We start from the raw sequence: 288,358 nt of genomic DNA, 5'->3' as shown, positions 1-288,358 counted from the left end.
GACATGGAGCCATTGATCACTACCCGTTGAGCCCGACAATCTAGCCAGCTTTCTACCCACCTTATAGTGCATTCATCCAGCCCATACTTCCTTAACTTGCTGACAAGAATACTGTGGGAGACCGTGTCAAAAGCTTTGCTAAAGTCAAGAAACAATACATCCACTGCTTTCCCTTCATCCACAGAACCAGTAATCTCATCATAAAAGGCGATTAGATTAGTCAGGCATGACCTTCCCTTGGTGAATCCATGCTGACTGTTCCTGATCACTTTCCTCTCATGTAAGTGCTTCAGGATTGATTCTTTGAGGACCTGCTCCATGATTTTTCCAGGGACTGAGGTGAGGCTGACTGGCCTGTAGTTCCCAGGATCCTCCTTCTTCCCTTTTTTAAAGATTGGCACTACATTAGCCTTTTTCCAGTCATCCGGGACTTCCCCCGTTCGCCACGAGTTTTCAAAGATAATGGCCAAGGGCTCTGCAATCACAGCCGCCAATTCCTTCAGCACTCTCGGATGCAACTCTTCCGGCCCCATGGACTTGTGCACGTCCAGCTTTTCTAAATAGTCCCTAACCACCTCTATCTCCACAGAGGGCTGGCCATCTCTTCCCCATTCTGTGATGCCCAGCGCAGCAGTCTGGGAGCTGACCTTGTTAGTGAAAACAGAGGCAAAAAAATCATTGAGTACATTAGCTTTTTCCACATCCTCTGTCACTAGGTTGCCTCCCTCATTCAGTAAGGGGCCCACACTTTCCTTGGCTTTCTTCTTGTTGCCAACATACCTGAAGAAACCCTTCTTGTTACTCTTGACATCTCTTGCTAGCTGCAGCTCCAGGTGCGATTTGGCCCTCCTGATATCTTTCCTACATGCCCGAGCAATATTTTTATACTCTTCCCTGGTCATATGTCCAACCTTCCACTTCTTGTAAGCTTCTTTTTTATGTTTAAGATCCGCTAGGATTTCACCATTAAGCCAAGCTGGTCGCCTGCCATATTTACTATTCTTTCGACTCATCGGGATGGTTTGTCCCTGTAACCCCAATAGGGATTCCTTGAAATACAGCCAGCTCTCCTGGACTCCCTTCCCCTTCATGTTAGTCCCCCAGGGGATCCTGGCCATCTGTTCCCTGAGGGAGTCGAAGTCTGCTTTCCTGAAGTCCAGGGTCCGTATCCTGCTGCTTACCTTTCTTCCCTGCATCAGGATCCTGAACTCAACCAACTCATGGTCACTGCCTCCCAGATTCCCATCCACTTTTGCTTCCCCCACTAATTCTACCCGGTTTGTGAGCAGCAGGTCAAGAAAAGCGCCCCCCCTAGTTGGCTCCCCTAGCACTTGCGCCAGGAAATTGTCCCCTACGCTTTCCAAAAACTTCCTGTATTGTCTATGCACCGCTGTATTGCTCTCCCAGCAGATATCAGGAAAATTAAAGTCACCCATGAGAATCAGGGCATGCGATCTAGTAGCTTCCGTGAGTTGCCGGAAGAAAGCCTCATCCACCTCATCCCCCTGGTCCGGTGGTCTATAGCAGACTCCCACCACTACATCACTCTTGTTGCACACACTTCTAAACTTAATCCAGAGACACTCAGGTTTTTCCACAGTTTCGTACCGGAGCTCTGAGCAGTCATACTGCTCCCTTACATACAGTGCTACTCCCCCACCTTTTCTGCCCTGCCTGTCCTTCCTGAACAGTTTATAACCATCCATGACTGTACTCCAGTCATGTGAGTTATCCCACCAAGTCTCTGTTATTCCAATCACATCATAGTTCCTGACTTGCATTAATTAGTAATTGATACAAGTAACTTTTTGGAAAATTGTCCATTTATGTTGATCACATCTTAATTATATCCCTTCCACCACTCCAACATTGTAACGTACACCATTGCCCTTCTTCTACTTGGGGAGGACTTTGTTAGAAAGTTTCACATTTGTGCTATTGAAAGGTATATGATTTGTGATGTATAACAATGGTAATAATGACACCTAGCTCAGACATAGTGCTTTTCATCTGTAGATCTCAACAGTGACATGCAATACAATGAAGAATGCAGAAAGGAAATATGCCATTCATTCCAGCTACAAGTTCATTGATTTTAGTTGCTTTTGCCCAAAATGCATTTAGCTCATTGGCATCTCCAGTCTCCAGGAACCTGACTCTGTGAGCTGCTCAGTATCTCATGGGATGGGCTGAGCACCCTGAACTCTGATTACTCACCACAGCAAAGGATCTGGCCCTTGTCTGGAAAGTGCATTTGGAGCCTAATCTACTCTGATTGTAAAAAGTGGGCATTTTGCTATTGGCTTTAATCCGTCATGACTGGGAATTATAATTGGTATGTTATATTGTAATTTATAACTGGTTATTTTATGTTGCAAGTGGAAAACTAGGACACTAGAGATAGCACTGAGACCCTGATCTCCCAGCCCTTACCCGGGAAAGATCCCCATTGAACTTAATGGAAGTTTTACCTGTGTAAGAATTCAAGGTCAGGCCTTAAAATGGGAAGCTCCAAGATCTAGGGTAAAATCCTGACCCCACTGAAATCAATAGCAAAACTTCCATTAACTTCAACAAGGTCAGGATTTCATTCCAAGTGTGTTTCCTCTTGTATTAGGATCTTTTGGAAAACAAAAAGTTCAAAACAGAAAAGCCAAGGCAGAAAGTGTTAAATTCAAACCCAAGGAGCAAAACCACTTGCAGTGAAACCATATTGCTAATAATCTCCATACAGTGCACAAATAAAGCACAGATATTTTATAGCACTATTAACTTATTTTATTTCCTTAGCAACAAGTCTATGAACAGCACTTATTTATTTCTAATAAGCAGATCATTGCTGTACATTCTTCCTTAAATTTTCTCCAGAAATGGGCACTTCAGCCTAAGTCGGTTTCTACTTAACAAGTGTTTTTCTTCCCATTTTGATACCAATGATGTTTCATTCTCGTTTTCACATTTCTGACATTTGCAGGTTCTGTATAACATATTCTCAAAAAAAAATCTAAGTGAGATGCATTTCTGTTCTATCGATCTATCTCTGTTTAAGTACAATCTCTCTCTCTCTCTCTCCCCACCCTCTAGTCAGTAAGGGACATAGTGGCTTCTCCATCACTTGCCATCTTTATGCCTTTCTAAAAGAAATGCCAGAACTTAAATCAGAAGTGATGGGCTTGATGCAGAAATTCCTGGGTGAGGTTCTTTGGCCTGGCTTATGGAGGAGGTCAGAGAAGATGATTGTTTCTGGCCTTATTGTATATGAACCTACCTATGTGTAAAGATAGCCTACAGCTGGTCAAAAAAGGTAGTGAACCTTTCGTTGAAAATTCCTTTTTCTCACCTCTCTTTTTGTTTTTGGGGCTGTGCTATTTAAGTGAAGGCAGGACCCACTGGAATACACTGAAATAAACTGGCTAGTGTGTATGAGCATCACAGACATACTGATACCACTGCCTATCACAGTGGCAGATTAAAGATTTTGCCGCCCCTAGGCCCTGAAATAATTGCCCCCGCCCCACCGCAGCTCACCTCCGCTCCGGCTCCACCTCCTCCCCTGAGCGCGTTGCTGGGTCCTGCTTCTCCCCGCTCCCTGCCAGTGCTTGTATGTGAAACAGCTTCGCGAAAAGTGGGGAAGAGGAGGGAACGCGGCGCGCTCAGGAGAGGAGGCAGGGCCGGGGCGGGGATTTGGGAAAGGGAACCAATAGGGGCAGGGAGTGGGCAGGGAATGGGGGTGGGGATGGGGTGGAGTTGGGGCGGGGGCGGAGGGTGCGAACCGGTGCTGGGGGAAGCAGCCTCTGGCTGCTATTATAAATGTGATGCCCCTGCAAATTTGCCGCCCTAGGCCTAGGCCTTGTCAGCCTAGGCGTTAATACGCCACTGGCCTATCATGCTGACTAATATTGTCTCATTGTTTCCTTGCACTCCCCTGTTGGTGTGTGTGTATCCATCTGCTGTCTTGTATTGTATACTTGGATAGTAAGCTCTCTGGGACATGACCATCTTTTTGCTCTGTTTTTGTACAGTGCCTAGCACAGTGGGGTCCTGACCCATGACTGGGGCTCCTATGTGTTCTGGTAATACATATAAATAGTATAAATAATAATGTCTACTGGGTAGAAACAGAACTGCTCAGCTATGTGTCATAGGCCTTATGCTGTGAGCTTCTAGAGAATCTCCTGTAACTCAGACTCTAGGCAGCAGCCCATGCTTTGGGAACAAGGAGGTCTGAGTTCTACTCCCACTCTTCCCATAAAGTTCCAGATGGCCATACTGTGCAGCACAGTGACAACCTCAAAGTCTCAGGTTTGTTCTAGTGCAAATGTGTGCTGCCCTGCCTCTCACACTGAAGCAGCTCATGGATCCTGTGCAGTTAACAGATAGGAATGGTGCAAGAAGGTAATTCAGTTTCACCTTGGTGTAGGAGTTTTCCAGGGGCAGAGAAGCCACTGAACAAGAATAGGGGATTCTGTGAGATAATTTCCATACTTCCTTTTCTGACTGTAATGGCACTTTACTAGCCAAATCCACTTGCAATTACTGCAGCATCCCTTTTATTGACAGCAATGTTCCCCTGCACATCTCATTTCAGGTTTGTGCTCAGATGGAAACTTTTCCAATGATCCCATCTGACTGTGTTGTCCACTGTGAGGTGTGTTCCACTCTGAACCACTCTTGAGAGCTTCCTGTACAGTGTTGTGGCTGTGTCTGTGCAAGGATTAGAGTGACAAGGTGGGTGAGGTACAGTAATATTGAACCAACTTCTGTTGGTGAGAGAGACAAGCTTTCGAGCCACACAAAGCTTTTCTTCTTCAGGTCTTCTTGGAGTCATCAGCTTTCTGGTGGCAATGATTGAAAGACACTTCTGCTTTGTTTCCTTTGCGCTTTCAGGAGGACCCAGTTGATGTTGACCCCTTTGCCACCCAAAACTGCAAAGAAATGTTGAAACCTACTTGAAATCTGGGTAACATGATGACTTTGGAAACCTCAGCCATATTCAAAGGCTTTGCTATCTCAGGTTTTGATGTGCCTATCAATTGCTTGACTTATGAACTTTCCCTGCTGGAAAACATAAGAACATAAAAATGGCCATACTGGGTCAGAACAAAGGGCCATCTAGCCTAGTATCCTGTTTTCTAACAGTGGCCTATGCCAAGTGCCCCAGAGGGAATGAACAGAACAGGTAATCATCAAATGATCCATTCCCTGTCGCTCATTCCCAGCTTCTGGCAAACAAAATCTAGGGACGCCCTCCTTGCCCATCCTGGCTAATAGCCATTGATGGACCTATCGTCCATTAATTTATCTAGTTCTTTTTTGAAAACAGAGCTACAATGAGACATTCAGAGTTAGCAAGGAGCCTTCCACACTTACAGGCCTATTATACTTGGGACAAATCAGGCATGTTAGAGAATGGAAGGAGAATATTGCTACTGAAGTGTCAATGAAATTCCATGTTGAACTTGCTCTGAGAGTCTGAGCTGCAGTCATGCAAAAATGGGATCTCTGCACTATGAACTTGGTCTGAATTTGCTCTTGCTTTTGTTGCAGGTGCATAAGAGGGAAAGCCCAGTCAGCTAACAGACATAGAGAAAAGAAGAGTCAAGTTTGAACCCCAAAATAAAAGGGGTATGCCATATGATTTAGCAGAGAATGTTCCCCATTCAGAAGTCCCTTGCTTTATGAAGGTCCTCCTCCAATGTACCCTGATCTCTAGGAATTGCAGGACCAAGAGCTCTATGAGTTTAACTTCATTCCACGCAACTCTTGGCACATATCAGCCCATCTGTCCAGGGAAATGGTATTATTGGCTGTTAGATAGCAAACACCATCTTGAAAGGCTCAGCACAGTGGGGGCAGCAAGGGAGCCAAGGATAATGCAGTCTTCATCACCTAAGCCAAATAGATGTGGAGTTACTCCTCATGTCTCCATTAATTCTTCAGTGCATGAGGAACATTAATACAGTTTGAGTGATGTACCTTATTATCCTACTGGAAAGAACATTAGCTCTATAATTAGGGCTACAAAGAGTTCCAGCATCCATCCTTTCCTGTTGTGGGGTCATAACAGCAGGGACGGAAGACTTCCCTGAAGAGGAATGTTATTGAACACGAGACTCCTCTGTAATGGGCAAACAACCTTTGGTGACTATTTCTTGACTGATCTAAATCAGGTTTGCAAATTTTGTATTTTTTTCTTTGTTTTGCAGTTAGCCCAGAAACTGTTTCATTTTAACGCTGGTTCCATCTCTTTGACCCCCATCTCCTTGTCTTCTTACCTCTGTTAAACTGTCTTGGTGTATTGAATTTAACTAGGCCTCCCCTCCCTGGTTATTTCCCAGCTGGCAAAGGGGGTGAACGGTTGTGTTTGAAATTGATGCCAGGTTATTATGGAAATCACCTGCTTCATTGAGCAGATCTGCAGTCAGAATCAGATCCCCAGGGAGCTAGACAACCTAATCTCCCATTGCTGTCAGGGACAAGAGCTGAGAATCCATTCTGCCTTCTTGGAAGCCCTCAAGAAGAACCAGTGTGTTCAAGGATCAGAAAAAGGGTGTGGGGAATGGATGGCTTCACATGGATGGCACGAGAAGTGTCCTACTCCACTACATATACCAGAATTTTGCTACTCCTGATGCCATCCAAGGGAGACACCACTAGAGGTGGCTGCAATTTTTTTGACAAAAAGGTTGGGGTTTTGTTTTTGCTTGCCAAAAGTTTTTTTTTTAATCAAAAATAACGTTTTTCCTGTGAAAATCTCATTTTCAATGACATTTTTATTTTTGTGAAATTGTGGGAAAATGCCCACTTTCTCTCAATTTTTGACTCCTCCCCACTTCCCCATGAAAGTGATGGTAAAGAAAAGAAAAGTTAAAAAGAGAGAGAATGTAACAATGTAATTTTTAAAAGTAACACTTTATCTACTTTTTAACCTCTCTAAGTGAGAGAATGTGACACATGTGACCACATAAGATCCTTACTTTTGTTTTTCCTATTGGAAAACAATTAGAAAGCAAGAGAAATCAGGGAAAACCCCAGCTTTCATTCTTATTGTTGCTTAATTTTTCAAATTTTCCTGTAGGAGAAACACATATTTTCCCCAATGGGAAATATTTGAATGGAGATTTTTCCCTCAAGGGAAAAAAAAATCAATGTTCTGGTCAGCATTAGACACCACTTAACACTGGTGACTCTCCTGGGGCAGACATGCCACATGAGTTTGCAGCATGTTAATTATCAACATTTATATGAGAGGCTGGCAGGTGATGCAACAACAACAAAACTGCAGTAAAAATTAATTGGAATCTTTAAACAAATACATTGCAGTTGTCTGTTGGTGTCCACGCCCTGTGAACAGCTTCGTGTTCCAGTTTATTGGCAGGAATGTTGGCAAAAATAGTGAATTTTATGTGCCTTTAAGATAACATTTGCAGAAGTGGCAGTATCATCTAGTGATTAGGGCACTAGCTTGGGACTCAGGAGGCCCGGTTTCTAGGCCTAGTTCTGCCACTGACCAGTTGCATGACCTTGGGATTCTCATTTCAGTTTCACCTCCTGCCCTTTTTCTTGTCTATTTAGGCAGGGACTGGTTCTCACTATGTGCCTGCACAACACCTAGCCCAATGAGGCCCTGATTCCACTTGGGCTTTCTGTGTATTCATAGAATCATAGAATATCAGGGTTGGAAGGGACCTCAGGAGGTCATCTAGTCCAACCCCCTGCTCAAAGCAGGACCAATCCCCAACTAAATCATCCCACCCAGGGCTTTGTCAAGCCTGACCTTAAAAACTTATAAGGAAGGAGATTCCACCACCTCCCTAGGTGACGCATTCCAGTGTTTCATCACCCTCCTAGTGAAAAAGTTTTTCCTAATATCCAACCTAAACCTCTCCCACTGCAACTTGAGACCATTACTCCTTGTTCTGTCATCTGCTACCACTGAGAACAGTCTAGATCCATCCTCTTTGGAACCCCCTTTCAGGTAGTTGAAAGCAGCTATCAAATCCCCCCTCATTCTGCAGACTAAATAATCCAGTTCCCTCAGCCTTTCCTCATAAGTCATGTGTTCCAGGCCCCTAATCATTTTTGTTGCCCTTCGCTGGACTCTCTCCAATTTATCCACATCCTTCTTGTAGTGTGGGGCTCAAAACTGGACAAAGTACTCCAGATGAGGCCTCACCAATGTCGAATAGAGGGGAACGATCACGTCCCTTGATCTGCTGGCAATGCCCCTACTTATACATCCCAAAATGCCATTGGCCTTCTTGGCAACAAGGGCACACTGTTGACTCATATCCAGCTTCTCATCCACTGTAACCCCTAGGTCCTTTGCTGCAGAACTCTGCCTAGCCATTCAGCCCCTAGTCTGTAGCAGTGCATGGGATTCTTCCATCCTAAGTGCAGGACTCTGCACTTGTCCTTGTTGAACCTCATCAGATTTCTTTTGGCCCAGTCCTCTAATTTGTCTAGGTTCCTCTGTATCCTATCCCTACCCTCCAGCATATCTACCACTCCTCCCAGTTTAGTGTCATCTGCAAACTTGCTGAGGGTGCAATCCATGCCATTCTCCAGATCATTAATGAAGATATGGAACAAAACCGGCCCCAGGACCGACCCTTGGGGCACTCTGCTTGATACCGGCTGCCAACTAGACATGGAGCCATTGATCACTACCCGTTGTACTGCAATACAAATAATAACTTAAAAAGTACAGTTTGAATTCATAAACAGAGAGAGTTGTATTAGAAAGCTGACAGAGCAGTCATGCTAAGTGGATAAAGCACTAGCCAGGGACTCAGGAGTTCTGGGGTACATTCCCAGCTCCGCCATTGGCCTATTGGGTGACCTTGGGCAAGTCACTTTCCTTCTCTGTGCCTCAGTTTTCCTATCTTTAAAATGGGGATAATGATCCTGACATCCTTTGTAAACTGCTTTGTGATCTGCTGATAAACAGTGCTCCATAAGAGATAGGTATTAGTATTATTCTAGGTTAAGGTTTTGTAATGACCCAACCACTCCCAGTCTTTATTCAGGCCATCACATTAGGCCTGAATAAAGACTGGGAGTGGTTGGGTCATTACAAAACCAAACTTAATTTCCCCCATACTAATTTCCCCCTACTGTTATTCACACCTTCTTGTCAACTGTTTGAAATGGGTCACTCTCATCACCACTACAAAAGTTATTTTTCCTCCCTTGGTATCCTACTGTTAATTGAATTGTCTCGTTAGACTGACCTCACACTTGGTAAGGCAACTCCCATCTTTTCATGTATTTTCCATTTCATGCATCTGATGAAGTGGGTTCTAGCCCACAAAAGCTTATGCCCAAATAAATTTGTTAGTCTCTAAGGTGCCACAAGGACTCCTCGTTGTTTTTCACAAATCTAAAATGTATCAAATTTCAACGACTTTAGTGCTTTACATTAAACATGCCTGCAGTATATGGCATTTGAGCAATGGGGGATTTGTCCTGCTCTGAGTTAAATCCTAGAAATGAAAACCCAAGGGCTGCAGAAAGTGGACCTCAGAACCCATACTGGACCAATGTCCCAGCCTGGCATGAGGATGCACCGCCACTGGAGGTGCCAACTTTAAGATTAAATATAATTCTAAGGCCTGGATCTCTTAGTCATTAAATATCCCAGTACACCTTTTGGAAGAACAGGTGTCCCAGAGTTATCCTGGACAATTTCCAATTGGAGTGAGAACAGCTGGTCTATCTAAATTTACCCTACAGTTCTGACTAGCTGTAGGAGTTTTCCTTACTTCTAACAGTGTTGCTATGCACTGTTAAATAGCTACTACCTTCCACCCCAGAGGTGTCTGCATTTGTGGGTAAAGTGATTCCTACACATGCTGCTCTCATGTACCCCAGCATACATTTGGAATAACTGCATTGGTGTCACAGTAACAGAGAAGAATCTGACCTGGGGCTTATAGGAAACCCCTTGGGAAATTTTCTGGATGAAAGGTGTTGTATAACAACAGGTTAGTATCATTACACTCTTCACCATGTGCATCCACAGCTTATTGCTATCTGTCTCTGGACATTCATAGAATCATAGAATATCAGGGTTGGAAGGGACCTCAGGAGGTCATCTAGTCCAACCCCCTGCTCAAAGCAGGACCAATCCCCAATCAAATCATCCCAGCCAGGGCTTTGTCAAGCCTGACCTTAAAAACTTCCAAGGAAGGAGATTCTACCACCTCCCTAGGTAACACATTCCAGTGCTTCACCACCCTCCTAGTGAAAAAGTTTTTCCTAATATCCAACCCAAACCTCCCCCACTGCAACTTGAGACCATTACTCCTTGTCCTGTCCTCTTCTACCACTGAGAATAGTCTAGAACCATCCTCTCTGGAACCACCTCTCAGGTAGTTGAAAGCAGCTATCAAATCCCCCCTCATTCTTCTCTTCTGCACAGTCCCAGTTCCCTCAGCCTCTCCTCATAAGTCATGTGTTCCAGACCCCTAATCATTTTTGTTGCCCTTCGCTGGACTCTCTCCAATTTATCCACATCCTTCTTGTAGTGTGGGGCCCAAAACTGGACACAGTACTCCAGATGAGGCCTCACCAATGTCGAATAGAGGGGAACGATCACGTCCCTCGATCTGCTCGCTATGCCCCTACTTATACATCCCAAAATGCCATTGGCCTTCTTGGCTACAAGGGCACACTGCTGACTCATATCCAGCTTCTCGTCCACTGTAACCCCTAGGTCCTTTTCTGCAGAACTGCTGCTGAGCCATTCGGTCCCTAGTCTGTAGCTGTGCATTGGGTTCTTCCGTCCTAAGTGCAGGACCCTGCACTTATCCTTATTGAACCGCATCAGGTTTCTTTTGGCCCAATCCTCCAATTTGTCTAGGTCCCTCTGTATCCCATCCCTGCCCTCCAGTGTATCTACCACTCCTCCCAGTTTAGAATCATCCGCAAATTTGCTGAGAGTGCAATCCACACCATCCTCCAGATCATTTATGAAGATATTGAACAAAACCGGCCCCAGGACCCACCCCTGGGGCACTCCACTTGACACTGGCTGCCAACTAGACATGGAGCCATTGATCACTACCCGTTGAGACCGACAATCTAGCCAACTTTCTACCCACCTTATAGTGCATTCATCCAGCCCATACTTCTTTAACTTGCTGACAAGAATACTGTGGGAGACCGTGTCAAAAGCTTTGCTAAAGTCTAGAAACAATACATCCACTGCTTTCCCTTCATCCACAGAACCAGTAATATCATCATAGAAGGCGATTAGATTAGTCAGGCATGACCTACCCTTGGTGAATCCATGCTGACTGTTCCTGATCACTTTCCTCTCCTCTAAGTGCTTCAGGATTGATTCCTTGAAGACCTGCTCCATGATTTTTCCAGGGACTGAGGTGAGGCTGACTGGCCTGTAGTTCCCAGGATCCTCCTTCTTCCCTTTTTTAAAGATTGGCACTACATTAGCCTTTTTCCAGTCATCTGGGACTTCCCCCGTTCGCCACGAGTTTTCAAAGATAATGGCCAATGGCTCCGCAATCACATCCGCCAATTCCTTTAGCACTCTCGGATGCAACTCGTCCGGCCCCATGGACTTGTGCACGTCTAGCTTTTCTAAATAGTCCCTAACCACCTCTTTCTCCACAGAGGGCTGGCCATCTACTCCCCATGTTGCGATGCCCAGCGCAGCAGTCTGGGAGCTGTCCTTGTTAGTGAAGACAGAGGCAAAAAAATCATTGAGTACATTAGCTTTTTCCACATCCTCTGTCACTAGGTTGCCTCCCTCATTCAGTAAGGGGCCCACACTTTCCTTGGCTTTCTTCTTGTTGCCAACATACCTGAAGAAACCCTTCTTGTTACTCTTGACATCTCTTGCTAGCTGCAGCTCCAGGTGCGATTTGGCCCTCCTGATTTCATTCCTACATGCCCGAGCAATATTTTTATACTCTTCCCTGGTCATATGTCCAACCTTCCACTTCTTGTAAGCTTCTTTTTTATGTTTAAGATCTGCTAGGATTTCACCGTTAAGCCAAGCTGGTCGCCTGCCATATTTACTATTCTTTCGACTCATCGGGATGGTTTGTCCCTGTAACCTCAACAGGGATTCCTTGAAATACAGCCAGCTCTCCTGGACTCCATTGCTTGCTTCTTAACAGGGTAAATTCTTTAAAGGCAACATGGCTCAGAATCTTAACTGGGGTAAATCTGGGTAGCTCCACTGAGTAATCGACACCAACTGAGCATTTGGCCTTTTGTATTCACCTGCTTTTGTAAAGACAGCAGCAAAAAAAAAGTAGCAAAGGCATAGTTGCTTGGGATGAATAAAGTAGGGCCAGAGAATGATTCCTACACACTCCCATAAGCATATTATCTTCACTGGCGTTAGTGCCATACACCTGTGGCATACTAGCAATGCATTCGGTTGTAGTGTGGGAGATTCCTCGGGTTTCAGCTAAAGCTTACAAATCTGGTCAATCCCCTTCCCACCTCCCTTTAAACTGCTTCTTTTAATAAATCAATGCTGCAGAACCACAAAGCTCATTTAGATCTAAAGCAAGAAGCACAGCCTGTGTAGGAAACAGCCACTAGCAAACCTTGAGGTCGAAAGTATATTCTTATGTTGGATACAACAGCCCCATGTAATACCAGTGCGGTGTCTTATTAGGGTAGAGAGCCACCTGAGCAAAAGAAAAGATCTAGATCCAGATTTGAAACGCCCCAAAGTCCGGAGGTGTCTGGAACTGGGGTTTTGGTTTGATCCACTATAGAGAAGCACCAGCTGTGGAGGTCCAGCTCTGGGGTCAGTGTTTGAGCTCTGCAAGTTCAGAGGTGTTTGGATCTGGGTATCTGGTTCATACCTCTCTCTAAACAGCACTAGACCACTAGACTAAGCAGGTCGACTGCAACTCACAGAGCAGGGCCAGCGAACACTGAATTCTCCCCACTGTGTCATAATTGCAGGCATAGTGGAGTGTTATCTTGCTGTGCTGATTCATTGTGACAGTTAGCCGGGCCTTGACATAAGTGTAACTCCATTCATTTCAATGAGATTACACCCAATTTACAACAGTGTAAATTAGAGGAGAATTGGTTTCACTGTAGTAGAATGGATTGGTGAGCTACCTGTTCAAGACATAGGGTCAGATTCAGCTACTCTTATGCTGAGTAGCACCTTACCTCCAAAAGTATCCTGTGGATTCAAATATGCCAGTTTTGAACCTACTCACACTGCTGAGGACTTACTTATTTGAGTAAGTGAACCCTAGAGTCCAGGTCACATGCCAGTCTGGATCTTTGCATTCTGCCTCCCAAAATTCCCCTACAGTATTCTCATTCACATTCTGTCCTAAACAATGCTGTGCTCTGTTAAACAGCTGCTATGTTCTACTCCAGAAGTGGTTGCATTTTGCTGATTTCTCGCCAGTAGAACCTTGCTAATTTGCACTAATGACTGGGTGTCCCATTGCAAATTATTGAATGTTGTTAGAGAACCAACACAATAAAAAAGCAAGAATAATTCATTCCACCACATGCTTTATAATATCAACTGTAGTTCAGTGTTATTTATTTATTATAATATTTCATAATGAACTACTAAACATACTGTAATGTATTTGGTAAAAATAAGGAAACCCTAAAGCTTGCTACAGGTCCCTGCTCTTCCATCTCTGCTGAGAGCGGTTGCAATCTGTGTGGAACTTGGAGAGAAGAGGCCAGGTTGCAGGAGGGAAGAGTTTTAAGGAGGCACCAGGCAGTCTGTCTGTGTGCACATGGTTGGAATGTTAACTGCTGTTGCAGCAAATAGCTCTCCTAATAAAGAGACAGTTGTAGAAACCTGGAGTCTTCTCATTTTATCACCCAGCATGTGATACATAAAACATTCACTGAAACTGAATTAAGGCACTCTGGCCCAGATTTCAAAGGCATTTAGGCATTGTTGTGTTCAGTGTTGCAATGCCTAACTGATTTAGGAGCCTAAGTTTCATTTAAAAACTGATTTAGAAATTAAATTCCTTTTGAAAATGAGATTTAGGTGCTGCAAAGTTGAGTGTGGCACCACCTAAAAGCCTTTAAAAATCTGGGAATATATATCTCTGCCTGAAGTCCCCAATTACTGCAGTCATGTGGCAGTGGCTATCAAAATGTCAGCTTTCGTTCTTTTTAAAATAAGTTTCTAGTCCACATGTTTGGAAGGAAAAGCTTGAAATCATGACCCAACCCTTGCCTGAGTCTGCAGACAGCCTGAAACAAAAGCTCTGAGAGGGGGAGATGCTCTGAGAGGGGGAGTTCAATGGGATGTGAACTCAAAGCTCCACTCTGCCAACCCCATCCCTGCAGACAATTGATTCCCTGAACAGCAGGAGGAGAAGAGAGCAGTGGGCTTGGCCCAAACGTTCAATCAGATGGGTCCCCCCATTACTGACCCCAGCATCCAAGGGTAAGTAATGAGGCCCCTTTCTGTCTCTCTGGGGGATAACAGGTGACCTTGCTGCCACTGATGTTGCTCCCAAGGGGAGGTGGACTTTTCCTGCAGCTTCTCAGGGAGTAAAAGGGATCTCACCCTGCTTCTCTGGAGGATCAAGTCCCTCCCCCCACAAGAGAGCGGGATGGTGGGTCATGAGGTGGAGCCACAGTGGACCCTGAGTCAGGCATGCCTAGGGCACCACATGTCTTCACCCAGCTAATAGGTGGAGTGAGCAATCCACTGTTTTCTGGGCCAGCCCCAGTTTCCCCTATGCCTGCTGTGGTGGATCTTGGTGCAGAAGAAGCTCCATTGACTTCAATGGCTGGGCAGTGACATGTCTGGGACAGAGTGTGCAGTTTAGCAAGTGCAGGCTGGTGAGTTCCCGCTATCTGTGTGGCTCAGTTCAGCTGCTCCAGCCCAGCTGCACAGCACTGGGCAAGCACACAGGGAGACCCCCCAGAACTCTCAGAGGACCTGAGTCAAAGCTTATTGAAGTTCTTTCAATGAACACTTTTAATTGACTTCTCAAGGCTTTGAGTCAGGCCCTAGACCCCATGGAGCAATGCAGGCAGAACTAGCGGCCCCAGGGTGGTGAGTCTGGGCAGGGAGAAGATGGGATCAGGGCTGTGCCCCTCCATGCACACTGTGGACAAACTGCCAAGAGGTGTGTTTTTAAAATGCCTTGAAAGCATAAAGCTGTGGGCTTGCCTGCAGGAGGGATGTAGCTCCACCAGTGCAAATGCCCACAGCCACGTGTCCTGGCATGAAGGCAGAGTCAGTTGTATTGTTGACACTGGTGCAGCACATCTATAGTTGGGGGTTCTACTAGTGCAGAGGCTTTGGGGCAGCAATCCCTCGGAGAGACAAACCCATTCTCCCTGCTCACAACTGCCTATTCGTAGCACTGCAAAGTGCTTCCATGACTTTAAGGGCACCAGTCCCATTGGAAGTCTTGGATACTTTAGGAAAACCCACCGGGCTCTTCCCATTTGTGGCACATTCTCTTTAATTGGGCTGTCAGATCCTCCGAGCAGGGGCTGGTCCAGTGTACGTACCTGTAGCGTCACAAAGCACGTGTCCCTGAGCCTGACTGAGGTCTTTGGGCACTATAATACTGTTTCTCCCATTGCCAAATAAAACAGCTGGCTGCAATTTTTTAAAGCTGCAGTCTGGGAGCCTCTCCCCACACTCTTCTGGGGGCCTTTGAAAGCCTTGTGCATAAGGGGCCTGATTCTCTTACAGCCACATCACACTGAATTCAACTGTTACTTCTTATTTACACCTAGGCAAGAACAGAATGAGACCTGGCGCCTCCAGGGCCCTTAGTTCAGGCATTGAGCACCAGGGCTCTCTGTCCAAGCTCAGCTTCTTAAAAGGCACAGGAAAGCCTCTGGTTGGTGTGTTGGTTTGTTAAGCATGTAAAGCACTTCGGGGTCCTTCGGATAGAAAGGCTCTAAACAGCTGTAAACTGTTCTTACTAAACTGCAAGCAATTAGGCAGTCCCTTTGCAAAGAGGCCAGTGCACCCTGCAACCTAATTAAATTCCAAGTGCAATTCCAAGGCATTATGTTGTTTTGACCATAAACAAAGGCCTGTAAAAGGTCTGCCCCTTTCAAACAAGGGGCAAGATTTATGATCAAATGCAGAGATCAGGGACCTGATTTTGGCCTCAGTTATACAGGAGTAAATGCAGAATATTGACTCTTATTCAGCTACTCAGGATTTAAGCCATCTGGAGGATCTTGACCATTGCTTGTTATGTAGAATCACCTTCAGAATCGAGCCTATTGCTTTCTATGGAGAGACTCTTGATTTACACCAGTGACTACAGGCTCAGAATCTGTCTTCAAGTCTTGACTGGCTTGTCACACCCCCACCAAGTTCACTAAAAGAGATGACATTTCTTCCGCCAATTCAGAGCTGGCTGCTGGTGTGCTAAGACCACCTACTGTCACACTGCCCAATATTGTCTCATTGATTCCTTTCACTCCTACATTTGTCTGTATCCATGCTGTCTCTTGTTCTTTGGGTCAGGACTGTCTTTTTGGTCTGTGCAGACCAGTCAGCCTCACTTCAGTCCCTGGCAAAATCATGGAGCAGGTCCTCAAGGAATCCATTTTGAAGCACTTGGAGGAGCGGAAGGTGATCAGGAACAGTCAACATGGATTCATCAAGGGCAAGTCCTTGACTTTGTTCCTTGACTTTAGCAAAGCTGTTCCTTGACTTTAGCAAAGCGTCTGACATGGTCTCCCACAGTATTCTTGCCAGCAAGTTAAAGAAGTATGGGCTGGATGAATGGACTATCAGGTGGATAGAAAGCTGGCTAGATTGTCGGGCTCAATGGGTAGTGATCAATGGCTCCATGTCTAGTTGACAGCCGGTATCAAGTGGAGTGCCCCAGGGGTCGGTCCTGGGGCCAGTTTTGTTCAATATCTTCATAAATGATCTGGAGGATGGTGTGGATTGCACCCTCAGCAAGTTTGCAGATGACACTAAACTGGGAGGAGAGGTAGATACGCTGGAGGGTAGGGATAGGATACAGAGGGACCTAGACAAATTGGAGGATTGGGCCAAAAGAAATCTGATGAAGTTCAACAAGTATAAGTGCAGAGTCCTGCACTTAGAACGGAAGAATCCAATGCATTGCTACAGACTAGGGACCGAATGGCTCGGCAGCAATTCTGCAGAAAAAGGACAGTGGACGAGAAGTTGGATATGAGTCAACAGTGTGCCCTTGTTGCCAAGAAGGCCAATGGCATTTTGGGATGTATAAGTAGGGGCATTGCCAGCAGATCGAGGGACGTGATCGTTCCCCTCTATTCGATATTGGTGAGGCCTCATCTGGAGTACTGTGTCCAGTTTTGGGCCCCACACTACAAGAAGGATGTGGACAAATTGGAAAGAGTCCAGCAGAGGGCAACAAAAATGATTAGGGGACTGGAACACATGACTTATGAGGAGAGGCTGAGGGAACTGGGGATGTTTAGTCTTCAGAAGAGAAGAATGAGGGGGGATTTGATAGCTGCTTTCAACTACCTGAAAGGGGGTTCCAAAGAGGATGGATCTAGGCTGTTCTCAGTGGTAGCAGATGACAGAACAAGGAGTAATGGTCTCAAGTTGCAGTGGGGGAGATTTAGGTTGGATATTAGGAAAACTTTTTCACTAGGAGGGTGGTGAAACACTGGAATGCATTACCTAGGGAGGTGGTGGAATCTCCTTCCCTAGAAGTTTTTCAGGTCAGGCTTGACAAAGCCCTGGCTGGGATGATTTAGTCGGGGATCGGTCCTGCTTTGAGCAGGGGGTTGGACTAGATGACCTCCTGAGGTCCCTTCCAACCCTGATAGTATGTGATTCTATGATTCTATGAAGTCATGCCTGATCAACCTGATTGCCTTCTATGATGAGATAACTGGCACTGTGGATATGGGGAAAGTGGTGGATGTGATATATCTTGACTTTAGCAAAACTTTTGATACAGTCTCCCACAGTATTTCTTGCCAGCAAGTTAAAAAAGTATGGATTGGATGAATGGACTATAAAGTGGATGGAAAGCTAGCTAGATTGTCGGGCTCAACAGGTAGTGATCAATGGCTCAATGTCTAGTTGGCAGCCGGTATCAAGTGGAATGTCCCAGGGGTTGGTCCTAGGGCCGGTTTTGTTCAACATCTTTATTAATGATCTGGATAATGGGATTGATTGCACCCTCAGCAAGTTGGCAGATGACACTAAGGTGTGGGGAGAGGTAGATATGCTGGAGGGAAGGGATAGGGTCCAGAGTGACCTAGACAAATAGGAGGATTGGACCAAAAGAAATCTGATGAGGTTCAACAAGGACAAGTACAGAGTCCTGCACTTAGGAAGGAAGAATCCCATGCACCGCTACAGGTTGGGGACTGACTAGCTAAGCAGCAGTTCTGCAGAAAAGGACCTAGGGATTACAGTGGATGAAAAACTGGATATGAGTCAGCAGTGTGCCCTTGTTGCCAAGAAGGCCAATGGCATATTATTATTAATTATTAATTATTATTATTATTATATTATTATGTATTAGAAGGAGCATTGCCAACAGATCGAGGGAAGTTATTATTCCCCTCTATTCGGCACTGCTGAGGCCACATCTGGAGTATTGCATCCAGTTTTGTTCTGCCCACTACAGAAGGGATGTGGACAAATTAGAGAGAGACCAGTGGAGGGCAACAAAAATTATCAGGGGGCTGGGGCACGTGACTTACGAGGAGAGGCTGAGGGAACTGGGGTTATATAGTCTGCAGAAGAGAAGAATGAGGGGGGATTTGATAGCTGCTTTCAACTACCTGAAAGGGGGTTCCAAAGGGGATAGAGCTAGGCTGTTCTCAGTGGTGGCAGATGACAGAACAAGAAACAGTGGTCTTAAGTTGCAGTGTGGGAGGTCTAGGTTGGATATCAGGAAACACTATTTCACTAGGAGGGTGGTGAAGCACTGGAATGGGTTGCCTAGGAAGGTGGTGGAATCTCCATCCTTAGAGGTTTTTAAGGCCCGGCTTGACAAAGCCCTGGCTGAGATGATTTAGTTGGTGTTGGTCCTGCTTTGAGCAGGGGTTTGGACTAGATGACCTCCTGAGGTCTCTTCCAACCCTAATATTCTAATATCCTATGACTGGACCTCTTAGGCATTACAGCTGTACAAATACAATTATCAATAACTAATGCCCAAGACAGTCACCAGGAAAACTCTGGTGTGGAGTGCTCTTGACTTCCTCTCCTGTTGGCAAAATTCCTACTTCCAGCCGTAACCCAAATTAATCCCAAGTGCTGCCATCAAGGCAGTAGGAGTTGCTCCTTTTTACATTTCTGACATGCACTCTCAGCTTCCAGCTTGGCTTTGCTGGGTATTTTAATGCATCCATGCTGTACGGTGAATACGCACAGACAGGGCTGCTTACTGTGTGATCTAAAGGGAAACTGGCTACCAGTGATGGGCAGGATCCCCTGGGAGAATAACATGACGGGGAAAGGAGTCCAGGAGAGCTAGATGTATTTTAAAGAATCCTAATTGAGGTTACAGGGACAAACCATCCCGATGTGTAGAAAGAATAGTAAATATGGCAGGCTACCAGCTTGGCTTAACAGTGAAATCCTTGCTGACCTTAAACACAAAAAAGAAGCTTACAAGAAGTGGAAGATTGGACAAATGACCAGGGAAGAGTATAAAAATATTGCTCGGGCATGCAGGAGTGAAATCAGGAAGGCCAAATCACACTTGGAGTTGCAGCTAGTAAGAGATGTTAAGAGTAACAGGAAGGGTTTCTTCAGGTATGTTAGCAACAAGAAGAAAGTCAAGGAAAGTGTGGGCTCCTTACTGAATGAGGGAGGCAACTTAGTGACAGAGGATGTGGAAAAAGCTAATGTACTCAATGCTTTTTTTGCCTCTGTCTTCACGAACAAGGTCAGCTCCCAGACTACTGCACTGGGCAGCACAGCATGGGGAGGAGGTGACCAGCCCTCTGTGGAAAAAGAAGTGGTTAGGGACTATTTAGAAAAGCTGGACGAGCACAAGTCCATGGGGCTGGTTGCGCTGCATCTGAGAGTGCTAAAGGAGTTGGCGGATGTGATTGCAGAGCTATTGGCAATTATCTTTGAAAACTCATGGCGATTGCGGGAGGTCCCGGATGACTGGAAAAAGGCTAATGTAGTGCCCATCTTTAAAAAAGGGAAGAAGAAGGATCTGGGGAACTACAAGCCAGTCAGTCTCACCTCAGTCCCTGGAAAAATCATGGAGCAGGTCCTCAAGGAATCCATTCAGAAGCACTTAGAGGAGAGGAAAGTGATCAGGAACAGTCAGCATGGATTCACCAAGGGCAAGTCATACCTGACTAATCTAATTGCCTTCTATGACGAGATAACTGGCTCTATGGATGAGGGGAAAGCCGTGGATGTGTCGTTCTTTGACTTTAGCAAAGCTTTTGACACGATCTTGCACAGTATTCTTGCCAGCAAGTTAAAGAAGTATGGGCTGGATGAATGGACGATAAGGTGGATAGAAAGCTGGCTAGATTGTCGGGCTCAATGGGTAGTGATCAATGGCTCCATGTCTAGTTGGCAGCTGGTATCAAGTGGAGTGCCCCAAGGGTCGGTCCTGGGGCCGGTTTTGTTCAATATCTTCATTAATGATCTGGAGGATGGCGTGGATTGCACCCTCAGCAAATTTGCGGATGATACTAAACTGGGAGGAGAGGTAGAGATGCTGGAGGGTAGGGATAGGATACAGAGGGACCTAGATAAATTGGAGGATTGGGCCAAAAGAAATCTGATGAGGTTCAACAAGGACAAATGCAGAGTCCTGCACTTAGGACGGAAGAATCCCATGCACCGCTACAGATTAGGGACCGAATGGCTAGGCAGCAGTTCTGCAGCAGAGGACCTAGGGGTTACAGTGGATGAGAAGCTGGATATGAGTCAACAGTGTGCCTTTGTTGCCAAGAAGGCCAATGGCATTTTGGGATGTATAAGTAGGGGCATTGCCAGCAGATTGAGGGATGTGATGGTTCCCCTCTGTTCGACATTGTTGAGGCCTCATCTGGAATACTGTGTCCAGTTTTGAGCCCCACACTACAAGAAGGATGTGAATAAATTGGAGAGAGTCCAGCGGAGGGCAACAAAAATGATTAGGGGATTGGAACACATGAGTTATGAGGAGAGGCTGAGGGAACTGGGATTGTTTAGTCTGCAGAAGAGAAGAATGAGGGGGGATTTGATAGCTGCTTTCAACTACCTGAAAGGGCGTTCCAAAGAGGATGGATCTAGACTGTTCTCAGTGGTAGCAGATGACAGAACAAGGAGTAATGCTTTCAAGTTGCAGTGGGGGAGGTTTAGGTTGGATATTAGGAAAAACTTTTTCACTAAGAGGATGGTGAAGCACTGGAATGGGTTACCTAGGGAGGTGGTGGAATCTTCTTTCTTTGAAGTTTTTAAGATCAGGCTTTACAAAACCCTGACTGGGATGATTAGTTGGGGATTGGTCCTGCTTTGAGCAGGGGGTTGGACTAGATGACCTCCTGAGGTCCCTTCCAACCCTGATATTCTATGATTCTATGATATTTATGTGCAGATGCACTAATGATTCATATTCATTTTGGGTCAGGTGCCAGTAAGGTTACCTTAGCTTCTTAACCCTTTTCAGGTGAAAGGATTTTGCCTCTGGCCGGGAGGGATTTTATAGCACTGTATACAGAAAGGTGGTTACCCTTCTCTTTATATTTATGACATATGTCATACCTGGTATTTCCTGGTATGACGTCTGACCAAATAGTTGATTGACACGCAGGTCAATCAACTGCTTGGTCAGACACTTAACCAGCTAAAAACATTCAATTATTAAAATTAAATAGACTATCTTATTTAGATTTAATGTTACAAAGCTTAATTGATTGACTGCCACTGTAGCCTTTATGGAAGGCAAAAGTGTTTGAGTCCTTGAGTATCAAACTATCACTCCAGCTGCTGGCAGCTTAAGTAAAAGAGCAAACTATAATTGCTATGCATTGTTATCCATCCATCCATCCATCCATCCATCCATCCATCCATCTATCACCACCATTGGACTAGATGACCTCCTGAGGTCTCTTCCAACCCTAATCTTTGATTATTCTATGATTTATCTGCAAGGACTTTAGTGGAAGGAGCACTGGTTGCAGGAAGGAAGAGTTTGTAGGGGCACCAGGAAGTCAGTCCATGTGCACATAGTTGGAATGCTAGCTTCAGCATCTCTGTAAATAGTTCTCTTGATCAACAGACAGTTTAATTTTAGAAACAGGAAGTCCTCTCATGTCATTATCAGTGTTTCATGTCCCATATGGTATTATCTGTCTGTCTTCTGAATAGTTGACCAGCCAATTGACTGGCCTGCTGCACCTAGAGACAAGTATTTCAGAGTATGTCTACACTGCATTGTAAACCCATGTCTGTGGGACCTGCGCTTTTGGACTCAGTAGTTCCAAGCTCAGGCATGGTAAACCTGGGTTTACAATTGCTGGACCCTGGGCTCACAAGCATGATAATGCTGTGAAACCCAGTGAGGGGGAGAGTCTCAGATCCTGAGCTCCAGCCCAAGCAGGAATGTCTACACTGTTGTTTTTAGACCCATAGCACAAGGCCCGAGTCAGCTGACACTGACTCTGAGACTTGCTGAAGTGTAGACATACCTTCAGTGTATTGATGCTGCAATGCCATTCCTGGTTCAGCTACTTTCAGAGAGACAGGAGTTTTGGGAATAACTATCTAGAGTGGCTACAGGCAGAAAAACACTTATCTTATAGGCTTGGTAATAGCTCAGCATCTCATGCCATCCATCCATTATCAGCCTTCTGCAAGGCAAAGGCCTCTCCAGCACAGTTCCTGCCCCTCCATAACAATATCCATATCAGCCTTTCTAAACCTACTTCAAAGCAAAAGTCTCCTTGGCACTGCTCCTGTCCATGCATCTCAGATTTTCTCATCTCACAGCCCAGAGAAGTCTCTTTAGCAAGGCTTGTGTCCATCCACCATGTCAGCCATTTCACCCAATTGCAGGAGGAAGACCCTTCAGCACAGCTTCCATCCAGCCCTCCCTTCCTCCCTCCCTACCTGACATTGTCAGTCCCATGGTGGCACAATAGCTTCTTCAGCTCTGCTCCTGTCCATCTCTATCCGTCCAATCCACTGCTGATGTCCATCTATACCACCCATACCCGATCCATGCCAAGGCAAAGGCTTTTCTAGTTCTGCTCTTAGGCTGTAGGGTTTTGACGGATCCTCACCATGCTCATCTAGCAAGAGAGTGACAATGTGGTTGAACTTTCCGAGGCTTGTCTTTGGATTCATCCTTGATGGCATCATTCAGAAGCCCTTTGCCAGATTAGTCATGCTGGCTCACCACCTATGAGATAGCATCTGTGACTTCTGGATCATTGTTTAAGAAGTGTGGGTTATACACAAATTTGTGTTACTCCTAGTAGTTAGCTACACACAGAAATACTCTGGTGGGGTACTGTGGGGCAAGCATGCCCTGTCCCCTCTTGGGGAGGGGTGAGGGTAAATACTTCCCCACGGCCGTGTTTTTATGACCACCCCTTATCTTAGGGTAGCATGTGTTATGCATTGTACCTTGGGGGAACACCCTAAGCCCCCATGTTCATCCTTATAATATGATTGTGTAGTATCCAGTGCAAAGTTTGTCATGTCATGTGTCTTTGGAAGCCTCATGTTGCACTGAGCATTGTTGTTATAGTAATGTTATAGGTTGTAATTTCATGTATATGGTTATGAGGTTGAAAATGTGTCCTTATGGCTGAAAACAAGCTCAGGCAAAACTCTCCAGGAACAGAGGGGCAATTCATACCTTATCGGGGCATATATGGGACAAACCCAGACCAGCCTCACAGGAACAAAGGACACTGGTCTAGGCAGCAACAAAGAATCTGTTGGACTCTCAAGTGAGTCACCCCCCTTCCCTTGGTCAGTTTAGGACTATGATGAGGTAATGCTCCCCTGATTCTGACGGAGGGGAGGCAAAGCCAAGAGGGAAGAAAGAACATGATAAAAGGGAGAGATGTTTGCCATGCTCTCTCTCTTCCACCTCCATCTACAGACATCACCACCAAGCAACTGAAGCGCTGATCAAAGGGGAGAGCCTGGATGAAGGACAACCAGCCAGCTTGTGGTGGGAAGCATCTAAGTTTGTAAGGGCACTGAAAGTGTTAAGATCAGCATAGAATGTGTTTTGCTTTTATTTCATTTGACCAAATCTGATCTGTTGTGATTTGACTTATAATCACTTAAAATCTATCTTTTGTACTTAATAAATTTGTTTGTTTATTCTACCTGAAGCAGTGTGTTTGGTTTGAAGAGTGTCAGAGACTCCCCTTCGGATAACAAGCCTGGTACATATCAATTTCTTTGTTAAATTGACGAACCCATACAAGCTTACAGCGTCCAGCAGGCATAGCTGGACACTGCAAGATGGAGGTTCCTAGGGTTCTGTCTGGGACCAGAGATATTGGCTAGTGTCATTCGGTTGCACAATCCAAGCAGCGCTTGGCCAAAAGTGCTCATTCACATAGCTGGGAGCAGCTTACATGCCAGAGGCTGTGTGTGAACAGCCTGGGAGTGGGTGTTCTCACAGCAGAGCAGGGTAAGACTAGCTCCCAGAGTCAAGGATTGGAGTGACCAAGCAGATCACTGGTCCAGATAACACCAGGGGAATGTCACAGTGGCGCAGCAAGCAGGGTGTATGTACAGCTTGTTACTCCAAGTGGAGTTCACACTTTAAGCACTGATATTTGTGATTTTAAGTGAGCCCTAAGTGCAGTGTCTAAGAACCATCAGGAGGAGGCCACAGTTTTATTATTTTCTGTTTGTTTATTTTGGGTGAGGGAAATAAGCACAAGAAAGCAGAAAAATGACTACCAATGAGACAGCTATAAAACTAGAGCTGGCCAGACTGGAAGTGGCAGAGAAGGCAAAGGACCGCAAGTTTCAAATGTGGCAGGCAGAAATGAGGCTCAAAGAAGCAGCTGCAGCCAGGGACACTATGGAGGCAGAGGCAGCCAGGCAGAAGGCTGCACACAAAAGGGCTATGGTAGAAAGAGAGAGAGAGAGAGAGAGAGAGAAAACACCAGCTGGACTTGCCAGAGAAGCAGAACCAGAGGCCCCCGACCCCAATGACTCCCACCACTCCAAAAATCCACAAATGGGAACACTTATGTCCTGCATACAGTGAGGAAGAGGATGTTGCTGAATACTTGACTACCTTTGAAAGGCTGTGTGTAAAACATGAAATCCCTGATGATAAGAGAGTTCCTACCCTGATTGAGAAATTAACTGGTAAAGCTTGAAATGTATTCAATGGAATGCCTATTGAAGATGCTTTAGACTATTGTAAATTTAAAGATACTGCTTTGCGAAGTTTTCAGATTACCCCTGAAACATATAGAGTTAAATTTAGGAATCTTAAAAGGGATATTGGGATGAGTAATAGGGAATATGTAAACAAAATGAAAGATTTGTTGGGAAAATGGGTGAGGGGAAAAGAGGTGGCAAGTTTTGAAGGAATGCCTGACCTTGTTGCTCAAGAGCATTTCTTGAGCATATGTAAGGCCGGCCGAAGTAAAGCAGTGTCTATGGGATAAAAATATAAATACTGTCAATGAGATGGCTTTTTTAACTAATGCCTTTGATGCCTTCAATAGAAGCCCAGGCATCTATTGAAAACAAAGCACTGGCAGAGGTGTTTAAAGCTGGTGGGAAGGGAAGATCCCATTTTATCCCTAGCAAGAGGGATGGTGGCTGGGAGGCTGGGTACTCACCTCCCCAAAACCATTCCTCTAACCCTCATCCCAAATTTCCTGTAAAAGCAGAAGACCCCAAAAGGGCTATCAATGTAATTCCTCTGATCACCTGAGGAATAAATGCCCTGTGCTAGGAGGAAGCAGGCAACCAATAGCTCATGTTAGTTCTGCTGTCCTCAACACAGAAACTCCCCCAAGCAACTGAAACCTATCATATTGGCTTTGTGAGATTAGCCTCTGCAGAACCAGACATGGAATATGTTAAGGTTGTCAAAATTAATGGCAGGGAGTACTTGGTAGAGAGAGATACAGGGGTCCAGTTCTCTCTGGTTAAGTAGAGTGTGGTCCCAAAGGCCAGTGTGTTACCTGCCAAATGGCAGAGATTGTGGGGGTAGGTGAAAGCAGGTTCCTTGTACCACTAGCTAAAATCCATGTGGTGTGGGACGGTTTGGAAAGTGTTTTGATTGTGGGGGTAAAGAAACACCTCCTAGATGACCTGCTTCTTGGTAATGATTTTTTTCGTGTAGCTCAGGTTAAAGTATTTGCCTGCAGCAGGAAGGAATGTTACGCTGGGTCCCCCAAGGGAGAGGGTAAGGTCTCAGGAACCGCTGAGAGAATGGGAGAGAGTCTCCTTGATTCTTCTGCAGCAAGGGAAAGCCACATGCTTCCAGGTGGGAGGTTGTTGAGACCAGCTCCTGCACTGCAGCTGGAGGCAACATCACATCAGGAAGGGATAGGGGGATAATGCCTGCCAGGGAGAAAACTGTCCAGACTGTTAGCTGCCAGCAAGTTGCAGATGAACCAGAGACAGACCTGGCTCTAGGGAGCACAGAGAAATGTGTCCCAGAGGAGAGCCCAGAGAAGGGGCAAGGAATCTCAGAAACCACTGATGTGGGTGAGGATTCCTGTGACTCTGTAACACAGGGAAGCAGCATGCTTCCAAGTATGGGAGAGGCTGAGACTAGCTCCTTTCCAGAAGAAGGCAACATGCCCTCAGGTGCAGGGGCAGGAGAGGTGTTGTCAGGGATTAAGGAAACTGTCCCATTTGTTAGCTGGCAGAGCTTTTCAGATGAACAAGGGACAGAACCCTTCCTAGGGAGCACAGAGAAATGTGTCTTAGGAGGGGTCCCAGAGGAGGAAACTGGGGAAGGAATAATGGGGGTACAGGAATGTCTCCTCACGGGTCATTTGGGAGAGGATGCCCAGGACAGAATGGCTAAGTCAGCATCTGTGCACCCAGGCACTCAGCCCATGGCCAAGGTTTTGAGAGAGAACTATGTGACCAACTTCCTGGAGGGCAGCAGTCACACAGAGAAAGGGGTGGCGGAGGGTACCCCAATCCAGGTCCAAGTTTCTCAGGATGCTATTTCTGATAAGTTTTTGGAAACTCACTGTCTCTCTTTACAACAAGATGCAGCTCCAACACCTGTGACAGCAGAAGAATTGAGCCCAGGAAATTGCCAGGTGGTAGTTTGTGAGAACACAAATGACCCAACTGACAGAGAAGGGGGTGTTTTCCCCCAGGCTGGTGAGACACAGAGAGCAGTTATGAGAAATCTGCTGGGAAAAGGTGAATCTGATCAAAAGGTAAACACAATTAGCCCAGAAAGCACAGATCACAGCCCTCTAGGGGGCAGGGAAGGACTCAGTGGTGGGAGGGGGAAACGCAGGGTAATCCCAAAACGGGGGCTGGATTTTCTGCATATGTACAGTCCTGGGGTTGGGAGACCACTCTCCAAAGGGCCAGCCAATATGCAGGATCCCCCTAAACTCCTATCTCAAAAGACCCTGAGGTACCAAAATCCAAGAAACATAATTAAAATGAGAACCCAGGCAGAGGGGAACACTGGAGGGAAAGAAAAGCCAGTGACTGATTACATGGGAGAGAGTCAAAGAACACCATGGGTAATGAATGAACCAGCCTCAAATCAGACTGTCTGAACAGAGAGTGTGGTATCATAAAAATATTTATAAACACCCATCTGTGATACAAATGTTGGTATTAATGTTAAGTCTTGGGATAAGAATTTTGATACTGATATTAAAACTTATGGAAACACTAGTTTTCAGCAAATACCTGTAAATAGATTTAAAGCTCATCACAACAGAGAAACCATAAAAATCTGGTTTGCTGTATGTGAATGAGGAAATTGAGGTACACCACCTCATGGCCTTGATGGCTGGATGCCAAGAGAACTATAACACAAGCTGCCTTGGAGCTTGTCAGTGACTAACCTTCTTGCAGTAAACAAAGGGGGGGGGGTGAAGTGTGACACTCTGTAACTCGGGGGAACACCATGCACCCCCATGTTCATCCTTATAATATGATTGTGTGGTATCCAATGCAAAGTTTGTCATGTCGTGTGTCTTTAGAAGGCTCATGAGGCATTCATAGAATCATAGAATCATAGAATATCAGGGCTGGAAGGGACTCAGGAGGTCATCTAGTCCAACCCCCTGCTCAAAGCAGGACCAATCCCCAACTAAATCATCCCAGCCAGGGCTTTGTCAAGCCTGACCTTAAAAACTTCTAAGGAAGGAGATTCCACCACCTCCCTAGGTAACGCATTCCAGTGCTTCACCACCCTCCAAGTGAAAAAGTTTTTCCTAATATCCAACCTAAACCTCTCCCACTGCAACTTGAGGCCATTACTCCTTGTTCTGTCATCTGCTACCACTGAGAACAGTCTAGATCCATCCTCTTTGGAATCCCCTTTCAGGTAGTTGAAAGCAGCTATCAAATCCCCCCTCATTCTTCTCTTCTGCAGACTAAACAATCCCAGTTCCCTCAGCCTCTCCTCATAAGTCATGTGTTCCAATCCCCTAATAATTTTTATTGCCCTCCGTTGGACGTTTTCCAATTTTTCCACACCCTTCTTGTAGTGTGGAGCCCAAAACTGGACACAGTATTCCAGATGAGGCCTCACCAATGTCGAATAGAGGGGAACCATCACGTCCCTCAATCTGCTGGCAATGCCCCTACTTATACATCCCAAAATGCCATTGGCCTTCTTGGCAACAAGGGCACACTGTTGACTCATATCCAGCTTCTCATCCACTGTAACCCCAAGGTCCTTTGCTGCAGAACTGCTGCCTAGCCATTCGGTCCCTAGTCTATAGCGGTGCATGGGATTCTTCCATCCTAAGTGCAGGACTCTGCACTTGTCCTTGTTGAACCTCATCAGATTTCTTTTGGCCCAATCCTCCAATTTATCTAGGTCCCTCTGTATCCTATCCCTACCCTCCAGCGTATCTACCTCTCCTCCCAGTTTAGTGTCATCTGCAAACTTGATGAGGGTGCAATCCACGCCATCCTCCAGATCATTTATGAAGATATTGAACAAAACCAGCCCCAGGACTGACCCTTGGGGCACTCCACTTGATACCAAATGCCAACTAGACATGGAGCCATTGATCACTACCCGTTGAGCCCGACAATCTAGCCAGCTTTCTATCCACCTTATCGTCCATTCATCCAGCCCATACTTCTTTAACTTGCTGGCAAGAATGCTGTGGGAGACAGTGTCAAAAGCTTTGCTAAAGTCAAGGAACGACACGTCCACGGCTTTCCCTTCATCCACAGAGCCAGTTATCTCATCATAAAAGGCAATTAGATTAGTCAGGCATGACTTGTCCTTGGTAAATCTATGCTGACGGTTCCTGATCACTTTCCTCTCCTCTAAGTGCTTCAGAATCGATTCCTTGAGGACCTGCTCCATGATTTTTCCAGGGACTGAGGTGAGGCTGACTGGCCTGTAGTTCCCCGGATCCTTCTTCCCTTTTTTAAAGATGGGCACTACATTAGCCTTTTTCCAGTCGTCCAGGACCTCCCCCAGTCGCCATGAGTTTTCAAAGATAATGGCCAATGGCTCTGCAGTCACATCTGCCAACTCCTTTAGCACTCTCGGATGCAGCGCATCCGGCCCCATGGACTTGTCCTCGTCCAGCTTTTCTAAATAGTCCCTAACCACTTCTTTCTCCACAGAGGGCTGGTCACCTCCTCCCCATGCTGTGCTGCCCAGTGCAGTAGTCTGGGAGCTGACCTTGTTCATGAAAACAGAGGCAAAAAAAGCACTGAGTACATTAGCTTTTTCCACATCCTCTGTCACTAGGTTGCCTCCCTCATTCAGTAAGGAGCCCACACTTTCCTTGACTTTCTTCTTGTTGCTAACATACCTGAAGAAACCCTTCCTGTTACTCTTAACATCTCTTGCTAGCTGCACCTCCAGGTGTGATTTGGGCTTCTTGATTTCACTCCTGCATGCCCGAGCAATATTTTTATACTCTTCCCTGGTCATTTGTCCAATCTTCCACTTCTTGTAAGCTTCTTTTTTTGTGTTTAAGGTCAGCAAGGATTTCACTGTTAAGCCAAGCTGGTCGCCTGCCATATTTACTATTCTTTCTACACATCAGGATGGTTTGTCCCTGTAACCTCAATAAGGATTCTTTAAAATACAGCCAGCTCTCCTGGACTCCTTTCCCACTCATGTTATTCTCCCAGGGGATCTTGCCCATCAGTTCCCTGAGGGAGTCAAAGTCTGCTTTTCTGAAGTCCAGGGTCCGTATTCTGCTGCTCTCTTTCCTTCCTTGTGTCAGGATCCTGAACTCGACCATCTCATGGTCACTGCCTCCCAGGTTCCCATCCACTTTTGCTTCCCCTACTAATTCTTCCCTGTTTGTGAGCAGCACGTCAAGAAGAGCTCTGCCCCTAGTTGGTTTCTCCAGCACCTGCACCAGGAAATTGTCCCCTACACTTTCCAAAAACTTCCTGGATTGTCTGAGCACCGCTGTATTGCTCTCCCAGCAGATACCAGGGTGATTGAAGTCTCCCATAAGAACCAGAGCCTGCGATCTAGTAACTTCTGTTAGTTGCCGGAAAAAAGCCTCATTCACCTCATCCCCCTGGTCCGGTGGTCTATAGCAGACTCCCACCATGACATCACCCTTGTTGCTCACACTTCTAAACTTAATGCAGAGACACTCAGGTTTTTCTGCAGTTTCGTACCTGAGCTCTGAGCAGCCATACTGCTCCCTTACATACAATGCAACTCCCCCACCTTTTCTGCCCTGCCTGTCCTTCCTGAACAGTTTATATCCATCCATGACAGTACTCCAGTCATGTGAGTTATCCCACCAAGTCTCTGTTATTCCAATCACATCATAATTCCTTGACTGTGCCAGGACTTCCAGTTCTCCCTGCTTGTTTCCCAGGCTTCTTGCATTTGTGTATAGGCACTTGAGATAACTCACTGATCGTGCCTCTTTCTCAGTATAAGGCAGGAGCCCTCCCCTCTCGCGCTCTCCTGCTCGTGCTTCCTCCTGGTATCCCACATCCCCGCTTACCTCAGGGCTTTGGTCTCCTTCCCCTGGTGAACCTAGTTTAAAGCCCTCCTCACTAGGTTACCCAGCCTGCTTCCGAAGATGCTCTTCCCTCTCTTCGTTAGGTGGAGCCTGTCTCTGCCTAGCAATCCTTCTTCTTGGAACACCAACCCATGGTCAAAGAATCCAAAGCCTTCTCTCTGACACCACCTGCATAGCCATTCGTTGACTTCCGTGATTCGACGGTCGCTACCCAGGCCTTTTCCTTCCACGGGGAGGATGGACGAGAACACCACTTGCACCTCAAACTCCTTTATCCTTCTTCCCAGAGCCACGTAGTCTACAGATCCACTCAAGGTCATTCTTGGCAGTATCATTGGTGCCCACGTGGAGAAGCAGGAAGGGGTAGCGATCCGAGGGCTTGATGAGTCTCGGCAGTCTCTCTGTCACATCGTGAATCCTGGCTCCTAGCAAGCAGCAGACTTCTCAGTTTTCCCGGTCGGGGTGGCAGATAGATGACTCAGTCCCCCTGAGGAGAGAGTCCCAGACCACCACCGCCCGCCTCCTTCTCTTGGGAGCAGTAGTAGTGGAACCCCCAACCCTAGGACAGTGCATCTCATGCCTTCCAATCGGCAGAGTCTCCTTCTGTTCCCTTCCCTCAGATGTATCATCTAGTCCACTCTCCGTATTAGTACCTGTGGAGACAACATGAAAACGGTTGCTTACCTGTATCTGCGTTGCTGGTACATGGACGCTCCCCTTTCTTCTTCTGGAGGTCACATGCTGCCAAATTTCTTCACCGTCCTTCTGTTCCCGCTGCGCAGCCTGCTCTGAATCTTCAGAACATTGTGTCCATAGAAGCATATCCTGACGTCTGTCCAGGAAATCTTCAGTTTCTCTTATGTAATGCAGGGTCAATACCTGTTGCTCCAGACCTTGAACCTTCTCTTCCAATATGGAGACCAGCCTGCACTTTGTACAGACAAAGTCACTTCTGTCCTGTGGAAGAAAGATAAACATGGCACATCCAGTGCAGGTCACAACAGCTGAACACTCCCCCTCCATATTACCTTCCTTCTGTGAGCTTCCTCAGGAGTTGTAGTAACTACTCAGAGAAGCCGGCAAGATGTAAGCCTCAGTGGGCTCTCCCCAGGTGAACTCCCAGGCAAACTCCCTCTGTTAGCCTCTCTGCTGTTTGCCGCTCAGATGGTTCGCAGCTGACTGGCTTTTTATAACATTGAGAATTGTTATAGTAAAGTTATAGGTTGTAATTTCATGTACATAGTTATGAGCTTGAAAATGTGTCCTCATGGCTTAAAACAAGCCCAGGCAAAACTCTCCAGGAACAGAGGGGCAGTTCACACCTCATCAGGGCATATATGGGACAAACCCAGACCAGCCTCACAGGAACAAAGGACACTGGTCTAGGCAGCAACAAAGAATCTGTTGGACTCTCATGTGAGTCACCCCCCTTCCCTTGGTCAGTTTGGGACTACGATGAGGTAATGCTCCCCTGACCCTGAAGTGCGGGGCACAGCCCAGAGGGAAGAAAGAACATGATAAAAGGGAGAGATATTTGCCATGCTCTCTCTCTTCCACCTCCATCTACAGACATCACCACCAAGCAACTGAAGATCTGATCAAAGGGGAGAGCCCGGCTGAAGGACAACCAGCCAGCCTGTGGTGAGAAACATCTAAGTTTGTAAGGGCATTGAAAGTGTTAAGATCAGCTTAGAATGCATTTTGCTTTTATTTCCTTTGACCAAATCTGACTTGTTATGCTTTGACTTATAATCACTTAACAAGCCTGGTACATATCAATTTCTTTGTTAAACTGACAAACCCATATAAGCTTGCAGCGTCCAGTGGGCATAACTGGACATTGCAAGATGGAGGTTCCTTGGGTTGTGTCTGGGACCAGAGATATTGTCATTTGGTTGCACAATCCAAGCAGCGGCTGGCCAAAAGTGCTTATTCACATAGCTGGGAGCAGCTTATATTATAGAGGCTGTGCATGAAGAGCGCAGGAGTGGTTGTTCTCACAGCAGAGCTGGGTAAGGCTGGCTCCCAGAGTTGAGGATTGGAGTGTCCTAGCAGATCACCAGTCCAGATAACCCCAGGGAAACGTCACAGCGTGGCCTAGTGGTCAAAGTCAGTGTGGCCGCCTGGCTTGGCAAGGCTGTGTGGCCTATTGGCAAGAGTCAGTAGAGCTGCCCTCTCTCAGGGCTGCATGGCCCAATGGCCAAAGTCAGTATAACTATCCACTTCCGTAGAGCTGTGTGGCCTAGTGGCCACAGTCGGTACAGCTGCCCTCTCTCAGGGCTCTGTGGCTCAATAGCCAGGGTCAGTGTAATGGCCCTCTGTGGAAGGGCTATTTGGCCTGGCAGCCGCTCAGGGGAGTGGGCCACCGCCTGGGGGAGAGGAGTGTGGCAGCCAGGTAGGAGGACCTGGGTCCTCCCTACTCCACGGGGTCTGAGCTCAGGGCCCTAACAGTGGCAAGCTGACTGTACCTTGACTTTAGCAAAGCTTTTGATAAGATATCCCACAGCATTCTTGCCAGCAAGTTAAAAAAGTATGGATTGGATGAATGGACTATAAGGTGGATAGAAAGCTAGCTAGATCGTCAGGCTGAATGGATAGTGATCAACAGCTCAATGTCGAGTTGGCAGCTGGTATCAAGTGGAGTGCCCCAGGGGTTGGTCCTGGGGCTGCTTTTGTTCAACATCTTCATTAATGATCTAGATGATGGGAAGGATTGCACCCTCAGCAAGTTTGCAGATGACACTAAGCTCGGGGGAGAGGTAGATATGCTGGAGGGCAAGGATAGGGTCCAGAGTGACCTAAGCAAATTGGAGGATTGGGCCAAAAGAAATCTGATGAGGTTCAACAAGGACAAGTGCAGAGTCCTGTACTTAGGAACGAAGAATCCCATGCACCTCTACAGGCTGGGGACCGACTGGCTAAGCACCAGTTCTGCAGAAAAGGACCTGGGGATTACAGTGAATGAGAAGCTGGATATGAGTCAGCAGTGTGCCCTTGTTGCCAAGAAGGCTTGTTGCCCTTGTTGCCAAGATGCTAATGGCATATTGGGCTGTATTAGTAGGAGCATTGCCAGCAGATCAAGGGAAGTGAATATTCCCCTCTATTTGGCACTGGTGAGGCCACATCTGGACTATTGCGTCCAGTGTTGGGCCCCCCACTACAGAAAGGACGTGGACAAATTGGAGAGAATCCAGCGGAGGACAACAAAAATGATTAGGGGGCTGGGGCACCTGACTTATGAGGAGAAGCTGCGGGAACTGGGCTTGTTTAGTCTGCAGAAGAGAAGAATGAGGGGGATTTGATAGCAGCCTTCAACTACCTGAAGGGGGGTTCCAAAGAGGATGGAGCTAGGCTCTCTGAGGGCTGCTCACCTCATCCCCATAATGTGTTGCCCAGGACAGTAGAGTGGGAACTGACCTTATCTGTGAAGACCAAGGCAAAAAAAGCATTGAGTACTTAGGTTTTTCCACATCATATGTCACTAGGTTGCCTCCCCAATTCATTAAGGGTCCGACAGTTTCCCTGACCTTTTTCTTGTTGCTAACATACCTGTAAAAACCCTTCTTGTTACCCTTCACATCCCTTGCTAGCTGCAACTCCAGTTGTGTTTTGTCCTTCCTGATTACACCCCTGCATGCTCAAGCAATATTTTTATACTCCTCACAAGTCATCTGTCCAAGTTTCCACCTCTTGTAAGCTTCCTCTTTGTGTTTAAGCTCACTGAAGATTTCACTGTTAAGACAAGCTGGTCGCCTGCTATATTTGCTGTTCTTTCTGCACATCGGGATGGTTTGTTCCTGCGCACTCAATAAGGATTCTTTAAAATACAGCCAGCTTTCCTTGACTCCGTTCCCCTTCATATTAGCCCTGTCCATCAGTTCCCTAAGGAGTCTAAGTCTGCTTTTCTGAAGTCCAGGGTCCGTATTTTGCTACTTTCCCTTCTTCCTTTTGTGAGGATCCTGAACTCAACCATCTCATGGTCACTGCTGCCCAGGTTGCCACCCACTTCTACATCCCCCACCAATTCTTCCCTGTTTGTAAGCAGCGGTCAAGAGGAGAATGGACCCCTGCTTGGTTCCTCCAGTAGTTGCACCAGGAAGTGGTCCCCAACACTCTCCCAAAACTTCCTGGTTTGTCTGCGCACTGCTGTATTGCTCTCCCAGCAGATAAGGTACTCCACAATAGAAAAAGAGGCACTGGCTGTGAAATGGGCTTTTGAAGCCTTACAGTACTACGTGCTGGGGAATCACTTCCAACTTATCACGCACCCCTCTGATGGCTCCACTCTGCGAAATACACTAATGCAGGATTATGAGATGGTACCTTGCTCACCAACCCTACGAATTTGAGGTACTTCACTACTCAGGCTGAGCCCATGTAAATGCAGACTTCTGTTCCCTGGTAGGGGGAAAGAAGATGGGGGGGGGACCACCATCTGGTTCAGACTTGAGGGGGAGGGTATGTGATGGGATGTACCAGCCCCTCACTTGGCCACCGCAGGCGGGCCAATTAGGGTGACCAGACAGCAAGTGTGAAAAATCAGGACAGGTGGTGGGGGGTAATAGGAGCCTATATAAGAAAAAGACCCAAAAATCAGGACTGTCCCTATAAAATCGGGACATCTGGTCACCCTAGGGCCAATCATTGTGGGCACAGGCGGCCATACCCCCTTTCCCCTGCTACACATGCTCCAGGTGGAGAAGCCAGATAAAAGGAGGCAGTCCAGCTCAGTCAGGGTGGGTGACAGAGGAGGAAGGATGTACACTGCTGGTTCCTGCGACACTCCTGGTGATAGAGTCTGAAGACCGGGACTACACTCCAGGTGACTTGCCAATGGCAGAGACAGCCAGGGAAGCCAAGCCACCGCCCGCTGAGGAGGCTGCTGCCTACTCTGTGTCCCAGCCCAGAGGGAAGTAAGGCCCATAGACTGTTTGTTTGTTTTGCCCCACCCAGGGGCCATAGACTGACTGATGTTTTGCCCTGCCCAGGGACCTCATTCACCAAGTGCCATGCTGCCTCAGCTGGGAGGTTGCAGGACTCCACTGTTTGCTTACCTTCCTCTGCCCAGGGGCTGCAGCCTGCTTGCTGCTTTTCCCCATCCAGGGGGCTAGTTCCCCAAGTACTATTTCCTGCCCCAGCCAGGAGGCTGCAAGGCTCCAGGCTGTTTGTTTGTCCGCATAGAGACCACAGACTAGTCATTTAAGTCACTCCGTCGAGGGTCAAGACCCACTTGGCTGAAATCACCCACTTAATGGGGAAGCCCAACAACAGGGTGATGGGGTGTACCAACCCTGCACTAGACCGATGGGGGCCCCCCAGCTTGACATGCAGGGCCCCCATCACACAGTGCTTGAACCCATAACTTACATCCATGAATCAGAGCCTCAGAGGATCTATTTGGACAAAAAAGCATCTCCAAACCACTGCAAAATAATGGCCCCCATCTTCAGTCTGGACTGGAACAGGATGAAACCACTTGCCTGGGCTTCAGTGAAGGCAAGCATGTCCCTGTAAATGTCACTGTGTCATGAAGCAACATCATCACAGGTGCAACTGTTGCATCAGCCCTGAAGATATTTTAGGACATAATGGGCTTCACCAGAGGGATATGGAACAACTGCAGCCAATACAAGGACCTTCCCTTTTCAATGTCTGTCTCAAAATATCCTGTCCCCTTTCTGTTGGGGGAGCCTGCATCCTTCCCTGAATGCTGATCCCAGTTTATGGAAGGCAAAACATACGCTGCTTAATTTTGACACTTGCAGCTGATAAGCAATGTCAGGTATGGCAGCTGAGTGACTCAGTGTGTGTCTTGGCATGGGAGCAGCATCATGATATACTCTCACTGGTGGCAGCTGTTCACCTTTTTCTGATTTTGGAAAGTTCTCTTATTTCTTTTTTTCCCCTCTAGCTTTTTTTTTCTTTTTAGCCTCTGTTCTTCATCAATTATTTAGGCCTCTCTGACTGTAACAGCAACATTCGCCTTGTATACCTTGTGTGGGGTTTAAAATATAGATAAAAGCAGAAGGTCGGACTTGAAACAGATTCTGACAGTTGCTGCTGACTTTGTCTCGAAGCTACAAATATGGAGCAGTCCATGCTCAATGATTGTAGCTGCATGTTTTTTTCCCTCCAGTTGTTACTGTTGCAAAATGTCTTGGTATTTGAAGTGTTCATTCATACTTTAAATTTCTAAAAGTTCAGAGGACTGGATGGTTCCAGGAATTGGGCATGGGCTTTCAAGAACTCTTGCTTCTAGGCTACTTGTTCAATCCTGACCCATTTCAGAATAGCTGTTGCTGTTCAGTGGCCCCTATATGAATTTGAGGGTAGCAGACAGGTGTCTCCATCAGAGGAACCAATGGTATAGCTGGTTCTTATTGACATTTCTCATGGCAGGCTCAGGAAAGCTAAGGACTTTCTCTTTAATTTTTAAATGTTTTTGCTTCGCCTAGGCTGGCACTCCTTTTATGCCTGGTTTTGGCAAACTTCCAAGTGATCAAGTTTTTCAGTACAAATGTCTGCAGGAAGAAAATTTTAAAGTCTGTGCATGAGTAGTCCCAGATAATGTATCTGAAGTGTGAATGAGTAAGTATTCACACCAGAAGAGCTACTGTTCTCATTCTGTCAGAGAACAGAAATAATGCTATAAAAACAACGAGGAGTCCGGTGGCAATTTAAAGACTAACAGATTTATTTGGGCATAAGCTTTCATGGGTAAAAAAACACTTCTTCAGATGCATGGAGTGAAATTACAGAAACAGGCATAAATATATATTGGCATATGAAGAGAAGGGAGTTACCTTATAAGTGGAGAACCAGGGTTGACAGGGCCAACTCAATCAGGGTGGATGTGATCCACTCCCAATAATTGATGAGGAGGTGTCAATAGCAAGAGAGGGAAAATTGCTTTTGTAGTGAGCCAGCCACTCCCAGTCCCTAGTCAAGTCCAAATTGATGGTGTTAAATTTGCAAATGAATTGTAGCTCTGCAATTTCTCTTTGAAGTCTGTTTTTGAAGTTTGTTTGTTGAAGTATGGCTACTTTAAAATCTGTTATAGAATGTCCAGGGGGATTGAAGTGTTCTCCTACTGGCTTTTGCATGTTACCATTCCTGATGTCTGATTTGTGTCCATTTATTCTTTTATATAGAGACTGTCCGGTTTGGCCAATGTACATGGCAGAGGGGCATTGCTGGCACATGACGGCATATATCACATTAGTAGATGTGCAGGTGAATGAGCCCCTGATGGTGTGGCTGGTGTGGTTGGGTCATATGATGGTGTCGCTAGAGTAGATATGGGGACACAGTAGGCAATGGGGTTTGTTACAGGGATTGGTTCCTAGGTTAGTGTTTCTGTGGTGTGGTGTGTAGTTGCGGGTGAGTATTTGCTTCAGGTTGGGGGGTGTCTGTAAGCGAGGACTGGCCTGCCTCCCAGGTCTGTGAGAGTGAGAGATCATTTTACAGGATAGGTTGTAGATCGTTGATGATACACTGGAGAGGTTTTAGCTGGGGCTGTACGTGATGGCCAGTGGTGTTCTGTTATTTTCCTTGTTGGGCCTGTCCTGTAGTAGGTGACTTCTGGGTACCTGTCTCACTCTGTCAGTCTGTTTCCTCAATTCCCCAGGTGGGTATTGTAGTTTTAAGAATGCTTGATAAAGATCTTGTAGGTGTTTCTCTCTGTCTGAGGGATTGGAGCAAATGCCATTATACATTAGGGCTTGGCTGTAGACAATGGATCGTGTGATGTGTCCTGGATGGAAGCTGGAGGCATTTAGGTAAGTATAGCGGTCAGTATGTTTCCAGTATAGGGTGGTGTTTATGTGATGATCACTTATTTGCACTGTAGTGTCCAGGAAGAAATAATGCTCTGTGTTGCTTCTGTTCCCTGACTGGATACCTGTGTCTTTTTAAACAAAAGAAGGTACTTAGATACTGTGGTGGTGAGATCCGTGTAGATTAGACAGAATAATAATGACTAGCACATGCTCTTGTTTGTGCACGAATGCCCATATATGCCATGTAAGGGTATTAATACAAAGAACAGCCAGTCCCCAAACAAGTATATTGTCAAAAACAACTGCATGAACATTGGCAAATAGCAAATGAAAATGAGCGTGAGCAAGGCCAAACCAAACAGCCATTCCAGTGCATGCTTACAAATTCTGATTTTGCAATATTTGCACACCTCTCCATGCATCTCATCTTTTAGGATAAAATTCATCCTCACTTAGAAGACCAGCACAAGGGCCCTCCTAAAAAGCCTAGTACAGGTCCTCTGCCCAAGGGTGAATTTCCGCCTTGAAGCATTTAGGTATAGACCAACAATCAGATAGCTTGGTTGGCTGAGCACACTGCACATTAAACATTTAAATGGTGGGTATTGTTAAGATGTTTCCATCATCCATCTGGTGTTTTCAAAATGATGTTTTACTAGCACTGTATGCTCCTGAGATTAATCAGATAGCATCTTTTCTCTCCCAACATTGCTTGAAAGTGAATTTATCTATCAGGACAAAATTGGGGCATGATCCTACAAATTTTTACACACAGGAACAATCCTTGTTCCCCTTAAGGCCTGATTCAAAGCCCTCTGAAAGCTGAGAAGGACTCCCATTGACTTCAATGAGCTTTGGATCACAGCCCACATGCAGGGTTACCATTCGTCTGGGTTTTCCCAGACATTGCCTCTTTTTTGAGCCGCCGCCTTCTGTCCGGGTGGGTTTTTCAAACAAGACGCAATGTCCAGGATTTTTGCAGAGCAGTCATTGCATCTCAGAAGGAGCCCTGATTAATCTGCTTCCTGACTGGTCCCTCCCTGCATCTGTAGCTGATTGGTCCATTCCCCTGCAGATGCAGCTGCTGGATCCTGCCCACCCAGGCCCCTGCTCCAAGCCCCCAGGGAGGGAGTCCCGCATAGAGGTGCTGACTGACAGCTGTCGCTGTATCCTAGGCTTGCACCAGCCACCCTGCCACCATGACAGGGAGTGATACTGCCCCCCTCCTCCAGTAAGTGCCCCGCTGCAGGTACCCCCTCCATCACTCCTCAAATACCCCTTCCAATACACACATACCACTCCCACACACCCCAGCCAGTACACACACCTCTCCAACACACTCCAAATATGCCCCCAGGTCTCCCTCCCATTGCAGTGCCCTCTTTTTGGTAACCTGAAATATGGTAACCGTACCCACATGTAGAACCATTGACTTCAGTAGGACTGCTATCCTGAGTCAAGATTACTCAGTGAATAACATCTAAAATTCTTACTTCCTAAAGGGAAGGCCAAAGAATGGGGCCCTTGCTTCTTAAAGGGAAGGGTTCTTTGGATCATATAGTCAATACTTCATTTCTCAAAGCTACATTATAAAATGGATATAGGACATCCTGAATTTGGATCGTTCCAAGCTGTGTGGTTATTAGCGCATAGCACTTCTTGGAATTTCTTAAGCATCTTTCATGCTCCATGAACCACTCCTATCACACAGCTGCATCCCTCCCTTTTCCCTGAACTCATTAAACACAGAGCATAATAATAATAAATAATCATAATGTATAATTGGCAGTCACAGCACAGCTAATCATGAGTTATTAAAACAGTTGAACATAGACTAAGGCAGTTTAAGGTTGAGATTTTAAGAACATAAGAAGATAGGAATTGCCAGACTGGATCAGACTCAAAGACCATTCAGTCTAGCATCCTGTCCCTGACAGTAGTCAGCACCAGCAGCTTCAGAAGAGACAAGAACCCCACAGTAGGTAGATGTGGTATAATCTGCCCCCCTGCCCCATTAAGACTTATTCTGACCTCGAATAGTTAGAGATTGTCTTAAAACCTAAAGAGTTTTATATCTCTTCCAATTCTCTGCCCCCTCCCCCCCCACCACATTAACTAGGAAAACTCTGAATAATCTTGTTATCCAATCTAATGTTGAATTGTATTCAGTCCTTGGTCTCAATGACATCCTGTGGCAATGTGTTCCACAGTCTAACTACAGATTTTCAATGAGCCCAGGGGGAGTTGGGCACCTAACTTCTTTACACTCCTTTGAAAATCACAACCTTTAGGTGCCTAAAGTTATGCTATTAAGTTCATGCTTAGGCACCTACACAAAAAGGGCCTGATTTTCAAAGGTCATGAGCACCCAGTAGCTCCCACTAAAATTGATGAGAAGTGCAAGTACTCAGCACTTCTGAAAATCAGGCCAAAATGTATATGTAGTGACTAAGGCTACTAAAATAATAGCTAACTTCAGCCCCCATGTTTGAACTATACTTTTTCTTTGGGCCCAGTCCTGTCATTTGCTGAGTTCTGTATAATCCTTCCAACGTCAAAGGGAATTGAGGGCACCCAGCATCTCCCAGGATCCAGCCCACTGTTTGTAATAACTTCTTAGAATCTTGATAATTGCATTTCTTTTACCTCATTGGTAAGGTCCATTTTCCCTTTGGCAAGCATTGATATTCCCACAATTCCCACAGGTCCTTCTAAAGCATTAGCCAACATGGCTCCCTTGTGGGCTACTTCCTTTATTTGCCGAACAAAAGAATCATTGACATTGTCTTCAGTTGTTTGCCAGGTTCTGGGAGTCGGATTCTGAGCTCCCTCTAGTGGCTGTTATGGAAGCTCCAGACCAGATATTGGTGAAACCCCATATTAGTGCAGATGGGTTTTTTCAGTTGTAAATTAAAAAATAATAATTCTGTGGCTGCAGGGTGACATTTGTCAACATTTGAAATTTTAACAAATTTTTTTGCCAGAAGTTTGGTGGGGAAAAAGTTTTTTTACCTTTTCAAAAAGTCATGAAATATTGTCAGTGGTTTCCATGGCCCCCATCACTATAGCCCCTGACTATCTGTAATGTATTTATCCTCAGAACACCTCTGGGTGTTAGGGAATTGCTATCCCCTTTTAACAGCTGGAGAGCTGAGGCAGAGAAAGGCTAAATGACTTGCCCAAGGTCACACAGAAAGTTTGTCGCAGAACAGGAAATTGAACAAGCGTTTCCCAACTCCTAGGCTAGTGTCCTAACCATTGAACTATCTAGTTATCATGCCTGTAGGTGCTCTTTCTTGGACCTTGGCTGCACTGGCATGTAGGGTATGTATAGCTACATGTGGTGGTGAAAGGCTCTGACAGGGGGAGGCAGCAGGGAAAGGCTCTTGTTGCGGGGAATTACCGGCTCCAGCTGGTGGCAGTAACAGGACACTACAGTGCTAAATATAGCTGTATAGACAGAGGAGGCACAGCTTGGGTGTGTAGAGAGCCATGTAGTTACCTGAAGGTGCTGGCATGTCTTTACTCTACACATCTAAGCTGTGCCTCACCATCTACACTGCTGTTTATATCCCTATTGGGTGTGTGTGCAATGTACGTGCTCTACCCACTGCTGTAAAAGTTTAGATATAGCTTCTCTCATGACTACATTTCTTCTCTCTCTCATGCCTATATCCTCTCTGTTTGGTAACAGTGATAGGTGAGACAGACAGTGATCCTAATGGGGGAACAGCATTGATGGTTTCTGCAGGAAATCCAGTTCAGTCCTTCACAGTCAAATGCCAAATGGCTACTAAATGAAGAAAGCATAGAAACATGGAGCAGGGTTCTTTGTCAGGTGCAGAGGTCTGTATTACATGCCCCACCATCCTTGACTGAGTTTGACTCCATCACTTGTATCGGAACTCAAGAAGCCTTGAAAAATATTATGGCCACAACCTGTGAAATGGATCCATGCTCCTGGTAAAAGCCAGTGAAGAACAACTATGTCCACTACTAATGGAAATAGTCAATGACTCCTTCAGAGAAGAAAATTTACCAAACTCCTTGAAAAATGCAATGGTTTTCCCAGTCCTCAAGAAGCCACTACATGGCTCCCATTCCTGGGAAAAATAATTGAGACAAGAGTAACCACCAAGCTCCAACTACATATGACATCAGCCAACATCATGGATGCCTTACAATCAGGGTCAGAGCAGGGCCCCACACAAAGATGGCTCTTGTAGCACTAAAAGATGTCCTCCTCATGGCCCCGGACATAGATAAGATCTCCATGCTCATATGGCTGGACCGCTCCACAGCCTTTGACACAGTGGACCACAAGGTAATGCTAACCCACCTACATGACATAGCAGGAGTGGATGGCCCAGCATTACAGCAGCTCCAATCATTCTTCTCCAGCATAACTCACAGAGTGGTGATGGTTATCTGCTCCTTATCTCCTAAGGCCGCCGCCTGCGGGTTCCTGTATGGATCCAGACTATCCCTGCTTCTCTTCAATATTGACATGAGACCACTGGGAGAGATAGTGAGATGCCAAGGGCTTAGCTGCCAACAGGCTGACACTCAGCTATATATCTTATTTTCAATTAACACAACCACTGTCTCTACTAAAATGTCAGAATGCCTAGAAGAAATCAGTGCTTGGATGAAGAACAGATGGCTCAAGATGAACCCAGGCAAGACCAAAGTGATGTTGGTCAGAAAGGGGTGTGACAGGGTTGGGCCAGATGGCTACAGGAGAGTAATAGAAGGCAGATATATTAGCCCCAGGTTAAGTAGGTCCCTTTTCCCTGGGTAAGGTAACAGGGAAGGTTCCAGAACAATCAGGAACCTTCTGGAGACAATTAAGACAGACAGGCTGATTGACTGCAGGTGTTCTAATCAAGAAGCTGCTAGAGACAATTAAGGCTGGCTAATCAGGGCACCTGGGTTTAAAAAGGAGCTCACTTCAGTTTGTGGTGCGCGTTTAAGGAGCTGGGAGCAAGAGGCGCTAGGAGCTGAGAGTGAGAACGCAGACTGTTGGAGGACTGAGGAGTACAAGCATTATCAGACAACAGGAGGAAGGTCCTATGGTGAGGATAAAGAAGGTGTTGGGAGGAGGCCTTGGGGAAGTAGCCCAGGGAGTTGTAGCTGTCGCACAGCTGTTCCAGGAGGCACTCTAGACAGCTCTATTCCACAGGGCCCTGGGCTGGAACCTGGAGTAGAGGGTGGGCCCAGGTTCCCCCCAAACCTCCCAACTCCTGGTCAGACACAGGAGGAGTTGACCTGGACTGTGGGTTCACGAATATGGCCAAACTGAGGGCTGCCATGAAGCTCCAAGGTGAGCAAATCTGCCAATAAGTGCAAGACCCACCAAGGTAGAGGAGGAACTTTGTCACAGGGGAAATACTTCAGACTGGCCAAGACACTGTCCACACCTGACATCAAAAGTTCCCAGCCCCTTTTTGGCAGAGTGGGGAGAAGCCTCAGGGGTGCTGTTTGACTCCCTAGTAAGCTTGGATGACCATCTGCAGCAGCAGCAGCTTCCAAAAATGTCTCATTTCACCTCCATCATGTTAGGGGACTTCGTCCCTTCCTGCTGAACGAGGACCTACCCAGGGTGATGGATGTTTGCACCACCTCCAGGCTGATCACTGTAACTCCGTGTAACTGAAGCTGAATGTGAAGATGATGCATGGGCCCCAGCTGTACATAATGTGGCTGCCTGCCTGCTCCATGGCTCAGGCCTCCATGAGCACATCAATCCCTCCACTGGCTCCCAGGAAGCTCTTGATGCCAGTTAAGGCTTTGGTTCTAATTTTCATAGCAATTAATGGGTCAAGTCCCAGCTACATGAGACTGAATTTTGACCTATGAACCCTGGGACAGCTGTGCTCCCCTGGGACAGTACAGATCCCAAAGCCCAGAACACTGGTGAGAGCTGGGGACAAACCATTCTCTGTCAAGGGGATCTGGCAATGGAACAATCTTCTGGAGGAGATAAGGCCAATCCAGAATCTGACCAGGTTTAGGAAACAATGCAAGAGCATTCACTTTGAGAAACCTTTCTAATATACATGACACAACTTGAACACCCCCTTTACTCCCATAACCACTCCCACACCCACAAAACCCTACCCTAAGCAGAATTCTGACCTAATAAAAGGGAGAAGTGTCAAATTCCAGGAAGTCCACTAGGGACTTTGCTATTGAAATTGACTTTATGTGGAAGGCACTCAGATTAGCTAGACACACAGAAAGATCAACAGTTAGAGTTCCAATCATACAAAGAGTTATGCATGTTCTTAACTTTAGTCCCATTGAAGTAAATAAGACTATTCATAATCAAACATGTGCTTACCTCTGTACAGGATTGGGATGTACAACCAGCATTGCCCCATTCGCATCCAAATAGGGGTTACCATACATATAGTGACCACTAGTACAGGGCTTTGTTGGAACTACAGAAAGGCAGACTAATCTCATTGACCAAAATACAGTCTGTATCTCGCATAACATTTCAATAAATCGAGCATACTTAAGGTTTACCAAAGCAATTTTTAAGGCTGCCTCCTACTCCACCCCACATGGCTGCCAAAAATCTATATACTATGTCTGGATGAAGAATGTGCTGATCTCCTTAAACAGTATGAAAGATCCAGTGATCTAGCCAACCACCTCCTAGAGAGCCTGAATGCAGCTCAAAGAGCTCAAAGAGCATGCTGGGAAAAAGCAGTTTTAGAAATGGACTTGTCATGATCTACCAAGAAAGCATGGACACTCATCAGGAAGTTCAGAGTAGTACAAAACCCACCAGATACATGGCAATGGAAGGTCTCCCCACACAGTGTTGCCAACATCTGACCAACATCTCTAATGCAGATAAAGATAATTTCTTTGAGGTGTTAATCAAAAAAGAGTGGCAACAATACAAGCAGCTCGAGCAAGATGAAAACTTCCAATCATTCCCCAGGGAAGAAATACAAAAGACACTGAAATCAATGAAAATAGAGAAAGTCTGCAGCTTTGACTAAGTGCCACCTGAACTACTACAACAAAATAGGAAGAAAAGGCAACACTGGTTGAACATCTTCATGTCCTGCACCATACAGGAGAACATGATACTCAAGACCTGGTGAAAAGCTAAGGTCATAGCTTTACCAAAGCCAGGTAAAGACCACTAGTTAGCAGCCAGCTATCAGTCAATATCACTCCTGAGTTGTAGCTACTGTGACAGGGTCAGGCCAGATGGCTACAGGAGAGTGATCCTATTGGGCTCCGGGAAGTGCGTGGGCTTTGCCCGCCCACTGCTAAAGGATCTCCCCACCAGCCTAAGAGGGGGCTCCACAGGACCTGGAAACCAAATGAGTATGGGGGACAACTAATGAAATAACAGGGACAGGAGTGTGGTCAAAGGGTCAAATGAAGGGAACCGGACGAGGACACCAAGCAGAGAACCCTGGACAGTGCCCACTGCTCCTCAAAGGCGTCAAGGGAGTCAGTGGATGCCGCCCAGAGGAACTCTGCCCGGATACGTGAACGGACAGAGGATCGGAAATAGGCCCCACAGTCACAGTCCATCGGCCAACCTCCTCACCCTGGTTTTATAGATGGCCACTTTAGCCAGGGCTAGGAGGAGGTTGACCAGGAGTGACTTTGTGGGGCCACGGATAGGGAGTGCATAAATAAGAAGGTGAGGAGAAAAGTGTAACCAAAAATGTAACAAAATATTCATGAGGAGCTGGAATAGGAGCTGCAGCCTGGCACACTCCAAGTATATGTGTGCCAGGGTTTCCCTCACGCCGCAAAAGGGGCAGGTGTCTGGGATGGGGAGAACCGCGCCAAGTACACGCCCTTGCTCACGGCTCCATGAAGGAGCCACCAACTGATATCCCCGGCGGGCCTCAGGACCAGGGTGAAGTATAGGCTGGCCCACCGCGGCTCCTCACCCTCCAGAGGTGGCAGGAGGTCCTGCTATTTTGTATCGGGGTGGGATGCGAGGGTGAGGACGTGAAGGGTGTGGAACATGAGCATGTATAGATGTTTCCTTGGTGCAGTCTGGAAGCGGACTGGCTGCAGATCGTGCAGCCGGCTCACAGTGAAGGGGCGGGGGGTTACTGACCATCCTCTGGCAGGACCCCTGGCACAGCCCCGTGGCCCACCAAGACAGGCAGGCAAGGGGCGGACCCCTGACATGGCACCCGATGGGCCGGCGCCATGCGGCCCACCTCAAACCCTAGCTCAGTAGGGGGCGGCGGAGGGAAGATAGCAGCCCCTAGTGGGTTGGGACAGGGAAACACAAAGGCCGCTCCCTGGGGGTCATCTACTGGAAAAGGGAAGGAGATAGCCCCAGGGGTGGCAATAACATCGCGGGAGGTGGAGGGAATAGGGACAGGGTCAGCATCAGGGGCAGAACTGGGGTCAGGGACAGGGGCAGGGGTGAGTATCTGGGCTCCAGAAGCCGAGCAACTGGGCAGTGGCACCTCCCGGTCAGGCTCAAGGGTTCGGGGGTGGGAAGGGTGCTCTCAGCGATGCCAGGCTCAGGCTCCATGGTGGATTTGGTAGCCGTGGCATCAGGAGGTGGACTATCTTCTGTAGGGCCCCTGCCCGGGAAGGAGGTCAATTGCTCCATACCAACGAGGGGTGCCTCTGGTGGCTCAGGTCCCGGCCACGTGGCACTAACCATCGCCTCAACAGGCTGGGCAGCCGTCAGTGGAGTGCCATCTGCGGCTGGGTTGGTGGAAGAGTCCAGGGGCTCCTTGGAGGCAGGAGCGGAGGCAACGGTTAGGGGAAGGGAGCATAGGGAAAGGGGGGCCAGAGTGAGGTCACCCAGATCGAGGCCAGCTGGCAGAGGGTCATCCTCCCCCTGGGTGACTGGGGTCAGACCCAGGGCCTCGATCTCCTCATAAATGGAGGGGAGATAGCCTTCCACCACCCCGGAGTTCTCCCCACTGGCACCCGAAGCGATGGTCACCTCGAGGCTCAAAGGGGCTTCAGATGGTAAAGGGGCAGGAGGGGCTCCATTGGGGGCCTTGGAGGGAAGGGACTCCCGTGGAGGGGCGATACTGCCCTCTGATGCTGCCACGTTTTTCCCAGCCGGCACCGGTGGATGGAATACACCCTTGGGCAAGGCGGAAGGCTCGGCATCAGTGTCCCTCTTCCTAGTCTTCTGGGGGGGGCCTCCGCATCGGATGGAAGGAGCGGAGCTTGAGCCTTCCGCTTGCCCGGCTTCCCCTGTACTAGGGTGCAGCCCTCCTGGCATCATCTGGGGGCTGGCTAGCAGGGGTCGGGTGTGGGGGCAGGGGCGATGGCTCAGGGACTCAGGGTGGTAACGGTGGGGCAGCACGAGGGAGGGAAGATTCTCCATGGGGCAGGCCCTCTCCCATGCCTGGTGGTATCCCTGCCGCACTCTCCTCCAAGGGCCCCACCAGACTGCACGCAGTGGAGGCGGGGCTCTCCCGCTCGTCTGGGCATGCTGGGGGAAGTGCCCCGTGGACACTAGTGGGAATGGTGGTGGACTGGGAAGGAGGAGGGGAAGCTCCGGGTGCCGGGCAGCCAGGGGCGCCGGCAGTGACGGGGCCGGCGCCCTGCTGGGGCTCCGGGGGCCCAGATGCCCCTCCTTGGCAGGCCAGGGGGCAGACCCTCTGGACGTGCCCCATCACCCGGCAGAGGTAGCACCGGGACTCCCCCGTGGAATAATGCAGCCGGTAACGGGCCCCCTCGTAGGGAACCAGGAAGGACCCCTCGAGCACCTCTCTGTCACGCACCACGGGCGGCTGCCGGCGGAACGAGAGGACATGATGGAGGGCAGGGTCTTTGTAGCCCAGTGGGAGAGGGCGAACAACGGAGATGGGTTTCCCCAGGGTAGAGAGAGAGGGTAATAGGGTGGCATTGGGAAGGAAGGGAGAGACGGAGGTCAGGACCAGATGGATGCCCAGGTCCTCTAGCGGCTCTAGGGGCACCCACAGAGCTGATGGAGGGAACAGCGGGGAGGGACACCGCGGCCAGTGGCGGGGCAGCGGCAGTGGGGACAACCCCTGCCATGGAGGGCTTGGTCTTTTTAGCGGGGCCCTTACCCTTCTTTTTAACCTGACCCTTCCCGCCAGCTAGGAAGGCTTCCCCAGACTAGGAAGGGGCGAGAGACATGGCAGCAGCGGAGGTCATCCCGGTGCCCACTGCTGCTGGTGCCTCAGCAGGGGCAGTAGCAGGTAGTTCAGCTGCAGCAGTGGAGGTAGAGATTCAGGGGGGGCTGTGTCTCCTGCCATAATGAGCAGGGAAGGTGGGGAAAACACTGGGAGGGGAGCAGGTCGACCACTTCTCCCAGCTAGGATGTAGGCGGGGAGGAGGGCGCCAAAAGGGGTGGGCTGGGCAGGGGGGCAATCAAGGGCTGGGGGTCAGTCACCAACACGGGGTGGGACTCCGGCTCCTCTAGCTGCACTAGGGGAGGGGGGAATACAACAGCATTGGCGGGTGCAGTGAAAGGAGTTCAAACTAAAATGGGGAGGGGTACAAGCGCATGGGAGGGGGCATAGGCGCACTGAGGAAGGGGCTAATCAGGACAGGGGAACCGCTGGGGGAGAACCAAGCTGGAGGTAGGACAGGGAAGCTAGATCAACACCAGGCTGGTTGTGACACAGCCACTATTGCAAAATTCGCTTTGCCTTGCCCCCACAGCACACCACCAGTGGCTCAGATGAAGCTGAAGATTCAAACTTACTGTGATTCTTTTAAGCCAAAGACAAGACTGGAAGATGTGCTCTGTTAGGGGGGAATCTAATGGCTCAGCTAGTCCAGGATCCAATCCAGTGGTCCATACAGGGACAACTGTGCATTGTCTGTCATTATGCAGTAGTACACCTTGGGATCAAGTGTATTTCCTTCCTGATCATGCAGGCAATTAGCTCAGGTATGTCTCACACGAACATATCCAGGAGCTAGCTTTAGTCCAGATAGCTCAGATACCAGAACGTTGAACCCCTGGCAGCACAAACTTCAGTGTGGGCTAGCCCCACGAGTAATGACCCGGAGTGCCATATGGGTTTGTAGAGTCCTTGTTAAACCAAGCATTGTCATAGCTTCACTAGTCAGGGACCCCAGCTAGCTAAACAAAAGCCAGCTTGGGTATGTCAGCTCCAGTGGAAGTCTCACCTCTGTGAGTCTTCACCTGACATTAGACTTGGCAACATTAAATTACTGACACTGGCCCACTATTCATGCAGAATATGTTGCTTTTCAGTTTCAAGGTGCTACACAAACAGGAACTAATTAGTTAACACTCATCAATTGTCTTGATTGTACACAGAGTTGAGCAAATAGCTCACCACAAATAATTTATTCTCACAACTTCTTCAAATATAGGTGCCACCTCCACTGGCTGTTTACCATCTGCCTCAGCTCCTGCATCTGGACTCAGCTGCTTGCTTGGCTGGGTCAAGAAAGGGTTGGAAATTTGAGACAGAGACTGTTGTTTTGTTCTGGGTTTGAATAGCAGGTAGGACCATGGAATCCTGGCCCAGAACTGGTGCTTCTAGGTGCTGCGATAATACACATAAATACTAATAACAAACAGGAAATCACAGGAGATGTTCTTCAAGAGGCTTTTAACAAAACCATGTATGGTGCAGTTCAGTCCTGAACAAACCAGTACACCACTGATATCCCACTGAGCCCCTAGGCCTTGTGCTGTCTCTCTGCACAAGGATGCCATTCACCCTTCCTGAATCTGGTGCCTTAGAGAGCAAAGTCCTCAGTTTACCCACAGAACAGCGACATCCCAGTTCTCAGCTGCACAAGCGTCCCAGCAGTGACCACACAATTGTATCTCAACCCTAGTCTGGAGGGACGCCCTAGGGGTGAGAGGGCAGTTCAGTCTTTGATCTATGTAGTGTGGTCTGTTTGCACCTTACAAAAGAATTGCTTTGTGAAAGGAAAATACATTGCATCCCAGACTAGAGGCTTAAGAGCCTTTTGCATTGCAGTAGCCTGGAGTGCCCCTCTTCCCAATATCAACTAGCTAGCCATTCCTGAGCAGGTGTCTGGGCAGGTCTATGCATTTCCTTTGCTGGAAAGTGGGAGAGTACATACCTTCGGCATGTCCACTGTGTGACTGACTGTGCACGTTGGATGCATTCATATACCTCTGAAATTACAATCCTATGTCATCTCCTTCATGTGATGTCATAAAAATAAAGGGAAGGGTAAAAACTCTTATGTATGCAGTAACATAAAATCTCTCCTGGCCAGAGGTACAGAATTCCCTTACCTGTAAGGGGTTAATCACTTCAATTAACCTAGTTGGCACCTGACCACAAGGACCAATGGAAAAAGAAGATACTTTCAAATCGGGGCGGAGGGCTTGTTTGTGCTCTCTTTGTTTGTTCCCTCTCAGACAGAGAGAGAGAGACCAGGCCAGGAAAAAAACATCTCCTAAAAACTTACCTGAAATGAGTATCTAAGATTACAAAAATTGTAAGTAAAGCAAGGAAATGCATTAAATTATCTTTTGTTTTAGCTTGTGAATTTTCCCTATGCTAAGAGGTAGTTTTATTCCTGTTTTTTGTAACTGTGAAGTTGAGTCCAGAGGGGAGTCCTCTGTGTTTTAAATCTTTTATTACCCTGTAAAGTTACCTTCCATCCTGATTTTGCAGGTGTGATTCTTTTACTTTTTTCTTTATAATAAAGTTCTTCTTTTAAGAACCTGATTGATTTTTAGTGTCCTAAAAACCAAAAGGTTTGGTCTGTGCTCACTTTGTTAACCTATTGGTTGGTCTATTATTCTTAAGCCTCCCCAGGAAAGGGGGTGAAGGGGCATAGGGGAATATTTTGGGGAAACAGGGACTCCAAGTGACCCTTTTCCTGAATCTTTGGCTAAATCACTTGGTGGTGGCAGCAATATCGTCCAAGGACAAGGAAAGGATTTGTGCCTTGGGGCAGTTTCAACCTAAGCTGGTAGAAATTTCAGTTTCAACCTAAGCTGGTAGGGACCTCAGTCCCCGGAAAAATCATGGAGCAAGTCCTCAAAGAATCAATCCTGAAGCACTTACATGAGAGGAAAGTGATCAGGAACAGTCAGCATGGATTCACCAAGGGAAGGTCATGCCTGACTAATCTAATCGCCTTCTATGATGAGATTACTGGTTCTGTGGATGAAGGGAAAGCAGTGGATGTATTGTTTCTTGACTTTAGCAAAGCTTTCGACACGGTCTCCCACAGTATTCTTGTCAGCAAGTTAAACAAGTATGGGCTGGATGAATGGACTATAAGGTGGGTAGAAAGTTGGCTAGATTGTCGGGCTCAATGGGTAGTGACCAATGGCTCCATGTCTAGTTGGCAGCCGGTGTCAAGTGGAGTGCCCCAGGGGTCGGTCCTGGGGCCGGTTTTGTTCAATATCTTCATAAATGATCTGGAGGATGGTGTGGATTGCACTCTCAGCAAATTTGCGGATGATACTAAACTGGGAGGAGTGGTAGATACGCTAGAGGGCAGGGATAGGATACAGAGGGACCTAGACAAATTGGAGGATTGGGCCAAAAGAAATCTGATGAGGTTCAATAAGGATAAGTGCAGGGTCCTGCACTTAGGACGGAAGAACCCAATGCACAGCTACAGACTAGGGACCGAATGGCTAGGCAGCAGTTCTGCGGAAAAGGACCTAGGGGTGACAGTGGACGAGAAGCTGGATATGAGTCAGCAGTGTGCCCTTGTAGCCAAGAAGGCCAATGGCATTTTGGGATGTATAAGTAGGGGCATAGCGAGCAGATCGAGGGACGTGATCGTCCCCCTCTATTCAACATTGGTGAGGCCTCATCTGGAGTACTGTGTCCAGTTTTGGGCCCCACACTACAAGAAGGATGTGGATAAATTGGAGAGAGTCCAGCGAAGGGCAACAAAAATGATTAGAGGACTGGAACACATGACTTATGAGGAGAGGCTGAGGGAACTGGGATTGTTTAGTCTGCAGAAGAGAAGAATGAGGGGGGATTTGATAGCTGCTTTCAACTACCTGAGAGGTGGTTCCAGAGAGGATGGTTCTAGACTATTCTCAGTGGTAGAAGAGGACAGAACAAGGAGTAATGGTCTCAAGTTGCAGTGGGGGAGGTTTAGGTTGGATATTAGGAAAAACTTTTTCACTAGGAGAGTGGTGAAACACTGGAATGTGTTACCTAGGGAGGTGGTGGAATCTCCTTCCTTAGAAGTTTTTAAAGTCAGGCTTGACAAAGCCCTGGCTGGGATGATTTAATGGGGGATTGGTCCTGCTTTGAGCAGGGGGTTGGACTAGATGACCTCCTGAGGTCCCTTCCAACCCTGATATTCTATGATTCTATGATTCTATGAAATAAGCTTAGGGGGTCTTTCATGCAGATCCCCACATCTGTATCCCAGAGTTCAGAGTGGGGAGGGAACCCTGACACGTGACTCCCCCAGGACCTCAGCAACTCAATGTCAAAGACAAGAACAGCTCCTCACAGGACAGCCTATTTCGTCCCTTCATGTCTCCAGTGTGCCCAGTGCTGAGTTCCACTGCAACAGCAGAGTCAGCTCATTTGGATGTAGCCACTAGAACGGAGGGTAGGAAATTTGCTGTGGATTTGATGGTTGGTGCCAAATATTTCCTGGACTGCAAGATAACTGCATAAAGAACGGCTGCCATGTGTTCTAACTAGAAGGACGTAGGCCATGGATTCCAAGAAGAGATATCCCCATACAGATATCAGCTACTGGCAGCCCCAGGACTGGCATTAGCAAGGAAGCCAAATGCAGTTAGATGCCCAACTCTCATTGAATCTCATTGGAGATGGGATCTGTAGAAGCACGAGTAATTAGGAGCACACACCCCATTGAACGTCACTGGGATTTGTGCACCTAAATCAGTCAGGGTCCTTTGAAAATCCCAGTAAGGGACGATACTAAGCAATCAAATGTCTCTGTTCCCACACCCCATAAATGAAGAATCAAAGCAGTATATTGAGGGGCTGGAAGCAGGTTATTATACAAAAGTTTCTAAATGAGGCATCTGTATTATTTCCCCCCTCTCACAAGCATTCAAAAGCTTTTAAATGAACAGAACATCCCCTCTGCTAACAAACCCAGTGTTGGCCTGCTTTTTAGATGGCTCCTAAAACATGTTAAAATATATAGAACCAGCGTCCTAAAAGGCTTTGGCTCTCTCTTGGGCATATAAAACCTCAATCCAGCTTGGCGATGTTCCTAGGGCTAGTGAGGCCATGCTCAGGGGCTTTCTAGGAATTCCATTACAGGCAGGAGATCAAAAGCATACAGCTATGTCTACACTGCAAAAAAAACCTCTGTGGTGCCAAGTCTCAGAGCCAGGGTAAATTGACTCAGGCTCAGGCTGCACGGCTAAAAATAGCAGTATACGCATTGGAGCCCAGGCTCTGAAACCCAGCAAGGGTCTGAAAGCCTGGGCTCCAGCCCGATCCTGAACGTCTACAATTTTTAGTCCCGCAGCCTGAGCCAGTTGATTTGGCCTCTGAGACTCATCACCGCGGGTTTTTCTTTGCAGTGTAGACATACCTCGTGATAGATGGCAGCAAATACCATCAGGGATTTTCTTACTATATCATCATCAGAAATGTCAAGTTTATTAGATCTTTAATCTAGAGCTTGCTTTTTCCTGCTTAATTGGTTAGATCTTTAATTAGAGTTTGTATTCCCCCTCCCCCCTAAGAGGCTTATATTTATATGTTGCAAAATTCAGCCAGAGATTATGAACATTCCAATATTCACAGTAGTTCAGACTGGGGTTTGGCTGATAGGGGCCCATTTGCAAATTTTAGATGTGGATTCTGATTTCAAATACCCCCCAGATTCAGGACTGTTTGGATCCCAGGTATTACTTCAATATCTTCTGGTTTATATTTTGCATAATGTATTGCCATGCTTCTTGACTTTGTTGAAAGTTAGTTATTGGTAACTGCAACTTATTACAACTCACAGGCAGAGCCTTCTCCCAATTCCCAGAGGAACTTTTCAGAGCACCAATAAACCTTGCAAAGAAGACTAGAATTTGGGAATAACATAAAGGCACAGCACCACCTATTGATGGAGGCAGTGAACATCTTTATTATTAGAGGAGTAGCCGTGTTAGTCTGTATCCACAAAAACAATGTAGAATGTGGTGTTGGAGAGTTGTCCAAACCAAACAAGAGATCCACTTCCTGGACACTATAGTGCAAATAAGTGATCGTCACATAAACACCACCCTATACTGGAAACATACTGACCGCTATACTTACCTAAATGCCTCCAGTTTCCATCCGGGATACATCACATGATCCATTGTCTACAGCCAAGCTCTAAGATACAACCGCATTTGTGCCAATCCCTCAGACAGAGAGAAACACCTACAAGATCTTTATCAAGCATTCTTAAAACTACAATACCCACCTGGGGAATTGAGAAAACAGACTGACAGAGCGAGACAGGTACCCAGAAGTCACCTACTACAGGACAGGCCCAACAAGGAAAATAACAGAACACTATTGGCCATCACATACAGCCCTCAGCTAAAACCTCCCCAGTGCATCATCAGCCATCTACAACCTATCCTGGAAAATGATCTCCCACTCTCACAGGCCTTGGGAGGCAGGCCAATCCTCGCTTACAGACAGTCCCGCAACTACACACCACACCACAGAAACACTAACCCAGGAATCAATCCCTGTAACAAACCCCTTTGCCTTCTCTGTCCCCATATGTACTCTAGCGACACCATCATAGGACCCAACCACACCAGCCACACCATTAGAGGCTCATTCACCTGCACATCTACTAATGTGATATATGCCATCATGTGCCAGCAATACCCCTCTGCCATGTATATTGACCAAACCAGACAGTCTCTATGTGAAAGGAGAAATGGACACAAATCAGACATCAGGAATGGAAACAGACAAAAGCCAGTAGGAGAACACTTCAATCTCCCTGGACTCAATAACAGATTTTAAAGTAGCCACTCTTCAACAAAAAAAACTTCAAAAACAGACTTCAAAGAGAAACTGCTGAGCTACAATTCATTTGCAAACTTAACACCATCAATTTGGGCTTGAATAGGGACTGGGAGTGGCTGGCTCACTACAAAAGCAATTTCCCTCTCTTGGTATTGACACTTCCTCATCAATTATTGGGCGTGGACCACATCCACCCTGATTGAGTTGGCCCTGTCAACATTGGTTCTCCACTTATAAGGTAACTCTCTTCTCTTCATATGCCTATATATATTTATGCCTGTTCCTGTAATTTTCACTCCATGCATCTGAAGAAGTGGGGTTTTTATCCACGAAAGCTTATGCCCAAATAAATCTGTCAGTCTTCAAGGTGCCACCGGACTCTTCATTATCTTTATTATTTCAACTTTTCTCCTATCAATTTATTATGACTTCAAAAACTATAAACTGTACGGCAGATTCCAGCCGCCTCTGGAAGCCCCAAGAGATAGAAAGCCAGCTTAACCAGCCGTGTGGGACTTATTCCTGACTTGCCACTCAAAGAAAGCATGGATGGGAAAAATGGGGCTCTCCTGTATTCTTTCTATTCCTGGCTTCCAGACAGTCCTCCTGGGGCTGTGGGCAGTTGGTTGTAAGTTACAGCTACATTCAGGCTTCTTTAAGTTATGTTTGGAACCAGTCTTTGGCCAGTTTTAGACCCCAGGGATCATAAAGGTGGTATACAGCCAATTTTGCCCTACATTCCCTCCTGATCTATGCTAAGTGTGGCTCAGACTGTTCAGAATCCAGGCCAGAAAGTCTACATATCCTAAGAACTCATCAAACCTGCCATCTCAAACAAGAAGTTTCCTAACTGATCCATCACCTTGGGTCTTGTATACAGTCCAAGAAAGGCTATGGCCTGTGTAATTATAATAATACATTTTTGAACACAAATACCTGTCCTCTGGGATGTCCAACCTCCCTTCTCTAGACTGATACTGTATGACACACCTGGGGCCTTATCTATACAGATTCTCCAGTGTAACACAGGTGCCCAGCATTAGACTGCAGATTTGAGTTTCCATAACTTGAACTCACATCTCAAGAACTTAAAGCGCAGTACATTAACCCATCTGAAGGAGACATTGCCAGCTCCTCAGCTGATGTCGGTCTTCCCATTGAAGTAAATGGAGCTATGTGCTATATTTTTAAGTTATGAAGAGTTCCCCTGTGATTTTATTTCAATGACAAAAGTTGCCTTTCAGAAGACAAGCCTAAACAGTGATTGTTTCTGCTGGAAAGCCAGTATAATGAAACAGGGTGCTTGAAACAGTCCATATTTAATCTACAGGTTCCTTTCCCAGCTTTTCAGAGAAGATCTGTACAGACCATAAAGGAAACCTAGATTTTTCAACAAGCAAAGCGCAGACTAGGGTCTGAAAATCAGGCTGTGTTCATTTCCATTTTGCTTCCTACATCACCACCAACCATAAAGCATCTGAGGTCAAAGCCTTGTGGATGGAGGGAGACAGAACAGAGCCCTGTTTTCTCTTCAGGAATGATACTGACTCTCTGGTTCTGAGAGCAGTAAGAAAACCATGTCATTTTGTAAGTAAGGTAAGCAGGACTGACTCAGAAGCCAAACAGGAAGCAGATCTGGGAATTAGCAAGACGCTGTTCTAACAGTCACTTGTCTGGCCATAATTGTACTTATGAAATGCACTCGGATTCACTGCTGGTGTGGAGAGACAAACCCTGCTCTCGTACCAACCTACTGACGTCAATGGGATCCAGGTAGTCTCCTGTGGCAGTTATTTATATGCAGCTTTTAAAACATCTTCCCCAGGTAGGCTGCTCAGCTTTAGGAAGTACCTAAAATGTGTCCAGTCTGGTTCCGGTCACCTCTCTTCCCATCCTGGAGTCATGTAACTTTCCTTGTGTTCAACCCCGCTGCATGCAGGAAACTCTTGCCAGTTCATTTATCTGCAGGATCAGTTGTAGCTATATTGATTTTTTCTCTCCCTCTCCCCTCTGTGTTTGCTTTCTGAATTATGCAATGGTGCAGTTTTTCCTCCTCACAAGAAGCGAGTGAATTTCGGAGGAAGATCAATTGAGCCCTGCCTGCCATAGTTTAGTCAGGAATCCCCAGTAGGAGCCAGAAGAGAGAGAGAGAGAGAGGAGGATAATAAGGCTGGAGATGATCAATCCAATCCTGATGCAAAAAAATGAGAGAAAGTGGGGCTGGTGTAATCAGTCAGTTCTCCTCATATGAGTCTCAGATCCCCTAGTCTTAATCAATAATCTACTTTGAATTGCTTCAGAAACTCACACAGCCTCTCTCCCTTCCCCCTGCAACTCAAATAATACTGTGCTTTATAGCATGAGAATATCCAGTGATGCCTCAGTAAAGATGAGGATTGTGTGTATTTTTTTTTCTTTTCCCCCTTTAAAGTATATATTATGAGGGCCAGTTAGATCTTGCGTGAGTTGAGATGAAAGGGGTGCAAACAGGGCTTTTAGCAGTTTTGTTGTTGCAATTATTTTGCCAATAATAATGATTTCAAGACGGGATGTGGGATCTTTGATGCTGCATGTTGTGACAGGGGCAGAGGGTGGAGTTGCTACAGTGGTGCATTCAAATTTGGGAGGAGAGGAAACCCAGTGGGAAGCAGCCTGAGATTTGCTTTGCTCCAGCTAGAACTCTCAGATGATGTCTGGAAACCGGCCTTGATCTGGCCTGGCACCTTACAATCTGTGCTGAGTATGGGTCTCTCAAAGTCACAATTCAGTCCTGGCTTTCTTCTCACTCCAAGAAGGTAGTAAACAGCCCCAATTTGTTCCTGGAGCAGGTTACTATCCCACCATGCCCGCTCAGCTGGCTCTGCTGAACAGTGCATTGTGGTGTAGGAGAAGAATCAAGACTCCATCTACTCCCACCCCCTGCCCATTCCCCACCCACCTGAGCGACCAGAGATCCCTTAAGGTGTGCCTTCACTGCAGAGTTAACTTGGGTGATCCGCATCCAGGGCTGAGCACCCACGTTAGCCTCGCCCAGGTGTGAGCAGACCTACATGAGTTATTGCTTCTTGGTACTGCACTCACCCATGTTTGTCCCTTGGTCTTCAGGGGTCTAGCCCATGGCTCTTAGCACTGCACTTAGCTGAGTGCTTGATGATTCTTCTCCAGAGAACAGTGGGAAAACTTGCCTGTCCTTCTGGCTGTATGGGGGAAAATGTGGGAAGGCATTGGAGGACTATTAGCACTCAAATTGCTTAGCCTGTGGACCTCACCAAAAATTAGGCAGGTTACCAGCCTGAGTGAAAGGGGCTCTCAGACTTCAGTCTATTGCCCCAAACAAGCCAGCTAGCCCCAGCTCGAGGCATCACACTGTCAAAGTTTGACTCAGACTCACAATTTATCAGACCACTCTGTTTTATTAGCAAAGCTGCTCTGCTAATACATTTAGAAGTGAGCCCCCCGAGTGGGGCTTGTGTCTCTTAATTTATACAGCTTGCTGGAGAACAAGTTACAGAGAAGTTACAGACAAAAGAAGAAAAAGATTTTAGTCACCACCCTTCGAGATCCCTGAGACCAGTCACGTATCTTCAATTACCTGCCACCCTTAACAATCTCCTTTAACAGCTTCCAGTTAACTTAACTAATTGCCCTTCACACCTTCCATTCTGATGCCTGCTTCTTAGACGTGCTGGCTCTATCTTAATTGCTTCTCCATTCAAAAGCTAACTGTCCCTACGTGTGCTCCCTCAGATACTTTGTAACATGTTTTGGCATGCCCTCTCATATACAATGTATCCAGCATGTCCCCTTATACAATGTTATACTTATACAATGTTATACTTCCACAACACTCAGGGGAGAGGGTTTGTGTGTGGATGGGAGGGGGTTAAGGGCAACACCCAGGAAGAGCCTGGGCTAGCTCTACAGTGAAGACATAGTTTCTGGGGCTGCTCTGCCCACCATCTTGTGATCTATGATGCAGGTATTACATGAAAGGGAGTAAGGGACACCTCACGTCATGGGGTGTAGCCAGCTGACGATTGACCTCTCTGTTTGACACAATCACTCTTCAGAGGACAGTTGAATTTCCCATGTATATTTTACATAAGAATGGCCATACTGGGACCAAAGGTCCATCTAGCCCAATGTCCTGTCTTCCAACAGCAGCCACTGCCAGGTGCTTCAGAAGGAATGGACAGAACAGGGTAATTACTGAGTGATCCATTCCCAGTCATCCAGTCCCAGCTTCTGGTGGTCAGAAGTTTAGGCACACCCAGAGCATCGGGTTGCATCTCTGACCAACTTGCTAATAGCCATTGAGGGACCTATCCTCCATGAACTTATCTAAGTCTTTTTTGAACCCAGTTATACTTTTGGCCTCCACAATATCCCCTGGCAGTGAGCTCTACAGGCTGACTGTGCATTGTAGGAAGTAGGACTTCCTTTTGTTTGTTGTAAACCTGTTACTGAATAATTTAATTGGGGGATCTCTAGTTCTTTTGTGATGTGGTGGGGTAAATAATACTTCCTTATTTACATTTTCTTTGATGTAAAAGATGGAATGATGGGAAAAAAACTTTTCCAGAGGAAACATGAAATGTTCTGTAGCTAAACAACCACAAACCCCACAACCACCAGACTTCACAGACAGAGTCAAGCAGACACACACAATATCTCAGGCCTAAACAACTTCTGAATGTTTAAAATGAAGCCCATTGACAGGTCTTGCCTTACCATGAGGTGAACTGAGGTGGCCGCCTCAGGTGCCAGACTGTGTGGGGGGGTGCCACTAGGACCTTGAGTGTAGAAAATTGTGTCTGCTGCTGGTGCATATGTATTCTCTCTGCTCTAGGTGCACAGAGATGGTGGAGTGCTGTGCTGGAGGAAGGAGGGCACAAAAGACATGGCAGGCAGGAGAAAAGGTGAGAGGGAATAATAGAAAGCAGCAGGAGCTGCAGGGAGAGAGAGGAGGAGGAGCCTCTTATGTACCTCTCTAGCACCCCCAGGAGCCTGGACTGATTAACACCAGCTTCTCAGGGAGCTTCCTGTTTCCTGCTGCTTCCCTGAACCCACTTGAGGAGAACAGGCAGTCAACTGAAGTAGTAGGAGCCAGTTAGGCCCTTAAGACGCTGATATCTTCCCTCACTCAGGCCCTGCTACCAGCCTGCTTATTTGTCCCCTTCAAGTGAGTGTTGAGAGCCGTTATAGCTGGCACAGAACAACAGTCATGAGTGAAAGAAGAAAACGCCCCTCTGGTAGCGGCGTATTAACTCCTAGGCCGACAAGGCCTAGGCCTAGGCCTAGGGTGGCAAATTTGCAGGGGCGGCAAATTTATAATAGCAGCAAGAGGCTGCTTCCCCCAGTGCCGGTTCGCACCCTCCGCCCCCAGCCCTGCCCCAACTCCACCCCTTCCCCGTCCTCATTCCCCGCCACCCCCTGTCCCTATTGGTCCCCTTCCCCAAATCCCCACCCCAGCCCTGCCTCCTCTCCTGAGCGCGCCGCATTCCCTCCCATCCCCCCTCCTTCATAAAGCTGTTTTGCGTACAAGCACTGGTAGGGAGCGGGGAGAAGCAGGACCCAGCGGCCCACTCAGGGGAGGAGGCGGAGGCGGAGTGGAGGTGAGCGGGGTCGGGGTGGCAATTATTTCTGGGCCTAGGAGTGGCAAAATCATTAATCCGCCACTACTCTCTGGGGCAGCATTCAGAAAAAGAAAGAAAGCAAAGGAAGCTTTTCTATCTAAGCAGGAAGGAGCTCCCCTGAGATACTTAGATAGACACAAATGTTCACAGTGAGCCTTCCGGCCCCAGTGATGATGTGAGCGGTGAGGAGATGCCTGATCTTCCAGTTAGTCAGAGTGCAGGTGACCTGACAGCTACTGCAGCATCCATATCTCCATCTCAAATGGATGGAACCATGCACATTCCTGAAGAAAAGTGTAGATCAGAGAAGAGTGTGGTGGAGAGGCAAGAAACAGCTGCTGCTGAGTTTAGTTCCTTAAGTCTAGATGATCCAGGACTGTGGACCCACTTGAGCAGTAGCCTGAGGGACTTCCTTTTACTGCATGGGCCACAGCAAGTGAAAAATTTCATGTTCCCCAAAGACAATGAAAATAAAAGTTTTTATCCAACACATTACTGGCGTGAAATCCCCAGTGGTGACAAAGTGGTGAGGCCATGGCTTATGTACTCAAAAACCTAGAATGCTGCATACTGTTTTTGTTGCAAACTCTTCCAGTCTAATGTTCCAGCCACATTGGGTTCTACAGGAACAAAGGACTGGAAAAATCTGGCTAGAAATCTGGCATGCCATGAGAAGACAGCAAATCACCAGAGAGCATTCCATAGGTGGAAAGAGCTTGAGATGAGACTAAGGTTAAAGGCCACCATAGATGATCAGCATCAAGAGAAGATTGCATCAGAGTCTCTTTACTGGCAAAATGTTCTGAAAAGGCTCATTGCCATTGTGAGAATGCTTGCTACCCCAAACCTAGCACTGCGTGGCACTTCAGATCAGCTGTACAGTATTTGCTGTATGTGCCAAACAATGGAAACTTCCTTAGCATTGTGGAGCTGATGGCTGAGTTTGATGCTGTACTCCAGGAGCATCTAAGAAGAGTCACCACCCAAGAAATGTATACACACCACTAACTTGGAAAAACAATTCAAAAAGAGATCATACAGTTACTGGCAACAAAAGTCAAACAGAAGGTTGTGGCAGATCTGAAGTCAACAAGATACTACTTTGTATTCTGGACTGCACACCTGACATCAGCTATACGGAACAAATGACTTTAAAGGTGCGTTTTGTAACAACAACAGAACCTAGTGAAAATGTCCCTGCAATGGTGACTATCAGAGAGCATTTTCTAGAATTTATTGACATTGATGATACTACAGGAGCTGGTATAACAAATGTGCTTCTTAAAAAGCTGGAAGATACGGGAATTGCGATAGCTGACATGAGAGGTCAGGGCTACGATAATGGTGCCAACATGAGAGGAAAGAACAGAGAAGTGCAGACATGGATCCGAGAGTTAAACCTTTAACTCGAGCTTTTTTTCTCCCATGCAGTTCTCATTCATTGAAGTTGGTGGTCAGTGATGCATCAGCATCAGCTTCTAGTGAGGCTGCTGAATTTTTTAATGTAATTCAAAGCACCTATGTATTTTTCTCTGCATCAGCTCATCAGTGGCAAATTTTGAAGCAACATCTGGGTTCATCCTCTCTGACACTGAAACCACTGAGTGTCACACGATGGGAAAGTCGAGTGGAGGTGATAAAGCCTATCAAAAACGAAATTGGGAAGATAGATGCCAAGTTGCCATGATGGAGGATAATGCTATGACAGGAACTCTTCATGGGAGAACGGTGGCAGAGGGAAATGGAATCACCAGAAACATACATGACTTCACATTTCTGTGTGGCTTAGTATTGTGGCATGACATACTGTTTGAAATAAATGTTGTAAGCAAGAGACTCCAAGGTGTTGACCTTGATATATCTGGAGCAATGGAACAACTGGACAAAGCAAACTCATTCCTACAGTCTTACCGGTCAGATGAGGGATTTCAAAACGTTCTGAAGGGTGCACAGAAGTTGGCGGAGGAACTTCACACTGAAGCTATTTTCCCACCCACTCAGGAACACAAGAGTCACTGAAGAAGAAGATATTTTGATTATGAGGCACACAATAATCCCATAAGAGACCGCAAACAACAATTCAAAGTTGAATTCTTTAACCAGGTGCTAGATTGTGCAATACAGTCAGTTGAAGAACTTTTCATGCAGCTCAAGGAACACAGCAGTATATTTGGGATGTTGTATGACATTCCAAAACTCCTCACTTTTCCTGAAGAAGACCTACACCAGCAATGCAGGGCATTAGAGATAGTGTTGACACATGATGACATGCGCGATATTGATTTAGGTGATGAACTGAAAGCCCTTTCAAGATACATTTCAGCAGGATCAACTCCAAAGGCTGTTCTGGAATATATGTGCACAAATAAGATGACCACGCTTTTCCCAAATTCTTTTGTTGCTCTGCGCATACTTCTAACTCTTCCTGTAACAGTTGCCAGTGGAGAACGCAGCTTCTCCAAGCTGACGTTGATAAAATCACATCTATTCTCCACAATGACACAGGAGAGGCTGGTCGGCCTTGCAACCATCTCAATAGGGCATGAGCTGGCCCAGACTGTGGACCTTCAGGAAGCAGTTCAAATCTTTGCAACCAAGAAGGCACAGAAAGCAGCACTTTGATTATTCAAACAGATAAAAATGCCAGTGTTTACTGTGCAGACAAGAAAAGTTACATTTGCTGTTCAGGCGTTGAAAGTTAAGTGTTACTTAAAATTTTTGAACAAGGCATTTTAAGTTGTTAGTTCTCCTTTATTGGGGTAGGTAGCAGAGCAGTACCATGAGAGGAATAGAACAGGAAGAAGGCAGAATTGAGACCTTTCATAGAATCATAGAATATCAGGGTTGGAAGGGACCTCAGGAGGTCATCTAGACCAACCCCCTGCTCAAAGCAGGACCAATCCCCAACTAAATCATTCCAGCCAGGGCTTTGTCAAGCCTGACCTTAAAAACTTCTAAGGCAGGAGATTCCACCACCTCCCTAGGTAACCCATTCCAGTGTTTCACCACCCTCCTAGTGAAAAAGTTTTTCCTAATATCCAACCTAAACGTCCCCCACTGCAACTTGAGACCATTACTCCTTGTTCTGTCATCAGCTACCACTGAGAACAGTCTAGATCCATCCTCTTTGGAACCCCCTTTCAGGTAGTTGAAAGCAGCTATCAAATCCCCCCTCATTCTTCTCTTCCGCAGACTAAACAATCCCAGTTCCCTCAGCCTCTCCTCATAAGTCATATGTTCCAGTCCCCTAATCATTTTTGTTCCCCTCCGCTGGACGTTTTCCAATTTTTCCACATCCTTCAAAGTTTTGGCCCAAGTGAGGGGGCGTCATTTGAGCTCCCCACCTCAGGTGCCAAAATGTTGTGGCCCGGCCCTGTCCATTGATTTATTCCCCTTATTTAGGGCAAGCTACCTGAGTCCTGCTCGGATGTGATCGATGGAGCAGCCTAGATATTTCTGCTACTTCTCGTTGGGATGAAAAGCAAATATGACCTTTTTCAGAAGATTCTTTTCTGTTTTCTGCATTCATCTTGTCATTTTTGTTAATTTTTCCCAACTCGCTCACTGAAAACTGGTGGAGGAAAGGAAGAACAGCACAAAAACAAACAAACAAACAAACACCCTCAGAAATTTTAATTCTTCCTTTTTCCCCTTAGAATTGTGTTTTTGGCATTTCCTGACCAGCTCTATGGCTGACTCCCCAATGGGGCCCTGCACATCCCTGGTGAGCCAGACAGGCAGGCTGGACAGCAGCAGCTATGGAGAGGTGATCTGTGGGCAAGGAATGAGGCTCCTGAGGTGTGTGAATAGAGATGTGGTGGATCAGGAAGAATGAACAGGATTTGTAAGGTGTGAGTGGGACTCTTGCAGGGATACTGTCCCTTTAATCAGAAAGGTTCCTCCCTGAGGGGCCATACACTGATCTGAGGCAACCACCTCCAGGGTAGTACAAGCCACTGGAAGCATCCAGGTCAGAATGAGAACTGAGCTCAAACCAAAACATGGATCTAAACAACCTCCAGACTTTGGGGGAAAGTTTGGATTGGATCTGAATTTGGTGGCTTCTCATCCCTTTGTCTTTAACAGCATGAACCTGAATATCAGATCAGAGCACACAACAATCCTCCAAAGAAATCTTCAGATCCACTTTCAGAGCCAAAGCATGCAGCTAAAACTCATCTGTAGTGAGGAGCAAACTGGCAGGAAGGGAACAGGCCTAGAAGGCTCAGAGCTATTACAATCTCTACTAACTAAACAAATGTAAGCAGAGCTACATCTGCTGCATGGAAAAACTCAGACTGTAACAAGCATCGGTATCCTGAGTTGCAGGATCTCCAGCTGGGGGATACAGTTCTGCTGAGAAATTTGGGTATTGCTGGCAAACACAAGATAGCCAACAGATGGAAAGCAATACCTTACATGGTGGTGGAAAAACAGGGAGCTCTGCCAGTCTACAAGTTTAAACACGAAGTGGGGCCAGGGCAAATAAAGACATGGGGGAGTTAGTAGGCACCCCTTACAAAGTGGACCACAACATGGCACCTGGGCAGAACAAACGTGCTAGACCAGAGGTAGGCAAACTACAGCCCGCGGAACCATCCTGCCTGGCCCTTGAGCTCCTGACTGGGGAGGCTAGCCCCCGACCCCTCCCCCGCTGTCTCCCCTCCCCCACAGTTATGCTGCTGGGGGCAGCGCTCTGGGGGGCGGGGCTGCCTGCTCATGTAGGGCAGCGTGCCAGCGTGTCTGGCTCTGGCTGGGCAATGCGGCGGCCAGACATGCTGGTCTGAGCGGCATGGTAAGGGGGCCGGGGGGTTGGATAAGGGGCAAGGGATTCCAGGGGGCAGTCAGGAGACAGGGAGCAGAGGGCGGTTGAATGGGGAGGAGGTTTGGGGGAGGTGGTCAGGGGACGGAGAACAGGGGGCAGTTGGATAGGGCAGAGGTTCTGGGAGGGGGACAGTCAGGGGACAGGGAGTGCGGGGGTTAGATAGGGGGTAGGGTCCGGGGGGGTGGTTAGGGGCTGGGGTCCCAGGAGGGGGCAGTCAGGGGACAAGGAGCAGGGGGAGTTGGATGGGTCAGGGGTTTTGAGGGGGGCGGGACGTGGGAGGGGGCAGATAGGGAGCAGGGGCAATAAAGACATGCTCATGATTTATGTTTATGAACCCTAGTTGCAGTGTTTTCCAAAATTAATGCTGAGTTACTTCCCTCCTTTTATTAAAAATTTATTTTGTTACACTCACACTCTGTGCTTGCGAGAGGGGAAGTATTGCCTCTTAGATGCACCCAGGAGGTCTTGTGTAATTGTTCCGGGTCACTGGGTGAGGGCTTGAGCCAGTTTTGTGTTGTATTGTTGAAAAGGAACTCCTAGATACTGAACCTGGCGCTTGTTGCTGCTGGCTTCACCTGGCAGAAGGGTTACACAAATTGATTCAATATGAGTTCTGATATCATGTATTATGTGTATTCTAAAAGCACATAGAGTCCACCTTGTGTTAGGCAGAGCATACCTCTAGTGAGAGACAGTTCCTGCCCTGACCTATATAAATAACAAAGATGGGAGAATTATTACTATTCTCATTTTCCATACGGGGAACTAAGGAGCAGAGATTTAATGAGTTGGCCAAGATCACATAAGAAAATCTGAAGCTGAACTCACATCTCTTGAGTCCCAGTATAGGGCTTCAACAATTACACTATTCTTCCACTTATTCATTTTGCCCAAAATAAACAGTTTAGACTTTATATTAACACATGCTTGTTGCAACTCTGCAGGCAAAGACTGGACACTGAGATGTTTTAAGGCTTGTAAAGAGAAAGCTCTTCTCCATATCAGTTTACAAACAAGATTATTAATTAACGTTATTCATTATTCACTAGTCTCCTGGTTAAAAAAAGCTTCCATCACCCAATCAAGTAGCAGGAACAATATACCACATGACTTAAGTGACCACCAGTAGCACCCCAGATAGCAAACAGTAAAAGCAAGCACCACATAAGCTGAAATTTGTTTGCACAAACTGCTGGTTGAACAGCTATGGATAACAAATGCATTTATAAATGCAGTGTCTGTTTGTGGGTAATTTGCAAACAGGAAAAAAAAGAGCTAAATGTGTCAGATAAATTATTCACTAGGAAGCATTTGATGAGCTCTGCTGGGAGGAAGTAACTACAGCTCACCAGTCTTGGAACAACTGTTTGCTAGAGCCTTTTAGGCAATGGTAACACTTCACCAGAAGAAGATCATGGCTGTACCAGTCAGAGCCTGCTGCTTCCTATTCAGTTGTACATGCTGTAAGCTACAGTGGAGTTTGTGCTGCTTTGATAGCGAGAATGTCTTTGGAGCAACCCACAAGGAGCAGAGCACATGCAGATGAACAGGAGGCAGATTGTACCAATTGCACTAGAGCCCAGGAACATAGAGTTCTAGCCATTAATGCCACGAGTCGCAACACTGGTCTGCCTAGTAGGGGTTGGGGCAACAGCCAGGTCCTGTGCAAATGACCCCAGACCTGATCCTCTACTGCCCTGCACCTTGTACCATCATTTATAGCATGTAAAATGTACCATTCCCATTTGGTAGCACTTCACAGCCAGTGTGCACTGTTGTTTATAACTCTACAAGGGGCAGGGCTAGGGTCTCCTTTTGGCCAGGACAGTCGCTTTTCTGGCCCTGTCCCGGCCGTCCCAACTGATGAGTTTTGCCATAAAAGTGGGGTGGGACCCCAGCGCGATGTGGAGGAATATGCGGGAGGGAAGTGGGAGTGGCAACGCCAGCCCTGCACTGGAGGGAGGGCTAGGGAGAGTGGCTTGAGCCGGCCCACCCTGCATGCATGGGGGCAAGGGGGGCCTCGGGTGGCGCCATACGCGGGGGTGAGAGGGGATTATTGGGCGGCCTGTGCATGGGCGTGCAGCAGGGGGGCTCGGAAGACCACGTCCTGTCCGTGGGCAGGCAGTTGGGTGGGGGAAGGGCTCACGCAACCAGCCCCATGCATGGCTGGGGGGGGGCTTTGGACGACCAGCCCCATGCATGGGGAAGAAGGGGGATCGTGGGTGGGCAGCAGTGGGGCTTGGAGGACCAGCCCCACATGCAGGCAGGCATGGGGAGGGGGTGTGTGTCTTGGATCAGCCCCACGCACAGGGGGAAAGGGTGATTGTGGAAAAGAGGGGGGGTCTTGGGCAGGTGGCAGAGGGGCTCGTGCTGGCCCTGGGCACCGGTAGGCAGGCTGGCCCTGCATGGGTGGGAGGCAGGGAGGGCTTGGTCCATCCCTCAGGAGGCCCCACATGTGCAGGAGTGGGGGGGGGGCTGGGGCCAGCCCCGAATGGAGAGGGAGGCAAGGCAGGCTTGGGCTGGCCCTGCGGAAGCGGTGGCCGTCAGGTCAGCCCAGGGGTGTTCTGTTTTTCCTTTGGGAAAATATGGTCCCCCTAGGCAGGACACCAACAATCACACCCCTAAGTTCTATTCCCAGCTTCACCTATTGCTCTTCATAATTTGTATTTGTAGAGTCCAAAAGCCCCGTCCAGGATTGTGGCCCTGTTGTGCTAGGCACTGTACAAATGCATAGGACAAGACGATCCCATCTCCAGAGGGAAAGGGAGCAGGTTACAACATAGAAGCAAAGTGATCAGGGTGATTACAGGCATTCCACTTTTTCATTCCACTGATTCAGAGTGGGGTCTGAGCCAAGTCACTTCCTCTTTCTGTACCTCAGTTTTCCCAGCTGTAAAAAGGGAATAATGATATGGATCCACCTTTGTAAAGTGCTTTGAGATCCATGAATGAAAGGCACCACATGTGTCCTATGTATTACTACCATTATATGTACTGTATTATAAAAGCACAAAGTCAGGGAATTTAAACATAGGCATTTAAACTATATTGACATTTACACTGAGGCAAATAAGGAACAAATCCATTGAAGTCTATGGAGTTACACCACGTCAAAACACTTTGAGTTCAGAATCAGACCTAGAAGTTCAGCTAAACCATTTGGACTAGCGGGGGAATCCATTCTACATTCTCAATAGGTTTTACTGAGAAATGAAAAGGACAAATGTAAATTAAAAATGCCCCACCTGACACGTTTGAACAATTCCTACCTTGGACCTATTCTCTTCACATAATAAAGTATCAGTAAATGCAGCATGAGCTGATGAGCATCAGTCCGGCTGAAGGAACTCTTCCAGTAATGTAACAGTGGATCTACTTTTGGGAAGTGTTAACGAAAAGCCCTTGGAGAGGTGGACTGAATTATACTTGCAATGGGAATGGATAAAATGATAATCAACACTTGACACACATTAGTTACATCTGCCGCAGCAATTATATTGTTTTCAGAACTAAACACTGGGAATCTCATCAATACTGGCCTGATGGCAGAGAGGAAGGATGGTGCAGTGGTTAGGGTGTTACTTTGGGAGACCTGTGTTCAATTCCTTGCCCTGTGTCACCTTGGGCAAGTTACTTAGCCGCTCTGTGCCTCAGTTCCCCAGCTGTGCAATGGGGATAACAGAACTGCCCTGCCTCACAGGGGTGAAATGAGGAGAAACACATTGAATGTTAGGAGTACTCAGGTAGTGCAGTGCTAGGGATCGGGTAATTATAAGAGTTAAAAGTCCAGTATTGCAACCCAGGAAATGCTGGTTCTTACTAGAAACTCTGGCACCATTATCACACACCCATATAACATGAACTGTGTTGAGTGGCATTTTGGGGATGAGGGCATCATTGGAGGTCTCAGCCCTGTGACCTTTACAAGGAGTCCAGTGCACCAAAAATAATAATAAAAGAAAAGTTGTAAGTAAAGTTGTGTCCCATTTCCTTTGAGTCTGATGCAAAATTACACATTTCAGAGTAGCAGCCATGTTAGTCTGTATTTGCAAAAAGAAAAGGAGTACTTGTGGCACCTTAGAGACTAACAAATTTATTTGAGCATAAGCTTTCGTGAGCTACAGCTCACTTCATCGGATGCATGCAGTGGAAAATACAGTGGGGAGATTTTATATACACAGAGAACATGAAACAGTGGGTGTTACCATACACACTGTAATGAGAGTGATCAGGTAAGGTGAACTATTACCAGCAGGAGAGAAAAAAAACCTTTTGTAGTGATAATCAAGGTGGGCCATTTCCAGCAGTTGACAAGAACATGTGAGGAACAGTAGGAGGGGGGAAATAAACATGGGGAAATAGTTGTACTTTGTGTAATGACACATCCACTCCCAGTCTTTATTCAAGCCTAAGTAATGGTGTCCAGTTTGCAAATTAATTCCAATTCAGCAGTCTTTTGTTGGAGTCCATTTTTGAAGTTTTTTTGTAGAAGAATTGCCACTTTTAGGTCTGTAATCGAGTGACCAGAGAGATTGAAGTGTTCTCCGACTGGTTTTTTGAATGTTCTAATTCTTGACATCTGATTTGTGTCCATTTATTCTTTTACGTAGAGACTGTCCGGTTTGGCCAATGTACATGGCAGAGGGGCATTGCTGGCACATGATGGCATATGTCACATTGGTGGATGTGCAGGTGAACGAGCCTCTGATAGTGTGGCTGATGTGATTAGGCCCTATGATGGTGTCCCCTGAATAGTTATGTGGACACAGTTGGCAACAGGCTTTGTTGCAAGGATAGGTTCCTGGGTTAGTGTTTTTGTTGTGTGGTGTGTGGTTGCTGGTGAGTATTTGCTTCAGGTTGGGGGGCTGTCTGTAAGCAAGGACTGGCCTGTCTCCCAAGATCTGTGAGAGTGATGGGTCATCCTTCAGGATAGGTTGTAGATCCTTGATGATGTGTTGGAGAGGTTTTAGTTGGGGGCTGAAGGTGATGGCTAGTGGCGTTCTGTTATTTTCTTTGTTGGGCCTGTCCTGTAGTAGGTAACTTCTGGGTACTCTTCTGGCTCTGTCAATCTGTTTCTTCACTTCAGCAGGTGGGTATTGTAGTTGTAAGAACGCTTGATAGAGATCTTGTAGGTGTTTGTCTCTGTCTGAGGGGTTGGAGCAAATGCGGTTGTATCGCAGAGCTTGGCTGTAGACAATGGATCGTGTGGTGTGGTCGGGATGAAAGCTGGAGGCATGTAGGTAAGTATAGCAGTCAGTAGGTTTCAGGTATAGGGTGGTGTTTATGTGACCATTGCTTATTAGCACAGTAGTGTCCAGGAAGTGGATCTGTTGTGTGGACTGGTCCAGGCTGAGGTTGATGGTGGGATGGAAATTGTTGAAATCATGGTGGAATTCCTCAAGGGCTTATTTTCCATGGGTCCAGATGATGAAGATGTCATCAGTGTAGTGCAAGTAGAGTAGGGGTGTTAGGGGACGAGAGCTGAGGAAGCGTTGTTCTAAGTCAGCCATAAAAATGTTGGCATACTGTGGGGCCATGCAGGTACCCATAGCAGTGCCGCTGACTTGAAGGTATATATTGTCCCCAAATGTGAAATAGTTGTGCGTGAGGACAAAGTCACAAAGGTCAGCCACCAGGTATGCTGTGACATTATTGGGGATACTGTTCCTGATGGCTTGTAGTCCATCTTTGTGTGGAATGTTGGTGTAGAAGGCTTCTATATCCATAGTGGCTAGGATGGTGTTTTCAGGAAGATCACCGATGGATTGTAGTTTCCTCAGGAAGTCAGTGGTGTCTCGAAATAGCTGGGAGTGCTGGTAGCGTAGGACCTGAGGAGGGAATCTACATAGCCAGACAATCCTGGTGTCAGGGTGCCAATGCCTGAGATGATGGGGCATCCAGGATTTCCAGGTTTATGGATCTTGGGTAGCAGATAGAATACCCCTGGTCGGGGTTGTAGGGATGTGTCTGCGCGGATTTGTTCTTGTGTTTTTTCAGGGAGTTTCTTGAGCAGATGGTGTAGTTTCTTTTGACAGGTTTCAGAGTAGCAGCCGTGTTAGTCTGTATTCGCAAAAAGAAAAGGAGTACTTGTGGCACCTTAGAGACTAACAAATTTATTTGAGCATAAGCTTTCGTGAGCTACAGCTCACTTTTCTTTTGGTAACCCTCAGTGGGATCAGAGGGTAATGGCTTGTAGAATGTGATGATGGAGAGCTGCCTAGCAGTCTCTTGTTCATATTCTGACCTATGCAAAATTGACTCATTTGTGCGATGAAAACAAAATAAAAACTAGCGTAGAATCTAAATGAGATATAGACTGAGGACCTGTTTTAGCAATGCACTTAAGCCTGTGCTTAACTTTAAACACTGAAATCAATGGGAGTTAAGCACAGGCTTAAGCGCTTTGCTGAATCGGGGCCTGAATGATTAACCAAACTCAAATAGACTTAGTTTGGTGCTCGGGAGATGTAGGAGTCTCCCTGAAGCTCAGATTGTCATTACTCTGGGTGGAGTTGCACTGTAGGACAAGGTCATCTGCTGTTCATACTTCTGCAACTGACTTTCTGCATGACCATGACCAAGTCAACTGGTCTTTCAGATCTAGTCTATCTTAGGACATTCTAGCAGAAGAACTGCCCTGGTGTTAGCACCATTGAGAGCCTGGTAGTAGGCAGGGATCTGGTGGCTTTGGGTATTTTTACCACCAGGTCAATTAAACCGCAGCTGGCAGAAGCACTGGGGGGAATCTTCTGCTGAAATTCCCCACTGTAGGTGAGACCCCCATGCCAAGGGTTGGCTGAAAGATGAGGCAGTCTGGCCAGCTGACACTCTTTGGGGGTGGAGGGGAGACAGGCAGGAGGCTTGGAGGAAGGAGGAGGGATAGCTCAGTGGTTTGAGCATTGGCCTGCTAAACCCAGGGTTGTGAGTTCAATCCTTGAGGGGGCCATTTAGGGATCTGGGGTAAAAACTGGGGATTGGTCCTGCTTTGAGCAGGGGATTGGACTGGATGACCTCCTGAGGTCCCTTCCAACCCTAACCTTCTATGATTCTATGAGGAGGAGATGGGAAAGCCAAAAGACAAGGACTCTCAGATCCAGATACAAAGATATTTAGGATCCTAGCTTCCATGGATTTTGATGGTAGTTACCCTAAATACCTTTGTGGATCTGGGCCATAGCATTTAAGGTGTGAAAGGATACACAGATCCTCCAGTCTGACCTCCTGTATCTCACAGGCCACCAGCACCTGCACACCAAGCCCAACAACCAGAACTAGACCCAAGTGTTACAACCCTCAGGAGACTAAACAACTGTGTGCCACAGGCAGAGAACAGAAGGGAACAAGGTGCACCAATGGTCAAGCGAAGGCAGAAAGTGACTAAGTAGGCTATATCTAGACTCAGGAAGGATGAAGCATTACCACCGTATGGAGACTGTAAAAACAGTGTTTATTGATTATCATGCAAAGGCTTTCCAAACAGCTGTTCCCTTCAGTCACCTTTGTGGCCTTTATTAGCCACTCTTCATGGACATTTATGCCAGATGCTTTTTGTTTGCACTGAAGTTTGGGGAATGGCAGCTCTGTGTAGGAACACTAGCATTGCTAGGCCAGCAAAAACAGCACCATGTGATGACCAGTCTTGTGCATCACATCATAAAAGCAAGTGGCCAGAATGAACAGCTCATGAGTGCCCCATATGCTGGGATTTAACTAAGTATGAATAATGAACTTGGTTGCAGGGATCAGGATCACTATGCAAACAGGCTGGAAGAAGGGATACAGCTGATAGATAATTTATTCACAAGAAATAATTCAGTCTTTGCCAAACCTGCCAATACACCCAGGACTGGGCCCTGATTTTCATCAGCTCCAAATCCCAGAACCATCATTCTGAAGAAAATGCCATTTTGGGGTCTCATTTTTAAGAAGGTGGATATTTCTAGGCCCCTCCCTGGTATGCACCTTGGGCCTGTGGCGTGGCTCACTATCTGCAACATGTCAGAAGGCTCATGCTAAGGATTCCTAACATGACATCCCTTTTGCTTTTCAAAAGAGTAACCTCTCTTGGCTTATTGCCTTTCCCTCCTCCCCCATCAACCCCTCCAGCCAGCCTCTCCTGGGAGCATCAATCACAAAGCCCTGGCAGGGATGATCTAGTTGGGGTTGGTCCTGCTTTGAGCAGGGGGTTGGACTAGATGACCTCCTGAGGTCTCTTCCAACCCTAATCTTCTATGATTCTGTGATCACTCAGTTACAGCTGTCTGATGGAGGCAGGAGGGCAGCTGAGACCTTGAATGACAGTAGGGAAGTTAATTTTCTCTCCTCCTCCCAGAACTTGTTCCACATTTTCTGTTAATGAGAGTGAGGGGGAGAAAGAGGAGAAAAAATGCTTTAAATTATTAATTGACAATATCATTATGTGTCATAACAGTGTGTCTGTGATGGGAGAAGAGAGTTAGCGTGGCAGGGCCTCAAGTAGCACAGCCCGGGCTGCACAATAGCATAGATCTGATTAAATATTGATGTGCACTAATTGGCAACAGGGTTTCAGGACAGCTTGGGCTTTGTTGGGATCATTTGTATTCCTGCTTTGGAAATGAAGAAAAAAACAAAACAAAACAAAAACACACCACACAAGCACAGCATTTTCATGTTTCAGTGTCATCCCTCCTCCTCCCTCATACTTTCTCTTCCTCCCCCTTCCTAATTTCTGCAATCCCTTTGTGTGTACAAATTAACATGGTCTTAACCTCCCTGGATTTGCTACAGTGCTGACATGCTACCAACACCCCTGTGCAATTAGGCTAAGATTGCAGAACCACATTTCATGGCAGAAAGGAGGCCTTGCCCTTGCAGACTGTCCTCTCCTTACTTTGCTGTCCATCCCGGGCTCTTAACCCTTTATCTGCCCTCTCCACCGAGAGCCAGTTGACAAGTCTTCTCAGGAACTTGTTGCTGGATGAGGTCAGGATCTTCTGTTCTGGAATGTTCTTTGGGTTTTGTTTATGTGATGAGCTAGGCCTAGGTGAGCTTAGCTCATATCATCTACAAAATAGTCTATTTTGAGCCTTAATCTTCTGTGCCTGAAGCTACAGGCTAATCTGTTCCATAGGGTCATCTGCAAAATTGTGGAGTTTCTGGTATCAGACACGGTCATCACATGTTCCTTTGGTTATTCTCACCATATCCAGCACACCCATCATGGACTGCAGACTGGCAGCCTCCACCACCCCTAATCACCCCACTTAGCCACAAATTGGCAGGTTGCTTCAACTTCAGAATAGCCAGTCTACCCATGAGCTCATCCAACCAGCAAGCTCCCTCAATCAAGATTAGCCCATCTACCAAGTTGCAGGTTCCACCATGGCTATGTCTACAACCTACCTATTCACATGCTGAACTTGTTGGGTTCCACCACCATCAAATACCTGCCTTGGGATACAGGTTGGTGCCCACAGGTCACTCTCAGAAGAACCACCAACAAAACTGATACGTCCTGTAATAAAATCCCCATGTCAACCATTTGCTTCTCTGCTCCATTTCGTCATCCAAACTTTTAGCATCATTCTCAACAGAGGAATGTTCAGGGGACAAAATAATGTTCAGGGGACAACATAAGCAACATAGCAGAGGCAGTACCTCAGCTAAGGAATTAACTTGGGCTGGCCAAAAAATTTCCACCTAAACTGTTAGTGGGTTTTTTTTGTTGTTGTTTTTTTTTTAATAGAAAATGGGATTTCCGATTAAATTAAAAAAAATTTAGTGATTTTCAGCCAAAAATATGCAGTTTGGTTTTCAGTTAAAAGTTGAAATTTTCCTTGAAAAACAAAACTCATTTTCCATCCAGTTCCCAGAATAATCAAGTGCAGTGACTAAGATAAGAACTTGGAGGAAGCACATAGGCCTATATCCTCAAAGTTATTTAGGCATTTTACTTTAGGAACTGGGTGCCTAAATACCTTTGAGGATTTGGGCCCTAGTGTGCTTTAACAACTGGTTCAGCTCACCTCTATTGGTTTTATCATTGAGGAAGAGAGGACAGAACTTCCTGGTGGAACCTGGTGAGTCCAACCAATCCAGCAAAACCAAGAAAGATGATTTACCTGTCAAGTTAAAAAGATGACAATGGGCTAATGTGAATATTGTTATTATAGGACCAAATCTTGAGGTCCTAATGTCACGCTGCCTGGTAAGAGTGCCAATTTCAGGTCAGAATCGGTGGTATATTATATCAGGAAATTTCACCAAGCCAGTAACAAAAGTGAGACCTTGTATCATTACACAGAAAGCCACACAACAGTCCCCAAGGCACTCCAGCCCCTGGTTATCATCCAGACAACCAGACTTAGTGATGAAAGATTATTAAAACCAAAATTCACCACACATTAGGGTCTTCCAATGCCAAAGGACCAGACACTTACCCCCAGGTCAACAGATATTTTCAGGGTCTCACCAAATATCACACTGCAGCCAATCCTTTAGTAATGGAAAACTTAAGGTTTATTAATATAAGAAAGAAAGTTATTAAGAGATGAAAATGAATCATACATTACAATCAATTTCAGCGTTTGTAGATCAGGATAATAGTGATGATGTTAAATCTCCTAGCTTCCAATAGGATCACCCAAAAAGATTGGGGGTCATCAGTCCTGTGTTCAAAGCTTCCCTTTTTATAAAATCACAGTCCAGAGATTTGGAGCAGGAATGAAGAAAAAGTATGATGTCACAGTCTGCAATTTATACCTCTTAGTCCAGGAGCATGGAAAGTTATGGCACAAACATGGAGTTCTGGGTCACATGTGCCTTGCTGAGCCATGAGGCATTCATTGCCTATATGCTGCCTGAAGAGGCCGTGGGAGGGGTTCCAGGAGTGGATTGTCCTTAATGGCCCATCAAGAAGGCTGGCTAGCCTTAATGTAAATCTGTTCTGGGATGTTACCCAGAAACACAGCAGGTTGGAGATACAAACACATAGCAAAGTTTTATAACTTCTTATACAATGATGATACATAGAATATCAGGGTTGGAAGGGACCTCAGGAGGTCATCTAGTCCAACCCCCTGCTCAAAGCAAGACCAATCCCCAACCCAACATGCATATACACAGGATAATCATACTTACACTATAACTTTTCCAATGATACCTTACACTGTAGGCCAAGGCCTTTTTTTTGTAAGAAGCAACAACCTTAGGAGGACAGCAGCAGCCATGAGCTAAGAAGCAGGGTGCCACGTCCCTCTAAACTGCACCAAAACAATATAATATTGGGTTGTTAAGAAGCATTTCTGCCCTAATAGCAGCAATGGTGACTAAACAGACAAATCTTAAGATGTATACAGAAAACTTTGCAAGATAACTCTCTGACAAAACCACTTACCAGCAGTTTTGGTTGAAAAGATTAATTGCTTTTGTCTGTTCTTTAATTTGTAATATTTCAATTTGTTTACCTATAGTTATCATGGTCTGTTCTTTAATTTGTTTTTGTCAAAATGTAAATTAACTCTTAGGTGGTGGGCTAGGATTGGTGAAAAATATGGTTTTGTAGTACTTTGGTTAAGGTATAGCTAAATAGGACCCAAGTTTTAACTATATAAACTGGGGTCCAAAGGGAAGTTCTTTGGAACCTAGCTCCAGAACAGAGCCTAAGATTAGAGCTGCCAGACCTCAACACCCTGCTAACTATACTGATTGTGACTGACCATCAAGAACGGTTCATCTGCCTTGTTGGGAGTGATGAGCATTGTACGCTTAGTGTGTGTATTCCATTGATCAATTGTTAATAAAACCCAGGACGAGTAATGGTGGGTACTTAAAATGACCAGGTTTTGCCCTGAAACAAAGTACTGGGTAAGAACTGCTGAGCCAGCCCTGTCAGGCCAGCTCCAACTAAGGAAGGTAAATTTGAGTTGTCTAGAGAAACCTGTGCCTGATTGGCAAAGGGGAAAAAGCTGCCAGTCTGATTAGCCCGGGGCTGCATAAAAGCCTTGGGGGGGACAGAGAGTGGTAGCTCTTCTCTCCTGGCTGCAGAGGCTGGGAAGTCCTTCAGACTGAAACCCCCAAGCTGTATGTGGTGCAAAAATGTTGATAAATAAACTGCACCGGTGATTGCTGAGCCACAAGGTCTCCGAGTGGTATTTAGAGCAAAGGGGGCCCTGCTATGCCCTATTACACTGGGTAAGGATGGGGTGCCTGAATTAACCAGATTATGCCTTGAGCCCATGGCAGGGTAATGGTGGGGAGCCCTAGGTTGTATGGGTAACACCACAACATACTTTGTACAAGATTTAGCACAATTGTGCAACAGTGATGATACATCAGGACGATATATTAGTGTAAACATGGTCACCTTTTATACAGTGTCACATCTTAGCTTTTTACTCAGTCCTTCCTATGTGAATTCCCACTGAGATCAAAAGAGGCCAAATTAATAGAGCACTAGCGTAGGATTCAGGAAACCTGGACTCCATTCCCCTTCAGTTGCAGAGCTACAGTTGCAAACCCTCATATTAGTGGCATGCTGAGTAGTAGTATTACAAAACTAATAATAAATAAGGAGCCAGATATAATAGTCCACCAGAATGGAGTTTCCTTGTAGTACACATTGTTGAATGTTTCTTATGCTATACAATGAGAATTATTCTATTGGAAACATCTCTTTCATATTGCATATCTCCCCAACCCATATTAATATTGATACCTGTGTGGGGTTGTATGGGGAAACCATATGAAAAGCAACTTTCCAGCTGCAATGAGCTCAATATAGACCATACTGGCTTAGCCAGAAGGGCATCCCTTTTCAGTTTACTTACCACAGCTACTGCCTGACCAAGAGGGTGCCAGTTCATGTCTTGACTGCTGGAACGTGACTGCTGGAGACACACGACTGAGTCAAACTGCAGAGAGAGCTCTGCTAATTGGTTAACCTGCCTCAAGTGTCTAAACTAGTGTATGGCTGACAGGCAAGAGTAAGAGTGACATGGCTTTTTATCGTTGCAGATGGATCCTTGGCAGAGCTCAGAAACCATGAATTCTCCATAGTGTGAGATACCCTGATAAGGAGCACTGGAAGAAGAAACAAGTAGTAGTTAAGGAGGAAGAAAGTCTTTATTTTTTCTAGGACATAAGTTTGAAACTAACAACTAAAGGTGTGCCTGGCAGAATGACTAGAGATTACAGCTGGTTGAAGAATGCCCTCTCCCAAAAAACTTGAGAAATTTTAAAAACTTACATTTCTCAGATTTATTTAATGATTTTTTTTAGTGTAAAAACAAAACCCAGAACACTTTTGGTATTCCAAAATCTTTCAATAAAAACGTTCATGTTTTAGTAAAAAGTTTGGTTTTCAAAACCAAAAAATGATTACTAAAAATAGACAGTTTGGTTTTTGTTTTACCAAAAATCAATATTTTTTTAAAGTTTTCTGATTTTTCTAAGAAAAACGAAAATATTTTGACCAATATGAAAATTTTCTGAAAAAACAACAAACCAAAAAACCCACATTATTTTGTGCAAAGAAAACATCAGCCAGCTCTACTGGAGATCTAGTAGGATGAGACCTCTCCAAAATGGCTTCAATGATATTGCATCCTCCCTTGTGCTATAAAAAAAACCTGAAATAAATGTGATAAAGCCATAGTACTAACATAAGTAGGGTCCAACCCAGCAGCCCTTGCTTCCACAAGAACTTCTTACTGACTGTGATAGGGTTTGGACTCATCACCGCTGGTTGCTCCGGGAATTAGCTCTGTCCAGTCATGGAGCACCTTTTGCGCATGGTGCTTTGCCCTTCATCTGCTCTGCTGCTTTGGGGACCCACGTTGCTCCCCGCTCGGCAGCATCCTTTTCAGGACACTGCCCTCCAGCAGTGCCAACTGCTCCAGTCTCACCCCCTTCTAGGGGTTTGGTGTTATCAGCAGTCTTCGATCTACACTAGCTCTAGTGGCCAACTGCAGCCTCAAAGTCTAGCCCCTTTGTCGCAGGGGTCAGCCACAGCCTGTATCAGGCCATGCGCCTCCTCAGCCAGGTGTGATACAAGGCAGGGACCCAGGCCCACTCACTACTCTGGGTCCCGACCCAGGGACCCTCTAGCAGCAGCCTCTCTGCCCTCCTTCTCTCCCCTTGTCAAACTATTGTCCCTGGGCCGCTTCCCCGTCAGCCCTGTGCACCTGCTCAGCCCTTTGTAGCAAGGCCTGCAGCCTGGGGTTTTCCTTGGCCAGAGCTCCCCAGCACTGCTCTGTCCAAGGTGCTACCTTTACACTCAGGAGCCAGCCCTCCTCCCTTGCCAGTCAGGGAGAGACTGCCGCTCCCTAGCTTTTATATAGGACCTTGCCTGGTCCTGATTGGCTGCCCCTTCCCCCGCCCTGATTGTCTCCCCCCAGGCCTTCCCTGATTGGCTGTTGGTTCGCGCAGCCTCTTTGGCCTGGTTCAGCCCTTTTCTCAGGGGGTGGGGCTCTGAAGAGGTGCATCCGTGTCCATGAGAAATTCATTGAGAATATTCATATGGAGATGTCCAAGGCTGAGGAAACTATCCAGCTAGAAAGGACTGCTGTCATGCTACCAGGGAAGGAGGATATGGCTCAGTCACAGGGAGGAAACTAGATGCTGATTACTTCTGGCAGCAGGCAGTGCTCCACCCCTACTCCCAACCCACCCACCATAGTGGTGAACCATTATGTTGCCCTGGCAACGAGCCATGAGGAATTGCCCCCAAAGGTTGTGGAATAGAAGCCATGTACCCCCAAGGCTGGGAGGATTGCAGCCACCACCCCCAGGAAGAAACATAGAGTAGTGGTGGTTGGTGACTCTCTTCTAAGGAGGACAGAGGCACCCAGCTGTCAGCCTGACATGACATCCCAGGAGGCATGTTGCCTGCCAGGCCCATATCTGAGGCATTATGGAGCGACTGTTGAGGATCATCCAGCCCTCTGATTACTACCCCCTCCTACTCATCCATGTGAGCACTAATGATACTGCAAGGTATGAAGCTGAGCAGATCAGAAGTGACTGAAGGGCTCTGGGAGTAAGAGTAAAGGAGTTTGGGGAACAGGTGGTGTTCTCTTCAATCCTTCCAGTCAGCGGTAGGGGCCCAAGCAGAGACAGATCCATCCTAGAGATGAATACCTGGCTGTGAGGATGGTGTCACCAGGAGGACTTTGGCTTCCTTGACCATGGGATCCTGTTCCCAAAAGGACTGCTAAGCAGAGATGGGGTCCACCTATTGAGTAAGAGGAAGAGCATAGCTGAATACAGACTGGCTAACCTAGTGAGAAAAGCTTTAAACTAGATTCATTGGTGGGATAATACACATGACTGGAATACTGGTATATAAGGGTACAGCTTGCTCAGGAAGGACAGGCAGGGGAAAAGGGAGGAGGTGTTGCCTTATATATAAAAAACGTATACACTTGGACTGAGGTTGAGATGAAAATAGGAGACAGACTTGTTGAAAATCTCTACGTAAGGATAAAAGGGGTAAAAAATAAGGGTGATGTCATGGTAGGGGTCTACTACAGGCCACCTAACCAGGAAGAAGAGGTGGATGAGGCTCAACTAACTACTAACAAAACTACTAACAAAATCATCCAAAGCACAAGACTTGGTGGTGATGGGGGACTTCACCTACCCAGACATCAGTTGGAAAAATAACACAGCAGGGCACAGATTATCCAACAAGTTCTCGGAATGTATTGGAGACAATTTTTTTTATTTCAGAAGTGGAGAAAGCTACTATGGGAGAGGTTGTTCCAGATTTGATCTGGACAAATAGGGAGAAACTGGCTGAGAATTTGAAAATGCAAGGCAGCTTAGGTGAAAGTGATCAAGCTGGAAGAGCATATTGAATGGGGTCCCACAGGGATCAGTTCTGGGTCTGGTTCCATTCAATATTTTCTTCAGTGATTTAGATAACAGCACAGAGAGTACACTTATAAAGTCTGCAGACAATACCAATCTGGGAGGGGTTGCAAGTGCTTTGGAGGATATTAATCCTATTCAAAATGATCTGGACAAATGGGAGAAATGGTTTGAAGTAAATAGGATGAAATTCAATAAGGATAAATGCAAAGTACTCCACTTAGGAAGAAACAATCAGTTGCACACACACAGAATGGGAAATGACTGCCTAGGAAGGAGTACTGCAGAAAGTGATCGGGGGGTCATAGTGGACCACAAGCTAAATATGAGTCAACAGTGTTACACTGTTGCAAAAAAAGTGAACATCATTTACAGGAGTGTTGTAAGCAAGACAAGAGAAGTAATTCTTCCACTTTACTCCATGCTGATTAGGCCTCAACTGGAGTATTTTGTCCAGTTCTGGGTGCCACATTTCAGGAAAGATGTGGACAAATTGGAGGAAGTCCAAAGAAGAGCAACAAAAATGATTAAAGGACTAGAAAACATGACCTCTGAAGGAAGATTGAAAAAATGCATTTGTTTAGTCTGGAGAAGAAAAAAGTGAGAGGGGACATAGCAATCCAGCACAGCAGGTCCAGGGTTGGGGTCGGGGCTGCCACGGGGCCTGGGTTGCGGCTGCTGCCCAGCCCCACACAGCAAGGTCCAGGTCAGGACTGCCCACGGCACCTGGGCCTCTGTTCCTGGCCCCACTGTGGAGGGGTCCCTGGGCAGGAGGTGCTGGGCATAGGGGTCTGTGGGTGGTCTGTGGGCATATGCAGCCCAAGTGATAAATAGATTGAGAACCACTGGTCTAGATAATACTTAGTCCTGTTTTGAGTGCAAGGAACTGAACTAGATGACCTTTCGAGGTCCCTTCCAGTCCTACAATTCTATGATTCTATGAATTTCAGTGGGTGTCAGAAGCCTAACCACTGGAACAAACTCCCAAGGGAAGTGGTGGATTCTCAGTCTCTTGATGTCTGGACACCTTTCCAGAAGATCTGCTTTAGTCAAACACAGATATTGTGTTTAGTACAGAGAGAGCTGGGTGAAATTTTATGCCTGAGGTATACAGAAGTTCAGACTTGATGACCTAATGTTCCCTTCTGCCCTTAAATATTTGTTAACTCCCTTAGTTGCCATTGAAAATTCTAGTCCTAGTTTTTTTATGATCCAGTCCTTTGTACACAAGGAAATGGATTGATCCCAGCACAAAAGCCACCTTAAGTTCTAGGCTGTTATCCACCACATTTGTGAATTGTATTATCCCACACAGGACTGTGTACTTCGGAAAAAGTTTGGCTTGTTTGTTCTCTTTGCCTTAACGATCCCACACAAAACATTATTCCTTGTAGTAAAAAGTGGGTTTTTTTGGTAAGTGTGTTTGTTTGTTTATTTATTTAGAAGTAACTCTTCAGCTCATTCCCTGCCCTCTGGCATCAAGTGCAATCCACTTCATAGGGAACCCGGGAGAGAGAGTCTCTGGAGGAGACCATGATGTAGGGGGAGCAGAACAAATGGCTGATTGATGAACAGTGAGGAGCTAAAGCAAGATGAAAAATAGAATGATGGGATTTATTTTAAAGGGGAATGGGCTGCTCTCAGAGACTAAAATGCCTTAAATTTTTTATTAAACAGAATCTTTTCAATAGACAAAATGAGCCTTTCAATCTTCTTTCTTTGCCTGTTCTTGCTCTCTCTCTCTCATATACACACAAAAAGATTTTTATTTTTCATTTCTTAGAGATTTCCTTTACTGTGCCTTAGTTTGAAAATAATCACCAGGCTAAAGACAGCATAAAGAACATCCCAATTCAAGAGAGCATTTGAACATGTCTATTCAGCCAAGCCCTTAAGCATGCAAGGAGCTTAACATGGGATTTAAGCATGTGTTAAAAGTTAAGTGCATGCTTAAGTGCTTGGCTGAACTGGGGTGGACTGCTGAACTGAGGCTTGAAGAAGCAAAACCACCAGGTAAGTACCCACAGCTTCAATACTGAATAAGGCTGAGGGTAGGTTTACTGCAGTAAATGAAATCCAGGGTGTAGTGGTAACTCCCAAATGCAAGAGCTCAAAATTTACTTGCTAAATGTAGCTAGAGGGAAAGTGGGGTGAGTGGATGGCACTTAATTCTCATGCCTTGATCCCTTTCCAATAAGATCTGGCATCAAAATTGGCAAAATTGGCAACCCTACTTACAAATATGCATCAAGGTTGCCACTAGCACTTAAAGAATTAAGGCAGAGATTTTGAAAGGATCCAGAAAGTTAGATGCCCAGAACTCCCACTGAGTTTCAACACAATCCCTGCCTTCATGACTCCCACCAATTTTGGTTGGATGTATTCCTGGAGGTTTCATCACAGGACAATCTTGGAGGATTTGCAACCCTATTTGTAAGGATTGTGAGTCACCTCTGGAAGAGCCAAAGCACTGTAAATCCCAGTGAAAGAACACCACCTAGTTCCTTCCATCAGCAGAACTCACAAAGGGAAGTAAGTATCATTATCCCCCTTTCTACAGATGGGGAAACTGAGTCACAGGGCGATGAAGTGATTTGCCCAAGATCACCCAACAGGCCAGTGGTAAAGCCAGGAACACAGCTCTGAGCTCCAGCATCCCAATGCAATGTGCTAGCCTGTAGTCCATATTCCCCTTTCCACTACTTGCCTTCTCCTTTGGTCATTTATTTTCAACATGGTTATTTTCTCCAGTTTTCCTGCATTAAGTTGGGTGATTCATCATGCCACCAAGCTATCGCCTGGTGAGCTAAGGTAACCTGATCAACAGAGAAAAAGAGGGCAGAGGGACCAAAAAAAATGCAGCCAGACAATATGTGGTAATAGACATGGATGGGTGGATCAAAATGTATTTTATCATCATCTACTCCCAAAGTCTTTTAGTCCTGTTTCCCCACAGGCCTCTGACCTCGATGGCAGATCCACAGTTTCCTGGGGAAGAAAGCCTGAGCCTGTGCCTGTACCCAACTCCCCAGACTCAGTATCTTTTCTCAGCAGGTGTTTATCTCTTCTCCTGCCCCTTTCTAGCATTTTTCTCTGGCACTCCTAGGTACTGCTTCAGACTGCTAGAGTGCTACCTCACCCATACATCCTTCCATCCGTCCGTTCCTCCCATGGAATGAGCCGGGTGTGGCTTAGACAGCCCAGACCCTTCCACCTCTCAGCAGCCTCTGAGAAGACTGCTTAGCTGGAGTCAGCTGTTTTTCCCCCTTTCTCCCTCCCCCCGCAACAGTTCAGTCTATCACACAGTCCTTCCCTATTGCCCTTGTCATTTCTTGGTGCCTAAAAGAGACTCACCTAAGGCAGCACCTTCTAGCTGTTATTACCAAGAGAAGTGGTTTGTGGCAGGATGGTTTTGCAGAGCTGTAGCACTCCCTTCTCTTTTAGTTCTTGTGTTGCCATCCCCAGCTCTGCCAGATGCACCTCAGGTGCAATGCACCTCAGGCTGCAGCCCATTTCTATTCCAGCCCTGAGTTCCCCCACATCCCCTACTCTGCCAGTGCACTTCGCCCAGGACCTGCAGCACCCTGTGCTGTTCCAGCTCTAGACCTCATTCAAAGCTAGATTCAGTCCTACTATGAATTTACCTTATGAACAAAAAAGGCAACTAGGAGGGAAGCTTGTAATTGTGTAGCCACAGGTAGGATCTGAACTCAGTTCTCCGTACACCTACCCATGGTGTCACTAGATCCTTCTGTCTACCTATAGTGTCCATCACCATGGTATTGGGCACCTCATCTTATCTGGGCTGGGTATATGCAAATGGGTATATTTCTTTTCCCTTTCCTATACCTCAGTTTACCTCTCTGAAGGGGCACAGGGCCAGAGTTTAGTGTTTTCAGGATTTGGATATCTCTCACTATATCTATTATGCAGAGATAAATCTCTGAGAAAATGAAAGTGACACATAATTTGTAAAGGAAAAGCTTACTGTATGTATATAACCATTTGCTTATAATGCATGAAACAGTTGTGACTGTTACCAATAACAACTCTTTAAAGCTAAGATTTCCAGGGGTTTCCCCCCCAAGTTATAGTACTTGTTGCTACCACAAGTTCAATTATGCACATGCTTACCCTCTCCTAGTCCTCTTCTCTGGCAGGATTTACCCTCCTCCATGAAATGGTGTCCAAATCCTCTGTAGGGCACACCAGCTCCTTGAAGTCTGGGAAACAAGTCTGTGACGGGTTGGGTCACAGAAACCCCCTTAGAAGTGCCACCTGATGTACTGGGACTACCTCTGAGCCCATTTTCCCTGGCAGTTTGGGACTTCAGTACCTTGCCTGGTTGTGCCAGACACACTAGCCTGGTACAAATATAGACCCAGGTCTGAATCATGTCCCCCAAAAGCTGCAGGCTTAACTGAAAACAGCTTAAAAGTGCTCCTGTCTCCAACACCCAGATACCCAGTTCCCAATGGGATCCAAACCCCAAATAAATCTGTTTTACTCTATATAAAGCTTATGCAGGGTACACTCATAAATTGTTCGCCCTCTATAACACTGATAGAGAGATATGCACAGCTGTTTGCTCCCCCAGGTGTTAATACTTACTCTAGGTTAATTAATAAGTAAAAAGTGATTTTATTAAATATAAAAAGTAGGATAAGTGGTTCCAAGTAATAACAGACAGAACAAAGTGATTTAACAAGCAAAATGAAACAAAAACATGCAAGTCTAAGCCTAATACAGTAAGAAACTAAATGCAGGTAAATCTCACCCTCAGAGATGTTCCAATAAGCTTCTTTTACAGACTAGACTTCCTCCTAGTCTGGGTCCAGCAATCACTCACACCCCTGTAGTTACTGTCCTTTGTTCCAGTTTCTTTTGGGCATCAGTTTGGGGTGGAGAGGCCATCTGTTATGCCAGCTGAAGACCCTATAGAGAGGTTTCCCAAGGCCCTATATAGTGTCTCTTGTGGGTGGAAACCCTATGTGTTTTCCTATGCAGAATCACAGCTACAAGATGGTGTTTTGGAGTCACATGGGCAGGTCACATATCTATGCATGACTCAGTTCCCTACAGGCCAACGCCATTGCCCACGTTAGCCTGAACGTTCCCAGAAAAGCTCAGATGTGGACTGGCACCTCTCAAAGTCCATTGCCAGCTTAAGTGTTTCTTGATTGGGCACTTACTGAGAATAGGCTTTTCTTGAGAAGCTGACCAAATGCTTCACTGAGGCTACTTAAAATCAAACAAGTACATAGCCAATATTCATAACTTTGAATACAAAAATGATACATGCATACAAATAGGATGCATGTATTCAGTAGATCATAACCTTTGCAGAGATATGTTACATGGCATATCCAACACAAAACACGTTCCAGCTATGTCATATTTACACTCATAAGGATATTTCTATAAAGCATTATGGGGTGCAACATCACAAAGTCATAGTCTAAGTGCCTCCCCTTGAGCCTTTGCAATGGCCATCTTCAGTTTGCACAGCCTGCAGCAATTCTCATCCTCTTCTTCTCCAGTGTGGTGAGGGAATCTGTAGTCAAGCCAACAAACTGATAAAGTCCCTGGAACACTTTTCTTCCCACAGACCTTTCTGGTCCTTGAATTGCTCTGCCACTGAGTCCTCCAGTGGCTACCACTCCTCCTATTTATAAACTCCTCACCCTCCGCTTGAGTTCCTACTGGGTCCACCCTCAGGGAGTGACTGTGGGTATGTTCTGCCAGGCTGCTTGCCCACAATGGAAATCACCCACCTACCTTCAAACAGCTAATGAGCATGCCTTGTACCCACTACGCCCAATTTCTATATGATACTGGCCCTTCCAGCAGAGTCACCCTGCCCAGCTCCAGCAAGGCTGTAGGTACACAGGGTCCCCCAAAACAATAACAAGAACTATGTGTCCTCCCCATTGTTTTTTCCCATAGTCAGTGCAAGCCTGTTTTATTTTTTTTTCTTCCTGAAGCAGGTTAAACAGTAAATTTAAATAACACAACAGCAGTTGGGTGAATAGGCAAACCTAAGAGTTTAAAACTGACATACTTTGGCTTTAATCAGGGAAAACATGGAATGGATTTTCACAGTTAAATATATTGCTGGAATGAGTGAATGTGCATCATCCTCAGCTACCTCTTTGGTGCATGCTCCAGTCTGTTTCTCTCAGCATGATAGAAGTGAGAGAAGGAGCACTTCTAGATCCCTATATTTGTTGGGAGTGGCAAGATCTTCAGCTCCTTTGACCAGGAAGAAAACATCTTCTTTTCAAGAGTGTCAATGGTGGAGGAGTGTGACAGGGTGTTGTAGTAAGAGGAGGCCCTGAAACATAAATTCTTGAATCAGAGGCCCAGTCTGAGGCCTGAAGCCTGAACCAAAGTAAAGCCTGAACCAAAGTACTTCCAGGCAGTGATAAGCAAAGCTGGGCTGTGAGCCAGAGGCAGGTCCCACTCACAGAAGTTGGCAAGAAAAGGTTGTTAAAGGCACGTGCACACACACACATAAGTGCTAAGGAGAGGAACTTGTGCCAAGATGGCGGCAAGACACTCCGTAGACATAACAAGGAACAGGCAGGTGCATCTTAAAGACAGGGTCAAAAGGAGAACATGATGGATAGATTCATTTGAACTATGATGAGTAATCTGTCCTGCAGCAGTATAAAAGTAGGTCCCGGAGCGCATATCTTTGTCCAGCCTAGGGGGAAGCCCACCACTGACTGATCTGTGTCCATTGCCAGGGAGCACAAATTCGTAGTATGCCCTGTAGAGTCTATAGGGAACTATTACTGTGCTTCGTTTGACAATAAACCTGGCTTGGGTTCCTTCATACCTTACTAGAGTCCATGGTTTTGGGGGGTTCTCTCGGGGTCTGATGTGTTAGCTATCTGCGCAGAGCTGGGGCAGCACACAGAGGGAACATGCACGCAGCCGATTGTTATCATCATCGAACAAGAGCGGAGCACCACACCAGTAGCTATTGACAACAGGTGTGTTCCCCATGCTGGTCCTGAAAGGGTTGAATTAGGCCAGGCAGGCCCAATCAACCAATTAAGCAGCAAGCAGGGGAGAGATTTAGGCTGCAAAGAGGCCACTAATTGGAAGCCAGGCTCATCTGGGCAGGAGCAGGGGCAGGGGTGAAAATGATCTGGTACAGGCCGGTACTGTGTACTGGTAAGAACCCGCACCAGCCCATACCCAGCCCACATTAAAGTGCTGCCGTGGCCCTTTAAATCAACATGGGAGCCCCTGGCAGCATGGGCCAGGTGGCCTGGAAGGGCTGCCTAGGGGATGCTGACCCCCTCCAGCCCTGCCCCTTCTGCCCGAGGCCCCGCCCCTTCTGGGGGCCAGAGCCACCCCGCCCCGTACTGGTAAATGGCCTAGTTACTTTCACCCCTGAGCAGGGGGGTCCTGTATAAAGCCCAAAGCCTGAGAATAGGAGGAGGCTGTAGGGAGGTAGGCTTCAGGCACTCCCTGGAGATGTGCTGAAGGCCACAGGGGGACAGTTCATGGTTACTCCCTGGGAGATGGGAGGTTGACAAACTCAGAGAGGGGGGAATCTAGGAAGATAGGAGAAGGCTCATGGGAAAAGCAGCAAGTGATAGGAGTGCAGACCTTGGCTGCTGATTAGAGGGTCCCTGTGCAAGAGCCTGGAGTAATGGGTGGGCCCATGTCTCACGACCAGCCACTGAGGATGTGGCACTGACCTGGTAGGATTTGTTCTAGAAAGACTTTGTTGACCCCATCCCATGGAAGGAAGAACCACATAGTGACTGGGCTGGAGGGCTAAGTCACAAAGAGAAGGCTGAAGTTCCTGGAGTGAGAGGGGCTCGCAGGGTGAAAAAAGATGATGGGTAGGGGCACTGCCAGAGGAAGGCAGCATCTGGCAGAGCTAATCCCTAGGATGGCCAAGAGGATACACCACCAGTGGTAAGTGGACCCCATGACATGGAGGGTGCACAAACATGGTAGAAGTGGGTACCACCCTCAGTAATGGTGATCTGGCAGCATGGTGACTGGCACACCAATGATGCCTAGGCTAGCTAGATCCTGATGATTCTCTCCATTTCTGTGAATGGAAAGCACCTTGCCCCTGTGGAGTCCTTCTGGGAGGAGAAGAAGTGATGGTAATGCTACAATGAAGGTGACATTCCTCTCTTCTTTGGGCTCCAGAAGACTTTGCATGGTTGATGCTGTGATGTGTTGCCCCTCTCCTCTGGGGTGCCACCTGATGTATTGGGGTACCACTGAGCCCACCTGTTCCATCAGCCTGGGCTCCCTTACACTGTGCTGCTGAGCCAGGCCCTCAAGCCTCCTCCAGCACGTGCACGCGCACACACACACACACACACACACGTAGGGACAAACCCAGCTGCAGAAAGACACAGACACTGAAATCAGCTCTACATGGGAAGATTCAGCTAGGGAATTGCCCAGCACTCAAGTGCATACCCCCTCTGGAGTGTAAACCCAAAATTGTATTGTCTTGCACTGCACAGAAAACTGTACAGCATAAGCTCATAAAATTAGCCCCCTCCCTCAATGTGGACGAAGATATGCACAACTTCTCTTCCCTCGCCCCCCCCCCCCCGTTATGAATTCCACAAACTGGTTTTTAGAGCAAACAAGTTTTATTAAGTACAAAAGATAGATTTTTAAGTGATTATAAGGAACAGCAAACAGATAAAAGCAGATTATGGAACAAATAAAACAAACACACAAACTAAGCTTAATACACTAAAGAAACTGGTTACAAGTAGTAATTTCTCACCCTAAATGTTGCTTAATGGCAGATTGTAGAGGTTCTTGAAGACAAGCTGTCTAGCTTGCAGCTTAAAACTCCAGGTATTTATTTCACAGGCCAGACACCTTGTCCAGCTTGGGCTCAACTCTTCTTCCCTTCTCCCACTCCTCCGGCTTTGTTTCTAATGGCTTGTCTAGACTGGCACTTTACAGTGCTGCAACTTTCTCGCTCAGGGGTGTGGAAAAACCTCCCTGAGCACTGCAAGTTTCAGCGCTGTAAAGTGCTAGTGTAGATAGTGCACCAGTGCTGATAGCTATTCCCCTCGTGGAGGTGGGTTTTTTTATAGCACTGGGAGAGAACCACAACTAGACAGTCACGGCAGTGCTTTAATGTTGCTAGTGAAGATATGCCCTTAGAGGTTTCCAGCAGTCCTCCTGGTCAGGGATTCCGTGAAGAATGAACTCTTGATTAAGTCACTCCCTTGACTTAAATAAGTTTTACCTATGGTGGGAACCCTTTGTTTCCCAGTATGGTTCTCTCCACACACACACACACACACACACACACACACTCACCCCACCCCCAGTGGAAAAATACTGGTATTCTATCATGGAATCCAGTACCAGGTGACTTAATAACATAACCCAGTAGTGTCAAAGCAGCCATGAGTCAAAGGTTGTTTGTAGCATCTCAGGAAGTTTCTCAGGAAGGTGGGAGATTAGCATCTTCTAAGTCCTATTGTTCTCCCGAATGGCCCATCCAGACTGACTGCATTCTGTCTGGTGGGCGTGCCCCAGGTGCAAACACTTTTGTAATTGATACATAGACAATATTCCTAACTTCAGATACAGAAATTGATACATGTATACAAATAGGATAATCATATTCAGCAAATCATAACTTTTCCAATGATATCTCACAAGACCCATCTTACATAAAACACATCTTAGTTATGCCATATTCATATCATACTAATATTTCTATGAAGAATATGGGGTGTAGTGTCACAAATGCTCTGCAAGATTGTGGGCAGGACAGGAAGGCTTAGAGCCAGGGACCACCTGCTTTCTGCAGCATCATCCTACAGACCCCCACTGATCCCAACTAGGAGTGAATGCTGCTTAAAGATACTCTTACTGGATCTCTCTGCGGTCACTGCTATTGGAGCAGTGCAGATCAGCTGCCTGGAGGAAGAGCCATTCCATGAGAACTGGGACTTTCTTCCCCACAAATCCTGAGATCTCCTTCTCAGTGACCCTAACCCCTCACATTGGGGGCTCTAATCATAGAAATGTAGGGCTGGGAGAGACCCAAGAGGTCATATAGTCTAACCCCTTGTGCTGAGGCAGGACCAAGTAAACCTAGACCATCCCTGATGGGTGTTTGACCAAGCTGTTCTTAAAAACCTCCAATGATGGGGAGCCCACAACCTCCCTAGGTCACTTGTTTCAGAGCTTAACTATCCTTATAGCTAGAAAGATTTCCCAATATCTAACCAAAATCTCCCATGCTTCAAAACTAAGCTGATTATTTCTGGCCCTACCCTTGATGGACATGGAGAACAATTGCTCATCATCTTTCGAATAATCTTTTACGTATTTGAAGATGATCATCAAGTCCCGCATCAGCCTTTTCTTCTCTTGACTAAATAAGCCTAATTCTTACAACCTTTCCACATAGGTCAGGTTGGTGAAGATCTTATCATTTTTGTTGCTGTCCTTTGGACTCTCTCCAATTGGTTCACATCTTGTGCCCACAACTGGACACAGTACTCCAGCTGAGGCCTCACCAGTGCTGAGTACAGTGGAGCAAATATCACCTGTGTTTTACTCCTGTCAGTATGCCCCAGAATTGCATTTGCCTTTTTCACAACAGCATCACATTGTTGGCTTGTATTAAATTTTCAATCCACTCTAACTGCCAGATCTTTTCCAGCATACTACTGCCTAGCTAGCTATTCCTCATTTTGTAGTTGTACATTTGATTGTTCCTTCCTAAGTGTAGTACTTTGCACATATCTTTACTGAGTTTCATCTGATTGATTTCAGACCAATTCTCCAATTTATTATTCACCCTGGCATGGTATTTCCACAGGTGGGAAGGAATGTCCTTTCAAAGATTTGCATTCAGGATTTCTTGGGTTGAAGCCAGGAGATCCTGTCTGTAGTTGCAAATGGTGCAACAGAAGTAGCCCTGGGACTTCCCCCACCCTTCAGGAAATTAATAAGAATTAAACCAACCAAACAAACAAACCTGCTTTTCTTGCCCAAAAATGAGAATTGCCACTGAAACACCTGCAGACTCCAGCCAGACTGTGTGAGATCTCCATGGTTGAAATGCTCCACCTTTCCCAAATTGTTATTCGGCATTTGTCCTTTGTTGGCTCTCCCTGCACCCTATCTTCCACTGGGTTTCTATGTCTCCTTCCACATCTCTACTCTCCTTCCAGGACGCAGATTACTCACCATCTTCTTCCAGCAGCTGATTCTACTCTCTCAAAGCTCCTTTCTGTCACCCCTGCCTTACTTGGCACATGTATCACAGGGGCACCATTTCAGATTTTGGTTGCGGGGGGGGGGGAACTTTAACCATGATTCCAGGCACAGGTGCCAACTTTCATTGGCGCCAGTGGGTGTTTCCACCTGGCCCCGCCCAGACTACGCCCCCTCCCTGCCCCTACTGGACCCCTCCCCAAATCCCTGCCCCGGCCATGCCTCTTCCCCGAGCACGCCACGTTCCTCCTCCTCCTCCCTCCTTCCCAGCGCTTGCCGTGCAAAACAGCTGGCAAACGAAACCAGCCAAACAGAGAAGATTTCGGTTTTACCCCACTGGCTAACCATAAGTCATACAAGCAATTCCCTTAGACACTCCAGTTTCCCAGGATCACCACCAGTGACACTCATTATGGGGACAAATGGTTATGAAATTCAAAACCCCAGTCAAAGAAAAGAGATTCTCTCAATCCCAAAGGACCAAGCCCCAGACCCAGGTCAATATACAATCCTTTAGAATCCTTTAGAATCTAAAAATCTAAAGGTTTATTCATAAAAGGAAAAAGATATAGATGAAAGCTAGAATTGGTTAAATGGAATCAATTACATACAGTAATGGCAAAGTTCTTGGTTCAGGCTTGTAGCAGTGATGAAATAAACTGCAGGTTCAAATCAAGTCTCTGGAGTAAATCCACAGCTGGGATGGGTTATGCAGTCCTTTGTTCAAAGCTTCAGTTTGTAGCAAAGTCCCTCCAGAGGTATGAAGCAGGATTGAACACAAGATGGAGATGAGGCATCAGCCTTTTTTAGTCTCCTCCAGGTGTAAGAACACCTCTTTGTTCTTACTGTGGACAATGACAGGAAAAATGGAGTTTGGAGTCACATGGGCAAATCATATGTCCATGCATGACTCAGTTTTCACAGGCGGCAGCCATTGCCCACATGCTATCTTGAATGTCTCCAGGAAGACTTCTATGTAGATTGGAGTCTCCCAAGGTCTATTGTCAGTTAAGTGTTTCTTGATTGGGCACTTAACTTGCAAATTACTTTCTCAAGAAGCTGACCAAATGCTTTACTAAGGCTTCTTGAAATCAAAACACATTGAGATATAAGTACATAGCCAATTTTCATAACTTTAACTACAAAAATGGTACAGACACACAGATAGCATAATCATAATTAGCAGATCATAACCTTTCCATAGACACCTTACATGACAACCTTTGTACAATATTTGCTGCAAATCTATAACAGTGGTTGCAACAGTGATCTATATGGTTACAGATTATGTCCATAACGTCACACACTAACATGTTCTGACATCTTTTGGCAAGTAACTTAAGGGACAGTGGTTAGGTTTAGAATTTTAATGTATATTCTTACTTTGTTACTAACTCTGCAGAGAGAGAGACCCCATCAGGACTCCTGGGTTCTATCTCCATTCTGGGAGGGGAGTGAGGTCTTGTGGATTACAGCGGGGGGTCAGATACATCTGGGTTCTAGATAAGAACATCAGAATGGCCATACTGGGTAAGACCAATGGTCCATCTAGCCCAGTATCCTGTCTTCCAACAGTGGCCAATACCAGGTGTGTCAGAGGGAGTGAACAGAACAGGCAATCGTCAAGTGATCCATACCCTGTTGCCCACTCCCAGCTTCTGGCAAACAGAGGCTCGGGAAACGCAGAACATAGGGTTGCATCCCTGCCCACCCTGGCTAACCATTGATAACCTCCATGAACTTATCTAGTTCTTATTGGAACCATAGGTGCTGACTTCTGCTGACTCTGGTGGGTGCTCGACCCCACTGTGCCCCTGGCCCCTCCCCGACTCCACCCCTGCCCCACCTCCTCCCACCCCTGCCCTGGCCACATTCCAACCCCTTCCCCAAAGTCCCTGCCCCAACTCCACCCCCTCCCTGACCCTATTCCAACCCCTTCCCCAAATCCTCACCCCGGCCCCACTGTTAGGAGGCTTGTTCCTTCATCCACTTACTTCCCTGGTCCTTCTTGCATGAACAGAGAGCAACAATACCCGAAGTCCAAAGGTGCAAACAATTCGATGTTTATTGGGGTGAACTTCCAGCAAGCATGATTCCAGTTTCCTTCCTTAGTGTCCCCCTTCCCAGCTCTGACACCACAGAGCCTTACACCCGTGTCCCTGTTCCCATTCCTGCCCTTAGCCAAACATGATTCCAATTTCCCCACCCCCATTGCCTGTTCCCATTCCCCCCCTTACTTCCTGGTTGACTGCAGACTATATAGTAAAACTTGAGTTCTGCTTTGCTATACCTTAAGCAATCATTTTACTGAAATTTAACTAACCAATCCTAGCATATTGTAACATGATTATGTAACTAATTATATCCCACCACCTTAATTAGTTTACACCCAGCAAATTTAATTATACAGCAGACAGGAACAATCACAGAACCAGACAGAGATTATACAGACAAACAATAGCAAAGTGGGAACTATAATGACCAAACAATACAGAAGTGAGGATTTCACATCCCAGCTATTGACAAGTGAGTTCTTGCCAGACAGGATGCTATCAAACTAAGTTTCCTTTTACATTTTCTAGGTACTTCCCTTTCTCTGGAGGCGATAGGCATTATCAGGACAGGATTGTATTCCTAACAGCCCAATAGGACCTTATTTCAAGGTGACTAGGTTGGAATGTGAGGATGTGACCGTTCGCTTCCCAGCTTATGGCTGCCTCTGCTGCTTCGCCAAAGATCTTAGCCTAAGCACAGGGCCTCAGACTGTCACAGTAAGAGAAGGCTCTTACACCAGCAGACAGTGATTTTGATTCTTTCTTTTATACCTCTATAACTATCTAAGTGACAAGAATACATCTAAATTCTTAGAGTATAGCCCTTTACAGACAGGCCTGAATATCTATATCCTAACACCCACCTCTTTCCCGCCTCCTCCCCTGAGCGTGCTGTGTTCCCGCTCCTCCCCCCTCACTCCTGGAGCTTGTTATGCCGCAAAACAGCTGTTTTGCAGCGGCAAGCACTGGGAGGTAGGCGGAGAAGTGGGGATGCAGTGTGATCGGGGAGGAGGTGGAGATGAGGTGAGGAGGGGAGCTTGGCTTCCGATGGGTGCAGAGCACCCACTAATTTTTCTCCGTGGGTGCTCCAACCTTGTTCCACAGGTTGACTGCAAAGAAATACTTCCTTTTGTTTGTTTTAAATCTGCTGCCTAGTAATTCCATTGGGTGAGCCCTAGTTCTTGTTATCTGAAGGAGTAAATAACACTTCCTTATTCCATTTTTCCACACCAGTCATGATTTTATAGACCTCTATCATATCCTCCCTTTGGCACTTTTCAGCTTGGAAAAGCACGACTGTCTTTTTTAATCTTTCCTCATATAGAAGATATTCCATACCCCTAATCATTTCTGTTGCCCTTCTCTGTACCTTCTCCAAATCCGATATATATTTTTTGAGATGGGGTAATCACATCTGTATGCAGTATTCAATATGTGGGTGTATCATGGATTTATATAGAGGCAATATATTTTCTGTCTTATCTATCCCTTTCCTAATGATTCCCAATATCCTATAAGCTTTTTTGATAGCCACTGCACATTGAGCAGATGTTTTCAGAAGAGCTATCCACAGTGATGCCAAGATCTCTTTATTGAGAGGTAACAGCTAATATAGACACCATTATTTTGTATGTATAGTTGGGATTATATTTTGCCATGTGCATTACTTTGCATTTATCATCACTGAATTTCATCTGCCATTGTGTTGCCCAGTCACCCAGTTTTGAGAGATCCCTATGTAACTCTTTGCAGTCTGCTTTGGACTTAACTATCTTGAGTAATTTTGTATCATCTTCAAATTTTGCCCCTTTTTCCAGATCACTTATGAGTATGTTGAATAGTACTGGTCCCAGTACAGACCCTTGGGGGACACCACTGTTTACGTCTCACCATTCTTGCTGTTTATTCCTACCCTTTGTTTCCTATCTTTTAAAGGAAGTGCCTGGCAATGCTTTCAGGATCATCTAACAATCCTTAATTTACTTTAATGACGAGACTTTTGTTATCTTAATCACCCTGCCTCTGTTTATAATCAAACTTTCTGCCCCAAAGGCAGAAGCTGGAAGCAGCACAGAACTCATTACATATCCCACTCAAGCTGTGCTGCAGTTAAGAGCTCAGTTTGGGGCTAGGGCATGCACTGTGAGCAGACCTCAGGTATGAAAATGGGAGGGGGGACCCCAAATGGCACCCCTAATGTATCATGCTGCATGGGGAGTGTCATAAATATAAATGGAAGGGTAACAGTATACAGTGCTATAAAATCCCTCCTGGCCAGAGGCAAAGTTCTTTTACCTGTAAAGGGTTAAAAAGCTCAGGTAACCTGGCTGGCACCTGACCCAAAATGACCAATGAGGGGACAAGATACTTTCAAATCTGGAGGCGGGGGGAAAGGCTTTTGTCTGACTGTGTGATACCTTTTCCGGGAACAGATCAAGGATGCAAGCCCTCCAACTCCTGTAAAGTTAGAAAGTAATCTAGCTAGAAAATGTGTTGGGTTTTCTTTGTTTTGGCTTGTGAAATTCGCTGTGCTGGAGGAAATGCGTATTCCTGTTTTTGTGTCTTTTTGTAACTTAAGGTTTTGCCGAGAGGGATTCTCTGTGTTTTGAATCTGACTGCCTGTAAGATTATCTTCCATTCTGATCTTACAGAGTTGTTCTCTTATCTTTTTTTGTTCTTCTAATAAAGTTCTGTTTTTTAAGAATCTGATTGGCTATTTTGGGGTCTTAAAAATCCAAGGGTAGTTTGTGCTCATCTTGTTTATTCTCAAGCCTCCCCAGGAAAGGGGGTGCAAGGGCTTGGGGGGATATTTTGGGGAAATAGGAACTCCAAGTGGTCCTTTCCCTGTTCTTTGTCTAAATCACTTGGTGGTGGCAGCATACTGTTTAAGGACAAGGCAAAATTTGTTCCTTGGGAAAGTTTTAACCTAAGCTGGTAAAAATAAGCTTAGGGAGGGTCTTTTATTCGGGTCTCCACATCTGTACCCTAGAGTTCAGAGCACACCCCTAACAGAGCCTGTACTGGGAAGAAAGTTCCCCTCTCGCCACTGCATCACAGAGCAACTCCAACAACCGGGGTAGGATAAAGGAGTTTGAGGCGCAAGTGGTGTTCTCGTCCATCCTCCCCGTGGAAGGAAAAGGCCAGGGCAGGGACCGTCGAATCGTGGAAGTCAACGAATGGCTACGCAGGTGGTGTCGGAGAGAAGGCTTTGGATTCTTTGACCATGGGATGGTGTTCCATGAAGGAGGAGTGCTGGGCAGAGACGGGCTCCATCTTATGAAGAGAGGGAAGAGCATCTTTGCGAGCAGGCTGGCTAACCTAGTAAGGAGGGCTTTAAACTAGGTTCACCGGGGGAAGGAGACCAAAGCCCTGAGGTAAGTGGGAAAACGGGATACCGGGAGGAAGGACAGGCAGGAACGTCTGTGAGGGGAGGGCTCCTGCCTCATACTGAGAATGAGGGGCGATCAGCAGGTTCTCTCAAGTGCTTATATACGAATGCACAAAGCCTTGGAAACAAGCAGGGAGAACTGGAGGTCCTGGTGATGTCAGGGAATTATGACGTGATTGGAATAACAGAGACTTGGTGGGATAACTCACATGACTGGAGTACTGTCATGGATGGTTATAAACTGTTCAGGAAGGACAGGCAGGGCAGAAAAGGTGGGGGAGTAGCACTGTATGTAAGGGAGCAGTATGACTGCTCAGAGCTCCGGTACGAAACTGCAGAAAAACCTGAGTGTCTCTGGATTAAGTTTAGAAGTGTGAGCAACAAGAGTGATGTAGTGGTGGGAGTCTGCTATAGACCACCGGATCAGGGGGATGAGGTGGATGAGGCTTTCTTCCGGCAACTCGCAGAAGCTACTAGATCGCACGCCCTGGTTCTCATGGGCGACTTTAATTTTCCTGATATTTTCTGGGAGAGCAATACAGCGGTGCATAGACAATCCAGGAAGTTTTTGGAAAGCGTAGGGGACAATTTCCTGGTGCAAGTGCTAGACGAGCCAACTAGGGGGGGGAGCTTTTCTTGACCTCCTGCTCACAAACAGGGAAGAATTAGTGGGGGAAGCAAAAGTGGATGGAAATCTGGGAGGCAGTGACCATGAGATGGTCGAGTTCAGGATCCTGACACAGGGAAGAAAGGTAAGCAGCAGGATACGGACCCTGGACTTCAGGAAAGCAGACTTTGACTCCCTCAGGGAGCAGATGGGCAAGATCCCCTGGGGGACTAACATGAAGGGGAAAGGAGTCCAGGAGAGCTGGCTGTATTTCAAGGAATCCCTGTTGAGGTTACAGGGACAAACCATCCCGATGAGTCGAAAGAAGAGTAAATATGGCAGGCGACCAGCTTGGCTTAATGGTGAAATCCTAGCGGATCTTAAACATAAAAGAGAAGCTTACAAGAAGTGGAAGGTTGGACATATGACCAGGGAAGAGTATAAAAATATTGCTCGGGCATGTAGGAATGAAATCAGGAGGGCCAAATCGCACCTGGAGCTGCAGCTAGCAAGAGATGTCAAGAGTAACAAGAAGGGTTTCTTCAGGTATGTTGGCAACAAGAAGAAAGCCAAGGAAAGTGTGGGCCCCTTACTGAATGAGGGAGGCAACCTAGTGACAGAGGATGTGGAAAAAGCTAATGTGCTCAATGCTTTTTTTGCCTCTGTCTTCACTAACAAGGACAGCTCCCAGACTGCTGCGCTGGGCATCGCAACATGGGGAGTAGATGGCCAGCCCTCTGTGGAGAAAGAGGTGGTTAGGGACTATTTAGAAAAGCTGGACGTGCACAAGTCCATGGGGCCGGACGAGTTGCATCCGAGAGTGCTAAAGGAATTGGCGGCTGTGATTGCAGAGCCATTGGCCATTATCTTTGAAAACTCGTGGCGAACGGGGGAAGTCCCAGATGACTGGAAAAAGGCTAATGTAGTGCCAATCTTTAAAAAAGGGAAGAAGGAGGATCCTGGGAACTACAGGCCGGTCAGCCTCACCTCAGTCCCCGGAAAAATCATGGAGCAGGTCCTCAAGGAATCAATCCTGAAGCACTTAGACGAGAGTAAAGTGATCAGGAACAGTCAGCATGGATTCACCAAGGGAAGGTCATGCCTGACTAATCTAATCGCCTTCTATGATGAGATTACTGATTCTGTGGATGAAGGGAAAGCAGTGGATGTATTGTTTCTTGACTTTAGCAAAGCTTTTGACACTGTCTCCCACAGTATTCTTGTCAGCAAGTTAAAGAAGTATGGGCTGGATGAATGTACTATAAGGTGGGTAGAAAGTTGGCTAGATTGTCGGTCTCAACGGGTAGTGATCAATGGCTCCATGTCTAGTTGGCAGCCGCTGTCAAGTGGAGTGCCCCAGGGGTGGGTCCTGGGGCCGGTTTTGTTCAATATCTTCATAAATGATCTGGAGGATGGTGTGGATTGCACTCTTAGCAAATTTGCGGATGATACTAAACTGGGAGGAGTGGTAGATACGTTGGAGGGCAGAGATAGGATACAGAGGGACCTGGACAAATTGGAGGATTGGGCCAAAAGAAACCTGATGAGTTTCAATAAGGATAAATGCAGGGTCCTGCACTTAGGACGGAAGAACCCAATGCACAGCTACAGACTAGGGACCGAATGGCTAGGCAGCAGTTCTGCGGAAAAGGACCTAGGGGTTATAGTGGACGAGAAGCTGGATATGAGTCAACAGTGTGCCCTTGTTGCCAAGAAGGCCAATGGCATTTTGGGGTGTATAAGTAGGGGCATAGCGAGCAGATCGAGGGACGTGATCGTTCCCCTCTATTCGACATTGGTGAGGCCTCATCTGGAGTACTGTGTCCAGTTTTGGGCCCCACACTACAAGAAGGATGTGGATAAATTGGAGAGAGTCCAGCGAAGGGCAACAAAAATGATTAGGGGTCTGGAACACATGACTTATGAGGAGAGGCTGAGGGAACTGGGATTGGTTAGTCTGCGGAAGAGAAGAATGAGGGGGGATTTGATAGCTGCTTTCAACTACCTGAAAGGGGGTTCCAAAGAGGATGGACCTAGACTCTTCTCAGTGGTAGCAGATGACAGAACGAGGAGTAATGGTCTCAAGTTGCAGTGGGGGAGGTTTAGGTTGGATATTAGGAAAAACTTTTTCACTAGGCGGGTGGTGAAACACTGGAATGCGTTACCTAGGGAGGTGGTAGAATCTCCTTCCTTAGAAGTTTTTAAGGTCAGGCTTGACAAAGCCCTGGCTGGGATGATTTAATTGGGGATTGGTCCTGCTTTGAGCAGGGGGTTGGACTGGATGACCTCCTGAGGTCCCTTCCAACCCTGACATTCTATGATTCTATGATTCTATGATTCCTCTCGCTGCCCTTTTTGCTCTTCCCACAACACAGCAGACCAGTGAGGTTGCCCCTCCACACAATCACACATGCTGTCTGCAGAGCAGCTGAAAGTGCTACACTGAGGAGTCCCTGAGCTTGAGTCTCTCTTGCCTTGCACGCTGTGTTGTCATTTACACCTATGCAAACACTGCTGGTGTGGGGGCGGGGGTGGAGAATCAGCAAGGGCAGATTTCCCTCTGCTCTGGGGCAGAGACAGAGCGGAGGCAGCCATGGCAGCACTGTAGTCCCCACAACAGGCCCTGCTTCTACATGCATTCCAGAGGGGCAGAATTGCTGCAGGGAAGTTCCATCTTGGCCAAACTTTCTCCCACCCCTATCTGCCTCCTTCCCCACCCCTACCCAGCCTCCATTCCACCCCTCTGGAAGTGATGCAAAAGCCTTGTCCTCTGGGGGTGTTCCCCCAGCAGGGGGGATCAGGCCCTGATTTGTAGCATTTTACACACTGCCTGTAAAGGTCTCCATGTGGTGTGCGGCAGCTCCGGGCCCCCTGCCTCCAGCCCTTGGGAGAGGAAGTATTAGAACACCAAGCAGGAGTTTGCACGGCTGTGCTGTTCAACTCCAAGCTGAGCTGTTGTTTCCTTCTGCTTAATTCAGGTGGAGGACAGTGTGCAGGGTCAATCGATAAAAGGCCTTTTATTTAAACACAAACCGTTCTGCGCAGGGCCCCATGTACAATAGGAGAGAGGGAGCCTCTGCGTCTTGGGCTCCCAAGCCTTCACAGACTCTCCCTCTTGGCCCCTTAAAGGTACATTGCCCAGTTGAGGAGCAAGTTAGTATGAGCTGGAGAGACAGAGCAGATTATCTTAATTAGGTGTGGAAGGATTAGATTTTTATCAGGAAGTGTCTGTAATCGTTGATTTCACCACACACACAAGCTGACAAAAAATATTTCCATTGATAATAATCGATATGTACAGATAGGCAAAGTGAGAAAAATGCGGTTTGAGAACTTATTAGTCAAACTGAATTAATGGTGGTGAGAAAAGATTTGGGATGACATCAGGCACTTGGCACTCTTAAGGACACTGTAGGAAAAAGGAAAAAATATCACAATAGGAATTCCAGATGAGCCAGCCTGACTTACTTCTCCTGCATCCCAGGCAGTGCACATTAGCACAGCAGCTACACCCTGAAGCAGGCACAGCCTACTCCTTCATTGTCACCCCCTGCCTCCCTGCACTAGAAGGGAGCACCTTCTGACCTTCTTCTGCTGTGGCTGGCCCTGTGCAAGGGTATGTCTGGGGAGAGGCCCCTTCCATACTCTCCCCCACACCTGTGACCCTGCACAGGGTCCTGCAACAATGTATCCCTGGCCCAGTGGAAGAGTTCATGAAGTTCTGAGGTACAGCCACCTCCTGCAGGCAGGATTGGGTTGTACTGGGATAGACTCTACAAAATCTTCACGCTGTTAAAGTCTGGCTCTGTTGCCACAACATGTTTTTTAAGCAAGCCCCAGAAATGTCACCATGATCTGGTTTAAAATCTGGTCCCATTGGGAAGCTGCATTGAGATACCTCAGGTTCCCAGTGTCCCTGAGCAAATTACAACCATAGCCTTTACTCTGTCAGTGAACAAGCATTTTAAAGACTAAGGGCTTGTCTACATTGGCGCTTTACAGCACTGAAACTTGCTGCATGGGGGAGGGGGGTGTTTTTCACACCCCTAAGTGAGAAAGTTGCAGCACTCTAAAGTGCCAATGTAGACAAACCTTTAAACTTTCTCACTCAGGGATATGAACCCTCCCCCGCCCCGAGTGCAGCAAGTTTCAGCGCTGTAAAGTGCCAGTGTAGACAGTGCATCAGTGCCCCTCGTGGAGGTGTTTTTTATAAGAGCGCTGGGAGAGAGCTCTGCTGCGACTACACAAGCCACGTTAAAGCGCCCCGGCGGCAGCGCTTTAACGTTGCCAGTGTAGACTAGTCCTGAGTCCTCTCCAGTTCAGGTTGGGAAAGTTGCATATGCAAATGTGCAGATTAGCATCATTCTTTCAGTGGCAACGGGCTTGAGGGGCACTGGCAGGTCTGCACGGATATAAACATTTGCACTCAGGAATCCAGCTGCAGGAATGAAATAAAAAACAGTGATTAGTAACTAGATAGAAAGTTAGGTCAAATTATATACAATAAGATTGATACATAGAGACAAGGTGGGTGAGACAATACTTTTTATTGGATCAAGTTCTGGTGGTGACAGACAAATTTGGAGCTACACAGAGCTCTTGAGGTCTCAGCTCTTGAGGCCAGAAGAAGAACCCTCTGTGTGGCTCAGAAGCTTGACTTTTTCACCAACACAAGTTGGTCCAATAAAAAGGTGTTACGTTACCCACCTTGTCTGTCTTATACCCTGGGACCAACGCACCTACAATAACACTGTAACAGAAATAGTTAGTATAGTGACTGAGACTGGATAGACAGATTCAGTCTGAATTTTCTATCTTTCTTGAGATTCAAAATAATCTGGTTGATTTTTTTCATTGCTTAGCATTGTATTTCTCTATCTCCTACTCGTTTTAACCTGGATCCTCTCTTTTGGTGAGATTCCACTGCACTTCTGTAGATCCAAGAGGCTGATATAAGCATCTCACCCTTCAGATCCTTATCCAGATTGGATGCTAACTGCAAACACATTGTGATTTGACCACTGCTACTCATTATACACTGCACAGACAGCTAGCTAGCTAATCTTACAATTTTATGCTGCTACCCATAGGCACCCGAGTATTTGAGCATCTTCCATGTAAAATCAATAGCAGTAGTGCAGTCCCTATTGACTTCATGGAGTCTCTGGCACTTCTCCCTTTTTGTGGTAAAAACTTGGGTAGAAATTTTGATTTTTAAAATTGAATTAACTGTTTCCTGGCCGTTGTTTTGATTCAGAGTGTGATAGATGAATGGGGCGGGGGGGGGGGGGAGAGGGGGGAGTAGCTCCCTTTGATGGACACCCAGCCAGCCAGTTTGCTGTAAAATCCCCCTCTATGTCCGGACTTGTGAGGTGTGCCAGAGGGTGGGAAAGCCCCAAGACCAGGTCAAGGCCCCTCTCAAGCCACTCCCCATCATTGATGTTCCATTTCAGCAGGTAGCTGTAGATATTCAGGGTCCTTTCCCTAAGAAGACACCCAGAGGAAAGCTGTACATACTGACCTTCATGGATTTTTGCCACCCGATGGCCAGAAGCAGGAGCTCTAAGCAACACCAGGGCTAAAAGCGTGAGCTAGGCATTGACAGACATTTTTGCCAGGGTAGGTTGGCCCTCTGACATCCTTACAGATTCGGGAACTAATTTCCTGGCAGGGACCATGAAACATCTTTGGAGTAAACCACTTGGTTGCCACCCTTTACCACCATCAAACAAATGGCCTACTAGAAAAGTTTAATGGAACTTTGGGGGCCATGATACATAAATTAGTGAATGAGCACTCCAATGATTGGGACCTAGTGTTGCAGCAATTGCTCATTGCTTACAGGGCTGTACCGCACCCCAGTTTGGGATTTTCATCTTTCGTACTCGTTTATGGCCATGAAGTTAAGGGGCCATTAGAGTTGGTAAAGCAGCAATGGGAGGGGGTTCATCTTCTCCAGGAACTAACATTTTGGACTTTGTAACCAACCTACAAAACACCCTCAAAGACTCTCTAGCCCTTGCTTGAGAAAACCTACAGGATGCTCAACAAGAGCAAAAGGCCTGGTATGGTAAACATGCCAGAGGGTTCCTTCAAAGTAGGTGACCAAGTCATGGTCCTGAAAGCACTCCAGGCCAATAAGATAGATGCGTCATGGGAGGGGCCATTTATGGTCCAAGAGCACCTGGGAGCTGTTAATTACCTCATAGCATTCCCAGACCCTACCCTAAAACCTAAAGTATACCATGTTAATTCTCTAAAGCCCTTTTATTCCCGAGAAATCAAGGTTCTCCAGTTTACAGCCCAGGAGAGAGATGATGCTGAGTGGCCTGAAGGAGTCTACTATGACGGAAAAAGCAACAGTGGCATGGAAGATGTGAGCCTTTCCATGACCCTTGGGTGTAAGTAGCGACAGCAAATCCAGGAGCTGTGCACCAGCTTCGCACCAGTGTTTTCAGCCACCCCAGGACGGACAGAATAGGTGTACCACTCCATGGACACAGGTGATGCTCACCCAATTACAGCCCAACCCTACCAGATGGCTCGTCAAGCCAAAACCGCAATAGAAATGAAGATCGAGGACATGTTACAGATGGGTGTAATCCACCACTCTGAAAGTGCATGGGCCTCTCCAGTGGTTCTGGTTCCCAAACCAGATGGGGAAATTGGCTTTTGTGTGGACTACCATAAGCTAAATGCTGTAACTCAAGCAGAAAACTATCCAATGCCATGTACAGATGAACTGTTGGAGAAACTGGGACATGCCCAGTTCATCTCCACCTTAGACTTAACTAAGGGGTACTGGAAAGTGCTGCTAGATGACCCAGCCAAGGAAAGGTCAGCCTTTGTCACCCATGTAGGGCTGTATGAATTTAATGTGCTACCTTTCGGACTGTGAAATGCACCCACCACTTTCCAGAGACTGGTAAATAACCTTCTGCCTGGATTTGGGGAATTGGCAGTCGCCTACTTTGACAATGTGGCTATATTCTCAGATTCATGGGCAGAACACCTGGAACACCTCCAAGCAGGGCAGGTGCAACCACTAGGTGAACTAGGCAGTCGCCTAGGGCACCAAGTGGTTGGGGGCACCAAAAAGCAGTGCCCTGCCTCAGCAGAGAGAAGCCGCCTTCCGGAGGCACCTGAGAGCCAGAGTGTCGGCTTGTGGGGGCGGTGAGCCCCAGCCATGGAGGAGCCGGTGCGGCGGGGCAGGGGGACAGCAGCCCTACAAAGGCGGCAGTGCCACTAGCGGGGTGCAGCCGCCCCTCCTGCCCAGGCTGCAGCAGATGCATGTGGGCGGCGGCCCCCGTGTGCCCCCCTCGGGCTCTGCGGCTCCCGGGCACGTGAGCCTCCGCCGCCGCTGGGGCGCGGGGCCCTGAGCCTGCTCCTGTATGGGCTGCGGCGGCGGCGGCGGCTTACACTCCTGGGAGCCGTAGAGCCCAAGGGCGGCGAGAGGGGAGCCGGGGGGCGCACGGGGACCACCACCCGCAGCCAGGGCAGGCACATCCCCCGGCTCCCCCTTCACTGTGCTCGGGCTTTGCGGCTCCCAGGCATGTGAGCAGCCACCGCCGCCCCTGCCGCTACCTCTGCACTCTGCGGGGGAGGGGCTGTGCGAGCTGCAGCCCGGCAGCGTGTTTTGCCTCCACGTGGAGCCAGCGTCGGACCGGCATGGGCATGGTAAGGGGAGTCCGGGCCGCGGGCAGTCAGGGAGCAGGGGAGGGTTGGATGGGTTGGGAGTTCCGGGGGGGGGGCTGTCAGGGGACGGGGGAGTGGAGGGGGATCGGAGCAGTCAGGGGACAGGGAGCGGGGCGTTAGATGGGTCGGGAGTTCTGGGGGCCTGTCAGGGGGCGGGGAGTGGTTGGAGGGGGGGTGGGAGTCCCAGGGGTCTGTCTGCGGGTGGGGGTGTGGATAAGGGTTGGGGCAGTCAGAGGACAGATAGGGGGTAGGGTCATAGGGGGGCAGTTAGGGTGGGTGGTCTCAGGAGGGAAGGTAATCTCCTTCCTTAGAGGTTTTTAAGGTCAGGCTTGACAAAGCCCTGGCTGGGATGATTTAACTGGGAATTGGTCCTGCTTCGAGCAGGGGGTTGGACTAGATGACCTTCTGGGGTCCCTTCCAACCCTGATACTCTATGATTCTATGAGGGGGCAGTCAGGGCACAAGGAGAAGGGGGGGTTGGGGGTTCTGAGGGGGGCAGTCAGGGGGTGGGAAGGAGTGGATGGGGGCGGGGCTAGGGTGGGGCTCTCCCCCGTCCTCTTTTTTGATTGTTGAAATATGGTAACCCTAGGTGAGGAGGGAGCCAGGGGGGCACATGGGGGCCGGTGCCCACGTGCATCCACGGCAGCCTGCAGGAGCCCCTGGGGCATGGGGGTGCTGGGCTGCAGCCTGGCAGGGGGCGCGGCTGCTCCTTGCTAGCAGCACCGCTGCCTTTGCAGGGCTGCTGCCCCCCTGCGCCGCGCCGGCTCCCCCATAGCTGGGGCTCACCGCCGCCGCAAGCGGGACGCTCTGGCTCTCCGGTGCCTCCGGAAGGCGGCTCCTCCCTGCCGAGCTGCTGCAGCGGCCCAAGCCTGGGAAAGCCAGTGAGTGGACTTGGGGCGGGGGGCCGCCGGGGTGGGGTGGGTAGGGCTCGTGGGGGGGCTGTGCACCCTCCAGGGGAGTTCAGGGAGTGGGGAGGGGGGAACCTGCTCTGGGGAGCAGCCCCTGGGCACTGCTGGCCCCTGGCAGGTTGGCCCTGGGGGGGTCTATAAAGGCTCGTTGCGATTTGCCCCTCAATGAACCAATGTGCGGGAGATGGGGGAGAAAGGTGGAAGTTTCAGCTAGGGCACAAAATATCCTTGCACCGGTCCTGCCTCCAAGCTGTCTTCCAGTGCATAAGAGAGACAGGATTAACCATTAAGGCCAAAAAATGTCAAATAGGCCTAAACAGGGTAACATACCTTGGACACCAGGTGGGTCAAGGTACTATCAACCCCCTACAGGCTAAGGTACATGCTATCCAAAATTAGCCTGTCTCTAAGTCAAAGAAGCAGGTCCAATCCTCCTTGGGCTTGGCCGGGCATTACCAACGATTTGAACCAAACTACAGCCAAATTGCCACCCCACTGACAGACCTGACCATGAAAAAACAACTAAATGCAGTTCAGTGGACTGAAAAGTGTCAGAAAGACTTTAACCAGCTTAAGGCAGCCCTCACGTCTGACCCTGTACTGAGGGCCCCGGACTTCAGCCAACCGTTTGTCATAACCACCGATGCATCTGAGTGTGGTGTGGGAGCAGTTGTAATGCAGGAAAGACCAGATGAACAATTCCATCCTGTCGTGTTTCTCAGAAAAAAAATTTCTGAAAGGGAAAGCCACTGGTCAGTCTCGGCAAAAGAATGTTTTGCCATTGTGTATGCTCTGGAGAAGCTATGCCCATACATTTGGGGACAGCGGTTTCACCTGCAGACTGACCATGCTGCACTGAAGTGGCTTCATGCAGTCAAAGAGACTAACAAGAAACTTCTTTGGTGGAATTTAGCTCTCCAAGACTGATTTTAAAATACAACACATTTCAGGAGCCTCTAATAAAGTGGCTGATGCACTCTCTTGGGAAGGTTTCCCAGAATCAGCCGGCTAAAAATGTCCCTGTATTCTAAGTCATTGTAGTCCTTGAAATGTAAAAAGGTGCATGTATCTTATTAACTCTGTTTCCTAAATCTCCAGGAAGAAATCCCAGCTGGTGTGGACCCGACCTGAACCAGGCTGGCCAGCACCATCTGTGATTTGCGGGGCGTGTGATACATAAAAGGGGTCGGGGGAGTAGCTCCCTTTGATGGACAGCCAGCCAGTTACCTGTAAAATCCCTCTTGGTCTGTTCTCTGCTTGCTTTACCTGTAAAGAATTAACAAGCCCACGGGTAAAAGAAAAGGAGTCGGCACCTGACCAAAGGAGCCAATGGGAAGGTAGAACTTTTTAAAATTGGGAAAGAAACTTTCCCTTTGTCTGTTCTCTGGGCTGCAGGGACGGAGCAACAATGCTGTGTAAGGCTTGAAACAGGTATGAAAATTCATCTTCCATACCTAGAAGGAATTATTTGGATAGGAAATGTTTAGTTAGACACAATCAGGTTTATTTTTATTTTGGCTTGTGGATCTCCTCTGTGCTAACCCCTGATGCTTTTGTTTGCTTGTAACCTTTAAGCTGAACCCGCAAGAAAGCTATTTTGGGTGCTTAATTTTTGTAATTGTTTCTTTTAAGATCTAGCAAAAAGCCTAAATTCCAGATGTAATTTTTTCCTTTTTGTTTTTAATAAAATGTACCTTTTTAAAGAACAGGATTGGATTTTTGGTGTCCTAAGAGGTTTGTGCATGTTGTTTGATTAGCTGGTAGCCACAGCTAATTTCCTTTTGTTCTTTCTCAGCTCTTCCCCGGAGTGGGGGTGAAAGAGCTTGAGGGTACCCCACAGGGAGGAATTCCCAAGTGCTCCTTCCTGGGTTCAAAGGGTTTTTGTTTTTGTTTGTTTTGCATTTGGGTGGTGGCAGTGTTTACCAAGCCCAGGTCAGAGAAAAGCTGTAACCTTTGGAGTGTAATACAAGCCTGGAGTGGCAAGTATTAATTTTTAAAATCCTTACAGGCCCCCACTTCTGCACTCAAAGTGACAGAGTGGGGATTCAGCCTTGACACAGAGTTATTGTCTTTCCTTGGGCTGGTAGGGTTTTCATTGCTCCTTTTGAGCTTCATGTTTGATTGTCTTTGGATCCATGACTCACCTGCTGACCACCATTAGGGTGCCTAACCATAACACAGGATTTCTTTGGAAAAATCACACACACACGCTTCCCAACACACTGGAAAGCTAGAAAGGAGCAATTCCCTCCACATATTGTGCCACATTCTCCACCCAGAGAACTGTCCATAGCAAATTTTATACCTTTACCCAAACTCCTAGGCTGTTGTGTTTACATCTTCCTCAGTGGCCATCTATGATTTCTCTGTACATTGTATGCATGTTAAAAATCTTTCATTTGGGGCTGGATTTCAAAAGGACAATCTAATATATTTTCAGTTAATGTAACAGTACAATCACTTCACCTATAAAGTTAAAACATGAAATTCTGAACATAACATGAATCATAATTAGTGTTATTTACACACCTTGTTTCTAAGCTGATCATCAGTGCAGTATCTGGGAACCTTTTCTAGTATTGAGAGCAAAACAATACAGCATTTTCTCAGTGATAGAAGTGTCCGAGAATCTGATGCATTCCTCTGAGCTCAGCAAACCTCTTTCCCTTAATGGCAGAGAGCTAGGGGTGGGGGTCACCCATCAGGGGACTGTTTCCCAAAGAGAGCCTAGCTTTTACAGTTAGAAGAAAGGCTGAGCAAGGAGATGGGCCTGTCATCATGCTCAGAAGGTGACCAGGTGTGACCCTAAGCACCCTTGTATTCACACCCCACACTCTATTGTAAGAATTTTTGTACAAAGTATTATTTAGAAAGTAATAACTCACTGATCATTAATATTCTTGTGATGCATGTACACAGTGTGTATTAAGAGTTATGGATATATGCTTTAATTATGACTAAAGTGTGTTTAAACCAGGCATGTCAGGGGTAGTTGGTAAGCAGGTCTGCCCTAGACATCAGAATGTGTTTGCTTCTCTGTCGAGCCCTGTCATCAGGCACAGACAATCAAGGTACATTTACATATCTGGTAAACAAAGCTGTTGAGGTAACAAGTGGGGGAAGAGACTGAGAAGAGAGATGCTTGGTCTGCGCTTTCCTTTTCAAAGAATACCTTGAAAAGATTTACTGGTCTATAAAGACGGGGGCGGGGAGGGGGGGCTGTGTGTGAAAAGACTGGTGTTGTACAATATCACTGTATTATAGAAGTGTGTAGAATGAGGTCTTTTCTGAAAGCTAATGACTCACTGCTGATTAGAATCATTGTAAAATATATGTATTAACATTACATGAGGAAATATGGATACTTAATGATATTACGTTTTAAATCTCTGGCCAAACAGGAAGAAATAGGTTCCCTCCCAGATAGGAGAGAAGGCAGCTATCTACCAGTCTCCAATGAGATTAAGGAAGGTGTGATCCAAACCAGTTGCAGCCCATTTACATAGAAATCAGCAAGGTGATGGGAAATCCACAGGAAGGGAAGGGCAGCATGAGGTCATCCTGCCTCTTGAAACAAAGTCATTGAACTTTGGAAATCATCAGCAAAGACAGAAGCCGTCTTTGGCATCCATCACAAGACAGACACAAGAGAACCGAGCTCTTGCAAGCTGAGAAAGATGTGTTCTTCAACTGAGGGAGGGCTGAAGTCTGTGGGAACTGACTATCATAGCATGGGGAGGAGGTGACCAGCCCTCTGTGGAGAAAGAAATGGTTCGGGACTATTTAGAAAAGCTGGACGAGCACAAGTCCACGGGGCCGGATGCGTTGCATCGAAGAGCGCTAAAGGAGTTGGCAGATGTGATTGTAGAGCCATTGGCCATTATCTTTGAAAGCTCATGGTGATCGGGGGAGGTCCCGGACGACTGGAAAAAGGCTAATGTAGTGCCCATCTTTAAAAAAGGGAAGAAGGAGGATCTGGGGAACTATAGGCCAGTCAGCCTCACCTCAGTCCCTGGAAAAATCATGGAGCAGGTCCTCAAGGAATCAATTCTGAAGCACTTAGAGGAGAGAAAAGTGATCAGGAACAGTCAGCATGGATTCACCAAGGGCAAGTCATGCCTGACTAATCTAATTGCCTTTTATGATGAGATAACTGGCTCTGTGGATGGGGGAAAGCAGTGGACGTGTTGTTCCTTGACTTTAGCAAAGCTTTTGACACGGTCTCCCACAGTATTCTTGCCAGCAAGAATAAAGAAGTATGGGCTGGATGAATGGACTATAAGGTGGATAGAAAGCTGGCTAGATTGTCGGGCTCAACGGGTAGTGATCAATGGCTCCATGTCTAGTTGGCAGCCGGTATCAAGTGGAGTGCCCCAAGGGTTGGTCGTGGGGCCGGTTTTGTTCAATATCTTCATTAATGATGTGGAGGATGGCATGGATTGCACCCTCAGCAAGTTTGCAGATGACACTAAACTGGGAGGAGAGGTAGATACTCTGGAGGGTAGGGATAGGATACAGAAGGCCCTAGACAAATTAGACGATTGGGCCAAAAGAAATCTGATGAGGTTCAACAAGGACAAGTGCAGAGTCCTGCACTTAGGATGGAGGAATCCCATGCACCGCTACAAAATAGGGACCGAATGGCTAGGCAGCAGTTCTGCAGAAAAGGACCTAGGGATTACAGTGGACGAGAAGCTGGATATGAATCAACAGTGTGCTGTTGTTGCCAAGAAGGCCAATGGCATTTTGGGGTGTATAAGTAGGGGCATTGCCAGCAGATCAAGGGACGTGATCGTTCCCCTCTATTTGACATTGGTGAGGCCTCATCTGGAGTACTGTGTCCAGTTTTGAGCCCCACGCTACAAGAAGGATGTGGAAAAATTGGAAAGCGTCCAGCAGAGGGCAACAAAAATTATTAGGGAACTGGAACACATGACTTATGAGGAGAGGTTGAGGGAACTGGGATTGTTTAGTCTGCGGAAGAGGAGAATGAGGGGGGATTTGATAGCTGCTTTCAACTACCTGAAAGGGGGTTCCAAAGAGGATGGACCTAGACTCTTCTCAGTGGTAGCAGATGACAGAACGAGGAGTAATGGTCTCAAGTTGCAGTGGGGGAGGTTTAGGTTGGATATTAGGAAAAACTTTTTCACTAGGCGGGTGGTGAAACACTGGAATGCGTTACCTCGGGAGGTGGTGGAATCTCCTTCCTTAGAAGTTTTTAAGGTCAGGCTTGACAAAGCCTTGGCTGGGATGATTTAGTTGGGGATTGGTCCTGCTTTGAGCAGGGTGTTGGACTAGATGACCTCCTGAGGTCCCTTCCAACCCTGATATTCTATGATATATATATAGAATGATATATATAGAGAATATTCTATGATTCTATTATATGACATAACTGGAATATACTTTATGCTACATATGCCGTGTAACATATCTCTGTGAAGGTTATGAACTTCTGAATTTATTGATCCTATTTGTATGCATGTATCATTTTTGTATTCAAAGTTATGAATATTGGCTGTGTACTGGCTTGATTTCTAAGTGCCCTTCGTAAGCATTTGGTCAGCTTCATGAGAAAGGAATGTACTAGTTAAATGCCCAATCAAGAAGCCCTTAACAGACAATGGATCTTGAAGATGCCAGTCCACATCTGAGCTTTCCCAGGAATGTGGCTTGGCTGGTAAGAAACTCAGTCATACATGGACATGTGACTTGCCCATGTGACTCCAAAACTCCATTTTGTAGCTGGATTCTACACAGGGGGAGAGGGTGTGTCCACCCACAGGAGAAAGTTTGTTTAAACCTCTGAGAGACCCCTCCATTTTGTCTTCAGCTGGCTAAGGAGATATCCTTGGGGGTGGAGAGGCTATCTGAAAGAAACTGGAACAAAGGACAGTAACTACAGGAGGTGTGAGTGACTGCTGGATCCAGACTAGAAGGAGACTAGTCTGTTTTAAAAAAAAAAAAAAAAAAAGCTTACTGGGTGAGGTTTTTATCTGTATTCAGTTTTCTTAGACATAGACTTGCATGTTCTATTTTATTTTGCTTGGTAATTCACTTTGTTCTGTCTGTTAGTACTTGGAACCACTTATCCTACTTTCTCTATTTAATAAAATCACTTTTTACTTATTAATTAAGCCAGAGTATGTATTAATACCTGGGGGCAAACAGCTGTGCATATCTCTCTATCAGTGTTATAGAACAATTTATGAGTTTATCCTGTATAGGCTTTATACAGGGTAAAATAGATTTATTTGGGGTTTGGACCCCATTGGGAGTTGAGCATCTGAGTGTCAAAGACAGGAACACTTCTTAAGTTGCTATCAGTTAAGTCTGAAGCTTTGGGGCACGTGGTTCAGACCCTGTATCTGTGTTGGAGCAGACTGGCATGTCTGGCTCAGCAAGACAGGGTGCTGGAGTCCCAAGCTGGCAGGGAAAGCAGGGGCAGAAGTAGTCTTGGCACATCAGTTGGCAGCCCCAAGGGGGTTTCTGTGATCCAAACCATCACATATATATTTTATAGAACATGGAAAATGACTTTAGAGAATCTCAAGTGATTTGCGACACCATCTGCACCTGAAGCTGTTTAGAACCTCAGTCACCATTACTCTGAGTGGTGTGGAAATTAATTAACTTATTCCCTGGTCCCTCCCTTCCCTGCATCCTTTCCTGCCTCTTTACCTCTCCCTGGCTGCTTTGCTTCCCATGGCAACCTCTCCTGATGTTTTACCCCCATCAGACCCCTTCTGCTGCTGCTTACCCTTCCCCCGACCCCACCACTGTCCCTTCCAGATTTCCTTGTTCTGCAAGTGTCACCCAGCAGTACCATTTTTCCAAGAGCGTGCAGCCACTGTGTGGGAGAGAACACAACTCACAGGCACCTTTCTGTGCTGTTTAATATTCACAGAGGGCCAAGTCCTAAGGACTCAATCCGTATAGAGTCCCAGCCATCAATAGGGAAAGAGTTGTCTAAACACTGAGTAAAGCTGTCATGGCTAGGTCCCTGGAGAACTTTCCTGCACGTGCTATTGGGAAACAATTCAAAGTACAGAGTTGGGGCCAGACCCTCAGCTGGAGTAAATGGGCACAGCTCCATTGAAGCCAAAGGGGCAACCTCCATGTACACCATCTGAGGATCTGGCCTTGTACATTTCTTCTCTCCAACTTTTGCTATTTTAAGCAGCTGAGATTGCTAACAGCGTCTGCATTTTCTTGACACATTACAGCTTGAGGCAGAACGCTCTATGCATGTAGATATCGCTACGTCACCCAAAACGTGCCAAGGAAAAACCTACTGACAACAATGCCCATTAGGACCCATTTGCGGAGGAAGATTTCCTCCCTGCCCCTCCCCCATCGCTTAATCCCCTCATGAGCTGAGAGAATGAGAGCAAAGGAACAGAAAAGAAAACAGAGAGGATTTCCTTCAAATCTGCTCTTTATCGCTGTGGCAGAGACTCATTCCCATAATCAATTTGACAGGTGTGCAACGGTTGAAAAGTTGGGGGTGCAAGGGCGAGCGAGAAAGGGGGGAGCGGCAGAAACCTGCTTTCTTCCAGCAGGCTGCCAAGTGCACCCAGCCTGCTGATTAGACATGACAAGCACACCTGCTGTCTCCAAGGCCCTGCAATTAAAACCTCTTTGAGGTCCCAGGAAGTGACCGCATTAGAAAAGCCCCTTACAGTCAGCTCCTTAGCGTATTTCAGTGTCATTAGCAGAGCAGCAAAGTCAAGGCACATCGGCGGAGGGCTCTGCCATGACCCATGCTCCCTTCCCGCTTGGGGAGGGGATGCAAGGTGATTTTTAAAGAGCCTTTCCCCCTCCCCCATGCTCCCCCTTCTTGGAAGCGTTCTTTGCAGAGGTTGGAGAAGAAGGGAGGGGGAAGGGACTTAGAATTCATTAGCGAGAGAAAAGAACTTTGCTGGAAGAAAGCCGGTCCTGGATTCCATTGTTGTTTCCCCAGAAGTCCCTCTCAGATAGATAGTATTTTCTTCTTTCCTTTCTCCTTCTGTTTCTTCATCCTCTTGCGCTCTCTCATTCTTTTCTCCAGTCTCCCTTTTCCTCTCTCATGTTCCTTCCTGTCTTTCCTGCTTCATGTGGCCTGTGCCAGCCCTGGCTGTGTGTCACTAGTGCTGCCAGCTGTGGGCACTGGGTACTGGCCTAGGGCTGTGTCACCTGTAGTGACACTGCGAGCACACTTGTTGAGACCAGTTGGGCCTGGGGATGTGACTCTTGTTCATGTGCAGGGTGAACAAAATGCTCCATTGCTATGGGCATCCCAGTCTCCTGAGAATCGGCCTCCACAGCCAGTCCAGACTTAGGCTCCATTCCAGGAGGGTGACAGTTATTCGTTTTCACTCCCTTGGGAGTGAATGGACAGTAGCCTTGCCAGCCCTGGTGCAGGCCAGATTACTACTTAATTCTGAATAAGGTTTTCAAGCTTGAGGGCCCATCCTGAGAGGCTCCAGAGACCCAGCTCCTGCTTCCATGGGATGTTCTTTATCGGTCTTGCTCAGAGGATACTTTACCATTATATTATGTACTACATCAACATGTCCATGACAGTCACCCCCGCTCTCCTGCAGTCCTCCCACTCACTCCTCAGACCATGCTATATTCAAGTTCTTCCTTTCCACCTCCCCCATCTCGCTCCATACACTTCTCTCCATCCCTTTCTCCCTGCTTCTCTTTTGGGCCTGATCCCAGTCCCTTTCCGTTCATTTCACTGGGCTTTGAATCAAGCTTTGGCCTTGATATCATGCTACCACCTCCACGTGCAGAGTCTTTTTCTCCTCTATCGTGCCCACTCTCTCTCCTCCTTCAACCCCTGTTCTTCCAGCAATCCTTCCCTCCCTCCTCCATCATCAGTATTCCCCACAGCATCCCTCAACTGAACAGCAACTTGGGTTGTCTTTTCCAGTTTATGCCCCAGTCCTGCAATCAGGTTTCCTAGCCTGGACCAGTGGGATCCAGATTAGCACCTCTAACGGCAGGACTACTGCTGTATATCAGGGCAGTCAAATTGTGTTTGTAAAGCACTGTGTCAACGTACAGTGCTGCACTATATACTAATAATTAATAGGGCTGTCAATTAATCACAGTTAACTCGTGATTAACTCAAAAAAAATCACAATTAAGAAAATGAATCGTGATTAATCGCACTGTTAAGCAATCGAATACCAATTTAAATTTATTAAATATTTTGGATGTTTTTCTGCATTTTCAAATATATTGATTTCTATTACAATACAGAATACAAAGTGTACAGTGCTCACTTTATATTTTTATTACAAATATTTGCACTGTAAAAATGATAAAAGAAATAGTATTTTTTCAGTTCAACTCATACAAGTACTGTAGTGCAATCTCTTTATCATGAAAGTGTAACTTACAAATGTGGATTTTTTTTTTGTTACATAACTGCACTCAAAAACAAAACAATGTAAAACTTTAGAGGCTACAAGTCCACTCGGTCCTACTTCTTGTTCAGCCAATCGCTAAGACAAACAAGTTTGTTTACATTTATGGGAGATAATGCTGCCTGCTTCTTATTTACAATGTCACCTGAAAGTGAGAACAGGCATTCACATGGCACTTTTGTAGCTGGTGTTGCAAGGTATTTACGTGCCAGATATGCTAAACATTTGTAGGCCCCTTCATGCTTCAGCCACCATTCCAGAGGACTTGCTTCCATGTTGATGATGCACTTTAAAAAAATAATGTGTTAATTAGATTTGTGTCTGAACTCCTGGTCTGTTTTACCCACATTCTGCCATATATTTCATGTTTTAACAGTCTTGGCTGATGACCCAGCACATGTTCGTTTTAAGAACACTTTCACTGCAGATTTGACAAAACACAAAGAAGGTACCAATGTGAGATTTCTAAAAATAGCTACAGCACTCGACCCAAGGTTTAAGAATATGAAGTGCCTTCCAAAATCTGAAAGGGATGAGGTGTGGAGCATGCTTTCAGATGTCTTAAAAGAACAACACTCCAATGCGGAAACTACAGAACCCAAACCACCAAAAAAGAAAATCAACCTTCTGCTGGTGGCATCTGATTCAGATGATGAAAATGAACATGCATTGGTCCACTCTGCTTTTGATATTTATTGAGCAGAACCCATCATCATCATGATTGCATGTCCACTGGAATGGTGGTTGAAGATGAAGGGACATGAATCGTTTGTGCATCTGGCACATAAATATCTTGCGACCCCAGCTACAACAGTGCCATGTGAATGCCTGTTCTCACTTTCAGGTGACATTGTAAACAAGAAGCGGGTAGCATTATCTCCTGTAAATTGTATCCAAACTTGTTTGTCTGAGCAAGTGGCTGAAGTAGGACTGAGTGGACTTGTAGCCTCTAAAGTTTTACATTGTTTTATATTTAAATGCAGTTAATTTTTTGTACATAATTCTACATTTGTAAGTTCAACTTTCATGATAAAGAGATTGCATTACAGTACTTGTATGAGGTGAATTGAAAAATATTATTTTGTATTTTACAGTGCAAATATTTGTCATAAAAATAAATATAAAGTGAGCACTGTACACTTTGTATTCTGTTGTAATTGAAATCCATATATTTGAAAATGTAGAAAACATCCAAAAATATTTAAATAAATGGCATTCTATTATTGTTTAATCACATGATTAATTGAGATTAATTTTTTTAATCAAGTGATTAATCGTGATTAATTTTTAATCACTTGACAGCCCTAATCATTAATAATAAAGAATGCATACAGTGTTTTCTGCAAAGAGAGCTACAGACTTCCAGTGCTGTTATGTTCAGCAAAGAAACCCAACCTGATAGCAGAGTAAGAAGAACCATTAGTGTGTGTCTACACCACAGTGTAGACCCATACTTCAGCCTGGCTCAAGGTTAACCACCCCCCTTGTGCTATCCCAGGGCCTGGACCCAGAATCAAGCAGGGATGGAGGGGCTGAGATTAAGTCTAGATGGGACCCAGGATCCAAACCATATTGATTTGTAGTGTAGCAGCACCCCTGTGTGACTGAGTTCCTGGGAATCATCTGAAGGTATCCCACAACTCCACAGGACAACCAGCTTAGTCCTTTCTAGCCCAACAATCTTCAATCCAATCAGGACTGGCCTTACCATGAGGTGAACTGAGGTGGCCGCCTCAGGTGCCAGACTGTTGGGGGGTGCCACTAGGACCCAGAGTATAGAAAATTGTGTCTGCTGCTGGTGCATATGTATTCTCTCTGCTCTAGGTGCACAGAGATGGTGGAGTGCTGTGCTGGAGGAAGGAGGGCACAAGAGACATGGCAGGCAGGAGAAAAGGTGAGAGGGAATAATAGAAAGCAGCAGGAGCTGCAGGGAGAGAGAGGAGGAGGAGCCTCTTATGTACCTCTCTAGCACCCCCAGGAGCCTGGACTGATTAACACCAGCTTCTCAGGGAGCTTCCTGTTTCCTGCTGCTTCTCTGAACACACAGGCAGTCAACTGAAGTAGTAGGAGTCAGGTAGGCCCTTAAGACACTGATATCTTCCCTCACTCAGGCCCTGCTACCAGCCTGCTTATCTGTCCCCTTCAATTGAGTGTTGAGAGCCACTATAGCTGGCACAGAACAGTCATGAGTGAAAGAAGAAAACGCCCCTCTGGGGCAGCATTCAGAAAAAAGAAAGAAAGCAAAGGAAGCTTTTCTATCTAAGCAGGAAGGAGCTCTCCTGAGATACATAGACACAAATGTTCATGGTGAGCCTTCTGGCCCCAGTGAGGATGTGAGTGGTGAGGAGATGCCTGATCTTCCAGTTAGTCAGAGTGCAGGTGTTATAAATATAAAGGGAAGGGTAACCACCTTTCTGTATACAGTGCTATAAAATCCCTCCTGGCCAGAGGCAAAATCCTTTTACCTATAAAGGGTTAAGAAGCTCAGGTAACCTGGCTGGCACCTGACCCAAAATGACCAATGAGGGGACAAGATACTTTCAAATCTGGAGGGGGGGGGGAAGGCTTTTGTCTGTCTGTGTGATACCTTTTCCGGGAACAGATCAAGGATGGAAGCCCTCCAACTCCTGTAAAGTTAGAAAGTAATCTAGCTAGAAAATGTGTTAGGTTTTCTTTGTTTTGGCTTGTGAAATTCGCTGTGCTGGAGGAAATGTGTATTCCTGTTTTTGTGTCTTTTTGTAACTTAAGGTTTTGCCGAGAGGGATTCTCTGTGTTTTGAATCTGACTGCCTGTAAGATTATCTTCCTTTCTGATCTTACAGAGTTGTTCTCTTATCTTTTTTTAAAAAAAAGAAAAGGAGTACTAGTGGCACCTTAGAAACTAACCAATTTATTTGAGCATAAGCTTTCGTGAACTACAGCTCACTTCATCGGAGTTATTGGTTAGTCTCTAAGGTGCCACTAGTGCTCCTTTTCTTTTTGTGAATACAGACTAACACGGCTGCTACTCTTTTTTTTTGTTGTTCTTCTAATAAAGTTCTGTTTTTTAAGAATCTGATTGGGTTTTTTGGGATCTTAAAAATCCAAGACTGGTCTGTGCTCATCTTGTTATTCTCAGGCCTCCCCAGGAAAGGGCGTGTAAGGGCTTGGGGGGATATTTTGGGGCAATAGGAACTCCAAGTGGTCCTTCCCCTGATTGTTTGTTTGTTAAATCACTTGGTGGTGGCAGCATTTACCTAATCCAAGGGCAAAGACTTTGTGCCTTGGGGAAGTTTTAACCTAAGCTGGTAGAAATAAGCTCAGGGGGTCTTTCATGCACGTCCCCACATCTGCACCCTAGAGTTCAGAGTGGGGAAGGAACCCTGACAGCAGGTGACCTGGCAGCTACTGCAGCATCCATATCTCCATCTCAAATGGATGTAACCATGCACATTCCTGAAGAAAGGTGTAGATCAGAGAAGAGTGCGGTGGAGGCGCAAGAAACAGCTGCTTCTGAGTTTAGTTCCTTAAGTCTAGATGATCCAGGACTGTGGACCCACTTGAGCAGTAGTCTGAGGGACTTCCTTGTACTGCATGGGCCACAGCAAATGAAAAATTTCATGTTCCCCAAAGAAAATGAAAATAGAAGTTTCCATCCAACACATTACTGGCGTGAAATCCCCAATGGTGGCAAAGTGAAAAGGCTCATTGCCATTGTGAGAATGCTTGCTACCCAAAACCTAACACTGTGTGGCACTTCAGATCAGCTGTACGTTCCAAACAATGGAAACTTCCTTAACATTGTGGAGCTGATGGCTGAGATTGATGCTGTATTCCAGGAGCATCTAAGAAGAGTCACCCCCAAGAAATGTACACACACTACTACCTTGGAAAAACAATTCAAAATGAGATCATACAGTTACTGGCAACAAAAGTCAAACAGAAGATTGTGGCAGATCTGAAGTCAGCAAGATATTACTCTGTTATTCTGGACTGCACACTTGACATCAGCCATATGGAACAAATGACTTTAAAGGTGCGTTTTGTAACAACAACAGAACCTAGTGAAAATGTCCCTGCAATGGTCAGAGAACATTTTCTAGAATTTATTGACATTGGTGATGATACAGGAGCTGGTATGACAAATCTGCTTCTTAAAAAGCTGGAAGATACAGGAATTGCGATAGCTGACATGAGAGGTCAGGGCTACGATAATGGTGCCAACATGAGAGGAAAGAACAGAGAAGTGCAGACACAGATCTGAGAGTTAAACCTTTAACTTGAGCTTTTTTTGTCCCATACAGTTCTCATTCATAGAACTTGGTGTTCAGTGATGCAACATCAGCTTCTAGTGAGGCTGCTGAATTTTTTAATGTAATTCAAAGCACCTATGTATTTTTCTCTGCATCAACTCATCGATGGCCAATTTTGAAGCAACATCTGGGTTCATCCTTTCTGACACTGAAACCACTGAGTGCCACACGATGGGAAAGTCGAGTGGAGGCGATAAAGCCTATAAACACCAAATTGGGAAGATAGATGATGCCATAGTTGCCTTGATGGAGGATAATGCTATGACAGGAACTGTTCGTGGGAGAACAGTGGCAGAGGGAAATGGAATCACCAGAAACATACATAACTTCAAATTTCTGTGTGGCTTAGTGTTGTGGCATGACATACTGTTTGAAATAAATGTTGTAAGCAAGAGACTCCAAGGTGTTGACCTTGATATATCTGGAGAAATAGAACAACTGGACAAAGCAAAGTCATACCTACGGTCTTACCAGTCAGATGAGGGATTTCAAAACATTCTGAAGGGTGCACAGAAGTTGGCAGAGGAACTTCACACTGAAGCTATTTTCCCACCCACGCAAGAATACAAGAGTCACTGAAGAAGAAGACATTTTGATTACGAGGCACACGATGATCCCATAAGAGACCCCAAAGAACAATTCAAAGTTGAATTCTGTAACCAGGTGCTAGATTGTGCAATACAGTCAGTTGAAGAACTTTTCTTGCAGCTCAAGGAACACAGCTGTATATTTGGGATGTTGTATGATACTCCAAAACTCCTCACTTTTCCTGAAGAAGACCTACACCAGCAATGCAGGGCACTAGAGACAGTGTTGACACATGATGACATGCGTGATATTGATGCGAGTGATTTAGGTGATGAACTGAAAGCCCTTTCAAGATACATTTCAGCAGGATCAACTCCAAAGGCTGTTCTGGAATAAATGTGCACAAATAAGATGACCACCCTCTTTCCAAATGCTTTTGTTGCTCTGCACATACTTCTAACACTTCCAGTAACAGTTGCCAGTGGAGAACGCAGCTTCACCAAGCTGAAATTGATAAAATCACATCTATTCTCCACAATGACACAGGAGAGGCTGGTCGGCCTTGCAACCATCTCAATAGAGCATGAGCTGGCCCAGACTGTGGACCTTCAGGAAGCAGGTCAAATCTTTGCAACCAAGAAGGCATGGAAAGCACCACTTTGATTATTCAAACAGATAAAAATGCCAGTGTTTACTGTGCAGACAAGAAAAGTTACATTTGCTGTTCAGGCGTTTGAAAGTTAAGCGTTACTTAAAATTTTTGAACAAGGCATTTTAAGTTGTTAGTTCTCCTTTATTGGGGTAGGTAGCAGAGCAATACCATGAGAGGAGTAGAACAGGAAGCAGGCAGAATTGAGACCTTTCAAAGTTTTGGCCCAAGTGAGGGTGCATGGGAGTATTTGAGCTCCCCGCCTCCGGTGCCAAAATGTGGGCCAGCCCTGAATTCAGTCTATTGAAAATGGAAGCCCCCACCCTCTGGCAAATGCCAGCAGCTCAGGTCAATGTTAACCAATTATCCTCTGCTCACCTATCTGCAAGCACACCATCAGAGAGCCCCCAAGGGAGAGTGAACCAATCAAACCTTTTGCAAAATGAGCTGCTTCCTGTACCCTGCAGGGTGCGCAGTCAAGTTTTCCCACAGTTCACCATTGTCCCAGGGCTAGAGAGGCCACATTTCAGGGTGGGGAAAGCACTAGGGACTCTGGAATATGGCTACTTTGACTCAGCTCTGCACACTGGAGTGTGGATACCGGAGCTCTCGGGTCAAGCATGGGTCAGAAAATTCTTAACCTAGGGTTAAAATACAATGTAGATTCTACAGGAGTCGGCAACCTTTCAGAAGTGGTATGCCGAGTCTTCATTTATTCACTCTAATTTAAGGTTTCGCGTGCCAGTAATACATTTTAATGTTTTTAGAAGGTCTCTCTCTATAAGTCTATATTATATAACTAAACTATTGTTGTAAGTAAAGTAAACAAGGTTTTTAAAATGTTTAAGAAGCTTCATATAAAATTAAATTAAAATGCAGATCTTATCAGTTTAGTGCAGTGGTTCTTAATCTGGGGTGCACACACCCCCTGGGGGTGCGAGATGCCCTTTCTGGGGGTGCGAGACATGTGAGATTTTTTTAGAAGGTAAATCATCAAAAACACAAATTAAGCACAGGCACATAAGTTCAACTACTTTGTTTCATCAAACCTATGTATTTATTAACATTATACATTTTTTAACAATTACTGTAATATACAAAGTTTTTAAGTTTTCAAGTTTTTAAGCTAATTGTAGTGTAATTTTTGATAAGGGCTGCAGAACGCTGGGCCCAGGTCAGGAACAGAGCCCTGGGCTGGCTGCCGGTACCACAAGCCGGCAGGAGGGCTGAGCAAGGCCAGAGGCCCAGACCCCGGCTGCCAGGGGGCCGGGTGGCTGGAACCTCAGACCAGCAGCGAGGTGAGTGGAGCCAGCCGCTGATATCCCAGGCTGGCAGCAGGCTGAGCAAGGCAGATGGCCAGGACCCTGGCTGGCAAGGGGCCGGCGGCTGGAACATCAGACTGTCAGCGGGCTGAACTGGGTGGTGGACAGAACCCCAGACCGGCAGCAGTTCACCTGTTGCTGGTCAGGGGTTCCACCGGCTCATTTGAGCGTCATTTGAGCTTCCCACCTCAGGTTCCAGAATGTTGCGGGCCAGCCCTGATCAGAGGTAGGAGGAGGCTTAGGTGGCTTTAAATCACCTTTGAGCCCTCACAATCCTGCGGTGCTATAGGGGCTGGAACAGCTCCTGGCATAACCTAGACAGTCTTGGGGACCTATCTAAGTAACAAGAACTTCCGCAGACTGCCTTACAGACTTCAGCCATGCCTGAAATCTCTGCAGAGCTGTATGCCACAGCCCTACCTCACCAGACCCAGCACACATTCCTATGCCAGTGATTGAGCAGGATCTGTCTTCTGCAGTGCCTGCCTGCAGTGAATTTTCCCTCAGCTCAAGAACTGGGCCACTTTACTCTGCTCTGGCCTTGTTATGCAGTGTAAATGGGCTAGAGCAGGTGTGAGGATCTCACCCCAACTGGAAAAAATCCTCCTCTCTGAGAAATGCATAGATGTCACTGGTGAGTCAAGGGCTAGGCATAGCAATGATTCATTTTTAAACGTGTCTTTTGACTTTTGAATGTATCTTTACAAAAGCTGTCACTACAAGTGTGCTAGGTTTTGATTTGTAGTCTGTAGCCACCTTCCCTATTGGTATAGGTAAATAGCTTGGTATCCCAGGCCGGCAGCAGGCTGAGCGGGGCAGATGGCCCGGACCCCGGCTGGCAAGGGGACGGTGGCCAGAATCCCAGACTGTCAGCGGGCTGTGCTGGGTGGTGGACAGATCCCCAGACCAGCAACGGCTCACCCCCTGCTAGTCTGGGGTTCCGCCGGCTCCTGCCAGCCAGTGTCCCAGCCGCCAGCCCCGCTCAGCCTGCTGCCGGCCGGGGTTTCCGTTCACTTAGGCTGGCAGCAGGCTGAGCGGGGCTGGCGGTCGAGACCCTGGCTGGCAAGGGGCCAGCGTCCGGAACTCCAGACCATCAGCGGGCTGAGTGAGGCCAGCAGACAGAACCCCAGACCGCTGGCAGGCTGAGCAGCTCAGCCCACCGCCGGTCTGGGATTCCATCCGCCAGCTCCTGCCAGCCGGGGTCCTGGCAGCCGGCTCCACTCAGCCCGCTGCCGGCCTGGGGTTCCATTCACCCAGGCAGGCAACGGGCTGAGCAGGGCCGGCAGCCGGGACCCCTGCTGGCAGCAGCGTGCCAGTAAAAATCGGATCGCGTGCCGCCTTTGGCACGCGTGCCGCAGGTTGCCAACCCCTGATGTAGATGCTCAAGCCCAGGTTTCCCTAACTTGGGTCAACTGACTCAAATCCCACTAACCTTGGGCTCACATTGCAGTGTAGACATATTCTTAGGGAAGCTGTTGATTCTACCTCCTGCGCGGGTGCCTACACAGATGTTTTACCAAGGCAGTGATACAGGCCCTCTGCATCCTGTAAACACCTCTTAGTCTATTTTCCTCATGACCCTCCTGAGGTGGTGCCTCATTTTATTGGCAAGGAGCTGAGGCACAGAGCAGATTTAAATAATTTACCCAAGAGTTTAATCCACATCTCTTGAGCGCTAGCTAAATTACTGTTAGGAATATACAACTCTAGGGATTCTGTACTGCTGACACCTCTACATCACCATTGGACAATCAGAGGGGTTACTACCTGAAGGACCCTGTTGTAACGATGGTGGTTCTGGTGGGACCCAACTGAGAGTGCCAATTCAGGATAAACTGCTTAAAGCAGGGCAGTTGCAGCCCAAGGCTGGGGTTTTTCCACCTCTAAGGCAAACCAAACCAGCCAGCCAGAGAGGTCTTTGGTTTTACCCCACTGGCTAACCACAAGTCACACAAGCTATTCCCTTAGACGCTCCAGTTTCCCAGCATCACCACCAGTACCACTTGTTATGGGACAAATGGCTATGAAATACCCCAGTAAAAGAAAAAAGGTTCTCTCGATCCCAAAGGACCCAGACCCAGGTCAATATACAAGTTAGATCTTACCCACGAATCATGCTGTTGCCAATCCTTTAGAATCTAAAATCTAAAGGTTTATTCATGAAAGGAAAAAGATATAGATGAGAGCTAGAATTGGTTAAATGGAATCAATTACATACAGTAGTGGCAAAGTTCTTGGTTCAGGCTTGCAGCACCATTGTTTCATGTTCTCTATGTATATAAAATCTTCCCACTATATTTTCCACTGTATGCATCTGATGAAGTGAGCTGTAGTTCACAAAAGCTTATGCTCTAATAAATTTGTTAGTCTCTAAGGTGCCACAAGTACTTTTCTTTTTATGGATAAAACTAACACGGCTGCTACTCTGAAACCTGTCAGAATAAACTGCAGATTCAAATCAAGTCTCTGGAGTACATCCACAGTTGGGATGGGCCATTCATTCCTTTGTTTAGAGCTTCAGTTTGTAGCAAAGTTTGTAGCAAAGTCTCTCCAGAGGTAAGAAAAAGGATTGAACACAAGATGGAGATGAGGCATCAGCCTTTTATACTCTTTTCCAGGGGTAAGAATACCTCTTTGTTCTTACTGTGGAAAATTACAGCAAAATGGAGTTTGGAATCACATGGGCAAGTCCCTGCATACTTTGCTGAGTCACAAGGTGTATCTGCCTTCTCTCAATGAGTCAGTTGTATAGCTGATGGTCCTTAATGGGCCATCAAGCAGGCTAGGCAGAGCTGACACCAACTTGTCTGGGGTGTCACTCAGAAGCATAGCATAAGTTTGAAATACAGACAGTAGAGAGCTGTCATAACCATACTGCTAAGGGTAGCCTAGAATTCCTCCTTACCTGTAAGGGGTTAAGAAGCTCAAATAACCTGGTTGGCACCTGACCAAAAGGACCAATGGAGAAAGAAGATACTTTCAAATATTGGGTGGGGGAGGTTTTGTTGTGTATGTTCTCTTGGAAAGCAGAGAAGCATCAGGTCAGAAAACTCCTTCTTCTATAAACCATCCTAAAAGTCTCTCATATTACAAAAATTGTAAGTAAAAGCCAGGCAAGGCGTGTTAGATTATCTTTTGTTCTGCTTGTGAATTTTTCCTTTGCTGGAGGGAGGTTTATTCCTGTTTTTTGTAACCTTGAAACTAACCCTAGAGGAAGTTCTACTATGTTTTTGAATCTTTTGTTACCCTGTAAAGTTATTTTCCATCCTGATTTTACAGAGGTGATTTTTACCTCTTTTAAAAAATAAAATCCTTCTTTTAAAAACCTGACTGATTTCTCTATTGTCCTAAGACCCTTGGATCTGTGATCACTTTGTAACCAATTGGTTAGGATTGTTTTCTCAAGCCTCCCCTGGAAAGGGGGTGTAAGGATTTGGGGGGATATTTTGGGGGAATAGGAACTCAGTGGGATCCTTTCTCTGATTCTTTGTTAAATCACTTGGTGGTGGCAGCATACCCTCCAAGGGCAAAGAATTTGTGCCTTGGGGAAGTTTTAACCTAAGCTGGTAGAAATAAGCTTTGGGGGTCTTCCATGCGGGTCCCCACATCTGTACCCTAGAGTTTAGATTGGGGAGGGAACCTTGACAAGAGCCAGTATTCATAACTTTAACTACAAAAATGATACACACATATAGACAGCATAGTCATAACCAGCAAACCATAACCTTGTCTTAGACACCTTATTTGACCCCCTTTATACAAGATTTGGTGCCACTACAGGACCTTGGTTGCAACAATGATCTATACGATCCCATATTATGTCAATAATCTTTCCCACCTCTGTGTATCTGCCTGGCAGGGGGGAAAGGCTGAGTTAGCCTTGCTAGATTTTGAACATGGAGATTCTGGGGAGCGTAGGTGTTTCCAGTCTAAAACTTGGATGACAGAGGCCATGTCTACACTACCAGCTAAATCAGCACTGCTGCAATCAATGCAGTAGTGTCAATTTAGCAGGTCTGGTGAAGACATGCTGAATTGATGAGAGAGCGCTCTCCCATGGATTTGTGTGTAAGCAGGGTCGGAAGGAACTCTCCCCTGACAGCTAAATGGGAGGGGGAGAGACTTCAGGAGCAAACTGTATTTACATGAACACACCTACTCTTCTAAGGGTATGTCTACACTACGAAATCAGGTCGAATTTATAGAAGTCGTTTTTTTAGAAATCGGTTTTATATATTCGAGTGTGTGTGTCCCCACAGAAAATGCTCTAAGTGCATTAAGTGCATTAACTCGGCGGAGTGCTTCCACAGTACCGAGGCTAGCGTCGACTTCCGGAGTGTTGCACTGTGAGTAGCTATCCCACAGTTCCCGCAGTCTCCGCTGCCCATTGGAATTCTGGGTTGAGATCCCAATGCCTGATGGGGCTAAAACATTGTCGCGGGTGGTTCTGGGTACATATCGTCAGGCCCCCGTTCCCTCCCTCCCTCTGTGAAAGCAAGGGCAGACAATTGTTTCGCGCCTTTTTTCCTGAGTTACCTGTGCAGACGCCATACCACGGCAAGCATGGAGCCCGCTCAGGTAACCGTCACAGTATGTCTCCTGGGTGCTGGCAGACATGGTACTGCATTGCTACACAGTAGCAGCAACCCATTGCCTTCTGGCAGCAGACGGTGCAATATGACTGGTAGCCATCATCGTCATGTCCGAGGTGCCCCTGGCCGCGTTGGCCGGGAGCGCCTGGACAGACATGGGCGCAGGGACTAAGTTTGGAGTGACTTGACCAGGTCATTCTCTTTAGTCCTGCAGTCAGTCCTATTGAACCGTCTTATGGTGAGCAGGCAGGCAATACGGATTGCTAGCAGTCTTACTGAACCATCTTCTGCCGGGCAGGCAAGAGATGGGGATGGATAGCAGTCATATTGCACCATCTTCTGCCGAGCAGGCAAGAGATGAGGATGGCTAGCAGTCGTATTGCACCGTCTTCTGCCGAGCAGCCATGAGATGTGGATGGCTTGCAGTCCTTCTGCACCGTCTGCTGCCAGCCAAAGACGTAAAAGATAGATGGAGTGGATCAAAACAAGAAATAGACCAGATTTGTTTTGTACTAATTTGCTTCCTCCCCTCCCCTGTCTAGGGGACTCATTCCTCTAGGTCACACTGCAGTCACTCACAGAGAAGGTGCAGCAAGGTAAATCTAGCCATGTATCAATCAGAGGCCAGACTAACCTCATTGTTCCAATAAGAACAATAACTTAGGTGCTCCATTTCTTATTGGAACCCTCCGTGAAGTCCTGCCTGAAATACTCCTTGATGTAAAGCCACCCCCTTTGTTGATTTTAGCTCCCTGAAGCCAACCCTGTAAGCCGTGTTGTCAGTCGCCCCTCCCTGCGTCAGAGCAATGGCAAACAATCGTGCATCTGAGTTGAGAGTGCTGTCCAGAGCAGTCACAATGGAGCACTCTGATGGGGCTAAAACATTGTCACGGGTGGTTCTGGGTACATATCGTCAGGCCCCCGTTTCCTCCCTCCCTCCGTGAAAGCAAGGGCAGACAATCGTTTCGCGCCTTTTTTCCTGAGTTACCTGTGCAGACGCCATACCACGGCAAGCATGGAGCCCGCTCAGGTAACTGTCACCCTATGTCTCCTGGGTGCTGGCAGACGTGGTACTGCATTGCTACACAGCAGCATCAACCCCTTGCCTTGTGGCAGCAGACGGTACAGTACGACTGGTAGCCGTCCTCGTCATATCCGAGGTGCTCCTGGCCACGTCGGCCAGGAGCGCCTGGACAGACATGGGCGCAGGGACTAAATTTGGAGTGACTCGACCAGGTCATTCTCTTTAGTCCTGCAGTCAGTCCTATTGAACCGTCTTATGGTGAGCAGGCAGGCAATACGGATTGCTAGCTGTCCTATTGCATCATCTTCTGCCGGGCAGCCATGAGATGTGGATGGCATGCAGTCCTTCTGCACCGTCTGCTGCCAGCCAAAGATGTAAAAGATAGATGGAGTGGATCAAAACAAGAAATAGACCAGATTTGTTTTGTACTCATTTGCTTCCACCCCCACCCCCCATCTAGGGGACTCATTCCTCTAGGTCACACTGCAGTCACTCACAGAGAAGGTGCAGCAAGGTAAATCTAGCCATGTATCAATCAGAGGCCAGACTAACCTCATTGTTCCAATAAGAACAATAACTTAGGTGCACCATTTCTTATTGGAACCCTCCGTGAAGTCCTGCCTGAAATACTCCTTGATGTAAAGCCACCCCCTTTGTTGATTTTAGCTCCCTGAAGCCAACCCTGTAAGCCATGTCGTCAGTCGCACCTCCCTCCGTCAGAGCAACGGCAGACAATTGTTCCGCGCCTTTTTTCTGTGCGGACGCCATACCAAGGCAAGCATGGAGGCCGCTCAGCTCACTTTGGCAATTAGGAGCACATTAAACACCACACACATTATCCAGCAGTATATGCAGCACCAGAACCTGGCAAAGCGATACCGGGCGAGTAGGTGACATCAGTGCGGTGACGTGAGTGATGAGGACATGGACACAGATTTCTCTGAAAGCATAGGCCCTGCCAATGCATGCATCATGGTGCTAATGGGGCAGGTTCATGCTGTGGAACGCCAATTCTGGGCTCAGGAAACAAGCACAGACTGGTGGGACCGCATAGTGTTGCAGGTCTGGGACGATTCCCAGTAGCTGCGAAACTTTCGCATGCGTAGGGGCACTTTCATGGAACTTTGTGACTTGCTTTCCCCTGCCCTGAAGCGCATGAATACCAAGATGAGAGCAGCCCTCACAGTTGAGAAGCGAGTGGCGATAGCCCTGTGGAAGCTTGCAATGCCAGACAGCTACCGGTCAGTTGGGAATCAATTTGGAGTGGGCAAATCTACTGTTGGAGCTGCTGTGATGCAAGTAGCCCACGCAATCAAAGATCTGCTGATATCAAGGGTAGTGACCCTGGGAAATGTGCAGGTCATAGTGGATGGCTTTGCTGCAATGGGATTCCCTAACTGTGGTGGGGCCATAGACGGAACCCATATCCCTATCTTGGCACCGGAGCACCAAGCCGGCGAGTACATAAACCGCAAGGGGTACTTTTCAATAGTGCTGCAAGCTCTGGTGGATCACAAGGGACGTTTCACCAACATCAACGTGGGATGGCCGGGAAAGGTACATGACGCTCGCATCTTCAGGAACTCTGGTCTGTTTCAAAAGCTGCAGGAAGGGACTTTATTCCCAGACCAGAAATTAACTGTTGGGGACGTTGAAATGCCTATATGTATCCTTGGGGACCCAGCCTACCCCTTAATGCCATGGCTCATGAAGCCGTACACAGGCAGCCTGGACAGTAGTCAGGAGCTGTTCAACTACAGGCTGAGCAAGTGCAGAATGGTGGTAGAATGTGTATTTGGACATTTAAAGGCGCGCTGGCGCAGTTTACTGACTCGCTTAGACCTCAGCGAAACCAATATTCCCACTGTTATTACTGCTTGCTGTGTGCTCCACAATATCTGTGAGAGTAAGGGGGAGACGTTTATGGCGGGGTGGGAGGTTGAGGCAAATCGCCTGGCTGCTGGTTACGCGCAGCCAGACACCAGGGTGGTTAGAAGAGAACAGGAGGGCGCGGTACGCATCAGAGAAGCTTTGAAAACCAGTTTCTTGACTGGACAGGCTACGGTGTGAAAGTTCTCTTTGTTTCTCCTTGATGAAACCCCCCGCCCCTTGGTTCACTCTACTTCCCTGCAAGCTAACCACCCTCCTCTCCTCCCTTTAATCATTGCTTGCAGAGGCAATAAAGTCATTGTTGCTTCACATTCATGCATTCTTTATTCATTCATCACACAAATAGGGGGATGACTACCAAGGTAGCCCAGGAGAGGTGGTGGAGGAGGGAAGGAAAATGCCACACAGCACTTTAAGAGTTTACAACTTTAAAATTTATTGAATGCCAGCCTTCTTTTTTTTGGGCAATCCTCTGTGGCGGAGTGGCTGGTTGGCCGGTGCCCCCCCCCACCGTGTTCTTGGGCATCTGGGTGTGGAGGCTATGGAACTTGGGGAGGAGGGCGGTTGGTTACACAGGGGCTGTAGTGGCAGTCTGTGCTCCAGCTGCCTTTGCTGCAGCTCAACCATACACTGGAGCATACTGGCTTGGTCCTCCAGCAGCCTCAGCATTGAATCCTGCCTCCTCTCATCACGCTGTCGCCACATTTGAGCTTCAGCCCTGTCTTCAGCCCGCCACTTACTCTCTTCAGCCCGCCACCTCTCCTCCCGGTCATTTTGTGCTTTCCTGCACTCTGACATTATTTGCCTCCACGCATTCGTCTGTGCTCTGTCAGTGTGGGAGGACAGCATGAGCTCAGAGAACATTTCATCACGAGTGCGTTTTTTTTTTCTTTCTAATCTTCACTAGCCTCTGGGAAGAAGAAGATCCTGTGATCATTGAAACACATGCAGCTGGTGGAGAAAAAAAAAGGGACAACGGTATTTAAAAAGACACATTTTATAAAACAGTGGCTACACTCTTTCAGGGTGAACCTTGCTGTTAACATTACATACATAGCACATGTGCTTTCGTTACAAGGTCGCATTTTGCCTCCCCCCACCGCGTGGCTACCCCCTCAACCCTCCCCCCTCCCTGTGGCTAACAGCGGGGAACATTTCTGTTCAGCCGCAGGCAAACAGCCCAGCAGGAATGGGCTCCTCTGAGTGTCCCCTGAAGAAAAGCACCCTATTTCAACCAGGTGACCATGGATTATATCTCACTCTCCTGAGGATAACACAGAGAGATAAAGAACGGATGTTGTTTGAACGCCAGCAAAGATACACTGCAATGCTTTGTTGTACAATGATTCCCGAGTACGTGTTACTGGCCTGGAGTGGTAAAGTGTCCTACCATGGAGGACGCAATAAGGCTGCCCTCCCCAGAAACCTTTTGCAAAGGCTTTGGGAGTACATCCAGGAGAGCCGCGAATGCCAGGGCAAAGTAATCCTTTCACATGCTTGCTTTTAAACCATGTATAGTATTTTAAAAGGTACACTCACCGGAGGTCCCTTCTCCGCCTGCCGGGTCCAGGAAGCAGCCTTGGGTGGGTTCGGGGGGTACTGGCTCCAGGTCCAGGGTGAGAAACAGTTCCTGGCTGTCGGGAAAACCAGTTTCTCCGCTTGCTTGCTGTGAGCTATCTACAACCTCATCATCATCATCATCATCTTCTTCGTCCCCAAAACCTGCTTCCGTGTTGCCTCCATCTCCATTGAAGGAATCAAACAACACGGCTGGGGTAGTGGTGGCTGAACCCCCTAAAATGGCATGCAGCTCATCACAGAAGCGGCATGTTTGGGGTTCTGACCCGGAGCGGCCGTTCGCCTCTCTGGTTTTCTGGTAGGCTTGCCTCAGCTCCTTAAGTTTCACGCGGCATTGCTTCGGGTCCCTGTTATGGCCTCTGTCCTGCATGCCCTGGGAGATTTTGACAAAGGTTTTGGCATTTCGAAAACTGGAACAGAGTTCTGATAGCACGGATTCCTCTCCCCATACAGCGATCAGATCCCGTACCTCCCGTTCAGTCCATGCTGGAGCTCTTTTGCGATTCTGGGACTCCATCATGGTCACCTCTGCTGATGAGCTCTGCATGGTCACCTGCAGCTTGCCACGCTGGCCAAACAGGAAATGAGATTCAAAAGTTCGCGGTTCTTTTCCTGTCTACCTGGCCAGTGCATCTGAGTTGAGAGTGCTGTCCAGAGCGGTCACAATGGAGCACTCTGGGATAGCTCCCGGAGGCCAATACCGTCGAATTGTGTCCACAGTACCCCAAATTCGACCCGGCAAGGCCGATTTAAGCGCTAATCCACTTGTCAGGGGTGGAGTAAGGAAATCGATTTTAAGAGCCCTTTAAGTCGAAATAAAGGGCTTCATCGTGTGGACGGGTGCAGGTTTAGATCGATTTAACGCTGCTAAATTCAACCTAAAGTCCTAGTGTAGACCAGGGCTTAGATATCTAGCAGATAGAGCAGTATATTGCTCAAAGTGATCAACTTTGGCTGGTTTTGTTTTACAAATCACTTTATTGAATGCAGGGATAGTGAAATGTTGTCAATGTTCTTGCCTTTATTGCGTGAACAAAGAGGGGTAGAACTGTGCTTAATCTGTCCCATATGAGGGGGTCACCCTCAGCTGAAAGGAATCATAGAATATCAGGGTTGGAAGGGACCTCAGGAGGTCATCTAGTCCAACCCCCTGCTCAAAGCAGGACCAAGCCCCAATTTTTGCCCCAGATCCCTAAATGGCCCCCTCAAGGATTGAACTCACAACCCCAGGTTTAGCAGGCCAATGCTCAAACCACTGAGCTATCCCTCCCCCCTAGGGCCTAGTTTAGCCAGAGGCTCAAATGCCAGACACCTGTGAAAATAAGAGAGGTGAAGACAGGTGTCCTACTCAGAAGGTGTGGACTCTCCCTAAGGGTCTCTGGTCTGGTTTAACCTGTTCCTCCTCACTGTTCAAAGACAGAGCTAAATGGGCTTCATTAGGAGCTTTTTTGTTATTTTAAATCACTCGTGGTGGGACCATGTTTCTACCCCAGCCTGCTAAGAGTTAAAAATCACTAAGAGACTGACCTACAGAGGTCACAGCAGAGTGGCAGCACCAGGTGACTGATGGGTGGCTGGAAGAAGTGGCAAGCACGCAGACAGCGGGAGCGGCTGATGGGAGCAGTGGATGGCGGAAGCCTGGACAGTGGAGTGAACAAGGTGGCTTCCCCCTCCCCCCGGCCACAGCAGGAGGAGAATTCATGCTGGTTTGCTGGTTATGACTATGCTGTCTATATGTGTGTATCATCTTTGAACTCTGGGTCTGCACTGACCAGGGAAAACAACTGTGATTGGCGTGTTAATGGGGGGGCACACTACAGGAACTTTGGTGTTGGACTCAAGAACCTGAAGCAAAAGACACTGCCGAGCGTACTCTGGTGTGGGTGTCTTGCTCATACTTTTATGTTTGTGAATACAGCTTTATGTCTGTGAATACCACTTGTGCTGTTTTCCAAGATTAAAGTTGGTTTACTTTTATTAAAGAAAAACTCTTTCCACCTCAGGCTCTGTGCTTGCGAGAGGGAAAGAATTGCCTCTTAGAGGCACCCAGAGGGTAGCGTGAAATTTTCCCAGGTTACTGGCTCAAGCCAGTTCTGTGTTACTGTTGAAAAGGAACCCTCTAGATATTGAACCCGGCCCTTCTTGCTGCCCACTCCAACTGGCAGAAAGGTTACATTTTATTCCTCCTCCCCAAGAAGCGTAAGAGAAGTCGGCGGGAGAGCATCTTCCATCGACACAGCACAGTGTAGACACCACAGTAAGTGAATCTAGCTATGTCTACTTCAGTGACGTTATTGGTGTAACTTAGATCGACTTACTGAGGTAGTGTAGACCAGTCCTAAGGCTATGTCTACACTTCAACTGCTCAGCTCCCACCCTGGAGTGCAGCCCCCCACTACAGTAAGAGAAGAGGTTCTACCATCACTGTTGTTAATCCACCTCCTTGGTAGACCGTAGCAAGGCCCCTGGTAGAATTCTTCCATCAGCCTAGCACTATCTGCACTGGGTGTTAGGTCGGCTTAACTGCATTGCTCAGAAGTGTGGATTTTTCACACCCCCCAAGAGACATAGCTGGGTTGACTTAACTTTTTGGCATAGTCCTGGCCTAAGAAATCCTTCCAGACCTTGTGTCTATAGGGCCTGATTCTCAGCCAGTCCTCAATTCCATCACAGACTGGCATCTACAAACCACTGAATGTGTAACTTTGTGCCTGCACTGAATAGTGGTGGCCAGACATCTGTTTGCACTGGTACATCAGGGAGCCAGGTGCCCAAGGGCTACCATTTTTGCCCACAATTTGTTGTGGCTGCAATTATTTGTGGGTAAAATTTGTGCCTGCAAAAGCAGACACTCCTGCTGAAAGTCAAGACCATAGTTTGCTTCTGAATGAAAGGCCCTATAGAAATGTACGTCACAGTATCCTGAGAGGCCAGATAGGATTAAAAGGGGTATGGTGGAGGCTAAGATGTTAAAGATTTCTGGGTCTACTGGGCTATCATGGAAATGCCTTGAAAGGCTCATTTCAGACTGCAGCTGAAGTTAAACTGTAACCGTCTATGTGATCTGGAGTTCCCAAAAACCACTAGGCTGTGGTTGTGGAAGTGATGGTCTTCCAGCCTGAGATGAATGTGTCTGTAGTGTAGAGGGACAGGGGCAGGAAAAGGTGGGAGGAATGAGAAATTAGGAGGAAAGGGAAGCCAACACCTCCCCCGCCCACAGCATGCACGGAACAGAAGAGAAATGAAATGGAAATGAAGCAAAAGAAGAGGGAAAGTGAAGAGGGGGAAAAGTCTAGTCAAAGAAAAGCAGAGCACAGTGTTGTGCTTCATTTTGTCACTCCTGGGGCTTTCTGGAGGACAGGTGTCACATCTCTGGAGCAGACAAGCACAGTTCCAAAGTAATGGTTAAATTAGTGTGTTTACGGATGATGACACTAGAGTCACACACAGCTGAGAGGCCTCATGAAAAAATAAACAGGTAATAATCACACAGAGATCTGCACACTCCACTACTCATTACTGCAAAAACAGGATTCACTGCTCCAAGAAATTAACTCCTCTCTCCCTGGCAAGAGAGCCCCAAACAGGTGCTGGCTCCCAACAGGTCTCATTTTCATCCTCCTGGGCCATTCTCCCAGACCTTCAGCCTGCCTCTCAAAACTACTTTGTCCTGTAAGGGAGCAACTGGCCAGGGAGGTAGCTATTATTGTCCAGAGCTTGTTCAAAGAAAGTAGCTGCATCAAGGGATAAAGGGCACTGGAAACAAAACTAGAGTGGAAGGTGCATTAGAAGCAAGAGCAGGTGGGAACAAGAGGTGAAAAGCATCTGACACAAGAATCCTCCTGGGGAGAAGGATGTGATGTTTGGAGGACTGTTGGAATTGGAAACCATCACTTCCAGAAGGGGGCTCTCCTGGTCATGCTTGCAGGCATGGGGTTTTGTAGGGAAGTGTGCTAACTGGATCTTTCAGCAATCAGTCTGCAGACAGACAGGCACAACTCACTCCACCTTAATCTAAGCTATCTGGTTTAGGGAGCAGCCTGCTTTGTCTCTCTCTGTTTGGGATTCTTGTGTGTTAACATTCTGAATTCTAATATATAAAGCAGTGATATTCCGCAACCTTCCAGCAAGAGTATGTTGTTTTAATTTTTTAAAATTGAATGGTCTCTGTATGCCATGAAACCTAGCAAAGGGGGAGATGCATGGGGGACTGTGGGGAAGGAACACATGAAATAGAAGCTTGCATTGGGTGCTGTAAGAAGGGGGACGCAGCAAGCAGCCCCATGGTAGGAAGAAGGGGGCACTTGCAGATGCCAATGGCTGTTGGTTTGTTTGTATTACAATCACTGATGAATGATACCATCATTTCTGTGAACCAGCCACTGCAGCTGGCATCATTGACATCTCTAACTCCACAGAGCCAGAGTTCCTTGACCTCCAGCTTTCTGCACATACACATTGTCATTGGTAATTGTGGGCAAAGGTGAACTGCACACGTGTAACTCCCAGCAAAATCCCACTGGGCTAATATTTCCCTTTGAATTCTACCTCACTCCTCTCTCCACTTCTTTGCCCAGCAATCTCTCCTAACTGGTGCACGAACCCCCCAAACCACAGCTGGTTTGAAAACAGAAGACAATTTTTTTTTTTGTCAAGGGAAATTTTTAAAAAATGTTAGTGGAAAAATGTTAGGGAAATTTGGAATTAAAATTTTGACCAACTGGTGAAAAAAAATGGAGAAAAAAACCTATTTGACAAAAACTTTTGAAAATTTGAAAAAAACATGAACTGCTTTTGCCTGTCAACTGAATTTCCAACCCTCTGCTGCTCAAATGAGCTTGAAATGAAGCACAGCTCCTTGACTCCTGCCTAGTTCAGAACACATCATCTGTCCTCACCCACTACCCACTCTGTGAATGAATCCGTCCAGTTGTCCATGTGTAGGAGTTTGGGGCAAGCAGTAGGGAGAAGGGTGCGTGGCCCGTTGTTCAGTGTGTGCTATGTATTCCTCCCCACTGCCTGAGCCGCAAAGGATGGGAGTCTCTTAGTCACCACACAGTGAGCCTAGCTCAAGCATAGAGGCTTATGCTTTTGGCTCTGGAGATCGCCAGTTTGTTCCCCATGTGGCCAAAATGACAGACACACAGTGAGCTTTGGGTCTCAGCAGCATGGTTTTGCAGGAGACTCATTTTCTTGATCTGGCCCCAGAAGACAGGGAGCTGTGCAGTTCTGAATTGGATTTAGAGAAGAATCAGAAGGTGGGGGGCTTGATTTTTGGAAGTGGTCAATGCCCACAGGGGTGCTCAGCCTGTCTGCGAATCAGACCGCTGGTAAAGTTGGGGGACAATGCACATCAGCAAATATAGCCCCACTCCCTGGATTGGGAGTACTTAGGCCAGATCTGTAAGGGATTATTCCATTGTCATAGTGAACATGTGGGATGAGTGCTTAATTGAAAGAATGAAAAGCCATTGATGTTTAATCCATGCAGCATGTTCAAATTGATCCTCTTACCCATGTGGGTGAGACACAACAGATCTGTCACGGAAATAAAATGGGAAAGTCTGCTTGGCAACCTCCTAACATGGGAGTGACAATGAATGCATCCAAAGAAGTGAGCTGTAGCTCACGAAAGCTTATGCTCAAATAAATTTGTTAGTCTCTAAGGTGCCACAAGTCCTCCTTTTCTTTTTAATGAAAATAAGATGATGCGATGTTAGTGTGGTAATGACAATGCTAAGCTCTGAGCATGCCCAGTGAGAACTAATATTTCCATAAACCTGAGCAGACTGAGCTGAGAGTTCCATGCACTTAATAAACTGGTCACATGGTGCTGGATCCTCTTCTTTCTTTCCAGCTATGAAACTGCATTAAAAAACAGCCCCGAAGAAGCATTATATACTTTATTAAAATTGCATTCCACACAGACAACTGCTGTAGGTGCCCCAGGAATGTTCATTTGTTAATTTATGTATTTGGAATTTTATAAAAATAAGATTACCTTTCCAAAGCCCTAGGTGCCCCTGACACATGTTACCAGAACAAAAGACTGGGAGAGGTGATGTATCTGTGAAATTGTGAATGGACGAGGGGAGGTGGATTTCACAATTGGGAATAGGCGGGTTGTGGGGAAGGGTGGGGGAGGGGAATGCAGTAGGAAGGGAGGTATCCAGGAGACAATGTCTCTGTTAGGAAGTGGTCCACACTATGAAAAGTTTGAGCAGGGTCTATCTAATATAGACTCCCATTCACTTCAGTGGGCTGAGGATCTGGCCTTTAACAACTGCTAATTACAAAGCAATGCTGGCAATTTTGCTATGGGTTTGGAAAAGCATGCCTCCTTTCCTTTCCATCCCATTGCCCACAAACCCTGCAAACTTTCACATTAGACAAGATTTTCCCCCAAACCCCCCTGAATTGCTTTGGCATCTTTTCATAGAATCATAGAATAACAGAGTTGGAAGGGACCTCTGGAGGCCATCTAGTCCAACCCCCTGCCCAGAGCAAGACCAATCCCAACTAAGCCCTGGTCTACACTAGGACTTTAGGTCGAATTTAGCAGCATTAAATCGATGTAAACCTGCACCCGTCCACACGATGAAGCCCTTTATTTCGACTTAAAGGGCTCTTAAAATCGATTTCCTTACTCCACCCCTGACAAGCGGATTAGCGCTTAAATCGGCCTTGCCGGGTCGAATTTGGGGTACTGTGGACACAATTCGACGGTATTGGCCTCCGGGAGCTATCCCAGAGTGCTCCATTTTGACCGCTCTGGACAGCACTCTCAACTCAGATGCACTGGCCAGGTAGACAGGAAAAGAACCGCGAACTTTTGAATCTCATTTCCTGTTTGGCCAGCGTGGCAAGCTGCAGGTGACCATGCAGAGCTCATCAGCAGAAGTGACCATGATGGAGTCTCAGAATCGCAAAAGAGCTCCAGCATGGACCGAACGGGAGGTACGGGATCTGATCGCTGTATGGGGAGAGGAATCCGTGCTATCAGAACTCCGTTCCAGTTTTCGAAATGCCAAAACCTTTGTCAAAATCTCCCAGGGCATGAAGGACAGAGGCCATAACAGGGACCCGAAGCAGTGCCGCGTGAAACTGAAGGAGCTGAGGCAAGCCTACCAGAAAACCAGAGAGGCGAACGGCCGCTCCGGGTCAGAGCCCCAAACATGCCGCTTCTATGATGAGCTGCATGCCATTTTAGGGGGTTCAGCCACCACTACCCCAGCCGTGTTGTTTGACTCCTTCAATGGAGATGGAGGCAATACGGAAGCAGGTTTTGGGGACGAAGAAGATGATGATGAGGAGGAGGTTGTAGATAGCTCACAGCAAGCAAGCGGAGAAACCGGATTTCCCGACAGCCAGGAACTGTTTCTCACCCTGGACCTGGAGCCAGTACCCCCTGAACCCACCCAAGGCTGCCTCCTGGACCCAGCAGGTGGAGAAGGGACCTCCGGTGAGTGTACCTTTTAAAATACTATACATGGTTTAAAAGCAAGCATGTGAAAGGATTACTCTGCCCTGGCATTCGCGGCTCTCCTGGATATACTCCCAAAGCCTTTGCAAAAGGTTTCTGGGGAGGGCAGACTTATTGCGTCCTTCATGGTAGGACACTATACCACTCCAGGCCAGTAACACGTACTCGGGAATCATTGTACAACAAAGCATTGCAGTGTATGTTTGCTGGCGTTCAAGCAACATCCGTTCATGTGTTATCCTCAGGAGAGTGAGATATAATCCATGGTCACCTGGTTGAAATAGGGTGCTTTTCTTCAGGGGACACTCAGAGGAGCCCATTCCTGCTGGGCTGTTTGCCTGCGGCTGAACAGAAATGTTCCCCGCTGTTAGCCACAGGGAGGGGGGAGGGTTGAGGGGGTAGCCACGCGGTGGGGGGAGGCAAAATGCGACCTTGTAACGAAAGCACATGTGCTATGTATGTAATGTTAACAGCAAGGTTTACCCTGAAAGAGTGTAGCCAGTGTTTTATAAAATGTGTCTTTTTAAATACCGCTGTCCCTTTTCTTTTCTCCACCAGCTGCATGTGTTTCAATGATCACAGGATCTTCTCCTTCCCAGAGGCTAGTGAAGATTAGAAAGAAAAAAAAACGCACTCGAGATGAAATGTTCTCCGAGCTCATGCTGTCCTCCCACACTGACAGAGCACAGACGAATGCGTGGAGGCAAATAATGTCAGACTGCAGGAAAGCACAAAATGACCAGGAGGAGAGGTGGCGGGCTGAAGAGAGTAAGTGGCGGGCTGAAGAGAGGGCTGAAGCTCGAATGTGGCGACAGCGTGATGAGAGGAGGCAGGATTCAATGCTGAGGCTGCTGGAGGACCAAACCAGTATGCTCCAGTGTATGGTTGAGCTGCAGCAAAGGCAGCTGGAGCACAGACTGCCACTACAGCCCCTGTGTAACCAACCGCCCTCCTCCCCAAGTTCCATAGCCTCCACACCCAGACGCCCAAGAACGCGGTGGGGGGGCCACCGGCCAACCAGCCACTCCACCACAGAGGATTGCCCCAAAAAAAGAAGGCTGTCATTCAATAAATTTTAAAGTTGTAAACTTTTAAAGTGCTGTGTGGCATTTTCCTTCCCTCCTCCACCACCCCTCCTGGGCTACCTTGGTAGTCATCCCCCTATTTGTGTGATGAATGAATAAAGAATGCATGAATGTGAAGCAACAATGACTTTATTGCCTCTGCAAGAGGTGATCAAAGGGAGGAGGGGAGGGTGGTTAGCTTACAAGGAAGTAGAGTGAACCAAGGGGCGGGGGGTTTCATCAAGGAGAAACAAACAGAACTTTCACACCGTAGCCTGGCCAGTCATGAAACTGGTTTTCAAAGCCTCTCTGATGCGTACCGCACCCTCCTGTGCTCTTCTAACCGCCCTGGTGTCTGGCTGCGCATAACCAGCAGCCAGGCGATTTGCCTCAACCTCCCACCCCGCCATAAACGTCTCCCCCTTACTCTCACAGATATTGTGGAGCACACAGCAAGCAGTAATAACAGTGGGAATATTGGTTTCGCTGAGGTCTAACCGAGTCAGTAAACTGCGCCAGCGCGCCTTTAAACGTCCAAATGCACATTCTACCACCATTCTGCACTTGCTCAGCCTGTAGTTGAACAGCTCCTGACTGCTGTCCAGGCTGCCTGTATACGGCTTCATGAGCCATGGCATTAAGGGGTAGGCTGGGTCCCCAAGGATACATATAGGCATTTCAACATCACCAACAGTTATTTTCTGGTCTGGGAATAAAGTCCCTTCCTGCAGCTTTTGAAACAGACCAGAGTTCCTGAAGATGCGAGCGTCATGTACCTTTCCCGGCCATCCCACGTTGATGTTGGTGAAACGTCCATTGTGATCCACCAGAGCTTGCAGCACTATTGAAAAGTACCCCTTGCGGTTTATGTACTCGCCGGCTTGGTGCTCCGGTGCCAAGATAGGGATATGGGTTCCGTCTATGGCCCCACCACAGTTAGGGAATCCCATTGCAGCAAAGCCATCCACTATGACCTGCACATTTCCCAAGGTCACTACCCTTGATATCAGCAGATCTTTGATTGCGTGGGCTACTTGCATCACAGCAGCCCCCACAGTAGATTTGCCCACTCCAAATTGATTCCCAACTGACCGGTAGCTGTCTGGCGTTGCAAGCTTCCACAGGGCTATCGCCACTCGTTTCTCAACTGTGAGGGCTGCTCTCATCTTGGTATTCATGCGCTTCAGGGCAGGGGAAAGCAAGTCACAAAGTTCCATGAAAGTGCCCTTACGCATGCGAAAGTTTCGCAGCCACTGGGAATCGTCCCAGACCTGCAACACTATGCGGTCCCACCAGTCTGTGCTTGTTTCCCGAGCCCAGAATCGGCGTTCCACAGCATGAACCTGCCCCATTAGCACCATTATGCATGCATTGGCAGGGCCCATGCTTTCAGAGAAATCTGTGTCCATGTCCTGATCACTCACGTGACCGCGCTGACGTCGCCTCCTCGCCCGGTAGCGCTTTGCCAGGTTCTGGTGCTGCATATACTGCTGGATAATGCGTGTGGTGTTTAATGTGCTCCTAATTGCCAAAGTGAGCTGAGCGGACTCCATGCTTGCCTTGGTATGGCGTCCGCACAGAAAAAAGGCGCGGAATGATTGTCTGCCGTTGCTCTGACGGAGGGAGGGGCGACTGACGACACGGCTTACAGGGTTGACTTCACGGAGGGTTCCAATAAGAAATGGTGCACCTAAGTTATTGTTCTTATTGGAACAAGGAGGTTAGCCTGGCCTCTGATTGATACATGGCTAGATCTACCTCGCTGCACCTTCTCTGTGAGTGATTGCAGTGTGACCTAGAGGAATGATTCCCCTAGACAGGGGAGGAGGCAAATGAGTACAAACAAATCTGGTCTATTTCTTGTTTTGATCCACTCCATCTATCTTTTACATCTTTGGCTGGCAGCAGACGGTGCAGAAGGACATATTGCCTGCCTGCTCACCATAAGACAGTTCAATAGGACTGACTGCCGGACTAAAAAAAATGACCTGGTCAAGTCACTAAAAATTTAGTCCCTGCGCCCATGTCTGCCCAGGCGCTCCTGATCACACAGGCGACCAGGAGTACCTCGGACATGACGAGGACGGCTACCAGTCGTATTGTACCGTCTGCTGCCACAAGGCAATGGGTTGCTGCTACTGTGTAGCAATGCCGTGCCACGTCTGCCAGCACCCAGGAGACATACGGTGACGGTTACCTGAGCGGGCTCCATGCTTGCGGTGGTATGGCGTCCGCACAGGTAACTCAGGAAAAAAGGCGCGAAACAATTGTCTGCCCTTGCTTTCACGGAGGGAGGGAGGGAAGGGGGGGACTGACGATATGTACCCAGAACCACCCGCGACAATGTTTCAGCCCCATCAGGCATTGGGATCTCAACCCAGAATTCCAATGGGCAGCGGAGACTGCGGGAACTGTGGGATAGCTACCCACAGTGCAACGCTCCAGAAGTCGACTCTAGCCTCGGTACTGTGGAAGCACTCCGCCGAGTTTATGCACTTAATGCACTTCTGTGGGGACACACACACTCGAATATATAAAACCGATTTCTAAAAAACCGACTTCTATAAATTCGACCTTATTCCGTAGTGTAGACATACCCTAAATCATCCCAGCCAGGGCTTTGTCAAGCCTGACCTTAAAAACTTCTAAGGAAGGGGATTCCACCACCTCCCTAGGTAACGCATTCCAGTGTTTCACCACCCTCCTAGTGAAAAAGTTTTTCCTAATATCCAACCTAAACCTCCCCCACTGCAACTTGAGACCATTACTCCTTGTCCTGTCATCTGCTATCACTGAGAATAGTCTAGATCCATCCTCTTTGGATCCACCTTTCAGGTAGTTAAAAGCAGCTATCAAATCCCCCCTCATTCTTCTCTTCCGTAGACTAAACAATCCCAGTTCCCTCAGCCTCTCCTCATAACTCATGTGTACCAGTCCCCTAATCATTTTTGTTGCCCTTCGCTGGACTCTCTCCAATTTTTCCACATCCTTCTTGTAGTGTGGGGCCCAAAACTGGACACAGTACTCCAGATGAGGCCTCACCAATGTCGAATAGAGGGGAACGATCACGTCCCTCGATCTGCTGGCAATGCTCCTACTTATACACCCCAAAATGCCATTGGCCTTCTTGGCAACAAGGGCGCACTGTTGACTCAGTTTTGTTTTGTTTTCTCCTTTTTAGATAATTTGCTGATGCCCAAGAAATGTCACACACATAAAATCACCATTGTAGTGTGGGTGGGTGGGTGGGTGGCGGAGGGGGCAGGATCTGTGATTATCTAGGCTGTGATGTGGCTGGAGCAAGCTGGCAGACTAAGCAGGCTAGTTAGATTCCCTGGATTGCAAATATCTGGGGAGACTGGAGAGAAAACAGGAAAACACAGCGGATGAGTGTTTAATGGGTTTTGGTAAAGACTGTGTGTTTTGTGAAGCTGGTCTGAGTGCAGCGAGAGCTCTCAAATGCTGGCATTTCCATGCTGCCCGTTTCTTCTTCCTTTGTTAAGTGGGTCTGCAGCCTAGCTCCCTTTGTTATGTGTGCAGCATAAGTGGGAGTTGTGTGGAGTTGCACAGAGAAGAGGAGAAAGAAAGCCTGTGGGTTTTATAAAGTGAATTTAGTTCTGGTGAAAGGTGTTGGATTGATTAAAGCCTTATTTTCAAGTACAGAACAGGTAGCAGTGGCAGGAGCCTCTCTGCATGGAGTTGTGTCGGGGCAAGACCCTCAGCCCCTTAGTCTCCAGATCCTCCTTAGTTTTACCCATCTATTTCTGGCCCCACTTCTTATCTTATCCATTCTTTCACTTGGGGCAGGAACAGTGAGGCGGGGCAGATGCTTTGAATCCATCTTTGTGCCTGGGGCTGTGCAAGGGTGGGCCTCAGTGTCTTAGCTGCTCTAACTTATCCTCAAGGGGCCATGGGCAACCAGACTGCTGAATGCTTAGTCCCTCTTTTTCCATTAAGAGACCCTCAGCCCCAGAACACCCTTCATATTAGGGCCTGCAAGGCTGGCGGGACTGGAGAGCAGGAGATGTAATCAGAATGGCTCTATCAGCTCTACACCAGTATAGGAACACCACTGTTCCTCAAGAGCTATTTCCACCTCCTTTATGCTATCTGAGCTCTCTCCATCCAGCAGCCTCTTGCAGGCTTCTCAGCACTTTTGTCACTTGTCTTGGAAGCCCCTCCATTTCTGCTTCATCCTCTTTGAGATATGGTGACTAGACATGAGCACAACACCCTGATGAGGGCATCCAATTGGTTTATGTAATGGCATTCAAATACTTCCAGTGTTATTCTTTATCTCATTCTTATGATAAATCCTAAATGTATGCTTGCTTTAGACCACTGCTGTGCTCTGAGCAGAGATCTTCACTGAGTTGTGTGACACCCTGGTCTCTTTCCTGAACAGTCACAATTATTCTAGAACCCAGCAATATGTCAAATTAGTTCAGGTTATTCCTCCAATAGGTTTTACCGTGCATTGTGAACACTGGAGTTCATCTGCCATTGTGCACCTTAGTTAGGATCCTCTGAAGTTTCTCACAATTAGAGCTGGGAGAAATATTTTGGCCCAAACTTTTTTTCGGTGAAAAACCTTTATTTTTTCATGAATTCATGTCAGTTTCACTGAATTGTTCACTTTCAATAAATAAATAAATACATCTGAAAAAAATCACGTTGCATTTTGACACTTTTGAAATGAAACATGTAAATTTTTCAGTTTGAAATAACTGTTCAAGTCAAAATTTCCTTTAAAGTAATTGAAATAAAAAAGTTTAAAAAAAAGGTTGAAATCAAAATGAAACATTTTGTTCAGCCTGAAAGAGAAATGGTGTGTTGACTTTTTGATTTACCAAAAATTTCAAAAATGTTCATTTTTGGCGCAACCCAAAATGATTTTTCCCCCCAACTTTTTGAAATTGCCAGTGAACTGAAAAATCTGTTATTTCCACCATTCTGCTCACGATCTTCTGCAGTCTTGACTAACCTAAGCAATTCCGTGTTGTCTGAAAATTTTCCCACCTCAGTGTTCATCTTCCAGCTATTCTAGGTGGGTGTAAAGTCCACAGAGGTCATTACAGCTGGGGTGCAACACAGGGCAACTTTCTGAGCTGCTCTAACCATAGCTGAGAATGCTAAAATCAGGAAGGCACATTGCTGTCATGTGCCAGACTCAGCCCCATTTCAAGATGAATTGGGGTCTTGCCATTTAATAACATGGCAGAGAGAGGTCCAAACCCAAACCCAGGGTCTGAGCAAGCCCTGATGGACAGGTGAAACCACAGGACAGGTGAAAAATCAGGACTGCAATCCTGGAGTGCTGTGATGCAGCCAGGAATCTGCAGTGGCCTGCTATTTACAGGGCAAGTACCATGTAATTATAGATTAAACATGCAGGGTCAGACTGTGCCTGCAGCCCTCAGATGCATGTGTGCATGTTGTGGTACAATCAGCAAGAACCCTGTCTGTGTATCTGAGGGCAGAATTTATCCATAGTTGGTTTTTTCCACCTTTATAGTGTAGTTCAGGCTGCATGGTAATCCCTTTACTCTTTGTGCCCACCCATTTCCTTAGGGTGGCTACAGTAGCTCAGCATCCAGAGGGCTAGTCAGTTTCCTAGGGTTTGGAGGTGGCTGTTTGGAGTTATGTGCTGAAGAGGTGGGTGAGCTTCTGGGAGACAGGGCAAGATGAGACTCTTTGGAACAGCTAGTGCCTTCCTCAGCCTGCACTCCAGACACAAGTTCCCACCTTCTGCTGGGGATGTGGTGGGGGAGCTGCTGAGGTCTGGGCCTGGGGCTGGCAGGCAGAGAGGGCTAGTGGGGCAGGGAGGGGGGCTTATGTTTGGATGCTCAGGGGGAGCTCAGGAAAGGCTAAGAGAGGGAAGGAGCAGGGGCAAGTTGGGAAATGGGGTTCCTGCTTAGGGGCACAGAAAGGAGGAGAATGGCCCAGTCACATGGAATCAGTTGCAGCCCTTCAGTGAGGAGCAGTGAGGGCTCAAAGGGTTAAGGAGCATTTCACTGGTACATAACTACCCAGCACAGGGCCAAAACCTGTGTTTACCCCCACTCCCTTCATGCATTGTACCAACTGACAGTCATGGGCTTGCCTGGCTGTATGCAGGGGCAGAGCTGGGCTCTCTGGGAGTTCAAACAGCCCCACAGTTCCTGAGTCACTGCCTGCCGCCAGTGGTCTGCAGTGCTGGGACTTCTCCCCGCACCATGGCCTGGTCTCCTTCCACTAGTTTAATTTTTGGATATGTTGACTCTGGAACAGCTTCAAAGTGTCAGCTCTGCCCATCTCCCAGGGAGAAGCAGCGTTTTGTAAAATGTTAGCAGTGTCCCTATTCATTACAAATTTATGAAAGGCCCACAGGACAGAACAATCACTTCTCCCAGATGGTAGCTGCTTCCCAAGCAGGTCAACAGGTCCAGAGCAGCCTGTGGCTTTGCCCAGTGAAATGGGGCTGTGTGACGAAGTGGGACTGTTCTTAATGTTTCCTCTGAATAGTGTGGGGGTGCCTCAGTTTCCCCTATGCAGTTCTTAAGTATCTAGGTGGTGGGGTAAGGGTGTATGATCATTGCAGAGCCCTAGAGGGCTGGTGTGTGCAGGGGTCTGGACACAGAGAATGGCCGACACCCTGTTGCCTGGCAACTGATGGCCTGGGCCCTTCCCCCCTGCAAGGTGAGAGCTGAAGGGTTGGAGAACAAAGGAATCAGGTGACCTCCTGGCCCGGGAAAGGAACAAAGCCCAGGGGAGGAGGGAGTTTCAGTTTGGGGCTGTCTGGGACATGGAGTGAAGTGCAGATTTGGTTGTCTGACTCACTGCCCCACAAAATGGACCCAGCTGAGGGGTCCTGCTCTCTGCATCTGCAAGCTCTATTTTAGACCATGTTCCTGTCGTCTAATAAACCTGTTTTACTGGCTGGCTGAGAGTCACGTCTGACTGCGAAGTTGGGGTGCAGGACCCTCTGGCTTCCCCAGGAGCCCCGCCTGAGCGGACTCACTGTGGGAAGTGCATGGAGGGGCAGAGGATGCTGAATGCTCCGAGGTCAGACCCAGGAAGGTGAAAGCTGTGTGAGCTTTGTGTCCTGAAGACAGGCTGCTCACAGAAAGGAGACTGCCCCAGAGTTCTGACTGGCTTCATGGGGAGCAGTTCCAGAGCATCGCCCAGGGACTCTGTGACAGGCTGCGACACACGCCTTCTACATACTTACTGCCCTGGGGCAGACCCCTCCAGCTGTGTCCCCCAGGGAACTAACCTGCTGTCAAGGCCTCCTGAAGACAGGTAGTGCAATCTCAAAGCAGTAGCCCTTTCCCCGCCCCTGCACTGTGTGGAGGTTTGGGTGGTGGATGGGGAAGGATATATGTGTAACCCTTCTGCCAGGCCAAGTTGATAGCAGCAAGGACCGAGTACAGTACACTGGGGTTCCCTCTCATCAAAGCAAATGCAAAACTGGCTCGAGCCCCCACCCAGTGACCTGGGAAAATCTTACACACCCCCTGGGCGCCTCAAAGAGGCAATACTTCCCCTCTCGCAAGCACAGAGTCTCGGTGTAGCAGAGAATCTTTAATAACATGAGGTAAACGACATCAGCATTAAATTGGGGAAACACCACAACTAGTGTTCATTAACCAAACCATGAGCAAAGACCCACCCCAGCAAATTGGGCCACATCCTTTCCCTCGGTTCTTGAGTCCCAGAACCCAAACATCTCCTGAGTCCAGCAATCCACAAACCACCCAAAGTCCAAAAAGTCCAGCCCCAGAGTTCAAAAGTTCATCTACAGAGTGTTACTCCCCAGTCTGGCTAAAAATGTGCCTTTCTGTGGGGTGGGGAGAGGTAAGGGGCACCTTACATGACCTGAAGCTGACTGCCCTGCTGTGCATAGCTCGCCTCGTCATCTCACAAACACCCCACCAGCCTATCCACAAACAGCACCACTGCACTCTAGATCTTCCGGCTCCCCACTACTTGACACAGCGCTCAGTGATTTCAGCTCATAGTAGTGGGAACCTTAGTGCTGGTGCACCATAAGGCCAAAATGAATTCAGCACAGTACCTGTAGCAAGATTCTTAATAGACCCAAAATTAGCTCTGACCTTCCACAGTGGAAAGAGACAGAGGTGCAATTGATGTTTCAGGCCCTCACAAAGGTGCCCACACCATCAGATACTAATACCTATCTCAAGCCTCTCTCAATTCACAGAGTTTTGGAACCCATGTCCCTTGCCTAGCGAGTGCTACTTAGTTGATGGTGAGTCCCTCCATCATAACAAAAGGCCAAGTACAGTTCCAAGCACAGTTCCCATAATCAGGGTAATAACAATTTATTCTTCCTGCCCCAATAACAGAGACACTGGGAATCCCACAGCAGCCAAAGTGACCATTTGGACAGCTATGGCCCCATTCTAGGCAGGGTGGGTGTGCCTATGCAAATGAGATCGGCCCCTGAAGTTCTTTTCCACAACTTGCCACACCTCACCACCAGATGTCAGGGTGGAGCTCATCCTGACTCTGCTTACATCTGCACACACAGACACATCTACACACACATCTCATGCTTCCTTCTGCATGCACACACATACACAACTGCACATACCAAATTTTGCTTTGAGTTTCAGGTTCAAGTTTCAGTGGGAGCTGTCAGTTTCATGCAGTTTGAAGGTGAAACCCTGACACAGGTGGATGTCTGCTTCAAACTATCAATCTAGTGACAGGTGCCACAAATAGAGATCGGGATGGGGGTTTGGATTGCAAGCATCCACCAAAGGGTGGGGGAGGGCTGGATCTGAGTTCTGGTTCTGACCCAGATCTGTTCCAAACAGGGTCCAAGCTGGCTGTAAGGTTTGTGAACATTAATGAACCCATTGCCAAAGCTGGGTTTAGTTCCAAGTTTGCAGCTGCATCCCAAGGTAGCTCACTCAGCTGTGTCCGCAGCAAGCCTCACCGATTCTCAGATACCTAGGTGAGAGGCCTGAGAACCAATCAGAGCAATATCTAAAATCCAACCAAACCCTGCCTTTGAGAATCTATTTAAATCCCACAGGGGGATTACAATAATGATTTCTCTTCTACAGCACTTACTAGCCAAGGATCTCAAAGCACTTGAAAAACATGAATTAATTCAGCCAAAATATAGCCCAGGGAGGAAGATAAATGTAACTCCCTCTTATACAGATGGGAAAACTGAGGTGCAAAGGCATACAGTGAGTCATCTCAAAATCACACTGTGAGTCAGTGGCAGAGCGTGGAACAGAAACCCTGATGCGCAGTCTCAACCTCTAACCATTAGACAACACTGTCTTTTGTTTGTTTGACTAGGTCCCCTCCCTGTGCAACAGATAGAAAACTTACTGCTCTAGCAATCTTACTTCCTCTGTGTCTCCTAAACAGACACAGCACATAGATGGATGGGGTCCCCGGGGAGATGGACAGATGGGAAGAGAGGGACCTCCAACAAATACATATAAATAAATAAGAGCTAGTGACATGTAGACAGACAGACAGGAGAGCAAAATTCAAGTTCTATCCAAGCTGGAAAAAAAATAAAAGGAGAGGGAAAGGCTTAGTTAAGACAATGCACAGGTCCTCAGGACTGAGAGCTCATCCATATTTCAAATATCAGTTAGACAAACAAAACAAGAACCAGAGGCAGCAAGGAGACCATTTGTCATATCAAAAGGGGTTGCAGTGGTACCTTCCTTGGCTGCCTGTCCCCTTGAAGTGTGTAGCTGGGGGAAGAGGGGACAGCTCCCTCTCCATCCAAATGGCTTCCTGCCACAGCTGGAGATGGCCTGTGTGTAATTAACCTCTAAGCCAATCCCCCAGTGGTGGCTGCCAAGCAGATCAAAGCGCTCACACATCTTTGTCTGAAACCAGCAGCTGAGGGGAGCAGGGAGGAAAGCAGAGCAGGGGTGGGAGAAAGTGTGTGTGTGCTCCTAATTGATAAAAAGAAAGAGCATCTTCCTCCGAGACATCTCAACCTCCATCAAAATGGAGGAGAAAAAGAAAAATACTTTCTTTTCCCTTAAAGGAACATACTGAAACCCTAGCTGCTTTCAACAGAAATGTGGCCGGTGCCATTTGGGCCAAACTAGAACAACCCTACATGGGCATCATGCAGCCATACAAGGACTTTTGTTATCAGAGCACTATCTGGTAGCCAAGCTGCAAAGTGCAAACTCTCCCAAATTACTGAGTGTTAAGTAATACGTCCCAAAGGTCCCAGGATCTCCATACATTGCCGAGACTCGAGTGGGGTGGGAGGAAGTTTTGTTTCATGGTCTCCGTGTGTATATAATGTCTTCTGCAGTTTCCACGATATGCTATGCATCCGATGAAGTGAGCTGTAGCTCACGAAAGCTCATGCTCAAATAAACTGGTTAGTCTCTAAGGTGCCACAAGTACTCCTTTTCTTTTTTCTTTTTAGTAACATACATAAACTACAAGCTGTATTGAACACAACTGGACTGGATGGGGATCTGCACATCACTGACTAAAGACTCCAGCACCACACTCTCAACTGGTGTATATTGGCATTGCTCCATTGACTTAATGGAGCCATGGCAATTATACAAGCAAAGAATTTTGCCTCCAGAGCCCTGCCCCAGCATGCTCCAGGCTCCGTGTAAAACCCAGGATGGATTTCCTGGGGATATGTCTTCCCTTGTTATACCAAAATCCTGATCAGGAATCCAAAAGCAGTGCCCCTAGGGCACTATATCTGGATCAGGTGCATTGGAGTTGGGTCCATATCTGGTACTGATGTACCTCAGTGGTGGTATGTCCTATTGAGGCTACCATATTTATTGGTGTAGCATACAGGGGTGCTGAGAGCCATTGAACCAAACTAAACCCTGTATAGAATGGAAACCACTTCAAGATAGGAGGTGCTGCAGCTCCTAGGGTAGCATGTGATTTCAACTTTCACCCACAAAAGCAGATATCTTTCCTCTGATTAAATATTTCATAAATAGGATTAAACTCAATAAAGCCCAATGATTTTACTAAGACAACTGATTTAAACTATTCCTCTGTATTTTCCTTTGCTACTGATTTATCTCAGTGTCTGATCCAGTTCTTCCTGTATTGCTGGTAAGTGAAGATGATATCATAAATAGAGTGGTGGAAAAGCTGTGAGCTCTGTATACCACATAGCTGTATATGCCAGCTTCTGTAATGTCTAATATTATTTGCTGGAAAAGATATGTATTTCATAGATTTTCTAGTCTGATCTTCTGTATAATAAAGGCCATATAATTTCATCTAGTTACTCAATACCTTGTGTTTGACTAAAGCAGATCTCCCAGAAAGGCATCCAGTGTTCATACAACATCACCAAAAGATTTAATCAAGTCAGCCTTCATTAGATATAATGACTGAGTTCCCGGTCTACACAATTTCCATCAAAATAACTAAATCAGTTGTAATTCACACCTTTTATTATTTCATTGCTAGTCTGTGTATGGACAACTCTTATTTAAGAATGAAAATTGGCCTGTTTTGATGTAGTTTGCTTTTCTTTTCTTTTCTTTTCTTTTCTTTTGTTGTTGTTGTTGTTCCTGCACTGAAATAACAGGAGTGAATTAAAACCCATTTGACTGTTTCAGGGTAAGTTGATGTGTATCATAGAATATCAGGGTTGGAAGGGACCTCAGGAGGTCATCTAGTCCAACCCCCTGCTCAAAGCAGACCAATTCCCAACTAAATCATCCCAGCCAGGGCTTTGTCAAGCCTGACCTTAAAAACCTCTAAAGAAGGAGATTCCACCATCTCCCTAGGTAACCCATTCCAGTGCTTCACCACCCTCCTAGTGAAAAAGTTTTTCCTAATATCCAACCTAAACCTCCCCCACTGCAACTTGAGACCATTACTCCTTATTCTGTCATCTGGTACCACTGAGAACAGTCTAGATCCATCCTCTTTGGAACCCCCTTTCAGGTAGTTGAAAGCAGCTATCAAATCTGCCCTCATTCTTTTCTTCTGCAGACTAAATAACCCCAGTTCCCTCAGCCTCTCCTCGTAAGTCATGTGCTCCAGCCCCCTAATCATTTTTGTTGCCCTGCGCTGGACCCTTTTCAATTTTTCCACATCCTTCTTGTAGTGTGGGGCCCAAAACTGGACACAGTACTCCAGATGAGGCCTCACCAATGCCGATTAGAGGGGAATGATTACGTCCCTCGATCTGCTGGCAATGCCCCTACTTATACATCCCAAAATGCCATTGGCCTTCTTGGCAACAAGGACACACTGTTGACTCATATCCAGCTTTTCTTCCACTGTAACCCCTAGGTCCTTTTCTGCAGAACTGCTGCCTAGCCACTCGGTCCCTAGTCTAAATCCCTATTTCAACGCCATACAGGGCCCAGCTCTGTTCTCATCTGCACAGGCTCAATCCCCCTGAATTTGAGGGAATTGCATTGCTGAAACAAAGTGACTGAAAACTTCTCAGGGTAACGTGATTTGTGTAGCTGCAGATGCTCTCTCTTCTTTACTTAATTCTCTGTATGCTGGATTGGGCTCAGACATTTGTGGCAGTTCTGATTAGAGCTGGCCCCAAACTGCCATTTTTTCAGAGACTTTATTTTAACCCACAGCTAAGCATAGGTTCCCTGCATGTGGCACATGGTTGGCACCAAGACTTAGCTGCATGTTAGAGTACAAAGCTGACAACATGAGTCTCTCTTTCTGGGCATGGTGCATCTGATTGCTACTTGGTAAGTGCAGGAGGCATTTAATGGCCATCTCTGTTCTTTTTGATGGCAGTCTCCATTGCCAGAGCAGGATACTGCAGCTGATGTGTCCAGGGCATGCGGATCTGGAGAAGAGCTCATTGACACAGAGAGGAATGGTAGGGTGTAGCCCTTCCACTGGAGAGGAAGGAATCACTATCAAAATCAATAGCTACTCTTCACAAGAAGGAGATCTATTTAAGAGGATGAAAGCAGCTGTCTTGCAGATGGTTGGTTTTGGTAATCCATTATTAATGCCAGAGTTACAGGTACTTCACAAGTTCAAAGGTCATCATGGCAAAAGCATTTGTTGTTTGTTTCTAAATGTTTCTTTCCCCTGCAGCCCCTGGCCATGGGTGGAGTTCATCCAGCAGTTACCGTTAGCACTTCCAGGCACTTTCTCTCCAGCTCTTTTGCTGTGCGGTGTTTCCTGCACAGGCAGAGACCGTGGCTTGGTAGCAATGGCAGAGAACTGAACCTGCTCTGTCCCATTCTTGGCACACACTAACCTGCTGACACTGCAAGTGAAGGTAGATGTTATTTACAATGAAGAGTATTCTGCCCCCTTGGAGGTGTTAGGAGTTAGGTTATTGGCTTATTGCAACACTGTAAGCAAATTTTCTCTTCTTGTGCTGTACTGGATAGGAATGGCAAAGGACCACACTCAGTGGTGGGAGGACGCTTTAAAGATAAAACTAGAGGTGCACCCAAAAGGCAGTACCCAAATTTGTGTGAGACTACAGCTCAGGTTCAGTGCTGCATCAGGGAGAGGATATTGTTTTAGGTCTGGGTTTGACAGCACTGAAATCTCATTTTCACATGGTTTTGGACCAGAATGTCAGAAGTCATCTTAGATAATTTGTCCTTACAAGATGTCAGTCATGTTGGACCTCGATCACTCAAGGACAGGTGTTTCTCATGAGATTTCAGGTGTATTTGAACTGGAGATGGATCTGAACCAAAATACCAGATCTACAGCAGGAGCTTCCCAGTGCCAGGCAGGAGTTGCCCCGCCACCCCACCCCTGGGGTGGGGCAGGGGGACGCGGGACCACCCTGCTCCACCGCGTCCCAGCCCAGGGTCCTAGCAGGGACAGGATGGGCTGCCCCTGCATAGGTGGGGATCCAGCCGCAAGATGCCGACTCAGCCACACCTTGTTTTGCAGCCAGCAGCATGGTGGCTGCCCCTGGGCTACTTCATGCATCCAGGCAGAGTTCCAATGGGCAGCATCCACTGGCTCCCTAGGCACCTTTGAGGAGCAGTGGGCACTGTCTGAGGTTCTCTGCTCAGTGTCCCCATCTGGTACCTTTGTTTTAAACCTGTGACCATCACTCCTGACCCTATTTTCTCATTAGTTGTCCCACGCAATCAGTTGGAACCCTGGTCCAGTGGTCCCTCCTGCTAGGCTGGGGGAGGGGCCTTTAGAAGTGGGCAGGCTTGCGCTCACCCACTTCCCAGGATATCCAATAAGGCCTCACTACAGGGACTGGTCAGTTTTGCTCTGGCTGCCCTGCTGGCTGGCGCGCCTCTCTGGCTGGAGCTCTGCCTCTGGTTGCCTTGCTGGCTGGAGCTCTCCCTTCCTGGACTGCTGCTGCTGGTGGCTGGAGTTCCCTCCCTGGACTGCTGCTGCCACTGCTGCTGAGTGTGGGGGGGGCATTGCTGGCCTTCCCCCCCCCAACCTCTGGAGGGAGAAGCAAGGACCCCACAACCACCTATGGGTCCCTTCTGCTTGGCCACCTGACTGCTTCTTGCTGCTGCTGCTGTGTCACAGCCATTGCTGCCATCAAGGAGGAGGATTCCTGCTGAGAGACATTGTGGAGGGGGTTTGTTTACAAACTGAGTGACTTTCCACATCTCTGCTCCTGGGGTGGTGGTAACTTCTATTGTTGTGGGGAGCAAGGGGGAGAGGTGTGGAGCCCTCCCCCTGGCCCATCTGCTACCCCCCTATTACCACCGCCAACATCACCACTGCCGCCTCCACCACCCCGCTTACCAACTAGACCTGCTCTTCACCCCTCGACGTGGCTGTTTGCTTCCCACTTTCACCACCTGGGACTGCTTGCAGCAGTGAGCAGCAAGGACTGAGCTACACAGGCGCATGTGGGCACATGTGCCTCCCCCCCTTGGACTTACCCTCCCCCCAGCTGCGTTTGGCTGGTGGGATCACCTCTCGGCTGTGCCCCCTAGCCTCCCTGCATTAGTTTGCCCCTCCCCCGTGCAGCCTGCCCCACTGCAACTTTCTTTGACCCTCTGGGAGTTTCCCTTTCTGTTTGCCTGCCCCGCACCAGCCCTTCATTGTTTGCTACCTGCCCCGCCCCAAATTTTGGGTTTTGCTTTGGTTGCCTGCCCCACCCTTACACTTGAAGCTCCCTCCTATGATTTGCCTGGCCCTCCTTTTCCCCCTGCCTTCCCTTGCTCACCCCAGCTCAGCCCCACTTACCTGTGCACCCATGTCCCCTCCATAAGCACTTGTGCCCCCTTTCAGTTGCCCCCACAATGTTCACAGCCCTCCTGATGATATTGTAGTTCCTTCCTTTCCCAGTGCAGCCGGTATCCCTACCCTATACCTGTGCCCCCCTTTTTGCCCCTACATCCCCCACCACTGGTGCCCTCCTCCCCTTCCTGCAGCCTAGTGGGGAGGAGCAGCTGCTTCTTCCCTTTCCCCCAGTGCCCTCTGTAGTCCCCCCAGTACCCTCCTTCCCTGACTGCAGCCTAGCAGGGAGCAGTGGTTAGCCTCATTCCCTCTCCCCCATCCCTCTGCCCCTCCCGCTGGACCCTCCTCCCCTGTGTGTTGCTTAGTGGGGAGAAGCGGCTGCCCCTCACCCCACTCTCATATCAGTGCCTCCTCCTGCCCTTTGCTATTGTGGAGGAGGACCCTGCCCCTGTCCCTACCCCTGCCCCTACACCTGCTCCTGCCCCTGCTGACCCTGTGGTCCCCCCCTTGCCACCGCCCCTGCCCATCCCTGCGGCTGACCTCTCGGCCACCACTGGTCCAGACTCCCACTGCCATGGCCCCAACTTCCACTGGCAAAAAGGGCCAGGGGAACAAGAAGAGCAAAGGCCCTGCCCAGAAAGCAAAACCTCCTGCGGGAGGGTCGTCTTCCCTGCCATGGCCCTGACACCTGCCATGGCCCCTCCTTTCCCTGCCATTCCTTCCACCAGCTCTGAGGGCACTCCATCTCCAGCTCCCAGAGCGTATGCCCAGGTGGCCGCCATCCCTCTGAGTGCCACCATGCCATCTGCCCCAACGGTACCATCCCTGGCTGCTGGGGTCCCTTTCCCTCACTGACCAGGAGACACGGCGTCCGCTGCCTCCTGGTGCCCGCTTGGCCCCATGTCGAAACATATGTGCGGGCGTTGGCGCGAGTGGTGGGGCCCACGGCCATCGTGGCAGCCTCCAAAATGTATGGGAAGGTCGTGTTCTTCCTGGCGGCAGAGGCCGCAGCTCAGCAGGCGGTGGAAAAGGGCCTGGCAGTGGGAGGCGTGTTCATTCCCCTAGAACCTCTGGAGGACCTGGGCATATGGGTGGTGTTGACCTTCGTCCCGCCCTTCCTCCCCAGTGCTGCCCTGTTGCCTGCCCTCTCCATCCTGGGGAAGCCAATCTTAGTCATCAGCCCTCTCCTGCTGGGCTGTAAGGACCCCGCCCTCTGTCACGTTCTATCCTTCCGCCGGCAGGTGCAAATCCAACTGGCGCCAGCGACACGTGACGGGGTGGCGCTCAAGGGGACCTTCCTGGTGCCTTACCAGGGGGCCCACTACCGGGTCCATTATATGACGGGGGAGGCCCGGTGCTTCCACTGCCAGGTGACGGGGCACATCCAGAGGGACTACCCCCTGGCCCAGCACAGAGGGGCATCCGGGACCCCCAAGACCCGGGAGGGCTCCAGCCCTGTCATCGCCAATGACCCTGGTGGCCCAGCTACCACTGCCGCAGCCCCTCCTCCTCCTGCCGTAGCCCCTGCTCAGGCCGTGGGGACAGCCCCCCTGCTGCACCCAGACAAGCGGGCGGGCCTCGCCTCAGTTAGCTGCAGTTCGGCGGGGCCCGTGGAGGAGAGGGTGGCAAGACCTTTGCCAGCCAAAGGAGAGGGCCCCCCCGAGGGGGAGGTTTCCCTTCCCTCCGCTGTCCCACCCTTGCCACCCCAAACCCCGGATTCATTACCCTCACCCCCTGGCTCTGCCCCTGCTGACTGGCCCTCCACCTCCACCTTGGAGGGCTGGGTGCTCGTCCGGGGGAAACGCGGTGCCCGCAAATTGCAGGATCGATCCCTCCCCTCCCCCGGGAGAGGAGACCCCCCCGAAAGATGCTGCGAGGGGCTGATGCCACTACATCTTCCACCTCACCCCCGGAAGAAGCCCAGCAGGAGGCGCTGGCCATGGAAGCCATAGCAGCAGAGGGGGGTGGTACCGCCCCCCCAGTCGAGTTCCCCCCCCCAAGGAGGCCTCTTCAGGAGTTCCTCCGAGCCCTTTGCCACCTGTGCCCCCCACTGCCTCTGCTGCCGCTGCTGCCAGGACAATTGTTGCCCCAGTTACTGGCAGGGAGGACTCTGGGGCCTCGGGGACAGATTTTGCCTCCATATTTGCCTTAGTCCCGCCGCCCCCTTCTCCTCCCTGCCCCTCACCCCAAGCTGTGGCCCCCGCTCTAGTCCTTGGGGCGCCCCTAGACTTCCCTATCTGCCTGGCCGCTGATGGCACCACATCCCAGGCCGCCGAGCCCTCAGGGCGACGGCTGATGCTGAGCAGCCGGGCCCCGAGCCTGCAGGTGCACCCTCCACCACCCGGACAGAACGGCTAGCCTCCCCTCCGGAGGGAGACCCCACTGAAGACTCCACCATGACTGATGTGGTGGCTGTGGGTGACGCACTTGTTGCAACTCCCATGCCCGGCGTCAGCGAAGACCCCCTTCCCGTACCCATCCCCTCGGCCCCAAACCTTGGGTGAGAGGAGCCGCACTCCGGCAGCTCGGCTGCTGGGGACCGAAAACCCATCTCTGTCCCCACTCCTGCCCCTATCCCTGCCCCTGATCCTGTTGCTGTCGCCTTTCCTGCCCCAGCCCCAGCCTCAGTCCCTGCTCCTGCTTCAATCCCTGGCTCTGATCATGCTACCGCGCCTTCTTCTGCCCTAGTCCCTGCTCCTGCTCCTGCCCCTGATCCCATTCCTGGTCCCACTCCTGCCCCCAAAGCACCACCTGTCCTCTCCTTTCCACCTCCCATGCTATTGCTGCCCCCGAGGTTGTCTCATTTCTGCTGCCCACAGACAACAGTTTTCATGTCTCCCCTTCCCGAAACTATGGGGGCTGCACTTTTCCCTCTGCCACCCCATCCCTTGCAGGGGATGGGGACGGGCTGCCTGGCGCAGCCGCGCCGGGGCTCGGCCCCTTGTTTGCCCATCTCCACAGGCCGTGAGGTTCTCTTAGGGACCCCACTGGAGGACAGCAGCGGGTTGGCTGCCGCGTCCCCCTCTGCGCTGAGGGATGAGCTGCACCATTTCCTAATGGACACCCGTGGCTCGAAGGGTAAGGTGCAGCTCGGCCTCCAGCACTGGGGGGACTTCCATCATGTCCTCCGGGCTGTGAAGGCCCTTTTGGGGGAGGGGAGAGGGACTGGGAGGCAGGACATCGCTGCCTATTGGCGGGCCAGCAAGTTCCATGACTCCCTATTGACCTTTGGGGTCGAAAATGGGTTGTTGAGGATCCCGCTGGAAGCAATCGATCACCCTGCTCATGAGGATCCACCCCAGCCCTTCATATGACAGTTACCATCTTTGCTACATTAAACATCCGGGGCTGTAGGGTGGGTCTCCGCAGGAGCCACGTGCTCTCCTTCCTTCGGGAGGGAGGGTACTCTGTGATCTTCCTGCAGGAGACCCACACGGCTCCAGCCATCGAGGCTAGCTGGAGGCTGGAGTGGGGGGAACGGGGTTTATTTCAGCCACCTCAGCACTCATTCGGCTGGGGTGGCCACCCTGTTCTCCCCCGAGCTATGGCCGGAGGTGCTGGAGGTCGCCGAGGTCACGCCAGGCCACTTGCTGCACATCTGGGTCTGCGTAGAGGGGCTGACGTTGAACTTGGTCAACATCTATGCCCTGAACGTGGACCTGGACTGGGTGCATTTCTTTTGGCAGGCGGCAGCCTTCCTCGGCACCCTGGATCCTCACGAGTGACTGTTCCTGGGCGGGGACTTTAACACCACCCTTGAGGACTGGGACCACTCAGGACTCGAGAGTTCCCAAGCAGCCGTGAGCGTCCGCAGGGAGGTCGTGGACCATCGCTCCATGGTGGACGTCTGGCATGACCACCACCTGGTCAACGATAACACCTTTACCTATGTGCAGGTGGAGGATGATCGGTCACACCACTCCCAGTTGGACAGTATTTATTTGTCACGTTTACATCTGGCACAGGCCCACACCTCTGGCATTCAGCCAGCCACATTCTTGGATCACCACTTGGTGACTGTGATGGCCTCTCTCAGCTCAGAGAGGCCAGGGCCGGCCTATTGGCATTTTAATAACAGCTTGCTGGAGGATGTGGGCTTCGTGCCATCCTTCTGGGAGTTCTGGCAGGAGCAGCGGCACGACTTTCCCTCAGCACGGCGGTGGTGGAATGTGGGGAAGGTGCACCAGCCGGCAGAGAGATGCGATGATAGGGCAGTTAGAGCAGGAGGTCTTAGAGCTAGAGAGGCATCTGGCCTCCAGCCTGGAGGAACCACCACTCTGTGCAGTGTACTGGGAGAAGCGGGAGGAGCTCCGGGCCCTGGAGGACCATCGGGCCTGGGAGGCTTTTGTTTGATCCCGCATCCATCTCTTTCGGGAGATGGATCACGGCTCCCACTTCTTCTATGCCCTGGAGAACTAGAGTGAGGCCAAACAGCATGTCACCTGCCTCCTGGCGGAGGATGGTGCCCCCCTCATGGATCCAGAGCAGATGCGTGGAAGGGCCAGGGCCTTCTACGCCAGCCTTTTCTCCCTGGATCCGACCAACGCCGAAGCCTGCAGGGTGCTCTGGACTGAACTCCCGAGGGTCAGCCCGGGCAACCGAGACCGGCAGGAGCTGCCTCTCTCACTGGCTGAGCTCTCGGAAGCCTTCCGTCTCATGCCTACCAACAAATCCTCAGCCATGGACAGGCTGACCATGGATTTCTACCGTGTGTTCGGGGATGTCCTCGGCCCAGACCTTGTCACCATCTGGGCCAAGTCCATGGAAAGCGGGGTCCTCTCTCTCTCATGCAGGCGAGCCATACTCACCTTACTGCCGAAGAAGGGGGACCTCCTTGACCTACGGAACTGGCATCCCATCTCGCTCCTCAGCATGGACTACAAGGTTGTAGTGAAGGCCATCTCACTGCAGCTGGGGTCCGTGCTGGCAGACGTGGTCCATCCTGACCAGACCCACACTGTCCCAGGCTGGACCATCTTCGATAACCTGTACTTGGTCCGGGACCTCTTGGAGGTGGGGTGTAGGGATGGTCTGTCGTTCGCCCTCCTGTCCCTGGACCAGGAGAAGGCGTTCGACAGGATGGACCACGGGTATCTCCTGGGCACTCTGTGGGCATTCAGTTTCGGGCCCCAGTTCATGGGCTTTCTTCAGGTACTGTACGCTGACACGGAGTGTCTGGTCAGGCTCAACTGGACCCTGAACAAGCAGGTCAGCTTTGGGTGGGGAGTACAGCAGAGGCGCCCCCTCTCGGGCCAGCTGTACGCTCTGGCAATCGAGCCCTTCCTCTGCCTCCTCCGCCAGCAGTTGACGGGGTTGGTGTTTCGGGAGCCGGAGCTGCAGCTGGTCCTGTCAGCGTACACTAATGACATGCTCCTTGTGGTCCAGGAGAGGAGTGATTTGTTTTTTCCCTTTCCCCTGGTGCCCCTTGTAGTCCCCCACACTGGTACCCTCCCTCCATGAACACAGCTTAGCAGGGAGTAGTGGTTACCCCGTTCCGTCTCCCCCATGCCCCTGCTCCTCCCGCTGGATCCTCCTCCCTGTGTGTTGCTTAGCGGGGAGGAGCGGCTCCCCTCACCTCACTCCCATATCAGTGCCTCCTCCTGCCCCCTGCTAACGTGGAGGAGGACCCTACTTCTGCCCCTAGCCCTGCTTCTGCCCCTACCCCTGCTCCTGCCCCTGCTGACCCTGTGGTCCCCCCTTTGGCACATCCCCTGCCCACCCCTGTGGCTGACCTCTCGGCTACCACTGGTCCAGACTCTGCTGCTGCCATGGCTCACCCTTCCACCAGCAAAAAGAGCCAGGGGAACAAGAAGAGCAAAGGCCCCGCCCAGAAAGCAAAACCTCCTGCGGGAGGGGCTGCCCTCCCTGCCATGGCCCTGACACGGCTCCTCCTTCCCCTGCCATTTCTTCCACCAGCTCTGGGGGCGCTCCATCTCCAACCCCCAGAGCATACGCCCAGGTGGCCGCCGCCCCTCCACGCGCCACCATGCCATCCGCCCAACCGCTGCCTCCAATACCATCCCTGGTGGCCAGGGTCCCTTTCCTTTGCTGACCAGGAGGCACAGCATCTGCTGCCTCCTGGTACCCACCTCGCCCCACTTTGAAACTTACGTGTGGGTGTTGGTGAGGCTGGTGAGGCCCACAGCCATCGTGGCAGCCTCCAAAATGTACGGAAAAGTTGTGTTCTTCCTGGCATCGGAGGCCATTGCTCAGGAGGCGGTGGAGAAGGGCCTGGCAGTGAGGGGCATGTTCGTTAACCTAGAACCTTTGGAGGACCTGGGCTTACGGGTAGTATTGACCTCTGTCCTGCCTTTCCTTCCCACTGGACAGCGTCCACTGGCTCTCTAGACAACTTTGAGGAGCAGTGGGTGCTGTCCAGGGTCCTCTGCTCGGTGTCCCCATCTGGTACCCTCGTTTTGAACTGGTGACCATCACTCTGACCCCTCTCTTCTCATTCCATGGTACGCCCACATCTTGAATACTGCATACAGATGTGGTCCCCTCATCTCAAAAAAGATATACTGGCATTAGAAAAGGTTCAGAAAAGGGCAACTAAAATGATTAGGGGTTGGAACGGGTCCCATATGAGAAGAGATTAAAGAGGCTAGGACTTTTCAGCTTGGAAAAGAGGAGACTAAGGGGGAATATGATAGAGGTATATAAAATCATGAGTGGTGAGGAGAAAGTGAATAAGAAAAAGTTATTTAGTTATTCCCATAATATAATAACTAGGGGCCGCCAAATGAAATTAATGGGTAGCAGGTTTAAAACAAATAAAAGGAAGTTCTTCTTCACTCAGCGCACAGTCAACCTGTGGAACTCCTTGCCTGAGGAGGTTGTGAAGGCTAGACCAATAACAGGGTTTAAAAGAGAACTGGAAAAATTCATGGAGGTTAAGTCCATTAATGGCTATTATCCAGGATGGGTAAGGAACGGTGTCCCTAGCCTCCGTTTGTCAGAGGGTGGAGATGGATAGCAGGAGAGAGATAACTAGATCATTACCTGTTAGGTTCACTCCCTATGGGGCACCTCGCATTGGCCACTGTCGGTAGACAGGATGCTGGACTGGATGGACCTTTGGTCTGACCCAGTATGGCCTTTCTTATGTTCTTATTAGTTGCCCCAAGTATTCAGTTGGAATCTGGGTCCAGTGGTCCCTCCCGCTAGGCTGGGGGAGGAACCGTTAGAAGAGGGCTGGCTTGCGCCCACCCACCTCCCACGTTTTTCCACTAAGGCCTCACTACACAGCCCTAGATTTGAAAAAAATATGCACCAATAAATATTTTGGTGAACTCTCAAGGATCCTACCATCGATTATTATGCAGCACAAGAAAAATTATTTATCTTTGCTTTGGAATAAAGAAAAACGTAGATGGAGGGAAGGATACTGTAGGTCTAGCTAGCCTTTTCTATTGCTTCCTTTTGCAAACATTGTAGAAACTTACTCCTTCAATCTGACACCTTCTCTTCAATAATGACATCACAAGAGAATCTATGGGAGCAGGTGAAGTACAGGATGAATGGTTCAGCTAGCTCTAGTAGCTATTTACCTATACCAATAGGGAAGGTGGCTACAGACTACAAATCAAAACCTAGCACACTTGTAGTGACAGCTTTTGTAAAGATACATTCAAAAGTCAAAAGACACGTTTAAAAATGAATCGTTGTTATTCCTAGCCCTTGACTCACCAGTGACGTGTATATACCCAGGCCACGACCAGGACACAATAAATAGGATTAGAAACAGGCTGTGGGAAGCGGTTCTCACAGTCTGCCCAAAGAAAGGAGACTGGGCCAAAATTAACACCTATAAACATAGTAAAGAAAAGAATCTCAATAAAATTTTAGCAGCTACCCAGCACTATGACCACCACATTGAAACTCAGTTAATGACCCTCCAGCTCCAGGACATGCAGGGACCCTGCAATAGCCGCCCATTGCAGAGGAGAGGGGAAAGGCCAAACCAAGGTCCCCACCGTCCGCCTCCCCAGGGACCCAGCGATGGCGCGTCACTATTGCAAACAAATGAGCGATTGGAAAAGGGAATGTCCCTACCGCCTTGGCCGCTTCACAAGCGGTAGGGGTGGGCAATGTTCTTGTGCCCCACCCCATCTCTTCACCTCTGACTGTTTCTGTCGGTTCTCTGTCTAACTATCATGTTTTCCTCCTCAATCCTTGTTCACCTGCTAACCTTTTGGGAAAAGACTTGCTGTGTAAAATAAATTGTATAATCTGCTGTACTCCAGATGGTGTGTATCTGGATGTGCCTGGTCCCACTCACAATGAGGTCCTAGCAGTTTACAGGAGAATACCAACCCCAGCCCTTCCTCATTGCAACAGGAACTGCTGGCTAAGGTCTCTCCCTCCTTGTGAGCCTTGTGAGACGATCATGCCAACCAGGTTGGGTGCATTGGGTCTGCCCAACCAGTTAAGATTCGCTTAAACCCAGCAAGACCCCTTCCCAAGGTGCAGCAGTACCCTCTATCAAAACAGGCCAAGGAAAAATCCAACCTGTTATTACCTCCTGCATTCAGCAAGGAGTCATTATTCCTATGGTCAGTGAGTGTAACTCCCCCATTTTACCATGCTGTTAATGCTGCTCTACTCCCTACCTTTCCCATTGTCCCTAGCCCTACTACTATCCTTTTCTGCAAAGCCCCGGTGCTGAGGGGTTGTTATCGCCTCAAGGAAAGATTGTATTAAATCCGGACATAAAGAATTAAGGTTATTGTTAAATAAGATGCATCTAGATGTAAAGAAATAAATGTGTATGTATGTAAATAGGTGTGTATAAATAAATAAAAGGGGGGTTAGTCAAAAAGCCCATCCTCCTTGCTAAATTGGTAGTGAAACAATGCCTATGCCCATGGAAAGAAGAAAAAAAAAGGATCAGGCCCAGACAAGCAGGCAACCACAGTTAGAGGAAGTTGAAAGAAAGAAAGTGAGAAGACAACTCTGTAGTTACTGGAGGAAATTAAGCAGTGAAACTTTGTACAAATGTTAAAAGAAGGTGTTATGAAAATAAAATTCTTGGTTTCTTTGCAGCCATTCCTTTGGGAATGTCTGTAAATAATCCAGGCAAGAGGTTATTTCAGTGGAATCATTTGACTATGAACAAGTTAGTCAAATTTGCTAAAGAACACTCCTGGTGTGTACAATCTTTGTTTTATAAGTTTAAAATAAATTGGTGTTGTTTTGGGGTTGTAAAACTGAGAAATACTTTTGCCAAACAAAAGAAATTAGTATTGTTTAATTTTGGTATTTAGCATTTAATCCTTAAGGTAACTTAATGCTTTACAAGATTTAAAATGTTCTTGGGGTGTTGCTTGGTAAACTTTGCATCCTGATCGCCTTTGGCGCTTCCCGGACAGCGGCCTGGTGGTGCTCAGAGCACTCTGGCCTTACTTTGCTCAGGTGCACCACAGAGTGGCACACGTGGGCAAAGGGGAGATAAAAGCTGTGCCTGAGGGGGCTAAAACATTGTTGCGGGTGGTTCTGGGTACATATCATCAGGCCCCCGTTCCCTCCCTCCCTCCGTGAAAGCAAGGGCAGACAATCGTTTTGCGCCTTTTTTCTTGAGTTACCTGTGCAGACGCCATACCACGGCAAGCCTGGAGTCCGCTTAGCTAACTGTCACTGTACGTCTCCTGGGTGCTGGCAGACATGGTACTGCATTGCTACACAGCAGCAGTTTATTGCCTTTTGGCAGCAGACAGTGCAGTATGACTGCATCATCGACATAGTCCTAGGTGCTCTTTTAACCGGGTGCCTAGGCAAACATGGGAGTGACTCAGCCAGGTCATTTCCCTTGTTTCGTCTCATGGCGATTGAGTCCTACCGGCAGTGCACATCTTCTGCAGCTAGCAGAAGATGATGGCTAGTCGTCATACTGCACCGTCTTCTGCCAAGCACCCAGGTGTTGACGATGGCTAGCGGTCGTACTGCACAGTCTGCTGCCAGCAAGATGTATAAAGATAGATGAAGTGACTCAAAACAAGAAACAGACCAGATTTGTTTTGTATTCATTTTCTCCTCTCTCCCTCCCTCCCTCTGTGAAATCAACAGCCTGCTAAACCCAGTTTTGAGTTCTATCATTGAGGTTTTGAGTTCTATCCTTGAGGGGGCCATTCAGTTTCTCGCAAAACCACCCCCTTTGTTGATTTTAATTCCCTATAAGCCAACCCTGTAAGCCATGTCGTCAGTCGCCCCTCCCTCCATCAGGGCAACAGCAGACAATCGTTCTGCACCTTTTTCTGTGCAGACACCATACCACAGCAAGCATGGAGCCCGCTCAGATCACTTTGGCAATTAGGAGCACATTAAACACCACACGCATTATCCAGCAGTATATGCAGCACCAGAACCTGGCAAAGCGATACCGGGCGAGTAGGCGACATCAGTGCAGTGACGTGAGTGATGAGGACATGGACACAGACTTCTCTCAAAGCAGGGGCCCTGGCAATGTGGGCATCATGGTGCTAATGGGGCAGGTTCATGCGGTGGAACGCTGATTCTGGGCTCGGGAAACAAGCACAGAGTGGTGGGACCGCATAGTGTTGCAGGTCTGGGACGATTCCCAGTGGTTGCGAAACTTTTGCATGCGTAAGGGCACTTTCATGGAACTTTGTGACTTGCTTTCCCCTGCCCTGAGGCACAAGAATACCAAGATGAGAGCAGCCCTCACAGTTCACAAGCGAGTGGCAATAGCCCTGTGGAAGCTTGCAACGCCAGACAGCTACCGGTCAGTCGGGAATCAATTTGGAGTGGGCAAATCTACTGTGGGGGCTGCTGTGATGCAAGTAGCCAATGCAATCAAAGATCTGCTGATATCAAGGGTAGTGACCCTGGGAAATGTGCAGGTCATAGTGGATGGCTTTGCTGCAATGGGATTCCCTAACTGTGGTGGGGCCATAGACGGAACCCATATCCCTATCTTGGCACCGGAGCACCAAGCCTGCGAGTACATAAACCGCAAGGGGTACTTTTCAGTAGTGCTGCAAGCTCTGGTGGATCACAAGGGATGTTTCACCAACATCAACATGGGATGGCCGGGAAAGGTACATGATGCTCGCATCGCAGTCAGCATGGATTCACCAAGGGTAGGTCATGCCTGACTAACCTAATCGCCTTCTATGATGAGATTACTGGTTCTGTGGATGAAGGGAAAGCAGTGGTTTCTTGACTTTAGCAAAGCTTTTGACACGGTCTCCCACAGTATTCTTGTCAGCAAGTTAAAGAAGTATGGGCTGGATGAATGCACTATAAGGTGGGTAGAAAGTTGGCTAGATTGTCGGGCTCAACGGGTAGTGATCAATGGCTCCATGTCTAGTTGGCAGCCGGTGTCAAGTGGAGTGCCCCAGGGGTCGGTTCTGGGGCCGGTTTTGTTCAATATCTTCATAAATGATCTGGAGGATGGTGTGGATTGCACTCTCAGCAAATTTGTGGATGATACTAAACTGGGAGGAGTGGTAGATACGCTGGAGGGCAGGGATAGGATACAGAGGGACCTAGACAAATTGGAGGATTGGGCCAAAAGAAATCTGATGAGGTTCAATAAGGATGAGTGCAGGGTCCTGCACTTAGGACGGAAGAATCCAATGCACAGCTACAGACTAGGGACCGAATGGCTCGGCAGCAGTTCTGCGGAAAAGGACCTAGGGATTACAGTGGATGAGAAGCTGGATATGAGTCAGCAGTGTGCCCTTGTTGCCAAGAAGGCCAATGGCATTTTGGGATGTATAAGTAGGGGCATAGCGAGCAGATCGAGGGACGTGATCGTTCCCCTCTATTCGACATTGGTGAGGCCTCATCTGGAGTACTGTGTCCAGTTTTGGGCCCCACACTACAAGAAGGATGTGGAAAAATTGGAGAAGTCCAGCGAAGGGCAACAAAAATGATTAGGGGTCTGGAACACATGACTTATGAGGAGAGGCTGAGGGAACTGGGATTGTTTAGTCTGCAGAAGAGAAGAATGAGGGGGGATTTGATAGCTGCTTTCAACTACCTGAGAGGTGGTTCCAGAGAGGATAGTTCTAGACTATTCTCAGTGGTAGAAGAGGACAGGACAAGGAGTAATGGTCTCAAGTCGCAGTGGGGGAGGTTTAGGTTGGATATTAGGAAAAACTTTTTCACTAGGAGGGTGGTGAAACACTGGAATCACTAGGAGGGTGGTGAAACACTGGTAGAATCTCCTTCCTTAGAAGTTTTTAAGGTCAGGCTTGACAAAGCCCTGGCTGGGATGATTTAATTGGGGATTGGTCCTGCTTTGAGCAGGGGGTTGGACTAGATGACCTCCTGAGGTCCCTTCCAACCCTGATATTCTATAATTCTGTGATTCTATGATTCAGGAACTCTGGTCTGTTTCAAAAGCTGCAGGAAGGGACTTTATTTCCAGACCAGAAAATAACTGTTGGGGATGTTGAAATGCCTATCGTTATCCCTGGGGACCCAGCCTACCCCTTAATGCCATGGCTCATGAAGCCGTACACAGGCAGCCTGGACAGTAGTCAGGAGCTGTTCAACTACAGGCTGAGCAAGTGCAGAATGGTGGTAGAATGTGCATTTGGATGTTTAAAAGCGCGCTGGTGCAGTTTACTGACTCGGTTAGACCTCAGCAAAACCAATATTCCCACTGTTATTACTGCTTGGTGTGTGCTCCACAATATCTGTGAGAGTAAGGGGGAGACGTTTATGGCAGGGTGGGAGGTTGAGGCAAATTGCCTGGCTGCTGGTTACGCACAGCCAGACACCAGGGCGGTTAGAAGAGCACAGGAGGGTGCGGTGCGCATCAGAGAAGCTTTGAAAACCAGTTTCATGACTGGACAGGCTACAGTGTGAAAGTTCTGTTTGTTTCTCCTTGATGAAACCCCCCGCCTCTTGGTTCACTCTACTTCCCTGTAAGCTAACCACCCACCCCTCCTCCCTTCGATCACCACTTGCAGAGGCAATAAAGTCATTGTTGCTTCACATTCATGCATTCTTTATACATTCATCACACAAATAGGGGGATAACTACCAAGGTAGCCCAGGAGGGGTGGTGGAGGAGAGAAGCACCAGGAGGGGTGGTGGAGGAGGGAAGGACAAGGCCACACAGCACTTTAAAACTTTAAAACTTTAAAACTTATTGAATGCCAGCTTTCTGTTGCTTGGGCAATCCTCTGGGGTGGAGTGGCTGGGTGGCCGGAGGCCCCCCCACCGCGTTCTTGGGCGTCTGGGTGAGGAGGCTATGGAACTTGGGGAGGAGGGCGGTTGCTTACACAGGGGCTGTAGCGGCGGTCTGTGCTCCTGCTGCCTTTCCTGCAGCTCAACCATACGCTGGAGCATATTGGTTTGATTCTCCAGCAGCCTCAGCATTGAATCCTGCCTCCTCTCATCATGCTGCCACCACCTTTCAGCTTCAGCCCTCTCTTCAGTCCACCACTTACTCTCTTCAGCCCGCCACCTCTCCTCCCAGTCATTTTGTGCTTTCCTGTACTCTGACATTGTCTGCCTCCATGCATTCGTCTGTGCTCTGTCAGTGTGGGAGGACAGCATGAGCTCAGAGAACATTTCATCACGAGTGTGTTTTTTTTTGCCTTCTAATCTTCACTAGCCTCTGGGAAGGAGAAGATCCTGTGATCCTTGAAACACATGCAGCTGGTGGGGAGAAAAAAAGGGACAGTGGTATTTAAAAAGACACTTTTTCTAGATCAATGGGTACACTCTTTCACGGTAAACCTTGCTGTTAACATTACATACATAGCACATGTGCTTTTGTTACAAGGTTGCATTTTGCCTCCCCCCCATTGCGTGTCTAGCCCCTCCCCCCTTTCTCCTCCCCCCTCCCCGTGGCTAACAGCGGGGAACATTTCTGTTCAGGCCACAGGCAAACAGCCCAGCAGGAACGGGCACCTCTGAATGTCCCCTTAAGAAAAGCACCCTATTTCAACCAGGTGACCATGAATGATATCTCACTCTCCTGAGGATAACACAGAGAGATAAAGAACGGATGTTGTTTGAACGCCAGCAAACATACACTGCAATGCTTTGTTCTACAATGATTCCTGAGTACGTGCTACTGGCCTGGTGTGGTAAAGTGTCCTACCATGGTGGGTGGAATAAGGCTGCCCTCCCCAGAAACCTTTTGCAAAGGCTTTGGGAGTACATCCAGGAGAGCCGCAAATTCCAGGGCAAATTAATCATTAAACATGTTTGCTTTTAAACCATATATAGTATTTTAAAAGATACACTCACCAGAGGTCCCTTCTCCGCCTGTCGGGTCCGAGAGGCAGCCTTGGATGGGTTTGGGGGGTACTGGCTCCAGGTCGAGAAACAGTTCCTGGCTGTCGGGAAAACTGGTTTCTCTGCTTGCTTGCTGTGAGCTATCTACAACTTCATCATCATCATCTTCCTTGTCCCCAAAACCTGCTTCTGTGTTGCCTCCATCTCCATTGAAGGAGTCAAACAACACGGCTGGGGTAGTGGTGGCTGAACCCCCTAAAATGGCATGCAGCTCATCACAGAAGCGGCATGTTTGGGGTTCTGACCCGGAGCGGCCGTTTGCCTCTCTGGTTTTCTGGTAGGCTTACCTTAAGTTTCACACAGCACTGCTTCAGGTCTCTGTTATGGCCTCTGTCCTGCATGCCCTGGGAGATTTTGACAAATGTTTTGGCATTTTGAAAACTGGAATGGAGTTCTGATAGCACGGATTCCTCTCCCCATACAGCGATCAGATCCCATACCTCCCGTTCGGTCCATGCTGGAGCTCTTTTGCGATTCTGGGACTCCATCATGGTCACCTCTGCTGATGAGCTCTGGCCAGCGTGGCAAGTTGCAGGTGACCATGCAAACAGGAAATTGAAATTCAAAAGTTTGCGGGCCTTTTCCTGTCTACCTGGCCAGTGCATCTGAGTTGAGAGTGCTGTCCAGAGCGGTCACAATAGAGCACTCTGGGATAGCTCCCGGAGGCCAATACCATCTAATTACGTCCACAGTACCCCAAATTCGACCCAGCAAGGCCGATTTAAGCGCTAATCCCCTTGTCGGGGGTGGAGTAAGGAAATTGATTTTAAGAGCCCTTTAAGTCGAAAAAAAGGGCTTCGTCATGTGGATGGGTGCAGGGGTTAAATTGATTTAACGCTGCTAAATTCGACCTCAACTCCTAGTGTAGACCAGGGCTGGGTCTACATACAGGTCCATCAGTGAGGAACCACCCTGGCCCCGTGCTGAGAGACCCTTATTAAGTCCTGTTGATAATTAACACCACTGAGAAGTGCCGAGAATTAACTACCTGCCCATGTTTCTCACTGTAATGGCTGTCCGACTGATGATCGGTCTATCTTTCCTTCTGGAATTGTGGCTCCTTCTGGACAGCAGGAGTGAAGGACAAGGTGAAGAGCTGGTAACCTCTCCTTTGTCCGCTGACAGACCCATTATGCCTTTGAATCTTGCTAAAAAAACGACCTCTCCACCTGAGAACATAATAAAGCCTCCAACCAAGCAAGGTAATTGTGCTAGTAACCTCTCCCTTGCTGCCTCATTGCAGGACAGCTAGGTGAACTAAGACTATGAAATCTCGAAGAATAGCTTGCAGAAGCTAGCCAAAACTACCTGAAGATGAAATTTTTAATGTTCCTCAGCCTCTCCTCCTTAACGAACTTAGGGTGGGGATGGGAAAGTAATATTTTTCTAAATCTTAGCCAATCAGTAGCCTCACTAGTAAATAATCAAACGTATACCCAAAGAGTCTGTTCTGCCACTGGAAATTTTACCTGTACTGAAAATTATTCCTGTAACTAATAATTTATCCTGTACCCTATTGCAATATACCCCTTCCTTTGCCATTGATGCTGATGCTTCTCTGCCCTTTGTGAAGGTGTTTGGCCAGCAGATGTGGTATAATACTTCACAGAGGAGAGATGTGTTACGACATTGGTGAACTGTAATTAATGCTACATTAGGACCATTAAATTCACACTGTCCTTATCCAGTTTTCAAATTACCTCTAAATATCCAAATTTCTCTAAAGGAGCTGCTATTCGGTTAGCACAGCAGAGGGCATGGGTTTCCGCTAGAAGGAAAAGAAATTCGGTGGAACGCCTATGGGATGGTGCAAATAGTGCAGCAGCAAATTGGAATATTTATAAAGGTCAATAACATGATAAGAAATTAGGGCAGCTGGGAAAGACTACGAGTCTTATTACTGGAGCTCAGTTAACCCAGGTGCAGGCTAAAGTTGGTAAATTACATGTTATTTCCGCCCTTAGTTCGATGACCCAAGAATTGCTAACAAAGATGGTGCTAAATGTCACTAAGGTGGGAAAGGAATTGTAATGGGATCTAGCATGTTCAGAGATTCGGGATTTCCTGAATGACCAGCTCATGACCATTCAGAGTAATCTTGAGCATCGGGCTTAGCCCACTGCCCTTACTAGTGCTTCAGGAGTACTATCTAATCTGTGGCCATGGAGACATACTTTTCAGGGTGGATTTGCAAGTAATCGCAGTGCTCCTTCCAAGCATACGGGCCGGTCGGAGGGGTGTGGGCTCCCACATACCAAATCCTGCCGGGTCCGTGGGGAGGATGCATGTGGGACTGGATTATTCACCATGACATCTGGGAAATTAAACCACCTGGTATGCGTGGCCAATTTGTTTTCAGTGCTCCTGGAATAACACCCAATGTTTAAATAGGACTAGGAAATCAATGAACATTTTGGCCCTTAGAGCCCCCACAGCTTCAGTGTATACAAAAGCTGAAGCCAGGGGAAGTTACCACTGTTTATGACAGTGTTTGTTGGGAAGGCATGGGACAAGAAACTACCCTGATAGGACACCTGCTTTTTCAAGCTAATAATAGCTGTGTAAATGTTAAGGCTACCACCTTGCATTTCAATCTCACCACTGCTCCAGGAAATTACTTTATTTATTGGCCTGTAGACAAGGTCCTGCAGGTAGCTTTTAAATTTCAAATATCCTTTAACTGGACCATTTTAGTACCCGACCGATTTCAAAATCTACTCTTGCTCCTACCAAAGATCAAAAAAATTTTTGAATTGCAAGGTCAAATTCATGTGCTTCAATATATATATATCAAATTGAAAAACATGCTTTTCATACAGCCTATAAAGTACCTACCTTATTTACTGATTATAATATGTTGTGTCATGTAACTAAGGCTATAAAACAACCCCAGTATAGCATTACAATGGAAGCATTAATGCTTGTATTTTGTTGTGTAGTTTGAGAATGTGTTGCTGTTGTTGTTGTTGTGAAAATTGTAATAATGGGAACACCTTTCATGTTCGTACTAATCATGCATCATTAATGTATCCAGGTAAGGTTTATAAGGTTGATCCCTTTAATTTAGGAACAAAAATACAAGATTTAATTAAAAAAAAAGTTTAAGAGTAATAGTTGTGCTATAAAAAGCACAAAAGGGGGGATTGTGGAAGAAAAAAACTACTAAGGCCCTTTGACCTACATCTCCCTATTGCAGAATAAATGTATGTGCTAAGGAAGGATGAGAAAAGGTCACATAAGTATACAAGTGGGTGGCCAAGGGATGCTATGACAGCAGGGGGGGTTTCTAAAAGCCCCTGACTATCCAGCCAGTTCCGCTTTTTAAGCCCCTGACTGCAATATTGCAATATGCAACCCATGGCCTACAGTCAACCGCACTTGGCCTATGATTTAACCTCAAAGCTTGCTTAAACTGGAAAAGTTGCTTATTGATGCAATATGTATGATATTGTCCTTATAAGGCATATTGGTAGGGTCTGTGGAAAAGTACCCATGCGGAAGTGTATTGTTCGAAATGCCACTGAAAACCCTATATAAGTTTGTTGAAGTGTATGAAAATCAGAGCAGCTTGCCACCCTGCATGGGGCTATGCTGACTCTCCTTGCAGGGACGGTGGGAGCTGCTTGTGTGACGTGGAGCAGAGCTGTTTGTGGGATGGCTGGTGGAGCGGAGCTGTTCGTGAGATGGGTGAAGCTCTATGGGGCAGTCAGCTTCAGGTCATGTAAGGTGCCCCTTACCTCTTCTCCCCCCACACATGCACATTTTACCCAGACTGGGGAGTAACACTCTGCAGATGAACTTTTGAACTCTGGGGCTGGATTTTTGGGGTTGTTGGACTTTTTGGACTTCGGGTGATTTTTGGATTGCTGGACTCAAGAGACATTTTGGGTTGTGGGACTCAAGAACCTGAGGGAAAGGACGTGGCCCAATTTGCTGGGGTGGGTCTTTGCTCATGGTTTGGTTGATGAACCCTAGCTGTGGTGTTTTCGCAATTTAATGCCGATGTTGTTTACCTCATGTTATTAAAGATTCTCTGCTACACTGAGACTCTGTGCTTGCGAGAGGGGAAGTATTGCCTCTTTGAGGCACCCAGGGGTGTGTGTAAGATTTTCCCAGGTCACTGGGTGGGGGCTCGAGCCAGTTTTGCATTTGCTTTGATGAGAGGGAACCCCTGTGTACTGAACCCGGCCCTTGCTGCTATTAACTCGGCCTGGCAGAAGGGTTACACTTATGCGCCGGAAGGACTGGCCTTAACTGAGGGAAAAGGCTGTCTTGATTAACTCTCTCACATGGTTGTACCTCTGCCAAGGGGTATTTCTCTGTAATATCCCTCTGCCCCCTCCTAGCCTCTTTATAGAACAGGTCGAGTTGATCTGTATAATTCTCCTTTCTCAGTTCCCCATGGCATGCAGTATGATAGGAAAGGGGCCTTATCATAGCACTGTAGGACTGGAAGGGATCTCAAGAAGTCTTCTAGTCTAGCCCCCTGAACTGAGGCAGGACCAAGTGAACTTATACAATCCCTGACAGCTGTTTGTCCAACCTGTTCTTAAAAACTTCCAATGACAAGGATGCCACAGACTCTCTAGGTAACCTGTTCCAGTGCTTAACTAGCCTTGTAGAGAGGAAGTTTTTCCTAACATCCAACCAAAATCTCCCTTCCTGCAAACTAAGCTGATTACTTCTTGTCCTACTCCTGGTGGACATGGAGAACATAGTTAGAGTCCTAGCTGGCGTCAGAAACAGATGTATGTAACTAATTAACATAGTGTGAATGACACGTATTACAGTCAAATGTATCATTCGATATTTGTTTTGTGGGAATTCAAAGGAAACATTGCTTGTCACTTGGATGCTGACAGAGCAAGACCTCAGACGTGGTCCAATCAAAATCCACTTTTGGAATCAAATTACCTCCAAACTCTTGGCCGCAATGTCAGATCCTCAGCTGCCATATATCACTGCTGCAGCAGTGCAGCTATTCCAAAGTACACCAGCTGAAGATTAGGCCATGAATCTTATTATTAGTAATTATTTGTATTGCAGTGCTGCCTAGGAGCTCCAGTCATGGGCCAGGACCTCATGGTATTAGGTGCTGTACAGACCCTGCCCCAGAGAGTTTACAATCGACGCATAGGATGAGACAGCAGAAGGATGCAGACAGATGTGGGAGTACAAGAAAACAAAGAGACAGTGTTGGTCAGCATGACAGGTAACGATCTCAGCACCCCAAGAGCCTAATGGTTGTCAAGATTTTTGTATACTTCACAGCAAAGTTGAGTTTTAAGGAGGACAATGAGGTGGCTTTGGGGATATTTATGGGGAGCTCCTCCAATCTTTAGGTATTCACCCATCACTGCTGAAGAGTTATAAAGGGTGGAGGTGTCCCATGTGTCAGGATGCACCTTCTCCCACTCTGTCTTTGAGTAACCCATCTGAACTAGAACCTCCTGCAGCCATCTGGCTAACATGGCCCTTCTAGCTGTTTCTCTTTCACATGGGGACATCCCTAGCAGTGCCCAAGGTGAAGCTAAAGTGTTTAACCCTCTGAAACACTCAGGCCCCTTCCCAGGCCCTGCTTCCCAAACAGGAGCTTAGCAGCCTCCCTCTGCTAGCAGCATTTAGACGTTCTTTTTTTTATTATTATTATTTTCTCTTGAGTTAACAGAGCATCTAATGTGACTAAATAGGACAACCTGCTCTTGCATCCCTATGAAAAATATATGATGTGCTTTATACATCTCTCGTCTTGGCTTCCCTGCCTCCCAGCATGCTCCCCGCACCCCCATCAGCCTTTGTCTCCCCCTCTCCCCGGCCAGGGACAGCACACGGGAGACCCAGAAACACCTCTTGGGAGAGCAAATAGCCCAGTGCAATGGGTATCATCCGTACCAGTCACAACCGAGTGTGTGGAGGTTGGGGTTTGGGGGGCGAGGGTTGAGAAGGGTGGAGGGGTATGTGTATAGGAGAGGGGGAATCTATACGCAGAAAGCGGCCAAGCGGCAGCTTACCCTGTTAAATATTAATCATCTCTGCTTCTGCAATTTCGGCAATGCGTCTGGGCCCACCACTATTGAATTTTTCATTAACACCACTCACTTCCAACTGCACTTCTCCCTCTTTCCTCCACCGGTAGCCCCCTCTGTCTTCCCCTCTTCCCCACCCGCTATCAGCCTCACCACTGTCACCAAGCCCTCTGATTCCTGCATTTTTCCCACCCCCATTATGTTCCTAGGCCAGAGCTTGGTGGGGGAAAGGGACATGGACAGGGGATGGGAAAGAGGAGGAAGATCAGCTCTCTGTGGGGGGAAAAAAATACGTAAGGGCAAGTCAACAAGTCCCATTCTAAATAATACACGAGACAAGTCAGGGCAGAAATGCTGACTCAGGACTGGGAGCTTTTTAAACCACACGGGCGAAGTTTCTTCATCACTACCTTGCTCCCTGCAGGTAAATCAGGAGCACAAATGTATATGCCGAAGGGGGGCCCTGAGTAATTTCCACCTAATTGCAGCCTCGGTCTTCTTTGCCAGCACAGCCAATGATTGGAGAGCAATGCTGTGCCAGTCACTGCATGTTAAATAGCTGGACCAAGAAGAGGCAGTGGTGAGAATCAAGGACAGAGAAGGCTCAGACAGGCAGTCTGAACACTGAGAGGCGAATCTGAAGAAGACCTAGGTGAGACAATACATTCTAGCTCTCAGACAGACCTTATGACTCAGCCCATGTTTTTTAACCTGTATTTGCTTCTGTCCTGGTTGTAGCTGGTGCAATTTTGTTCATTGATTAATATGAATGACAGCAGAAATGCAAACTCCATGGAATGAGAATAACCAGCACTTGTCTAGTGCTTTACCTTAGAGCTGGTTTTTGCCTTTCAAAATATGAAACGTTGCCCTTTTTTAAAAAATGGGAAGATTTTAACAAAATGTTAATGAATTTTTTTCCTCCTGTTTTTTCATCAGCTTCGTAAAAATATTATGAATTTAAAAAATGTTGAGAGGGAATTTTTAAAAAATCATGAAAATTTCCTCCTTTTTCTTCTGTTTTGACCAGCTCTGCTTTTCATCTTCAGAGTATTGACGGACTTTAATTACTTAATTCTCAAAAACCCCTCTGAGGGAGGTAAGTACTGTACTATTATTCCCATTCTACAGGCAGGGAATGGAAGGCCCAGAGAGGTTAAATGATCTGTCCATGGGCACAGAGCAATTGGTATCAGAGATGGACTTAGAACTCAGGAATTTCTGGTCCTCAGGCCTGACCTTTCACCACACTTGTTGCTATAAACAATTTCATCCATATTTCAAAACCAGATGGCTGCATTACAAAAGTCAGTTCAGGCTGCTGAATGGCAACAGTATAGCAAAAAGTCACATAATTTATATACTCCAAGCCTTAAGAAATAAAGAAATGAATAGGCCAAAACATACACTGACCACATAATTAACAGGCTGGGCCAAATTCTCTGCTGGTGTAACTCTATCAAAGTCAGTGGAGTTACGTCAGCAGAGAAGACAGTTCGTTGTTCTTATCTAGTATAAAGAAATGTATATTTCATTGCAGCACAACAGCTGGTAGATGTTTGTAATGTATTATTTTTATTATGTTGTTAGTATCTAAATATTTTCTTTTAAGGGATAATGCTAAGTAGAAAATATTATCCATTAATATATTTATCAAATGCAAACTGAATTATATGGTGACATGCTTATAACTTTGTACTTCATGAGAATAATTTGGTGTCTGTAGGTCATGAGGAAAGTGTATAACACATTGTTAATATATGTTAAATTGTAGTTGAATGTATGTGGATTTTCATTTGAGACTGAACAATGTGGCCTGGAATACACACATACACCCTGTATATATGATTCTTATATTTCTTTGTCAGAAGGGCAAACCACTGAAGTTCATGCTTAGCTTTAAGCACAGGGATTGTCCCATTTGAATCAATGGGACCATGCACAGGTTTAAAGTTAAGCATGTGCTTAAGCACTTTGCTAGAGTGGGGCCTACATTTGCCACAAGTGTTAGTCACAATGATTCATTTGACCAGCCCTAGTAGAAAAGCAAAATCTAAATCAAAACTGGTTAGTTTATGCTTGTGAAGTGCATTGAGGTAGACAAATATAAAAATATACTTGGAATGATCTGCATAATTCACTAGTGGCTTGCACTGTTTAGGTGAAATTCACACCTGTGCAGACAGACAGCCAAGGGCTAGGCACCATTTATGTCTCGCTTAAGAAGGGACATAAGCAGTACATAGCCCTTGTGTTGGCTTATTGCTTAGGGGTAAATTTCACCCCTTATGTCATATACACCATGCTACAAAAATGGTATTTAACTGACCCATAGCCCATGCAGAGCCCCACTGCCTTGCAAGATCAGAGCCTAAGTCTATGTCTACACTACAGACTTTACCGCTGCGCTGCTGTAAGGTCTTCCATGTAGCCACTCTATGCTGGTGGGAAAGAGCTCTCCTGTCGGCATAATTAAACCACCCCTAATGAGCAGCAATAGCTATGTCAGTGGGAGAGCATCTCCCACTGACATAGTGCTGTCCACACTGGCACTTTTGTCGGTGAAATTTTTGTTGGTCAGGGATGTGTTTTTTCACACCCCTGAACAACAAAAGTTTTACCAACAAAGATGATAGTGTAGACAAAGCGTTAGAAATGTTTCAGAGAGTTTTAAGCAATTTGTGCTTGGCCTTGTTGTTTATAACCCTTTTCCTGCAGCAACAATCTGCTTCCTTAGTAACTGCACAGGGCTCAAGAGGTAGGGAAAATATTATCACTGATACATTTTAGAAACTGCTAAAAATGGCTTTTCTTTAAGTCAGGCTGCCACTACTCTCAGGTCTGATATAGCGCAACCCAGCAACACTGGAGACCAGCACCACAGGATCACCTCATTCTGAATAAATAATGAAGCTTTTATCCCCCAAAACTGGTCAGGCACAAGTGACATGTTAAACATTCATTTCAAAATTAAGCAATGGTGGTACAGCATGAACATTTTATAACGTTGCCTCAAGAACATCTTGGCCCTGGGGAGTCCTGAATCTCCTGCTTCACCCCTCGCTACCCCTCCTCATCTTTCTCTCAACCTTTACCACTGCCATCTACCATCATTGGTCTCCCACCTACTTCAGTCCTCTTGCATTCCTCTTTCTGTTGCCCTCCCTTCACCGTGCCCTCCAGGCTTCTCTCTGGTGTATCAATTGTTTGGAACAATTAGCAGAAATCTGATACTTTTTAAAAATTGATCACTTAAAAGAAATCATGTTGGCAGTGTGCCTTTAAATGTTGTTTTTATCACTCCTGTTTGGGTCCTACATTGCCCAGACACAGCCCATTCCAGTGTGATTAGGGCCCCTTGTGAAAACTATGGGGCAGATTCTTTCTGGCCACCTGCCTGGCACCCTAACTGGCTTGCTTAGAGCACCCCTGGAATGGGGGAACTCTGAGGTGGCCTACAGCATGTAGATGATTGCTACTCCAGCTGTCTCCAGCACCCCAATGAAGAGTGAGAGCTGGACAGGGATGAAGCAGGACATACCCATGTCCTGCCAGTTCTCAACTGGCACATGGTCCCACAAGGAGAATGCTGGGTCAGTCCCTAAGATGCTCTAATTTCTGTGACAGCGATAGGGCCAGCACAGATGCCCCTGGAGAATCAGGGAGGAATAACTTTTTCCCTTACTGTCCATATAGTGAAGCTCCTGGAGCAGAAGAGTATCTGGACCTGTATTTAATAACCCCCACCACACCATGGACTATCATCTGGTCTCAAACCCATCTCCTGTAGCTCCAAAGCACAGGCCTCTACCACTTGAGCACTGCATGTCTTGAGCTAAACAATGTAGGCAGATAGCTTTTATGTGGCCAGCCACCAGATGGTGACAAAGATACATATGGCCAGTGTGGTGCATATAGTAAAGTCCCCATTGTGTTTAAATGAGTGAAATTAATGCCCATTTGATATAAGGCGCACAGGTGTCTGCAGTGTCAATTATTCATCCATCCATGTGGAAAATGTGAAAATTGCAATGGTCTGTAATGTTCTTAACAAGCAGAGAAAGGGAGTTTTTGATCAACAGGAGGAGTGCTCTCTGTCCATGGTACGTGTGGCACAACAGAAGATACTATGTGCAAAGTTCAGAAAGGGATTGAGATATTTCTTCTTTGTAGTATATTAAATAAAATGTGTGCTACAGAAAATCCACTTTAAATATTGAAGAAGATAACTAAAGCTTATTAATGTACGCTCTTTCTTTCCCCCTTTTTATTAAAAATTCACAAGGCTTGTCAGCCCTGATCTCAATTAGGCAATGTGTTTGTCAGGATTATTTGTTCCACGTTTTCATAAACATTTGATGATTTATATGCAAATGTTACATTAATGTATTAGTAAGACCGAGGTTTTACTTACACAACATGCAGGAAAGGCAGAGTTAAGACTCCCATAGTAACGCAAGCTCTGCCCTCCTTTGGCATCTGCGCATTGCAGTGGAAACTTCCTATGGTGTGATCACATGACCTGGGACAATGGCAACATATTGGGCCTGAGCCTCTGCTAATATAAGTCAGCAAAGCTTCACAGACTTCAGTGGAGCTGCACTGATTTACACCAGGACAGAGCCTATTATTCTGCATTATACAGTGTTGGGAAGCAGTTGTACCTGTTTCTATAATAACAGATGCACGTATGAAGACTTTTATTTGACTGCAGCTCGGGTCTGATCCTATAAAGTGCACAGGACCTCTCGTGAGAGTCTGAGTGCCTTCAACTCCTGTTGGGTATCAATCCTCCAAAGAGCAAGCCCTCATCTTTCAGGCCACGTCTACACTGCACACCATGGGCAGTGGCATGTAGGGTATGTGTAACTACACACTGCAGTGGAAAGCCGGCTGCGTCCACACTGCAGTGTGTAGCTACATACCTCAGTGAAAAGCTCTGGTAGCGGCAAGGCAGCGGGACACTACACTGTTAAAATAGGCAATGTAGATGGGGGAGGCACTGCTTGGGTATGTAGAGAACCATGAAGGAGACACACCCACAGAGTTCTGGTGTGGCTTTACTCGCCTGAGCAGTGCCTCACCATCTACACTGCTCTTTATATCCAGGCTTGGCGGATGCGCAGTGTCTGGACTCTGCATGCCACCATAAGGTGTGCGCCATGTAGAGGTCCCCTTAGGGATTTTGGAACCATAAGCATCAACAAACCCTATTGTTTGTTATATTTAACCACTAGGGGGCAGAATTCCAATTTCTACAAGACCTGGTCTAGACATAGCATTTGTATGAGTACATCTATTTTGATTAAGGGTATGATTTTTTACCAAAATAGTTTCTTACCAGTACGACCTCTATGGATGCAGTTATACTGATATAATGGCTTATACCAGAATAGCTTTTTCCACTTTCCACATAGGAATGAGTAACATAAGCACCTTTATACTGGGCTAACTGCATCCACATTAGTGGGTTATAGCACTTTAAATATACTGGTATAATTAAAGTGGTACAACTTTTGAGTGTGGACAAGTTGTAGGGCCCAGATCCTCAAAGGGGGGAGGAATAGCTCAGTGGTTTGCGCATTGGTCTGCTAAACCCAGGGTTGTGAGTTCAATCTTTGAGGGGGCCATTTAGGGGTCTGGGGCAAAAATTGGGGATTGGTCCTGCTTTGAGCAGGGAGTTGGACTAGATGACCTCCTGAGGTCCCTTCCAACCCTGATATTCTGTGTATTCAGGTGCCTAATCCCCAATGACTTCAACTGCCTCAAAGATATTTAGATGCCTAACTTCCATTGGCACCTTTGAGGATTTGGGCCGAGGTGCCTCCTGGCTTTTGTGCAATTTAAATCTCATCCTTAACACTGCACTAATGAAGAGTGTTGTGCATGTGTTTATAAGCATAATAGAAATAAAATAAATAGGTGCAGGAGAAGGACACTCACAACTTGAGGGAAAGATTTCATAGAAGATAAACTAGCAGCTGCAGTCCAATGAACTGAAGATACATGAGTTTCATAGATTTCTTTGATGACTGACAGTCTCCCACTTGGGTTACTGACAGGATAATGTGAAGGTGACTTCCACTGATGAGCTAACTGTATCCCAGGCTACAGCTTTATGTGGGGGGAAAAGTTTAGTCTTTAGATTCTTGGAAATACTTGTGTGAGTAAGTGCTACTGAACCAGGGTAAAAGTTGCAGAACTTAAGGTCCGTATTTTCCAAGAAATGACAGCAACTCTGTCTGCTGTGTCAGGGACCCAGTGCATTGCCCCAGTGATATACCATTCTTCTGCTTGTTTCTTTAGGAATCCAGCAATCCAATAATAAAGAACTTTAATCCCAGATCAAAATAATCCAGGTCCTTATTTCCCATCCACTGCAATTTATGTTTTCCCCTCTTTCTTGCTTGTTTGGTTTATGTCCTTAACACCAACAGACAAAGCTAGGTATAAATGCTGGTAAAATAGACCGATAAGGTACACATCTCCTACCTGACTACTCTGACTCTTTACAGTATGGTGTATACATAGGGAACTGGCTACATAAAGGAAAATATTCATTAAAGGATAGTTTTTTGCTTCATACAAATGTTACTTCTACTTCCAACTTGTAGCTGGCATCTTCTAGGATTAGGTACCCTTTGTTAAGAGAAGCAGATAATTCTGCACCCTCGACTTGATCTTTAAGAGCAGAAAAATAAAATACAAAGGATCAGTTTCAGATCAACTCTTACAATTACTTGTATTTGTATTACAATAGCACCTAGATGGCCATTCTACCAGACACATACACCTAGACAAATGCAGGGTGGGGGCTGAGGGGGCAACAGAGGCAGAAGAAAGAAAAGTGACTTGCCCCACGTTACACAGCAGGTCAGTAGCAGAGGCAAGAGTTGAACGCTGGTTGAAGTGTCCTATCCACTAAACCATGCTGCTTCTCTGCAGCTGCTTCTCTCATGCTGCTTCTCTTCCTAGATGCATGGCTGGTGTTCCTTGCTCACATGCTCAGGATCACCAGATCTGGGGTGAGGAAGGAATTTTCCTTCAGGTCAGGGACTTTTTTTTTTTTTTGCCTTCCTCTGAAGCATGGGGCATGGATCAGTTGGGCCTGTATCTTACCTAATCAGTTCCTGGCCAGCGCAAGGGTCTCAGGCACAGGTGGCGTGTCAGTCTCTCCTGGTCTCTGCCTGTGACACATAACAGTTTAGTCTCCTGAGGACTGAAATGCTTTAGTCTAACTAAACTCATTGGACTCAATACAGAGGTATGTGGGTGAAATTTATTGGCCTGTGATATACAGAATGTCAGACTTGATGATCTACTAATCCCTTCTGGCTTTAAACACTATGAAACTATGAGCATCATGTTCAATGTCATTTATCTTGGAGTATATCAGGCCTCACACAGATACCATACAATTCCCTAGGTGACATATAAAATTCCACACTCTGAATCCCAGAAAAGAGTCTTGTGGGAAATCCTGGCCCCATCCAAATCAATGGGAGTGACTTCTCTGGTCCCGGCTTAACCCACCGTTAGCTCTGCAATATCCTTTCTGAGCAGGGGTGACCAGTACTGCACACAGTAACCAGATAAGGCCACACCATTAATTTACATTAAGCATTATGATATTCTCCATTTATTCTCCTTATGCATCTGAACATCTTGTTAGCTTTTTTGACCAGAGCTGTGCATAGAGCAGTGATCTTCACTGAGTTGTCTACAGTGGCACCCAGGTCATTTTCTTGAGTTGCGCCAGTTAGTTTAGAAGTCTGCAAGGTGTATATGTTTAAATTTCTCCCTCCAATGTGCATTACTTTGCATTTGGTATTATTGAATTTCATTTGCTATTATGTTGCACATTCCCCACCTTGGTGAGGTCCCACGAAACTTCCTCACAGTCCGGACTTACCTAAATAACTTGGTGTTGTGTGTATGCAATGTAGTTGTAGCCATGTCAGTCCCAGGATATTAGAGAGACATGATAGGTGAGGTAATATCTTTTACTGGGCCAACTTTTGTTGGTGAGAGAGACAAGCTTTCAAGCTCTCACTGAGCTCTGTGTAGCTCAGAAGTTTGTGTCTTTCACCCACAGGGTTGGTCCAATAAAAGATATCACCTCCCCCACCGTGTTTCTCTTGGTGTTATGTGCAAATTTTGCTCCTTCACAACTAATCCCCACTCTCCAGATTATTCATAAATGTATTAAACTACAGAACCTTGAGGCACCCGTTATTAACCTTTTGCCATGATGAAAATTGACCATTTACAACTACTCTTTCTATTTTGTCTCCTAGTCAGGTTTTGATCCCCATGACTACTTAGCTTCTATAGTAGCCTCTTGCGTGGGACCTTGTCAGTGGGTTTTTGGAAGTCTAAATATATGTCAATCAGTTCTCCTTTATCGTCTCCTCTATTGACACATTCAAAGAATTCTAGGAGATCAGTGAGACACTGGTTTCCTTTCATTTCAGAAAGGAGATAACATTCAGTATATTACACAGCACTCTGGGATCTCTTGGGATGAAAGATGTTATGTATGTATAAGGCATCACTCTATACCTGGTCATATACATCTCAGAAGAGTCTCTTTCTCACCCATGGCTGCTTTGTCCATCTCCTCGCTTACCCTTAGCATTCTTACAACAGGTGAAATTCAACCATGTGCTGGGGCCAGCACGAGACCTATGTACGACTGAAGTCCCAGATAAGGCCTAGATGAAGTACACATCCTACAGAAGTTTCTTCTACCTCCTACCTTACTTCCTTTCAACTCCTCCACACTAGTTTGTGGTCACTAACGGGTGAGGTGGCTCTGCCCTACCTCCAGCTCTGTATGGCTCCAAAGCAAGCCAAGAACTACCCACCGATGGCTGCTTGCTGGTTCGTGTGAAATGAGCTTTGAGGTACAGCTCTCCATATTCAAGTACATACCACAAATTCCACCCCAATGCCGGCACTAATTGGCCTCGTGGGTAGCCGCCTCAGTCCAAGGACTGAACAGGCCAGTGGAGACTGTGATGCCTTCTCATCCATCAAGACGGCTGCTCCAAGGGAGGTCTCAGGCATGTTGATAGGGCATAGAAGGGGAAGCTACTGTGCTTATTGTGTGGATAGACAGAGGCCTTCAACCTCCAGGGCCAACGACCCGTCATCTAGCCCCAAAATAAAATTAATTTAACAAATATCAAGAGCCACTCTTAAATCAAGAGCCTCCATTACAATCTGGCCAAGAAACTGTCCTCTACCACTGCCAACAAGTTTATTGCTGTACGAAGGCTCCCCAGCTACTGCACCCATTCATGAAGGGTGTGGCTGAGTATGAAGGAGCATATGCTGTCTTTTAAGGGAAAACCATGGGCTCACAATCACAGCAGTCTGTTCCACCCTGGGATTGACCTATTGAAATAAGCACAGGAAGCTGCACAAGGAGGAGGGTACTAGAAGCCAAACAGTTTGCTGCCATGGGTAGTGAGCTCTCCCCCAGGTTCCAGAACACCAGCCTGACCAGGAGCAGAGACTTTTGCTTAAGGAGTTGAGGGGCTTGTCAATCAGGGATCCTAAGATCCTTTTCACAGGGGACACCAAATGCCTCAGTTGGGGGAAAGGAAGGTGTGGCTTGGCCGCAGTGCTAACCCTGGCCACAATGGGGCACACAGGCACAGCACACTCCTTTGCACTGAGACTCCATTTTCCTGTTCTCACAAACTCAGTTTTGCTCAGCATTTCATTGGAGGCCCAGAGGGGCATTTCTGGGCATGCAATAACCTTAGAAACCCATACTGGGGAACCGGAGTACACCAGGGTCTTGTTAAAACATATCCTGCTACTGTTCCAGATCTGATTTAAAAGTTAAAAAAAAAGTCTTTGGGTTGGTGTGTGATCCTGGACCAACCCCTCAGCACACACCCCACTCACCACCAACCTGGAGATTTTCCTAGCTCCAGCTTCTGCTCTATACTGATTCTGCACATCCCTGCCTCTGACACTGGAACTTAGCCACTTCTTACAGAGCTAGAAGTCCTGTCCCATCTGTGACGTTGCACTCTATATGATTTTTATGAAAATATGCTAATGAGTATGAATGTAATATAACTGGAATATGCTTCACGCAAAAGGTCTCTTGTAAGGTATCATTACAAAGTTTATAATCTACTGAGTGTGGTCATCCTATTTGTATAAAGGTATCACCCTTGTATCTGAAACTAGAAATATGAAATATAACTCTGAGGGCCTATTGTAATTATGCAAAGTGTGGACCATTAATGGTGGTTGGGAATCTAGATGGCTCCCATCAGCCAGGACAATTGACTGTGGATGGCTCTGTTTGCAGGCAGGCCTTCCTGTGAGTCATGCTGGGAGGAATGAAGGCTTGGAGTCTCACAGGAAATGTGACCATGTCACCTGGTACTGAAATCCATCTTAAACCTCATGCTTTTCCATTTAGAAGGGGGGGAAGGGGGCAGAGAGACAAAAGATTCCCACCTTATGCAAAAGATATATAAGTGGGTGGAACAGAACAAAGGGGGCGGCCATCATGAGAAATCCCCTAGCTACTACCTGAGCTGGAACAAGGGCTGTACCAGGGGAAAGGATTGTGCCCAGACTAGGAAGGCATCCAGTCTGTGAAAGAAACTTATTGAAACATCTCTGAGGGTGCGATTTTATCTGTATTCAGTTTTCTTAGACATAAACTTGCATGTTCTATTTTATTTTGCTTGGTAATTCACTTTGTTCTGTCTGTTACTACTTGGAAACACTTAAATCCTACTTTCTCTATTTAATAAAATCACTTTTAACTTATTACTTATCCCAGAGTATATATTAATACCTGGTGGGGGGGCAAACAGCTGTGTATATCTCTCGATCAGTGTTAAAAGGACTAACAATTTATGAGTTTACCCTGTATAAGCTTTCCAGTGTAAAACAGATTTATTTGGGGTTTGGACTCCATTGGGAGTTGGGCATCTGAGTGTCAAAGACAGGACCACTTCTTAAGTTGCTTTCAGTTAAGTCTGAAGCTTTGGGGCACGTGGTTCAGACCCTGGGTCTGTGTTGGAGCAGATTGATGTCTCTGGCTCAGCAAGACAGGGTGCTGGAGCCCCAAGCTGACAGGGAAAACAGGGGCAAAAGTAGTCTGGGCACATCAGTTGTGATCCCCAAGGGGGTTTCTGTGATCCAGCCCGTCACACCATCATCACCATGCTGCTCTTCTGATAATAGGGCAATGAGAGAAGTATAAACCCTAGATAAGACAGACCATGGAGAGATGGTCTGGAACAGATTGCTGTTATTAACAGGATTAGGCTCCAGTTCATCAAAGCACAGACCTAAGCATGTGCTTTTGTCACAACCTCAGGGGTTCCCCTGGGGAAGGCAGATCAGCACTGCATGTTGCTAATGTTGTTGCAAGCATCGCAAAGCATTTTGGGGAGGGTCAAAGGTGTGAGTGGGGAGTGGAAGATTCTTTTGCAGGCTGCAAGAGTCCAAAGGGGAAAGGATAAAGAGAGCAGAGAATGGGTTAACTCAACACTGCAGCTAGCAAGCTCAGTCCAACGATAAGATGCTGGCCCCAGTCCAAGGTCACGGTGCTCGACAAGAAGTTTATCTCTCACCCAGCCACAGCCAGCCATGAGAAAACCAGGGCTGCAGAGATGGAAAACACAGGCGAGATGATGGGGGCAGGAGCAGAGCTTTGCATCCCTGGAGCCTTTGTGTTTTGGGAAAGCGAAGAAGACCACAGAAAGCCAGTTTGGACTGTCACAAAGAGCACCAGGAACAGAGGTCGCAGAATGGAACACTCCCAAAGGAGCTCAGGACTTAAAACCCTCCTGAGAGCTGGAGCAGTTCGGAGATTGGTAGCGAACCCTGGACGACCTGTGCGGCACAGGACAGAACTCCCGTCCACCCCTCCCTCTCTTCTTCTTATGTTATACCCAGGCCTGGCCAACCTCGGGTAGTGCGGGTGTGAGTACGAAAGTGGGTTAGGGCTTGGGGCACTAATGCTTCCTTCCTTCCTCTGAGTGATGTGTGGAGCACCCATCACTCTCCACTGTTATTTTATTATTATATCAATAAAGCTTTAAAACTTAGTTACTTGGTGTGTTTCGTCATCTCCTCCACAAACAATCCTGCAGCTTCAGCCTGATCACCTGAAGCCTCACACAGGCTGGTAACAGAAATCTGTCATACTTTGCTGAAGTGGGACCTTCATTTCTTAGCTTAGGTTTCCAGTCACCCTTGTATGACTTGTTCTCTCATAAGAGAGCAGAACCACCAGGTGGTCGTTTTCTCCTCTGACATGTCATGGCATATTATGACATAGTATAATAGTCAAAACACTAGAGCATTTTGTATTTTATTAGTTTAGTTTAATTTTGTATTTTAATTTTAAATTATGAATTAGAGTAGCAGCTCTTTTTAATATCCTATTTTAGCCTGGAATAATTTCTCCAGCATATTAAAAACAGTTGCTACTCTAGCTAGTTCTGAGTTTCTTGTTAGTTTTTGTTCCAAATGTCAATCTGTTTCATTACAACTACAAACAGGAGACACTCTGAATAAGAAACTAAGATAAGCCCTTGGTACTAATTTGGGAAGCTGTTTTTAATCAAGTTTAATATAATATAATATAATTATAATTAATTAATAATATTACCTGACATATCAATAGAACCATATGACACTGACATCTTGTGAAATAATATCAACAAAAATACAAAAATTAAATTAAAACAATGTTTAAATGTAAACTTCGTTTCAAAACAAAATTTTGAATGTTTCTAAATGAAAATTCTTCATCATGATTTTTTCTTCCAGAATTTCTGTTTCATGAGAAATTTGGAAATTGTTTCTTTTTTTCTGATTTGGAATGAAACCAAATTTCAAAATGTTGGTATTGTCTGGGGAACTGAAATTCTGCATTTCAACCCGCTCTAGTCGTGACACCTTCGCCTTTAGTAATCCAGAGATTCCTTCTTCACCAATCAGAATCACTCTCTCTTTATCTCTCCCAGTATCCCCAGTTTGGGATGTACCTCTCCCCTTCTTTTTCTCCCTCTGACACAGGTGATTATCTTTCCCCATGGCAAAAGCCAGTTCTTATCTAGACAGGCTGTAGGGTTTTTTTGCTCTCCTAAAGTAGATCTGTTTTAGCCATTGAATACAAATCAAGGCAGTTGCCTTAATACTCTCATTACATTTAAATCTAATGGGCTTTTTAAATATTCAGAATCAAAGGCACTTCACCACCAGTAAGTTTTTTTTATACATCTTAAAAAAAAATCTCTGCATTCAAAAATCCCCACTCTTGGCATCTCCACTCTCTCGCTCCCTCTTTTTAATTTTTTTTTTTATAAACTGGGCTAACTCACCAGGGAAGGGCTGTGCTTATAAACAGATGCCACTCACACAGGTTCCGGGAGGCCTTCATATCATTAGATGACAGTGAACTTTGAACTCCTGATTTGGAGCCTCTGTTTGCTTGAGAAGAGGAGGAGGCAGTGGGCATGAAGGGAAGTTCAGGGGGGGTTGATGGGGCCTCTCTAGTGTATTGCTGGCCTACCCTGGCACAGGAACGCTCAGGACTTCAAATCGGCTCCAGTCACTTTGAAGCTTCTCTCTCTCTCTTTCTCTGTCCTTTTTCCCCCCTTGCATCTATGAATCATTCATGTCCCCCTCCTTACCTCCCCCCCACCGAGGTTCCTTTAAAAAAAAAAAAGAAGAAGAAAAAAGAGGGAGGAAAAAAATACCCACATGCACACAAAGCCCAGCCTATGTTTATGTTCTTATTGCTCTGTGCAGCTTATCATCACCAGTGTTGAACAAATTACTTACATGATGTTTGAACTGCACTGGCAGCCCTCAGAGCTACGTACTTGATGGGGCAAATTATTTTGTTTTAAATGTTAATGTACAGTGGGGAAGCGTTAAATGTATGGGCACAGTGAATACTATTTACTTGGTGCATTGCAAAGCATCAGTCCCAGGTAGGGAGTTGCAGAACGCTAATGCAAGAGCACACACACCTTCAGCGGCAGGCTTACACCCCCTAGTTAAGAATGAAGATTTGGGTAGGAAAGATGGCTGTACATTTAATGATGATTTCTGATTTCTTTGCAGGGGAGGGGGGGTTGTATTTTTCTCCATTATCCCAGTGTGTTAAATGTCCCCACTCACCCCGCAACAAAATATAGCTCCATTCGGGAAATTAACTAGAGATGGGACTCAGTAGATCTGGGTTGGTCCCCAGCTCTGCCTTTGTGACCTTGGGCAAGTCACCGAGGGCCAGATTTGCACACGGCTTGGGCCAGATTTTCAGAAGAGCCCAGTTGAGCTAGTTTGAATTCAGTCTGTAAGACTCATGATGGGAGGTGCTGGACCTTAATCTCGCCGTGACTCAGACCCCCGCACCTATAAAATGGGGCTAATCACAATACTTTTCTTCTATCCATTGTTTCTCTGTCCAATTAGATTGGATTGTAAGATCTTTGGGAAATGCATATGTACAGTACCTAACTTAGTCCTCATCTTGGTTGTGGACTCCAAGTCCTGTTGGAATAAAATAAAATAAAATAAAATCTAAGTGATGGATACAGCAAGAATGAACTGTCAAAGTGGTATCAGTCCCTGACAGAACTACAGCTTCAAAATCCACAGACATATCTCCACTGCTACAATGATCAGTACCCCCCAAAACACCACTTTGCAGAGCAATGGGTCCTACACATGCCCACCACAGCATGTGGTGCACCTCATCCAGTGCATCAAATGCCCCAGCAACAATTGTGTGGTTGAAACCAGACAATCACTACCCCCACTCAATTAATTCATCCAGAAAAATGGTAAAAGACGAAAACACCTTTACAACACCTTCAAAAGACAAGCCTGGGAACTTAAATTCATAACTCTGTCTGGATTTATCAAAGACCCTGGTTTTATGGCCCATTACATGCCCTGCTGCCTAAACTAACCCTCCATTGTCCGAGAACTGCAGATGTGTTAATTGCCCACTTCATTTTAAGTGATCCCCTACAACATGGGTGAACCCTTTGTGCTTAACAATCTGTCCCACCTTGCATTTAGCTCAGACACTCAGGCCTGCTTTGTGAAACTTGAAAGCTTGCCCCTTCCACCAGCAGAAGTTGGTCCAATTAGAGATATTACCTCTCCCACCTTGCCTAATGAGTGTATTTTTCTAGAGCACTGTTCATCCCCAGTGCTTCACACAGTCTGTACAGCATGGCTGAAACACCGTGCCATCTCTGGTCTGGGAGCTGTCAGCCAATTGGTACTCAGCACACCACAGAAACAGTGGTGGATTAGCTACTGGGCCAAGGGGCCAAGCTACTTTCACAGGGTCCGAACAGGCTTCCACCTCCTCTTGCCTGTGCCGGCCAGCCAAATAAAGAGTCCCAAAGCCTTCTTTAGTGCTTCACCTTTGTGTCTTTATTTACAGTGCAACCGTGTAATCCCTTTTATTCCCCCAACAGCTCTCCCCATTTAGACCCTTCCCAGGGTCTCCTGGCCCATGAGGCGCCTTGCCTTTGGTGAGGCGACAGAGCTGTGAGCCTTCTATCCCCTCCCAGGCTAGCCTCCTGACTGAGCTTTCTCCAGGACTTTTATAGAATCATAGAATATCAGGGTTGGAAGGGATCTCAGGAGGTCATCTAGTCCAACCCCCTGCTCAAAGCAGGACCCAATCCACAATGAAATCATCCCAGCCAGGGCTTTGTCAAGCCTGACCTTAAAAACTTCTCAGGAAGGAGATTCCACCACCTCCCTAGGTAACGCATTCCAGTGTTTCACCACCCTCCTAGTGAAAACGTTTTTCCTAATATCCAACCTAAACCTCCCCCACTGCAACTTGAGACCATTACTCCTCGTTCTGTCATCTGCTACTACTGAGAACAGTCTAGATCCATCCTCTTTGGAACCCCCTTTCAGGTAATTGAAAGCAGCTATCAAATCCCACCTCATTCTTCTCTTCCGCAGACTAAACAATCCCAGTTCCCTCAGCCTCTCCTCATAAGTAGGGGTATTGCCAGCAGATCGAGGGACGTGATCGTTCCCCTCTATTCGACATTGGTGAGGCCTCATCTGGAGTACTGTGTCCAGTTTTGGGCCCCACACTACAAGAAGGATGTGGAAAAATTGAAAAGGGTCCAGCGAAGGGCAACAAAAATGATTAGGGGTCTGGAACACATGACTTATGAGGAGAGGCTGAGGGAACTGGGATTGTTTAGTCTATGGAAGAGAAGAATGAAGGGGGATTTGATAGCTGCTTTTAACTACCTGAAAGGTGGATCCAAAGAGGATGGATCTAGACTATTCTCAGTGGTAGAAGATGACAGGACAAGGAGTAATGGTCTCAAGTTGCAGTGGGGGAGGTTTAGGTTGGATATTAGGAAAAACTTTTTCACTAGGAGGGTGGTGAAACACTGGAATGCGTTACCTAGGGAGGTGGTAGAATCTCCTTCCTTAAAAGTTTTTAAGGTCAGGCTTGACAAAGCCCTGGCTGGGATGATTTAATTGGGGATTGGTCCTGCTTTGAGCAGGGGGTTGGACTAGATGACCTCCTGAGGTCCCTTCCAACCCTGATATTCTATGATTCTGATTCTATGAAAAAAAGCATTGAGTACATTAGCTTTTTCCACATCCTCTGTCACTAGGTTGCCTCCCTCATTCAATAAGGGGCTCACACTTTCCTTGACTTTCTTCTTGTTACTAACATACCTGAAGAAACCCTTCTTGTTACTCTTAACATCTTTTGCTAGCTGCACCTCCAAATGTGATTTGGCCTTCCTGATTTCACTCCTGCATGCCTGAGCAATATTTTTATACTCTTCCCTGGTCATTTGTCCAATCTTCCACTTCTTGTAAACTTCTTTTTTGTGTTTAAGATCAGCAAGGATTTCACTGTTAAGCCAAGCTGGTCGCCTGCCATATTTACTATTCTTTCTACACATTGGGATAGTTTGTCCCTGTAACCTCAATAAGGATTCTTTAAAATACAGCCAGCTCTCCTGGACTCCTTTCCCCCTCATGTTGTTCTTCCAGGGGATCCTGCCCATCATTTCCCTGAGGTTGTCAAAGTCTGCTTTTCTGAAGTCCAGGGTCTGTATTCTGCTGCTCTCCTTTCTTCCTTGTGTCAGGATCCTGAACTCGACCATCTCATGGTCACTGCCTCCCAGGTTCCCATCCACTTTGCTTCCCCTACGAATTCTTCCCGGTTTGTGAGCAGCAGGTCAAGAAAAGCTCTGCCTCTAGTTGGTTCCTCCAGCATTTGCACCAGGAAATTGTACCCTACATTTTCCAAAAACTTCCTGGATTGTCTGTGCACCACTGTATTGCTCTCCCAGCAGATATCAGCGTGATTGAAGTCTTCCATAAGAACCAGAGCCTGCAATCTAGTAACTTCTGTTAGTTGCCGGAAGAAAGCCTCGTCCACCTCATCCCCCTGATCCGGTGGTCTATAGGAGACTCCCACCATGACATCACCCTTGTTGCTCATGCTTCTAAACTTAATCCAGAGACGCTCAGGTTTTTCTGCAGTTTCATACTCTGAGCAGTCATACTGCTCCCTTACATACAGTGCAACTCCCCCACCTTTTCTGCCCTGCCTGTCCTTCCTGAACAGTTTATATCCATCCATGACACCAAGTTTCTGGGATTCCAATCACATCATAATTCCTTGACTGTGCCAGGACTTCCAGTTCTCCCTGCTTGTTTCCCAGGCTTCTTGCATTTGTGTATAGGCACTTGAGATAACTTGCTGTTTGTCCTGCTTTCTTCGTATGAGGCAGGAGCCCTCCCCTTTCGCGTTCTCCTGCTCGTGCTTCCTCCTGGTATCCCACATCCCCACTTACTTCAGGGCTTTCGTCCTTCCCCCGGTGAACCTAGTTTAAAGCCCTCCTCACTAGGTTACCCAGCCTGCTTGTGAAGATGCTCGTCACTCTCTTCGTTCGGTGGAGCCTGTCTCTGCCTAGCACTCCTCCTTCTTGGAACACCATCCCATGGTCAAAAAATCCAAAGCCTTCTCTCCGACACCACCTGCGTAGCCATTCGTTGACTTCCACGATTCGACGGTCTCTACCCAGGTCTTTTCCTTCTACGGGGAGGATGGACGAAAACACCACTTGCACCTCAAACTCCTTTATCCTTCTTCCCAGAGCCATGTATTCCACAGTGATCCGCTGAAGGTCATTCTTGGCAGCATCATTGGTGCCCACGTGGAGAAGCAGGAAGGGGTAGCGATCCGAGGGCTTGATGAGTCTCGGCAGTCTCTCTGTCAAATCATGAATCCTAGCTCCTGGCAAGCAGCAGACTTTTCGGTTTTCCCGGTCAGGGTGGCAGATACATGACTCAGTCCCCCTGAGGAGAGAGTCCCCGACCACCACCACCCGCCTCCTCCTCTTGGGAGCGGTGATCGTGGAACCCCCATCCCTAGGACAGTGCATCTCATGCCTTCCAATGGGTGGAGTCTGCTTCTGTTCCCTTCCCTCAGATGTATCATCTAGTCCACTCTCCGCATTAGTACCTGTGGAGAGAACATGAAAATGGTTGCTTATCTGTATCTGCGCTGCTGGTACATGGACACTCCCCTTTCTTTTTCTGGAGGTCATATGCTGCCAAGTTTCTTCACTGTCCTCCTGTCCCCGCTGCGCAGCCTGCTCTGAATCTTCAGAACATTGTGTCCATAGAAGCATATCCTGACGTCTGTCCAGGAAATCTTCAGTTTCTCTTATGCAACGCAGGGTCGATACTTGTTTCTCCAGACCTTGAACCTTCTCTTCCAATATGGAGACCAGCTTGCACTTTGTACAGACAAAGTCGCTTCTGTCCTGTGGAAGAGAGACAAACATGGCACATCCAGTGCAGGTCACAACAGCTGAACGCTCCCCATCCATATTATCTTCCTTCTACGAGCTTCCTCAGGAGTTGTAGTAACTACTCAGAGAAGCTGGCAAGATGTAAGCCTCAGTGGGCTCTCCCCAGGCGAACTCTCAGGCAAACTCCCTCTGCTAGCCTCTCTGCTGTTTGCCGCTCAGCTGGTTCACAGCTGATTGGCTTTTTATAACAGTCAGGCCCACTCAAGGCTCGCCTGGAACAAAGCACTCCCAATTCCCCCTTCCCTTCCTCAGCCCAGCTGCCGCTACTTAGCTCTCATTAGGGCCTGCAGCTGGGCTCTCAGCTGGCTGCCTGGGCCCCTGCACCTGGCTTCCCTACCAGAAAGCAAGGGCTTAGCCAGCATTTTGGCAGGGCATTCAAGCAGTTTTACTCCTGCCCTGCCACAGGGCCTGACAGAAAAATGGGCATCCCCATGCTCTGCCCTGCTCCGCCCACCCGGCATTCCTGCTAAGGAGGTGGTTCAGGGCACGGGGGCTTCCCCACCTCCCCCAGCGCTCCTGCCAGGGAGCATGGTCTGGACATGGGAAGCAGAGGGGACTGCAGGCAGAAGGGGTGAGGAGGGGCCCCCCACTCACTCTGGCCCAGGACACCACAAACCCGTAATCTGCCTCTGTATGGAAAAAGGTGGTTTTGGCGAAGGGCACTGGAATGAACACCTCCTCTTAAGAAAAGTTCCCTCACAGGATTTCTGTTATTGTGACTTTATCTGAAAGATCCTCATGCTGTACATGTCATGGATCTCATTTTATCTGCCTCTGGCAGGCAAACAGCTGAGCTGATTTCATTGGGATTTGAAACAATGGCTCAAGACAGTCAAGGAGGTAGATAACTAAGAGCCTAATACTGTACTCTGGACTAATGCAAAGTTCCCATTGAGCCCAATGTGAACTCTTCCCAGATAAGGACTGCAGGCTCATGCTTATTGTGACAGGTTGGACTCCCCTTCCGGGGTGCCACCCAATGTATTGGGGTCCCACTAAGCCCGCCTGTTCAACCAGCCTGGGATCCCTTACACTGTCCTGCTGCATGCACATACACAGGTAGGGACACACCCAGCTGTAGAATCACACAGGGTCTGCAATCAGCTCTCTGTGGGAAGACACAGATCAGGGATTGCCCAGTGCTCAGGTGAACACGCCCTCTGGAGTATAAACCCAAAATTATATTGTCTTGCGCAGTATAGAGATCTATACAGCGTAAGATCATGAAATTCACTCCCTCCCTCAATGTGGAGTAAAATATGCTTAGCTTTTTGCTCCCCCCACCCCCAGTTATGAATTGTACACACTGGGTTTTAGACTAAACAAAAAATAAATTTATTAACTACAAAAGGTATATTTTAAGTGATTATAAAGGCTAGCTAACAGATTAAAGCAAATTACTGAGCAAATAAAACAAACACACAAACTAGGCTTAATACATTAAAGAAATTGGCTACAAATAGTAATTTCTCACCCTAAATGTTATTTTATGCAGGTTTCAGAGTTTCTCGATTGTAAACTGCACTGCTTGCATCTTAAATCTCCAGGTATTCCTCTTACAGGCTAGATCTTTCTCGCCTGCGCTCAGCCCCTCCCCCCCATTTTACTTCCTTTGTTTCTTCAGATGTTTTCAGCAGTCTTCCTTCCTGGGTGAGAAGGCAGTGGAGAAGAGCCAAGATCAACTCACTTACCAGCCTTAAATAGGATTTACATATGGTGGGAATCCTTTGTTTCCTAGTTTCTCCCACCTTTTCCAGTGGAAAAATTCCAACATTTCAAGATGGTATCCAGTACCAGGTGACATGATCACATGAGCCTGAAGTGTCAAAGCAGCATCCCAGGAAACTTCTTCGGAAAGAGGGAGATTAGTATCTTCAAAGTCCTATTGTCCTTCCTAATGGCCCATCCAGGCTGATTGCCTACTGTCTGGTTGGCATTCCCCAAGTGTACACATAGTTGCAATTGTTACATAGTCAATATTCTTAATTTCAGATACAGAAATGATACATGCAAAGAAATTGGATAATCACATTCAGTAAATTATAACCTTTCCAATAATATCTCACATGACCCAGCTTGCATAACATACATCTTATTTATGCCATGTTCATATCATAAGCATAGTTCTATGAAGAATATGAGGCATAGGGTCACACTTATATAGGTTATTAACTACCCTCCCACCCTGGAATGCTATAGTATCTAACTAGCTGGCATTACATGGTGTGTGTTCTTCTCTTGGGTAGAGGGGCCCTTTAAAACTTCCCCTGACACTGACCAGAGTTAAACAGAACCTCCAACATATTCCTGTTGCAGACACGTGACAGGCAGACTCTAAAGAAGAGATCATTTACTAGTGATGTAGTTTAGTGAAACTATGCACATTTCATTCCCCATTCCCCTTCATTAACAAAAAAAATCTGTGTACATGTGTTGATCTATTTTTCTCCCTGTATGTGGAATTTGATCTCTCTGTCCTGTTATAGAGAAGTATTCCCAGGTTATGAACCAGGTTATAATGGATAAGCTGGAAATCTGTATCCATTAGAGAGGAAGACAGAGCACTACAATCATGTACTCTTTGTTCAGGGGATGGCATGGGTGGATTTCAAGTGGCTTTCCTCTGTGATCTGATGCTCTAGAGAGTCAGGAGCTCACTGCTCCAATCTGTTGGTGAACAGGGGGAAGAATGGCCACCGAGCTGCTTCATCTGCATAAGCTATTTACTGAGAATTACAGATGGACAGAAGCTCCAGAGGGAAGGAGCTCTCTGCCCCATCTGTTGGTGACCAAGGGGAAGTAAGGCTACAGAGATAATTTACTTAAGCTTTCTAGCCAGAATTCCTCCAGTGATAAATAGGGGAGTCATCATAACTGTATACAGTGTCAGAATTGTTTGGGTAGAGGAACTGAGCAAGAAGGAAAAAAAAGGAAAGGGTCTTATATTCTGTAGTAGGGGGTTATTTCAAGGATTAAATATGCTACTTATTCTATTCTTGTGAGGATCCTATGATGTTCAGAGGACTTTATAGCAAGAGGTGATGCAGACTGATGGCTTCTCAAGAAGAGTTATTGCAGAGGCAGCTCCTTGATAGGGTGCAACACAGATATGGCTTTGTTGAAGCTGCAGAGGATAGCCCAGGATTGAGTGAACTCTAGTGAAGCCATTAAATGAAGCTAAAAAAACTTTAGCTGGGTTAAGTACTGGAGGCTCAGGACAGGACAAGGCAGCACTTCCCAAGTGACTGGAGACAGACCTACCTGTGTGCACCTCAAAACGCTGGGACTGTGCTATGCACTAAACCTTGAGTGAGGTTTTGTGGGAAGTAATGTGGTAAAGGGGTATTTGCCTATTGGATGATCACACCAAGTTAACAGACTAATACTAAAGTTACTGTGGGCAAGTGTATTCATTCAAGAGTACTCATAATTAATTTAGATACATGGCTGCTGTGTTTTCCAAATTTGAGGCTGTGTTCACTTTCCCCCAATAAAGTTTTTGTTGTTTCATGCACAGATTCAATGCTTGGGAGTGAGAAACTGTTGCCTCTTAAGGGGCCAGGGAAGGTATTTAGTGATCCCAGAAATTCTGTGTGTGGGGGGGTTGACCACTGATGTTTGTTAGCTTTAAGAAGTTCTCCTAGCTCTTCCAACCCAGTCCTTATTGCTGCTGCTAACAACTGGCAGGAGGGATATATGCATTTCAGTATTTGTATATTTCCCCTGGTTGTCTTACCTTAAGTGCAATAGATGAATTGCATGGATCTGATTGTAACGGAGAGTTTTATTTACATGCACTCGAGGGATTGTTACCTGGGGTTCTTTCAACCCAAAGCTCTTGGCAACTTTTACTCTGTGCGAGGTGGTGTCAGGAAATAAATCAGGGAAGACAGGGCCATCCAACCAATAGATGGCTGGTACAAACAGGACAATACAAGAGTGCTTTCACTTAAAGCTAAACTTTACTTAGTCTCAAGCACTTATACATATGTCCGCAAGAGGTTAGTAAAACACCCCCAACCCTTGATAATTACCAAAGCAGAGTGTGGCTCTTGAGTGGCACAGCGGCAGGGAAACACAAGATGCATCCAGAGAGAGAGAGTCCAGTCCTGAAGAGTCCCACCACCTCAAACTTTTCCCCCTTATTTATACATTAGTAATAGAATGACATGTCCCTTAAAGAAAACGTGTTAAGCAAGCAGTTCCAATGGGCAAGCAAGAGGCTCCTTCTGATTATCGATTAACCAGGTGTGGGTTTTTCCAGAATTTGCAGCCTTGAGGCCCCAACAGACATTCCTGGGGCACATCCTACTCTTCTAAGATGCATGTATCAGTAACTTCAACACAATTCTTATCAGGAAGGATGCAGGGTCAAGCTGCCTTTTCTGTGGCACCCAAAAACACCCCCTCCCCTCCTGCCTTCATTAAGGTAAGCCTGCTGACTTGGTTAATTTACAGCCTGCTGACTTGGCTGCTTTTAGCAATAAGCCATAGTGGTTTCAGGCACTTTACTGGTTTGCCAAAGTGTCCCTGTACAGGATAGGAGCATGGATTTAGGAATTTATGGTGATATTGCAGAGATAACATTGCCTGATGGCTGCTGCTTGTGAAGTGGAGAGCTTGTGTGCACACTGGATCTATTATAAATAGACCATCTACAGTTAAGCTCCCTCTCTGGCAGGAGTCACTGAGCTAAAAGCATATGCTGGGTGCTATTAGCAGGTTAGATTGACTCCAGCAGGTATGTCCATTGCAAGACTTCTTCTCTGACCCTGTTTAAGCATTGAAGCCAACCCACACACCACTTATACAGTACCAATATACTCATGATTAACTGCAGATTCATGTGATCTGTTCATGCCTTTTTGAGTGGCTTATCTGAACGCTGCCATCTCCCTTGAGATTTATTCTACTTTTCAATCTGCTGAGCAGCTTCAGAGAGCTGCCATTTGTGTTCTGAGACACAGAATGGGCAATACTGAATCCTGGACCAGTGGACGATCTAAGTCCAGTCTCCTTTAATAATTACAACAGTTAGCTCTTATCATCAATAGATCTCACAGTACTTTACAAAGAGCAGGATCATTATCCCAATTTTAAAGATGGGGAAACTGAGTCATAGAGAGGGAAGTGACTTGCACAAGGTCACTCAGCTGGCCAATGGCTGAGCTAGGAATAGAATCAGGTCTCCTGAGTCCTAGATCAGTGCTCTATCCATTAGGCAACCCTGCTTTGTTTACACCCTTTGATCCTGCAGTACTAGAAACAGGAGATGTACAGCCTCATGAAGGGAGCTTCCCAGCTTCCCTATGAGCTACACAACAGTCACCCCTAGCCCTTGGAAAGCCTCAGCTTTCAGGGGTGACATTAGGGCATTTTATAGAGATGATACACTATACTGTGCAGTGTTTTCACTGCCTCCAGTGTCTGGGCTTCACAGCACCAAGCTCCTGCTTCAGGGAAGCACTTCAGCACAGGCTAAATGTTAAGCTTTCAGTTTTCAGGGGCTGAAGGAGTGCAGCTTTATAGATGTGCTTCATAGGATGAAGAGTAGCGTGCTTAGCATCTGCCTAGGTATTTAGCTGGTTTTATCACAGTAATATCTGAGCACCTCACAGTCATTTATGGACTTCATCCTTATGGCACCCAATAAGGCAGGGAAGTGTCATCCCCATTCTACAGATAGGAAACTGAGGCAAGGATATATTAAGTGGCTTGCCCACTGTCATATATTGAGTCCATAGCTGAGCAGAGACTTGAACCCAGGGCTTATGACTCCTACTCCGGCAGACCACCATTCCTCCCTATGGGTTAAAAAACAACAACTCAGTAACATGTTTTAAAAACAAAACCCCTTTTTCAGTGAGATTGGTGGTATATATATAGCTCACACAATGATGTGGACTAAGGATTTTACCAGTCAGTCTGCAATGATCTGCCTAACTGACTTAGGGGTACAAGTCTTCTGAGTAACACAATATGCCAGCTCATATGCTCATTCTCTGTACAGAACCACCACAGCAAAACTTCCACTGTCAGAACTAAATGTGGGCTTATGGAGAGGGATGTATGACCTATTTAATTTGTTAAAAACATTCACAGCTTTAGTATTAATAATACATATTTAGGGCATATTCTGACTCTTCTGGTATGGCCGAACTGTAAACTGTTTACTTTGAGTTTCTTTTCCAGGAAAAACATTTCTATTGCTATTATGTTAGATGTAAGCAGGGTCTGAATGAGCTCTCCCCTGACAGCTAGTGCAGGAGGGGAAAGGCTTCAGGACCAGAATGTATTTACATGAACACACCCACTCTGCATATGTATCCAGCAAACAGAGCTGTGTTGCCAGAGTGATTAACTTTGAGTGGTGTTGGGTTAAAAATCATTTTAGTACTGAATTCAGGGGGTAATGAAATGTTATCCTTATTGTATGAGAAACGGGCAGCAGAACTGTGATTAGTCTGGCCTCATTGAGGGGGTCATCCTCAACTGAAATGAACTCGCTAAGCAGGGGGCTCAAATGCCAGAGCCCCTGTGAAAATGAGTGAGAAATAAATATCATGGTCTAGGTAGTATGGGCTCTATCTGAAAGTCCTAGGCTTTGTTTAGCCTCTTTTTCCCACACTGTTCAAAGATAAAGCTAATTAAGAATTTAGTAGAAGTCTTTGGGGTTTTTTTATACGATTGCTAAAATTGAAGTTGTCTGCTAGGGGACAGTGTTTTTACTCGAGTCTGGTCTACACTATGAGTTTAGGTCAAATTTAGAAGCGTTATCTTGATTTAACCCTGCACCTGTCCACCTGATGAAGGGTTACTGACTTAAAGGGCTCTTAAAATTGATTTCTTTACTCCACCCCCCGACGAGGGAATTAGCACTGAAATCGGCCTTGCTGGGTTGCATTTGGGGTATTGTGGATGCAATTCGATGATATTGGCCTCTGGGAGCTATCCCAGAGTGCTCAGTTGTGACCACTCTGGACAGCGCTCTCAACTCAGATGCACTGGCCAGGTATACAGGAAAAGGCCTGCGAACTTTTAAATTTCATTTTCTGTTTGGCCAGCGAGGCGAGCTCACCTGCATAGGTCACCATGCAGAGCTCATCATCACAGGAGACCATGCAGTCCCAGAATCGCCAAAGAGCTCCAGCATGGACCGAACGGAAGGTACGGGATCTGATCGCTGTATGGGGAGATGAATCCGTGCTGGCAGAACTCTGTTCGAAAAGACGAAATGCCAAAATATTTGAAAAAATCTCCAATGGCATGAAGGACAGAGGCTATAACAGAGACCCGCAGCAGTGCCGCGTGAAAATTAAGGTGCTCAGGCAAGCCTACCAAAAAACCAAAGAGGCAAACGGCCGCTCTGGTTCAGAGCCCCAGACATGCTGCTTCTATGATGAGCTGCATGCCATTCTAGGGGGTGCAGCCACCACTACCCCAACCCTGTGCTTTGACTCTGTCCAAGGAGTGGCAGGCAACATGGAATCAGGTTTTGGGGGCGAGTAAGATGATGATGAGGAGGAGGTTATAGATAGTTCACAGCAAGGAAGCAGAGAAACCAGTTTCCCCAACAGCCAGGATCTGTTTCTCACCCTGGACTGGAGCCAGTAACCCGCGAACCCACCCAAGGCGGGCTCCCAGATCCTGAAGGCGGAGAAGGCAGAGAAGGGACCTCTGGTGAGTGTACCTTTTTAAATATTATACATCATTTAAAAGCAAGTGTGTTTAATGATTAATTTGCCCTGGCATTCGCAGCCAGTACAGCTACTGGAAAAGTCTGTTAACGTGTCTGGATGGAACAGAAATCCTCCAGGGACATCTCCATAAAGCTCTCCTGGATGTACCCCCAAAGCCTTTGCAAAAGGTTTCTGGGGAGGGCAGCCTTATTCCATCCTCCATGGTAGGACACTTTACCATGCCAGGCCAGTAGCATGTAGTCGGGAATCATTGAGGAACAAAGCATTGCAGCGTATGGTCCCAGTGTTTGCTGGCATTCAAACAATATCGGTTCTTTATCTCTCTGTGTTACCCTCAGGAGGGTGATATCATTCATGGTCACCTGGTTGAAATAGCGTGGTTTTAGTAAGAGGACATTCAGAGGTGCCCATTCCTGCTGGGCTGTTTGCGTGTGGCTGCACAGAAATCTTCTCCGTTGTTAGCCACACGGTGGGGGAAGGGGTGAAGCCATCATCCCAGAGAATTGAGTTGGGGGGGGTTAGTTGGGGTTCTGCTGCATGTGAACCCAGAAACCACAGCCCCTCCTTTTAAATTGCCAACCCATTTTTAATGGGCAACCCAACGGCTACTTCATATGGGAAATGAGGGCGCTGCTGTTTGAAACCATTCCTACATGTTATGAAGGTTAAAGAAGCCAAAAGACTGTGGCTTACCATGGCTGCCTGCAAGCCGAATTCTGCTGCCCTGCCCTGCATGAGTGATCTCTCACACCAAACTGGCATATCCTCACTAACAGGCAAAATGCGACCTTGTAATGAAAGCACATGTGCTATGTAATGTTAACAGCAAGGTTTACCATGAAAGAGTGTACCCATTGTTCTATAAAATGTGTCTTTTTATCTATCACTCTCCCTTTTTTTTTCCTCCACCAGCTGGATATGTTTCTCCTTCCCAGAGGCTAGCAAAGATTAGAAGGTGGAAAAAAAACACTCGTGATGAAATGTTCTCTGACCTCATGCTGTCCTCCTACACTGACAGAGCACAGCAAAATATGTAGAGGCAGACAATCTCAGAGTGCAGGAAAACACAATATGACCGAGAGGAGAGGTGGCGGGCTGAAGATGGTAGGTGGCATCAGCTTGCTGAAAGAAGACAGGAGTCAATGCTCAGGCTGCTGGAGGATCAAACTCATATGCTCCAGCATATGGTTGAGCTGCAGGAAAGGCAGCAGGAGCACAGACCGCCGCTACAGCCCCCGTGCAACCAACTGCCCTCCTCCCCAAGCTCCATAGCCTCCTCACCCAGACGCCCAAGAACGCGTGGGGGGGGGGCCTCCGGCCACCCAGCCACTCAAACCCAGAGGATTGCCCAAGCAACAGAGGGCTGGCATTCAATAAGTTTTAAAGTTTTAAAGTGCTGTGTGGCCTTGACCTTCCCTCCTCCACCACCCCACCCGGTGCTTCCCTCCTCCACCACCCTTTCCGGGCTACCTTGGCAGTTATCCCCCTATTTGTGTGAAGAATAAATAAAGAATGCATGAATGTGAAGCAACAATGAATTTATTGCCTCTGCAAGCGGTGATAGAAGGGGGGAGGGGAGGGTGGTTAGCTTACAGGAAAGTAGAGTGAAACCGGGGGTGCGTTCCATCAAGGAGAAACAAACAGAACTTTCACACCATAGCCTGGCCATTCCTGAAACTGGTTTTCAAAGCTTCTCTGATGCACACCATGCCCTCCTGTACTCTTCTAACTGCCCTGGTGTCTGGCTGTGCGTAATTAGGGGCCAGGCGATTTGCCTCAACCTCCCACCCCGCCATAAACATCTCCCCCTTACTCTCACAGAGATTGTGGAGCACACAGCAAGCAGTAATAACAATGGGAATATTGGTTTCGCTGAGGTCTAACCGAGTCAGTAAACTGCGCCAGTGTGCTTTTAAACATCCAAATGCACATTCTACCACCATTCTGCGCTTGCTCAGCCTGTAGTTGAACAGCTCCTGACTAATGTCCAGGGTGCCTGTGTATGGCTTCATGAGCCATGGCATTAAGGGGTAGCTTGGGTCCCCAAGGATAACTATAGGCATTTCAACATCCCCAACAGTAATTTTCTGGTCTGGAAAGCAAGTCCCTTCCTGCAGCTTTTGAAACAGACCAGAGTTCCTGAAGATACGAGCATCATGTCTCTTTCCCAGCCATCCCACGTTGATGTTGGTGAAACGTCCCTTGTGATCCACCAGTGCTTGCAGCACCATTGAAAGTACCCCTTGCGGTTTATGTACTCACTGCCTTGGTGCTCCAGTGCCAAGACAGGGATATGGGTTCTGTCTATCACCCCACCACAGTTAGGGAATCCCATTGCAGCAAAGCCATCCGCTATGACCTGCACATTTCCCAGACTCATTACCCTGGATATCAGCAGCTCAGTGATAGCGTTGGCTACTTGCATCACAGCAGCCCCCACAGTAGATTTGCCCACTCCAAATTGATTCCCGACTGACCAGTAGCTGTCGGCATTGCAAGCTTCCACAGGGCTATCACCACTCACTTCAGGACAGGGGAAAGCAAGTCACAAAGTTCCATGAAAGTGCCCTTACGCATGCGAAAGTTTCGCAGCCACTGGGAATCATCCCAGACCTGCAACACTATGCGCTTGTTTCCCGGGCCCAGAATCGGCGTTCCATGCCATGAACCTGTCCAATTGACACCATGATGTGCACATTGCAGGGGCCCATACTTTGTTGGATGTCTATGTCCATGTCCTCATCACTCTCGTCACCACGCTGTAGTTGCCTCCTCCTCGCCTGGTTTCACTTTTCTTGCTGGTTATAGTTCTGCATGTCCTGCTGGATAACGCGTGCAGTGTTTATAGTGCTCATAATTGCCACAGTGATCTGAGCGGGCTCCATGTTCCCAGTGCTATGGTGTCTGCGCTGAAAAAAGGCGTGAAACGATTGTCTGCCATTGCTCTGATGGAGGGAGGGGCGACTGACAACATGGCTTACAGGGTTGGCTTACAGGAATTGAAATCAACAAAGGGGGTGACTTTGCATCAAGGAGAAACAGAATGCCCCCCTCAAGGAGAGAACTCAAAACCCTGGGTTTAGCAGGCTGTTGATTTCACGGAGGAAGGGAGGAGAAAATGAATACAAAACAAATCTGGTCTATTTCTTGTTTTGATCCACTTCATCTATCTTTATACATCTTGCTGGCAGCAGACTGTGCAGTATGACTGCTGGCCATCGTCATCTCCTGGGTGCTCGGCAGACGACGGTGCAGTATGACTGCTGGCCATCGTCGTCTCCTGGCTGCTCAATAAAAGACGGTGCAGTAGGACTGCCGGCAGGACTGAATTGCCATGAGACGAAACTTAAAAGGGTAATGACCTGGCTGAGTCATCCCATGTTTGCTCCAGAAGTCAACAGTTGCCTCGGTACTGTGGACGCACTCCGCCGACTAAATGCAGGCTAAATGCACTAAGACCATTTGTGTGGGGACACACACAATCGACTGTATAAAAACACTTTCTACAAAACCGACTTCTATAAATTCAACCTAATTTCGTAGTGTAGACATACGCTTAGTCTGCTTCAGCAATAAGTTTTCCCCACTGAGAGATGGGTAGAATCTCAAGAGACCAACCTACAAATGTCACAGTGGTGAAGCAGCAATATCAGAGCAAGTACTCAGGTGGTAGAATGAGCCAGATGCCTTCTCTTCTCCTACTCTGAAGTAGGAGAAGAATTCACACAGATGCACCCAAGAACTCTGGGTCTTCTCTGATCAAGGACAACAACTGTGAGTGGGGTGTGGCGGAGGGAGAAGAGACGGAACTTTTGGTTGTTGTACTCAAGAACCTGAGGCAAAAGACAATGCCCAACATAGAATCAGTGGTGAGCTGGAGCAGGTTCGCACTGGTTCGCTGGAACCGGTTGTTAAGTCTGGAAGCCCTTTTAGAACTGGTTGTTCCATGAGGGACAACCGGATCTAAAAGGGCTTCTAAATTTAACAACCGGCCAAAAGTGGCACCTTAGGCATCAACTCCATGGGTGCTCCAGGGCTGGAGCACCCAAGGGGAAAATTTGGTGGGTGCAGAGCACCCACCGAGAGCTCCCCGTCCCGCGCCCGGCCCCAGCTCACCTCCGCTCCGGCTCCTCCTCTGAACGCACCACCCCACTCTGCTTCTCTGCCCGCCAGCTTCCCGCGAATCAGCTGTTCGCGTGGGAAGCCGAAGGGGGAGGGGGGCTGAGAAGCAATTGGCGGCTTCGTGCTCAGGCCCAGGAAGGTGGAGGTGAGCTGGGGAAGGGGGGGCATGAGGAGGGCCACCTGCGCCGCAGCAGGTAACCCAGGGGGCACGCAGGGGAACTGCTCCCTGCCCCAGCATCACTCCGCCACCCTGGACCTGAGCGCGAAATGGCCGCCTGCTTCTCAGCACTCCCAGGCTTCCCGCGTGAACAGCTGATTCGCGGAAAGCCGGGGGGGGGCAGAGAAGCAGAGCGGGGTGGTGCATTCAGGGAAGGAGGCAGAGGCGGAGCGGAAGTGAAGTGAGCTGGTGCTGGGTGCGGGGTGGGGAGCTGCCTGTGCACCCACCAAATTTTCCCCGTGGGTGCTGCAGTCCCGGAGCACCCACGGAGTCGGTGCCTAAGGCGCCACTCTTCATGTGATCAGTGGGGGGAGCAGCCGCTACGCTACCCCACCCCTAGGAGCCAGAGGGACCTGCTGGATGCTTCCTGGGAGCTGCCCCAGGTAAGTACCACCAGGACTCCCCACCTCGCCTCCTGGCAGGTCCCTCTGGCTCTTAGGGGCGGGATGGGCACCCACTACAGTGGCCCACGAGACACTCCTGCCCAGTTCTGGGGGCAGTCAGTGGTCAGGGGAGGGGGTGGATGGGGCATGGGTCCCGGGGGTGGGGGGCGTCAAGGAACGCGGGGGGTTGGATGAGGCAGGAGTCCCGGGGGGCAGGGGTGGGCAATGACCCCTTCGTGGGGTGAGGAGGGAACCCGTTGTTAAGATTTTGGCAGCTCATCACTGCATAGAATCATAGAATATTAGGGTTGAAAGAGACCTCAGGATGTCATCTTGTCCAATCCCCTGCTCAGAGTACAACCAACACCCACTAAATCATCCCAGCCAGGGATTTGTCAATTTAGGCCTTAAAAACCTCTAAGGATGGAGATTCCACCACCTCCCTAGGTAACCCATTCCAGTACTTCACCACCCTTCTAGTGAAATAGTGTTTCCTAATATCCAACCTAGACCTCCCCCACTGAAACTTGAGACCATTGTTCCTTGTTCTGTCATCTGCCACCACTGAGAACAGCCTAGCTCCATCCTCTTTGGAACCCCCCTTCAGGTAGTTGAAGGCTGCTATCAAATCTCCCCTCACTCTTCTCTTCTGTAGACTAAATAACCCCAGTTCCCTCAGCCTCTCCTCGTAAGTCATGTGCCCCAGCCCCCTAATCATTTTTGTTGCCCTCTTCTGGACTCTCTCCAATTTGTCCACATCCCTTCTGCAGTGTCGTGGGGCGGGGTGGGGTGGGGTGGGGGGGACTGGACACTATACTCCAGGTGTGGCCTCACCAGTGCCAAATAGAGGGGAATAATCACTTCCCTTGATCTGCTGGCAATGCTCCTACTAATACAGCCCAATATGCCATTGGCCTTCTTGCCAACAAGAGCACACTGCTGACTCATATCCAGCTTCTCGTCCACTGTAATCCCCAGCTCCTTTTCTGCAGAACTGCTGCTTAGTGAATCGGTCCCCAGCCTGTAGCGGTGCATGGGATTCTTCCATCCTAAGTGCAGGACTCTGCACTTGTCCTCGTTGAACCTCATCAGATTTCTTTTGGCGCATTCCTCCAATTTGTCTAGGTCACTCTGGCCCTTATCCCTACCCTCCAGCGTATCTACCTCTCCCCCTATCTTAGTGTCATCTGCAAACTTGCTGAGGGCGCAATTAATCCCATCATCCAGATCATTAATATAGATGTTAAACAAAACCGGCCCCAGGATCGACCCCTGGGGCACTCTGCTTGATACTGGCTGCCAACTAGTCATCAAGTCATTGATCATTGCCCGTTGAGTCCAACAATCTAGCCAGCTTTCTATCCACCTTATAGTCCATTCATCGAATCCATACTTTCTTAACTTGCTGGCAAGAATATTGTGGGAGACCGTATCAAAAGCTTTGCTAAAGTCAAGATATATCACATCCACCGCTTTCCCCATATCCACAGTGCCAGTTATCTCATCATAGAAGGCAATCAGGTTGGTCAGGCATGACTTGCCCCTGGTGAATCCATGTTTACTGTTCCTGATCACCTTCCTCTCCTCCAACATACTCTAGGGTGGGTGTTTTTCTCATGGTTGAATACTGCTGATGGCGTTTTCCCAACTTAATGCGGCTGACTTCCCTCCTTTCATTAAAAGTTTCTTTTCTACACTCAGACTCTGTGATAGTGAGAGGAGAAGTATTGCCTCTTAGAAGCACCCGGGATGGTGCGTAATTTTCTAGATTGTTGGGTGGGGGCTCAAGCTGGTTCTGTGTATGTATTGAACCTGACCATGGTTCCCGCTGACTCCATTGGGCAGAAGAGATACATAGATCAGGTTTAGTACATTCCCCTCCTCTTTCTTTCTTGCGCAGAACCTTAATTTTAGTCCTCAATATCTTGACACATGTCCTGCTGGGACAAACTCTGAGGTTGGCAGCCTCCATAACTGCCCTACATCTCAGCCACCTGCATAGAATTCTCTTTCCAGATCCAGTTTAACCCAATCCCAATGGTAAGAGACTAGTTTGCTAACCTGGTTTGCTAACTCTGCTCCCATGCACCTTAGATCATTTTGCCATCACGTTTGAAATGACTCTTCAAACTGCTCAAGATGCATTTGGCTTGCAGGCAAACGTACTAAAGAGAGTGCAAGGGGGGGGGCATCAGTTAACCTGAAATAATTGAGCAAGCAGGCAATCTCCAGTGCAGCACAAAAGTAAACTTGTTACCCTTCTTCTTGGGTAACTTCATCTCTGTTACAGCAGCCTGCTGTTTGAAGCTCCCTCTGGCCACCTCTGCTGTTGCAGCTGAGCCCTGAAAAGAAATCCAGGCATTGGGTGCCTGTTACTTTGGAGACGGGCTCAGCGCCTACAAATGGGATCAGATTTTCCCCAAGAGCTGAAAATGTTGGGTGCTGAGCTCTCTGGAAATGCAGCCCCATGGGGCTGGCAGTTAACCGATCTCCATGGGCTGGGTGTATGGTTCCATAGTATTTGATGCTCATGAATTTGGGGGATTAAAAGACATAGCTAGAACAGATGTGTGCTGTGCAAACTTCCCATCTACAGCTGTGCCCTGCTCCTCACTCCTGACCAGCAGTACCCCTTCTCATCTGATCGTGTGCCTCCACCCACATCTCTGCCAACACAGTTCATATTCTGACCTGCTACAGAGTCTGGTACGTTGCTATGTAACTGTGGTCAAACCTACAGCACCACTTCAGACTGTTCTGTGCCTTGTTTTACAGCAAAGTGCTACAAACAAGCCTGACTAATGTTGTACTAATGTTGTACTGATTCTGCAGCTAGTCACACTGAGATCTACAGGACAGATTCAGCCTGTCATGGAGCGGGACAGTCAGGCCTAGTGGTCAGAGCAATGTCAGGAACAGTGCTGAGGATCAGAGCTGGAGTCAGGAACTAAGCAGGGCAGGAGCAAGGCTGGCAACAAGACAGGCACTGGAGTAATTGTGGCTGGAGGTGTAAGCAGGCGCAATTGTATGGGTGGGCCGACCAGCTAGGTGATTTTGCCACAGCCACTCCCCTATGTGGAGGAAATTCCCAAAGGGCCCCTGTTACAGCTTTACGGCCTCATTGGCCTGATGGAATCAGCCTGACATGGCACACATGAGCCAGACCCTGTGGAGTGCTCACCAGGGATGGCTCTGCCCAGCATGGGAGAGTGTGGTCTGGTGGTAGGTTGCTGTGCATTCCCTAGCACAAAGGGAACGAGATGATCTTGTCGGCAGCATCCTCCCTCCCCTGGCTCTTTCCCCATAGGAGCTGCCGTGAGAGCAAAGCAGAACAAATTAAGGGGGATGTCAGAAAGCAATGAGAGAGGGAGACAGGCACAATGCTCGCTGAGCGTCTGATGCTCTTAGCTGGCACTCCCCACACAGCCAGGAGAGTCATGGGGAGCTGTCAGCTGTAAGCAGCCTAATTAACCTCTGCACATGGGCTGATTTGGCTCTGGCCTGACGTTGAGGTGGGTGACCACATGCACGGCTTGGGGCTCTGGGTTTAGCAGCTCAGCAGGAATGTGTATTATATTGATTTCCTAATCCCATTTCTTTTCGCCTTCTTGGCTTGCTAATGAATGCTGGAGTTCTCAGAATCTGTGAGGTTCACCTTGCCTAGTACTGAAGTACCTGTATGGGGAAAGCGAACATGAGGGAAACTTAATTTCCTCCAGCTTGGATCATTTGCCTTTCCTGAGCCTGGCTGTGGAACTGGGCTCATTTGAGGGGTTCAGGACTCTGCAGTAAAAAGGGTGGGGGCTAGTTCTCTGGGGTCCTGCACCATGGGTAGTCATTTACACAATGTGAATAGAGTGCAAAGCAGCTATGGAACACCCTGGCTGAGGTGTTCTACTGGATATCCAAGAGGCACAACCCAGGAGTGGGACGGTGGCAAGCTAATGTTGCTTTAAACCACCTTTGTGCCCTCCCTATTTCTCCATGGCTATAGAGGTTGGTACGCCCCAGCATAAACTAGAGCAGCTCCACCATGCTCTTCATCCTCAGCTTCCTATTTGCTACACCACAGCTTGTAGCAGCCCTGAAACCCCCTATAGCAGCATCTGCTCCTGCCTCTGCTTCCTAGCATAGAATCATAGAATATCAGGGTTGGAAGGGACCTCAGGAGGTCATCTAGTCCAATCCCCTGCTCAAAGCAGGACCAATCTCCAATTTTTGCCCCAGATCCCTAAATGGCCCCCTCAAGGATTGAACTCACAACCCTGGGTTTAGCAGGCCAATGCTCAAACCACTGAGCTATCCCATTAGCACACCCATTATTATTGGGCTTGGGAGGGGGTCTCTGCAGGCTGTCCTATACTGCACATCTGCTAGGGGAATTCTTCCCTGGCTACACCCCTGTACATCACCCCAGGGGAGAATCATCAGAATATAGAGATTGCCAGGGCCAGTTTAAAGCCACCTTAGCCTCCTCCGACCTCTAATCAGGGCCAGCCCACAAAATTTTGGAACCTGAGGTGGGGAGCTCAAATGACCCCCCCAAACAGGGCCAGCCCACAACATTTTGGCACCGGAGGCGGGGAGTTCAAATGATGCCCCCATGCCCCCTCACTTGGGCCAAAACTTTGAAAGCTTTCAATTCTGCTTGCTTCCTGTTCTACTCCTCTCATGGTACTGCTCTGCTACCTACCCCAATAAAGGAGAACTAACAACTTAAAATGCCTTGTTCAAAAATTTTAAGTAACACTTAACTTTCAACGCCTGAACAGCAAATGTAACTTTTCTTGTCTGCACAGTAAACACTGGCATTTTTATCTGTTTGAATAATCAAAGTGCTGCTTTCTGTGCCTTCTTGGTTGCAAAGATTTGAACTGCTTCCTGAAGCTCCACAGTCTGGGTCAGCTCATGCTCTATTGAGATGGTTGCAAGGCCGACCAGCCTCTGCTGTCTCATTGTGGAGCGAAGATGTGTTTTTATTAACTTCAGCTTGGAGTCTTCACTGGCAACTGTTACAGGAAATGTTAGAGGTATGCGCAGAGAAACAAAAGCATTTGGAAAGAGGGTGGTCATCTGATTTGTTCACACATATTCCAGAACAGCCTTTGGAGTTGATCCTGCTGAAATGTATCCTGAAAGGGCTTTCACCTAAATCACTCGCATCAATATAGCACTGTATCTAGTGCCCTGCATTGCTGGTGTAGATCTTCTTCAGGTACAGTGAGGAGTTTTGGAATACCATACAACATCCCAAATATACTGCTGTGTTCCCTTGAGCTGCATGAAACATTCTTCAACTGACTGACTATTGCACAGTCTAGCACCTGGTTAAAGTATTCAACTTTGATTTGTTGTTTGGGGTCTCTGATGGGATTATCCTGTGCCTCATAATCAAAATGTCTTCTTCGGTGACTCTTGTATTCTTGAGTGGGTGGGAAAATAGCTTCAGTGTGAAGTTCCTCCACCAACTTCTGTGCACTCTTCGGAACGTTTTGAAATCCCTCATCTGACCGGTAAGACTGTAGGAATGACTTTGCTTTGTCCAGTTGTTCCATTGCTCCAGATATATCAAGGTCAACACCTTGGAGTCTCTTGCTTACAACATTTATTTCAAACAATATGTCATGCCACAACACTAAGCCACACAGAAATTTGAAGTTATGTATGTTTTTGGTGATTCCATTTCCCTCTGCCACTGTTCTCCCACAAACAGTTCCTGTCATAACATTATCCTCCATCATGGCAACTATGGCATCATCTATCTTCCCAATTTGGTGTTTGATAGGCTTTATCACCTCCACTCGACTTTCCCATCGTGTGGCACTCAGTGGTTTCAGTATCAGAGAGGATGTTCCCAGATGTTGCTTCAAAATTGGCCATCAATCAGTTGAATAAGAGAAAAATACATAGATGCTTTGAATTACATTAAAAATCACTAGAAGCTGGTGCTGCATCACTGACCACCAAGTTCAGTGAATGAAAACTGCATGGGACAAAAAAAGCTTGCGTTAAAGGTTTAACTCTCGGATCCATGTCTGCACTCCTCTGTTCTTTCCTCTCATGTTGGCACCATTATCGTAGCCCTGACCTTTCATGTCAGCTATCACAATTCCCGTATCTTCCAGCTTTTTAAGAAGCACATTTGTCATACCAGCTCCTGTGGTATCTTCAATGTCAATAAATTCTAGAAAATGCTCTGACAGTCACCATAGCAAGGACATTTTCACTAGGTTCTGTTGTTGTTACAAAACGCACCATTAAAACCATTTGTTCTGAATGGCTGATATCAGGTGTGCAGTCCAGAATAACAGAGTAATATCTTGCTGACTTCAGATCTGCCACAATCTTCTGTTTGACTTTTGTTGCCAGTAACTATGTGATCTCATTTTGAATGGTTTTTCCAAGGTAGTTGTGTGTGTACATTTCTTGGGTGGTGACTCTTCTTAGATGCTCCTGGAGTACAGCATCAAACTCAGCCATCAGCACCACAATGCTAAGGAAGTTTCCATTGTTTGGCACATACAGCTGATCTGAAGTGCCACGCAGTGCTAGGTTTGGAGTAGCAAGCATTCTTACAATGGCAACATTTTCAGAACATTTTGCCAGTAAAGAGACTCTGATGCAATCTTCTCTTGATGCTGATCATCTATGGTGGCCTTTAACCTTAGTCTCATCTCAAGCTCTTTCCACCTATGGAATGCTCTTTGGTGATTTGCTGCCTTCTCATGGCATGTCAGATTTCTAGCCAGATTTTTCCAGTCCTTTGTTCCTGTAGAACCCAATGTGTCTGGAACATTAGACTGGAAGAGTTTGCAACAAAAAGAGAATGCAGCATTCTGGGGTTTTGAGTACATAAGCCATGGCCTTACCACTTTGTCACCATTGGGGATTTCACACCAGTAATGTGTTAAATGAAAACTTCTATTTTCATTGTCTTTGGGGAACAAGAAGTTTTTCACTTGCTGTGGCCCATGCAGTACAAGGAAGTCCCTCAGACTACTGCTCAAGTGGGTTCACAGTCCTGGATCATCTAGACTTAAGGAACTAAACTCAGCAGCAGCTGTTTCTTGCGCCTCCACCACACTCTTCTCTGATCTACATTTTTCTTTAGTGCATGGTTCCATCCATTTGAGATGGAAATATTGTTCACCACACTCTCTTCTTATGCTTCATATACACAGTTAGCTTGACCAAAGTTTTAGGCCTAGAAGTTTAGGCCTACTAGATTTTCCTTTACACTGGGAATGGTTTTTCCAACCAGGGTAGCCCAATCTATAGATTATGCATTAATTATATTGATTTACTTAAGAATTCCAAGTTATTCCAAGTTTGAGGGTTGATAGGTTCTTGTCCCAAGATCAGACCCACTATTATTATAATTACTATATAGTTGGGAACCCCAATGTGCACGGTTGCAACACTTACACTACAGGAACTCTTCTATATTTACAATAATTTATTAATACATTTAGCAAGTCACAAACACTCTATCTCCCTTACTGAGTTGGAGATACTACAAAATGTACATCTGCACATCCATATACTCACATCATCCCTTGCAGAACAACCTACAATGTTAGCCATCATCTTCCTCGTCACCATCACCTTTCTCATCATCCCTAGTGGCCATCATTCTGGCACCTTCCCAGGGCTACATCTCTCTCTCCCCTCCTGCCCACAGGCTGGGATGACACTTCTATACTATGTTACACTAATGCCACTATGTCTGATGTATACTCAGTAAAGGTTTCTCCCCTCTTCCTTATTTGTATTTCCTCCCACTACTAATGTTGGAGTGTCCTTCTCCTATAGATTCAATGATCTCAACTTATTATTGCAAACGTCAATTGGTTGCCATGGCACTCTTGTGTTTCGTCATCTGCGGATGTTGACTCATGTTCCTGTGGTTGGTAAGTGTCATTATGGTCAGAATCCCCACCCCCCCTGCACATTCTATTTTCAGTTCCCCAAAACTTAGGGGTGACTATTAGGTTATTTATCTGTGTTCATATGCCTCAAGCCTTATGCTAACTGCTGAAGTCAATATCTTACATGAGAAATGCCTGTAAGTTCCTTGCATTACTGCTGTATATAATGTAACTAGGGCTGTCAAGCAATTAAAAAAATTAATCGTGATTAATCGCACTGTAAAACAATAATAGAATACTATTTATTTAAATATTTGTGGATGTTTTCTACATTTTCAAATATATTGATTTCAATTATAATACAGAATACAAAGCAAACAGTGGTCACTTTATATTTATTTTTATTACAAATATTTGCACTGTAAAAAACAAAAGAAATAATATTTTTCAATTCACCTAATACAAGTACTGTATTGCAATCTCTTTACCATGAAAGTTGAACTTACAAATGTAGACTTATATACAAAAAATAACTGCATTCAAAAATAAAACAATGTAAAACTTTAGAGCCTACAAGTCCACTCAGTCGTATTTCTTGTTCAGCCAATCAAGTTTGTTTACATTTGCAGGAGACAATGCTGCCAGCTTCTTGTTCACAATGTCACCTGAAAGTGAGAACAGGTGTTCACATAGAACTGTTGTAGCCAGCATCGCAAGATATTTACATGCCAGATGCGCTAAAGAGTCACATGTCCCTTCATGTTTCAACCATCATTCCAGGGGACATGAGCCCATGCTAATGATGGCTTCTGCTCGATAACAATCCAAAGCAGTTCATTTTCATTATCTGAGTGAAATGCCACCAGCAGGTTGATTTTCTTTTTGGTGATTCGGGTTCTGTAGTTTGCATTGAACACTGCATTGAAGTGTTGCTCTTTTAAGACTTCTGAAAGCATGCTGCACACCTCATCCCTCTCAGATTTTGGGAGGCACTTCAGATTCTTATGCCTTGGATCAAGTGCCATAGCTATCTTTAGAAATCTCACATTGGTGCCTTATTTATGTTTTTTCAAATCTGCAGCGAAAGTGTTCTTAAAATGAACATGTGCTGAGTCATCATCCCAGACTACTATAACACGAAATATATGGCAGAATGCGGGTAAAGTAGAGCTTGAGACATACAATTCTACCCCAAGGAGTTCAGTCACAAATTTAATGAATGTATTATTTTTTTAAATGGAAGCATGTCCTCTGGAATGGTGGCCAAAGCATGAAGGGGCATACAAATGTTTAGCATACCTGGCATGTAAATACCTTGCAATGCAGGTGTCATAAATATAAAGGGAAGGGTAACCACCTTTCTGTATACAGTGCTATAAAATCCCTCCTGGCCAGAGGCAAAGTCCTTTTACCTGTAAAGGGTTAAGAAGCTTGGGTAATCTGGCTGGCACCTGACCCAAAATGACCAATGAAGGGACAATACTTTCAAATCTGGATGAAAGAAAAACACTTTTGTCTGTCTGTGTGATACCTTTGCCAGGAACAGATCAAGGGTGCAAGCTCTCCAACTCCTGTAAAATTAGTAAGTAATCTAGCTAGAAAGTGTGTTCAGTTTTCTTTGTTTTGGCAGCGGCAGTCTGTGATCCTGCTGCCGTTCCTGAACCTCCATCAGATGCCGGAGCACGTCCATTTGATCCCGCAGTAGCCCCAGCGTTGCATCCTGCCTCCTCTGATCTTCCTGCCGCCACCTCTCATCTTGATTGTCCCTCCTGTCCTCACGTTCATTGGCCACTTTTCTGTACTGTGCTACTGTGTCCCTCCACACATTGTGCTGAGCTCTGTCAGTGCCGGACAACTGCATGAGCTCAGAGAACATTTCATCACGTGTGCATTTTTTTTGCCGCCTTATCTGAGATACATTTTACAGAACAATGGCTATACTCTTTCACGGTGAACAACATTACATAGCACATGGGATTTTGGTACAAGGTCGCATTTTGCATCTTATATTGAGTGCCTGCGGCTTTGGTGTTAGAGATCACACACGCAGTGCCGGGCAACAGAATTCAGCTTGCAGGGGGTCATGGTAAGCCATAGTCTTTCGGCTTCTGCAACCTTCATACCAGCACTGCCCTCCTTTCCCATACCAAACAAAGCCTGTTGAGTTGGTCATTTAGTGCTGCAGTTTTTGTGTTAACGTGCAGCGGCAGAAACCAAACTAACCCTCCCCCCATCCAATTCTCTGGGATGATCACTTTACCCCTCCCCCTACCGCGTGGCTGGTATCAGGGAAGATCCCTGCTAGCCAAACATGAACAGCTCAGCGTCAATGCCCCACCCCGCACCACGTGGCTAACTGCAGGGAGGATTTCTTTTCAGCCACAGGCAAATAGCCCAGTAGGAACGGCCACCTCTGAATGTCCCCTTAATTAAATTCCCGTATTTCAACCAGGTTACCATGAACGATATCACTCTCCTGAGGATAACACAGAGATAAAGAACAGATGTTGCTTGAATTCCAGCAAACACCGGGACCATGAGCTGCCAGGCTTTGTCATGCGATGATACTAGCTACTAGCATGCATGGTAAAGTGTCCTACCATGGAGGATGGAATAAGGCTGCTCTTCCCAGAAACCTTCTGCAAAGGCTTTTAGAGTACCTCCAGGAGAGCTTCATGGAGATGTCCCTGGAGGATTTCCACTCCATCCCCAGACATGTTAACAGACTTTTCCAGTAGCTGTACTGGCCACGAATGCATCCCAAGTCCTCAGGGAAAATTAATCATTAAAAAATGCTTGCTTTTAAAACATGTATTGTATTTTAAAAGGTACACTCACCAGAGGTCCCTTCTCTGGCTTGGTTGAGTTGGGCGAGTATTTCAGTCAGGGTGATAAAAAGATCCTGGCTGTCAGGGAGAACGGTGTGCTGTATGCTCTCCTCAAGCTCATCCTCCTCCTCCTCATCTTCCCCGTCCACAAAATCCTCAGGCATGCCAGAGAGTATCCCATCATCGGAGTCCACAGACAGGAGTGGGGTAGTGGTGGCGGCCCCCCCTAGAATTGCATGCAGCTCAGTGTAGAAGCGGCGTGTCTGGGGCTCTGTCCTGGAGTGTCCATTTGATTCTTTGGTTTTCTGGTACGCTTGCCTGAGCTCCTTAAGTTTCATGTGGCACTGTGTTGCATCCCTGCTGTAGCCTCTGTCCCTCATGGCCTCGGAGATTTTTTGAAATGTTTTGGCATTTTGTCTTTTGGAACGTAGTTCTGATAGCACAGATTCATCTCCTCATACAGGGATCAGATCCAGTACCTCCCGTTCAGTCCATGCTGGAGCTCTTTTTCGATTCTGGGACTGCATGGTTACCTGTGCTGATGAGCTCTGCACGGTCACCTGTGCTGATGAGCTCGCCTGGCCAAACAGGAAATGAGATTCAAAAGTTCCCGGGGCTTTTCCGGTACACCTGGCCAGAGCATCCAAGTTCAGAGTGCTGTCCAGAGCGGTCACAATGGTGCACTGTGGGATAGCTCCCGTTGGCCAATACCGTCGAATTGCATCCACACTAACCCTAATTCGAAACGGCAATGTCAATTTCAGCACTAATCCCCTCGTCGGGGAGGAGAACAGAAATCAATGTTAAGAGCCCTTTATGTCGAAAAAAATGGCTTTGTTGTGTGGACAGGTGCAGGGTTAATTTGATTTAACGCTGCTAAATTCAACATAAACTTGTAGTGTAGACCAGGCCTTAGCGATTGGCTGAATGAGAAGTAGGACTCAGTGGACTTGTAGGCTCTAAAGTTTTGCATTGTTTTGTTTTTGAGTGAAGTTATGTAACAAAAAAAAATCTACATTTGTAAGTTGCACTTTCACAATAAAGAGATTGCTCTACAGTACTTGTATGAGGTGAATTCAAAACTACTATTTCTTTTGTTTATCATTTTTACAGTGCAAATATTTGTAATAAAAATAATAATATAAAGTGAGCAGTATACACTTTGTATTCTGTGTTGTAATTGAAAACAATATATTTGAAAATGTAGAAAAACTTCCAAAATATTTAATACATTTCCATTGGTATTTTATTGTTCAATGATGTGATTAAAACTGCAATTAATTGCTATTAATTTTTTCAATCGCAATTAATTTTTTGAGTTAATCACGTCAGTTAACTGTGATTAATCCACAGCCCTAAATGTAACCATTCTGCCAGTCAGATTTGGCAGCAACAAGGGCCGGGTTCAGTATCTAGGGATTCCTTTTCAACAATAAACACAAAACTGACTTGAGTGCCCACCCAGTGACCTGGGACAATTACACATCAGCCCCTGGGCACCTCTAAGAGGCAATGCTTCTCCTCTCACAAGCACAGAGTTAGAGTGTAGCAAAATAAACTTTTAATGAAAGGAGGGAAGTAACTTGGCATTAATTTGGAAAAACACTGCAAGCAGGATTCATAAACATAAACCATGAACAACAGACCCACCCCCAAGCAAGTTGGGCAGCATTCTTTTCCCTCAGGTTCTTAAGTCCAGCAACCAAAAGTCCCTTTAACTGTACCCCGATTACAGTTGTTGTCCTTGGTTAGTGCAGACCCAGAGTTCAGAGGTGGAGGGGGGGTAAGAAGGCACCTTACTCGCTCTTCTGCTAGGGCTGTTGCTTGCTGCTCCTCTCCATCAACCACCCTGCTGGCCGATTGCCGTGCCTCTCCACCAGGCTCTGCTCCAATCCTCTCTGCTAGCTGATTACCAAGATATCTTCACATCCCACCACTTAACACAGCTCTCAATGATTTCAGTCATTAGTGGGGCAGTTTCATTGTTGGTACACACTGGGTAGTTTTTTGCATCAGTGACAGCCCCAAAGCAGGTTTAACACTTAAACTTAGGTACCAGTGATTTCAGCTCTGCTACATGTGATAAGACTCACCATTGAGTCTGAATTAGCCTTTTTATTACACAGTGAAGACAGAAAGGCTCAAATAACAGACAAGACAAAACCTCTCTACAAATATCCTCTCTTAATTCATTGGGCTTTGGAGCCCATGTCCCCTGCCTAGTGAGGGGTTTAGCTGAGGGTGAGTCCCTCAACTATGCCAAGTAAAGTTCTGCTGCCCTTGATTCACACAACAAGGATAACAACCCTTTATTATTCCTGCCCTAATAAAAAGGAGACCGGGGATTCAACACCAACCACAAGTGACCATTTGGGCAAGCAATCCTATCATGCTGAGCACCTAGGCAGGGTGGGTGTGCCATGCAAACAAGATCAGCTCCTGAAAGTCCTCTTCCACAGCTCATCACTAGATGTCAGGGGAGAGCTCATTCAGACTCTGCTTACAATAATAAAGGCAGAATATAATGAACTAAAAGCAGTGAATATAAGAAAGACTAGCTAGACCTATGAGCGACACCAGTTATGCACCCACCCATCTAGGTTGCATTTCCCTAGTTTATTTATGAGAAGGTCATGTGAACCAGTATCAAAAGTCCTACTAAAGTCAAGATATACCACATCTACTGCTTCCCCTCATCCACCAGGCTTGCTACCCTGTCAAAGAAAGCTATTAGATTGGTCTGATATGATTGGTTTTTGACAAATCCATGCTGACTGTTACTTATCACCTTATTATCTTCTAGGTGTCTGCAAATTGACTGTATGATTATTTGCTCCATTACTTTCTTAAGGTAGGCTCCTAAGCCATATAGGTGCTTTACAATTTTTTATCCCATTTACAAAATTTGGATGCAGATCTATATTCATATGTTTTAGTCTTTCCAAGCTCAAACATTACAAAAGCATGACCCTCAAGGCCCCCAAGATAATGAGACTTAAAATAAATAAATACATTTTTGTGTGTTGTAGTTGCTTTGTGGGGTTTGACCCTTGAGGAGTCACATTTTCAAGTTTTGTTCTGAAACTATGAAAGCTAAAAACTTTTTAAAAAATGTTCACAGTTGGGACTTTAAGAAACACACCAAATATTGTGAGATTCAGGATAAAATCACCAGGGCATTCTGAATACACTCACAACTCAGAAGCATTTGGGACTGCGGTTTGGGGTTGGACCTAATTCCTAGTGAGAAGTGGTTTGGAGAATTGCCAGGGCATTACCCTTACCACTGTGTCTATCCCTTCCCAGAGAGAGAGAGAGATGGAGAATGTCCTCAGCTTCTCTTGGTTTGCCTTTTGGGTTTGAAATGAAGGAGTTGCCATGGACTCAGAACTTAACTGGAATATTTCAATCAAACAAATATTTAATCCACACTTCTCCAGAGGTTAGAGTGTAAAGGTTTGGTCTGATAGGAGTTTAAACCCAATATTGACTTAACCAATTCATCCCACCCCCTTCACAACATGTGTATCCACTGATAAAGTATACTGGCTTTACTGTGTATTTGTGCACTGTTGCGGTTCAATGACAAGACAGCACAAAGCTTTAAGCAAGCAAGCAAGCAAGCTGGTCTGCCAACAGGCTTCTGCCTGTCAGCTTTCCACCTTCCCCTTTATTCTTTCTCTCCCCCCGTGCATTACATTCTCCAACAGATAAAAGGAATACACTGGTTTTGTTTAACATTCTTATTTACCAATTTCTATCTACCGCATTCCTTGCTCTCGGGCCTTGAGCCCAGTCCTGGGAGGCTTCCCATGGTTCATGTCATCTGGGCGAGATTCCAAAGTTCATGCCCTTGGATGGAGCAGTGTGTGCACTGCTCCTACACAACACTCCGGGTGTGCCCTGAATGTTGCCAAGTGCATGAACCTTGTATGAATCCTACATCCCCTTCTTTTTTGTTTATTTGTGCTCGGCCATCTCATGGTAGCCATCAATTTGCTTTTGCAAGCCAATTAACTCCCGGACAGACAAGGTCATAACTCGTGGAGCCTGCCAGGGCAGGTCTCGACAAAGCCTTAACAAAAAGGAAATACATTGCTCACAGCAACAGCAAAAAATAAGCCCAAGAAGGTAAAGTGTAATTGGCCGGGCCCCAATTAGCCATTCTAGAGTACTGGGAAGAGAGGTTCGCGTAAGCAGCTAGCATCATCTCATTCCCTATTTCCTCAGGGTGATGACATACTGGAATAAGGCACGTACCTAACAATTCTTCAGCTGCTACAAAATCAAATAAACAAAAGTGGGTAACATTTGCTATTGAAGCCAATCTTTCCCATAGGTTATATGTCATTCGGGCCCGTAACGGAGGAAGCGCTCCCGAGCCAACCCCTACAGGAAATAGCAGGCACATAAGGCACACAATCAATACAGAATTAGCAGTGATTTGGGTGAGAATTGCCACAAACAAAGTCTCAGGAGTCTCTGGCTGTTGGTTTGCTGCCAGTCTTCGTTGAGCCGCGGCGACCAATGCTTTCACTGCTCCCCATGTCACGGGCTGGCTTAGGACGCTACGTCTCCTCCGTCTCCGTCCCGCCATTGTCGACCCGGGAGGCACCGCGTTCTCCTCCAAGGTCAGCTGCAACTCCAGTATGGGGTTCAACAGCCCCTGGTGCCACGCCATGCTGTTTCAGTGCCGGTCGCACACACCGGGCCGGAACCCACAACGGTCCTGCAGGGAGAGACACAGCAGCATATCCCCGACCCCAAGTGATTAAAGGCACTGAGCCCAGCCATTGCGGATCGGGCAGCTGACGGTAATAGACACGCAGTCTTTCCAGTACCTCGGATTTGTGAAAATGCCAATCCGCGGGGGTCTGCTGATCTGCGTTCAGCGTTAAATTATTTAAAGTAAACAAAAGGATATGAATTGTTGCTGAATGTCTCCTAAGGTTCGGAGACACAGCTCCCCTTGTTTTAATTGTTTGTCAAGCAAGGTTTTTAGCGTGCAATTTGCACGTTCAACAATAGCTTGGCCTGTGGAATTATAAGGGATCCCGTGTTTGAGACGGACGTCCCATTGGGCACAAAAGGTGGAGAGGGCTGTGGAGAAATAGGCTGGGGCATTATCCGTTTTTATCTGGCTCAGGCGACCCATAACAGCAAAACAGGTTAGCAAATGGTGAATAACTTTGGGAGTGGCTTCCCCACGCTGTGGGGTCGCCCAGAGGAATCCCAAATAGGTATCAATGGAAACATGTAAAAACGAATGGGGCGGAATTGTGGCACGTGAGTGACATCCATTTGCCACAGCTGATTCGCTGCGGTACCTCTAAGGTTAACGGCATAAGAAAAGGTAGGGGCAGCAGCGGCACAGTGGGGGCAGGAACGAACAATAGAACATGCATAATCAGCAGGAATATGAAACTGTCAGGCCAAGACAGAGGCAGACTGATGAAAAAAGGAATGGCTTTCAATGGGGTCAGAAAAAAGGGAGTTTACCTGACCACGTAACGCGCGATCGGCGCGCGCATTGCCCTCAGTGAGTAGCCCAGGCAGAGGGGTGTGACTGCGAATATGAGCAACAAAATAAGGGAAATTACGAGTGGTGATGAGATACTGTAAGGACAAAAACAGGCAGAGGAGGTCCGCATCAACCTGAGGGGTAATGAGGGCAAGGGGTAAATGATCAATTACCTGATAAACATAATGCGTGTCCACAATCAAATTAAAGGGACAATCAGCAAAAAATTGAAAGGCCAAAATAACAGCAGCTAGTTCCAAGGACTAGTAAAGCTCTCCAAGCGCTGTGCATGCAAATATTGTTGTACAAGTGAATGAAGCGCTTTCAGCTTTTCTAGAGGGAGGGGCCACTGGTCAATCCATACGGGCTCTAAGGATTGCCATACCAATGGTAATGCGGAGGGCAAGGTGGGTGGGGGAGGGTTTTGGACCATTATGTATTTATATCGAGGGTGGTGTCCAGCTTTACAAGTAAGTCACGGCCCCAAATATTGAGGTGGACAGGGAGCACAAAAGGGCAGATCGTAGCAAGGGCACGGCCTCCTGGTTTAGAGACAGTGACCCAAGACAAACTTTGGCGCCCGGGTTTGCTACCCCCGATCCCCCACAACTCTTTAGAAGGAACTGTTGGCCAAGTGACCGGCCACTCCGGATCACGAATCACCGTAATGTCAGCTCCAGTGTCCACCAGCCCTGTAAAAGGAACATTATTTAAGAGAAGTGTTAACTGAGGTTTCGAGGGGCGGACCGACATTGTTAGAGCAACAAGTGGAGAGGACGTGTTGTGAGACGGCAACTGAGACAGCGTCGATCCAAAGCCGCCTCCGCCCCGGGCTCGATCCTCTGCGGCTGGCACCTGATAGGGGACTAAAATCAATTGTGCAATTGACCGTCCACGCGGGAGCGACTGCGGAAGATGGGTCCACACCTGAACCTTAATAACGCCAGTGTAATCGGCGTCAATGACCCCTGGGATGACAAAAAAACCCTGTTTCCCAGCGTGTGAGCGAGGGAGAACCAGACCCACAAATCCGGCAGGGAAAGGTCCCGTCACCTGTGTAGGTATGGCGCAAACCTCCCCCAGCAACTGAAAATCAGCGTCCTCCTGCATAATCAAATCAAGCCCTGCACTTCCGGCAGTCGCCGCCCTCATGGAGTCTATGGATTGTAAGGCAGAGGAACAGTTGTCTGAGTGGGAAACACCCCCGTTTGGCCCTGGATTCAGGGGAGACCCGTCGTGCGGTTTCCCGACCCGCTACGACACTGATTAGCCCAGTGATAGCCCTTCTGACACTTGGGGCACTTCTTTCAGGGGCGGGTGGGCGCCGTCGATGAGCGGCACTCCCGCTGAAAGTGACCCTCCTTACCACAGCGGTAACAACGCTTCCCCTCCTTTCCGCTTTTTCGCAGGGCGGCAGCCAGAACTCCAGCTTTATGTGCTTGGGTTCCGATGTTTTGGCACGCCCGCAGCATGTCCAACATCTCTAGAATTCCAGAGGCTTGTGCTGCCTGGAGAGCACAGCAGCAATCCTCGTTCGCATTTTCAACCGCCATTTTTAACAGAATCTCCTGAGCTGCCGCAGGGTTATCCACCTGTCGGAGGATAGCCTCCTGCAATCTGTTGGTAAAATCCATAAACGACTCTGATGCACCCTGACGGATACTGGCAAAGCTTTTGGTAGGCCTGCCCGAATCCGGGACCTTCCGGAAAGCATGCTGGGCGCAGGTGGAAATAATGGGGAAGACGGCCTGAGGGAGTTGAGACTGCATCTGAACAGTAGCAAACTGGCCCTCCCCTGCCAAGTGCTCATAAATGATACCTTGCTCTCTATATACCTGGGCTTGGCGTTCCACCATCTGCCGATACTCACTAAGCCAAATAACATACTGACTGGGCGTCAGCATCATGCGCAACAGCGCCTTCCAATCTTCGGGGATCAGCGTGTACCCAGTACCTAGCCCTTTAATGAGACCACGTACATACATGCTAGTCAGGCCAAACTCGTGAATCGCTTTCTTTACCTCCCGGATCACCGAGTAGGGCAAACTGACCCAGTTTGCAACCTGGTTGCCCTGGCCATCATCCTGCCAGGTCACCGGACAAACTGAGACCAGATCAGCCAGCTCCTCTGCTGTAATATCTGAGCGAGTCTTCGCTGCGTGAACCATTTGTTGCACCAGCGAAAGCCCCTGAGCAGACGCGGCCGACCCCCCGGGGGGCCCCGGAGCAGGGGGCCCCACGGGGGGATGGTGATCACACACCGGCTCCGGTGGGGAAGGCAAGGGAGGCGGTGGTAATAGAGGCACTGGGGGTGAAGCAGGGGGAGGGATGGCTGCAGGAGCGGACGGAGGTGGTGAGATCGGCAGCCCCTCTGTTGGCGCGGGAGAGGGTCTTTCCGAGGCGACACACTGTGTCGCATCACTAGGAGGGGGGATGGCTGCAGGAGTGGACGGGAGTGGCGAGAGCACCAGCACCGCGAGGGAGGGCCTGTCTGAGGCGACACACTGTATCGCGTCGCGGCAGAGGTGCCAGGCATGTAAAGCCTGCACGGGCGCCCGAGGCTCTTTGTGCAATGTCTGACCCAACCGCTCCCAGTCCGCTAGCTTAAGGGTTCCGGCTTCAGGGTACCACGGGCATTGGGCACTCACCTCCTGTAGCAGGAGAGTGAGTTCTCAAGTGGGGCAGTCATGCTGAGCCTTACGCAGCAAATACTGTAGCTCATTACGGTGTTGCACTTGCAAAGCAGAGAGGGAGCGTCCCATACTTACCACAATGAAAAATACTCACCGGGATCCGCGAAGCGGATGAGTGACGCGTCTGAAACCCTTGCCGGGCGAGGTGAGTGCTGAGGGCCACACGTTTGGGCGCCAGTTGTTGCGGTTCAATGACAAAACAGCACAAAGCTTTAAGCAAGCAAGCAAGCTGGTCTGCCAACGGGCTTCTGCCTGTCAGCTTTTCACCTTCCCCTTTATTCTTTCTCTCCCCCCGTGCATTACATTCTCCAACAGATAAAAGGAATTTGGCTTTGTTTAACATTCTTATTTACCAATTTCTATCTACCACATTCCTTGCTCTCGGGCCTTGAGCCCAGTCCTGGGAGGCTTCCCACGGTTCATGTCATCTGGGTGAGATTCCAAGGTTCATGCCCTTGGATGGAGCAGTGTGTGCACTGCTCCTACACAACACTCCGGGTGTGCCCTGAATGTTGCCAAGTGCATGAACCTTGTATGAATCCTACAGTGCACCTCTTCACTCAGATTCCTTTAGCTGCTTCCTGTGTTTGAGTGGGACACTGTATAAGCAGTGCTGCCATCTCTATTGGTTTTTATCATGAGACTCTACAATACTTCTCTGGCCCCCATGATCGGACTATCTGAGCATCTCACAGTATTGTTGATAGATGTTAAATGTTTGGCTGTGTGTGTGTTTTCTCTGTGTGCTGCCCCAGCTCTGTGCAGATAATTGGCACAGCAGACCTCGATCGCACTGCCCAATAACCACAGACCCATCTGTAGCAAAGGAACTTGGTCCTGTTTATTGTCAATGAAGCACGGTCCTAATGTCCTGGCTCAATGGTTACAGGTACACTAACACATGTATGCCCGTTGCATTGGACTAGCTCAGTTAGCAGCGGGACTTTCCATTCTCCCATAGACCAGCCAAAGACACTCCCTCTGAGACTTCATTTTATACATCAGTACAAACAAGTTACGTACTGCCCCCTGACATGGTCAGGTACTTCCCCCTGACGTGGGTTGTTACCATCCTTTGCCTTGTATATGTTGATTTGATCAAAATATCTCTATCCATCACACTGTCATCCTGATCTTATCTTTAGGAGGGGTCAGTGTGTTACTGTTATCTTTGCAGGGAGGAGTTTGTACTATACTTGGTATTGGGTGTTCTGTTACCATCCTTCTGGAATGTGTTTGCATGTGTGTCTTGTGCCTAGCCTTTCTCAGGAATGTGTGTTTCTGCAATATCAGCCTTGTTCTTGCCAGATTCCATGAGCTTGCAGGCAGGCAGAGCCTGACTTCTGCTCACTTTGCTTCTTTGCTTTATATCAGCAAAACTTGACCACTACTTTAGTTCAGGCCTCAGGCCTCACACCAGGCTTCTGATACAAGGCCTTATGTTTCAGGCTCTCTTTCTACTACAAACGTTTGACACATTTATCCTCACACAGCCATAGGAAGCAGACCAATGCTATTATCCCCACTTTTTATTACAGAGGGGGACTAAGGCCCAGACAGTCTGTCTATACTGCATTGGGAACCCGTGTCTGTGGGACCCACACTTGCAGACTCAGTGTTTCCAAACTCATGTGTGAGTATCCACACTGCATTGTAAACCTGGGCTTACAGTTGCTAGACTTGGGTATCACAACTCTTCTAGCGTGTCCATACTGCAGTACGCAAACCTTCTCACTCCAGTCAGCAGCTTGAGCTGTGTCCACACGACAAAATGACAGGGCTTGGACCCTTCCCCTGCAGGACAGTGTTAGGACCTTCTTTCTGAGTGCTTGCAGATCCAAATCAAAAGATTTATGTGTGGATAATAGGTGAGTTTGGGCTCAAACCTGAGTTTGAATTTACAATAGAATGTAGACAGACCCAGATAGGCTAAGTTACTTGCCAGAGGATATATACGTAGAGCAAGGACATGATCCTAGGTCGCCTGCATTCCAAGCTAGTGCTTAATCATTGAAGTATCATCTCATTATACTTGGTGTCTGTCTTCAAGCCCCATCGCCTTGAGGCATGTGACTAGGAGAGACTGAGCTGTTATTTTCATAAAAAAGGACATTTCTAGCCCACAGGGCTGAAAAGAATAGCTTGAAAATGTGACCTAAATGCAGCCTAAAGGCTTGGAAGCCAGAAGGCAAAGAAAAAGAACCCAAAAAGAACCCAGGGTTGTTTTTTTTTAATCTCATGATTTTTGGGGGCTAACTCATGATTTTTAAATGGTTGGGGCTCTGTCTGAGCCTAGTGTGTATGACTGGCTGAGTCAGTGCCCTACTGCATCCATTTTAAAAAGTAGGAAACTGGACAAGGGAAGCTCTTAAGGTTTAATGCTAGACCTTGTGGGGGACTGTTGCAAGTTTTCCAATCCTTGGATAAAGCTACTAAATACAGTGTAAAACCTTCAGATCTTCTCAGGTTATTGATTTTGGACTTTCACTCCTCCTGCCACCTCCAACTCATTAGCTCTGCTTAAGGGCTAAGGCAGCTTAATCTGACTTTATTCTTAGATCTCAGATGGACGGATTTAAACAAAGTCACCTCTCCAGCTCTAATGCACTGTCTAATGGGCCATCTGTATGTCACAGGGGACCAGAGGAATGGACGGGAGCTGGGCAGTGAGGCTGATGCTGCTTGTTCTATGTCAGCAGAAAAGCCGCAGGTTTCTCCAGTGTCTGAGGGATTCCAGGGCTGTTATCTCTGTGCAGGAGCTGAATGGGATGTGCAGACTGGGGCATGGGGCTAAGAAAGGATGTTGGAAGCTGGGTGTTTAGGATCCTACCATTCACCTTCACCTCAGATTTCCCTTATTCCCTTTGCCCTTGGTCTCACATAATATCATGGGTTTCCTGCAATTGCAGGGGATTGGTCTTAATGACCTAGAAGGTCCCTTCCAGTCCTGTGTTCCTATTAGGGACAGGACAGAATCTCATTGCCAGCAGATCGAGGGAAGTGATTATTTCCCTCTATTCAGCACCGGTGAAGCCACACCTGGAGTATTGTGTCCAGTTTTGGTCCCCCCACTACAGAAGGGATGTGGACAAATTGGAGAGAATCCAGTGGAGGGCAATGAAAATGATTAGGGGGCTGGGGCACATGACTTACAAGGAGATGTTGAGGGAACTGGGGTTATTTAGTCTGCAGAAGAGAAGAGTGAGGGGAAATTTGATAGCAGCCTTCAACTACCTGAAGGGGGGTTCCAAAGAGGATGGAGCTAGGCTGTTCTCAGTGGTGGCAGATGACAGAACAAGAAGCAATGATCTCAAGTTGCAATGGGGGAGGTCTAGGTTGGATATTCGGAAACACTATTTCACTAGGAGGGTGGTGAAACACTGGAATGTGTTACCTGGGGAGGTGGTGGAATCTCCTTCCTTCGAGGTTTTTAAGGCCTGGCTTGACAAAGCCCTGTCTGGGATGATTTCATTGGGGATTGGTCCTGCTTTGAGCAGGGGGGTTGGACTAGATGACCTCCTGAGGTCCCTTCCAACCCTAATAGCCTATGATTCTATGATTCATCATTTTTATGAGCGCATCAAATACATACAATTGGCCAGATCCTCAGCTTATATAAGTGGGGGTATCTTCATTGACCACCAGGGAACCCCACCAATTTACCACAGCTAAGGATATGGCCCATTCAGTGAAAGAGGGGAGCTGATAGGCAAAGGATGGCAGAAGGAGTCAAGAGGAGAGAGGAAGGATGGTACAGGGGTTAGGGCACTAGCTAGAGTCATGAGTGCAATTCCCCACCTTTCCACAGACTCCCTGTGTGACCTTGGCTGAGTCACTTGGTCTCTGTGTCAAATGGGCAGAATAACACTGCCTTACATCACAGAGCTGGTGTGAGGCACTCAGATGTTCTGCCCAAATGGTCTGTATATGGACCACAGCTTGACAATACATAAGCCGTTGCAGGGCTCAGCACTTGCATTCCTGCAGTCTTTAGGAAAGCACAGCTCTGCCTCCCACTTAAATGGCAGTGTGCAGGCCCGATGCATGGCACTTGCCCCACTCTCTGTGTGCAGTGTCCTACAACATAAAGATGCCCTGGCAGCCTCAGCTCAAGAACACCTGCGGCAGGAGATGGAGCCATCTACCAGCCAGGGCTGGAATACAGAGATTGAGGCTACAGCCTTTGCAGGAGGTGGGAGCTGCTGTCTAGGACTTTCCAGAACCTGTTGAGGTTTCAAGTCGCCTGTGGATGGTTGCAAAGGTGATAGGTACACTACAAATGCCTCCACCTAACAGGCCATCCTCCAGGCCTTCTGCTCCCCCATCTATACCGTGCATAATAACGTGGTGAGGAGAAGTGAGTTAATGTTTCTGAAGCCCTTTGGGGATGTAAGGTCTGATTCTCCATTGACTTCAGGTGAGTTACTCTCAATTTTCCCCAGGGCTTGTCTACACTGGGAAATTTACTGAAATAGCAATTCAGGAACAGCAATTACCTGTGTGGATTACCCTGTGTGGATACTCTCCTTTTTCCAATATAGCATAGTCCACTATTGTGGAATGAGAGTGTCCACATGGGCACTTATACTGAAATAAGTATTCCGAAATACATCCTATTACCTGTGGGCACACACTTCTCACAAAAGACCACTCCATATCTGACCTCTCAGTTCCCATCCTCAAAGGAAACCAGCACAACATCTTCGAAAGATGAGCCTGGGAGATTAAATTCATTACTCTGCTAGACACCAAAAAACATAGACTCAATAGACACACTGGCTGTATGTCTCATTACAACCACCTGCAACGCACCAGCCCTCCTTTGGCCTAGGACTGCAGATGTGTTAACTGCCCACTTCACCTGGAATGGTCTCTTGCGACATGTGCTATCTTCTTACACTTAACAATCTGTCCCACCTTATATTTAGCTGTGACGCTCGGAGTAGCTTTCCCAGTCCTGGAAAAGAGCTCTGTAGCTCTTGAAAGCTTGTCTCTCTCACCAACAGAAGTTATTGAATTATTCCCTCATCCACCTTGTCTCTATTCTGAAATAGTTATTCTGGACTGGTAAATTTCCAAGTGTAGACAAGACCTGGTGAAATCAAGAATAACTTGCTTAAGTATTCTGGGGCGGCGAGTTATATGGGCCCATGGTGCCCGGGCTCCAGCAATATTCAGGGCCCAGGGGCCCAGCTCCACCAATGTTTGGGGCCAGGTCTCTCCCCCAGCCCCACCTGCTGCCCCCACGCATCTCCTCCAAGTGTATCCCAGACCCGACTTGCTGCCCCGGGCGCCTCCCCTGGGCCCCGGAGCATCTCTGTCTCAAGCTGGTGTTTGCCTCCTGCAGCTCCACGCTGCGCTCTGCTGGCTCCTGGCATCAACTGTCGCCACAGGGTCCTAATGCCCCCCATACCCTAGTGCAGGGCAGGCTGACCCTGACCCTGTCCTTCCACCTCGGACCCTTCCCTTTTCCGTTGGGACCCTCCACCAGCACAGGGTCCCTTCCCCCTTCCCCCCGCCCACAGTCACCGCTCCTGCCCCACGCTGGGCAAGGGGCAGCCCCACCCCCTACCCCCAGTGAGGCTACAGTGAGGGGCAGCAGCAGGGGAGGAGGCGCACATGTGATGATAGACCCTGCACCCGGCACCCACCACAGGGGAGGCAAGGGGGCTTCCTGGACCTGAATGGGGCCCTAGGAGCACATGCAGTGACAGTGGTGAGAGGTGAGTGTGCTGCCAGGGGCGGGGGGCGGGGAGAGGGGGCCCCTCCCCTGGAGATAGCTGCTGCCAGTGGGGAGAGGGCTGGGGGGAGTCCTATTCTTTGGCCCCAGCCCTGGGGCAGCCTGCCTGCACCCCAAACTCCTCTTCCCCTGCCCTGCCCCACCCCAGAGCCCGCACCCCCAGCCAGAGCCCTCACCCCCCCACACACCCTAACCCTCTGCCCCAGCCCTGAGCCCCTCCCACACCCCAACCTCCTCATCCCCAGGCCCAGCCAGAGCCTTCACCCCTGCAAGCTGCACGCCAACCCTCTGCCAGAGCCCCTCCCACACCCCAAACCCCTCATCACCAGCCCCACCCCAGAGCCCTCACATTTTTACATAATTTAAAAATATATATATAGGCTTACCAGGCAGGTAGAGGGGAGGTACTTAGAACTATTCTGGGCACCACCAAAAATTATACAAATGTGCTGCCCCTGTAAGTATTATCCTTAGAACTGCCTCATCATTTATCTTTTATTTCCCTTCTTCCTTCTCCTTCCTATTCTATACTTCCCTTCCTCTTCTTTCCCTTCTCTCCTTTTAGGTGCCACATCACTGTTCCCTTCTACACCTCCTTCCAGTTGCCACTGAGACCTCTGGCCATGCCTTGGGTGCTCTCAATCACCAGGGCATCTCCTAACTGCGATGGTTTAATGGCCAGAAATCCCATATTCCAAAAGATACTGGAAGGAAGTATAGTTTCCCCTATGAAAATAATGTGACTAGTTAAATACTATGTTATGCTGAAAGGTGCTAATGGAGTCTTGTCTCCAAAGACCATCACGGACATGTTAACATCAAGAACTGTGCCAAGCAACCTCCTTCAGGCTCAACAGAAAGAGCAATCAAGCCCCTTTTTGTAGTAAAGACAGCTGCAGACAATAGCAGCTACTGCTCAAGGACTAGGCTGAATGGCAGGTCAGAGCTGAGATGTGTAGGCTGAGAACACAGGGGCTAGAGCCTGGCTGAAAAAACAGGGGCTAGGAGATTGGTTGCAGCCCATATGTAGCGGAGGCAGAGAAAAGCCAGTAGAAGCATTGTGAGTGTGACTCTGAAAGGAAGCAGAGAGAGACAGGGCTTCTGGGGCACAGAGCTCGCTGGAGCAGCAGACACAGAGATTTCTGAGCAAAGAAAATGCCTGCAGTTGTTTGTTTCTACTGTGTTCCAAGACACAGGACTTTTTGTGTGTTCTTTGTACGTAAACAGGATCACACCAAAAACAGACCTGACTCCTAGCACCAAGTTCTCATCCCACTGGAAACAGCCCTACAAGGCCCAAACTTTGACTAGCTGCTGGGGCCCAATGGGGCACCATAGGAAGTGAGGACACTTTTGCAGGTTGAATAACTCCCATTTTAGACCCTTTGCTCTTTGGGGCCGTGATTTTTTGTCTCCCTTTGTGTTTTAAAGGTACCTAGCACACTGTGAATGTTACTGCAATCTAAACAATTGTCGAGGACTTTGTTCAGGAACCTCAGGAATTTAGGGGCTCAGCTCCCCCTGAATGTTAACAGGATTCACTAACAGGATTCACTAACAATCCCAGGCAGTAAGAGTAAGCTCAGTCTTAGAATGTGTTTTGTTAACAGTTAGTGTTGACGGCTCTGGCAGATCTGCAACTACAGCAGCAACGGTCCCTACAAACAGCATGCTAGAGTCCCACCAGGCAATGTGGAAAGTTCTGTTTTAGTAAGGCATCATTTTAAATGTTCCCATCATATCTTAAGAGTAGGGATAAACTGCTAGCTCACTAGAGCAGGGACCTCTTGGGGCTGGTCTACACTGGGAACTTACATCGGCAGAAAAATCCACACCTCTAAACCACATAGTTAAACTGATCTAATCCCTGGTGTAGACAGCACTAAATCCATGGAATAATTCTTCCTACGGCCTCTTGGGGAAGCGGATTAACTGCGCCAATGGGAGAACCCATCTCGTCAGTGTAGGTCATGCCTACAATGAAGCCCCACAGCAGCACAGTGCCTCAGCTGTGCCACTGTAGTGTTCAGGTGTAGACAAACCCTGAAATGGCTTCACTTGTCACATGCCACAGGAACGCAGGAGTTTACTCCCACCAGGAGTTACAAACTGGCAGCCTGCTACAGACAAGTGACCAAGAACCGAGGCTTCAAAGGGAGCAGAAATATCCCTATACAACTGTGAATAAAATGCACCACACTCAAGGCCTGATCCAGGGCCTGCTGATGTAAATGGGACACTTCCTATTGACTTTAGTGGGCATTCCTCTGCTGCCCCTTAGCATGCAGACCTCTCCCTTCTGGGGTACAGGCCATTTCAGCCAAACCCCTTGTAATGAATCCACTTCCTGAATGCAGCAGGAGTCTATTATTATTGTAAGCAGAGTCTGAATGAGCTCTCCCCTGACATCTAGTGGAGAGATGTGGAAAAAGACTTCAGGAGCTGATCTCGTTTGCATGATCTTGATCCACGCTGCCTTGGTGCTCAGCATGAAGGGATTGCTTTCCCAAATGATCACTTGTGGCTGGTGTTGGATCCCCAGTCTCCTTGTTATTGGGGCAGGAGTAATAAAGCGTTGTTATCCTTGTTGTGTGAACTGAGACTAGCAGAACTATACTTGGCATTCACCAGTAGAGGGACTCACTGTTAACTGAATGGCACTCGGTAGGCAAGGGACATGGGTTCCAAAGCCCAAAGAGTTGATAGAGGGTGACTACTGCTGTGGTACCTATTTGGTGCCTCTTCATAGTAAAGGAGCTAATTTAGTCTCTAGTGAGAGTCTTGTTATATGCTGTAGATTTGAAATCACTCATACCTAGGTCTAAGTTTTACACCTGCCTTGGGTCAGTGTCTCTATTGTAAGAGGCTGCCCTATGTTCACCTGTAATGATACTCCTACACTAATACATGAAATCACTGAGAGTTGTGTTAAGGGGGGAGGGATAGCTCAGTGGTTTGAGCATTGGCCTGCTAAACCAAGGGTTGTGAGTTCAATCCTTGAGGGGGCCATTTAGGGATCGGGGCAAAAATTGGAGATTGGTCCTGCTTTGAGTAGGGAGTTGGACTGGATGACCCCCTGAGGTTTCTTCCAACCCTGATATTCTATGATTCTTATGATTCTAAGCTGGGGGCCTTGAAGACATCTTGGTAAATGGCCAGCTGGTGGAGAGGTGTGGGGAGTGGCCAGCAGGGCAGTTGTTGGAGAGGCATGGTGAGTTGCCAGCAGGGAGGCTGGTGAACGGGTGTGCCGAGTGGCAAGCAGGCAGAGATGGCCAGAACAAAGCCCAGCAGAGAGGCGTGGCAATTGGCCACTGGGGCAACGAGCAAGTGCCGAGCAGCAGAGTGTGTAAGGTGTCTCCTTGCTCTCCCTTCCACCCAGGGTGGGAGGTGAACTCTACAGATGAACCTCTGAACTCTGGGGCTGCACTGGCCAAGGACAGCAACTGTAAGTGGGATGCAAAGAAGTGTCGGGCACATTAAAGGGACTTTTGGGTTGCTGGACTTAAAAACCTGAGGGGAAAAGGACACTGCCCAACTTACTTGGGGGTGTGTCTTTTGCTCATGGTTTATCTTTATGAACCCTAGTTGCAGTGTTTTCCCAAATTAATGCTGAGTTACTTCCCTCCTTTTATTAAAAGTTTTGCTCCGCTCAGACTCTGTGCTTGCAAGAGGGGAAGTATTGCCTCTTAGAGGTGCCCAGTGGGTGTTGTGTAATTGTCCCAGGTCACTGGGTGGGGGCTTGAGCCAGTTTTGTGTTGTATTGTTGAAAAGGAACCCCTAGATACTGAACCCAGCCCTTGTTGCTGCTGGCTCCACCTGGCGGAAGGGTTACATTATTATATAAACCTCACACAGACTTAGGAAGCTGGGCTTAGAACCTGACCCTTCAGCACCAGAAACACAGACCTCCGGCATTTCAGCTAGTGGAGATCTCCTTTAGCCTGTATTAGTAGTATGTCCCTAAGGGTCTGTCAAAACTACGAAAAAAGACTCCACACTAGCAAGTGTCAGAGCCTGGGTCAACTGACTCATGCTCCCAGGGCTCATGCTATAGGGCTAAAAATAGCAATGTAGATGTTCCCACTAGGCCTGGGGCTCAGGCACTGAAACCCAGCAAGGGGGTGGGTCTCAGAACCTGGGCTCTAGCCCAAGCCAAAATATTTACACTGTTATGTTTAGCCCCATAGCGTAAGGCTCCAGGAGTCCAAGTCAGTTGACCTAGGCTCTGATATGCTGTTGCAGATCTTATTTTGCCGTGTAGACACACCTTAGTTTCTCTTTAGACACACCCACTAGAAGGCCACAGAACTCACTCGGCTAATATGTTACATTCTGGACCTTTCATTGTATTACTAGTACTCAGTAGCCCCATTGTGCCATGCTCTAGACAGCTAACACAGCGACAGTCCCTGTGCCAAAGAGCTTATGATCTCAGCATAAAACAAAACACAACAGGCAGCTACCCAAAGAAACAGACAAGGGGAGCACAAGGGTGGCCCGTCACTAGTATCAAGGTGGGTTTTGAAAATGCTCCTGCTTTAGAGTCAGACAGAGCAGTGACTCCCTCTGAGTATATCCATTTGTAGTACTGCTGTTATTTATTACGGTAGTATCACAGTGCAGGTAGAAGTGATCACACCCAACAGAAGGAGCCACTGCCTGTATGTTAGCTGTGGTTCAAAATTTACTCTCTCCCTCCTGCTGCGAGAGCCCGATCCAATGGAAAGGCTTCCCTAAACTTTGAACCAGCCCTCTTGGGCACCAGCTTAGCTAAGGCATTCTGCGTTTCCCCTCTGACTAAATGTACACCAGTGGGGAGAGCTAGCTGTGTGGTTCAGCCCCCAAATCCATACAGGATACCACCTGGAAGTAGGGCTTACCCACATCCATGACAGCCACAAAAACCACAGGGTCTTCTCGCAGTAGGGTTGCCAACTTTCTAATTGCACAAAACCAAACATCCTTGCCCTGCCCACTGCCCTGCCCCTTTCCCGAGGCCCCGCTCCTGTCCACCCCTTATCCGAGGCCCTGCCCTCACTCACTCCATCCCCCCTCCCTCCATCGCTCACTCTCCCTCACCTTCACTCCCTTTCACTGGGCTGGGGCAGGAGGTTGGAGTGCTGGAGGGGGTGAGGGCTCTGGCTGGGGGTGTAGGCTCCAGGGTAGGGCCAGAAATGAGGGGTTATGGGTGTGGAAGGGGGCTCTGGGCTGGGGCAGAGAGTTGGGGTATGGGGGGGGTGAGGGCTTCAGCTGGGGGTGTGGGCTCTGGGGTGGGGCTGGGGATGAGGGGCTTGGGGTGCAGGAAGGGGCTCAGGGCTGGGGCAGTGTGTTGAGGTGCGGGAGGGGGTGTGGGCTCCAGGAGGGAGTTTGGGTGCGGAAGAGGGCTCAAGGCTGAGGCAGGGAGTTGAGGTGGGGGATGGGATTCAGGGTGCGGGCTCCAGCTGGGCGGAGGACCTGACAGCCAGTTCCAGGAGCTGCGTGGAGCCAGGGCAAGCAGGGAGCCTGCCTTAGCCCTGTTGCGCCACCATCCGGACTTTTAATGACCCAGTCAGAGGTGCTGACCAGAGCCACCATGGTCCCTTTTCAACTGGGCATTCCGATCGAAAACCGGATGCCTGGCAACCCTACCTCGCAGATCAGCCCTGGGATGCATTGACCTGATCACAGGCCCAGGGACACCCAGGATACAGGTCCTGGAGCACTTTGTCATGCCTCTTGGGGCCTGCTTGTGATAGCCCCTTTCCTCTTGTTCCCCTGAGAAGTGCAGATCACCTGGACTGTCCATTCATTGGCTTCTCCACTGGAAGGACAGTCTCACAGCAAGGGCCTTTGGGAACTATTATGATTATGTGGGAGTGGATTTCAGTGGCCATTGGCTCAGGCCCTTTCTGCTGAGCCAGCAGGCTCCTGTGTTCTAAACCAGCTGGAGACAGTTCAAGGCTGGCTGCTGATGCTCCTGAATGTCATGGGGGCCTGAGAAATGTTCCCAGGAGCGTGCGGTGAAGCAGCATTGGTGGGGGTTCTTGTCACATGGCTCCCTATCCTCTGAGAACTGGACTGAGAACTGACTCATTCATTTCCCCGTGGCTCCCCATCCATGGGAGTTATGGGCACAGTGGATCCTGGATCCTTTGACCTTTCCTCCTGACCATTCCCAGTGGTCCATGTCAGGAACCCAGCACAGGAACCACTCCGTCAGCAACACACCTGAGCTGACTGCACACTGTAGTTGCTCTGGACCTCAAAGAATATTTATGGTCTGAGCTGGCTATAAAAGAGGGACAGAGAACAGCTGAGTTCAAGCTAGTCCTTCGGAGAATTTATGATGAGGCGAGCCCACTCTTAGACCTTCCCCCACCCCCATCCAGCAAAGCACTTGAATTCTAGTTACATTCTTTTTAAAGAATTAATTTATTTTTAAATTAGGAGGCAGCATGGCCCAGTGGGTAGGGGACTGGACAAGGTCTTTGCAGACCTAGATTCTGTTGCTGGCACCGCCACTTGCCTGCTGTGTGATCTTAGGTGAGTCACTGCCTGTCTTTGTGCCTCAGTTTCTCCATATACAAAATGAGGACAATGACAGTAATCTCCCATGTAGAGTGCTTTGAGAGCTAGGGACGAAGAGAGCTGGGTAATACTCAGCACTTGAGCAGTCCCATGGAAGCCAATGGTGCTGCTGAAAGTTAACCATGTGCTGAAATGCTTTGTTGGTTTGGAAACTTAATTAAAAATTTGCACCTTAGCCGGTTCTCTTGCTGGGCCTGGTTTTAGGAGCAAGTGCACAGCTCACATCAAATAGCCAGTATCTCATCTGTTTGCTGGAGTCTGAAAAGGGAGGGCAGAGAAGAATTTTTTAAAAAGGAAAAGATTTTTTTCCCAGTAAGAAAAAGAAAATCAAATTTCTCCCCTGCCCCCATCTCATTCTCCCTTTCCCATTTTTACATCTGTTGTATGTGAAATCTGAGCAAACTCTCAGCAGAGCTCATTATCCGGTAGCCCCATTGCACTGAAGAAGGCTGAAAGGTCCTTCACATAATGATTCAGAAGTGATTTGTATTTAAGACACTCGGCTTTCTGATGCCAAAAGGAAAAAAAATTAAATAATTGAAAGCAGTTAGATGGGGGGTGAGGGAAGGAGGATGGGGAGAGATCCAAAGAGAAAGAGAGAAAAGGATAAATAGCTTTTTATTTTTAAAATACATATGTGTATTTCTAGTCATCTATGTAAACAGGGATGCCACTTAAGTAAACACCAGCAAGAGGGACAGAGCCAGGAAAGGAACTGCTATGCCCATGTGGTGGCCCAAAGCTGTCCTGAAACCTGATCAGCGAAAGCTCTAGGAGAAAGCTGTGCCTGAGAGATCCTGAGCATCTGCCCCTCCCAGTGAGGTCACTCGGAGCCATGGGTGCTCAGCGCCTGAAGGCTCGATCCTGCCCTGCGCTGGGGCTTTGGGGTAGAGAGAAAAAGGAAGGAGTCTCTCCCCTGAGTATCTTCTGGCTTATGCTGGGAATCATTAAGAAAAGGATAGATAATAAGACAGTAAATATTATATTGCCCCTATATAAGTCCATGGTACACCCACATCTTGAATACTGTGTGCAGATGTGGTCGCCCCATCTCAAAAAAGATGAATTGGAAAAGGTTCAGAAAAGAACAACAAAAATCACTAGGGGTATGGAATGGCTTCCATATAAGGAGAGATTAATAAGGGCATGGCTAAACTGGAAACTTCAAAGCGCTGCCGCGGGAGCGCTCCCACAGCAGCGCTTTGAAGTGCGAGTGTGGTCACGCGTGAGTGCTGGGAGAGAGGTCTCCCAGTGCTCCTGGTAATCAATCTCCACAGGGGGACTAGCTCGGAGCCTGTCCACACTAGTGCTTTCAAGCATTCAGACTTGCTGTGCTCAGGGGGGTGATTTTTCACCCCCCGAGCCAGCAAGTTACAGCGCTATAAAATGTAAGTGTAGCCAAGCCCTAAGAGTGGGACTTTTCAGCTTGGAAAAGAGATGACTAAGGGGGGATATGATAGAGGTCTATAAAATTATGGCTGGTGTGGAGAAAGTAAATAAGAAAGTGTTATTTACTCCTTCTCATAACACAAGAACTAGGGGTCACCAAATGAAATTAATAGACAGCAGGTTTAAAACAAACAAAAGGAAGTATTTTTTCACACAATGCACAGCCAAGCTGTGAAACTGCTTGCCAGAGGATGTTGTGAAGGTCAAGACTATAGCAGGGTTCAAAAAAGAACTAGATAAATTAATGGAGGATAGGTCCATCAATAGCTATTAGCCAGGATGGGCAGGGATGGTATCCCGAGCGTCTGTTTGCCAGAAGCTGGGAATGGGTGACAAGGAATGGATCACTTGATGATTACCTGTTCTGTTCATTCCCTCTGGGGCACCTGGCATTGGCCACTGTTGGAAGATAGGATACTGGGCTAGATGGACCTTTGATCTGATCCAGTATGACCATTCTTATGAGTGGCCAGACTTGTGTGAGCCTTCTTTGTACCTCAGGCCTGGTCCACACTCTAGAGTTAGGTCAATGTGAGGCAGTGTACATCAGCCTGTCTCTGTAAGTGGCTACACTACAATGGTGGTCCAGCCAATGTAAGTCGCCCACTACACCAATCTAATAACTCCACCCGCACGAGACACTGTGTTACTTACATCGCCTGTTGGCTGTCAGTGCTAAGCTCCCCAGCCACAGGGCTGACAGCTTGGGCTCTGAGCTCCCAGCAGTGGGGCTCCATCTGTGATCCCTGGGGTGGGGGGTGTTTTCAGCTCTCTGACCCGGAGTGGGCGTGCAGTCAGGGGGATGGGGGAGGACTCACACCACCAACAGAAACACAGTGTGGACAAGAAACACCACTTTAATTACTGTGACTGTACGTCTACTTAATTTTGCAGTGTAGACATGCCCTTATGTTCACCTACTATTATTATGATTACACAAGCCCCTAGAGTGCCAGCTCATTCAGACCCCCATTGTGCTAGGCACTGAACATACACAAAGTAAGAAACAATGCCCACCCTGAAGTTCTAACAATCTAAAGAGACAAGCCAGGTGAAAGATGGCAAAAAGGAAGCATTATTTTCCCCTTTCTACAGATGGAGAAACTGAGGCACAGAGCAAGCTAAGTGACTTGCCCAAGGTCATTCGGTCAGAGATGGGATTCAAATGCAGCTCTCCTAAGCCCCAGTCCAATGCTTTAACTGCAGTACCATCCTTCCTTTCTTGAGCTGAAAACCATAACCACTCCTAAGTTCTGGGCTTGTCAAGCCTACACAGGGAATATAGAAAACAAATGTGCAATTAAAGGCAAAACAGTTATTTCCTTCTTCCTTTTTGAAAGGCACCTGGTGCACCTGGCCAGAAGGGAGAGGTGAGGAACCCTGACACCGCACGCAACTGAAAAAGTTAATTTCACTGAATAATAATCATCCAGATCTTCCAAATCTGGTTCAGGTGGAGCAAGGCTCTTTCGTTTTGCGTTAATGCTCAAGTGGCTTCTAAAGCAGCTGCCTCCCGGGAGGAGGAACTCGCCACGTGTTCCAATGAACGATTTAAAACCTCTTGCTCCTAACTTTTTTGAAATCTCACTCATTTAAATTGGCCCTGCTTGAGAGCCTTGAATAATAGATAATATACTGTATATACTGGTGTATAAGCGAATATGGGGGCAGAAGCTATCTCTTACCAGACCGGGTGGTTGTACAGAGCAGAGCACAGCAGGTCCTTGATTGTGGTTCATGCCACTACGTGCTATGTCACATAAATAATCATAGGAATAGGATGCAATGCAAGAGCAGATGCTAGACACCTCTGCCTATGTCCATAGACGTATGAGCCAGATATGCTGCTGATTGGCATAGCCTCACCGATTTGGATCTGGCCCCACCCCAGACTAGTGATACTGGAATCTGGTTCAAAGACTAATTTGGCTTATCCCTCCAATACCCATCTCACTTTGATTGGTGTGTCTGATTGGTCACTGCTGTAAAGGTGATACAAACTTCCTGGATCAGACAATGTTTGTGCTGGCAAACTCCTGTCCATCCAGGGCTGAGCAGGTTCTGTAAGGCTGTGAGAGCTGCCCCAGTTGGGTCGGTGCCAGGGTGGAAGCACAACTGATTGTAACTAGCTCTCTTCTGGGTGCCTCAGGCCCAGCTCTTCAAAGGGATATAGGAGGGCTACCTTCCTGGATGTGGGCCTCAGTGACCTAGGAGCACAAGCCCCTAGGACTTTAGATGGGGACTGAGGGCATGTCTTCACGTATAGCACTGCACCGGCGCAGCTGCATCACTGTAGTGCTTTAGTGAAGAGGCTGCTACACCAACAGGAAAGCTTCTTCTGTCAGTTTAGTTATCCACCTCCCCGAGAGGCGGTAACTGTGTTGGCGGGAGACAGGGGTTAGGCCGGTATAACTACACCACTCGGGGGGGTGTGGATTTTTCACAGGTTTGAAGATCCCACTCAAATTCTGCTAAAAGTCCAATCCTTTCCCGCATTTGAAAACATCCCCGGCCCTCCAGTGACCTCTATTTAGCTTAGCAAAGAGAAGGTGATAGGGTAACATAGATTACATTCTATGAGTACCTACAGGAGGGACAAATATTTAATCACGGACTCTTCAGTACAGCAAAGAAAAGTCTAACCCGATCCAGTGGCTGGAAGCTGAAGCTAGACAAATTCAGACTGGAAATAAGGCATAAATTTTTTACAGTGAGAGTAATTAACCACTGGAACAATTTACCCAGGGTTGTGGTGGATTCTCCAGCACTGGCGATGTTTCAATCAAGACTGGCTGTTTTGCTAAAAGCTCTGCGCTAGGGATTATTCTGGGGAATTCTCTGGCCTGTGCTATGCAGGAGCTCAGACTAGGTTATCAGAATGGTCCCTTCTGGCCTTGGACTCCAGGAATCCATGATCTCTGCAGTCCCAGGCCCCTCGCTGAGAGCTATATTCCATGGTGGGAGGGACACACATAGAAGCACAGATAGGGGCTGGCTTTTGGAAGTGGTGGTTTGTAGCTATACTGATGCACTATCCCTACATCTTCCTCTGCATTAGACAAGCCCTAATGCGGAGATGAGACCCCCCAAATGGGGGAATACGAGAGAAATAGTAAAGCAGGAAGTGGCGAGCCATGAGGGACTCATTCCTTCAGCATAAACAACACTGTTTATAACCTCAATTTCCTGATTCAACATTTCAGATGGAAATAATTGCAAATAATAAAAGGCAGTGAGGTCTCTATGGGAGGGAGGTAAATGAGGGGACTAAACTCTGTGCTAAGGTTCTATCAGCCTAGTTCTCTGTGTCCATAGCAGAAAACACCATCTCAAATGATGGTGCCAGCAGAGAGGCCAAGGGTTGAATGGGCCCTGGGGAATGAACTGCCCCTGCAACTCTTAGGCTTTGTCTGGCATAGCTCCTGTGATCAGGTGGACTCTGTTCTGGAATAAAAGTGACTTGACTCCAGAATAATTACTCCTCTCCCAAGGCAAAGCAATATTCTGGAATAGCTTATCCCACACTGGCTGTGCTTGGCAGTTTCCCTATGCAGGCAAGGTGGGGTCCCTTCCACAGCAAGAGTGACGCATATTGGCAGGGTGGGAGCAAGAATACTTGTCCTAATGCTACCCATGCTGAAGCTCTTGCCAGAGCAAATGGAGGCCTCCAACTCTGTCAGTCCAGCCCCTTTCACCAGAAATCAGTGCACCCAAAAACTAGATTTAAATGAACACAATTAAGGCTTGATCTGCAGCTGGTGTCTTTTGGCACAGCTCCATTGCAGCCAGTGGAGTTCAGCTGACTTACACCTGCTGCTGAGCTGGTCGTTCAGTTACTCAAAAAGTGTCTCTAAAATGAATGGTGCTTAGATGGGATGTAATAATAATAGCACCAAGCTCTTACAGCACACTTTCCATTAGCAGAGCTCCAAACACTCCATACTCCACACACTCTTCCCATTTCACAGGTGGGGAAACTGAGGCACAGAGTGGGGAAATGACTTGCCCAAAGTCACCCAGAAAACTCATAATGGAGATGGAATACTAATTACAGCTCTTGAGTTGCAATTCCCTTCTCTAACCACTAGGAAACATGACTCCCCTGAACTATACATTAGTGAAGAGGTACGCTCTGGAATCTGGGAGGTACAATCTGGGAGATTGCTGGGCATGGAAAACTGCACTGGAACTGAATTCCACTGGATAGACTGGGTCAGGGGGGAACTATATTAAGCTGGTTTAATTTTTAAAAACAAAATTTTGTGACACTTTGCCCATGGAGCTGATACAAATGCTTTGAAATTTCTGACCAGCTACTGCTACATACACATATATGACCATAGATTCATACCATCCATGTCCAGAAGGGTATCAAGCAGAGTGCCCCAGGGGTTGGTCCTGGGGCCGGTTTTGTTCAACATCTTTATTAATGATCTGGATGATGAGATTAATTGCACCCTCAGCAAGTTCGCAGATGACAGTAAACTGAGGAGAGAGGTAGATACGCTGAAGGGTAGGGATAGAGTCCAGAGTGACCTAGACAAATTGGGCCAAAGAAATCTGGTGAGTGTCAACAAGAACAAGTGCAGAATCCTGCACTTAGGAAGGAAGAATCCCATGCACAGCTACAGGCTGGGGACCGAATGGCTAGGCAGCAGTTCTGCAGAAAAGGAGCTGGGGATTACAGTGGATGAGAAGCTGGATATGAGTCAGCAGTGTGCCCTCATTGCCAAGAAGGCCAATGGCATATTGGGCTGTATTACTAGGAGCATTGCCAGCAGATCGAGAGAAGTGATTATTCCCCTCTATTTGGCACTGGTGAGGCCACACCTGGAGTATTGCGTCCAGTTTTGGTCCCCCCACTACAGAAGGGATGTGGACAAATTGGAGAGATTCCAGTGGAGGGCAATGAATATGATTAGGGGACTGGGGCACATGATTTACGAGGCGAGGCTGAGGGAACTGGGGTTATTTAGTCTGCAGAAGAGAAGAGTGAGGCGGGATTTGATAGAAGCCTTCAACTACCTGAAGGGGGGTTCCAAAGAGGATGGAGCTAGGCTGTTCTCAGTGGTGGCAGATGACAGAACAAGAAGCAATGATCTCAAGTTGCAATGGGGGAGGTCTAGATTGGATATTCGGAAACACTATTTCACTAGGAGGGTGGTGAAGCACTGGAATGTGTTACCTGGGGAGGTGGTGGAATCTCCTTCCTTCAAGGTTTTTAAGGCCTGGCTTGACAAAGCCCTGTCTGGGATGATTTCGTTGGGGATTGGTCCTGCTTTGAGCAGGGGGGTTGGACTAGATGACCTGCTGAGGTCTCTTCCAACCCTAATCGTCTGATTCTATGACCTTCGTGATCATCTAATCTGACCTCCTGTATAACACAGGCCAGAGACCTGCCCCAACATAATTCCTATGTTCTTATATGTTCCTAAGCAGATCCTTTAGAAAAACATCCAGTTTTGATTTTAAAATGGTCAGTGATGGAGAATCCACCACAACCCTTGGGAAATTGTTCCAGTGGTTAATTACTCTCCCTGTTAAATGCACCTTATTTCCAGCCTGAATTTTTCTAGCTTCACCTTCCAGCCATTGGATCGGGTTATGTCTTTCTCTGCTAAGCTGAAGAGCCCCTTATTAAGTGTAACTAAATCACAGGGTTTCCTTCTGGCCGTATAATCTGTGAATCTATAACTGCCTGAAATGGCACATCCCACTGAAAGCAATCAGACCACAAACTATTTGGCTTCTCCAGTGACTTACCAGAATGTTCTATAGCTGACCTCGTTTTAGAGGAATTATACTGGTTCATTTATTTTTCTTTCCATGGAACAAGCAGCCCCTGCAGAGCGGGTTTCAAAGGAGGTTTGCTAGTCCTTCAGGGCATGATCCAGTTCTAATTGGAGCCTGTCTGTGAACTTCTATGAGAGTCAGATCAGGTTCTGAAGCTCCCAACCCACTGTGATAATTATGACATGTCACCTCCGCCAGCCCGTGTCATGATAATGATGCCATCACATTGTGATGCTAGCCCAGGAGAGGCTTGTCTCTGGTACTGGAGTTCAGGGGAGCAGGGAAAAGATAGCAGCTGACACTGTCCTTCCTACCCCATGCTCTGAGGGCTAGGGTCCTGGGTTGAGGACCCTTCTTGGTGGTGTCGCCGGATGCTGTTGGCCTGATGAGACACTATGGTGCTGTAATAGAGAGATGAAGGTGGGGATGTGGTGAGCTTTGAATACGAATCAAAGCCCATGCTGTCCAAGTGCTGCCATCTTCAGGAAATAGCAAGATCGCAATAGCCTGGTGCTAGGGGCATTGCCCATTCACCTCCATCAGCCTTGATGTGCTCAGTGAAGAGTGGTTAGAAACTCCCCCCCATCCCACCCCATGCTCTCTCTCTCTCACTCTCTCTCTCTCTCTGACTCCCTCACCCCTTGGCCATCTCTCCTGGCATCTAACTGCTCTTACAGCTAAAAGAGAGAATGAGATAGAAAATTGGCCTAAGGCAGAGATCCAGGACTCCTGGATTCTATTCCCACCTCTGCCACTAACTGGTGGTATAACCTCAGGCAAGTCACTTCACCTTTCCGTACCTCAGCTTGCCCATTGGAACAAAGGGGATAATTATGCTGACCTGTCTCATAAGGGGGGCTCAAGGGGTGTAATTCCTTCACCTGCACTGCTACAGACTAGGGACCGAGTGGCTAGGCAGCAATTCTGCAGAAAAGGACTAGGGGTTACAGTGGACAAGAAGCTGGATATGAGTCAACAGTGTGCCCTTGTTACCAAGAAGGCTAACAGCATTTTGGGCTATATAAGTAGGAGCATTGCCAGCAGATTGAGGGACATGATCATTCTCCTCTATTCGGCATTGGCGAGGCCTCATCTGGAGTACTGTGTCCAGTTTGGGGCCCCACACTACAAGAAGGATGTGGAAAAATTGGAAAGATTCCAGTGGAGGGCAACAAAAATGATTAGGGGGCTGGAGCACATGACTTAAGAGGAGAGGCTGAGGGAACTGGGATTATTTAGTCTGCAGAAGAGAAGAGTGAGGGGAAATTTGATAGCATCCTTCAACTACCCTAAGGGGGTTCCAAAGAGAATGGATCTAGACTTTTCTCAGTGGTAGCAGATGACAGAACAAGGAGTAATGGTCTCAAGTTGCAGTGGGGGAGGTTTAGGTTGGCTATTAGGAAAAACTTTTTCACTAGGAGAGTGGTGAAGCACTGGAGTGCGTTACCTAGGGAGTTGGTGGAATCTCCTTCCTTAGAGGTTTTTAAGGTCAGGCTTGACAAAGCCCTGGCTGGGATGATTTAGTTGGGGATTGGTCCTGCTTTGAGCAGGGGGTTGGACCAGATGACCTCCTGAGGTCCCTTCCAACCCTGATATTCTATGAATCTATGAGTCCCTTGAGACTCTGGATGGCAGGGCATGCCATTAATGAGTGCGTGTGAGATGGTCTTGATAAGGCATGATGTGCAGAAGGTATCTTTCATTTTATTTTATTGATGCCCAAGGTGTGAGATATACACAGATTAACTAGATTAGGTAGATGCACACACAGGGACTTCCTTGGCTGTCTCTGCATCCCCACTGCACTCAGTGGGGGCTTTTCATCTGTGTCTGAGACTGTGGGATGAGGCGGTGCTTGCTGCTTTTTACCAACACTTGCGAGAGAGGCCTGAAGGGGAAGTCTCCCCACCCCCATCCACTTTATCTCAATCCTTGCCTTGACAGTGATGGGTGCTCTCCCACCCCTCTCCTTGGTTTATTACTCAGGATCCTGGGGAATCCCCAGGGTTACCTAACTGGCGACTGGTGGAGGGGCAGGGCACCCTGTGGGTTCAGCCCTGGAGGAGTCAGCGGCAGAGCATGTTACGAGAAAAATCCTGGGGAAAATAAATAAGACTAAAACCATTATCAATCAGGGTTATGTTTCCATTAGCTGCCCAAAGAATCCTCTCTGCCCAGAAGAGACCTTTGCATTGTGGGTTTTGAGTTACTGCAGCTTAGCTCTCTCGGTAATCTGCTGGATGTAATAAATAACTCCAGGAGCCCTGAATGGGAAATTTGGGATCATTAAACATTCTAGGTTATTTTTACAGTGTTGCTGATAGGAAGGAGAGAAAGAAGAAGTTGAAAAAACTCAACCCTCTCTCTAAAATAAGAAAACAACTGAATGCAATCTAGCCCTGAGCCAAGAGCTTTGTAAACACATTCCTACCAGCACCATCTACTGACCAACATAGTGTCACTGCCTCTCCACCAGAAGGCTGCAGGGCAAAGAACTTCCAAGAAGCACACCGCACAAAACTTCAGTGACTGTTTATGAGCCAGGGAGAACAGAGGGGGAAAGAGGATGCTGAGGAATCAGAAGGATCAGGATTTTCTAGATACTTTCAGTGCAAGGCTGGAATGACATTTTCTCAGTGAGGAGTGCACCTCCAGAGAGGTTTGTAGCAGCTGGGAAGGAGGGGCGCCGGAACAGGGTGGGCCAGGGGGCCATGGCCCCTCCCTTTCTACCTGCTTTCAGAATGAGTGACAAGCGGAGGAGGGAGAGAGGAGTGAGTAGGGGTGGAGCCTTGGGTGAAGAGGCAGAGCAAGGGCAGGGCTTCGAGGGAAGAGGCAAAGCGGGGTGGGGCCTCAGGGGGAAAGGGGAAGGGGCAGAGTGGGGGCGGGATCTCAAACGAAGGGGCGGAGCATGTGCAGGGCCACAGTTTGGGCGCCAGTGGCCCTCCACTTCTATGGAGCTTCTAGCACTCCTGCTGGGAAGGATTTGCCATCCCTAGTGACCTGAACCTCCTCTCATTTACACTGGTGTGATTCAGGAATAACTCCATCAAAGTCAGTGCGGTTGCCTCAATGTAAGTAACAGACTAAGGAAAAATGTGAGTGTCCTAGTTAATATGCCCCAGCTCTCAGAAAACCAGGTTTCATTAATGGGCTACTGGCATCATGCTGTGCTTAGGGTGGCCACTCCCGCATCACCAGAATACTGAACATTCCGGTACTTGTGGGCCCACACCTGCCCCTGCCTGCCTAACCCCTGCCCATCCAATGTGTCCTTGCCTGCATGGTGCACACAAGGTCATGCTGCACAGAAGTCGCCATTTTGAAGAGCTCCCCAACATGCCCTGCCCTTGTTGGCGTGACCTGGCATGGCACATGTGAGATCACGCTGATAGAGGCAGAGTAGCACGCTCTTCAAAGTGGCATTCCCCCCATCCATCATACCAGACAAAGCCATGTCTGGTTTTGGCTCAGTACTGGACAGGGGTTCAAGGCTAAGAAAAATAAGACTGTCTGGCATAAAACCGGACAAATGGCCTGCCTAACTGTGTTACAGGTTGCTGGCCCAGTGCAAACAGTAATAGGATTATATGGGGCAATTGCAATGAATATACCATTTAGCCTTATTGGAAGCCTTCAAACCTAAGCTGTACCTCCCAAGACATTAACCCAGAGTTTTCAAACTGTGGGGCGTGCTCCCAGGGGGGCGTGGAGGAACGTTCAGGGGGAGCAAGCAGTGATGTCAGCCCCGCGCAGCCCTTGATTTACAGTGAGCCACTCAGCCTGTCTGGGTTGGGGGGAACAACCAAAACTTGTAACTGAAAGTGGGGCTCATCTCAAAAAGTTTGAAAACCACTGCACTAAGCATGCCCAATTTGTGTCTGATGGGATTCCAGATGAAATGAACCATTAGTCTGTTCCCCCAAGGCAATTGTAACAGAGCCTAGGCAGGGACAGTAAGCATTACCAGAGCAATATTATTAATTATTATTATTACACTATAGCCCCACATGCCATCTTGCATTGTCCTTTGTATAGTTTGCAGCTGTTCACGTTTTGCAAAGGACTGCCAGAGAACGGGAGGATCCTCCCAGGAAGCAATCACTTTCAGTAGGCCAGTGTTCAGACTTCATCTACGGTTAGAGGGCAAGGCAGAGAAGGAGCCCATCATTAATCCAAAGATGGCTTATCTCCCAGAGAAGTGAACTCCAGCAGGTCAGGCAGGAATTTAGGCTCATAACTTCCATTGTCTGGGCTTTTGTCCTTGGAGCAAATGTTAAGGGCTCAAGACACTGCAATTCAACATGCCACCATTAGATGGCAGTAGCCAGTGATGCACAGTTGCCAGAAAACAGGTTTCAGAGTAGCAGCCATGTTAGTCTGTATCCACAAAAAGAAAAGGAGGACTTGTGGCACCTTAGAGACTAACAAATTTATTCGAGCATAAGCTTTCGTCAGCTACAGCTCACTTCATCGGATGCATAGACTGGAACATATATATATATATATACATACAGATAAGTTGGAAGTTACCATACAAACTGTGAGAGGCTAATCAGTTAAGATGAGCTATTATCAGCAGGAAAAAAAAACAAAAAAACCTTTTGTAGTGATAATCAAGATGGCCCATTTAGATAGTTGACAAGAAGGTGTGAGGATACTTAACTTAAGGAAATAGATTCAGTATGTGTAATGACCCAGCCACTCCCAGTCTCTATTCAAACCCAAGTTAATGGTATCTAGTTTGCATATTAATTCAAGCTCAGCAATTTCTCGAGGAGTCTGTTTTTGAAGCTTTTCTGTTGCAAAATTGCCACCCTTAAATCTTTTACTGAGTGGCCACAGAGGTTGAAGTGTTCTCCTACCGGTTTTTGAATGTTATGATTCCTGATGTCAGATTTGTGACCATTTATTCTTTTGCATAGAGACTGTCGGGTTTCGCCAATGTACATGGCAGAGGGGCATTGCTGGCACATGATGGCATATATCACATTAGTAGATGTGCAGGTGAATGAGCCCCTGATGGCGTGACTAATGTGTTTAGGTCCTATGGTGGTGTCACTTGAATAAATATGTGGACAGAGTTGGCATCGGGTTTTGTTGCAAGGATAGGTTCCTGGGTCAGTGTTTTTGTTTTGTGGTGTGTGGTTGCTGGTGAGTATTTGCTTCAATTTGGGAGGCTGTCTGTAAGCGAGGACTGGTCTGTTTCCCAAGATCTGTGAGAGTGAGGGATAATTTTTCAGGATAGGTTGTAAATCTTTGATGATGCACTGGAGAGGTTTTAGTTGGGGGCTGAAGGTGACAGCTAGTAGCGTTCTGTTATTTTCTTTGTTGGGCCTGTCCTGTAATAGGTGACTTCTGGGTACTCTTCTGGCTCTGTCAATCTGTTTTTTCACTTCAGCAGGTGGGTATTGTAGTTTTAAGAATGCTTGATAGAGATCTTGTAGGTGTTTGTCTCTGTCTGAGGGATTGGAATAAATGTGGTTGTATCTTAGAGCTTGGCTGTAGACAATGGACCGTGTGGTGTGTCCTGGATGGAAGCTAGAGGCATGTAGGTAAGTACAGCGGTCAGTAGGTTTCAGGTATAGGGTGGTGTTTATGTGACCATTGCTTATTAGCACAGTAGTGTCCAGGAAATGGACTGCTTGTGTGGATTGGTCTAGGCTGAGGTTGATGGTGGGATGGAAATTGTTGAAATCATGGTGGAGTTCCTCAAGGGCTTCTTTTCCATGGGTCCAGATGATGAAGATGTCATCAATGTAGCGCAAGTAGAGTAGGGGTGTTAGGGGATGAGAGCTGAGGAAGCGTTGTTCTAAGTCAGCCATAAAAATGTTGGCATACTGTGGGGCCATGCAGGTACCCATAGCAGTGCCGCTGACTTGAAGGTATATATTGTCCCCAAATGTGAAATAGTTGTGCGTGAGGACATAGTCACAAAGGTCAGCCACCAGGTTAGCCGTGACATTATCGGGGATACTGTTCCTGACAGCTTGTAGTCCATCTTTGTGAGAAATGTTGGTGTAGAAGGCTTCTATATCCATAGTGGCTAGGATGGTGTTTTCAGGAAGATCACCGATAGATTGTAGTTTCCTCAGGAAGTCAGTGGTGTCTCGAAGATAGCTGGGAGTGCTGGTAGCGTAGGGCCTGAGGAGAGAGTCCACATAGCCAGATAATCCTGCTGTCAGGGTGTCAATGCCTGAGATGATGGGGCGTCCAGGATTCCCAGGTTTATGGATCTTGGGAAGCAGATAGAATACCTCTGGTCAGGGTTCTAGGCATGTGTCTGCACAGATCTGTTCCTGTGCTTTTTCAGGGAGTTTCTTGAGCAGATGGTGTAGTTTCTTTTGGTAATCCTCAGTGGGATCAGAGGATAATGGCCTGTAGAATGTGGAGTTAGAGAGCTGCCTAGCAGCCTCTCGTTCATATTCCAACTTATTCATGATGACGACAGCACCTCCTTTGTCAACCTTTTTTATTATGATGTCAGAGTTGTTCCTGAGGCTGTTGATGGCATTGTGTTCAGCACGGCTGAGGTTATGGGGCAGGCTCTGCTGCTTTGAGTCACACAGGGTATGTCTACACTGCATTGTAAACCTGGATCTGTGGGACCTGGGCTTGTGTACTCAGTGGTTCCAAGCCTGTGAGCATCCACATTGCATTGTAAATCTGGGTTTGCAATTGCTGGCCCTGGGTCTCACAGTCATGTTAACTAACCTATCCATACTGAATGGCAGAGACCTTCTGCCTCTAGTCCGCAACTCTGTAGCTTGAGCTGTGTCCACACGACAAATGACAGGACTTGGACCCAAGTCACAGTGGGACTCAGGCTCTGACCCACCCTCTCTAGATTTTTCTCCCATTAAATGTTCAAAATAAATCTTCACAGGAGAAATTCAAAACAAAATTAAATTTTTGTATCAGTTCAGATTCGATTTTTGTTTCAATTCAAGTAAAAGTTTGTTTTGCTTTGAACTGACATTTTTGTTTTCATTTTCAAAAAACAAAACATTTCAAAATGTCAGATTTTTTATTTTTTCCCTTTTCTCCTCCTTTTTTCCTTCCCCCATTTGTTTTCAATGAACTTTTATGGGAAATTTCTAAATGAAACAGAATTTTGTTTGTTTGTACTGAAATTATCATTTTATGTCATTTTTCAAAAACTGAAAAAAATTGTATTTTGCGGTTTTTCCCTTTCTCTCTCTCTTTTCTTTTTTTCCACTGGTTGCAATGGACTGGACAAAGTCTAGGGTTTTCTAAAAACAATTCTTTTTCTTTTTTTAATTTTTCCTTTTACAGCTTAGTAACTTTCCAAAGCTTCTCCACCTTTGCAAAAGTGGCAGATTGCAAATAGGAAATTGAAAAAGGAAAAAGAATGTTTTAAAAAGCTTTGATATCATCCATTCTGTTGCCTTCAGTGACCAAAAAGGAAGGGGGGGGGACAAATACAAAATTTCCAAAAAAATTGGCTTTTGAAAAAATTTAAAAAAAAAATAATTTAAATTTAAACTGAAACAATTTTTTAAAAATGGTGTTATATTTTGAAATTCCTCATTGAAAATGTAATTGAAAAAAACATTTTCCTATGGAAAAAAGCCAGTTTTTATGAAAACCCATTTTTTGGCAGGAGAATTTGTTGAAAATGTGTGTCTGTCTGTGGGTAGTGAGCCTCAGATAGTGAGGGACCATGCCTGCTGGAGCAGCCATGTCTGTAACCCACATCCCAGCAATATTAGAAACACAGTGAGAGCTATTGGCTGGGATCTTGGCCTATAGAAGAGACAGAGTTTACAAATGTAAGTTTGTCAGCCTTTTCCATCTCCTGCTCTTCTGAAGAGGTAAACAGCGAAGAGTTAGCCCTGGTCTACACTACGGGGTTAGGTCAAATTTAGCCACGTTAGGTCAATTTTAAAATAAATGCATCTACACAACCAACCCCGTTCCGTTGACCTAAAGGGCTCTTAAAATCAACTTCTGTACTCCTCCCCGGCAAAGGGAGTAGCGCTAAAATCGACCTTGCTGGGTCGAATTTGGGATAGTGCAGATGCAATTCGACGGTGTTGGCCTCCGGGAGCTATCCCAGAGTGCTCCAATGTGACCACTGTGGACAGCACTTTGAACTGCGATGCACTAGCCAGGTACACAGGAAAAGCCCTGGGAAATTTTGAATTTCATTTCCTGTTTGGTCAGCGTGGCAAGCTCAGCAGCACAGGTGACCATGCAGTCCCCTCAGAATCGCAAACAAGCTCCAGCATGGACCAAAAGGGAGACACTGGATCTGATTGCTGTATGGGGAGAAGAATCTGTGCAGGCTGATCTCCGATCAAAAAGAAGAAATGCTAATATATATGCCAAAATCGCACAGGACATGGTGGAGAGGTGCTACAACAGGGACACACAGCAGTGTCGTGTGAAAGTTAAGGAGCTCAGGGAAGCCTACCAAAAGACAAAGGTCGCTGCGGGTTAGAGCCCCATACATGCCGCTTCTATGATCAGCTGCATGGCATTCTAGGGGGAACCCTACCACTACCCCACCACTGTCCATGGACACCTGCAAGGGGGGAGTCTCACGCAACATAGAGGAGGATTTTGTGGATGAGGAAGAGGAGGAGGAGAATGCGCAGCAAGCAAGTGGTGAATCCGTTCTCCCTGGCAGCCAGGACCTTTTCATCACCCTGGAGCTAATACCCTCCCAAGGCGGGATCCCCGACCCCGAAGCCGGAGAAGGCAGCTCTGGTGAGTGCACATTTGTAACTACCGTACCAGGTTTAAAAGCAATAGTGTTTAATGTTTGATTTTCCCTGAAGACTTGGGATGCATTTGTGGCCAGGACAGCTACTGGAAAAGTCTGTTAACATTTCTGGGGATGGAGTGGGAATCCTCCAGGGACATCTCCATAAAGCTCTCCTGGAGATACACTGAAAGTCTTTGCAGAAGGTTTTTGGGGAGGGCTGCCTTATTTCGTCCTCCATGGTAGGACACTTTACCACGCCAAGCCAGTAGCAAGTAGTCTGGAATCATTGCAGCACAAAGCATGGCAGCGAATGGTCCTGAGTTTTGGTCACATTCAAGCAGCATTCGGTCTTTATCTTTCTGTGTTAGCCTCAGGAGAGTGATATCATTCATGGTCACCTGGTTGAAATAGGGGAATTTTTGAAAGGGAACAGTAAAAGGACCCCATTCACTCTGGGTTGTTTGCGCTTGGCTAAAAGGGATCATCCCGGAGAATATCCACGTTGTGCGGGGTCGGGTGAAGGGATCATCCCAGAGAATAATCACGTGGCAGGGGGAGGGGTGAAGGGATCATCCCAGAGAATAACCACACGGTGGGGTGGGGGGAGGTGTGTGCTGCACATCCACCCAATAACCACAGCCCCTCCTTTTAAATGGCAAACCCAACCGGCATTGCTTGCTATGGGAAAGGATGGCGCTGCAGTTTGAAACCATTCCCACATGTTATGAAGGCGTAAGAAGCCAACCCCACATACCAAAAGGCTTACCATGGCTGCCTGGAAACCAAATTCTGTTGCCCAGCCGTTTGTGATGTGTCACCATACTGGCAGGCGCTCAATATGAAAGGCAAAATGAGACCTTGTACCTAAAGCACATGTGCTGTCTGCTGTGAATTGCTTGATTCACTGTGAAAGAGTCTCCCTTTTGTTCTCAGAAATGTATCAACTTAAATTTTACTCTCCCTTTTTATCTCCCCCCAGGTGCAAATGTTTCTATGCTCCCACTATCATCTCTGTCCCTGAGGTTATCGCAGATCAGAAGGTGAAAAAACATACTAGCAATGACATGTTTTCCGAGCTCATGAAGTCCTCCCACACTGATAGGGCACAGCTTAATGCACGGAGGCATTCAGTGGCAGAGGCCAGGAAAGGTGGCCAGCCCTCTGTGGAGAAAGAAGTGGTTAGGGACTATTTAGAAAAGCTGGACGTGCATAAGTCCATGGGGCCGGATGCATTGCATCCAAGAGTGCTAAAGGAGTTGGCGGCTGTGATTGCAGAGCCATTGGCCATTATCTTTGAAAACTCATGGCGGTCGGGAGAAGTCCCAGACGACTGGAAAAAGGCTAACGTAGTGCCCATCTTTAAAAAAGGGAAGAAGGAGGATCCTGGGAACTACAGGCCAGTCAGCCTCACCTCAGTCCCCGGAAAAATCATGGAGCAGATCCTCAAGGAATCAATTCTGAAGCACTTAGAGGAGAGAAAAGTGATCAGGAACAGTCAGCATGGATTCACCAAGGGAAGGTCATGCCTGACTAATCTAATCACCTTCTATGATGAGATTACTGGTTCTGTGGATGAAGGGAAAGCAGTGGATGTATTGTTTCTTGACTTTAGCAAAGCTTTTGACACGGTCTCCCACAGTATTCTTGTCAGCAAGTTAAAGAAGTATGGCCTGGATGACTGCACTATAAGGTGGGTAGAAAGTTGGCTAGATTGTCGGGCTCAACGGGTAGTGGTCAATGGCTCCATGTCTAGATGGCAGCCGGTATCAAGCAGAGTGCCCCAAGGGTCGGTCCTGGGGCCGGTTTTGTTCAATATCTTCATAAATGATCTGGAGGATGGTGTGGATTGCACTCAGCAAATTTGTGGATGATACTAAACTAGGAGGAGTGGTAGATACGGTGGCAAGTAGGGATAGGATACAGAGGGACCTAGACAAATTGGAGGATTGGGCCAAAAGAAATCTGATGAAGTTCAACAAGGATAAGTGCAGAGTCCTGCACTTAGGACGGAAGAATCCAATGCACCGCTACAGACTAGGGACCGAATGGCTAGACAGCAGTTCTGCAGAAAAGGACCTAGGGGTGACAGTGGACGAGAAGCTGGATATGAGTCAACAGTGTGCCCTTGTTGCCAAGAAGGCCAATGGCATTTTGGGATGTATAAGTAGGGGTATAGCCAGCAGATCGAGGGACGTGATCGTTCCCCTCTATTCGACATTGGTGAGGCCTCATCTGGAGTACTGTGTGCAGTTTTGGGCCCCACACTACAAGAAGGATGTGGAAAAATTGGAGAGAGTCCAGCGAAGGGCAACAAAAATGATTAGGGGTCTGGAACACATGACTTATGAGAAGAGGCTGAGGGAACTGGTATTGTTTAGTCTGTAGAAGAGAAGAATGAGGGGGGATTTGATAGCTGCTTTCAACTACCTGAGAGGTGGTTCCAAAGAGGATGGTTCTAGACTATTCTCAGTGGTAGAAGATGACAGGACAAGGAGTAATGGTCTCAAGTTGCAGTGGGGAAGGTTTAGGTTGGATATTAGGAAAACCTTTTTCACTAGGAGGGTGGTGAAACACTGGAATGCATTACCTAGGGAGGTGGTAGAATCTCCTTCCTTAGAAGTTTTTAAGGTCAGGCTTGACAAAGCCCTGGCTGGGATGATTTAATTGGGGATTGGTCCTGCTTTGAGCAGGGGGTTGGACTAGATGACCTCCTGAGGTCCCTTCCAACCCTGATATTCTATGATTCTATGAAAGCATTAAGTGAGCACGAAGAGCAGAGGCAGGAGGCAATGCTGAGGCTAATGGAGGAGCAAAAGGACATGATGAAGCATCTGTTGGAGCTGCAGGAAAGCCAACAAGAGCACAGTCCCCCTCTGCATCCATTGCCTGCCCTCCTCCCCAAGTTCCATATCCTCCTCACCCAGACGCCCAAGAACGAGGGGGAAGAGGCTCTGGGCACCCAGCCACTCCACTCCAGAGGATGGCCCAAGCAACAGAAGGCTGTCATTCAAACAGTTTTGATTTGTAGTGTGGCTACAATAAGCAACTTGGCCTTGTCCTTCCCTCCTCCTGCACCCCACCACACCCCACCCCACCCGGGCTACCTTGTCAGTTATCTCACTTTTTTTTTTAATTAATAAAGAAAGAATCATGGTTTCAAAACAATGGTTACTTTATTTCCTTTGCCAGCTGTGATCGAAGCGGGGAGGGTGGTTGGCTTACAGGGAATTAAAATCAACAAAGGGGGCAGGTTTGCAGCAAGGAGAAACACACACAACTGTCACATTGTAGCCTGGCCAGTCACAAAACTGGTTTTCAAAGCCTCTCTGATGCACAGCGCATCTAGCTGTGCTCTTCTAATCGCCCTGGGGTCTGGCTGCTCAAAATTGGCCACCAGGCGATTTGCCTCAACCTCCCATCCTGCCATAAATGTCTCCCCCTTACTCTCACAGATATTATGGAGAACACAGCAAGCAGCAATAACAGTGGGAATGTTGGTTGCGCTGAGGTCTGACCTAGTCAGCAAACAGTGCCAGCAAGCTTTTAAACTCCAAAGGCACATTCTATCACCATTCTGCTCTTGCTCAGCCTATAGTTGAACTGCTCCTTACTACTGTCCAGGCTGCCTGTGTATGGCTTCATGAGCCATGGGAGCAAGGGGTAGGCTGGGTTCCCAAGGATAACTATAGGCATTTCAGCATCCCCAATAGTAATTTTCTGATCTGGGAAGTAAGTCCCTTCTTGCAACTGCTCAAACAGCCCAGAGTGCCTAAAGATGCAAGCGTCATGCACCTTTCCCAGCCATCCCATGTTGATGTCGGTGAAACATCCCTTGTGATCCACCAGTGCTTGCAACACCATTGAGAAGTACCCCTTGCGGTTTACGTACTCGTTGGGCAAGGTGGTCCGGTGCCAAGATAGGGATATGCATTCCGTCTATCGCCCCACCACAGTTAAGAAACCCCCTTGCAGCAAAGCCATCCAGTATGACCTGCACATTTCCCAGAGTCACTACCCTTGATAGCAGAACGTCAGTGATTGCATTGGCTACTTGGAGCACAGCAGTCCCCACAGTAGACTTGGCCTCCAAATTGATTCGCGACTGACTGGTAGCAGTCAGGCATTGCAAGCCTCCACAGGGCTATGGCCACTCGCTTCTCAACTGTCAGGGCAGGTCTCATCTTGGTATTCCTGCGCTTCAGGGTCGGGGAAAGGCAACTCACAAAGTTCCATAAAAGTGGCCTTGCGCATGCGAAAGTTTCACAGCCACTGTGAATCATCCCATACCTGCAACACTATGTGGTCCCACCAGTCTGTGCTTGTTTGCTGGGCCCAAAATCAGCATTCCACTGTATCAACCAGCCTTACTGCCGCCATGATGTCCCAATTGCCACAGCCCGTGCTTTCAGGAATGTTTGTGTCCATGTCCTCATCACAATCGTCCTCATGCTGGCATCTCTTAGCCCAGTTCTGCACATACTCCAGGATAATGCATGAGATGTTTACAATGTTCACAACAGCAGCAATGAGCTGAGCAGGCTCCATGCTTGCCATGGTATGGCGTCTGCATGGGTAACCCAGGAAAAAAGGCGCAAAATGATTGTCTGCCGTTGCTTTCACGGAGGGAGGGAGGAAGCATCAATTGACGACATGTACCCAAAACCACCCTCAACAATGTTTTTGCCCCATCAGGCATTGGGAGCTTAACCCAGAATTCCAATGGGCAGTGGAGACTGTGGGAACTGTGGTATAGCTACCCACAGCTCCGTAAGTCGATGCTAGCCATGGTATTGAGGACACACTCCGCCGACTTAATGCACTTAGTGGGGACATACACAATCGAATGTAGATGTAAGCAGAGTCAGGATGAGCTCCACCCTGACATCTGGTGGTGAGGTGTGGCAAGTTGTGGAAAAGAACTTCAGGGGCCGATCTCATTTGCATAGGCACACCCACCCCCCCTAGAATGAGGCCATAGCTGCCCAAATGGTCACTTTGGCTGCTGTGGAATCCCCAGTGTCTCTGTTATTGGGGCAGGAAGAATAAATTGTTATTATCCTGATTATGGGAATCAAGGACAGTGGAACTGTACTTAGCCTTTTGTTATGATGGAGGGACTCGCCATCAACTAAGTAGCACTCGCTAGGCCAGGGACATGGGTTCCAAAACTCTGTGAATTGAGAGAGGTTGGGGGTAGGTATTAATACTTGGTGGCATGGGCCCGCTGGTGAGGGCCTTACATGCTAATTGCACTTCCTCCTCTCTCCACTGTGGAATATCAGAGATAATTTTGATTCCATTAGGAGTCTAATTACAGGCTGCTGAGCTGAATTCACTTTGGGCTAATGGTGCACCAGCACTGAGGCTCCCCTACTACAAGCTGAAATCACTGAGTGTTGTGTTAAGTAGTAGGGGAGCCTGAAGATATACGGTGGAGCAGTTTGTGGGATGGCGAGCAGAGCGGCTTGTAGAGCAGTTTGTGGGACAGCAAGTAGAACAGCTTGTGGAGCAGAGCAGCTGGTGGAGCAGAGCAGTTTGTTGGATGTCTAGAGCAGCTGATGGGGCTGCTGGCAGAGCGGAGCCCCATGGAGAGGTGGGGCCATCAGCTTTGGACCACGTAAGGTGCCCCTTAACCCCCCCGCCCCCCATCTCCACCCAGGTTGGGAGGTAAAACTCTGCAGATAAACTTTCGAACTCTGGGGCTGCCCTGACCAGGGACAGAGACTTTTGGGTCTTTGGACTTTTGGGACTTTGGGTGATTTTGAGTTGCTGGACTCAAGAACCAAAGGGAAAGGACATGCCCCAATTTGCTTGGGGTGGGTTTTTTGCTCATGGGTTGTGTTATGAATCCTGTTGGTGGTGTTTCCCCAACATAATGCCACATTGTTTCTCTCTGTTATTAAAAGGCTTTTTGCTACACTCAGACTATGTGCTTGTGAGAGGGGAAGTATTGCCTCTTGGAGGCGCCCAGCGGGGGTGGTATATATTTGTCCCAGGTCACTGGGTGGGGGCTTGAGCCAGTTTTGCATTGTGTTATTGGAATGGAACCCCTAGATACTGAACCCGGCCTTTGTTGCTGCCAACTCTGACAGGCAGAAGGGTTACGTATAAAATCAATTTCTAAAAATTGACTTCTATAAAATCTACCTAAATTCGTAGTGAAGACATTAGTGAGTGTTACAACACTCGTTAGGAGAGAAACTGAACTCGTCTGCTGAGATGCCACTGAAAGTTGAGACCTAACAGAAATCCAAACATTTCTGTGGTTTCGTATTAGCGATGGGGACAATACAAAGGAAGGATTGTGTAGGGTGTGAGCCAGAAAGATGGATTCAATTCCTTTCTTTGCCTCAGACTTCTTTTGTGACCTTGGGCAAATCACTTAGGGTCTGTCTACACTGAATTGTAAACCCAGGCTCAGACTCAGGTTTGAGCCCAACCCCTCCCCCCACCATCCACACACACATCAGTCTAGTTTGGGTCAGCAAGCACTCAGGACCAGGTTCTAGGACCTACCGGGGGAGGGGGGAGTCTGAGCCCAAGTTCCACTGTGACTTGGGTACAAGCCCTGTCATCTTGCAGTGTGGATGCAGCTCAAGCTGCAGACCCAAGTCAGAAGGTCTGCGCAGTGCAGTGTGGACACATCAGCGTGATTATGAGACCCAGATCCAACAATTATAAACCCAGGTTTGCAATGCAGTTTGAACGCTCAAACGTGGACTTAGAAACACGGAGTCCATGAGCATGAGCCAGGTTTACAATGCTGTGTAGACATTCCCTTAATCTTTCTGGGCCTACCCCACAGGGGTGTGAGGGTTCATACATTAAAGCTTGTGAGATGTACAGACACTAAGGTAAAGGGGGAGAGAGGATTCACTTGAGTGAAATAGTATTATTGTCTATATGTCTCTTTGAAGATTGTGGTAACCTATATCTGAACTGTTTAATGGATAAATTACCCTGTGCTGATTGCCATGATGTTTGGGAGACAGAAAGTTAAGCCTATTGTTTTATTAGGCCAAGAGGCTGCTATAAATGAATAAAAACCCTGAGACACGATCCTTCTTCATCTAAGATGTGCTTTGGGTTTCAAGAACGGGAAACCCTAAGCCATAAGAATTGAGATCCCCAGTCATTGACTGGAGTCACCCTGAATGTGGACATTGAACTATAACCTAGGAACTATTTCTAAAAGAACTTTTGGCAACTACAACTCACCATCTCCGCTATGTATCTGGACCTCAAGAAATTGAATTCAAGTCTGTATGTATATTGATCTTTCAGCTAACTCTCTTTCTCTTTTCTTAATAAATTTTAGTTTAGTTAATAAGAATTGGTTATAATCGTGTATTTTGGGTAAGATCTAAGTTATCATTTGACCTGGGTGTGTGGCTGATTCTTTGGGAGTGAGAGAACCTTTTCTTTTATATGATGAAATAAGATTTTTAGTATTTATGTTTGACATGTGTGTCTGGATGGAGGCAAGAAGCTGGGTGGGGCACCCCTGCCGTACTCCCCGCCTGAAGCTGACCAGGTCGGTCAGGGTCCAGTTGATCCTGAACAGACACTCCTCATCAGTGTACAGCACCTGGAGAAAGCCCACAAACTGGGGCCCGAAGCCAAATGCCTGCAGAATGCTCAGGAGATACCCGTGGTCCATCTTGTTGAATGCTTTCTCCTGGTCCAGGGACGGGAGGGCGAATGACAGAGCATCCCTACATCCGAGCTCCAGGAGATCCCGGACCAAATACAAGTTATCAAAAATGGTGTGGTCTGGGACAGTGTAGGTCTGGTCAGGATGGACCACGTCCGCCAGCACGGACCCCAGGCGTAGTGAGATGGCCTTCGCTGCGACCTTGTAGTCTGTGCTGAGGAGCGAGACAGGACACCAGTTCCGAAGGTTGCGGAGGTCACCCTCCTTCAGCAGCAAGGCGAGCACGGTTTGCCTGCACAACAGAGGGAGGACCCCACTCTCCAAGGACTCGGCCCAGATGGTGACAAGATCTGGGCCAAGGATGTCCCAGGACATGCGGTAGAACTCCACGGTCAGCTCGTCCATGCCTGGGGATTTGTTGGTGGGCATGAGACGGAGAGAAAGAGCTTCCAAGAGCTCGGCCAGAGAGAAAGGCTGCTCCAGCCAGTCTCAGTCACCCGCGCTGACTGTTGGGAGTTCGGTCCAGAGCACCCTGCAGGCTTTGGCATCAGTTGGATCTGGAGAGAAAAGGCTGGCATAGAAGGCCCTGGCCCTTCCATGCAACTCCTCCAGACCTGTGAGGGGGGCGCCATCCTCCAGGAGGCAGGTGACATGCTTTTTGGCCCCCCTCTTTTTCTCCGGGGCATAGAAGAAGCAGGAGCTGCGATCCATCTCCCGCAGGAAATGAATGCCGGATCGAACAAAGGCACCCCGGGCCCAATGGTCCTCCAGGGCCCAGAGCTCCTCCCGCTTCTCCCAGTACACTGTGCAGAGGGGTGGATCCTCGGGGCCAGAGACCAGATGCCTCTCCAGATCTAAGACCTCCCACTCCAACTTCCCAAATACCATATCCCTCCGCCGGTTGGTGCCCCGGGTGTAGTCTTGGCAGAAGAGCTGGGCGCGCACCTTTCCCACATCCCACCACTGCCGTGCCAAGGTAAAGATGTGCTGCTGCCCCCACCAGGCCAGCGGTTTTCGTGTCCCCTACAGTGTCGGGAAGGGGAGACACGAAAACCGCCCCCTGAGGGTTGTCTGTTGTCAGTGAAAACGAGACAACCTCAGGGGTGGCAGCGGCATGGGAAATGGAGGGGAGAGGTGTGGGCGATGCATTGGGGGCCGGAGTGGGGCCGGGACCAGAAACAGGGGCAGGAATTGGGGCAGGAGCAGGATCAGCAACTGGGGCTAGGGCAAGCGAAGGGGTGGGAGTGGGATCAGAGGCAGGGATAGGGGCGGGAGTGGAGGCAGAGGCAGGTTCATGGTCCCTGGCAACTGAGCTGCCAGAGTGCGGCACCTCTGGACCGGGATTTGGGGCCAAGGGGACGGGGGTGGGAAGGGGGCTTTCACTGAGACTGGGCACGGGCGTCGCGACAAGCGTGTCACATGCAGCCAGGACATCAGGCATGGTGGAGTCTTCAGTGGGGCCCCCCCTATGGAGGAGAGGCCAGCCGCTCTGTCTGGGTAGTGGAGGGTGTACCCACAGGCTCAGAGCCTGGCTACTCAGTGGCCTCAGATGGAGCACCATCCATGGCCGGGCAGGTGAATAGGGCCAGGGGCTCCCCAAGGACTAGAGCAGCATGGCGGGGGGGGGGGGCTTCACCCGGGGCCTGAGCGCGGACAAGAGCAGGAGGAGGAGGGGCAGCAGTGGTAGCCAGGCCAACAGGGTCATCGGCATTAATAGGGCTGGTGCCCTCATGGATCCCGGGGGTCCCGGGTGTCCGGCTGGGCCAGGGGGCAGTCCCTCTGGACATGCCCCATCACCTGGCAGAGGGCTTCCTGCCCCCTGGCCCAGCCGGACGCCTGGGACCCCCGGTATCCATGAGGGCACCAGCCCCACTAATGCCGACTGGGCCTCCCCCATCGAGTAATGGACCCGGTAATGGGCCCCCTGGTAGGGCACCAGGAAGGACCGCTTGAGTGCCACCCCATCACGCCGGCGGCACTTGCAGTTGCAGTTGCCGGTGGAAGGACAAGACGTGACAGAGGGCGGAGTCCTTGCAGCCCAACAGGAAAGGGCTGATGACAGAGATGGTTTCACCAGGGTGAAGAGGGAGGGCAGCAGGGTAGTGTTGGGGAGGAAGGGTGGGATGGAGGTCAGCACCACCTGTAAGCCTAGGTCCTCCATGGTTTCTAGGGATGGACATACACACACCCGCATTGCCAGGTCCTTCTCCACCGCCTCCTGAGTGGCGGCCTCCGACTCCAGGAAGAACACGACCTTCCCCTACATTTTGGAAACTGTCATGATGGCCATGGTCCCCACCACCTGCGCCAACACCCACACGTAAGTTTCAATGTGGGGCGAGGCGGGCACCAGGAGGCAGCAAACGCCGTGCCTCCTGGTCAGCAAGGGAAAGGGACCCCGGCCACCAGGGATGGTACTGGAGGCAGCTGTTGGGGCAGATGGTGCAGTGCCGCAGTACATGTTTGCTGTGGTGGCCAGAGGTGGAATGCCCCCAAAGCTGGTGGAAGGAATGGCAGGGGAAGGAGGAGCCGCGGCAGATGATGGAGCCGTGGTGCAGGGGTTGGCCCCGCCCACAGGAGATCTTGCTTTCCAGGTGGGGCCTTTGCCCTTGTTGTTCCCCTGGCCCTTTCTGCCAGTTGAAGGGGGAGCTCCCCCTGAGCAGGAGGGGCAGCAGCCATGGCAGCAGCGTAGTCTGGACCGGCAATGTTCAAGAGGTCAGCGGCAGGGGCTGGCAGGGGTGGTGGCAAAGGGGAGAACACGGGGTCAGGTAGGGGTCAGGGGTAGGGTAGGGGCAGGGGCAGGTTCCTCCTCCATTTTGGCAGGAAGAGGCACTAATATGGGGGAGGGGGAGCGAGGGGCAGCCGCTCCTCCCTGCTAGACAGCATGCAGGGGAGGAGGGTCCAGCGGGAGGGGCAGGGAGATGAGGGAGAGGGAATGGGGCTAACCACTCCTCCCTGGTAGGCTGTATGCAGGGAAGGAGGGTGCTGGTGGGGGCGGGGTGTGGGAGGGGGAGAAGCAACCACTCCTCCCTGCTAGGCTGTGGCAGGGGGACAAGGGTGCCAATGGTGTGGGGGGACTGGGGCCAAAGGAAGCAGGGAATGGGGCAAGGTCACAGGCACAGGCCTGGGGGGTGGCTCTTCTGGCTGCACTCAGATGGGGAAGGGCTACAATGGCATCAGGGGGGTGCAGTGAACAGGGCATGTAACTGAAAGGGGAAGGGGCACAAGCGCTCAGGGAGGGGATATGAGCACACCGAACAGTGGTCTGGGAGGGGCAGGGGCCTGTGGGACGCAAGGGGAACAAGAAGCAGCTGAGGGTGGGGCTGGTAGAACACAGGGGGGATCCAAACTACAAAAATTGGCAGAAATTTGAGTGAGAGAGAAGCAAGTGTTGGCCCAGCTGGAGAAGGAGGCTGACGAAAGAGAGGAAAGGGCTCGTAGGGAATGTATTGAGCTGCTGGCTGCTGAGGAGAGGGTTCGCCAGATGCTACAAGAAACTGCCAGACTTCAGCTCCAAGTCAAAAAAGTAATGGAAGAACAGCAGAAACTGTATCATTTTGAAAGTCCAGCTTATAACAATGTTGGTATGCTGTATTACTCTGAGCAGTTGTCTGTGTTTAATCAGTTTTGCTATGGCCAGGGAGAGGAGGATTCTAACCTGGTGGGAAATAGCTGTTTGTCTGTGCAAAAAAGCAGTTTGTCTGTGAATGAAGTTTCTAAATGTCTGTCTAATGTCTCAGAAGCAAATCTGGAATTAGATCAAGCACAGAAAGAACTCATTGGTCAGGAAAATGTTTCTCAGGAGCAGATTAAAGTGAACGGTCAGGTTAAAGATCTAATTAGGAAGGAAAGGGTAGATTTTTGATGGGTGATGGATTGTTGGCTAAGGGCATGTCTACACTGCCAAAGTTACAGTGCTGGCAGTTACAGCACCACTCAGAGAGTGCCAAAGGAAAACTGCTATTGTGTGTTCACACTGACAGCTGTTTGTGCAATAGTGTGTTCACACTTGTGGCACTTGCAGCACTATTTGGAGCAGTGCACTCTGGGCAGCTATCCCACAGAGCACCTCTTTCTCTTTTGCCGTTAAAACTCGGGGGAAGGTGGAAGGCTTCGCAGGGCATCCTGGGTCCTGTTCCAATGCCCCGTGATGCATTGCTTCGCATCCCAGCAATTCCTGTGCTTCCATCCACATTTGGCGCCATCTTTCAATGGTTTGTGTACTGCGCGCCCTGCCCTGCCTCTTTCTGGCTGCAGGAATGGATCCCGAGCTGTAGACCAGAATGCTGCTCACACTGACCAACACGTCACGAATGGCAGTGGAGTTATTCCTTAATCTACAAAGGCAAGAGGAATGCGACATTGATCTCACCACACATAGTAGCTATGACACGAGAATGCTTGTGGCATTCGCGGAAGTGCTGACCACTGTGGAACACTGTTTTGGGGCTCAGGAAACAAGCACTGAGCGGTGGGATCACATTGTGATGCACGTCTGGGATGACGAGCAGTGGCTGCAGAACTTCCGCATGAGGAAAGCCACATTCATGGGACTGTGTAATGAGCTCACCCCAGCCCTGCGGCGCAAGGACATGAGAATGAGAGCTGCCCTGTCGCTGGAGAAGCGTGTGGCGATTGCACTGTGGAAGCTGGCTACTCCAGACTGCTACCAATTGGTCGCTAACCAGTTCGAACTGGGAAAGTCGACCTTTGGAATTGTGTTGATGGAAGTGTGCAGGGCCATTAATTGCATCCTGCTCTGAAAGACTGTGACTCTAGGCAATGTGTGTGAGATTGTGGATGGCTTTGCACAAATGGGCTTCCCTAACTGCGGAAGGGCGATAGATGGCACGCACATTCCAATTCTGGCACCAGACCACCTAGCCACCAAGTACATTAATCGCAAGGGGTATTTCTCAATGGTTCTCCAGGCGCTTGTGGATCACTGTGGGAGTTTCATAGACATTAACGCAGGCTGGTCCAGAAAGGTGCGTGACACATGCATCTTTTGGAACACTGTCCTGTTCAAGAAGCTGCAAGCAGGGACTTTCTTCCCAGACCAGAAGGTCACCATAGGGGAAGGCGAAATGCCGATTGTGATCCTGGGAGATCCTGCCTACCCCTTAATGCCGTGGCTCATGAAGCCATATACGGGGCAACTTGACAGTGGCAAGGAGCGGTTCAACAACAGGCTTAGCAAGTGCAGAATGACTGTGGAGTGTGCATTTGGCCATTTAAAAGCCTGCTGGTGATGCCTGTATGGGAAGCTGGTCATGGCCAATGACAATATTCCTATGCTTATAGCCACATGCTGTACGCTCCATAATATTTGTGAAGGGAAGGGTGAAAGCTTCACTCAGGGCTGGACCTCAGAGGCTCAGCTCCTGGAGGCTGAGTTTGAACAGCCAGAGACCAGGGCTATTAGAGGGGCACAGTGCGGGGCCACAAGGATCAGGGATGCTTTGGCAGCAATTTGAAGCTGAAAGCCACTAATATTTGTTGCTATGCTCGTGATTGCTGTGCTTGTTATGCTAGGAGGTGATTGGTGCACATGATGCAAGAAGGGGCCTTAACATAATTGTATGTTGCTTTGCAGTGCTCTTTTTGCTTTCACTTAATAGAATAAAGATTGCTTTCAGACAAACACAATTCTTTTATTGAAAGACAAGAAGCAGAGGAGAGAGTCAAACGAAAAAAATCATCAGCAGGGAGGGGGATGGGGGAATGGAAGGTCTCAAGAGGAGGAGGGGTCCTGGGATGGCTACAGATTTGTGTACGTCCAGGGATCATATGCAACCTTCTCCCTTGGAGTACGATGCAGCGGGTGCTGTACTTCAGCAGGGCCAAACTGCAGAGGGATGGGTATTGAGTGCAGTGGGTATTAGGAGTCCGCAGTACTGGACTGTGAGGAGGGAGGAGTGAAATGCTGCAGGTAGAGAGTGGAGCCAGGAGGTTGATAAGAGTGTGTTGGCGGTGTGGGGGGGTGCATGGGAAAGAGTTTTGCAACAGCGGCTGCAGGGGAGGGCGGGCACGGAGCTGCTCGGTTTGAAGAGCTAGTATCTCCTGGAGCGTGTCTGCTTGGCGCTCCATAACTGTTAAGAGCCACTCCATTGCTTCTTTCTGGTGTGCCACGTTCTCCTTTCAGTCCCTTTTCTCACTGTCCTGCCACTCCTTCAATTCCTTTTTCTCTGCAGTGGAGTGCATCATAACCTCACGCATAATGTCCTCCTTTGCTTTTCTTGGACACTTCCTAATTCTTTGCAGCCATTCTGCCACCGATAAAAAAGAGGGAGGCTGCGCTCCCAAAGTCATCTCTGTGAAGTTTAAATGCAACATTTTACAGAAGCAGTATTGTTTGCAACACAGACAACAGTGTTTCAGTGCTTTAAAACACAGCCAGTACTCACACCTGTCACTAACTGGCTGACCACAGGAAAGCACACATGAGCCACAGACCCACAAAATGTTGAGTAGCCACAGGGGCAGGGTAAATCACTGTTACCGGACTCTGCTGTACACTGGGCATGTGGCTCTTGGGCACTTGGGGAGAGCCAGCACTGTAGGGTGGGCCTGGTAATCAGTCCTTTCCCCACACTTTCCACAGGAGGTGATCATTATGGAAAATATCTAGCTGCTGAGGGTGAGCAGGGAATCAAGGGAGGGTCTTCTCCAAGCCTGTGGCTTCTGCCTTGGCTAGCCTGTGTGCAGCAACGGTTCCCTCCCCCTCCCCGTGATGACACAGTGGCATGGGAAAGTTACCGTTAATGGGGCAAGAAACAAAGCAGCTCTGCCGAGGAACCTGCAGAAGCAGATTTGCCCACTATCTCCACGAGAGTTTCCTGGAGATCTCTGTGGGAGATTCCCATGAAGTGAGGGAGTGTATCAACAGCCTATTCCACCACTCAAACAAGGCATGAGGTGGGAGACAAGCCTGCTTTCTGCAACTCTCCTGCCCCCAACAACTCACTTGAGCAATTCCCAAAATCAGATACACTTACCAGGGACCTCCTCGTCTGTTTGCGCTTCTCCAAGATCTGACAGCTGTGATTGGCTAGCCTCCTCTGGGGTAGAAAAGAGCTCCTGGCTAAATGCATCTTTGATCTCCGAGTCATCCTCTGCCTCTGGGTCCCATCTTCATCCAAGATTTCCTCCTCCTGGCTCCATCCACTCTCAACTGGCATGTGAGCCACCGAAGTATCCACAGTGGCCTTCGCAGTGGAGGAGGTGTCACCACCAAGTATCGTGTCCAGCTCTTTGTAGAACCAGCAGCTTGTGGGCGCAGCACAGGAGCAGTGGTTTGCCTCCCGTGCCTTGTGGTAGGCGTTCCGCAGCTCCTTCACTTTGACCCTCCACTGGAATGTGTCCCAGTCATGGCCCTTTTCTATCATGCATCTAGAAATCTGTCCATAGGTATCATAATTCCGACAGCTGGAGTGCAGCTGGGACTGGACAGCATCCTCTCTCCAAATGCCGATGAGGTCTAGCACTCAGCATTGCTCCAAGCGGGGGATCACCTGGTGCGTGGAGCAGGCATGGCCACCTGGAAAGATGCGCTGAAACCACTGCACGCATCACTGAGCAAACAGGAAGGGGACTTTCAAATTTGCAAAGGAATGTATGGGGTGGGGCTGACGGTTGGTCACCTAAGGGCAGGGCAGTAGAGTTCAAACCGATGACAAGAGAGGCGAGAACAGGCATTGTGGGACACCTCCCAGAGGCCAATCACAGCACTGTAATTGACCAGGGTGTCTACACTGGCACCACAGTGCTGTAGCCCCGGCGCAGAAAGCTCTACACCTCCCCTCAAGGTGGTTTTTTTAGAGTGCTGCAACTGCGCAGTTTCTGCGCACAAAGTGGCTTGGCAGTGTGTGCACCTCGGGAGTTACAGCGCTCAAAGCTGCTTTACTGCGCACAAACTTGCCAGTGTAGACAGGGCCTAATACAGCTTGTAAAAGTAAACCTGGAAAAGGTAACTGTGATTTGCTGGAAGTAGCTCACTGTAGTGTGAAGAGCAGCAGTTTATCTGTTGGGAGTGTCCATTTGCCTGGTAAGAAAGCTGCCCCACTATCCCAGTATTTGTCTGTAACTAGCCCTGTGTGCTGGGACAAGGGAGAGGAAAGCAGGGAAAGTTTTTGAAGCTTTTCTGTTGCAAAATTGCCACCTTTAAGTCCATTACTGAGTGGCCAGACTTGAATCAAAGCCATAGTAATAGACAAGACTTGTTTGCTTACATCACAAGACCTGAGCAAACAGCTACCCTTCTATCTCTAACAATGCAGGCTTGCATTTCAAAGCTCTATTCATTTACATATCTTCCTAACAAGTCTTTAAAATTCGGTCATGGTCAGGTCAGTCTGTGAGTTAATTAACTCTTTCTGGCCCTGTGTTACCTTTTTCAGTAAGATATTATATTACACTCATAACATCACACCCCCAACACAAAATTGATGCAGGAAGGGATGACACCAGCATCACTAACTGCATCCTAAGGACTCCCCATCCTGGACAATGCATCAGCTACAATATTTTCCTTTCCCTTTATGTGGATTATATCCATTTCATACTCTTGAACGGCTAAACTCCAATGCAGCAACCTGGAGTTGGTACCCTTGGCCTTGTGCAGCCAGACCAGAGGGGCATGATCACGCAATACAGTGTTGTACAAATAGGGCTTATGCTGCTTGACAGCCCAGACAATGGCATAACATTCCTTCTCAATGGTAGCATCATTTTGTTCAGTGGGGGACAATTTCTTGCTTAAGTACGCCATGGGATGTCTCTTACCCCCCGCCACTCTTGCATTAGCACTGCCCCCAGCCCAGTTTTGGAAACATCCCTACATAGCAAAAAAGGCTTTTCAAAATTAGGGCTGGCCAAAACAGGCTCCTTGGCTAAAGCACTCTTTATGCTTTGAAATCCCTGCTCACAGGCCCCTGTCCACAGCACCCAGTCTGGTTTTTCTTTTTTCATTAGGTCTGTGATGGGAGTAACAATGTCACTGAATCCCTTTACAAACCTCCTGTAATAGTTGGTCAGATCAATGAACGATTGGACCTGCTTCTTAGTTTCTAGGGGGTAGGCCAATTCTTAATGGCCTCCACCTTTAAAGGCTTGGGGCACAGTAGCCCATTGCCTACTCTGTGCCCCAGGTAGGTCACCTCAGCAGCTCCCATTCTGCATTTAGAAACCTTAACACTTAGATTGGCCTCCCTGAGCCAGTGCAACACAATAGGGGGAGGGATAGCTCAGTGGTTTGAGCATTGGCCTGCTAAACCCAGGGTTGTGAGTTCAATCCTTGAGGGGGCCATTTAGGGATCTGGAGCAAAAATTGGAGATTGGTCCTGCTTTGAGCAGGGGGTTGGACTAGATGACCTCCTGAGGTCCCTTCCAACCCTGATATTCTATGAATTCCTATGTAGGTAAGGTGATCTTGCCACGAATTGCTGAAGATGGCTAGGTTGTCTACATAGGCCCTTGCAAAAGATTCTAATTCCCATAGGACCTCATTTATAAGTCTCATGCAAGTAGCCCCTGAATTTCACATCCCAAAGGGCAACACTTTGAACTCATACAGGCCAGATTCCACTATGAAAGCAGATTTTTCTTGTGCATCAGCATCTAGGGATATTTGCCAGCACCCCCTAGTCAGATCCAGGGTGCCTATAAACTTTGCCTCCCCTTTGCCCCCCCCCCCCACAGTGTGTCCAATAGATCCTCTATTCTGGGTGTGGGGTAAGGGTCAGGCTGTTACAGCATTTAGCTTCCTATAATCCACACAAAATCTCATGGTTTTATTGTTTTTGGCACCATCACTGTTAGGATATAGATATTCAGGCCTGTCTGTAAAGGCCTGTACTTTAAGAATTTAGGGGTATTCTTATCACTTGGCTAGTTCTAGAAGTATAAAAGAAAGAATCAAAATCACTGTCTGCTGGTGTAAGGGCCTTCTCTTACTGTGACAGTCTGAGGCCCTGTGCTTAGGCTAAGGCCTTTGGCTAAGCAGCAGAGGCAGCCATAAGCTAGGAAGTGACAGGTCACATCCTCACATTCCAAACTAGTCACATTGAAAGAAGGTGCTATTGGGCTGTTAGGAATACAATCCTGTCCTGAATACAATCCTGTCCTGATAATGCCTATCACCTCCAGAGAAAGGGAAGTGCCTAGAAAATGTAAAAAGGAAACAGCATCCTGTCTGGCAAGAACTCACTTATCAATACTGGGATGTGAAATCCTCACTTCTGTATTGTTTTGTCATTATAGTTCCTACTTTGCTATTGTTTGTCTGTATAATCTCTGTCTGGTTCTGTGATTGTTCCTGTCTGCTGTATAATTAATTTTGCTGGGTGTAAACTAATTAAGGTGGTGGGATATAATTGGTTACATAATCATGTTACAATATGTTAGGATTGGTTAGTTAAATTTCAGGAAAATGATTGGTTAAGGTATAGCTAAGCAGAACTGAAGTTTTACTATATAATCTGTAGTCAATGAGGAAGTGAGGGGGCCTTGGTGGGAGGGGGTGGGTGTGTGTAAAGGGGGAAATGGGAACAGGGAATGAGGGTAAGGAAATTGGAACCATGTTTTGCTAAAGGGGGAAATGGGAACAGGGAATGGGAGTAAGGAAACTGGAATCCTGTTTGGTTAAAGGGAGAAATGGGAACAGGGACACAGGTGTAAGGCTCTGTGGTGTCAGAGCTGGGAAGGAGGATACTAAGGAAGGAAACTGGAATCATGCTTGCTGGAAGTTCACCCCAATAAACATCGAATTGTTTGCACCTTTGGACTTCGGGTATTGTTGCTCTCTGTTCATGCAAGAAGAACCAGGGAAGTAGGTGGGTGAAGGAATAAGCCCCCTAACAATCACAATGGGAGAAACCCAGGGCTCTTGGATTTGGTGATTACTCCCATTGTCAACATGCTTTCTACCTCTTCCTGGATCTGTCTCTGCATCTCTCCCTTGGACCTGTAAGCTTTGCTAGGAGCTGGGCGGGGACCCACCATCTGAATGGAGTGTGTCATTCTATCAGTGAGCCCTGGTCTGTTGGAGAATGTTCACTTGTGGTGTTTCAACAACATCAGCAATTTCTTCCTTTGAGGGAGGATCAAACCTTCCCCCATCTCAATGCTCTCAAGAGGCATCTCCTCCTGGCTTTCAGCAACCGTGTAAATCAAAGGAACAGACACTGCCTCTTCCTCAGCACAACAGATCATGTTCACATTCACCTCCCTTTCATGGTAGGCCTTCATTCTGGTGAACTCCTCACCTCCTCCCATACTACTGGAGACTATGGGGTTGACATTAGCCACTGCCGTGCTTGCACCTGGGCTCAAGGTGGTGCTGTTGTGGCTTGGTTCAGCCTGGGTGCTCAGAATAATGGAGTTGGCATTTACCATGGCATTTGGGGTTGCTAGTTTTGGGCTGCTATTCAGGATCGGGCAATCTGGTCTCATGTGGCCAAGCACACCACAGTGATAGCTTTTAATCAGTTTATTCTTGTGGTGAGAGTTCCTACCCTCTTGGCCCCCATGAGCTCCTTTATGAGAGTCAGGGCCAGGTTTATTTTTAAATCCTTCCCTCCTCTTGAACTGGGGGTAATAGTGATTAGTTTTCCCATGGGATTTACACCCTTCCTGAGCCCTGTTTTGGATATGGGCATCCATAATTTCCACAGCCCGTAGGACTGACTCAGGGTCTCTATCACAAACAGCAGCTTTAACATGATCAGGTACAATGTCTAAAAACTGTGCCAAAGTTATTAAGTCCAGCAGTTTTTCAAAAATCCCATAACCCACAACCCACTTTTTAACAAAACCCATGAGTTTATGGGCACATTTGGGTGGCACACTACTGAGAGTAGCAATTCATCACAAATTACTTAGAGCAGGGCAGTTATAGCCCAAGGCTGGGTTTCCTTTACTATTAAGGCACACCAAACCAGCCAAACAGAGAGGACTTCGGTCTCACCCCACTGGCTAACCATAAGTCATACAAACAATTCCCTTAGACACTCCAGTTTCCCAGTATCACCACCAGTGCCGCTCATTATGGGGACGAATGGTTATGAAAACCAAAACCCCAGTAAAAGAAAAATCGTTCTCCCAATCGCAAAGGACCAAGCCCCATATCGAGGTCAATATACAAGTCAGATCTTAATCACAAATCATACTGATGCCAATCCTTTAGAATCTAAAATCCAAAGGTTTATTCATAAAAGAAAGAAATATGGATGAGAGTTGAAATTCGTTAAATAGAATCAATTCAATACCGGGAGGAAGCATGAGCAGGAAAACGCGAAAGGGGAGGGCTCCTGCCCCATACGAAGAAAGCAGGACAAACAGCAAGTTATCTCAAGTGCCCATAAACAAATGCAAGAAGGCTGGGAAACAAGCAGGGAGAACTGGAAGTCCTGGCACAGTCAAGGAATTATGATGTGATTGGAATAACAGAGACTTGGTGGGATAACTCACATGACTGGTGTACTGTCATGGATGGATATAAACTGTTCAGAAAGGACAGGCAGGGCAGAAAAGGTGGGGGAGTTGCATTGTATGTAAGAGAGCAGTATGACTGCTCAGAACTCCGGTATGAAATTGCAGAAAAACCTGAGTGTCTCTGGATTAAGTTTAGAAGCATGAGCAACAAGGGTGATGTCGTGGTGGGAGTCTGCTATAGACCACCGGATCTGGGGGATGAGGTGGACGAGGCTTTCTTCCAGCAACAACAGAAGTTACTAGATCGCAGGCTCTGGTTCTTATGGGAGACTTCAATCACCCTGATATCTCCTGGGAGAGCAATATAGCAGTACACAGACAATCCAAGAAGTTTTTGGAAAGTGTAGGGGACAATTTCCTGGTGCAAGTGCTGGAGGAACCAACTAGGGGCAGAGCTCTTCTTGACCTGCTGCTCACAAACAGAGAAGAATTAGTAGGGGAAGCTAAAGTGGATGGGAACCTGGGAGGCAGTGACCATGAGATGGTCGAGTTCAGGATCCTGACACAAGGAAGAAAGGAGAGCAGCAGAATACGGACCCTGGACTTCAGAAAAGCAGACTTTGACAACCTCAGGGAAATGATGGGCAGGATCCCCTGGAAGAACAACATGAGGGGGAAAGGAGTCCAGGAGAGCTGGCTGTATTTTAAAGAATCCTCATTGAGGTTATAGGGACAAACCATCCGGATGTGTAGAAAGAATAGTAAATGTGGCAGGTGATCAGCTTGGCTTAACAGTGAAATCCTTGCTGACCTTAAACACAAAAAGGAAGCTTACAAGAAGTGGAAGATTGGACAAATGACCAGGGAAGAGTATAAAAATATTGCTTGGGCATGCAGGAGTGAAATCAGAAGGCCAAATCACACCTGGAGGTGCAACTAGCAAGAGACGTTAAGAGTAACAAGAAGGGTTTCTTCAGGTATGTTAGCAACAAGAAGAAAGTGAAGGAAAGTGTGGGCCCCTTACTGAATGAGGGAGGCAACCTAGTGACAGAGGACGTGGAAAAAGCTAATGTACTCAATGCTTTTTTTGCCTCTATCTTCACGAACAAGGTCAGCTCCCAGACTGCTGCACTGGGCAGCACAGCATGGGGAGGAGGTGACCAGCCCTCTGTGAAGAAACAAGTGGTTCGGGACTATTTAGAAAAGCTGGACGAGCACAAGTCCATGGGGCCGGCTGCGCTACATCCGAGAGTGCTAAAGGAGTTGGCGGATGTGATTGCAGAGCCATTGGCCATTATCTTTGAAAACTCATGGCGATCCGGGGAAGTCCCGGACGACTGGAAAAAGGCTAATGTAGTGCCCATCTTTAAAAAAGGGAAGAAGGAGGATCCTGGGAACTATAGGCCAGTCAGCCTCACCTCAGTCCCTGGAAAAATCATGGAGCAGGTCCTCAAGGAATCGATTCTGAAGCACTTAGAGGAGAGGAAAGTGATCAGGAACAGTCAGCATGGATTCACCAAGGGCAAGTCATGCCTGACTAATCTAATTGCCTTCTATGATGAGATAACTGGCTCTGTGGATGAGGGGAAAGCAGTGGTCATGTTGTTCCTTGACTTTAGCAAAGCTTTTGACATGGTCTTCCAGAGTATTCGTGCCAGCAAGAATAAAGAAGTATGGGCTGGATGAATGAACTATAAGGTGGATAGAAAGTTGGCTAGATTGTCGGTCTCAATGGGTACTGATCAATGGCTCCATGTCTAGTTTGCAGCCGGTATCAAGTGGAGTGCCCCAAGGGTTAGTCCTCGGGCCAGTTTTGTTCAATATCTTCATAAATGATCTGGAGGATGGTGTGGATTGCACCCTCAGCAAGTTTGCAGATGACACTAAACTGGGAGGAGAGGTAGATACGCTGGAGGGTAGGGATAGGATACAGAGGGCCCTAGACAAATTAAAGGATTGGGCCAAAAGAAATCTGATGAGGTTCAACAAGGACAACTGCAGAGTCCTGCACTTAGGACGGAAGAATCCCATGCACTGCTACAGACTAGGGACCGAATGGCTAGGCAGCAGTTCTCCGGAAAAGGACCTAGGGGTTACAGTGGACAAGAAGCTGGATATGAGTGAACAGTGTGCCCTTGTTGCCAAGAAGGCCAATGGCATTTTGGGCTGTATAAGTAGGGGCATTGCCAGCAGATCGAGGGGCGTGATCATTCCCTTCTATTTGACATTGGTGAAGCCTCATCTGGAGTACTGTGTCCAGTTTTGGGCCCCACACTACAAGAAGGATGTGGAAAAATTGGAAAGCGTCCAGCAGAGGGCAACAAAAATGATTAGGGGACTGGAACACATGACTTATGAGGAGAGGCTGAGGGAACTGGGATTGTTTAGTCTGCGGAAGAGAAGAATGAGGGGGGATTTGATAGCTGCTTTCCACTACCTGAAAGGGGGTTCCAAAGAGGATGGATCTAGACTCTTCTCAGTGGTACCAGATGACAGAACGAGGAGTAATAGTCTCAAGTTGCAGTGGCGGAGATTTAGGTTGGATACTGGAAAAACTTTTTCACTAGGAAGGTGGTGAAACACTGGAATGCGTTACCTAGGGAGGTTGTGGAATCTCTTTCCTGAGAAGTTTTTAAGGTCAGGCTTGACAAAGCCCTGGCTGGGATGATTTAGTTGGGGATTGGTCCTGCTTTGAGCAGGGTGTTGGACTAGATGTCCTCCTGAGGTCCCTTCCAACCCTGATATTCTATGATTCTATGAATTCCATACAATAATGGCAAAGTTCTTGGTTCAGGCTTGTAGCAGTGATGGAATAAACTGCAGGTTCAAATCAAGTCTCTGGAGTACATCCACAGCTTGGATGGGTCATTCAGTCCTTTGTTCAGAGCTTCAGTTTGTAGCAAAGTTACTCCAGAGGTAAGAAGCAGGATTGAAGACAAAATGGAGGGGTTTCCAGGGCCTTTTATATCCTCTGCCATGTGGAAGGACATCCCTTTGTTCTTACTGTGGAAATCACAGCAGCAAGATGGAGTTTGGAGTCACATGGGCAAGTCACATGTCCATGCATGACTCAGTTCTTTACAGGCCAACGCTATTGTTTACAGGCTAGTTTGAACGTTCCCAGGAAAGCACAGATGTGGATTGGCATCTCCCAAAGTCCATTGTCAGTTAACTGTTTCTTGATTGTCACTTATAGTCTTTTCTCAAGAAGCTGACCAATGCTTCACTGAGGCTCCTTAGAATCAAACATATTGAGATACAAGTACATAGCCAATATTTATAACTCCAAATAGAAAAATGAGATATGCATACAGATAGCATAATTATAACCAGCAAACCGTAACCTTTTCATAGACACCTCACACGACAACCTTTGTACAATATTTGGTGTCACTATATGACCTTGGTTGCAACAATGATCTATACAATCAGAGTTAATGTCAAGAACATCACACCCCTCTTGGGCTAGTTGTATGCTCTGGCGATAGAGCCCTTCCTCTGTCTCCTCTGCCGGAGGTTGACGGGGTTGGTGCTTTGGGAGCCGGAGCTGCAGCTGGTCCTGTTGGTGTATGCCGATGACTTGGTCCTTGTGGTCCAGGACACAGGCAACCTGGTGCGGTTGGAGGCCTGCCAGGCCATCTACTCAGCGGCCTCCTCTGCCTGGGTCACCTGGGTCACCTGAGCTCTGGCCTGGTGGTCGGGGACGGGTGGCAGGTGAGCTCCCTCCCACCCACACTTCAAGCCATTCAGTGGAGCGCAGGTCCACTGCTCTCTCTTGGCATTTACCTTTCTTCCACATATCCTTCACCACCGGAGAACGGGCAGGATTTGGAGGCCAGGGTGGGTGAGTGGCTGTGGAGATGGACAGGACTGCTCTGGTGCCTCTCCCTGTGGGGGAGGGCACTGGTACTGAACCAACTAGTCCTGTCCATGGCACCGGTTCAACACTCTGATTCTGGCCAGGCTCCAGAGGGTAGCTCTGGAATTCTTCTGGCCAGGACTGCACTGGATCTCTGCAGGGGTCTTGAGTCTTCCCCTGGAGGAGGGAGGACAGGGCCTGGTCTGCCTCCGCAGCCAGGTCCGTGTCTTCTGCCTCCAGGCCCTGCAGAGACTCCTTTATGGTGCAGGTAGTTCGGCATGGAGCAGGTTGGCACACGCCTTCCTCTGCTGCCTCTGAGAGCTCTGATATGATCTGTATGTTATGTATAACCTGTATGCTCAAAAGATCTGTTACACCTTCCCCCCACCCCCTGCTTTTGTCTCCTCTCCCTCTTTGAATACCTGTGAAGTGGCTTTCCCCTTCCTCCTGGAATGCTTGTGGGATGAATGGGCTGCTTCAGCAGCTGGAAGATCAGAAGAGCTCCCAGGTAGACAAGGTGTCTGGCACCCTAATCAGGCAGCGATCACAGGCCGAATGCATGGACACTGCATGGACACTGCCCAAGGTGGAGTGTGACCAACCAGATGTGGCCAAGTCATCTCCATGAGGTGCAGGTCCTTAAAAGGGGAAGGGGCCATGTGCTCAGGAGTGCACTCACAAGCTTGTATCTCCCGTGAAGGCTCTTCGCCTGGACTGCGTGGCCAGTGGTTCGCTGCATTGCATTTCATCGTGCCTCAGGAAGACTTACCTTCATCCCACCATCCATTGCTGTGCTGTGGGACACTTACCTTAAAGGATCCTGACATTTCCAGTGCCATGCCTGTCCTGGGAGCATGAGTATGCGAGCGTGAGTGTGATCCACACGCACACGTCTTTTGAGCTTAGTTATCAGTATAATAAATATGCTGCTTTCTGCCAAACTCTGGTGGGTCATTAGTCCTCCCTAAGCTTACTAGCTGGCCCAATTTCAGGAAACATTACTGGTGGAGAAGGCAGGCAGCTTAGTGAAGGATTTGACCCAAGAGTAGGGGTCCCCTGGTGCCCCCCCGCCCCCCAGGTAGTCTCTTGAGCAGGTCCGGCTCGAGCCTGCATGAAAAAATGGTAGGCTAGCAACCCACTGCAGAGAGAAAAGGACACCGTTACTAAGCATGCCACTGTGGGGCAAGGGGAAGAAAAAGGCAAAGCAGCCCAAGCAAGAAGACACCCCACCTTGGGGAGTGGTGCCACCACCCAGGGTATTGTTAGAAGGGCTCCAAAAAAAAGGGGCAGACCCCTGGATGCCAGGGGCGGTTCCACCTGGGAGTACAATTCCTGAACTAGAGCTCATGTTGGATAAATATGTACTTATATACGGTCCTGATAAGGGGGGACTGGATCATGCAGCCGCCTGGCTGCTGTGGCAAGCAGGCTGGCAATGGCAGGCAGCAAAGAGTCAGCTCGCCACTGAAATAGATTCACTCAAGGACCGATGTAATGAGTTGGAGAAGGAACGGGATATGTGGAAGGCGCAGGCTTTGACTGCTAACACCCAGGATTCTTCCCTCTCTGTGGCCGCAGTACAGGAGGCGGCAGGAGAGGAGGAGCAGGAGCGGGTGGAAGTAGAGAATGCCACTTTGAGCCAGGCAGTTACCTGCCTGAAGGATCTGTCCTGAAGGGGTTCACCTGGGAGAACAGGGTCCGGGGGGCTTATTCTGCCCGGGTCACCACCATTGGGGTGAAAGCCCACGGAGGTGCAGGACCATATGATAATTGGGACAGAGATATTTGGTATGATCTGGATCCCCCGGATCCGGACCCCAGATGTCCGGACCCCAGGAACCGTGTTGCGGCCGTCTGGAAGGTGGTCTGAAACTATGGGCCTGTGCCCGCAGTGGGTGGGGCAGCCCCAATTACCGGACACACTGTGTCAGAGACCGAGTTGACTCCTGCGCAAGCAATAGAGTTAGCAAAACCCTGGGTGGCATAGATAATACCCCGGAGGAAAAATGGGTACCCCGCGGACAACTCAAACGAGCAGGGTCTGTCGTGGTGGGAGCACTGTGCTAATTTGTTTCTAAGCTTTTATCTTTCAGCCTCTGAACCAGAACATCAGGAGAGCTGGTGCCAGCTGAACAGTTATAGAAATACCATGGTTATAGTGTCGTGACAAAGTCTGTGTTCAGTGTTCTGTGTTGCATGTTCTGTGTCTGTCTCTGGTGGGTGTCCTGTACTGGGTTTCCTGTACTAGCATTCGGTCCAGAGAGGTGGGGGATACTACATTAGACAGGGTAAATGCCTTTTTCTCTCTCTATTTCCCCCGTCTCCAATCAAATTATTAATCACATCCACCTCTGTCCAAAAGACTTTGGTCCCCAATGAAACAGGTTTATTTTTGTTAGGTTCTCTAATATTCATTTTGTTGTTGAGTTTTGTTATTGATACATTTTCTTGTATTGTTAATTCCACACTTTCCTCTATGCACCCTGGTTCTACTTCCCCAAGCCCTGAAGTAGAACCATCATCGGCCCCCATAACCTGTAACATGCACTATCACCCCCAGTGGGATTTTTGACCTTGGCCCGTAATTGTAGGGCCCCATCTTTCAGGTCTTGGATTTGTTCCCCCAGTCGCCCCCCACCCCTAGATGTCTTGAGAACAATTGTTAGTAATAGGGGATTCTGCAACATTTTAGCAACTAAATGTTAGTTTAAGTATCAGCAATTTCACCATGTTCTCTGTTACTATGTATCTTCCAAATCAATTTAACCTTGCATGACAACTATGGTACTCCTACAAATCTTATTTGTTGTGTGTATTTAAGGGTTAGGGTTGACTTTTATTGTTTGATGGCTATTGCAGCATCAAACTTGGGCCTCATTTTTTGTCAATGTACCCAATTATTGTAATGGTGATGGTTTTATTGCATTCCCAGTTATTATGATTGTGATTGTTTGCATTTGTGTTTATATTATATCTGATGTTTAGTCAATTGTAATGGTTTTAGTTATATTCACCTGGTTATGATTGTTTGGTTTGTTTGCAACAGACCACCTATGCCCTACAACAACTACTACTCTAATTATCATAGATCAAGGGGCGGAGTGTTGTAGGAGCAGCAGTGATCTGTATGCTCTGTATAACCTGTATGCTCAAAAGCTCTGTTAGACCTTCCCCCCCACTTTTGTCTCCTCCCCTCTTTGAATACCTGTGAAGTGGCTTTCCCCTTCCCACTCCCTCCTGGAATGCTTGTGGGATGAATGGGCTGCTTGAGCATCTGGAAGATCAGAAGAGCTCCCAGGCAGACAAGGTGTCTGGCACTCTGATTAGGCTGCGATCACATATGCAATGCATGGACACTGTCCAAGGTGGAGTGTGACCAACCAGACTCAGCCAAGTCATCTCTAGTCACAGGCCATGAAGAACAGGTCCGTAAAAGGGGAAGGGGCCACGTGCTCAGGAGTGCACTCACAAGCTTGTACCTCCCATGAAGACCCTTCACCCGGACTGCCTGGCGAGTGGTTCACCGTGTTGCATTCCATTGTGCCCCGGGAAAACTTACCTTCATCCCACCGTCCATTGCTGCACTGTGGGACACTTACCTTGAAGGATCCTGACATCTCCAGTGCTGTGCTTGTCCTGGGAGTGTGAGTATGTGAGTGTGAGTGTGACCCTTCCCCCTCTTCTTTTAAGCTTAGCTATCGGTATAATAAATGTGCCGCTTTCTGCCAAACTCTGGTGGGTCATAGGTTCTCCCCAAGCTTACTAGCTGGCACAATTTTGGGTAACAGGTAAGCAGTTGCGCAGGGAGGGAACTAGTACTGAACCAACTAGTCCTGTCTATGCTCTGGCACTGGCTCAACACTCTGAGCCCAGCCCCAGGGATTCTGGCCCAGCTCCAGAGGGTAGCTCTGGAATTCTTCTGGCCAGGATTGCACTCGGTCTCTGCAGGGGTCTTGAGTCTTCCCCTGGAGGAGGGAGGACAGGGCCTGGTCTGCCTTCGTAGCCAGGTCCATGTCTTCCACCTCCAGGCCCTGTGGAGACTCCTTTATGGTACAGGTAGTTCGGCATGGAGCACGTTGGCGCATGCCTTCCTCTGCCACCTCTGAGGGCTCCGATATGACCGGCAGCTCTTTTTCCTCCACCCGAGGGGTCTTCCGCAAGACCTCTCCAAGCTTCCAGTCTTCTACCAGGACCTTTTTTAGACCTGGAAGCTGTTCTTGGTGACCAGGTCCATGGCGGCCACCGAGGGGGCGGACCTCCTCGGTGCACCAGCGGTTGGTCCTGGTAGAAGCCACCAGAATCAGAGGCCTCCTGGACTACGACAGGGGGAACTGGGTGGATCCCCGTGCACTCGATCGGCCCATAGGGCTATCCACCCTCCTGACCCCCCTGCACATGCTCTAGGAGATGGGGGATGCCTCGTTGCCCACTTCTTTCATTTTCCTGTAGCAGGCACTGCAAGAGGGAGCTCCCCACCCACCCCTCACCCCAGGCCCTCCTGACCTTTTTATCGGGCCCCTGTTCCACAAGCCTCCCCTGGGTACCCACCCTTTTGTAATCCTAGCTGGCTGCATACCCTGCAGCCAGTCAGCTTTTGAACTGCGCCTAGGGATCAACTGTACACATTTGTGCTCCCCATGTTGCATTTCCTCACCCTCGTGTCCCAAATGGTGGGACTACTTACCACCTGTAGAGGGTGAGGAGCCCCGGTGGGCCAGCCTCTAATCCACCTTGGTCCCATGGCCTGCCGGGGACATCGGTTGGCAGCTGCTTGATGGAGCCATGAGCACAGGCATGTATTTGACGCGGTTCACTCCCATTCCTGAGGCCTGCCCCTTCTGTGGCGTGAGGGAGAACCTGGCGCGCGCCTACCTTGAATGCGCCAGGTTGCAGCCCCTATTCCGGCTCCTCCAGAACCTCTTCCTGAGATTCTGACTGTACTGTTCCTCACATCTGTTCATTTTTGCACACCCTATCCATGGCCCCATGAAGTCGGGAGACCTCCTCATCAACCTCCTCCTGGCCCTGGCCAAGGTCGCCATTTACAATACCAGGAGGAGGATGCTGGACGAGGGGGTGCTCTGTGACTGTGGGGCCTATATCCAGTCTTGCCTAGTCTCACGCCTTCAGGCATAGTTCCGCTGGGCAGCGTCTACTGGCTCCCTAGACTCCTTTGAGGAGCAGTGGGTGCAGGATCCTCTGCTCAGTGTCCCCATCTGGATCCCTCATGTTGAACCTCTGACCACCACTCCTGACCCTGGTTTTCATTAGTTTGTCCCAAGTACTCATTTGGTTCCCAGGTCCAGTGTTCCCTCTCATTAGGCTCGGGGAGGGGCCTTTAGATGTGGCTGGGCTTGCGCCCACCCACCTCCCAGGATTTCCAATAAGGCCTCACTACAGATCCCAATCCACAGTTTGAGAACTGCTGAACAGGGCCGTCCCTTGGGGGTGCAGGGCCCAGGGCCTATATGGGGCCCCCCCCTTAACATTTTTGATACAGGTGAAATCTGGTTACAGTGAACTTCAAGGGCAGCTTGGGGTGATAGCTGGGGGAAGAGGAACTCCAAGTGGTCCTTTTCCCTGGTTCTTTGTTAAAGCACTTGGTGGTGGCAGCATACCCTAGTCCAAGGGCAAAGATATTGAGCCTTGGGGAAGTTTTTAACCTAAGCTGGTAGAAAAAAGCTTAGGGGGTCTTTCATGCGGGTCCGCACATCTGTACCCCAAAGTTCAGAGTGGGGAAGGAACCTTGACATGGTGGCAGAGCAGTGGGATCATTTTGAACCAGAGATCATTTTGAACCAAAAGCACACACCTGAAGAGGTTTGAGGGTTTTTTTAACTGAAAGCAGTTAGAGTTTTTTCTGTCCCTTTGCCAGGAGGCAGAGGTGTTAGTGGTTTTAACAAAAGGATTTTCTGTAGGCTGGGAACAGCTATCAGAGACAAAGGTATCAGGTTACAGCACAGTAAATTTTACAAGCCAGGGTTTTTGGTTTTTTTTCTAACTCTCAGGTATAGCTACGTTAAAAACAGAGAGGCTAGGATGACAGAAAGCAATGCCCAGCAGAAACTGGAGTTAGCCAGACTGGAAGCAGAAGAGAAAGAAAAGGAACACCGGAGACTGGTCGAATTAAAATGACTCAATAAGGAGGTGGAGGAGGCTGCCCAGCAGAGAGCTATGGAGTCAGCGAAAGAGGCAAAGAAAGCCCAGGAGGCTGCCCACCAGAGAGCTATGGAGGCAAAAGAAAAAGAAATGGAGGAGAGGGAAAAAGAGAGGAAGCATGCACTGGAGATAGAGAAGGCAAGGGCTCAGCAGAATATACCCAATAACCCTAACAATCCTTCCCCAACAATCCACAAATGGGAGCAACTATGTCCACAGTATAATGAATCCAGTGATATTGCTGAATATTTTCTCACCTTTGAGAGACTGTGAAAACTCCATAAAATTCCTGACAGGTTTCAGAGTAGCAGCCTTGTTAGTCTGTATTCGCAAAAAGAAAAGGAGTACTTGTGGCATCTTAGAGACTAACAAATTTATTTGAGCATAAGCTTTCGTGAGCTACAGCTCCGATGAAGTGAGCTGTAGCTCACGAAAGCTTATGCTCAAATAAATTTGTTAGTCTCTAAGGTGCCACAAGTACTCCTTTTCTTTTTTCATAAAATTCCTGATGCTCACAAGATGACCATATTGGTCGCAAAATTGACTGGAAGAGCTCTGGACATATTCAATAACATGCCTACTGATGAGGCTTCTGACTATGATAAATTCAAGGATTTGGTTTTAAAACAATTTCAAGTTAAACCTGAAACTTTCAGAGTAAAATTTCAAACCCTTAAGAGAGGGCCTGAACTAAGAAATGTGGCTTATGTAAACCAGATGACAGATCTGTTTGATAAATGGCTCAAAGGATGGGATGTAACTAGCTTTGGAGGAATGTGGGATTTGATGATACAGGAGCAATTCCTGAATATGTCCAAGGATGATATAAAACAGTGTTTATGGGATAAGAAAATGGACTCAGTAGCAAGTCTTGCTTCTTATGCTGATCAATACGAGCCATCCCAGACCGCCAGAGAGGCGGGGCAAACTGGAACAAAACAGGTGGAGGGAGGAGAGAGGAACAACCCTGGTCACAGTTTGAGCGCATACCAGAAGGGACACCCTCAGACCACATCCTACTACCGGGGGCAACCCAAAGCCCCAACTACACCCCAAGAAAAACCCCAGACACCTTATCATCTCACCACACCATTCTCCAGCAACCCACCTAGCCCCAGTGACCAGTCAGCTGGACGATGTTTTAAATGTAACGAGCCGGGGCATGTAAAGGCCAACTGCCCCAACAACCCCAACAGATTACAGTTCATTGCACCAGAATCACACCAGAGGTCCTCAGGCCCAGATGCCTTCCAGATACCCTCAGAGCAGAGGGAAACTGTGAGTGTGGGCAGGAAGAAGGCAGTGTGGAGGGACACGGGAGCACAAGTGTCGGCTATCCACGCTTCATTAGTGGACCCCAATTTAATCAACCCAGAGGTCCAAGTGACGATTCAACCCTTCAAGTCAAACTGTTGACTTGCCTACAGCCAAGTTGCCAGTCCAGTACAAGGGCTGGTCAGGAATGTGGACTTTTGCAGTCTATGATGATTATCCCATCCCCATGCTGTTGGGGGAAGACTTGGCCAATCATGTGAAGCTAGCCAAGAGGGTGGGAATGGTCACCCGCAGCCAGGCTAAGCAAGCTGTCACACCTAGCTCTGTTCCGGAGACTTCTAGCAGGATCCAGTCAGAGGTGATGGAACCAAACCCCATGCCAACATCTGCAACAGCAGTAGTGGATCCAGTCCCAGAACTGGAACCGGTGGAACAACCAGCATCAGAACCATTGCCAGCACTGAATCCAGTGCTTGCAACCCCAATACCAGAGGGCCCCACCAAACCTGCACTGGCAACAGCAGATAACCCTACACAAGAGGCTCAGCCGGAGCCTGAACCCCAACTTAGTGCACCAGCGGAGAGCAGTTCACAGTCTACGGAAACAGCCCCATCACCTGCATCGCTTCCAGAGGGATCAAGCCCAGGTCCACAATCCAATGAGGAACCGATGTCTCCAGCACCAAGGGAACGGTTCCAGACCGAACAGGAAGCAGGTGAAAGCCTCCAGGGAGCTTGGATGACAGCACGGAACAACCCACCGCCTCTTAGTTTTTCTAATCGATCCAGCTTTGTTGTAGAAAGAGGACTTTTATACAAGGAAACTTTTTCTGGTGGACACCAGGAAGACTGACATCCTCAAAGACAGTTGGTAGTTCCAACTAAGTACCTGGTAAAGCTCTTAAGCTTAGCCTACGATCATCCTAGTGGCCATGCTGCGGTGAACAGAACCAAAAACCATTTGGGAAAGTCCTTCCACTGGGAGGGAATGGGCAAGGATGTTTCTACCTATGTCCGGTCTTGTCAGGTGTGCCAAAGAGTGGGAAAACCCTAAGACCAGGTCAAAGCCCCTCTACAGCCACTCCCCATCATTAAGGTTCCATTTCAGTGAGTAGCT

General features: G+C 47.6%; 1 protein-coding gene and 1 long non-coding RNA gene across 3 annotated transcripts; both read left to right on the top strand.

Annotated features, from left to right (window-relative positions):
- Positions 1–106,930: 106,930 nt before the first annotated feature.
- On the top strand, positions 106,931–280,481 carry LOC141993499 (uncharacterized). Of its 2 annotated transcripts, none has more exons than XR_012640874.1 (5): positions 106,931–107,129; positions 176,384–176,549; positions 177,871–178,015; positions 178,394–178,462; positions 280,238–280,481. It is a non-coding gene; the product is annotated as an uncharacterized LOC141993499 (long non-coding RNA). The 2 variants fall into 2 exon arrangements; XR_012640873.1 differs by lacking the exon at positions 280,238–280,481 and adding an exon at positions 186,013–187,189.
- LOC141993643 (uncharacterized) lies at positions 140,012–141,910 on the top strand. Its single transcript, XM_074963192.1, has 2 exons — positions 140,012–140,810; positions 141,390–141,910. Exons 1-2 carry the CDS (start codon positions 140,228–140,230, stop codon positions 141,908–141,910), a joined length of 1,104 nt encoding a protein of 367 aa, XP_074819293.1. The 5' UTR covers positions 140,012–140,227.
- Positions 280,482–288,358: the final 7,877 nt, after the last annotated feature.

The sequence above is a fragment of the Natator depressus genome, chromosome 9 (assembly GCF_965152275.1).
Source record: "Natator depressus isolate rNatDep1 chromosome 9, rNatDep2.hap1, whole genome shotgun sequence".
Lineage (NCBI taxonomy): Eukaryota > Metazoa > Chordata > Testudines > Cheloniidae > Natator > Natator depressus.
The sequence above is the reverse complement of the archived record's forward strand: the minus strand, read 5'-3'. Positions and strand labels throughout refer to the sequence as shown.

Excerpts from the sequence above, each read along its gene's own strand:
- LOC141993643 (XM_074963192.1), top strand. The coding sequence starts at position 140,228 with ATGCAGAGCTCATCAGCAGAAGTGACCATGATGGAGTCTCAGAATCGC. Across the intron at positions 140,811-141,389 it reads AGGTGGAGAAGGGACCTCCG|CTGCATGTGTTTCAATGATC; the intron begins GTGAGTGTACCT and ends TTTCTCCACCAG.